We start from the raw sequence: 226669 nt of genomic DNA, 5'->3' as shown, positions 1-226669 counted from the left end.
ACTAGCCACAGTAGGATCCCCAAATACGTGGCATAGTTTACACACACACATTTGCAATCAAAGGAACCACAATGGAAATAAGCTCTAAAACTTAGTTTTATCCTTTTGACAGATATGTACAAATATATGTGCAGTATGTCTTTGTACAATCAATCAGTCAATCAATCAATCAATCAATCAATCAATCAATCAATCAATCAATCAATCAATCAATCAATAAATCAATCATTTCTGTTGCAGACGACTTCCAGACAGACTGCAAACCTCAAAGAATTAGCGCCTCCTTCTGGTGAGGCGATCAGCAGCCAGACGGAGCCACTCCTGGAGTACTTTCTCAGTGTTCGCCTCACTGGTCGTCCCGGTCTCGTTCTGCATGGCTGATGCTATAAATATAGTACACAGGAGGTAATGGTGTTAGAATTACAGAGCTACGGTAAGGTTACTAAAACATAGTTGGAAAACATTCTGATGGCTATTTGATGCACCAATTCAGTCAGCAATGGCAGGTATGTTTTATTTGTTTGTTTGCTTTTTTTTTTTTTGACACTCGACTAAGTCCGATGCACCACGGTGGATTTCAACCCACGACCTCTGTAGTGGTGGGCAGGCACTTTACCACTGCGCCACCTGAGCACCGGGTAGTTCTTTTTTAAACTCTACTCAACTTATTTGTGAAGTCGTAACTGAAAGTGTCACACTATGAATGTTGTATCTTTAAATGCAGGCCTATGCACATGCATGTATTGTATATTTAATTTCTTCATGATTAATGTTCTTAGCAATAGAAGGCTACTTATGTTCAGGAAGCATAACATTGCTGCAATTCAACTAAAATATTCATAATTGAGTGATCCGAGATATTGTGTTGTGTTGTGTTGTGTAGGATAGTGTGACAGGTAAAATGCATGTGTATAGACTTTGACTGTGTCTGTGGACAATGCTACTTACACACTATCAAGTCTTTCACCCTAGTTTGCCTGACTCCTCTTTTCGCTCCCCGGCCACACCAGTTCAACTGAACTGCAAGTTGGGGGGCAAACACTTTAGTGCAGATTCTCCACACCGTCTTCTTTAGAGTTTCTCCCCCAGTCGGTGACAACTTTGACACCTGCATGTAAACAAAGAAAATTAAGTGCGGTGTAACAAAATCATATGGTCATTTGCATACAAGTTACTTTTATTAACACATTAAGTGCTAGAGCTTTATTAAAACAGGGTACATCTAGTGCTGGCATTCTTTACCGTTTACGCTGATATGTTTAGCGCTGTAGTGGCCACGACAAGGATGCGGATGTAAACAATGGATGCGTGTACGATGGTCGGTTATAACCGTTTATGGCACTCCAGTCCACGCATGGCTTTTCAAAAACGGTCTGGACCGTTGTTTTGTCACACAATGTGTTAATGTGTGCAATTTACAATACTAAAGTACCCCCCCCCCAACCCACACACACACACACACACACACACACACACACACACACACACACACACACACACACACACACACACACACACACACACATGGCTTCTGTGCCTCACCAGAGCACCACAGAGGGCTGTGTCTCAGCTGTTAAAACCCACAACTTGTGGGCCAGGAGCAGATATAGGGACACTGATAGCTGCAAGGGCCTTATTGGTGATGTAGGGATTAGTCTGTGAGTTAATTTAGGAATAAAATAAACACCCTGTAAAAGTCCTTGCCTTCCTCGCAAAACTACTATAATTGCCCATACATTCAAGCAGAAGCTGAAGATAATGTAAGACAATTAAAAAAGTGTTTGTTTGAAGCCAAGGGGAATACAATACAGCTAATAGGAAATGAGCTATTGTTCTAATTACCAGTATGTTTTTTGTTGTAGCATTATGCAGCTTCTCCTCCAGTGTCTCAAAGTCCCCCAATGACTGGAGCGGAAGCTGAACATCAGTGACCTCCTCTGAAGGTAAGTGGGGCCTCCTTCCCCTTCCGATTCCTGCCTCTATGTTGTGGACCACAGCTGTTATATCCTGGAGACGGAGCTGTATTTCATCAAGGGTTTCCATCACAGTTCGTCCAGTGGCTGTTTGAATGGGTAAGCAATGATTGATTAGTTGGTGAAATTATACAAATCCCAGGTTGTGTGAAACATTTGAAAACCTCTTGGACCATTGGGCAGAAACTAACTGCCCAGCTGACCAGACCCTGGCCCTTGAAATGAAGATGCTAAAAGAACAATATGAAGTCAGTACATTGAAGCGAATGTGGCCCCTCACAGCTGACTCACTCTTTAACCTAATGAAAGAAGGAGGAAATGGTGACTAAGGTTTAACCAGAGAACCAGCCTTAATTGCCCTCACAATACAGGCTAGAAAACGGAGCTGAGAGGTTGCCAAAAACAACAAAAAGTCTTAACTGTCTAGGGCAGACTGACCACACATTCACTGGGGGTGAAAAGTATCTCTCTCCCGCCTTCCTCCTTCTGACTCCTCCTATCCTTTTCCCAATCTGTTTCACCCCATTTTCCCCACCCTTCCTCTCAAACTGTATACCTGAACTAATACCCGCCCTGAGACTGAGTCTCATTTAGTCCAGCACGGTCGCTACAATATTATTACCATTTAAAGCAGTTACACTGAGGATTAATGTATCGATTTGGAGATGATTTTGGCAAAAGTTTACAGTAACTACTAGTAACTTTGTTAGCACAATTCAGTATTGGAATTTAAGGCAGAAATCTTGTCGGTAATGGCTTAAAAAAACACAAAACATGTTAGCTTAATAGATCAGAGCTGATTGTTTTGTAAAGGACTGACTCTGATCAAACAAACTCAGATCAAACAAGATGTGTTAACACACAAATGCAGCACATTCAAAGCAAAACACAACTTAATTTCTACATGTGGATAATGCGGGATTATTTAACAGATCTGTATCATTTGAAATAACAGGCAGTTTCCACAAAATTATTTTTTATCTTCTACTATATGGATAATGTGGTCTTACTTTGGTAGGTTCCCTGTTGTGTCTGTTCTTCATGGCGTGGTCTTGGACCTGTAAATGTGCATATGTGATGCAGAATTGTCTTTAAAGGGATTGTAGACAGTTCAGAGATAAACAAAGAAAAAAACTCCAGCAGTTCCTTTCCCCGACCACCAGGGGGTGACTTCCATAGAGTTAAGGGGGCTTCAAAACGGGCCAAGCCGAATATAGGTTGCTTTATTCGGATAGAATTCGCGGAACTGCCCGCCCCTGCCGGTTCTCTGATTTTTTATTTTTAAATAGGCTCTTTCATGATAAATTGACCACATATATGAAGTTAAACAATTAAATTCTATCCAAACGATTTTTTAAAGGTAAATTCTGTGCCTCAAAAAAGAAGTTTGAAAGCGTTTTAAAACCAAAAGTAAGAAGTTCCCACGGACACGGACGCGCACGGACTTGCACATGCGTGCGTTAATTTACGACCCGGACAAACATAAACAGTAGGGAAAATACGGATTTCATAAAGAGGACTGTGTTTCAATGCAGGAAAACACCCCAGCATCATTATATAGTGGCTAATAGAGGGGGAAAAATGCAATATATATATATATATATAAATATGTTTCAAATTTAGGCTTAATGTTCCCTACAATCCCTTTAACAGGTCTGTATCATTTGACTTAACATGTAATTTCTTCATAAGTTTTTATTCATATGGATAATGTAGTCTTATTTTGGTGAGTTTCTCTGGGTTGACTCTAGCTTGTCAATATATAAACTCTCAAGACAGATTCCCAAACGACACAACTTAATTTCTGCTATGTATGGTCTGGATAATGGGTTCTTACTTGGGTCGGTTTTACAACGCGTAACTTACGCGTAAGCAGAGCTGGTTCTTGTGGTGTAAACTTTGCCTCCCTTTCTTGGGTTCTGTAGGTCTCTCGGGGTGGACTTTGATCTGTTAACACACAAATGTGTCCCACAATATTAGTTCAGCATCATTTTAATGATTTTGGAGACACACTAGATTTAAAGATAACTCGTTAAACGTATCTTTATGTTCTATAAATGCAATATGGCTGAAGCTGTGAAAAGACAACTACAAAAGGACTCCTCGGAGCGCAGATCTACAGCTGGCTGGATAGTGTCATGGGTTGCAGCCAGCAAGACACGAGAAAGCTGCGGGTGGGAAATAGTTTGTATGACAGACGTATTAGAGGAAAGTTGAATTAGGCTTCTGTCAGTTCTTTCTAATATTAAAGTCAGTGTTTAGGCTATGGAATTAAACCGTTGGAGATGGAATGTCAAGTACCATAGACACGAAGGCCCAGACAAAGTAGAAATTAGACACATGTTCTAAAGCATAGTTTCAGAATAAAGGATTTTTTTCCCATGCCTGATCAGATATATTTCTTTTCATATTAGCTTACTAACTGCTCTGCCACAGTCGATACTGTAATTACGTATCTAATATGCAGGAGTCAAAGATGAAATATATGGAGATATTTTGTATTACTCCATGGACGAGTCATTTTCATCCGCTCTCTTTTCTCATTTTTACTTTTATTTCTCAGCTGAGGATAACAGCAGCATCTGTAACGAAAGACTGTGACAAAAAGAAAGAAAGAAAAGTCACTGCTCAGCTGCACAAACCATTTTAAATGTATTAAAAACAGTAGGGGCCTAAACACACATTTCCAAGTCAATTGTTGATGCTGAAAAAAACAGCAGATTATTATGCTCTGTTTGATGCTGTCGCGTGCCAAATAGCCAGTCTACAAGCTCGCAACGTGTTGCATCCATGAAACACATTGTGAGCTTGTAGATCACACCTTCATATGACAACGTACAAATCAGGCTTCCCTCTGCCAGCACCAAAGCCAGAATCAGGAGGAAGGGCAAAAAGCAGGCAAATGAAAAGGCTCCAGAGAGAGGTAGAGGGAAACGAGAACACTTTGCAGTGTGTTGTTTTTAAGAGCAATTAAGCATCTGCAGTGGTAACGATTACAGCCCAGCAGCCCAATTAGAGTAAGTGCGGATGGGAGAGATCCACACGTAGGCCGTTACACTTAAATGTGCACACAGGGACACATGCATATGTAAACAAATTCACACATATTGGACATATAGAGCAGACACTATACAATATGTTTGTGGCCCAATTCTGGTGCCACAGCCCTGGATGCTAAAGAACCAGATTGACCAGGGACAGGTCCAAATCTCTTTCTCACACACATGCACACACACACACACACACACACACACACACACACACACACACACACACACACACACACACACACACACACACACACACACACACACACACACACACACACACACACACACGGGGAGAGAGAGAGCGAGAGAGAGAGAGAGAGAGAGAGAGAGAGAGAGAGAGAGAGAGAGAGAGAGAGAGAGAGAGAGAGAGAGAGAGAGAGAGAGAGAGAGAGAGAGAGCGAGAGAGAGAGAGAGTCAAAGAGACAGAGAGACAGAGAGAAAGACAGACATACTGTATAGAAAGACAGAGAGAGAGGGGGAGAGAGACAGAGAGAGGGAGAGAGAGAGAGAGAGAGAGAGAGAGAGAGAGAGAGAGAGTTATTTTTTCTCACCTTGAAAATAAGATAAAAATGTTATCAGTTGCACCACCTGCATACTGTTCTGAGACTAGAGATACCAACACACATGAAACCTATTCTCACACTCACAAACAGGCACAGACCAACATGCTGCAGACCACTACATGCACAAAAACGAAATATCGGCCCTAACATCAGTGATAATAAACAGGAGCACTAATAAAGTGTTTTTGTCTAAATCCTCTCTTATGTTAAGAGTGTACTTTGTGTACTTTGGCATCTTAATGCCTCTCGTACAGTATGTAGGTGTAGGTAGGTGATAGACTGCCACCAAGAGGCCACATAAAGAAGTTCCGGTTTATTTTTCAACATAATTGTTTGCTGGTAAATTATGTATAGTACAAGACCAGTCAAAGGTTTGCACACACCTATAATCAAGAGAGTTTGTGCACACCTATTTTGCCTTCCCTTTGTGGTCCAACTAATCTCAAAACATCTCAATTGGGTTTAAATCGGGTGATTGTCCAATTGCCGGCATAGCTCAGTGGTACTGGTCATGTCAGCCAGGGGTTGTGAGTTCAATCCTCGGTGTGGCCTTACTTTATCCCCGGGCACTGTATTAATAGCACCAACTACTGCTTTTAATAGGATGGTTAAATGCAGAGGACAGATGTATCCTATGTACAAATGTACTGTGACAAATGAAGACCTCAAAGGAGTGGGGGTCATATTATTCTGGGTCAAATAGCCCTTACACAGCCTGGAGTTATGTTTGGGTCATTGTCCTGTTGAAAAACTAAAACATTTCCAACTAAGCACAAACCAAATAGGATGGTATATCCCTGCTGGTTGAGTGTGCCTTGAATTCAAACTCCCAACACCTGCTAACAGTGTATCAAGCAAAGCATCCCATACCATCACACATCCTCCTCCATGCTTTGCGTTAGGAACCACACATGCAGAGATAATCTGTTCACCTTGAATCTCGCAATGACACAGTGGTTGCCGGTTAGAATCAAAAATCTCACATTTGGAGTCAAGAGACCAAATGACAGATTCCCTCTGATGTATTTCCTAATGTGCATTAATCGTGTTTCTTGGCTCAAGCAAGTGATTTGCGCAAACACATTAAGGTCTGTTAAATGAAAAGCATTCCAGGTGACTACCTCATGAAATTGGTTGAGAGAATGCCAAAGTATGCAAAGCTGTCATCAAGGCAAATGGTGGGTAAAGTAAATAAACTACATAATTTGTGATTTGTTTTAACACTTATTGGAGTTACTACATAAAATGTAAGTTGATATGTCTTGACTATATTCCACAATGAGGTTACTTAGAACTGTTCTATACTTAGACATTATACACAATTAATAACTTTTTTACTATTGCTGCTAAAGATTTATTTGTATTATACGTTGTTATATATACCTTCTTGAAAAGAGTAATAGTAAACTTGTGTGGCAGAGTGGCTTTGAGACTCTGCCCGACTACCAAAAGCCTAACATCACCCCCAGCCAAGGGAAATTCCCCTTTGAGCTGCTTTGAGCTAGTGTATAACATGTTTGGCTGTAGTGTCCCTTACTGCGCAGGCGATCAGTTTGAATCATGGGCGTTACATACATAGATGTATACAGTATATGGATATTCAATTTGCCATTGTATATTTCTCCCACACAATAACCCCCGCCGGGGAGAATGTAAAACTTTTATGAAGAGATTGTCAACAGAAGACGGCACAACTGAAGCTTTTTATTCATGTTTTTATTTTTATATTTTTTACATCAATTCATGATTATGTCAATACTAATTTTCATTATAGCATTGAGGATCAACTGTGATGGTTCAACATGTTAAGGTATTTTTTCATTCCAGGGGCAGATGTACATAATGAAAACAGTATTTGGATTTCACTTTCAACTTGTACGCCGTGGCTTCTCAGAGGCAAGCTGTCTATAAGACTGTGTTTCTAGCTAATCTCACAAACCACTGGACCGATCAGCCGCAAATGATTTATCCACACCCACACACCCTCTTATAGACAGCTAGACTTGTACAGAGCCATGCCGTAAAAAAAAAAAAACAGGGAGGGTTTTACCTTGAGAGCCACCTGGTCAGTGATCTTTGATCAACACGCTTCTTTGAAACTTTTAAGCACCCGGCCACTGCAAACACTGAAACTATGCAAGAATTTAAATATTCACAGAATATATAATTCCATTTACTGACCAAAATCTGGATGCTGCTGCATCACAATTTGATGCTGCAGTACATACTGTAGAACACTGTTTCGGGACCCATTTGTCTTGTGCAAGTAAATATCACTTTTTGTTTCCCTACATTTTTCCAAAGATTTTTCCAAAAATGTCCTACATTTTGTTTACAATTTTTAATGAATTAAAAACGAATTCAAACATTTTTCGAAAGAATTTCATTAATAAATACAAAAATAAAAAAAATGTCATAAATAATGTTTTTTAAAACTTGTAAGAAGTAGTGAGAATAGCAGATCTACAAGCTCACAACGCGTCACGTGTTTTGAGCTTGTAGATCGGTTATTTTCACTAGTTTGGATCCTGTGGAAACACCAACCATCTCTTTTGGGTCTCGAGCTAAAAGGTTTGGGAACCTCTGCTGTAGAACACCCTGTGTTTTGAAACGTGTGAAAAACACCACAACACTTGATGGGTTACAGTTAATAGATACACATCATTCTGTAATATAGAGATTCATCAGAATAATCACACTGTCACACAGGGATATTGGAAGCAATTTGTGATGCAACACCACATCAACCACTCATCATAACACAAAGGGAACATTCTTCGTTCCTAATCTATAATTCATGTGCCACGTCCAAAATGGTCCTTTTTGTTTTGAATCAGACATAATAGATCTTCGTTATATGCCGTCTACTCCAGGTGAATCCTTTGGTGTCGTTTCAGGTTACACTTTTGGGTGAAGCGCTTGCCACAGGCTAAGCAACAGTAGGGTCTCTCCCCAGTGTGAACGCGACGATGGGCCTTGAGATTGCTCAGCTTGGTGAAGCTGCGACCGCACAGGGAACAGCAGAATGGCCTCTCCCCGGTATGGGTCTGTAAGTGGGCTTTGAGGTTGCTGGGGTGGGGAAAGCATTTCCCACACTGACTGCAGCGCAGTAGATGTGAGTGAGAGTGAGAGCCTGAGTGTGTGTGGAGGTGTTGGGAGTTTGCAGACTGCTGGTGGGTCTTGATGCTCACCCACGGTATGCTGGACGTCCGTGTAAGCGTTAGGGGTCGTTTGGGCTCTTGGGCTCTTTGGAGGGATAGGAGCGGAGGAACTCCTTTGGATGTGGCGGGAGTTCTGTGGTGGAGATTCAGGCTCGCAACTTGAGAGTGAACATCGGAAGACGCGGTCCTACTGGTATTGGAGGCCAGTGAGTGAGTAGGCTTTTTTATTGTTTGGTGGTGTTGTACAGTGGCTTTCAGCATTGTACTTGAACCAACTTTGGAATGCAGTTTCATTACTTCCGTCACTGTGGGTTTATGGGAAATCTTGTTCTGCTTGTGAACTTCTGGTCCCCCCATGTACTGGTTTACTGTAAACGAAGGTGCCATTCCTGGCCTCATCATCTCTGTCTCTTCCATCTCCTCGCCTTCATCCGAATTCACGATAATCTCTTCCTTGATCACTACGGTTCCCATATCACTAAAATGTTGTCTTGCCCTAGGAGAATCTGAGGATGAAATATGATCTCGACCTACTCTGGCTGATATGGGTGCCGTGGCATTGTGGCCCATCTGTTTGGGTGTGACTCTGGTCATGGCTGTTTCACAATTGTTACCCATTTCATGAGTGTGGCTCAGGGGCAGCCCAGTTGGTCTCAGAGTCGAAGTGACTTGAGTGGAGTCTATCTCAAAAGGAGAAATCTCGGAGGGCTCTGTAACCATACATGCGTACAGAGAGCGTGTTTCCTCCTGGTCTGTGCAAGTGTGAGCAATGGGGGTCTGTGGGTCCTGTCTCATGATAGTTCTCAATAACTCCTCACTACTCTGCTGCGTCTGTTCTGGTTGTGCTTCAGTCCACTCGCTCATGCTGTGGGATTCAGATCCAACTCCGGCGCCTATAGAATCAATGAGAAGATGGTCCATATTAATGGCAATTAATGTTATTATGCTATACTACGTGGATAAAGGTGAATGTTGTGCAACCAAATGTAACGAATAGGGCTTGGTATTGTTGGAAACTTTTGATACCAGTGCTAATACCTTGATTTTGATAATGGTACCTGAACTGTCCTTTTTTATTTATCTGTTTTATAACTCAACATGAAGTGAGTTAATTGTTATACGTATAATGATTTTAAATACAATTTCTCTGCCTACAAAGAAAATAAAAAATAAATCCTTGCTCAGCCAAATTTAACGAGTAAATATTAAGCAAAACAAATGTCTTGACATTAATATAGGCATGCCATAATTTGTTTGATTTTGAAGATATTTACTGCATAACAATGGCTTCTGTAGTTTCTATTAGCGTGGAATCCACACTGATGTCGTAATTGGTGTGCAGGTTTATGAACTGTCCACAGCCCACCTCTGTGACACAGAGCGAGTAGAGAGTAGACTGAAATGTTACAATTTTATAATGAGCTTTTTTCATATAATAATGAGATTTTTGAGGACTAATTATATGACGATAAGGTTGGAAATGGGGAGGTGCCCCTTTAGGTATTTTAATATTGTGATTGTTTACTGTATGTATAATGTATAGTTTTGCTGTATAATTAATGTTAGCACTTTATTGAAATTTGCGCAAAGCATTCTGGGAGTTGAAGTTATAGGCAGTGATACGCTGTGGTCTGCAATTCCATAAAACACAGACAGACTATTTTTGTCCTCCAGTTAGGGGACGCCAATTTTAAATGTTTATACTTTTCCCCACTACATATAGAGGTATGTTTGAGTGACTGGAACTTCTTCCAGGGGTGAAGTGCTCCTTTAAGGACCATAGCGGGAGTAAGGCCCATTTTCTACAACTGATGGTATACCTGACATTATTGCAGACCATTTTCCGAGGGTACTATGGATTATTTGATTTTAGAGTTAAGTTCCATCCATTTCAGTAGAGTATTGAAATAAATTGGCAGAGACTGCAAACTTGCTTGTGATGGCTAATATAACACTGAATATAAACATAGTTATTTATTTTTTGAATTTTAAAACCACTGGTTGTTTCTTTGAAAAGTCAAATAATCCATGGAAAATATTTTGGTTTATGAACAAAATTCAAACGTCCATAACTTATTATGTATCGGAGAAGCTTGTTGTCAGTATCAGCCAAGAGATGGATTGCTGTTGCTGAGGTAGAGCACAATACCTACCCAGTACTCCGCGCACAACTTGCCACACCCAAGCCGGGCTACTCATATGCTGAGTTGGCGGTGCCTAAGATTGAACCCAGAACCTTGTGATCCAAAGGCGAGTGCTCTACCAACTGAGCTACCCGGACACTTAACAGAACTGCCAGAGGTGTCACTAAAAAAGACTACTAAACTGGATATTTCACAGTAAGACTTTAATCTTTTGGGAGAAAATGTAAAACAAAACTCAAAAATGTTAAAATAAAGCCATTAACAAGAAAACAGTCAGTTTATTTCCAATATGTATGGCCGATCGATCGAATTTGTGTCATATTTCAATGAACACATGGTCATAGGTAAACAGTGCCCGGCCATTGCACAAAAGCACAAAAGTAGATTAGGATTGTAGTTGTTCCTCATACATTTAACCATACACTTCACAGGATGGCACTAAAAATTTGACCAATAAAGCCGGTGTATTAAATACACAGTTGATGACAACATGCTGAAATGTCTGTACTCATCAACCCCTCATGAAAAGGATTTACTGTAAATTAGTCATCTTTTTTAGTGCAAACATGCAACGTGTTTGGACAGTCATTACCCTGATGACTTACACTGTATGCCTTGAACGCAGAAAGGTTTAAACTGTTTATCTAATACATGAAACCACTCACATCAGCCAGAAGCGGGACCTCTTCATTTTCACAGAAGTTAGCCATCATAATCAAGATGGCTGAAGCCTCTATATGATGTGTCCATCTTCCTCCTCCATGAGACGGAGGTCGGAACACATGCTGAATTTCTGGCCCGCATTATGTTTGATCTCCAAACAGATGTCATCTTCATGAAATCATCCATATTGGCTTTATAGACTCCTGGGTCCCTCCAAAGTGAACATATTCACCATTTCTGCCCACTTATGCTCCAAGGACTCCAGGGTATTCCCCTCCGGTAGCTCTTGTGGTCGCCACTTCACACAGCCGTAGCTGTCCATTCTGGCTGAGGTCAATTTGGCACCATTTTCTTCAGTGTGCTTTATTTTGAGCTTTCGGAGTCCTGCAAGTGTATTGTGGCTGTCGAGGTTCTCAACCCTTGTTTTAATATGTGTTCAAAGTGAGAAATACCCACAGCCCAGAATCTCCCCCTCATGTGTCAGGTCAGCAAAGCGTTTGGAGGATTGCCTTGCTTTGGCTTGTGCTATCTGGGCACACTGCCTCCTGGTTGGATTTATGCAATGCTCCCTCATGGAGTCTACCACTATTTGGACAAATTGTCGCCCCCTCACCTGCAACTGGTCTCCTTTGCTGAGAAATGGCACGCCTCAGGTTCGCATTAGCTTTTTTTCCACACAGAATGGTGAAGCAGTCAATCCATGTATCATCAGTTATGTATTGGGCAAATTGAATTAAGGTTAGTACGGTTAAGGTATCAGCTGACTCTGGTGACTGACTCTGCTAACTGTTGTCTGGCTGTGTAGATGATGAGAGTATGGCTTGTTTAGCATGTTCTGAAAGGATGAGACCAATATAATGATCAATGCACAGTGTACAGATATGGGAACAAAGCGTAACACTATTGAAAGTGGTATATATCAGGCACACATGACACATAACACTGGGAAGATAACCCGGGGCAGACCCAGGACCAGATGGGGGGACTGCATCTCCACACTGGCCTGGGAACGCCTCGGGATCCCCCAGGAGGAAGTGGCTAATATTGCTCAGGAGAGGGAAGGCTGGAGCTATCTGCTGGAACTGTTGCCCCCGCGACCCAACTCCGGATAATAAAGCTCATTTTACAGTATCAAATACAAGTTTCAATAAATGTCGCACCTTTCCTTGCAAATGCCTGCAAGAACTTGCGCCATTGAATTATGATGTGTATGACGTTTGATTTCCTCCTCTTTCACCAGCTGCAGGTGATCCACCTCCTTAAATCTTACAGAGGATTCACTGAGTGTTTCTTCAAAAATAATCAACATGTCTACTTTCTTAGGTAACGGGCAAGCTTGCTCCTGAGTGACAGCAATATGGGGGAGATTGGTGATGGGGATTATGTAGGCTGTGTAGCTGTACTGGAAGGTGAGGGGAGGCCTTGCTAGCTCTGGTCCACCAGCTCATCTTAAACAAGTCAATCTCAGCTCTTACATTTATGCACAAATGTTTCACTGAATTCATTGTGTTACCGTTCTTCAAAGATATTGTCCATTTGAAATAGATTGCACCGCCCGCTGTTGGCATCAATTTGTGTGAAGTTAATCAATACCTGGCTGCTATCTTTTTGAGACATTGTTCCTCAGTGACATGATGATGATGATGCCCACAGTAAAAGACAATACATGAGCTCCGCCCTCCCCTGAGTTATTTGTTTTTCCTGCCTTTCAGACATGTGACAATAGATTGGCAGATCTTAGAACAAGTAGGATGATTAGATCACTTATGCTGAAGAGATTAACTATTTAGCCATTGGACAACAATTTTCAATACCCAATAGTATCGAAGCAATTTATTTTGTAAATATCAAATTTCAATACCAAGCCCTAGTAATGAAGTGGTCTAGAGTAGGTGTGTCAGTAAGTCCTTGTCATTACTATATGTTGAATCATTACATACTTGAATATCTGTTGCTAGACATATGAGTGTTTACAGTTATGAAAGTGTGTGTGTGTGTGTGTGTGTGTGTGTGTGTGTGTGTGTGTGTGTGTGTGTGTGTGTGTGTGTGTGTGTGTGTGTACCTTTAGTCTATGTCTTGGACTAAACATTTCACAAGTACATGTGAACCTAATTTGTATGTAACTGAACAGTTATACATACTGTACTGTAATGACGCTAGTACTAACCATCATGGCCAACAGCCCAGTCTCCAGAGGGCTCAGCAGAACAGGATGGCTCATTGACTTCCTCTTTCTTCACATCCACCACTGGCCTCACATCATCTTGTTCTGTTGTCTGTACAGCATAGAGGACAAATCATCAAATCTGTGAATGTTTTTCTTTAACTTTTTTTAAACTAAATTCTTTTGATATAATATTTCAAATGTGTCACCAACCACTGATTCCCTAAGAGGGCTGAGAATGAGCACAGGCACGTCAGCTTCTTGTTCTTGTGCCAACTCTGACACCACTTCCTGTCCATGGCTTCTTGTGCACAGCTCCATGGCGTCATCCTCTTGTTTCATGCCACACCCCATCAAGACACCTAGACAAGCAATTACAAAAGTAACATTAAAGCTACTGAATCCACATGGTTTTCTGCATTTTTGGCGAGTATTATTAAGCAAATTATTCTTCAAAACATAGCTCTTTGTTGTGCTACCCAGTGTAGCTGTTTGCCTGAACAACTGTGCTATACTTACGGAAAGACCATAACCTCCAGATAACCACATTATTATGAGCAAACACATTTAATAATTAAGTATATGTTTGTTTTGTGCAATGAAAACTCTTATTGTGCATAATATCACCTGGGATCCCTAGAGACCCCACACAGAGAACGACTACATAATACAGAATACACAGCAAAGTCCTCAGTGTTCATTTATCCATTTGTAACTCAGAAAGTGTACAAACGGAAAAATGGGAAACCCATGAACACTTATGGGTCAATTTGTGCATTCTCAAAGTTAAATGAACGCTCAGGATTTAACAGTATAGTGAGGCTGATTAGATCATTTTAATTAGGCTCTATCGTTTCTTTGCCAAACTTTATTCTTACCATACTCTAGTTCCGTACCACTCTCCTCAGCAGCATCACTGGTCCCTTCCGAGCACACCGCCTTGCCACAGTCAACACACCTCACATTCTGTCTGCCCGTCTCCACTTCATCAGCCTCACTCAGCTTCGTCTCTGCCCACTGCAGCTGTGTTCTGAGTGTCTCCACGTCCTGGTTCCGACGCCTCACCTCCTCCACGAATCCGTTCTTCACCAACCTGGTGACCTCATGCATGGCTGTCTTTAGGACTGTCTCCATGACATCTGAGAGTTGGGTCTGGAACATGAGGATGAGGGTGTCCAGATCAGCCATGATGGGATATGCTGCTACTTGTATGGCTATGGGAATCCAGTCCACTCCTTCAAAACAAGCTTTGAATCAAGATGCGTGTATCTGTGCGTGTTCGGGTTCAATTCCAGTCCTTGTTTATATTGCAGATACGAGCCTTCGGAACTGCAAGCTCAGGTTATGTAGCTTCTTGCACATCATTGCAACAGTGCAGTCCATGTCTAGGCTCGCAGGAGATGGATGGTGCAGGCTTTAAGAAAGAACAGAAAGAAGATTGATTGTATACTTTATTAACAGTTTGAGAAAAAAAGCACAGAAAGTACAGTTCTATATCAAAGGATGCTAAAAGGATTAAACCCAAGAAAGCACTATGGCTAGCTTCCATCGGGGTCCTGTGTATTCAATTCATCGAAACATGTAATGGCAGACAAATATACAAACTCAAATATACAGACTCAATGTTAAAGGAAGCACTGCTTTCCACTAAAGAGGAAACATCTGTTGATTCTTCGGAATCAGCTATGTTGTTGCCACGGCCATTCTTAGCATTAGCAAGCTAACGTTAGCTTACCTAGGCTCTACCATCTATCGAGGAGGAAGCCAGAACAGAACTCCTATGAGCTGAAATAAAACAGCTCGGCATAATGGTCATGTTTGCAGAATTGCGGTTTTGTTTCTCACGACTATATATTGTTTTCTCCACTGTTTAAAATGCTTTGTGTATCATTTACATTGACCCGAGCGAGCTTGGTTTGTTTCGATCGTGACGTCACTGTCAACGCAGCCCATGTTGCCAGATTCTGCGAGGTAAACAAGCAACCTGGTCTATGACAACAACCCCAAAATTAGCGACCACATGAGCACTAACATTATATACATCTGTTATTTTCAAAGAAAAATCTTGGAAAAAAAGTGAAAAGTTAGGAATATTTTGAAAAACACTTTCACAGAAACAAGCCCAAAGAAACGCAACCCGCAACATGCGACTTTACAGAAAAACAAGCCCAAAGTCGCTTATAATAAGCGGACATGGCAACGCTGAACGCAGTACGGTGGCCTTCGCACCGCAGGTCCAACAGTGTCAAAACGCCTTTGGTGATAACCTCGGTCCCAGCCTCACTTATCGCTTTGGTGAAGGGAAACCTATGGGCTGCACCGAAAGTTAGATAAGCTTTCTTTAAATCAGGGAATATTATCAGAAAAATGTCCAATCCGGGAATAAATTCCTTACCAAGAAATGTCTTCACCAATGTGTTTGTAAAGGTGTCTACTAGTAACACATCTCACAAAGACTGCAATTCACTTCAGTTTCCCTATGGGAATCTGTGACAGCACATGACTGTCTTGATCACATGACTATAGAGATCATGTGTACCGATTTGCGTGAAATGTGGATTAAATCGGAAGGAGTAATATAAAAAAACATGTTTTACATAAGTCGGCCTCCTGGTGGCGCTATAAAAGGCAGATGTGAAAAATGCAGGGCAAAGGTTTTTCCTTGACCTCTAGGGAGTGTGCATACAAAGTTGTACACAGATCGGTGCAGTTATAGGTAAAAATACGAATCGGCCTGTTATAGCGCCACCATGAGGCTGATTTGAAAAAATCTAATGGTAGTTCTTCCTCGGCCTAATGGGAATGTTTTTTTTTTCACGGAAATTGCATGCTGTGTTCATGATTTGAGGCATTTTGTTCAAAACGGAGCATTCCTGCAAACTTTAGAAGCCAATTTTAGGCAATCAGGATGGAATATGGGAAATTGGATGAATCTGTGTTGATCACATGACTATAGAGATACTGTGTACCGATTTGTGTGATGTTTGGACAAAATCTGTAGGAGTAGCATCAATAAATGTGTTTTGCACATACCGGCCTCCTGGTGGCGCTATAACGGGCCAATCTGAAAAAATAGTACTGAATTGGCATCCAGGGAGTGTGTGTGCACAGTTTCGCAGCGGCCGGGCCAACGGTGCCAGAGATTAGCTGCTAACGGACGGACAGGACGGACGGACTCACGGACGGACGGACGGACGGACGGACGGACGGACGGACAGAGGGTAAAACATACTCTCTCGCCATGCCTTTCGGCCTGGCGGAGACAATGAATATCATAAACAAGGCAGAGCCACCCCCCTGACAGAAATGCCGGAGTGGTGTGTTTATTTTTGGAACAGTTCTTATATGACATGATCTAAGATTCTCCAATGGGGATTTCAACACAAACAATAAAGCCACGAACCAGCGGAACAGCTGGTACGGAACACCTCTAGCGGCAGTGACTTTGGTGCTCTATGCTGTGTGGAGCTCAGGGAGGAGATAAGAAAGGCACCCAGAGAGATGAATGAAGTAGGCAGGAGTACAAGGAGATGAGGAGTAAGGGTAAGAGAGAGGTGGCAAAGGCAAGGTAAAGAAAATGAGAAATTGGACACCAAGAAGAGAGAAAATGATCTGCACCGGATGGCTAGACAAAGATAATGGGTATTGAAGGATGTGCAACATGTTAAGGTGATAAGAGACACAGAGATGGAAATGTTCTAGCCGGCGGAGACAGTGTGTTGAGAACATTGAAAGCATACTTTGAGGGAATGGGTGGAGGAAAATGTCAAGAGTTATTTGTGACGGAAGGTCACCAGTGAGAGGGAATGTATAAGACAGTAGTGAGACCAGCCATGCTGTATGGCTTGGCAATGGTGGCACTGATGAAAAGACAGGCGGCACATCTGGGGGTGGCAGGAAGCTATGATTCTCATTAGGAGTGAAAAGGAAGGACATCAGAAATGACTAAATTAGAGGATCAGCCCATGTTAGAAGGTTTTTGGATAAAGCAAGAGAGGCGAGGTTAAGATGGTTTTGACATGTGAAAAGGAGAGATGAGAGGCACATTAGGGGAAGGATGCTGAAAATGTAGCGGCCAGGTAAGAGGAGAAGAGGAAGGCCAAAGAGGTGGTTTAAGGATGAGGGGAGAGAGGACATGCAGGAGTCACAGGGGAAGATGTCTAATGACCTGGAAAAGTGGCTATGGCTGTTTTAACCCAAGGAGTGTTTTTTGTGCAAAACAAATGCTTGCAATGGATTCAGAATCATGAAAAAAAAACTAGTTTGACCCCTCACATGCTACTTAAAGCAGAATTACATTTTTCATTTTTTTCCTGCAGGGTACCCCAACTTTCAACAGCTGTCACAGATTCCCCTAGGGAAACTGAAATTCAGTCTTTGTGAGATGTGTTACTAGACATCTTTACGAACACATTGGTGAAGACATTTCTTAGTAAGGAATTTATTCCCAGATTTTTTAAATATCCCCTGACTCTAATAAGAGTCACTAACCTAAACAAACCATTAATTTCCTCATAACGGATGCTGAAGTTGTTGAAGTGATTATTTACAAGTACAATGTTTTTGTGTGATTGACACACAAACACACACACACACGTACGCGCACACACACGCACACACACACACACACGCACACATGCCCGCGCGTGCGTGTGTGTGTGTGTGTGTGTGTGTGTGTGTGTGTGTGAGAGATAGAGTTATGAGTTTTACATGAGAGAGAGTATGAGTTTTACATGTACGAGTTGATTGATTAGTTGTTGAGAATGATCATGTAATATAATTTGTGTTGCTTATGATAATTTGGTATTGAGTTTATTGGGTTATTATTAATCATTATATTTTATTGTTATTCTTGTTTTGTTTTAATCTGTTTTTGCATGCTATGTTTGCTCAACATAAAATGTATCAATTGGTTGATTGACTAATCAATCAATTCTTTCTTTGGTAATGTCTACATAGGTTAGTCCTCTCTGCTGCATTTCTTGAGAGAGTAGCTAATTCTTGTTGTCCCAATTTAGACATTAAGCCAATGAATTCTTATCTCTTCCTTAGCACTGCTGCGGTACCCGACTGACTCACCTGCCACTGCCAGTGACCCCACCAGGAGGATGTAGCAGCTCCACCAAATTTTAGTAATTGATTTTCTATTGTCATATATTGTGCCCCTCTAAACCCCTCTTTACAATTAAAATAGACCAATGCCATGTGGAGCTATGAAGTATATTTCTTTTCTTTCTTTTTTTACAAGTATGTAAGGTATGTGGATATCAATTTTCTAATACATTATAATTTCATACTCTAATATTTTTTAAACCTTTACTATAAAATGTATTATAGACATCTGCACACCAAATAGCTCGTTAGGCTGTAGTAGTGTTTCAAGCTCCAATGATCATCCCTTCTGATGTCTGAGAAAGAGCCTTGTTGTTACACCAGTAAATACAAAGCCTTCTAACAGGAGCTATTTAAAGTGTGAATATCTCTATTTAATTTGACATGGTATTGCTTGATATAGCACCCATCCATTTGAGCATGTCTTTTTTCTTCTTTTTTTCCAGGTCCATTATTGACCTATTAAACTGGGTATTTAAAGTGATGATTGATAACATATATGTAAAAGCTTACACGCACAAGTGTCGAGTTTGACTGTAGACATGTACTGTTTGAAGGTAACTGTCTTTAACCCCTGATTAAATTCCACGTTCTAGACTGAATTCCAGGACACAAGCTGCAGCACTCTGTTTTGGTCTTAAAAATGTCTTATAAAGTTATTTAAACCAATTAAGCTTGACACCATCATATGACAAAAATACAGATCTACAAGTTCATAGTGTCACATTGCAATGTGTTGAACTTATACATTACATTACAGTCATTTAGCAGATGCTTTTATCCAAAGCGACTTACAATAAGTGCATTCAACATAGGTAGGGAACGAAACTACTAATCACCAGAAGCATTAAGTGCATTCTCTTCTAAAACAAGTAACCAAGAGTATACCTAGCACTAAAGTAAACGTGCAATATATCAGCTACCTAATTTCATAAACTTAGATTTAACTAGGGACACCAAGGTTAATGTGGTTAATCCTTGCCAATGACAATAAGACAATGCACAGACTGCTGATGTGATGTCCCCATTAAAAAAAAGTTAAAAACACAATAAGAGTAATCAAACTCAATTGTTTTATTTTAAAACTGGGATAATTACAGTGCTGATAACGTCACTCAGTCAAGTACCTTATTTTCGGTAACAAATGTAGCTAGTGTCATTTGTACAAACACATGCCCTAAACGCAAATACAAAAACATATCCTAAGTTTTAGGTTACGTATTCTACATATTTCAGACCTTCATACTGAAGGCAACAGCGTATTAATTGAAAAGAATGCAAACTAAACATAAGCTCATTCATAACCAAAATTTTGACTGAATGTTGTCATGATATTTATAAAGAAAAGCAATGACCCATAATATAGTAAACCCAAATATCCAATTTAAATTAATTGAGCCCAATTTCACCCCAGCCGTCTTCAGGTTTACAGACGGGCCTGTGCTTGCGCTGATGTGATTTCAAATGATCCAGACGTTTAAAACTAAGGCCACAGATAGTGCAACAGTATGGTCTCTCCCCTGTGTGGGTGCGTTGGTGAACCTTCAATATGTCTGCTCTCGTGAAGCTTTTATCGCACATTGTGCACTGATGAGGTTTCTCCTGTGTGTGGATACGCCTGTGCAATTTCAGATTCCACAGACGGCTGAACTTGTTCCCACATACACTGCAACAGTAAGGTTTATCACCTGTTTGGCTACATTTGTGCGTCTTCAAATCAGAGAAGGAAGGGAAACCCTTTCCGCAGTGGCTACAGAGGTGAAGCCCCTGCCCAGAGTGAATCCTTTGGTGGACTTTGAGGTTACAGGCTTGGGTGAATGTCTTCCCACACTGGTTGCAGGAGAATGGTGGCCCCTGCCCAGCTTTATGTGTATGTTTGTGGGCTTTAAGGGATGCAGAATCAGAGAAGGACATGGAGCACTGGTTACAGTTGTGCCTTCTACCACCTCTTGCTCCTGTCTGATGCTGTAACCTTTCTTCCAGGTTTAGAGTAAGACTGTATGTTTCTGAAGGATTATATACATCTGTATTTTGTAGAGAATGGTCTCCAATGTGACCACCTTGCCCACGCAGGCTTGCTCTACTGACTGTTTCACCTGACATATGTTCAGGGTACAAGACACTTGGATCCTGAAGGTAGCCTTCCTCATTGATTAACAGACAACTGAACTCTCTATCCACATCAATGTTGGCCCTTGAGGGTGGATCCACAGGTGAACCCAATGCACCCCTTCTACTCCGGTTGGGACCAGGCTGATGAGACCTATGCACAGTACCATCAGATGCCCCCAAATCTCCCTGATAGTGGCCCATGTAAGTCAGCTCCTCGGCTAGGCGTGGTGGTGACTCTTGTAATCCCTCCAGGCTGCTCATATCAAACATGTGGCCACCTCCATACCCAGTCTTGTCAAAGCCACCCAGGTCTTCCATGCCACATCGGCTCCGGTAAAGAGGTTCGGATGGGTCTGTTGCATCGTTCTCTAGACTTGGATCTGGCCTCTGATCGAGGCCAGTATCCCATTCATCTTGGCACTGTTGAATCTCATGGTTGTTGAGGCCTGTACTAGGCCCAGAGAGATTTGACTCCTCTTCTCCTGGACAATGAGAGAAATACATTTTCCGTTACATTTACAGTCGCTGTAGCACAGGATCACACGTAAATCATTCACATAATGCAATCTGTGGTCAGGTACTGTACATGCTCAGGAATTCCTCTCAAGCTGTCAATTTAGAATGGGCATCATCCTATTAAGTATCCATTAGTGAGTGGGGGTTGTATATGGTTGTCAGTAGATGCTTTGTACAAACTTAGTAATTAAGTGATGTTTGTTATGATTAATGAAAAACGAACTTCTTAGGAATATGTATTTTCACAATAACTGGTGTATCATGTGTATTGAGCATGAGGCCTGGTGAAACTGACCATCCAAATTAACATCCCATTTCCCTTGAAGCTCAGTGCTGTCTGATGTGATGTTCAGCACCTCCTCCTTTAGCAGTCTGTTCAGCTTTTCATTCCCTATGCCTGGGGACTGACAGACAAAACAGACAATTTTGTTTAATATACAGTCATACAAAAAATATAAAAGTAAATGTCAATTAAACCCTACACACTCAGGAAAAACATATGGAGTACATTTATCCGACATGAGTCATCATGATATGATACAGTCTTTATAGTCTAAACGGAACATCTGGTGGAAACAAATACATTTCTACAGCATACGACTGACAAAGGCAAACACAAGGTGGACTAAAAACATTACAGTACATGGACCGAAAAAAGCAACTAACTCTGTTACCAGTTAAAGTATATTGGTATCCAAATTCGCAAATTCACCGTTAGCTCAACAGCAGACATTGTGGCGCTCCCGGGGGATCCAGGTTTGTATCCCGGGGTAGAGCATGAATGTTACAGATTTTTTCCCCCTCCCAACATAGCAGAAATGAATGATTATCTGTATTCCTCCCCCTGAGATACCTTCACAGAACTGTTGGTGTCCGGTCCTAGTTCTTCCATCTCTCTGGCAATGCCCCGACAGCTGTGAATCTCCTTGACAACTCCCTCCTGTTTTAGTTTATGGTCCCTATGATCTGTATGGGCAAACAGTAAGAATGTTCCATTGGATTTAGTTACAGAAGAGGAACATTTTAACTAATATAAATGAAGCAGGACTTCTTCATTATCCCACTGCCTTTCGTGTGTGTGTGTGTGTGTGTGTGTGTGTGTGTGTGTGTGTGTGTGTGTGTGTGTGTGTGTGTGTGTGTGTGTGTGTGTGTGTGTGTGTGTGTTTGAATTGACAGCCACGAATAACTTTAGGAACAGCAAAAGAAACAGAGTTCTCGGCTAGCGGCAAGCAACTCTTAGATTCTAATTTTAATATCTGGCCTCTAGAGTTGCAATACCAACCCTGAACAGCCCATACATCCAAACGGATCCTTTTTCTATCAATCCACCGTAGACATGTTATGAGCTACTTTCTGTCAATAAATTCCATGCAGGTGATTATTTTTCTAAGTGTTGGGAGTTTGAAAGCCCTCGTTGTCAACAACGCAACGTTCTGCTGCATTATGTGAAATTTATTAACAGGTAGGACTTTTGAGTGATTTCCAACAAGCGCTTCCAAACTCCAACACTTAGAAAAATAATCAACTGCTCAGAATTAATTGACAGAAAGTAGCTCATAGCATGTCTATGGTGGATTTTCAGGAAACAAAAACTTTGCAGATAGAAAAAAATGATAATTCAAGCTTCCCGTACAGCTGCAATGTTGGTGAGTTTCACATCGTTTATTACAATCAGATGGGACTTTTCTGTTTGGATGTATGGGCTTTAAAGGGTTGGGATTAGAACCCTAGATTCCAGATATAAAAAAAAATATCTAAGAGTTGCTTGCGGCTAGTTCTCGGCATGTCCTGTTTGATTCATGTGTAGAGCGAGAAACAAACCAAGAGTGAAATACATTTGAGACTCACCTGTCTGTATGTCTGATATTTCTCCCCCTTCTTCACCAGTCGACACCGCCCCCACTCTCCCACAGTCAACACATCTACCCGCCGCCGTCCGGTCACCACCGTCTCCTCGCAGCCTCTCCTTGCGCCGACTCTCCGACTGTTTGAGCCTCCTCTTCAGGGTTTCGACCTGCTCTCTGCTCCGCGTCACCTCCTCTAGGAAGCTGTCCTCCACCAGCCGGGTGATCTCGTACATGGCAGCCTTGAATACGGTTTCCATGACGCCAGAGAGCTGCGATTGAAACGTTACGACGGCTTCGGACATCATGTCTGTCTGCGCTTTGACCGTCGTCTGCTACTTTCCGTTGGTTATAAATCAATAATGTGCAAAGCACCCAATTCGCAGCGAAAATACCGATGTACTGTATGCAGTTGGTATTTTTGTGTCGCCGATTAAGTTTGTTATTTATTTTATTTTTACATAAGCTACGCTCGGAAGGATCAGATCTTTACTTTCGTCAGATCCCCAGGCTAAGACGCTAGTAAAGGTTAGCTAGAGAGATAATAAAGTGTTATATGGAAATCGACTCGTAATCACAGCCATCGTATAGAGGATATGGTTAGAAATATATTCATTGCTCACTGAGAAATTAAAGCAGGCTTAAAGCATGAATAAAAAAAGAGATAGACAGTTATTATGTTTTCCTTGGTGGTGAAGCGCATTTCTTACTCCGATCCTAGTTAATAACACTTCCTGGAAGACAAACTTGCCAGGTTCTGCGAGAGAAATAAGCAACCAGGTCTATGAAAACAAGCCCAAAGAAACGACTTTAGGGTACGGCTATTTGAAAATAGCCGACCTATAAGCTCAGTTGTGAGCTTGTAGATCTGCTATATTTTTTTAAAAAGGGATAATAATAATTTTGGAACATTTTTGAAACATTTTAACAACACAAATCTTGTATGGGGGTCGCTCGCTGGCACACAATATTTTCAGAATACATATTAATTTGGGGGGGTCCTTGACATGAAAATGTTTAAGAACCACTGGTTTAAACAACATTTGGAAACAAACCCAAATAAGCAACTACACATTATAAACAAGCCCAAAAAAACGCAACCCGCAACTTTTTTACAAGCAACTTGACAGAAAAATAACCCCAAAGTCGCTTATAATAAGCGGACATGGCAACCCTGAAGACAAACCCAAACTACGGGTCGCGTAAATAGACATTGTAGTGGAAGCCCGTTTCCCCCATTCGATTAGACCCTGATCATATTCAATTTTCAGGTTGCAGGTCCGGTCTAGAGAGGATACGGATATGGTCTTGGTCTGTGTGTGTGCATGTGGGTGGAAAATAGCGCCTACAGTAGGCGGGCTTTAACCCGGAGGTGAGTACTGAGCAGTAAATACAATGTGATATTTGATTGATTGATTGAATACTTTATTAGTCAGAAATGTAAACAGCACGAGGTACAGTCAGACATTAAAGTAAAAGGATATTCCAAAAAAGTCCTGGGATATTCTAATCTATGTTCATTTTCTTGTACGTAGGCTATATAGAAACAATAATTTACATTTACAAAATGGGTGTTCAATAGTCTCTCAGCAGAAGAGAGGGCACTAAAATTGAGGGCACCTCGATGTAAAATTGTCTATTTGTTCCAAAATAAAGAATTTGGGAAATGGTCAGAAGTTTGCACATGCTTGAACATTTGACATTAATATTTCTACAATTTCTACAAATCCTGTGGATAGCCGGTCATTATGGGCATAAACAAGAAGTTGGAGGGTAAATGTATGTATACTACTCATTTCACACCATTTTCCAATTCCAAAGGAGCCAAATACATAAAATATGTATCATATTTTAATTACATTGTCATTTAAGGCCCAATACTTCTACAATTGCTACAAATTGCTGCGAAATCATCATTTCGGGGATAAAAAAGAAATTGATAATGATGTACCATGCATGTTAAAATCATACTTTACATTATCCAAACATTTTCCAAACATTTATTTCTATTGTTTCACATTTTGGGAAAGACAGCGGTGGTGCCCCGAAATACCTGGTACCCACTGGACCTGGTCCCTTAGCAATAACTGTGTCTACCAGTATGTGATATTGTTACATGGAATATGTTCTGGAGCTGATAAAATGATGTGTGTGTGTGTGTGTGTGTGTGTGTGTGTGTGTGTGTGTGTGTGTGTGTGTGTGTGTGTGTGTGTGTGTGTGTGTGTGTGTGTGTGTGTGTGTGTGCGCGCGTGCGTGCTTCAGTATCCTTTATTATAGCATAATCATTGGTCAAGTTTACAGTCATGTCATGAGGACATTTTTCTGTCCCAGGTTGCAACAAATAGGCCTATTGATATATCGTCACTGTCAAGTGGAGATCTTGAATGTGCAAAACTGTTACTTTTCAAGAAATAGAAAAAATGACTTGTGTTCCAATGGATCAATGGGCACAAGCTCTTACTTTCCATAGATTAAATATTGATAAAACTCACAGAAAGATTTTCAACCTGGCATCCTTATTTTGGGCATGTCATTTAGGTGAACATTAACAAAAGTGGCCAAGATAGCAGATCTACAAGCTCTTGTGTCGAATCACGGTGCATTGTGATCTTGTACATGGCTATTTTTAGATAGCTTCTAAAAAAGGTTCCTGCCTGATAGCAATGCAGAAGAAAAAGCAGAAGAAACTTCAGCATGTCCTGTTTGAATAGTGTGTGTAGACTAGACTGTAGAGAGAGACCAGTATCCCTACAGATTGAAGGAGGGTTGTTTGGGGGTTTGACCTGACTACAATGCTGGGATATGAAGGGACCATTTGGAAAGAGGATACAGAACAATATTCTATAATTAAGGGTATGGTATATGTTTTTCTTAGTTGCCTAGTAGCCTGGGATCAATACCATTTTCGGGTTTCCGATCCGGTCGGAGTGGAAACTTGAATTACGTCATCATTACGTGATCAGGAAACAACGACCGGAACAAAATATTTCTACATTCCAGTATTGATACTTTTACGAAAGAAATGTGTATGTAAGTTAAATGTAAGAAATGTGAGTACTTTTTCCACCACTGAGTAATTGTTGGTGGGTGGTTGTGGTAGTGGTGCACCGTTGGTGTTGTTTCAGTAGGTGGCAGTGTGAAGTTAAGAAAAATCAACGAAGAAGAACACTACTTTGAAATCTACTACCGGATATCCGGGGTTTGCTTCGCAACAACAACGCGTCACCAAAGAGAAACGCGACCGCTGTCTGTTGGGGCCATTTCAACACGTTTAGTAGTTATTAATATCGTCGTTAGCCGTTCAAGAACAAAGCACCAGAACACGGGATAACTCTGTATCATCATGTCGGGAGACGAGTTTCAGTCGCGTTACGCCAGCGTGATGGACGGCATGCTGAGAAGTGCGGTCGCGGAGACGTCGCAACTTTTCCAAACTATGGTGGAAGAGTTAAAGGCAGAAATGTCGAAGATGAAGAAGGAAAACGAGGACCTCAAGTCAAAATGTAGACGCTTTGAGAAAGCCAGAGACGCCGGAGGACGTGAACCTGAGCCACGAACAGGACCACGACGCAACGTTACGGACAGATGTGATACTGCGATCCAATGTGGTGAGTTCAGTTGGCTACAGCTTTGCCAGATTTTGCGAGAGAGAGAAACGAGCAACCAGGTCTATGAAAACAAGACCCAAAGAAGCAAGCCTTCGCCGTTTAAACATATACATTTCGGCTATTTGAAAATAGCCAATATATTAAGCTCACAAATTTTTCAATTTAACATAAATTCATTTTAAAACATCTTGAAGACATTTTGAAAAATGTGGATTCTTTTTTTTGAAACATATAACAACACCAATCATGTAGGGGGTCCCTGACTTAAAATATTTTCATATGGGGTCCGCAGTCAAAACATTTTCATTTGGGGGTCCTTGACTTCAAAATGAACCACTGGTTTAAAAAACATTAGGAAACAAGCCCAAATAAGCAACTACACTTTAGAAACAAGCCCAAAAACCGCAACTCGCAACTTCCAATATTTACATGCAACTTCACAGCAAAAACAAGCCCAAAGTTTCTTATAATAAGCAGACATGGCAACACTGGTTGGCTAACGTTAGCTTGTTACTAACGGCACTGTATTTTGATTTGACCAACCAATTTCAGTAGATTCATTATTAGGCTACTACTATTAATAGCTCTGCTACAACATTCACATTTAAAAGCAGTGCCAAAACGTTTAAGAAGTAACGTTGTTTGTTCATAAATACACGTTAAAGTGCACTGTAGTGTACAAACTTATTGTTTTCTTGTTTTGTTCAATACACCAGGTGTGATGTAACGTTAGAGCCAGACCGTTGAAAGAGAATCTTTTTTGTTTGTTTTGTTGTTTTTCTGTATTGTCCATGTCTTTCATGTTGATGGATATGTTGCTTCATTACCTGATGTGTTTTGGATGTATAAGATTGTTAATAAAGAGAAGGACGTTGAAAGATCATTTACCATGCGATAACTTGATTCATGTAGCGGGCGTACTTCTCGAACACTCATTATGAGGATTCTAAAGTGTTTTAACCACTTTAACCCCATATGGGTAACCGGAGTCCCCCAGGGCTGCTTAATACTAGTGTGTTTTCTGTGGGGAAAGCTTTCGCTGAAAATAGCCGATCAACAAGCTCACAATGCGACGCGTCGATCTGATGTTTGCAGGGGAAGCTTTCCCCACAATACGGATGCTGGCTGGGGTGGTTAGTGAACAGAAAATATGGGTCACCAATTTCATCCAATCAGGAGAAAGAACCTATTTATCAGCTTCAATTTCGATAGTGTGCCAATTCAAAATGTGTCTGCATGTTTCTTTGTTTCTTTGTTCACCTCCAATTTTACTTGTTAATCCTGTATATCCTGTATTAGTTCTCTCTCCTGATTGGATGAAATTGGTATCCTGACCTGAAAATGTACTCTCTGTTTACTAACAACTTGAAGTTTCAGGGAGACCCCTGTTACTGAGCAAACACAATTTAGCTTATTCTAACAAAATAATCACTTTCACCCCCATTAAATATATTTTGAGTAGTCGTATAATGTAGGGCTGCAACTATCAATTATTTTCTTTGTGATTATTCTATCGGTTACCTTTTTTTGATAAATTGAATAATCGAGAAGTGCCGTTTCTATTTATCTTTACAGTTTTTTTTATATATCAACAAATCAACTAACCACTTAATCATTACCATGGCAATGGTGGGGCGCAGACAACAAATCTAGGGTTAAACAGTGCTACATTTGAAATCATGAAATTCATTGTACAGACTATTACACATATAGACATGTTAGAATTTTCTTTAAAATATTTTTTGAAAAACATGTTTGAAAGATTTTTTTGAAAAACATTACAAAATAGTACAAAACTACTAATCTTGACCCTGAGTAGTGATCCTCAGCACCTGAGCTGAGCTGTTAGGGAGCCCTATAAAAGCAATGTCTGTCTGTGATCCACCCATATAGCACTGACGAAGGTCCCAGGACTGAAACGTTTGCTTTTCACTGTGCTTCCGCGAAAGAAAAAAAAATGTCATCAATTCCGGGGTGCTGTGTGAAAAAGTTATTTACAGGGGGGCCCTGGGCCCTGGGCTGCTGCTTATTTGCTATGGTAGAGTTATCAAGCCATGCTCTGGACAGAGGGTTTTAATTTCAGAACTTGCCACTGTTTTCAGGCCTTTTGAGTTTGCAAGTCTTCCTTCAGTATACCTGTACACATACCCACCCATGGTAATATACTAAAAAGCTTTTTATATTTTTTGGCCTGCCACCAGCCACTTTTTTTTTGACTGGTAAGCCTAAAAGTTACGTTTGTTCCCTGAGACTGATCAGCACGTGCAGTCAGGCACATTTTTAAATAGTACTCTTAAAATAAATGTTTGTTTTGATATATTCTCAATATCATGCAGTCATAATTGCAGCCACACAGTTCACTAACTTTTATTAAATCAAACTTTTGAACTCATTGTTAACTGTTGCCTCTTGTTTTCTATCTTTGTTTTTTAAGACCTTGTTCCTCTGCAAGTGGGTGAGATTTACAGCGGGACAGAGGAGGCCGTGGAGGGGGAGCAACAGCTTGAGATCCATGGAGATGGAAATCAACTTTCAGGTAAAGAAATTATGCCTTTCCAACAAATACAAAATTTAATAGATACACAAAACTATACAATAGCTCTTCAATTATCCAAAAATGTAATTAATGAATCCTCAAACGTTATTTTGTCCTTTTTTTTTACTACCCGTTTTTGTTTTCCCTGTGTAACTCTCCTCATTCACCTCTGTCCCTAGGCACACTCAATCACATTACCGAAAAACATCCCATTGACCAGCCATCTTCAATCAGAGAACATACTGCCCTTCAGCAAGATCAACGGGACACTTTAGAGGCCCCAGACACACCAGATACAGCAGGGGACAATGAGCTGAGTTGTGAGAGAGGAACTCGCAGCCAGGCCTCTGGACCGGAGCACCCACCTCCACTGGAGAAGATGGAACAGCAGTCGATATCAGAATTGACATTAGTGGCCTCCCCAACAGAAAACCTGCCAGAGACAACTACCCTCACAAAGGAGAAACCATCTGTTAGTCCAGCGGTAGAAGATTGCATAGCAGAGGTTGTCCAGCCTGATTCATTGCCACAGCGAAGAAGAGGGAGACCACCAAAGATTGCCAAACACATTAAATCTCCCCTACACCCAGTTGAAAATAAGGTTCAGTCTCCACCCACTGATGTTCTTGTAGATCAGGAAACCGAAAATTCCACTTCAGCAAGAGTGGATAAGATTAAGGTATATCCTCCTCCTGCTACAGTAATATTACCCAGAAGAGGGCGCCCATTAAAGAAACCAAGACCGTCTACATTTAAACAGCAAGCAGAAGAGATTATTACATGTCCACAAAATATTGTACCCACAGCCCACAAGACAGTCAACCCTCCTTCAGCACACATGGAAGAAACTGAGGACTGTTCTCTACTTTCACCATTTCCTGAAGGAGAACATTTGTCAGTAAAACAGAATCTATCTAAATGCCAGCAGCTACCGGAGCAAATAGATGAGGTAACTCAGCCCTCACTTGACAGTCCATCAGTTATTGAGGCTCAGTTGAAGACCTCTTCAACTGAGCCCCCCAAATCACAACCAAGGAAACGCTCAATCTCATATCCAACTCTTGAGGATGCAATGCTACTAATTGAAGCCATGAATGTTCAAACCTTTGAGGAGGATGATGATGATGATGATGCAACAATAGGAAACAAGTCAAGTGTGCAGACTACATCACCACTTGCCAAACCCCAACATTCTCCATCTCAGGTTACCTCGCAAACTTCTACTTTAGTTACAGATCAACAATCTGCTCCTGGTGCCCCTGAAACCTCAGCTGCACCAACACTACACTCGCCGACTGTAACTCAGAAAACGGTAGCCAAGCTACCTTCAACAGAAGAGCCAACAATAGCCCAACCACCAGTCGATTTGCAAAGTACAGCTGGGTCTCTAAATCAACAATCAAATACTGTAGCTCAAGTAAAGACTCTTGTCATCCCAAAACATTATACTATTGTTTCTCCCAAAAGTACTGGACCCACAGCAATGCTGTCGAATGGTCGTCGAATAATGGTGGTGACTCCAAAGTTGCCACGTGTGACCCCTCCGAAAATAATTGTCATGCCAAGATCATTGTCCTCATATGGTCCCTGTATGATATCAGCCCTTTCACGTCCACAACTCTCAACCGTCATCTCGACAGTTGTATCCGCACAGAAGAATTGGTCACCTAAAGTTTATACAGCTGATGGTGAAACCCAACCAACTGTTCCCACTGTAACTTTAAAGACAATGGCTGTTACACCCACCCAATCACTGTCCAGTGCCCCTTCACAGGCAACTGCCAACTCATCCAGCCATTCAGGGAATTCACGCCCTCAAATAATTGTGTTAACACGGCAGATGTCAGCTGTGACACCAGGCAAACAACAGTCCACCACAGCCCCACAGACAGTTATGCTGCCAGTGCAACAACATTCAGCCGGATCCACTGAAACTGTAGCAGTGCCATTAGATCAGCCCTGTCTTTTGTCATCACAGAAGCCAAGCTCTACCATGTCTACACAAACTTCAACAGTGAATTTAGCTACAACATTGTCCCACAAGTGTGACGATTTGACATCAAGCAAAACCAATTCTGAAGATTCAAAAACTGTAGCAGTGCCTTTAGCTCAACCCTGTACTTTGTCTTCACAAACTTCAACGGACAATTTAACTACAACCTTGTCCCAAAAGAGTGACAACTTGGCTTCAACCAAAACCAATGCTGCAGATTCAAAAATGACAACTGCATCCACAGAAACTTGTTCAAGTTTGAAACAGTCAACCAATGCACACACCTTAATGCCTCTAAGTGTACCTCCTGTTCCCCCAAAGAAAATGTCTGCAGTGGTGAAATTGACTAGGCTATCATTGCCTGTATTAAGAAAAGACATTTTGAAATTGAAACATGCACCCATTAAAAAGCATACGGAGGCCTCTGTTCTACAAAACGTGCCAAGCATTGTCCAAGAGGTACCAGTAGCAGCAGTCGAGCCATCTCAGATGTCACCTGCATGTGAACAGGAAATTGCCCCCATGTCTATAACATCACCAGCTGAAACACAACCCAGTTCCAAAGAGTCATCTATCACTGTGCAGGTACAAAACTTTGTACCTCCAAAGGTGCCAACTGTTGTCCAGGAGAAAACTGTAGCAGCAGTTAAATCATCTCAGCCAACGTCAACTGAAGATGATGAGTCAACATCAACCCAAGCTAGTTCCTTTTTGAACAAGGGATCCACAAGCGGATGTGCACAGGCCCCAGACCCATCAAATGTTCTAACAACCATGCAAGGGATACCCTCAGGTGCATTGTTACGACTCTCTTCTGTAATCTCCAAGGACCTGTGTGACCCTCATTTACAGATGACTAAAGCCCAATTCCTGGCACAGTTAGCAGTGACACCAATAGCTCAAGTCCAGGAACAGGTAATACCAATGTTTGTTTTATATGAATAACATTGCCCTGTAGTAGTAAGTAAGTAAGCTTTTCAATCAGTGGTTATCAAATTCAGATTCACTGGTGCTGTCTCTAGTGTAACAATGCCACTGTTTGGGATGGTGATTCTCAGTTATCTCACAGATAGTGATCGCAAAATACGCAATGTGACTTTTCTGTTGTTGTAACTTTCCGAGAGGACAAACCTAAATGCATGCCCGCATTCCACAGTGATTGGCCAGGTGTGCTAGTTTTGAAAATGGAAACACAAATTATTACTTCTGTTGACCCCACTGTGTTGACTGCTCATTTGCACACAATCTATTAGCCATGAGGAGAAGCTTGATCGGCATTTGTATCAAAGTATAGGATTTTTGCATCAACGGTGTCTCTTACTGAACCACCAGCATCTCTTTTCCCTGGGTCAAACAGTTCACTCTCAATTAAGGCTGCAATAATTTGTAATTTTCTTATTGATTATTCTATCTATTTGTATTTGAATTAATATTTTGGTTGCAGCCTCTTTCTTTTTTTCCTAATTTGTTTTATTTTCATTTTAGGCTCCCTCCAATGGTGTTACGGATACAACAGTTGGAACAGATGACAAGAAAGGGGTGGATAAAGATACCCACTTAAAACAACTCCGCAGTCATCGCAAACCACAATTAAAGCCCTGTAAAACAGAGCTAAACCCTGTATCACAGACAGAAGCACAACCTACACCTGTCACAGCTAAGAAAGCTAGATTAAATAGAGATGGCGAGACCCCTACAAAGACTTCTTGTACTAACAAGAACTCTTGTGAATCGATTCCCGTCAGTCCTGAAAAATCGGATTTAACTAAAAATGGTGTTAGTCTTAAAACCGCTAATGATACACACACTCCTGTTAGTCTTAGGAGGTCTAGATTAAGCAAGAATACTGGTAGCCCTAAAAGGACTACTAGTGAACCTGTCCCTCATAATCCCAAGAGACCAGGATTGACTAGAGAGGGCTATAGAAAAAGATTTAATGAACCGACTCCAGTTAGTGTTAAGAGGCCCAGATTAATTAGAGATGCTGTGAGCCCCAAAAAGTTTAGACTGGCTAAAGCAGCCAATACTAAAATGTTGGCTAAAGCAGCCTGTACTAAAGAATTATCCAAAGCAGCCAACGCTAAAAATATGGCCCATGCTCAGAAGTTGGCTAATGGTAAAAAGCTGTCTAAAGCAACCAATACTCAGAAGTTGGCGACAGTAGCCAGTGCAGAAAAGTTCACTAAAGCAGCCAATGCTAAAAATGTAGCTAAAGCAACCAATGCTAAAACATTTACTAAGGCAACCAATGTCAAAAACTTGGAAACGACCAATGCTCAAAAGTTAGCCAAAGCAGTCAACCTTCAGCAGGTGCTTAGGGCAGTAAAAGCTAAAACTTTGGTTAAAACAGAGAATGAAGAAACAGAAAATGAACCTGAGTTTGAAGGTCAATATGGCCAATCAGAAAATGAATCAGAATCTGAAGGTGAATTGAGGCAATCAGAAAATATCAACAAATTATGCCAGACAGGCAAAACTTTATGGACCCTGCCTAGAATGGAAGCCAGAGGTAGAAGGTCATCAATAAACCAGGCAAACAATAACACACAAGGGCAGACCCCCACAACTCTGAAACGATGTTCCAGAAATAGTATCCCACATTTGATTATACCATTGAATTTTGAGCCCTCTGTCCCACCATATCAACCTCAGACCATATCACCCACCTCTACTTCTAACCAGTGCCCAGCGACCAATAGCAGTCCTCCAAACACCCCTGTCCAATCCGTGCATGGCCGAGCACCACCAATCATTTCACCGCTACAGCCATTATCAGTAATCGGTAGGCGTCTGCTCAAGAACCAGTGTGGGGAGTGTGGTCGCATCCTCAGTAGCTCAGCAGCCTTGGAGAGCCACGTAAGCCTCCACACAGGCCGCCGGCCTTTCTCCTGCCTGCTCTGTGGGAAGAACTTTCCAGATGCTAAGGGCCTCAGTCGACATGGCAGGGTACATCGCAATGGAAAGATCCATGTCTGCGCGGAATGTGGCAGGGGTTTTGTCTACCGCTTCGGCCTCACCAAACACCTCCAAATGGTTCATGGCAGAGTTAAGCCCTTTGTCTGTCAAATTTGCAATAAAGGCTTCCACACAAAACGTGATCTGGAAACCCATGCAAGAATCCACACTGGTGAGAAACCATTCGACTGTAGCCTATGTGAAAAGAAATTCAAGAGGATGGTGGAGCTAAATGTGCATATCAGGTGGCACAATGGGGAGAAGAGGCACTGGTGCCCTTACTGTGGGAAGGGTTTCCTTGATTTTAATAATTTAAAAAGGCACAAGTACATACACACAGGGGAGAAACCATGCCCCTGCCCCCACTGCCCCAAGAAATTCACACAGTCCGGTCACCTCAAAAAACACTTGACAAATGTACATAAAATCAGATGAGAAAACACTCAAAATGTACCCATGTTCCCCACACAAGAAGTGAATGGTTGTGTTTGCCCATGAGAAATGTAGAATAATTTGATTTAAGTTGGTTAGATATGGAGCAATATGCATGGCTTGGAATTGAAAGTAAATGTATTACTTAATAAATATTTCAGTAATTGCAGTGGACAAAAATCTAAAACATCCCCTTGTTTATATGCTTTTGAATATCTTGTATAAGGGTCCATTTAATTTTAGAGGGCTGTAAATTTGACCAACAAATGAAGATGTGGAATAAAGAACTCATGATGAGCATATACTGTACATAGACAATTGGTGCTTGTCAGTTCTACTTTATATTACAAAACATGTCAAGGACCCTCAGAGTTTCTCTGTAGAACTGTTTTGTACAATGGAGATCTACATTCATGTTCCATCAATGCAATGATTGTGCTAAACTGAAAATGACTGGTGTTTTTGTATTTGTTATTAAGCTTGGTTAATATGCACCTTGTGGCTAACAACAGTTTTGAGCATTTATGCTTTTTTACATAGGCGGTGTGAAAATCTGGGATAGAATGTTTAAGATTTTAAAATATTTAGATGTGAAAAAGGTGTCTTACTTGGTAAAGTGTTACATCACTAAGCTGCCATAAAAGCTTCAATGCGCTTTGGTATAGATTGTACAATGGAAATGTGTACTTCTAAAGGGTTTTCCTCATGTTTTGATCATTGTGGTGGAGAGTGCTGTCTAACACGGTGGTCTCAAATTCAGATTATGCCACAGTGCATGATCGTATGTTACCTGCTTAATTGCATCATGCAATTCACCTGTATGGAAGCATCTGCATTTGGTATAGGGCATAGCAGTGGTGACCATTTTGTGGTTCCACCAATCCAGAGCCGATAGAGAGTAAAAAAAATATTTACATCAATTATTTCAAGCCTAAAATCAAGCCATCCAGGCTCCTGGTGAATCACGACCATAAGAAATTTGATTCAACAGTTTTTAATATTTAATTATATGATATGCTATATTTAATAAATACCCTTTGTTTTGCGGTTTTCACATTTCTATCTCTCACAGAATCAAATGTTTTATGGTTATGATTCACAAGGAGCCTGGATGGCTTGATTCTAGGCTTAAAATAATTTATATAAATATTTTTGGAAATCTCAATGGGGAAAAATGTATGGGCTCTGGATCAGTGGAACCACAAAATGGCCACAAATGCCCTATTTTTCCTTTAATTTGTAATGCGGCTATTTATTTGTATCTTCTAAAAGGTCTCGTCTACAACAGGGTTTACATTGACTTAAGTAGTAAAATAGTGTTTCTCATTGAATACTTTCTGGCATTGACATATTTATAGGCAGGTTCATATTCAGCTTAAAAGGAAATGATGGATTAATGAGTTATTTGAGTAATGTATTTGGATCACAGAGTATATCCATGCCGTGAGGAGTTGTTCACCCAAAAAATGACTTATTTTCTATCAATTTCTCACCCCATGAAGACTTAAATTCAGAGTTGTTTTTGTCGCATTCCTGGGCCAATAATTTGATGACCGGGTCATCGGTCAATAGGGGACGCAGTAGGAGACTCCGCCGGTCATCATATTATTGGCATAGGAATGCTACAAAAACAAGAAAATCTTCATGAATTCAAAGCCTCATGTGGTGTGTAATTGATATAAAATAGGATTTTTTCAGTCATCAGTACTCCTTTAAGAGGACTGATGACTGAAAAAATATCTGTTTTCCTTTTACAGGATTTCCATGAAAGTTCCTTTATTACCAGAACCCCATAAAAGCCTATTTAAAATGTTTGGTTGGCCTTATAGGATGTTTGAAAATTGTGTGTAGGAAATATAAACCTTTTAATATGGTGAGTGGGAAGATTGTATATAGGCCTACATTTGAATTGTTGAACCATTGTTTACTCTGTTGCATTGTATAGCTTGTATTGGAATACCAGTTTGAATTTTTACATCGAGGCACAATTAGATGCAGCAACATAAGCACCTTAAATTGGGAAAGGGAATTGTTCTTTTGCCAGCTACATTTTACCCATTTAAACTATTAGATATCTGTACTAAATGTGTAATGACAAATTTAATCAAACACTTGTCAGATTAGTTTCTGTTGGAATTTGTTTTATTTTTTTATATTGATCCGGTTGTCAACAGTGAAACACGTTTCATTACTAGAACAAGTTTTATTTCAACATAGTACATTCAATAGCAGTCATACATTCAACATGATGGAACTGAAGAGAAACATGTTTGTTAGGATCATTTTGATGAATAAACTTGTTTTACCATCTAGCTCCAATTCATTTTTAAAAGTTTATTAAGAGGGTGCTGTGTTTCCTGAAATGCAATCATAGTCTGCTATCACATAGAGACAATCACTGCACTGTAAACGCCCCAGGTATGGCAATTATTTTAAATGTCACTGCAAGTGTGCAATGGAAAAGGTTTCATCATATGATGTGTCTCTTGCTTGCCATTCGTGTATTGTGGAAGAGTACTGTTTTCAACAATATCCAGAACATGTTACGGTCTAGCATTTATATAGACAATTTGAGAAATTGCTTCTAAAGCAAAGTCGAGATTAAACATTACATTAATGGTACCTTAAGGCTTAATCAACATATAACCCAAGCAGCCTTCAATGTCTGGCCACAAAGGCAGAAACCACCAGACACAGCCACAGTGGTAGGGACAGGGTCAATGCAGGAGGGCCACCGGAGTGAACAATTGAATGGTAACACCTGCCCACATTGCCAACTTTATCAACAGCAATAAGTTCTACTTTCTGAGAGCAACAGGAAGCGTTGTACGTTGCCTGAATCAAGCGAGCATCCAATTCGGTGTACCGGAGGGTTCCATTACCCTGGTGCAGTATAATGCTCTCTATTCCTGTACCAATACCATCAGTGAGGCTTGCTGAGAGCTCCCAATTGAAGGATTCACATCGGGATTCATCCTCAGGGCAGTTTTCTGCCTTGACGCTGACAATATTGCACGATGGCTTAACAAAATCTGGGCGAACAATTGAACGGTAACACCTGCCCTCATTGCCAACTTCATCAACAGCAATAAGTTCTACTATCTGAGAGCAACAGGTGCCTTTGTATGTTGCCTGAATTGAGGGAGCTGTCAAGTTGGTGTGGTGGAGAATGCCATTACCCTGGTGTAGCTTAATGCTCTTAATGCCAGTACCATTACCATCAGTGAGGTTTGCTGAGAGCTCCCAGCTGAAGGGTTCACATTGAAATACATCCTCGGGGCAGTTTTCAGCCTGTACACTGACAATGTTGCACAATGGCGAAACAAAATCTGTCTTCGGGGGAATAATAATTGAATGGTAACACTTGCCCACATTGCCAGCTTTATCAACAGCAATAAATTCTACTATCTGAGAGCAACAGGAAGCATTGTACGTTGCCTGAATCAAGGGAGTGTCCAAGATGGTCTTATGGAGGGTTCCATTACCCTTGCGCAGCTTAATGCTCTCTATTCCTGTACCATTACCATCAGTGAGGTTTGCCGAGAGCTCCCAGCTGAAGGGTTCACATTGAGATACATCCTCTGGGCAGTTTTCGGCCTGTACACTGACAATGTTGCACAATGGCGAAACAAAATCTGTCTTCGGGGGAATAATAATTGAATGGTAACACTTGCCCACATTGCCAGCTTTATCAACAGCAATAAATTCTACTATCTGAGAGCAACAGGAAGCATTGTACGTTGCCTGAATCAAGGGAGTGTCCAAGATGGTCTTATGGAGGGTTCCATTACCCTTGCGCAGCTTAATGCTCTCTATTCCTGTACCATTACCATCAGTGAGGTTTGCCGAGAGCTCCCAGCTGAAGGGTTCACATTGAGATACATCCTCTGGGCAGTTTTCGGCCTGTACACTGACAATGTTGCACAATGGCGAACTAAAATCTGTGATCTGGAGAAAGCATAAAAAAGAAAAGGAGGGAAACAGTTGTGATTCAGCCTAGGTGTAAATCATTTAATATAGTGATTCTACATAAAGTCTAGATAATTTATACTTTTTCATTCTGGTGTCGCTTGCTTACTGTAAAGCCTGCATATCCAAAATTACAAATTTGGTAGCAGTGTCTTAGGCATTATTTGTAATGGTAAACACTGTTTATTAATAACTTGATATGTATTTATATGATTACACCAGCACCGGTTTACCCGGGAACGATGCAAGTTGGAAACAATTCAAGTTGTGAATGCATGCTCCACCCGGTTTTGTAATACCCGTTGTCAGAGTACCTGTTGACAGATGGGTAGTCTGTCCGTCTGTGTCCCTTTTATGCCCATATATGGAGATCTCTATATCTGTCTGCCTGTGTCCCTTTTATGTCCATATATGGAGATCCCTGATGCCATCAGTATATGCCCATATATGGACATATTGGTCGGATCGGTGGTTCTGGACAACTGGATCTCCATGTAGGCCTATATATGGGCATATCGGTCGGATTGGCGATGCAAGTCGGGAACAATGCAAGTTGGGAATGCATTAGATCTCCAATTAAAGGGACACAGACGGACAAACACCCATCTGTCAACATGTACTCTGACATATTTGGGCATACCCATATAAGTGCATATTGACTGGATAGGCGGTTCTGGACAACTGGATGTCCATATATGCCTATATATGGGCATATCTCGAGATACGTAAACTACAGTCGGACGTACAGAGATTTTGTGGCTACATTTATTGTAAGATTACAGTTATAGTCATGAACAGGGTTGGTTACCTTGCTAACAATAGAAAGTCTTAGAACAGCATAGTTGGAATCGGCACCGCTGGATGACTTGGCGTCAATGGTTAGAGTTACATCCGTGCCTGATGGTGTGTCTCCAGGTGGCGTAAAGGTCAACGTTGCATTGGCATACTGGCCGGATGTCAAAGTTAGGCTGTCACATAATTGAAGAGGAGGGTTGAACAGGATAATGGAGGCTGTTATTATGGGTGCGTTCGGAAATTGTGCACCGCAGCGCTCTCGCCTATTAGTTTGTATTGGCCAGTGCGCTCAGTGCTGTATTTCCAAACGCACCCTATGACAATATTAAAGGTAGGGTAAGTGATATTTTTTGGTTAAAACAAAAAGTATTTTGTTAAAAGGTTAAAGCACTATATTCTGATAGTAATCATTGCTATAGAGTGTTTGTTCAGTAACAGGAGTCTCCCCGTCTCTCCAGCTCTTTAATAAACAGAAAATACATTTTCCGGTAGGTGTCAAAATCTCAGCCAATCAGGAGAAAGTACCCATTTTTAAGCTTCATTTTTATAGTGTTCCAGTTCCAATTTTGTCTGCTAATTTCTTAGTGTCATCACTTCCATATCATGATTGAGTTCTCTATCCTGATTGGATAAAATTGGAAATGAAACTGAAACGAAAATGCATTTTCTGTTTTATAAAGAGCTGGAGAGACAAGGAGACTCCTTTTACTGAACAAACACTCTATAGCAATGAGTACTATCAGAATATAGAGCTATTTAACCCTTATTATAACCAAAGAAAATCACTTACCCTACCTTTAAATATGAGTGTTGTACGGTCAAATCAGTTTGTCAGTTTCAAAAGTTGAGCCATATCAGTATTGATGAGAATGCCTGTTGTGTTTGGGGCTTTTTCCTCACCTTGTTGGGAATGTCATGACAATTTTTCTGTCATTCTTGGCATCGATGGTGTATGTGGCATCAGAGCCCTTGGTCATCACACTGAATGGTAGGGAAAAGGGTTTCCCTGGCTCCAAACTGCTGCCTACTGCTGCCTGAGTGAGGAACAACAAAAAGGAGTTGAGCAGGTGAAAAAAGCAAGTGAAATGGTATAATATATTTCCTAGTATGATTTTCTCATTTTCATTGGTGGCATGTCACAATTCACACCCTCTGTGTGAATTGTTGGACTAATTATTTTAGTCACAAACTGTGTATATATAACTGACCAGTAATGATTTCCAAGCTTGATTGACATAGACAGAGGAAGTGAAGACACTGACCTTGATGATAACCTTTGAGACGGACATCTGGGTGGTGGACTGCCTCTGGAATTTTGTTCTGGACACTGAGTCTGTTCCATTCAGCATAACCACAAACTCACCCTCTGGAACACGATCAACTGTAACCAGGATATCTCCATTACCCATGTCAGTTGTTGTGCCACTGCTCATGGCCTCTGAACCAGAGACTATTCCCAAACCAACGTTATCAATAGACACAGAATCTGGACCCTTTTTACCCATCACCGATAGCAACAGGGTGGCGGGCAGGCCTGGATTCGCAAGACAAAGAGGGAAGAAGACAAGACAGAGTGAGTAGAAAATACATTGATGTAGCCATGTGATTATGTAATTGTCTATATGATCTCATCATTTACAATTCTTGATGATACATGATTTACTACATAATTACTTTAGTTCCATCTGATTTACAGTAAATGGTTTTCATATAATTGTAAAAGTGATTATATGACTATCTGTGAGTGTAATATTTTGTGTGACAGCTTTATTGTCTGTACCTGCATTTGGACGCCCAGTGATTACTGCATAACCTGGGTGAGGTCCCTCGAAGGCCTCGACAAAGTTATAGATAAAGGTGATGACGCTCTGACCTGGAATGACACACAGAAATGTTAACAATCAGACAATTAATAAGGCTTAAATAAAAGTATTGAGCTGAACAAACCAATAGATAAATAAAATGAGAGGTTGTGTGAAAAAGCAGACAAAATCTGACCTGTCACTTTGAGTGTGTATGGATGGCTGGTGACAATGTCGATCTGCCAGGTTCCTGGCAGCTTGTCAGCATTGAGACGTATTCTCCACAGGTTCCCAGTATCTTGAATGGTCCCCAATGTACCACTGGCCTCACTCTGTTTCTGGCTAAAACCTGGTAGTGTGATACATAGAAGAGAATAAAATGAGGCTAGATAAAATATGTTATAAAATGGATGAGGTATTGTTGTTGTTCCATTACGATTGGCTGAGCTGAACCATGTTGTAATATGTTCTACAGACACATACCAATCACTATTACTGTGCCAAACAATTTGATTCAAAATGTCTTTTGGTGAATTTTAATTTACAAAAACAGTGTCTAATAACCTTTTAGGTGTGAAGTTGCTCACTATTGATACATTTGGGCCCTTCCATGCATTTGCATAGCAACTTCCTTCTTTGCTGAGGTTAAAGTATTTCTCTCTGACATAATTGATAAAAAACATGCCCTGTTTGCCACATATTTTCTCATTAAATTATGACTCATCTCTATAGCTTAACACTGCATAAGAAGATAGTTCTGCTGGTCGGCAGCAAAGACAATCTTAGTAATGAGATGGAAACCACACAACAATAATAATTATAATCATAATCTTAATATCTACTGTTGGAAGTTACCTAACCCTAAAATGAGAATTTAAGCATTACAATTGTATGTGAGTTTTTATATATATATATATATATATATATATATATATATATATATATATATATATATATATATATATATATATATATATATATATATATATATGCGCGCAACCCCATTCACTCACACAGGCAGTTTATACTACCTTTGGGTATTATGAGACATGTATACTCTTTTAACATATTGCGCTGTGCCTCAGTACCGTTTCTCTGTTTAGGACTGGTGCTGAGGCCCCAAACCGGGAGCAGGTGACCCCCGCTCCAATGGTAGTGGTACCCTCCTTGTCGTTTTGTATGCTGCGTTTAGGTTAGATAAGTCCACATAGAGGTACAATTTATATTGTTGAGCCACAGTTATACTGTTTTTTTTATCCTTGGAGGCATCATGTTAAATGTTATTCACCACTGAATATGTGAATAACGTTGATTATTTTTGGTACTGGACCCTCGTTTCTGCCTCTACTATTGAAAGTGTACAAAGAACCGTGTTAGGAGTTGCATTTCTGCACTCAGGTGCTTTATTCAATTTATTGAATTAGAACGATTTCCTAGGGCGCAATTCCCTAGGTGGCGTAGTTGGCTGCCCGCATTCGTATCTATCTTGCCTAAACATTTGATATTGCAATAGGAAAAAGGAAACAGTGTGTGTGTATAGTGTTACCTTCTGGGTTGGTCAGTGTGAAGCTACTAGTTTTTCCTGTAATGTACAGAGTGACATTTGTAAGAGACTCGTCCAACAGAAAGGGGAAGGTCTCCTTCCCAGCACTCCTATCTCGCTGAAGAACCGTCACCTGAGGAGACACAGAAACACATTTAATTCCTTCCGCTAACCTAAAACGTAATTACTTCATGGCCCTTTGGAGCTGCATGTGTTTACCAGGGCAGAGGTGGAAGTGTCAAGAATGATGTCGGTGGCTTGAGGCAACTGGCTCTTAGAAACTTCAATGGCCTGGCCCCCGGAAGCCAGAGCTAGTTCCTTGTAGTCATTGAAAGAAGCGGCTTTAAGTGAACGACGACTCCTCCTACTGGACCCCGTCATGAAGAACGACACCTGGTCACAAGATGGAAAGGGAAAGAATGTAACTGGGCAGATGGGAAAAGCATAGCAAGGATGTCAGCTTGTGACTGAGATATAAAATACTGAGATACTAAAATATATAGTTATTTCTTTAAAAATATTTGTTGTTTCCTCCAGGGATCTGTAATGTAGTATTTACCGTTGATTTGGTGCTCCTGATGAGGGATACAATGGTATCCTTTAGTGCAATGTCTTTGGCTGTGGCATCAGTGAACACATAGATGTGAGTGGAGGGAGGGGCACCTGTTAAAGCCAACTACGGAAACAGAGAGGTGGGGGATTGACTGAAGTGTTTACCAACAATATCATTGGTTGATATCCATATTAATCAATATGCATATCCTGACTGGAGAGTGTTATGATTAACTTCTGTACCTGAAGTCCTGACAGGCACATCTCAGGGGCATCACCACCTCCACTCGCAGTGAGCTTTGATACTTTGTCTTTCATTACATTACCATCTGGAGTCCTTGTCATGGGTCCAAAGTCTACACAAACATGCACACATTTTTTACATTGCAGGACCACAAATGTATATCATAGACTACTAATTCTGTTCAGTAAGTTGTGTCATTTAAAATGAGATAACCACCATTTAATAAATGAGACACCTAGTTTTAAATGAAAACAAGCAAAACAATTAACGGGTTTATTGGGCTGACAATCAGCATGTAGATCAGCATGTTCAGGTTTCGGTAACAAGCATTGCCCATGTTATTGCGTGGGTGAAATAGGCTCTCCTCCCTCTCTCCCCCCCCTCCCTCCCTCCTTCCCCCTCTCCCTCGCCCCCAGTCTCTCACACCCACCATAGACACCGCCACAACTTTAACATTTATATAGTAGATAAACAATACTATCAAAAGCTTTGTGAACATGCAGTCGTGATCCCTACTAGCGAAAAAAAAAGTAGTTAGATAACATTTCAGAATATAGGTGATTGTGTACATAATTGTGTACAACTAAAAACATTGAGCATCATTAACTATTATTAAGATTATTTTTTTGTGTGAATATTGTACTGTATGGAATTAAAAAGGTTGTATTTCTTGACAGAAATGTTAGGTCGATGCTGCAAAGGCATTACAATAGATCTTACTTGGGTCATTGAAGGGGACCAGAATATATTCAGATGGTTCGTCCTGCGTTCCCTTTGTTGTGTCAATGAGTTGATGCAGAAGTCTTTTGACTTCTGCAATGTCAGCAGACATACTGCCTGTGGTGTCGACGACAAAGCACAAAACAGATGCACGAGCGATGCCTATCATTCTGTGAGAGACAAAAAAGACACATAGAAAGGTCATAGTGTATTTTCTCTGCTGCAGAAACTGGTGCTGGTATAGTATGGAACTAAAGCTACCCAGCGGGTATAATATCTCATGGTAGAATAGCTTTGAATAAAAGCATCGACTGAATGTATCATTTGTCTCATTTGTTATTTTACACTGTAATAGTTGAACAAACATTTGCATTTCTTTGTGTAATACAGGGTTCTTACGCAAGTATGGAGAGTATGGAAAAGTATGGAATTTAATTTGAGTAATTTCCAGGTCTGGATAAGTATAGAAAAAACAAAAAAGAGAGTATGGGAAAAAATGAGAATTTCTCAAAAATAAACGTATCTTACAAGCTGTGTTTTTCCTGCAGTTGCAGAATTGCATATACATAGCATTACAAATAATCCAAAACTTGCTTGCACATTCATGCAGTCATGTAGCCTAATTATGAGAAAAGTAAAGTTTCCACGTAAGTAAACCTGGGCTTGGATCAAAACCGTCAAACATTTATTTTATCGATTCTGACAATTGAGTATCTATAGCCTTGGACACTTCCCCAAATAGTGTTTGGAGTTCCATGTTTTAGGCCCGTACTTCTCCATAGATGTACAGATTCAAAATAAAAGTGCTTAACCAGTAAGCACTTAAAGGAGTAGTTCACCCAAAAAAAGTACTTATTTTCTATCAATTACACACCCCATGAAGCATTGAATTCATGGAGATTATTATGTTTTTATCGCATTCCTTAGCCAATAATTTGATAACCGGAGGTCTCTCCAGTAGGAGACACAAAGAGTCTCCTTTGTGTCTCCTACCGGATACATTAGCATCTTTATTATTATCATCTCATTATTGGCTCAGGAATGTGACAAAAAATAAAAAATCTCCATGAATTCAATGGTTCATGGGCTGTGTAATTGATAGAAAATAAGTCGTTTTTTGGGGTGAACTACTCCTTTAAGTCATTTAAACAGTGTTTTCAAGTATGATTTACCTGATCTACAGTAACAGCCAATAAAGCAAAGTCAATATAGCCTGGTAAACCCTCCCTCCGGAAATCTCATTTCCATTTGTGGAAATGAGATTTCCGGAGGGAGGGTTTACCAGGCTAAAGTCAATATACTTTAGTTCTCCTTTCTAGTTTACTGATGAATTGTAATTTGTACATGAACATCCGTTCTGTTACTGTAGTGGTTGAAGGTATACAGTAGATTTATACGACAGTGATGACACAATCACAATAACATTGCTCTGTTTTAGCATTGCCTGGGTTTAGTGTTAACCACTTTAAATGTTTAAAAACCGGAAAAGTATGGAATTTTTAAATGGAAAATGTGTAGGAACCTTGGTAATATATTAATGTTTTACTTTCTCGTCCTTTCTCATTGTACCTCAAGAAGTCATTGTCCCCAGCAGCTCCACGGATGTCTTCCAGCAGCTGGAGGCTGGCACTGGTGGCTAAATTGACAGCAGCTGTGTGGAATGCCACATTGTCTGGATGACGCTCATCCTTGTTAATGCCACCGCGAGGGACCACTGTGCTGGTCAGGTCAGCAGCACCCCCGTGACTGCATTTACCTTGCATTGAACAAAAGGTAGATTAGCCGTAAAAAAAACTGAAATGTACTACTTTCAAAATAAGGTACAGATAAACTGTTTTGAGAACAGAGGAAATTGTGTTTATTAACATAAATACTGTAATATAATACACATATAACGTGACGTTCAATAGTGTTTCTTCCCATTCTACAACTACAGTATGGTATACCAATATGGAGACCCCTCAAATACATTTCCACAGAAATTTGAATATATTTTTTGAATGATTTAGAATGATTTCTTTCTACATATACCTTTAGGCTTGGCACCAGAGAAGATTCCCAAGTAGCCTGAGGTGAGTTTCTTCTCGTGTAGAATGATAGGAAGGATAGGATTGGGGCATGTTCCACTGGCACAGTCACTGCAGGTTGCAGTGTCCTTCTCTACATAAACACAGATTCATCAAGAAAATCAACACACAACAAACACCTTAAGATAATGTTACAGTGTGAATAACTGAGCTCTAAAATTCTTAAAGCCACAAAGATACAAATATGCTTTGTAAACAATCCCCCCACTCCCTGAATGCCTGTGGATATTTTGAAATACTTCAATACAAAAGGAGGGGGGCAGAGAGAGAGACACACCTGCCAGGCTTTCCAGAACGAGGTCTGGGCGGATGAGGTTGAAGTATGGATCTGTGAATCCCAGCTCCACCCAGTTACTATGGCTGTAGAAGTCCTGATAGTGTTTAGTCACGCACGCACGCACACACACACACACACACACACACACACACACACACACACACACACACACACACACACACACACACACACACACACACACACACACACACACACACACACACACACACACACACACACACACACAGTTTCAGTTTTGTTTTCAAAAACAAATTATTTGTGAGTAATTTTACATATTCTTCCTCTCCCTATTTCTCTCACCTGTAGGGTATGCAGCACTCTTCCCAGTGTTTCCCTTGCAGCTTGGAAGTTCTGATTGCGGATGTTGGCCTTGATGCTAGCCACACCCTCTGTGATCAGGGCCCGCCCCTCAAGAAAAGCCTCATTGTTGAAGTGGTGGGGAGGACTGAAGTTATGGAAATGAATTTGCAGTCGGTTAACTTGTAATCAATTCATTCATTAATTCATTTGTAATAGATTTGGACAAGCCTTGTCAAGCTTTACAGAATGTTACAAGGACTCACTGTTCTAACACATTTGAAATTGTGTCTTGTTAGAGAACGGTACTTGTGATGTCAGAGATTATACAGGCATTATTCTGTCCAACTCAATTCAATTTAAGGTCTACTGCCCGTCAATACTTATGATCTCCCACCTGTTGATGAAATCACGGTCCACCAGTCCATTCTGAACGTAGATCTCATTGAGAGCAGAGCGGAACTTGGCAGCTGACACCTCTCCTGTTGCTTTGGGACCTAGACAGGCCTGGACCAGCTCCTCTGCAGAGTTACCCTGAGTTCAGAGGTGAAAAGGCAGAGGTTAGATTTCTAGTAAAAATCTATGAAAAGAGTACAAATTAACAGACTCATTTGTGTTAAACTTTCAGACATAATGAAAAATCTAAGACAACCTGATAGAATCGGAACATTTCTGTGGAAATCTTGCATATAGAACTGTGTCCAGTGATTGTGCTGTAGTTAAGAAGATCCTTGTCTATAAGAAATCCACTACTGCTGGTGGCCTACAATCAAATCCTCAGAAAAACAACTAACGCACATCCTCCGTTCTTTGGTGCCGAGCTTAACTGTAGGAACAGTAACATAAGAACAAAGCGGGGCTCGCAACTCCTTTTTTTAAATGCTCCAAAGGTTTATTTAACAAACAGCCGATAGTATACGACGTTGCGACCCTTTCGTCATATACTTGAAAAAGACAGAAAGGGTTGAAACGTCGTATACTATCTGCTGTTTGTTATAAAGAAATAAACCTTTGGAGCATTACAAAGGTGAGTTGCGAGCCCTACAATCAAATCCTGCCACTGCCTGACTCTGAACTTGGTCTCTGTTTCTCCCTTGTATCCCTCCAGGGTGGGGGATCATAGGCCTATAGACAGTGCAGGGGGGCTATTGCTATGTAAATGAAGAATATTACTCTAAAAGTTATTTACAGCCCATACATAACATCAAATACCTGTTTTCTAAGTAAAATCTACAGCATCCAAATATAACTCAGTCCAATTATAAATTGCAGTTAACCACACATTTAATGTTTCTTTTTTTAACAGCTTATTCTGCTGTAGCTCCCTGTTCAAGTGGAATGGGCCAACACACATTCATCTTTTCTGATGAATTTAATATAATAATCCCATTTGAATCAATCAGATTGCTCTACTGGCTTGTTAAAATGTAACTTAAATTTCTGTCACTGTATAGTGTATACATTAAATAATATACATTTTGTATGAGTCTGATCAGTGTACATAAATAAGTCAGACTATTGAATTAGTCTGACTTATTTAAATGTTCTGGGAAAGTGAATGCTTCCTACCCACCGTAGGATTGAACTCATGACCAGATAATTCAGCCACTGCCCGACAAGTTTCTTTCACTTTTTGCAAAAGAGCCGTTCCTGTAATGCTGACATGAGTGGATGCCTCGCCTCCGATGGGGGCAAATGCTATGGCCCCGCCTGATAGGGCCACGGTAAGCAGGACGACACCCAGCACTGGTGCCATTATCAGTCTTAAAGAAAGGTTGTAAGCAATTATTAAAAACAGCTGTTGTTTAGACATGATATTATAATTAATAACAGATGCAATTAAAATTATAAATGATGGAAAAGTCTAATTCACACTTCACATGATACTCTTGCTTAAATGCCATTCAGATATACTGTTTTAAAAGCTTTGAATGGCAAATTATAAGGCTTTTGAAGAGTTGAGGCAAATTTAAAGACATTCAGTCCTAATCCATCGGAATGAAAAGACCAATATTATGGTCAGAAAGCAAGTAGAAATGAGTCCAAAAAATTACTGGAAGGTCCAGGAATAACACATAGTGAGCACAGTTCAAAAGGAATGTTTTAGGTCCTAAATATAATACCACTGTAAACATGCAGTCATTAAATATATATATATATATATATATATAGTACCTTTATTAGAAGGATAGCCCCTTGAGATGTGTCATCTCATTTTGAGAGGGTCCTTATAATCACTCAAATCATCCCAGATTGAATATAAAGTCAGTCATCAGAAAAAAATTATCACTCGAGTCCAAACTTCCTCCAAAACAATTACAGAACTTTGCTCTAAGAATGACGTGAATGCTCAGAGTTCAGAATACAAAGAGTGAGTAGGTGAAGTTACATAACTGTGTTCAAGCACTAAGCACACCACTAATAGTTACACAATACTTTTGTTGCCATTCTCACAGAATTGTTATTAAATAATAATTTAATTAACTTTAAAAAGTTTGATGCACAATAAACGTTAATAATGATGAACAACTGATCACCTGAATCGCCCAATCTGATCACCTGGTAGATGGGTCAAAGAGAGGTGGTTGCCCACCCCAGCATTGCAGGTATAAAACTATTGCACTAAGTGTGCCTTTGCAAAATCGAAGTAAAATCATACACGTTATCAGATAATAAAAAAAATAATGTTTGTTGTTTAAAAAGCAATGGTCACTGTGAAATACAAGAAAACATTTGGTGATATCATAAAACTGCATTCACCACTAAACACAACCAGACTAAACAAAAAAAAAATCAACCAAGCTTATGCCAGCAATAATAATGTACATACCTCTATGTTACTTGACTGGTATGAGATATGTCCTGTGTCTGAACAGATATACAGTAGCAGATTATATAGTTTTATCAGCATGGGCGTGGTGTGACAATTACAAGATTCTCAAGAACAAGGAACAAGTTAGAGGTACAGTTGGCCCTTCTATTATGGCTTATTTGTGCTGTGTGTGTGTGTGTGTGTGTGTGTGTGTGTGTGTGTGTGTGTGTGTGTGTGTGTGTGTGTGTGTGTGTGTGTGTGTGTGTGTGTGTGTGTGTGTGTGTGTGTGTGTGTGTGTGTGTGTCTGTGTGTGTGTGTGTGTGTGTGTGTGTGTGTGTGTGTGTGTGTGTGTGTGTGTGTGTGTGTGTGTGTGCAGGGCAGCGGCGTTTCCAGGAATTACGTTTAGGGCAGGCGAGACCCCCCCCCCCCCCCCCCACCAAGTCCAAATTCTCTTTGAACCTTAACCAAATGCACCAGTCCAAAGAGCACAGAGGGTGTAACCAGTGGTGTAATGGTGATTTCTTTTTCAGGGGAATGACGTCACATGCATACGCACGCACACTCACCATCATCATTTTTATAGTGTTCCAGTTGCAATTTTGCCTGCTCATGTATTTGTGTTATCACATCCAATTTCACATGATTAATCTTTATCCTCCTGACTGAGTTCTCTATCCTGATTGGATCAAATATGTATCCCGACCCGAAAATGCTTTTTCTGTTTAATAAAGAGCTGGATAGACATGGAGACTCCTATTATTGAACAAACACTCTATAAATCTATGATTAGTATCACAATATCAAGCTATTTTAATTTAACACATGTATTTTAACCAACGAAAATCATTACATTACATTACATTACAGTCATTTAGCAGACGCTTTTATCTAAAGCGACTTACAATAAGTGCATTCAACATAGGTATAGGGAACGAAACTACTAATCACCAGAAGTCTTAAGTGCATTTCCCATAAAAACAAGCAACCAAGAGTATACCTAGCGCTAAGGTGAAAGTGCAATATATCTGCTACCTACTTTCTTAAACAGATGAGACAAAATAGCAAAATCAAGTGAGCACGAGCTAATACAAAAAGTGTATCGACTAAACAAGATCCAATAAAACAGTGCAACAATACAACAATAGTTCGTACAACTAGTTAACAACAAGTAGGCCAGGCAAAGAGGAAGGGTAGTGTTTCTTGAAGAGGTGGGTTTTCAGCCTGCGGCGAAACAGTGACTCTGCTGTCCTGACATCAGTGGAAAGTTCATTCCACCACTGTGGGGCCAGAACAGAAAAAAGTTGTGACCGTGTCGATCGACCAGAAGGACCCTTGAGTGACGAGGTTACCCTACCTTTAAATCTTGAGTCAATTTAACTGTAAAAATGGCACCATGGGTTCATTTGGTTACAGGTACACCCGGGCAATCACTCGCCTAGCGGCTTGCTTGGGATTGCTTCACGCTTCACGAGCATCAAGGCCTCGCTTGCCTTGTTGTCAAGTGATTTCAAAAGTTGTGCATTTGTTCTGGTTGGTATAGTGGCACCATGAGGCTGATTTGAAAAATGTGTGTGACTTTCATGGCAGAGGTTTGCCAGTAATCGGTAGTTTCCAAGATTAGCTCCGGATTTATACACACACATACACACTGGGGCGAAAACATAACCTCTGCCTCCGGCCGTTCCAGCCTGGTGGAGATAGAAATTAATTCTCTCAAGGATGTAGTTCATTGCATTTACCTGAAGATGGTGACAGATATATAGGTGAACTGGAAGAATGACAAATTAGTTCTGTTTATTTATCTGTCCTGTTAAAGGAAGCTGCCGCACTTTTCTCAATGTTCAACTCCGTGTCTCAGAGGAGTGCTGTGGATATGTGGATATGTGTCCAAAAATCTGCCTGCCAGTGACATCATCCGTAGGCAAGTTTGGTATTTTCAAACAAGTTTTAAAACGATTTATCGTCTCCGTCAGGCCGAAGGCCTGGTCAAGACTATGTTTTGCCACCTATTAGCTATATATAGCTCTATTAGCTTGGAATCCCCATTCATGGTGTCATTGGTAGGCAGGTTTATGAACTGTCCATAGCCCAATAATGAGAAGCAGAGTGAGTTAATGGAAATTGTGCCACTGCCATCTGATGACGAGCATTAGGGAGGACCATGAAGATAAGGGTGAAAATGAGTGTTATTCTTAAAAGCAGTTGCTCTTTTACTTTAACTCATGTACATTTTAGACTGAACAACTTTCAGTCGTAATAAGAAAATAATAGCCAGCACTCCGAAGTCCTTCCGGTACTTTTAATTCATAGAGGCACGGACAGCATACACAGATGCGTTTCGGCGTCAAGCCTTCCTCATAGTTGACAGAGGAAAGGGGGTATTTTTGTGACAGTACATACGTGAAATGTGTCCTCTGCATTAATACATCCTAACTATTTAGGAGCAATGAGCGCTATTGATACAGCACCCAGGGAGCTGTTAGGAGTGTCTTACAGCTGGGACACTTCGACACATAGACTGGGGCGGTCTCTACACATTAATCTATGGCTGACCCTAGCATAATATATGGGAGAATATGAGTAATATTTCACCAAGAGTATCTAGTTTGACTCAAGTACTGGTGTTGAGTACTTTGTCCACCAGCTGTTTACTGTATTCATGAGATGTGCCATTCAGTAATTTTGTCTGCATGAGAGAGTTTTTCTATAAGTATAGCAGTCAAAACTCATGGGAAATAGTTAATGGAAGCCTGGATTTGGAGAGATGTTTGGCTATAGATAGGCATAAAAAATACATCCGAACGCCTATCAGTTGCCAAAATCAATGTTACAATTATGCTCCTGTTTATTTCTCACAACTCTTTTTTTCAATTTCCCTTTTGAATGACATTTTCAATGAAAGTGCAGTGTAAATCAATTAAGGCTATTCAAACTCACATGGTCACAAACACACTGCGTGTTGAAGTGTACTTGAGCAAGACACTTGCCCCCTAACTGCCCCCGATGAGCAGGTTTGTGCCTTGCATGGTGTCCTCCATCATTGGTGTGTGAAATCCATTGTGAGGCGCTTTGAAGGGTCAGAGAGACTACAAAGACACTATATGAATCAACTATTTTCACTGTCTTTTGATATTTTTGGAAATGTTTTGAAGTAACCTAAAATGGCATGCCCAAAATAGGGATCGATTATTAATTTATTGTTTTAAGAACGTATCTATTATCTTTCCCTGTACCCCTTCTTGTCGCTGTTTCTTTCGATTGATGCAAGTGATTGACCATTTATGGACCACCATGGAAACAAGTCGTTGGCTTTTTTGTGTCATCCATTTGGATCTTTTTAAACCGTTGTACTCTCTTTACTTTTGAAAATCTTCAATAAAGTGATCAATCAATCAATCAGTCCATTTAGCATGTGCACCGAGTTTAGGCTGTGCATGATGAATGTATAGTACTATAGTTTTTAGTCTTTTAAAATGTTTTAAGATTTTTTTGGGGGGGCTTTTATGCCTTTTATTGACAGGACAGTAGGCTGACAGGAAATGGGGAGAGAGTTTTATTTCAACATGTACATAGCATTCAGACATTCAACATAATGGAACAGAAAAAAATAAATATGTTTGTTATGGTCATTTTTATTCATAAAAGTCTTATTGTCTGACAGAAATGTTTTTTATTTATATTTAAAAAATCACACCCTGTGTGAAGGAAGCGGTGACTTTGGGGCGGGGCTTAACTCATTTCAGTTCGTCCCTATTGGTGGTCTGAGTCCACTTACCAAATTTGTACTTGGTAGCATGCTGCAAACTGGAATAATGGCTGTTTAAAGCCCAGCCAATGGGCAGACAGAGGGGGCGGGGCTTAAGTAATTACAGTTTGTCCCTATTGGTGGTTTTAGTCCATGTCCAAAATTTGTACTCCGTAGCATGCTGCGAACTTGAGTTATGGCTGTTTAAAGGCCAGCCAATGGGAAGACAGAGGGGGCGGGGCTTGAGCAATTCATGCTCGGCCCGTATTGGTGGTCTAAGTCCACATACCAAATTTGGACTTGGTGGCATGCTGCAAACTGGAGTTATAGCTGTTTAAAATCCCGTGCTCATACGGGCGGACGTCCCTGGGGGTCCCTGGACCCCTCTTTGATAACCGGTGGCACGTGTGGCAAATGAGAGGAGAGATGGCATAGGCAATCTCCAAGTCCGTGTGTGTGTGTGTGTGTGTGTGCGTGTGCGTGTGTTTGTATGTGTTGCTTCTTTGCCGTGCTCATCCCGGGCTCATACACACAGACATACAGACACACAGACACACACACAGACACCGAGTCAAAGCCACGTATAGAGCGGTTGGCACCGCTAAAAAGGAAACAGTCTATTAAGAGTGTGCTTTGTATCCTGAAAGTCATAGTCTGCTATCACATCACATCACTGCACTGTAATCTTCACTGGTTTGTAAGGCAACTGTTTTCAGTGTAGGCCATAGAAGTGTGTATAAAAATACGTCTAGGAAAGGTTTCATCATGGCATGTTTCTTGCTAGTCCTGTATAGTGGAAGAGTGGTTTTCAACAATATTCGTGAAATGTTAACTGAACTGGAGAAATTGCTTGGCTGCATCAATTAGCTAAAGCTAAATGAAGATGGAACATTAACAGTACCCTCATCAACATGGCCCATGTTTCCTTCAAAGTCTGGCCACAAAGGCAGAAACCACCAGACACAGCCACAGTGGTAGGGACAGGGTCAATGCAGGAGGGCCACTGGAGTAAATAATTGAATGGTAACACCTGCCCACATTGCCAACCTTATCAACAGCAATAAGTTCTACGATCTGAGAGCAACAGGAAGCGTTGTACGATGCCTGAATCAAGGGAGCATCCAAGTTGGTGTACTCAAGGTCTCCATTACCCTGGCGCAGCTTAATGCTCTCTGTGCCAGTGCCATTACCATCAGTGAGGTTTGCTGAGAGCTCCCAGTTGAAGGGTTCACATTGAGATACATCTTGAGGGCAGTTTTCGGCCTGTACACTGACAATCTTGCACAATGGCGGTACAAAATCTGTGATCTGGAGAAAGCATCAAAAACAAGTGCAGAAGAGGGAAACGGTTGTGAATCAGCCTACTGTAGGTACAGTACAATATAATACAATGGTCTTAGTTAAAGACAAATTTATACTTCATCTTCATCAAATGTATACTTTATACTTCATCAATTGCTGATTTTGTTTTTATTTGATTGAATGAGTTTAACAAGCGATGATGTATAAGACAGGCTTAAAAATGCAATCTGTTATGTCCTAACCGGGATTCAAACCCAGGCCCCCCCTGGCTGGTGAGAAACCAGAAATGAACCAATTCAAGAGGCAATGCCTATTTGGCTAGGGTCCAGGAATATATTGCACTTTTGATGTGCATGCAGTACTATATGTCTACCAGCAGGTGTCCTACCCAGCACCAGGATCTAAATTGCTAGGTGTAGGGTGTTGCTAGTGTAGGGAGGGAGACCACTTCCACCCACTACAGATGCAATAGTTTTATGGTATTAACATAAAGGTTGGTTAAAATGACATTTATATCATTAAAACAGTTTCCATATTGCAGCTTTGAGTGACCATCTGACCAATGTATTACATGAAAAATCTGCAAATCCAAAATGAGACATTAGCAGTGCTGTATCTTTTGTAATGGTAAAGACGGGGTTGGTTACCTTGCTAACAACAGAAAGTCTTAGAACGGCATAGTTGGAATCGGCACCGCTGGATGACTTGACGTCAATGGTTAGAGTTACATCTGTGCCTGATGGTGTGTTTCCAGGTGACTTCATGGTCAAAGTTGCATTGGCATACTGGCCGGATGTCAAAGTTAGGCTGTCACATAATTGGGGAGTGGGAGTGAACGGGATAATGGAGGCTGTTATTGCATGGCATCATTAAATATGAGTGTTGTACAGCAAGAATGCCTGTTGTGTTTGGGGCTTTCTCCTCACCTTGCTGGGACTTTTATTGCAAAGCCTCTGTCATTCTTGGCAGTGATGGTGTATGTGCCACCAGAGCCCTGGGTCATCACACTGAATGGGAGGGAAAATGTTTTCCCTGGCTCCAAACTGCTGTCTACTGCTGCCTGAGGAACAACATAAAGGATTTGAGGAGAAAAAAAAGGCAGGTGAAATAGTGTAATATACTTTCTTGGGGTGTGGTCACAGCGAACTTTAATTCTGCTTATGAGGGCGGATTCTGCCAATGCTATTCATTGGGAACAGAGCGTGTTTTTTGCACAAATCCGTAAATGGCAACAAACCGCTCCGTTCCCATTAAAAAGCATGGGTAGAATCCGCCCGCATTGGTAAAATTGTACCCTTATACGATTTTCTCATATCAAAAACATTTTATGGGCGGTGCAACCGCCCCTATATGTGAGGTTTGGACATCGACACCAATTGCACCCCCCCAACCCTGCGCTGTGATTGGCCACCATTGTACCCCCCTAACCCTGCACCGTGATTGGCCACCATGACTCTATTCAGGACTGTGATTGGCTAGAATCACATGACACATGTGCATAGCCCTATAAATAGGACTATGAACTTAAAAAAAAAAACTTTTTTTTAAAAAGTGAATCACTTCCATCACTGTGATGACCACTGTGACCACACCGCCCACTTCACACTGGGTGTGATTTTTTTGGAGGTATTCTTCCTATGTTGGTTTTGTGTGAATTGTTTGACTCGTCCAAATTATTTTAGTAATTAGCTGTATGTACAGTAACTGACCAGTTAGGAATTCCACGCTTGATTGACATAGATAGAGGAAGTGAAGACACTGACCTTGATGGTAACCTTTGAGACGGACATCTGGGTGGTGGACTGCCTCTGGAAGTTTGTTCCGGACACCGAGTCTGTTCCATTCAGCATAATCACAAACTCACCCTCTGGGACACTATCAACTGTAACCAGGATATCTCCATTACCCATGTCAGTTGTTGTGCCACTGCTCATGGCCTCTGCACCAGAGACCATTCCCAAACCAGCGTTATCAATAGACACAGAATCTGGACCCTTTTTACCCAACACCGATAGCAACAGGGTGGCAGGCTGGCCTGGATTTGCAGGACAAAGAGGGAAGAAGACAAGACAGAATGAGTAGAAAATACATTGATGTAGCCATGTGATTATGAATGATCAAATTATTGGCAAATCTTAATGACACATGATTTGATGACTACATAATGGCTTTAGTTCCCCGTAATTTACAGTAAATGGTTTTCATATAGTTGTAAAAGTGCATGTGACTATTTGTGAGTGTGATATTTTGTGTGACTGTCTGTATACCTGCTTTTGGACGCCCAGTGATTACTGCATAACCTGGGTGAGGTCCCTGGAAGGCCTCAACAAAGTTATAGATAAAGGTGATGACGCTCTGACCTGGAATGACACACAGAAATGTTAACAACCAGACAATTAATAATGCTTTAATGCTTTTAAAAGTATTGAGCTGAACAAACCAATAGATACATAAAAGGATAGGTTGTGTGAAAAAGCAGACACAGGTGAGCGTATCTGACCTGTCACTTTGAGTGTGTATGGATGGCTGGTGACAATGTAGATCTGCCAGGTTCCTGGCAGCTTGTCAGCATTGAGACGTATTCTCCACAGGTTCCCTACATCTTGAATGGTCCCCAATGTACCACTGGCCTCACTCTGTTTCTGGCTAACACCTGGTAGTGTGACACATAGAAGAGAAGAAGATGAGGCTAGATAAAACATTTTATAAAATGGATATAGCTTAATTATGATTGGCTGAGCTGAACCATGCCCAAAGCCATTGTAAATTATTCTACAAACACATACCAATCACTGCATGTTATCACTGTTACTGTCTGTGCCAAACAAATTGTTTCAAAATATCCAATGTTTTAGTGAATTTTTATTAACAAAAACAGTTTCTGATAACATTTTAGGTGAGAAATATGCCATGCCATATGCCATAGTGAGTTGCTCACTATAGACATATTTTACATTTACAATACTCACTGTTGGGGACCTTCAATGCATTTGCATAGCAACTTCCTTCTTTGTGCAGGCAGTCGGTGACATATTTCTTACAGTCATATTGTTACTAAAAACTTTTATTTTCAGGTTGGTATTTGGTAACTATTTATAAAAGCAATAAGCCACACAAGGCTGTGAGTTACAATTATTTTAGAACAGATAAGCTATAGCTGTTCTAAAATCACTGTAAACCATGGATCTTGGGGTGTTACACAAAACTAGAAAAAGTGCTCCTCGGAGCACAGGTCTCCGCCAAGTCAGGTAGGTTATTGTGGGCCAGCAATGTTTGAAATTCGCCAATATGAAAAATCCGACAGATCTGTTTGGTTTAATGACTATACTGTGAAACGTTAGGAGGAGTGTGTGTGCACAGTTTCACGTTGATCGGGCCAACGGTGCCGTCGATTAGTTAGTACATACTGACAGGGTGCAAAACATAGTCTCGGCCATGCCTTCGGCCTGGCGGAAACAATAATACAGTACGCATATGCAAACACAGAGCTTAGTCTCAGTAAACAGCAGCACTAGGTGTGTAAGACTGCTATGACCCTAGGCTCATATTGTGTATTTTCCTGTGTTTTCCCCCTCGTGTGTGCGTATGTGTGAGAGTGTGGTGAGGAGTGAGTGATTTGGGTACCAGCTGGTGTGAATGGTGGCTGAGTGTGATTGGCTAACTAGTATGTAGATTCTCGCAGGTGATTGGCTCCTATCTTCTTGGGCGTCACTATAAAGCTTCCTGCTTCCAGAAGTTCAGATGTCTTTCTCCTAGCCAGCCTCCAAACACAAGTGTGCTGTAATTTGTTAATGTTTATGTGTTAGAGATTTGTGTGTAGGGGTGAGGAATCTTTTATGTGTTTGTAGTTGTTTTGTAGATCCCACCCTGAGGTAATATGTATATATCGTGTCATGACTTTTATCATACATTAGTAAATAAACCCATAATGCTTGGGATTTTGAACATGTGTTGTCTGGCTTTTTGGGGACTGGGAAGGAGGGAGTCCATTTTGTGTTACGACCATAGGCTCCCCTAGGCTCCTAACAAAGACTAATGTTTTCCGATGCAATTCCAATGCAATTTCAGCTCTAGTGTGTACAAGCACAAGGTGAATGATCTCCTACATACATTAAAAACACATGTTTTCATTCAATTATGTATGTACTTATTGTATTTGTTTATTTGTTTCTTGTCTTATCTAAACAATTGTTATTAGAAAAAAACAATGTGTGGGCATAGTGACTGTGTTACCTTCTGGGTTGGTCAGTGTGAAGCTAATAGCTTTTCCTGTAACGTACAGAGTGACATTTGTAAGAGACCCGTCCAACACAAAGGGGAAGGTCTCCTTCCCAGCGTTCCTATCTCGCTGAAGAACCGTCACCTGAGAAGAAACAGAAGAGAAATCAATTCCTTCCACTAACCTAAAACTGAATTACTTTATGGCCATTTGGAGCTGCATGTATTTACCAGGGCAGAGGTCGAAGTGTCAAGAATGATGTCGGTGGCCTGAGGCAACTGGCTCTTAGAAACTTCAATGGCCTGGCCCCCGGAAGCCAGAGCTAGTTCCTTGTAGTCATTGAAAGAAGCGGCTTTAAGTGAACGACGACTCCTCTTGGACCCCGTCATGAAGAAATTCACCTGGTAACAAGATGGAAAGGGAAAGGATGTAACTGGGCAGATTGGAAAAGAATAGCAAGGATGTCAGCTTGTGACTGAGAAGAGAGAGATATGATCACTAAAATATGTTTCTCTCTTTAACAAGATTTTTCAAGTATTTACCGTTGATTTGGTGCTCCTGATGAGGGATACAATGGTATCCTTTAGAGCAATGTCTTTGGCTGTGGCATCAGTGAACACATAGATTTGAGAGGAGGCAGGGGCACCTGTTAAAGCCAACTACGGAAACAGAGAGGTGGGGGATTGACCAAAGTGTTTATCTCCAATATCATTGGTTGATATATCAATATAAATCAATATGCAAATCCTGACTGGAGTGTGTTATGATTTACTGTACCTGGAGTCCTGACAGGCACATCTCAGGGAGATCACCACCTCCATTCGCAGTGAGCTTAGATACTTTGTCTTTCATTACATCACCATCTGGAGTCTTTGTTATGGGTCCAAATTCTACACAAACATGCACACATTTTGACATTGCAGGACCACAAATATATTACTAATTCTACTGAGTAAGCTGTGTCGTTTAAAATGAGATAACCAGCATTTAAAAAAAAATACTACATCTTAACAAAATCTGTGGGTTTATTGGGCTGACAATCAGCATGTCGGATCAGCATGTTCAGCTTTAAAGACGCACTGAAGTGACATTTTCGGTCATTTTATTTTGAAGGTTCAGCCTGAAACGTCGGCTCAACGACTCTAAACCAATCAGAAGGTCCCATCCCTTCAGGCTATGGGACGTTGGATCTCAATGGGTACAAACACACCATTTGCTGGCGGAAAACGGGTCGCTACGAAACGGAAGCTCTTGTTCCGGATCCGGCCATTTCTGTCTGTTACTCAATGAAAAGCGGAACACGGATGTGCTTTTTCCGGACCGGATCGCGCCCGTTTTTCCGTTTTTTTTTAACATGGGAGTGGATGGGACTTCCGGCCGTTCGTTCGGTTGCAAACGGACAAGTGTGTTTGTACCCACTCACTTCAGCCCATAGAGGTATAATATAACTAGAGGGACTAGCGGATTGCCCCGCCCCCAGCTATCATTTCAATGAATGTGCTCAGTGGCGTTTTGAAGCACCCGGAAGACTGCCGGAAGTAGAATTATTGAGTCGATTTTGACCACACGTAGAGTTATGTGCATGCGCACTAGTGTCATTTTTGCGTTCTACGGCAGCCCGTGTGTCAAGGATTGAACGCGAGATATTTATGAAATTCACTGGAGATGCCTATGTATATGTAAATGCATATGTATTTATGTATAATATGTTTACATATTTATATCTATATATATAAATATAGATCAGTATGTTTTGCTCGCGCATGTATTTCTCCCCGCCTGCAGTTCCAGCTTTGGCCACTGGGGTGGCGGCTTCAAGATTTCTCAGCGGCTCTGGGGGCTTGCTTCAGCCGTGTGCAACACGGCTAGTGTTTTTTTACAAGTGAGAGAGAGACGGCCAGTGAAGCACGTTTGCTACTACCTGGCTTATTTCTAACCTATAATGTTTTCAGATACATATTTTAGTGTGCAGATGAAGTTTAAAATGAGTAATACACTCATCTTCAATGAGATTCAAAACGGAGTATCTCTGTAATTAAAATCAGCTGTGTTTGAAGAACGTGCAGCTATGGGAATCAAACAGGTGCATGTAATCAAGATTCATTTATTTTCATGAAGGCTGCGTTATGTCATCACGCAGCACGTTTTCGTTTACAGGAAGTAATTAAGATTGGCTTTTTATGGACTTTGGATGTGAAAATACACAAAAATGGGTTTTTTTCATTTTTTTTGGCATCTATTGTTAGGTATGCCCATATGATGACCACGGATATGCTCTAAAAGTGTGAAAAACATATTTTTCATTTCACTACACCTTTAACAAACATTGACCAGGTTATTATGTGGGTGAAATAGTCTCACTATCTCAACTAGCAAAAAAAGTTGGGATAACATTGAGATAACATTTCAGAATCTAAGTAATTGTGTACATTTAACAATTTCAGCATTAAATATAATTTTCCATTTTCAAGTAAAAATTGTACTGTATAGATTTAAAGGTTGTATACACTTCTTGACAGAAATGGTACTGTAGGTCGGTGCTGCAAAGGCACCACAATAGATCTCACTTGGGTCATTGAAGGGAACCAGAATATATTCAGATGGTTCGTCCTGCGTTCCCTTTGTGGTGTCAATGATTTGATTAACAAGTCTCCTGACTTCTGCAATGTCATCAGACATACTGCCTGTGGTGTCGATGACAAAACACACAACAGATGCACGAGCGATGCCTATCGTTCTGTGAAAGACAAAAAGACACATACGGGTTGTTGGATTTTCTGCAGCAACTGGTGCTGGTTTAGCGTGAACTAAAACTACCCAGGGGTTATATTCCCACTGGGAACACCTACACTAATAATATAATATCTCATGGTGGCAGTGGATGCTTTCGTATAATAGCATAAACTGAATGTAATTCATGAAGCCTTATTTGTTGACATTGTAATAGTTATACACTCATGTAATGAGCATTTCTTTGTGTAATAATGTTTTACCTAATCCTTTCTCATTGTACCTCAAGAAGTCATTGTCCCCAGCAGCTCCACGGATGTCTTCAAGTAGCTGGAGGCTGGCACTGGTGGCTAAATTGACAGCAGCTGTGTGGAATGCCACATTGTCTGGACGACGCTCATCCTTGCTAATGCCACCGCGAGGGACCACTGTGCTGGTGAGGTCAGCAGCACCCCCGTGACTACATTTACCTTGCATAGGACGGTAAAAAAAGAGGTACAGCAAACTTACAGGATAGTATATATATATATATATATATATATATATATATATATATATATAGTAAACATAATATGTCTAATAATACAGTACGCATACAACATGAATTGCAATAGTTTTCCTTCTCATACCACAAGTATGGTATACCACATACCACTACTGTATGTTTCAGAATGTCCGATAATTTGCTCAAACAAATACATTAGAAAATATATTTTTGACCTCGGAAATACATTTTCACAGTTATTCGAATATTTCTTGGAATGATTTAGAATGATTTTCTGTACATATACCTTTAGGCTTGGCATCAGAGAAGATTCCCATGTAGCCTGAGGTGAGTTTCTTCTCTTGTAGAATGATAGGAAGGATAGGATTGGGGCATGTTCCACTGGCACAGTCACTGCAGGTTGCTGTGTCCTTCTCTACATAACGTAAACACAGATTAATCAGGGAAACGCACAATGTTACAGTGTGAATAACTGAGCTTTAAAATTCTTAAGCCACAAAGATAGAAAATTGCTTTGTGAATAATCCCCCCACTCCTTGCTTCTAGATATTCTGAAAATCTTGTATACAAAAGTCATACATTCAATAGGAGGGGGGGGGGGGGGGGGGTCAAAATACACACACCTGCCAAGCTTTCCAGAGCGAGGTCTGGGCGGATGAGGTTGAGGTATGGATCTGTGAATCCCAGCTCCACCCAGTTACTATGGCTGTAGAAGTCCTGATAGTGTTCAGTCATGCGCACGCACGGTCGCACACACACACACACGCACACGCGCACGCGCACGCGCACGCGCACGCACACACACACACACACCGTTTCAGTTTTGTGATTATTTGTGAATTTATGATTAATTTAATTTAATCCTCCTCTCCCTATTTCTCTCACCTGTAGGGTATGCAGCACTCTTCCCAGTGTTTCCCTTGCAGCTTGGAAGTTCTGATTGCGGATGTTGGCCTTGATGCTAGCCACACCCTCTGTGATCAGGCCCCGCCCCTCAAGGAAAGCCTCATTGTTGAAGTGGTGGGGAGGACTGAAGTTATGGAAATTAATTTGCAGTCGGTTAACTTAAGCCTAGTCAAGCCTGGCAAAATGTTACAAGAACTCACAGTTCTAGCACATTTTAAATTGTGGCAAAACTTATTACAGAGCTGTACTTATCATGATGTCACAGATTATACGGGCATTATTCGATAGCATTCCATGTAAGGTCTACAGCCCATAAATACTTCTATTATGTTACCATTACATTATTTTCTTATACACATAGTTCTCCCACCTGTTGATGAAATCACGGTCCACCAGTCCATTCTGAACATAGATCTCATTGAGAGCAGAGCGGAACTTGGCAGCTGACACCTCTCCTGTTGCTGTGGGACCTAGACAGGCCTGGACCAGCTCCTCTGCAGAGTTACCCTGAGGTCAAAGGTGAAATGTAAGTGATATTACTCTCAAAGTTATGTACAGCCCATTGATATACATTTAAATAAAGTTGAGAGGTATTCACAGTACAGTAAGCTTATTTTTCAGTTGATTACACTCCAGATGTAAAATATCTAAAAATAGAATACATTTTGTGTGTGTGTGTTTGTGTGTGTGTGTGTGTGTGTGTGTGTGTGTGTGTGTGTGTGTGTGTGTGTGTGTGTGTGTGTGTGTGTGTGTGTGTGTGTGTGTGTGTGTATGTGTGTGTGTGTTCGCGCGCGCGCACACGCGTGTGTGTGTGTGTGTGTGTGTGTGTGTGTGTGTGTGTGTGCTTCCTACCCACCGTAGGATTGAACTCATGACCAGATAATGCAGCCACTGCCCGACAAGTCTCTTTCACTTTTTGCAAAAGAGCCGTTCCTGTAATGCTGACATGAGTGGATGCCTCGCCTCCGATGGGGGCAAAGGCTATGGCCCCGCCCGATAGGGCCAAGGTAAGCAGGACGACACCCTGCACTGGTGACATCATTAGTCTTAAAGAAAGGTTGTGAATAATTAGTAAGAACAGCTCATGTTTAGTCATGATATAATTAATAACATATTACATCAAAATGATAACAAATGATGGAAAAGTCTAATTCGCACTTCACATGATACTCTGGCTGAAATGCCATTTTGATACTGTTTCAATAACTTGGCTTTTGAAGACAGGCGAGGCAAATAGTTCAATTTAAAGACATCCTAATCCATCTAAATGAAAAGACCAATATTATAGTCAAAGTGCAAGCTGAAATTAGTCCAAAGCTGTATTGTAAGGTCCCAGAAATCCCACAAAGTGAGCACAGTCCAAGCAAATAATGTTGGTACGCAGTTTGTGAGCTACCGTGTGAGTTAAAAATGTTTTAGGTACTTATTATTTATTATACCACTGTAAACATGCATAAATTACATCACCATGATTACATCATCACAGTTTTGGGTTTGGGTTCTGTATTAACCTTGCCATGATATAACTCTAAATATATGGCCTATATCTGAGGCATATGGCCTCAGATCGTGCCAATGTATAAAATTACAAAGCCCGACACAGTATTTGTTTCTTACTATCATAATTTCTTACAAAAACTATAATAAACACAAGTGATTCGGATCCAGATCCAGATCTTCATCCTTCTTCAAATAGTAAATTCAACACAAACTTTACATTTTTATTTACTATTTTTTTTTGCATTCCTTTGTGTGCTAAAAGTCTGACTTTTAGACCTATTTCTTCGGGACCGTACCTATGTTCCCCGGGTCCTATGTTGCCTTCTAAATCAATAGTTCTCACACTTTTTCTTAATTCAACATTTTTCAACATTTTTCGAACACTATTTTTTAATAGCCAACGTTAAAATCTAAAATGACAGATGCTTTCACGGTTTTAATGGGTTAAGTTAATGGAGAGACTATCTTGGATGATCAATTTCTAATCAGGGAGCAACGACTGAACATATCTTGACAATATTTGTAGTTACATCAGTAACTACACACCCAACCTCTACTGAAAATGTAGCTTTAACCTGGCATTTCAAGAAAAAGAGGAAGAAAGCGGAAGCAATTCAGCCTTCTTGTGTGCAGCAATATTATTATTGGTTGTTAATTAGAATAATAAGTATGGAATAAAACAATAATTCATAATAAAATGACATGATTTTTTTAACATGATTAATAAAGGAAGATACATTTTTACTATCTGGGGAGAAACATTTTATGCACATTAAACAATAATGGTTAATAATGGTTAACCATTTCAACTGAATTGATCACCTGGTGAATCAAAGGGAGGTGGTTGCCCACCCCAGCACTATTTTAGAAGTTGAAATCACATAAATAAAGTGTGCCTTTGAAATACCAAACAAAAAAATCATTATGAATCATAATGCAGTTATCAGATTAAAAAAAGAAAATCTAACAAATACTTACTTACTGTATGCTTGATCAATGTGTGTTGTTTAAAAAGCAATTATCCCCATGAAATACAAGAAAAGAAAAATCAACCAAGCTTATGCCAGCAATGACAATGTACAGTACATACCTGTAAGTTACCGGTATGAGATATGTCCTGTGCCTAAAAATGTATAGCAGATTATATACTATATGTCTTATCTATATGTGGGGCGGGACAATTATATGATTGTCAGGGTCAAGGGGGCTCCCAAGGCAGAGTTTTAGCTTAAATGTACTGTGTGTGTGTGTGTGTGTGTGTGTGTGTGTGTGTGTGTGTGTGTGTGTGTGTGTGTGTGTGTGTGTGTGTGTGTGTGTGTGTGTGTGACAAATGAAAATGATTAACTCGTCATGCAATCATCACCTACAGTGTGTTATGAATTGTCAGATCGCATAGCATAGAGCATGGATCCCCATGAAATAACTTGCAGATATTAGTGAAAATTAAATACATGAATCTATAAACCTACTATAGAGAAGAAAAAATGTGAGGGAAAGAATGTGAATCCATAATATGCCCATACAGTACTACTGTAAATCCCAATGTAATATACTGTAATACTGTATATGGGTAAGCCCATATATGGCCATATACTGATAACATCAGGGAACTCCATACTGTATGGGCATTAAAGGGACAAGGACAGACAGATATAGATATCATATACTGTAGATGTGCATAAAAGGGACATAATCTAGACAGACAGATACAGAGATCTCCATATGGGCACAAAAGGGACACAGACAGACAGACAGACAGACAGACAGACAGACAGACAGACAGACAGACAGACAGACAGACAGACAGACAGACAGACACATCTGGTACTCTGACAACTGGTACAATGGTATTGCATAACTGGGTGGGGCATGCATTCCCTATTTGCATCGTTCCTGACTTACATTCCCAAGTAGTAAAAATAAAAGACATGATGCATCTATAAATCTAGTGTAAAGAGAAGAAAAACTCCTTCCACTGTTAACCACTTGAACCTCAGCGTCCATATTTTGGCCAAGAGATTCTTAGACTGAAAAAGTGGTCAAGTACAGTTGTAACTCAAGTCCAGTTCTCTAAGGCAGGGGTTTTCAACTGATAATGAACCAGGGACCACCACCCCGACTAAGAATCAACCTGGGGACCACTGTTGTGTTGGGAGGGGCGATATGGGTGTGGTGTGGGGGGAAAGCTTGAAACGGCAACTTATGTATGAGTGAGCAGACACATGCGATTGATTATGAGCACATTTCCTAATAATGGTGACACAACCAGACAATCCGGTACAGTTTCCCTTGAAATTCTAACTCCCATGTCTTTGGAAGTTCTTCACATCAGACTTCCCAGTAACTGATAACATTGATGCGTCACTATACGTACTGCACTGTTTCTCAACAAGTGGTCGATAAAATAAAATACAAATCTTCACTTTCACCTATTCTAAATGCATGGTCAGGGACCACATGCAATACCTTCACGGACCACCAGTGGTCCACGGACCATCAGTTGAAAACCCATGCTCTAAGGGGTTTAAATGGTTAAAAGGGCATGAAACCATAGGCCCATTTGTTAGTTTGTCTTCCTGTAAAGGTTAACAGATACTATTGACTACAGTCAATACTTGCACAATGACACACCTAATCCAACAAGCAATTACTAATTAATTGTGCAGGCCCAATGCCTGCATGCCAGTGACACATACTGTACACACATGCAGACTGGGGCCAAGGGGCGAACCGGCGACCATCTGATTCTCAGACAGAGTAATATTTGACCAGGAGTATCTCAGACAATTGAAATACACACACACACACACACACACACACACACACACACACACACACACACACACACACACACACACACACACACACACACACACACACACACACACACACACACACACACACACACACACACACACACACACACACACACAAGGCACTGACCTACTTTTTATTGTGCTTGTACAAATTGGTTTCTGCATTATACTGTTTTGTTTATTGTTTTTTCTCTGGAATACGTGCTGTTTTCCAGTACCAAAGAAATATATGTACATACATATAACATTGTTATTTTATTTTCCAAAATCTCATAAAGTTGTTAATACGGTGTGTGGTAACATGTATACATTTGAATTGTTGGACAACTGTTTCACTTGTGTTCATTACAAGAACACGTTTTACTTCAACATGTATACAATAGCATTCATACAATCAACATAATGGGACTGAAGAAGAAAATATGTTTGTTATGATCATTTTGATACACTTGTCTTCACCGTCTAACAGCAATTTCTTTATTGATAAATGGGGGGGCAGTCTATTCGGAGTGTGCTACTGTATGTATCCTGACATTAAGTCATGTCTGCTATCACATAGACAATCAATGCACTGCAACCTTCACTTGTTTCTGTAAGGCTGGAGAAATTGCTTATCTTCAAAGTCTGGCCACAAAGGCAGAAACCACCAGACACAGCCACAGTGGTAGGGACAGGGTCAATGCAGGAGGCCCACTGGAGTGAATAATTGAATGGTAACACCTGCCCACATTGCCAACTTTATCAACAGCAATAAATTCTACTATCCGAGAGCAACAGGAAGCGTTGTATGATGCCTGAATCAAGGGAGCATCCAACTTCGTGTACCGGAGGGTTCCATTACCCTGGCGCAGCGTAATGCTCTCTATTCCTGTACCAATACCATCAGTGAGGTTTGCTGAGAGCTCCCAGTTGAAGGGTTCACATCGAGATACATCCTTAGGGCAGTTTTTGGCCTGTACACTGACCATCTTGCACAATGGGCGAATAAAATCTGTGATCTGGAGAAAGCATCAAAAACAAATGCAGGAGAGGGAAACGGTTGTGAATCAGCCTACTGTAGGTGCAGTACATAAATATAATACAGTGGTCTTATATAAAGAGAAATGTACTGTGTCGATTGTTGAAAACCGATTGATTTGATTGAATGATTTTCAACAAGCGATGATGTATGAGTTAGTCTTAAACCTGCAATCTGTAACGTTTATGTCCTAACCCGGTTTCGAACCCAGGTCTCCCTGGTGAGAAACCAGACATACTGTATACCAATCCTCCAAGAGGATATCCCTGCTTAGCCAATATTGCACTTTTGAATATTAAGTGTCCTATCCAGCAGTAGCGTCTAAATGTCTCAGTGGATGTGTAGGGAGACCACTTCTACCCACTGCAGATGCAATAGTTATATGGCATTAACATACTCCACCATACAGGTTGGTTAAAATTACATATTTTTTCATTAAAACGATTTCCATATGGCAGCTTTAAGTGACCACTGTCTTGACCAATGTATTACATGAAAAGCATACAAATCCAAAATTAGACATTTGGTAGTTGGTTGGCCTTAGGTAATGGTACTGTTTAAGAACTTACAACATGTTAACGTTGGTCGTGAACGGGGTTGGTTACCTTGCTAACAACAGAAAATCTTAGAACAGCATAGTTGGAATCGGCACCGCTGGATGACTTGGCGTCAAAGGTTAGAGTTACATCTGTGCCTGATGTCGTGTTTCCAGGTGGCGTAATGGTCAACGTTACATTGGCATACTGGCCGGATGTCAAAGTTAGTCTGTCACATAATTGGGGAGTGGGAGTGAACAGGATAATGGCACAGTATTAATTATGAGAGTGTACAGTAAAATGACATAGACAGTTTCAAAGGTTGAGCCATATCAGTGCTGATGAGAATGCCAGTAGTGTTTTGGGCTTTTTCCTCACCTTGATGGGAATGTCATATCAAAGCCTCTGTTATTCTTGGCATCGATGGTGTATGTGCCACCAGTGCCCTGGGTCCTCACACTGAATGGGAGGGAAACGGTTTTCCCTGGCTCCAAACTGCGGTCTACTGCTGCCTGAGGAATAACAAAAAAATCTTAGCAGGGGTGTCATTATTCTTCATATGTTTGTGTGAATTGTTTGACTCTGTGTGTGCAATGTCCAAACCTGATTGATGTAAACAGAGGAAGTGAAGACACTGACCTTGATGGTAACCTTGGAGATGGACATCTGGGTGGTGGACTGCCTCTGGAAGTTTGTTCTAGACACCGAGTCTGTTCCATTCAGCATAATGACAAACTCACCGTCTGGGACACTATCAACTGTAACCAGGATATCTCCATTACCGATGTCAGTTGTTGTACCACTGCTCATGGCCTCTGCACCAGAGACGACACCCAAACCAATGTTATCAATAGACACAGAATCTGCACCCTTTTTACCCAACACCGAGAGCAACAAGGTGGCGGGCTGGCCTGGATTCACAGGACAAAGAGGGAAGAAGACAAGGCAGAGTGAGTAAAATACATTGTGATTATTTGATTGTGTATGATCTCATCATTACAAATCTGAAGGTGCAAGGTTTGATGACTACATGACTTTAGTTCCTCGTATTATACAGTAAATGTGACTATTTGAGAAGGTAATATTTTGTGTGCCAGTTTTATTGTCTGTACCTGCTTCTGGACGCCCAGTGATTACTGCATAACTTGGGTGAGGTCCCTGGAAGGCCTCAACAAAGTTATAGATAAAGGTGATGACGCTCTGACCTGGAATGAAACAAAGAAATGTTAACAATTAGACAATCAATAATGGTTTAATAAGTATTGAGCTGAACAAACCAATAGCTAAACTAGAAAAAGTGCTACTCGGAGCATAGGTCTCCGCCAGGTCAGGTAGGTATTGTGGGCCAGCAATGTCGCCAATCAGGATGAAATATGAAAGATCGGACAGATCCATCTGGATCACTTGACTATAGAGATAATGTGTAACGATTTGCGTGATGTTTGGACAACGTTTTCAGGAGTAATATAAAAAATGTGTTTAGCAAAAATAGGCCTCCTGGTGGCTCTATAATCTGAAAGAGGGGCAGAGGTTCTGCTTTGGGAATCCAGGGAGTGTGTGCGCACAGTTTTGCTGCGATCGGGCCAACGGTGCCGGAGATTAGCTGCTCGCGGACGGACGGACGGACGGACGGACAGACAAGGTGCAAGACATATCGGCCACGCCTTCGGCCTGGTGGAGTCAATAAAAGAAGATGTTGTGTGAAAAAGCAGACACAGGTGAGTACTGAGTATATCTTACCTGTCACTTTGAGTGTGTATGGATGGCTGGTGACAATGTAGATCTGCCAGATTCCTGGCAGCTTGTCAGCATTGAGACGTATTCTCCACAGGTTCCCCACAGCTTGAATGGTCCCCAATGTACCACTGGCCTTACTCTGTTTCTGGATAACACCTGGTAGTGTGACACATATGTTAAGCTAAAAGAAAGAAAGAAAGAAAGAAAGAAAGAAAGAAAGCATTACCTGCTGGGTTGGTCAGTGTGAAGCTAATAGCTTTTCCGGTAATGTAGAGAGTGACATTTGTGAGAGACCCGTCCAACACAAAGGGGAAGGTCTCCCTCCCAGCACTTCTATCTCGTTGAAAAACCGTCACCTGAGGAGAGACAGAAGAGAAATTAATTTATTCCACTAACCTAACATTGAATTACTTTAAGGCCCTTTGGAGCTGCATGTGTTTACCAGGGCAGAGGTGGAAGTGTCAAGAATGATATCGGTGGCCTGAGGCAACTCGCTCTTAGAAACTTCAATGGCCTGGCCCCCGGAAGCCAGAGCTAGGTCCCTGTAGTCATTTAAAGAACCGGTAAGTGCACGACGTCGCCTCTTACGGGACCCCGTCAGGAAGAAGGACACCTGGTAACGATGTGGAAAGGGAAAGAATGTAACTGGGCAGATGGGAAAAGCGTAGCAAGGATGTCAGCATGTGATTGAGTGAGGAGAGAGAGATACAGTATGATCACTAAAATAAGTTTCTTTCTTTTAAATAATAATGAGGTTTAAACATTAAGTCCATGGGATTAGTAATATAGTATTTAGCCTACCGTTGATTTGGTGCTCCTGATGAGGGCTACAATGGTATCCTGTAGTGCAATGTCTTTGGCTGTGGCATCAGTGAACAAATAGATTTGAGAGGAGGCAGGGGCACCTGTTAAAGCCAACTACAGAAACAGAAAGGTGGACGATTGACTGATGTGTTACAATATCATTGGTTATATATCCAATGAATCAATATGCAAATCCTGACTGGATAATGTTTAAGCTTTTGTACCTGGAGTCCTGACAGGGACATCTCAGGGGCATCACCACCTCCCGCCGCCGGGAGCTTAGATACTTTGTCTTTCATCACATTCGCATCTGGAGTCCTTATCATGGGTCCAAATTCTACACAACACACATTTTTAAGGAGGAGTTTATTATCAAAATGAGTTTACCATTTGAAAACGTTTACACATACTATTCCTACAAACTAGCGACTGAATATTACGTAATTGTTGTTTAATATTGAGCATTAAAGGTAGGGTAAGTGATTTTCTTTGGTTAAAATAACTGTTAAATAGCTATCTATATTTTGATAGTACACATTGCTATAGAGTGTGTGTTCCCCTCCCGTATGTATGCGAGAGCTGGCGAGAACTTCTGGGAACTCAGATTATGTGTTCAGTAACAGGAGTCTCCATGTCTCTCCAGCTCTTTATTAAACAGAAAATGCATTTTTAGGTCGGGATATCCATTCTATCCAATCACGATAGAGAACTCAGACAGGATACAGATTAAATAAGGAAAATTGGAAGTGATGGCACTAAGAAATGAGCAGACAAAATTGGAACTGGAACACAAAAAAAAGGGAGAAAAAAATGGAGCTGATAAATGGGTACTCTCTTCTGATTGGCTGAACGTTTGTCACCTACCTGAAAACGTAGTTTCTGTTTAATAAAGAGCTGGAGAGACAGGGAGACCCCCTGTTACTGAACAAACACTATATAGCAATGATTACTATCAAAATATATACCTTTAACCTTTTAACAAAAAACTTTTTTTAACCAAAAAATTTCACTTACCCTACCTTTAAATATTATTGTTACATATTTATGTTCTATTGTTCAGTGCATATTCAGTACATTTGTTTAATGCTTTATAAACTTCTTGACAGAAATGGTACTGTAGGTACAGTAGATGCTACAAAAGGCACAAAAATAGATCTTACCAGGGTCATTGAAGGGAACCAGAATATATTCAGAAGGTTCATCCTGCGTTCCCTTTGTGCTGTCAATGATTTGATTAATAACTCTCTTGAGTTCTGCAATGTCATCAGACATACTGCCCGTGGTGTCGATTACGAAACACACAACAGATGCACGAGCGATGCCAACCAATCTATGAGAGACAGAAAGATATACAGTAGAAAGGTTACACTGTTGTATGTTCTGTGCTGGACTGCAACTGTTGCTGGTATAGTGTGGACCTACTGTATGTACTAATAATATAATATCTCATGGTAGAAAAGCTTTGGAAAAAAGCATTGACTGTCACTGAATGCAATTTATGAAGTCTCTATGTTATTTTACATTGTAATAGTCATGTCATTTGCATTTCTTTGTGTAATTTGTTTTTACTTAATCCTTTCTCATTGTACCTCAAGAAGTCATTGTCCCCAGCAGCTCCACGGATGTCTTCCAGTAGCTGGAGGCTGGCACTGGTGGCTAAATTGACAGCAGCTGTGTGGAATGCCACATTGTCTGGACGACTCTCATCCTTGTTAATGCCACCGCGAGGGACCACTGTGCTGGTCAGGTCAGCAGCACCCCCGTGACTGCATTTACCTTGCATTGGACCAAAGGTAGATTAACCATGAAAAAACAGAAATGTTCTTGATTTAAAAATAAATATATATAGTTTTGAGAACATGGGGAACTATGTTTAATAACATAAATACTGTAACATAATACACATATAATATGAATTTCAATGGTTTGTCTTCCCATACCACCAGCAATACATATTTCTAACACATACTGTATGTCTTGGACATGTAGATATAATGGAAGTCATTGTAACATGATATTTAGTATGATCAATTGGTTATTTTTACTTTCATTGTCATGGGAAGCTGGTATTCTCATATATACTCACTGTGTTTCAGGAAAATAATGTTTGGGAAGGTTGGGAAGAAGCCCAATTTAAAGGGAAGGCTTTTGGAAAGATATAGAAGAATGATCTTTTGTAATTTATACCTTTAGGCTTGGCATCAGAGAAGATTCCCATGTAGCCTGAGGTGAGTTTCTTCTCTTGTAGAATGATAGGAAGGATAGGATTGGGGCATGTTCCACTGGCACAGTCACGGCAGGTTGCAGTGTCCTTCTCTGCATACGGCAAACATAAACATGATTCATAGACATAGTGCGTGCCAAAAATCCTGAAGGGGGCATCAACAAGTGTCATTTGGTAGCGGCGGACATATTTGTGGGGTATAAACAGGTTGACTTAACATTGCGCCCCACAAGTATGTCTGCCCCCCCCCCCCCCCCGACGTACGTGACGACGTACGTTGACACATTTTACTGCCCATTACAGTAAGCTGCCTGGGAATTGTCTGTAATCATCTCATAATTACACCTGATGTTTCTCTCTTATCTTTCCCCTCTGCTATCACTGTTGTCATAAAAAGTAGGGCGGCTGCAAAACCAGAGAGAGAGACACACACACACACACACACACACACACACACACACACACACACACACACACACACACACACACACACACACACACACACACACACACACACACACACACACACACACACACACACACACACACACACACACACACACACACATACACACACACACACGCACACACACGCACCTGCCAGGCTTTCCAGAGCGAGGTCTGGGCGGATGAGCTGGAAGTATGGATCTGTGAATCCCAGCTCCACCCAGTTACTATGGCTGTAGAAGTCCTGATAGTGTGTTCAGTCAAGTCGAACACACACACACACACACACACACACACACACACACACACACACACACACACACACACACACACACACACACACACACACACACACACACACACACACACAGACACACATATACACAGTTTAACTTTTGTTTTCAAGGGACATTTAAAAAAAGACACTTAAAGACAGCAGAAAAAAGAAAGGTCTTCAACTTTGATTTAAAGCTACTATCAGTATTGTTTATGCCCCGAATAAATGAATGAATAGCTTTATTTCTAAACCAAACGTATCCAAGAGGGAGAAATATGGGCTCATGGGCTTTAAGCAGGGCTACTCGTCAACCAGTAATAAGTGTCCTTTCCCACACCAGGGTCACTCAATGGAAGAGATGGGAGACCACCTCCAACCACAGCAGATTTGCTATTTATGTACTCAGATCTGCACCATTCTGGGAGTTTGTTCCAGATATGTGACGCATAAAAACTGAACGCTGCTTCAGTTCTCTATATTTAGTAGTGTAACATTCCTCTCCCTATATCTCTCTCACCTGTAGGGTATGCAGCACTCTTCCCAGTGTTTCCCTTGCAGCTTGGAAGTTCTGATTGCGGATGTTGGCATTGATGCTAGCCACACCCTCTGTGATCAGGCCCCGCCCCTCAAGGAAAGCCTCATTGTTGAAGTGGTGGGGAGGACTGAAGTAAAAATTTGCACAAGCCATGTCAAGCCGTGCAAAATGTTACAAGAACTCATTAACACATTTAAAATGGTGACTTATTAGAGAACGGTACTTGTGCTGTCAGAGATTATACAGGCATTATTCTATCCAACTCTAATATTCTATAGCATTCAATGTAAGGTCTACTGCCCATTACTACTTATGTTCTCCCACCTCCCACCTTATCATGATGTCACAGATTATACAGGCATTATTCTATATATTCTATAGCATTCCATGTAAGGTCTACTGCCCATAAATACTTATATTATGTTACCATTACATTATTTTCTTATACACATAGTTCTCCCACCTGTTGATGAAATCACGGTCCACCAGTCCATTCTGAACGTAGATCTCATTGAGAGCAGAGCGGAACTTGGCAGCTGACACCTCTCCTGTTGCTTTGGGACCTAGACAGGCCTGGACCAGCTCTTCAGGAGAGTTACCCTGAGGTCAAAGGGGAAAATATAGAGGTTAGTTTTCTAGTACAATATTATATATTTAAACTAAGAGTACAAATAATGAGACTAATATTGTGGCGCTTTAAACAATATGGACAATCTCTTTAAAGGAATAGTTCACTCAAAAGATTACTTATTTTCTGTCAATTACACACCCCATGAAGCCTTGAAAGAAACCATGGAGTTTTTTTTTTATTTTGACGCATTCCTATGCCAATAATTTGATGACCGGGTGTATTTCCGATAGGAGACACAAAGAGTCTACTTTGTGTCTCCTATCCGATACATTAGCATCTTTCCGCCGGTTATTATTCAATTATTGACTTAGGCTTAGGAATGCGACAAAAACAAAAACAACTCCATGAATTCAATGCCTCATGGGGTATGTAATTGATAGAAAATAAGTATGTTTTTGGGTGAACTACTCCTTTAAGTGTTCCTTGGGACAACCTGATAGAAGTCAAGGAACATTCATGGAAACCTTATGTGACTATGTCCAGCGACTATGCAGTATTTAACCCATTCAATCCCGGAATGTATCTGTGTCATTTTAGATTTCTTTGGCTATTCAAAAATAACAGATATACAAGCTCATAGTGTGTGTAGCACCGAGTGAGCTTTTAGATCTGCATTTATTTATTTTTTAAATGTGTGCAAACCTTTGAATATATATATACATTTTTAAATCAAATCTTTGCTTCTTGGGGTCCCTGGAACAAAATATTTTGAGATGGGGGGGGGGGGGGCTCCGCGGACAAATACATATCATTTTGGGCGTCCTTGACGTGAAAAAAGTTTGAGAACCACTGATATTATATCAACATAAGTAAAAAAATAAAAATAAAAAATAACTCTTAGGATTTAGAAGACATTTGTAGAATCCTCAGAAACAAAGATTTTAGTTAAAATCTTCGCTTTAAAAAATATATATATTCAACATTTGTACAAATGTTCACCATTTTTCAAAAAGAATAGCAGATCTACAAGCTTGTAGCGTGACACTCGGTGCCGCACTATGAGCTTGTAGATCTGCTATTTTTGAATTTCTCAAAGTATAAAATAATGGTTATATAGCAAGACATCTAAAATGACACAGTATGCGTTCCCGGATTGAATGGGCTGACCCCTGTCTCTGGAATCCACTACTGCTGGTGACCTACAATCATTCCTGTCAGAGCCTGCTTGTTCTTCCTTGCTTTGAGCCCTTCAACAGTTTTACTCTGCCTGGCGTCATTCAACCAGGAGTTGAATTGGGTTTTGCGTGGAGTGGGAGCCCAGATCCAAAAAGTTTGGATTGTAACCCGTACAGTGCCTGTACACAGTGCACTTCAGCCAAGTTACATGAACTATTTACATTGAAAATATTACTCTAAGTTATTGACAGCCCGCTTATTGTCAAAATAGTAGTATCTCTAAGTAGTTTAAGGTATTCCCAGTACATTAGTCACGATCTGTGCCTTGTTCTGTCTCCCTGTTGTGTTTTCTTGTGTTCATTGTTTCTTAGTTATAGTTAGTGTTTTTACAGTTGTGTTCCTTTAATTATATTGAAGTAATGTATCCTTCTAAGGGTTTTACTTTACACTTGTGTACCTTTTATTTTGTGGTAATGTTCTAGCGTCTCCTGGTTTCTTCTGTTGCTGCTGTTATAACAGCAAGTATACCTGCTGTCTTGTCCCGCCCTCCTGGCTGTGATTAGTAGTTATCTCCACCTATGTTCTGTTTGTCCCCTAGCCTATCCCTGTGTTGATTGTCAGTTTAGTTCACCTGTGTCTAGTTAGTCCTGGTCTATATATGTTCCCCTGTGTTACATTTGTTTTCAGTAAGTTGTTTGAACGTTTTCTGTGAGTATTAATAACCAACATTGAGTCCTCGTATTAAGAACATCTACCCTAGTGTTTCCCAGTGTAGTTTCCTAGTGCTCTTCCTGTTTTCCTCCTATTCCTTCCCTGAGTTCTGACTGCCTTTAGTGTTTTGACCTGCCCTGACTCTGCCTCATCCTGCATTTGGGTTGTCTGCTCTCCTGACTCACAATGTGACATTTTTACTTGATTTCATTCTATACAGTATTCAGGGGTAACAGCATTTCTCTCTCTAAAAGCTACAGGAAAACTCTGTTTATTTGAATCATATTAAAATGATGAATTACTGTCAACTGAACAGGTCATGTTTGTTTTGACAACACTTTGTACTTTCTGCTGTCGCTCCCGATTCAAATGGGATGCACCATCACCACCTATCTGTTCTGATGGCCTCAATTTATTATTATATTTTAATCTAATCAGATTGCTCTATTGGAATGATCGATCATTAGATATTTTAGTCTATAAAGTTTGCTTATTTCTGAAGAGTTTGAGCTACTGTCTGCATGTATTGCATAGATCTAAAGTCTCTGCAGTCGCAGTAAATGTTTTTTGTTTAACACCAACAATTTGACCTCAACCCTGAGGTCTTAATACTTGGTAACCTCCTTTTTGCCTCTTCATGAAATCTCCTTGCCGGAAATAGCCGATCTACAAGCTCACAACACATTGTGTCGTGTTGTGAGCCACTGAGTTTGTAGATCTGCTAATTTAATTTCAGACGGATCTTCATTGTTCACCTACCATGACATGCCAAGAATAGGGACACCACGGATCATGTGGTTAATGCAACTGGGAATCCCAGACAAAATTATGACACTTACAGTGTGTGTGTGTGTGTGTGTGTGTGTGTGTGCTTCCTACCCACCCACCGTAGGATTGAACTCATGACCAGATGATTGAGCCACTGCCCGACAAGTCTCTCTCCCTTTTTGCAAAAGAGCCGTTCGTGTAATGCTGACATGAGTGGATGCCTCGCCTCCATTGGGGGCAAAGGCTATGGCTCCGCCTGATAGGGCCAAGGTAAGCAGGACGACACCCAGCACTGGTGACATCATCAGTCTTAAAGAAAGGTTGTAAGCAATTATTAAGAACAGCTCTTGTTTAGACTTTAGACTGATATAATTAATAACAGATTATCAACATGATAACAAATGATAAAAAGTGTAATTTGCTCTTCACCTGATACTCTTGCTGAAATTCTGATACTGTTTTAATAGCACATTATAAGGCTTTTAATGACAGGTGAGTCAAATGGTAAATTAAAAGACCTGATACATTTCATCTAAATAAATGTTTGGGTGGCGCAGTGGCCCACCACGCAGCAGGCCTGATGCACTTGGAGTGCACCTTGCCTGGCCAGGCACTCCAACTGGCTATGTTCCAGGTTGGGAAGCCGCATGAGGAGGGCAATCTCTATTGCTGCATTAGCGACTCCTACAGGTTGGTCAGGGTGCCTGTTCAGTTGGGTGTGGAGAGGAATAAGCATCCATCTGCACTATGCCAATTTGCTGCTGGCTTCGGCTGCATCTGTGAAACTATATGGCATTGTAGGCTATAACATTGTAACGTCATAACTTGTCCTAGTGATGACCAATAATCTTAAAAGTTTGCTCTGTTGACTCAAGGCTTACCAAAAATACCAGCATAATTGTCCAGTATAAACAGAAAAGGCCCGCACAAAGAATGATACGCCTCAACATTTTTTGTCAGTGCCCGGGCATTTTCTGTTTACTTTCCTAGTGATGACAACATGCCACAATACTTTTGGCAGTGTTCCCTGTCCAAAGATTTGTCTCCTACTGTAAGTGTGTAATGCAGTCCTTTATAATATCCCTGCCTCCCTTTTCATACATGCACACAACACCAGAACATTGTCAACACATGCCCCAGACAGAGGGAGCGACATGCATCCTGGTGGAGATTTGTGTTCTATTGACTGCACCTTTGTTAATTATTCCATCAGTAAACTTTGTTGAATTAAGCATTGTCAAGCAACTCATGACCCAATTGATATTTGGCATAAAAGTTAGCCTACTAATTTTCTTCTATCCCCTTAGCGTAGATATTGTAATGACAGGTAAATGATGTCAATATCAGTCTATTTGTCTGATTTCCATGGGCAGCACTTGGAAAATATACCAGCCGTGTACGCTTCTGGGACGTGTCTGCACAGAGGGTTAGACCTGGAGGGTTAAGCCAACAGAGAGACAGGCATGTGGGATCATGGGTCTCAACAGAAATAGTGTGGAGAGCAAAGAAAACGAGAAGATGGAGAAAGGAAGTAAAAGTAAAAGTCTTGGTAGAACATCCCACAAATCAGGGTGAATACCCTATACACTGCGGTTAAATCCTGAGTGTTAGTGAGAGTGATGGAACCACAGGTCCATTTGATTACAGGTACACTCTCAAAGTTACAAAATTGGATAAATCAACACTGATTTTACTTTGTATATTGATTTCATTTCCACAATTCAGTTGCCTAAAGATATGAAATCTTTAAAATGTGTCCTACATTTAACTTACATCTTGACTGAGGTGGACTTAATCAGTTTTGGCACGAGCAGCTAATTTAGGATAAATGTCTTCCTCATATTTGCCTAATGTGTTTTGTATTGCGGTTTGTTCTGTACATTAGACCTATGACAAACTGTTCCCTATTGTTTGAATGAAAATTAATCACACTATCAATTAACTGATGACTCCACTTGAATAAAAGTATGGACTTCTTCTGTAAGGGATTGATGTTCATTGCAATTCTCAAAGGTCAACCAGGATGGGAACATTATAGTGAGTATTTGTTGTATTTATGAGAGGTGCAGCCCTCTAGTAATTTTGTCTCTATAAGAAGAACATTCTTATATGGGTCTCACAGTCGAAAGTCATGGGAACTAGTTCATGCAAATGCAGTCAGAGGGATTGATTGTACATCCAACAATACAGTAGGTGTAGGATAAAAAACTGAATATCCACACACTTGCTCCCAAGGTGAAATGTATTGCAAGTTTTGACATAAATGGTCTGTCAGGTACAACATGTACCTGATAAAGACCATTTAGGGTGAAAAGTTATGTACATACATTCAAAAGCCTTCAGCAATACTTATTATGTGTATATTTATTAAAGTGTGGTCCAGGTACCCTCATGGCTCCTTGAGGGGGTTTCAATTGGTCCCTTCCGAGTGTGTAACTCTGGGTCCATTTGGTTCCATTTGTACACTCTCAGAGTTATGGGGGTCCTTGAAAATAAAATGTTTGAGAACCACTGTGCTTCCAAGTCGACCACCCCACCCATGACCCAAAATTGCATTGCTTTATAAAACAAAATGCCAGACGCCAGATTAAATGGATTTGGAACAGAGCCCTAATTAGTTTAATTGGTAAGAGCTGTGAAGGGAGTAAGGAAGAGGCCCAATTTATTTCCAATATGGCCGCTGACAAGAAAAGACGATCAGCCAAATTCCAATACCGAAAATCTCGGCCACTCGCTCACTCCCACTCGGTCACTCCGACTTCGAACCGGAAGTAGTCGCGGTCCAATTGTTCATGTGCTTCTTGGAGGAGGCGAGTGGAGTCGAGTGGAGTCGGCGAGGAGGCTCTCCACTTCCGCATTGAGCGAGTGTACATCAAGTGTATGCTCGACCACTCTCAACAGCTCCTCCGCGGCAGACTTCCGCATCACGTGTACACTTTTTTTGTTTTTTTCCCCTTCTCCCGTGACGTATACATGGTCCTCCTCCTCCACATGTGCCGAAAACACCGGCCGCACCCCCCCCCCTCGCCGCCGCCGCTCACTCGTTGCGCATCTCACACACACACACACACACACACACACACACACACACACACACACACACACACACACACACACACACACACACACACACACACACACACACACACACACACACACACACAGTGTAAAGTAACTGAAAAGACCGCAACAAGCCACTGGCTTTATTGCGTTGTTGAATGATATAAAGCATAATACAATTATACATTGTAATATTGTGCACACTTTCTGTCTCAAAAGCTGTTTCTATTCGTACATGCCTCAATGCAGTACACGGACAACTATAAATGACTGAGACAAAGATTATGTTAACATTTTTAACTTCTGGGACGAAGAAAAATAAAAGAAAACGGGAGGTGCGCGAACAGCGCGATGGAGAAGAAGGACCCGCCGATATTTAATATTGTTTGTTGGTGAAACAATCATGACTGATACACATGAAAGAAGACCCTTCACAGCTAAATAGAGAATTTTACATTTTAAGAATCGGTTCAGAATTGAATGAGTACGACTATAGTTAAATGTGAACCGGTTTCTGCTATAAATATGCATCCACCGTTCTGCGCGCCCCTTGGCTGCGACGTTTCCTTTTTGCCACGCATCTACACTTCATGGAGTACATTTTTGTACTGGGGTTCTGGGGACTGTACGAGCAATAAGAGGGACAGGTCAGGATTAAATCAATAAATGTAAGTTTGCTCATCCTGGCGCTCACTATTTCAGGAATAAATGGCTTTGCACAATAATGTAACTATAAAGATAACGATGTGGCCATCCATCCACATTGATGAATTGTCTATTCTTATATTCTGTATTATTCTATACCTGCATATTATTCTATGCATAGTATATTTTCATCCACGCCTCTGCTGCTCTGGTCCAACTGTGTGAGACGTCATAAGTGATCGCGGAATTTGCCGTCTCTTTGAAATGACGCGCTGAGTGTAGTCCGATCCTTTGAGGGCAACCGCTCGACCACTCGTCCTCTCAAATAATCCTCGGCTCCTCGCAGGGGCGGGGCTTAGGCGCGAGTGGAGGAAGCGAGGAGAGTGAGCGAGTGACCGAGTTTTGGGGAATGGAATTCAGCTAATAGTTCACATGGTGTTGGTCACAAACACATCCATTTGCGCACACAGGCACGCACACACACACACACACACACACACACACACACACACACACACACACACACACACACACACACGGCATGTAATACAGCTTTCACTGAATCATTCGTCGTTTATTTTTTTCTCTAATGTGTTTTTATAAGGACTTTAATGTTTAATCAATACAAACACACACACAAGTGCATGCAATCTAAACACATCAAATGAGGTTAGCTATCAATGTGGAATTATATGGGATTTGATTTAGGATTTACACTAAGTATGGCCGTGAGAAATGTAAAGCCCCAGGGCCACTAAATGTTTGAGGCAAGACAAACATTCCTGTACTTCAGCCAAGTCTAGAATCGCTCCTGGAGAATGAGTCATGCTAGAAAACTAGAGAACTGACGCAGTAGAATCCCTCCTGAAGAATGAGTCATACTACTACTAATACACTATAATTTATAGAATCTCTCCTGGAATTAGCCATGCTAGAATACTAGGGAACTGATCTATATCAGTTCTCTAGTTCCTCGGAATGCTGGAGCAGTGGTTGTGGTTTCCAAGCACGGACCCATTTTTGTGTTTACTACTTTTTTTTTTTAATTGGGAAAAAAATACTTTTTAAAAATTGTGAAAATAGCAGATTTACAAGCACACAACGTGCCCCGATGCAATGGGTTGTGTGCTTGTAGATCTGTTATTTTCACTATTAAATAAAATAGGGCTTAAGTGTTTCATTTATAATGCATTTTTAAGTTTGTGTCCCGGGGAGACACCAAATTTCTCTTTTGGGTCTTGTGCTGAAAAGTTTGGAAACCACTTTGCAAGAGAACTGATATAATCCATCCTGGAATGAGCCGTGATGGCAGAGAACTGATCAGTTCTTAGGCATATTGGGTGGGGCAGTGTGTGTGGAGGTGGGGCTTCTGCAAGTGTCTTTAAAACAGGAGGAAGAGGTGCAGAAAGGGACAGAACTGGAGCGATGAGTGACTTCTACAACAAGATAAAGGGGCTGGAAGAGCAGCACTTTGTATTGCATGCTTGAGACTTCATCTCCACATGTGAACGCAGCAAACAGCACAGGGTGAGTGCCTTCAACTGCGATTGAAGTTTAAAATCATTCACAGCAACAGTGGAAAAATGTGCCTGAATGTACTCAGTAAAATCATTATGGGTCCATTTGGTTCCATTGGTACTCATTCAGAGTTACAAATGGATAAATTAACACTGCAGATGTGTAGGCTACTGACTTCTGAAATTGTGTTTATGCATGATGAATGTATACTACAACTACTATGCCATCTCTGTAATTGTATGTTTTGATGGCATCATAATGGCATTTCAATCATGACATGCCATTATGATGTCATAACAGAGCATCATGTTAATGATGCTATAAGTTATCGGGGAAGACTTTACACAAGTGCACTTCTTGCCCATTATCTTTGTTTTGTTACATTCATGTTACTTTAGTAAGAAACTGTTGCTGCAGAAGTCATCTGTATTTTAATTTTTAGCGTTGCATGAGTGTACCCATGGTGGTGTTGTCGATTTGTTTTCCCCCCATTATTATTTATATAAGGTTCAGATTGATACAGGCATGGAACAGTTGTGCTGGTGACGGACCCAAACATATTTAGGTAGTGACCTACTTTTTAAGGTGTGCTTGTAGGATTACAAATTGGTTTCTGACGTTTTCATTGGAAAACCTGCCAGGTCCAGTAACACAGTAAGAAAGAACATAATGTGACCATGCTGGCAAAAGAGAAATGAGCTAATAACATTGTTCTATTTTCCACAGCCTAAAAGCTGATTATTATTGTACTTTTAATGTTTATTTTTGTAAAAAAAAAAAAAAAGATAATAGGCTTATCACATTTAGGCAATAAAACCTACAGTCTGGACACTCATTTAAGGAAGGTACAAGTGCCAGACAGACAATAAGGGCATATGTTGTTGCCCAGGTTTATATATTACAGTTGTGCCAGAGAGCACATCTGCATCACATATTGTTGGGCATGTCTTCACTTTATGTAAGGCATAATGTAGACTGCATTTCATTTAATTAATGGCCAATTGTGGAAATGGCTCTAAGCAGGTAACATACTATTTATCAGAGGGATTACCAGCACTCATGGAAATGTCCTTGAGGGACTTTTTACTTGGTTGGCACAGGCAGCATGCAGAACGTCTGTAAGTATGCTGCCTGTGCCAACTAAATACAAATTGCCTAAAGGACATTTCCGTGGGTGCTGGTAATCCCTCTGATTGTAAAAAACATTTCTGGACCATGCACCCAGTAAATAAATAAAGAAACCAGTATATGTCGTGCCTGACAAAAGGGTCTACTGTACATTTCTCAATGGAAGAGTAAGAAGATCAGAGTGAGTGTGTTTTGTTTTTTCTACTCCCTCCTGTTGTGACTGACTGACAGTGTGACTGAGGTCTTGTTGTCCTAGTCTAGTCTTCTTTGTTTTTCTCTTGTCTGCTTCTTTTCTCTTTCTTCAGACTGCGCCCCGGGCCAGTGTTGAAAGAGGGGCACACTACAAATCATTAACCTATGAACTCAGTTGGAACAAGTCACTTTCAAATAATAAGCTAATATAAAAAATGTATTTTGATTTAGTTCAGAGTGACTTCCACTCTGATGATAAAGAAAATAATAGTCCAAATAACAGATAACCACTTTTACTGTACAAAACACAATCAACCTTTCCCACCACTTTTCTTTTCTTTTTAATCTTGTAACTCATTTCTCCTGCACCAACGCTAAAATAATCATGCGTAACATTTCTGTGGACAAGTAACACACCTTGATAATGCCATATTGTGGTCTTCTTTGCTTGTCTAACACTCCTTGATAATCGTCTAAGCATGCACGGTTGCATGGTATGTGGAGAAGGAACAGGCTTTGACATGTAGTTTTCACTGATGAGTAACGCTCCAAGGGGCAAGAAATTGTTTGTGTGATTCTAGCGTGGAACAATTCTAAAGAAGAGAAGACCGGGGTCACGTGCCCACCTTGTTGTTGGAATGCTAGGCAGTTGCCCATGGCCGTTTTCAGTAATTGCAGCATTCACAGTATTTTAACTCCAAGAGTGTACAAATGAAACCAAATGGACCTGTAATGGTCCATAAATTAATGCTAAAGGACTGATGCAAGACTCATCAAGCCACTTTGATGGTTTTAGAACAGTATATGAATGTTTCCTTAAAAGGATCACTGGCAAATATGCCTTGATAATTATAATTGCCCTCTATAACTAAAATAAAATAAATAAAACACCTTAAATATTTTATTTATTTTAGAAACAGTTCATCTTTTACTCAAGAGGGGCAATGCCCGTCGCAAGTTGATGTCATTGTGCAAAAAAACATTTAGAATATTGATTTGATGCTCATATTAACCTTAGGTATTAAGTTGGTTTTCATTTTCACATGTATCCCACAAATTCCATAGGGTCCTTTTAAAGGAGTTGTTCACCCAAAAGAAAATGTTTTCTATCAGTGTATCTCTGGCAGGAGACTCTTAGGAGACTCTTGAGTCTCCGCCAGTCATCAAATTATTGGTTCAGGAAAGCGACAAAAACAAAGACATCTCCATGAATTCAAGGTTTGATGGGGTTGATAGAAAACAAGTAATTGTTTGGGTGAACTACTGCTTTAAATACTGGTGATCACAAATATATAAGCTGTATATTGTATATTGCTTAGATATTTTAAATTGATCATTATTTCTCATTATTGTATCAGCAGCTGACATTGGTACTGGTTTGATGTCAAATGTAATATTGTTTCAACATGATGTATTATCTTCATATCAACATTACGTCACCTTGCTAAAATAATAGCCTGTAATCTTTCTAAACATTTTCAGAAAACAGAAAAACTGAACCAAAACAAACTGTATGATGTTTCTTAATCATTTCACCCAAAAATATTATAGCAATATATGTCTATTAACATACAAATAACACTGTCTGTCAGTTATGTAATACAAGAGGATTAAATTAAGTATTTGTGTTTTGACTTCGGCAATTGTAAACCTGACTTAGGCCAAATGATTAATGGAGTATGTGACTTACTCCAGATTTAGACCTAATTGTTTTGCCTAAGTCACATTATCTTTGTGACTTAGGCCATAAAATCAATTTTATTTATATTTAACCAGGCTTTCATTCTACAACCCCAAGCCAAGAATTTGTACATGATCAATAAAAATGAACAAAGGAGACCATGACTTATTTGGCTTCATCATATTGGAGGAATGAATTATTCAGCTGTTTCCAGGCAATAGCATGTCCACTCACCATTCTCTCATCACCGTTGTAGTCATCATTACTATTAAGATGCTGTCTGATTTTGTTTTTCTTGTATACACAAGTGTATGCATGTTCAGGTGTTTGAGACTAATGGTGAGGGCTTAGATCATCATCATGCAAAATTATTTCTCAGCAAGAAACACGTGAAGCAATTCTCTACACTAAACTACTGACTAGCTATACATTCATGTCGAATCATTGGGTCAATAGGCTCTATTCACAGCAGCCATATTATGAAGACATTCACAGGAGTTACCAATGATACTAATGAAGGCTCTGTTCCATTCTGTTCAAACAGAGTCAGGGTGCTGATGTTGTGCATGTTGGCTCACTGGAAACACTCTGCTACACCAGTGGGTCTAAAGTTGGGGTCCACTGGGTCCAGGGACCCTCATGGGCTTCCAAATGGCCCCTTACAGGTGTGTAACTCTGAGAGTGTACAAATGGAACCAAATGGACCCGAAATTTGGTCCATTTGGTTCCATTTGTACACTCTCAGAGTTATGGGGGTCGTGGAAACCACTGTGCTACACTAAATGGAACACAGCCTTCATTGGTAACACCTGTGAAGGAAGTGATAATATGGCTGCTGTGCATAGAGCCTATTCAAATGTCACATATGCATACCGGTATATTTGGATAGAGGTTTTGACTGAATATATTTGACTGTTAAACAAAGAACACACAACTGAATTGACATGGGCAGCTACACACTGCAGGATATTTGGTCCGATTACGCTGTCGGGGACCTTTTTTGGGGCTCGCCGACATAACCCCCGATCTGGCGCGGATCGGGCTGTGATCGGCGAGGTTTTGGTCGCTGTGTGTGAAAGGCTCTGCGAGAGTATGCGGCCACTATTGCCTCCCCACTATAATTACGCTCGGCCATGGCTTCCCGACCGTTTTCAAATATCTAGCAGGTTAGATATTCGGCTCTGTCGCAGACAGGACATCAGACAATATCATACAGTATGAAATGGGCTGAGACCACCCTGCGAGGAGATGTACGCTACAGCCAATGAGAGCACATTACAGGCACCGTGGCTATGGAAGGTCGCTGGCTGACCTGACCACAACAAACAGATCCTCCACATAGTTACCGTCCAGGTCCAGTCTGTTAAGCATTATTATAAAACAGAATGAGAGTGAGTGAGCGTGCTCGAAGGGGGATGTTAATAAACATCTCAAATAAACAGTTTATTTGAGAGGAATTGCACACACAGGGAGAAAGAGTTCGCAGCCTCGCACACGAAGCCTGTCTGAAATGTTGCCAGATTTTGCAAGAGTAATAAGCAACCAGAGCTATGAAAACAATCCCAACAAAAGCGACTATAGGCCAAATGAGAACTTTAAACAGCCTACTGTAGGCTACTGTAGATTTCAAATGGCAGCTCACTTTCTGTTGTACATTATAATGACTCAATTACACTGAAGTCTGGGTCCAAACATACAATAATGATCTTGTATTACTTGCTGTAAAATGTACTCATATTGACATTTTTATTTTATCTCTCTAAATTCACTATGAAGCCCAACTTTATAATGCTTTATAAACTTTATATAATGCCTTATATTCTGCTATAATACTGTATTATAGTTTATTATAATACTTTATAACAATAACCATAAAGCTTTTTATAATGACTTGTGATGTTGAGCTATTGTTGCTTTATTTATTGTAGTTTTTTTGTGGGGACTGCGGATGTAAATCAGCCTCTTTGTTAAATCCGGTGTATTTACATTACATTGATATGTGTTGTTCATTAATATGCTGTGCGTCTAAATAAACAAATAAAGTAAAGTTATAGGTCAGATTTCATAATGCTTCATGCTGGACACTAGGATATTTCTGGTAACACTTCCTATGAAGCCTATGCAAGGGATAATTGACGGCACTCTGGTCGTTGTTGAGAAATAACCCCCAGCAGGATGATCAAATCCCCAGGCGAAGCTGAGGGGTTTAGTGACATTATATGTATGTTTATAAATGCATGATTATAGAAACGGGCTTCATAGAAGTGTTACCCAATTTTCTCCTTTTAATTAATCTTTTCCGTTCCTCCACTACACTTCCTCTTCCCATTCAGAGCTCACTTCACCAAACTCTAATCTGTTCTTTCCCACAGATGTCTGATGTACTGTCCTCCTCCTCTGATGGAGAACAGCTGGTCTGTCCCCTGCTACAGCTCATGAAGGAGAGCCAACACAACAACAACACCACCAGCCTAGCGGTGGTGTGTGTCCATGGCCTGGTCTCCTGCCTGGGCATCCTGGAGAATGCCCTCATCCTGTGGGTGGTGGGCTTCCGCCTGCGCAGACGCACCGTGGCGTCTGTCTGGGTGCTCAACCTGGCCTTGTCTGACTTCCTGGCTACTCTGACCCTCCCCCTCTTCACGCACTACCTTCACAGCTCCCACAGCTGGGACCTGCCACCCGAGCTCTGCTCTGCTCAGACTTCGATCTTCTTCATCAACATGTTAGTTTCTGCCTTCCTGCTGGCAGCCATTTCCATAGACCGCTGCCTCCTGGTGGCCAGGCCGGTGTGGAGTCAAAATCATCGGTCAGTAGCAGCAGCATGGAAGGTATGCGCGCTGGGCTGGCTGTGGGCAATAGCTAACACCTTTCCTTACCTCCTGTTTCGGGACGTCACAATGAGACAGGACAAGAGGAATTTGTGTTACCATAATTTTGCCTATCTGTCCTCCCCAGCCACACTTCAGAGGGATTGTAAGGTCCGGCACACAGCAACAGCGATCTCAAAGATGTTGCTCGCTTTCTTGATCCCCTTAGTGGTGATTGCAGGAAGCTACCTTGTATTTGTTCTAAGTCTGAGAAGGAGGGCAAGGAGGAGAACACAGAGATCCCCCAGGCTGCCTGATACACTGATTGTAACAAAAACAGATGACACATCAAGGATTACAAATGCTGCAGAAAGTACTAACGCCGTGATGAAACCTCCAGCTCACACCCATGCTCAGTCCTCAAAATCGAATTCCTTGTTCCCCTCCACTTCATCATACCAGACCAGCCAGCTATCTCAAAGCTTTACCAAAATGGTAACGTCTGTAATTGCAGCATTTGTACTATGCTGGGCTCCTTACCACATCTTCTGCCTCATTGAGGCGGCAGCCTCTGTGGCCAGTCCTAATGACCGGCAACAGAAGATGTATCTGGTGGAGGTGGGGCTTCCCATAGCCTCAACTTTGGCTTTCCTGAACTCAGTCTTGAACCCCATCCTGTATGCTTTCTGCTGCCCCCACTTCTGTGTGAAGATACGACAGAGCTTAGGGGCGGTATTTGAAGGACTGTTAGAGGAAGGAGGTGGGAGGAAATTGTCAGTCCCAGGGATCAGCAGAAAACTGGATAAAAGGAGAGCTAGCAGTCGAGATGTGAGCTCAGCATCTCCGGTCTCTCAAGGCTGTCCTCGGTCACCCCGACAGTGTACTCACAAACCTTCCACATTATTGTCTACCCATCCTCAACACTGTTTCAAAGCCAGGGAGATGGAGATGGTAGAGCAAACAGAAATGAATGGGGAAGGGACAACCCGATAGCTGTGAGCGGTTATATAGGACGCATACCACATGGGCTCAAATGACTGACAGTGAGTCCCCGGTTTGATTCCCGGCCGGCTGGACCATTTGCTATGTGTTTCCTGTCTCTCTCTCCACTCCACCAATCAAAAAGTCCCCCAAAATAACTTAAAGTTTGATTATGTATATTCTTTTGTGAATGTAATGTTATTTTGTCCAATTTGTAAGGGAGAGTATGTTAATACAATATCAATTGGGTGGTTGGTCTCTCTGCTGTTCTATTGAGACATTTAGATCCTGTGTCTAGATTGGACATGACCTTTGACATGATCCTGTTTCTGGCCTGAAGGTCAAAATTCAATTTCTCCCCAGAGCAAGCAGGCAGGCTCTATTCAGTGGTAAAAAAAACATGTCAGCACTAGCTCAGGAGATCTGGCTTCAAATCCGGGGTAGAACAGGAAAGTTACATACTTAGTGCAGCTTTAAGAAATAAAAGTGGTTTTAACTTTTTAATTTAAGTTTCATTTAACTTTGGTTAAAGGGTACAGTATAGATACAATGTCTTCATGAAATCGAAGTAAAGAAAATATTACAGGCACAGAGTTTTTAAAATCATGTGGGAAAAAAGTATTGCTTTTCCCCAAAACAAATAGCGTTTTATGGGGCGATCCTATTAGCTGAGTCATAACAGACATCACATGGGTTCTAATGCTTGACAGCAAGTCCCCGGTTTCATTCCCAGCTAGGTGGACCATTTGCTGCATGACACTATACCGTTCTCTCTCTCTCCGTGTTTCCTGTCTCTCTCTACTGTAGCCTACCTGTCAAATAAAGGCTCAGAACCCCCCCGCCGCAAATATAACTTACAAATACAATGTAATGTATATATGACAGCAGTCCTTATCTATCCATTTTCATTGGATACAGTACATGTTAATCGCTTCTAAATATTGCAGAATATCCCTTCGGGTAACAGGATAGGTGACCAGGTACGAGGGAAAACGGGTCAAAGTGCCCACTCTTCCGGGTGTCCACATTTCCCTAGTGCCCACTCTTCCTAGTGCCCAGTTATCCTGATCCCCAGTCTTCCTAGTGTCCAGATTTCCCTAGTGCCCAGTCTTCTCAAAGATATGGTGCCCAGATGTCCCTAGTGCCCACCTATCCTGTATCCGGCCTTCGGTGCCTCATGGAGGTAACAAATAATGAAACAATGAAACGTATGTAAAAGAGGTGTTGCAACATCTAGTGGCTAAATGTTGTCTTAAGTTGTGCCCCTTTAAAGTACAGTAACTTACTGAACGAAATGAATGATGAATATAATGTAAGCCATTATTGTTTCCACTAGTCGTGTTTGGTGTGTGCGATGATCGTGATGATTTGTCTCAGGTGACTGATATTTGTTTAAGTGTAAAATTATTTATCAGATAACTTCAGTGTATGTGACTGTTTGTTGCTATCCATGTGTTATTGTACCAGTTTTAACTGCACATTGTATATATAAAGCAATCACATATTTTGGAAAATGTTTATCTTGTAAAAAAAAAAAAAGGAGAAATCTAGAGCCTGGTTTATGGGTTCAATACATTTTCTGATATAACTCTGCCAACTTTGCTGCCTCATACTGTTTAAATCCTTCTAAGCTTTCACTCCAGGCAAGCAAATTCTATTATTAAACACACCCAAATCGTACCCACGTGTGACAGTGTTGTGAAGGCATGTGCAATCAAGACTTCCACTAGGGGGCAGTCTAGTATTAAATTACGCATAAAGGGAGTTAACCTAAATTCGTGTTTTTCAGGTCCTGTAATCCTGGAGCTTTCAAAGAACATTGTTGAACTTCTGGCCCCCTTTCAGTTTGATTGGATTTGATCAATATAAATAATGATTATTTCTTAAGTCTACCACCACAATGTTCCTCATTCTGCCTCTGTGGGCACACATGTGACACACACACACACACACACACACACACACACACACACACACACACACACACACACACACACACACACACAGGTGCAATGTAGGCCACAACAGTACAGGATTACTAAGCAAAAACACAACAAGATGTGCTGACCAGGAGTGGAACCCAGGGCTCACTATCCAGTCAGCTAAAGAGCCAGGCCTGCTATTGAGTGGACATGTAGCTGTACTGAAGTCTTGAACATCCACGCGTCCCAGGAGGCTCAACTGGGGACTTAATGCACGACCAGAAAGGCACTAAGAGATCCCACCGATCACACCCATTTCTGATGTTAAGCTTAGATTTTACAAGGACCAGTTACAAATTGCAGACTATTTAATGGCGGTTTTGAAGGAGGGTAAGGAGTCACTTTTTGATGTCTGTTGGTCGGGCATTCCACATTTTGGTGGCATAGCAGTCAGAACTAATTTAACCCCTTGTTTGTGTTGAATCTGGGTTGAACGAGATCAGTGGAGCTCCCTCTGGTGTTGCCTGTGTGGCTAACCATGTCACATTAAAGAAAAGTGCCCACAAACTACACAAAAACATAATTTTCTTCCAAAGGTATGAACAAAGGACTTTCCAATCAACCATTTTCCATAACTATTTTTTAACTCTTGTTGCCCAAGATTACGTTACCATATTCAAATCTCTCTCTATATGTTAATAATCATGCTGTCCATTTATGATTTTTCCGCTGTTTTGGATATGTAAATGTTTTACACTGCATTTATTAGATTTTTTTTTACCTTATTTTGTTCCACCCTCTATTTGTTGTTCCACCCTCTAATTAATAACGTGACCTGGGTGTCTATTTATGTGGGTGGGGTACACACATCTCGAGTTTGACCCGATGAAGAGCCTTGGCTCGAAACGTTGTCAATAAATTACATTGTAGCAGATGAGTGTGCAGGTTTTATTGACTTAATATGGGCCATCCTCAGGGCCCAGGGGGAGCATGAAGCTGCACAGCAAATTCTATGTCTGTTGCAGGAGTACTGGATCAACTGACCAACATACTGTAGCCATACAGAGCCCAGCCCTAGCAGGAGTAACGGCCTGCCCAGTCACACCAGTGATCACATTATGACAGTGATATTAAACGTATTTGAATGGAAACCAAGTAAATGTATAAGTAGGCTACCATAGGGTATACAGTTCAACTTTGGTGAAGTTTGGAAGTTTCAGGAACAATACCATAGGTATTGTACTTTTAGAGACTCCACCAGATGCACACAAATGGTTAATTCAGTCATCATTTGTGCCAAGTAAGTAGCTAAAATGTTTTGATGATTTATGTGCATCAGCTCTTTAAACTTTGTGTTATTAGAAATTCTTGCATGTGCTACTATAAAATAGGAGTTATATCCTCTCTATCTGTCTCACACTCTGTTTCTCTCTGGGATCTATATTGGGAACAAAGGAAAATTGTCATGAAGTGTAGTCAACAACGTGGCGGGTGACAAATGTGTGGTAGGCTACTTTCCAGACTGGAGAAGGGCAAGTACCTGTGTCAAAGTGTTGAGGTGGGTTGGATTAGGCTGACTTTATTATTACTATTATTGTGTGTCTTGTAGGAGATTCAATCACAAATGATCGCTTTTCATTAGCTTAAAAATCAGCGTGCTGGGCTCAATGTAATTGCGTGCTGATAATTTTCAGTGTCACAGAAGAAAGAGTAAGAACAAACTGATGTCATTGTGAAGGAACTACAGAGACCGCCAATGTCTGGATCGGATGTCTGCTTCAAATAGCTTACACTGGACTATTAAAGGCAAAAGACTTACAAACAGCTGCATAGAAAAGAACAGCTTGCTACAATACCTTGATAAAAGAACCAAAAAGAGACCTCTGACTTAAAATGACCAGAGCTTCCTCTAAACAATCTAGACTGGACCCTGTTGCATTTGTCTGAGTTCTGGGGAAAACTCGCAGAAAATAGCCGATCTACAAGGTCACAAAAGAGCTTGCAGAACAGAAAATATACTAGTATAGAGCCCTGAGGGACTCTGGTCAACCAAGCATAATGGTGTAAGTCAGGGATTTTCAACAGGTGGTCCGTGGACCACTTGTGGTCCCTGAAGGTATTGCATGTGGTCCCTGACCATGTTGCAATATGTTTTTTTCTTCTTGTTCCATGGAACAGTGCATATTATCGGCCTGGTGACCTATGATGACATGTCAATGTTGTCAGTTTTTGGGAAGTCGGAGGTCAAGAAATTCCACAGAAAAGGGAGTTAGAATCTCAAGAAGGGGAAGTGTACCGGATTTCCTGATGGAGTCATCATTATTAGGAAAAATGGCCATATAATTGCATGTGTCTGTGTAGTCCATGGACCACTGGTTGAGAAACAGTGGGATGTATGCTGGCATACAGTAGCAAGTGTTAGCAAAGCACTAATCTTAGCTCTAATCTCACCCAACACAACAGTGGTCCCTAGGTTGATTCTTAATCAGGGTGGTGGTCCCTGGTTCACAATCAGTTGAAAACCCCTGGTGTAAGTGGTTCAAGATGACACTAGTGTTCTTCTTGTCCAGATTGCTCACCATGAACAGCCAGGTATTTATATGTGGGGAACACCTCAACCACCTGTCCTGTTAATCAAGGCGTGGGCTTCCTCACACCATCTGACAAAACTATTCACTTTGTCAGCTGAGTTGTAGTTATTTGACATGTAGCCAACTAGAGCAAGAGCAGAATCGTCCAAAAAGGGTGTAAGTGTAAGTCACATGATTCATTGCTTTGCCTGCAGTGTACACAGTGTAAATAAAAACGTACCCTGAGGCATCCCTGTGCTGAAATGCCCCAGGACAACCTTTCAAAGCATTTCATTGAGGTGAGAGCAATAGATCTAAGCTCCAGTCTTTAACTACCCAAGCATTTTATTTTTAGGCACACACAAGTTTTCCACATAACTGTTATATTCCACTGGGACAGAGACAAAGACAATAATACCTTACATAACTGATCTACACACATTTTGAGAGCACATTGAAGGACCCCATCCTGCCCAGGAGCCTTATTTGCATTACGCCTTCTTAGCTATGTGCGGACCTCATCAGAAGATTAATGATTAAAGGGGGCAAGGAATAGGCCTACATTCCACCCCACTCAGTGGGTTGGAATGGGCTGACTCATGCTCTGCTTGGAGGTCACTGGTGTCAAAGAACTGTTTAGCCTCATCACACCTTACTGCAGGTTAGAACTACAGGGCCATAACCTGTTTTATTGATTTTAAAGGGAAAAATGTCACATTCCTAAGCCAATAATTTGATGACCGGCGATGACCGGTGGAGTCTATCCAAAGAGTAGGAGAGTAGGAGACTGAGCAGCCATCGGGTCATCACATTTTTGGCTTAGTAATGCGACCACGACAAAAAATCTCCATGAATTCAAGGCTTCATGGCGTGTGTAATTGATAGAAAATAAGTCCTTTTTTTTTGGTGAACTACTCCTTTAAGATCTTCCAGAGACCTTTGTGTCACACTATTTTTAAATTCCTTGTTCTCTGACATAACCTGTCTGAGTTCCTTCTGTGCAGACTCGATCCTGTCCTTGTCTACAATTGAAAGCTACTAGTGAAACCTTATTATTGTTAAAATAAATAATTATCTTTTTAGTGACCCTGCACTTATTGGTTGAAAACAGTTTGATGGTTTTACATGGGATGATCATATCAACACAGAAGTTTATACATCAATAACAATAGCTGACAGACCAGCGACACAGACCATGCATTCAAAAGCAGGCCCTTAAGTCCTTATGCCTCCAAAGACCACACTGATTTAGTAGAGACAGGCTGTTTATGAACCCGGGGAGTGAATTTGGTTGATAATAAACACATTAACAAAAGAATGGAAAGAAAAGGCAGAGAAAAGAGATGAGATATTGTGAAATATGGACAGAAAGAGCGGGTGGGACTTAGAGAGAGGTGTGGGTAGATTGCCAGGGGTGGTATGTACTGTATTGCTTTAAAAGCAGTTAATGCACTGCGTTAGTTATACTGTAGCTGACAGATGCTGACTAGAGTATTAAGGTTGATTTGTGCGTAAGTGCTGTCTTTATATAGAGACCATTGTGTAAACATGTGGGGATGCCCCCCAACCCCTTCACAAGCACACAACTGCTCTACAAGTAGGCTACACACAGACAGGGCAGGGTTAATACAGCACTACATCTCTTAGGTCAGGTCAACCAGGTTTCTGATCCGTACATTTGTATAAATGTCCAGCAGTATGTACGCACTGTAAGGTCAGATATTGAGTTTAGTAGGACTTGAGTTCAGTAGAAGTTCAGTAGTCAAACTCAATTTCTATGAATTACTGCATATATTCACATGGTTCATGTAATGGAATGGAAGAATACCCTTTAACTACTGTAAATACATTCAGGACTGTACCAGCAGTTGACTGCATATCGCAACAACAGGTTTGATTGATGACCATAAACCTGTGTTGCAGTCTTTTCCCCTGCACTCACTCTCTATCTGTCTATCTATCATCTTAATAAAGTAAAAAAGAAAAGCCAGGCTAAAAATTGTTTAAAAAAATAATGATTAATTCTGCAATTCAGCTCATTCAAGAACCATAACTCGTACTCACCCTCAGGGCAGGCTTCGAAGATGAGACCTTCCTATGATTTGACCAGGATTTTAAGAAGATCTCTTCCTCTTTTATCTTAAAGTGGAAGTGGCGAGTGTTGTAATCTTTGTACAGTGAAGAATGCTTTGGATTCTGCAGCTCTGCTCAACATGTTGCAGCACGTGTGATGTAATTGGCTGATAAATCCAGTTAGGTGAATATGTTTTTCTTTTGTGGCAAGGAAATGAGGACATGATACAATTAAAAAAAACATTGTTTTTATATGATTGTACTGCTCTTGATTAAATATTTTCTATCAAGATATGATAATTTCCAACCTAACAGCGCCATAAAGAAAATCCTGCTACCAAAACCATTTTAACACACACACACACACACACACACACACACACACACACACACACACACACACACACACACACACACACACACACACACATTGATGTCCTAGAACGACCCCCACCCCATCGCAACTAAGCCCATGGTGGAATTGTTTTCATAATACTTCACATACCACTGAATTGGAGACAGACAAATTTAAAAGCAGTCCTCAGTAAACCAAAGGGAACAATTTAATCAGCTACCCTGTACAGTGCACTACCAGCTCAGTGGCCTTGTGGTTAGAGTGTCCATCCTGAGATTGGGAGATCGGGCCGGGGGTCAATCCCTGGCCAGAGTCATACCAAAGACTAAAATAAATAATTACCCAATGCCTCCCTGCTTGGCACTCAACATCAAGGGATGGATTCGGGGTAAGTCCCTCCCTGCGACATACTTGTGATCATGTCTAGGGGATGTACTTCATGTTATGGAAACAGGATTTGGCTAATGACCTACAGTATGGCCCACATGGCTCGGAAACTGTTGGTTCACAAGGTTACTTAATATGTAGCTTAATATGTAGCACTGTCCGTATGTGGGGGGGGGGGGGGGGGGGGGGGGTTGCTTGTTTGTGCATAATACATATGCATATCTACGTACATACACAAATCTAGAGACGGGGAGAGAGAGAGAGAAAGAGAGGGAGGGAGAGGGAGTGAGAGATGGAGAAAGAGCTGGAAAGGGAGAGGGAGGTAAGTTGATAAATGCGGAACTATTGTGCTAGTTGTTTCTATTATTTCTAAGTGAGACCAAGTCAAGACCACAGAAGTTTTCATCCAAATCGAGACCCTGACCAAATAATTCAGTTTTTCAAAAGGGAAAAACATAATCATGAATAGATATAATAGTCACATACTAGAATGCAATTAGAATTGTAGGCCTTCTACATACTGTGTACAAAAGATGTGCAGGCACAAATTCATTTAACAAATGATTAATCACCTTCACTAAGCTCAAAACGTCTGATTGCTCGATTAATCGGCTATGAGGGGACATCCCTACAACAAACGCTTCATTGGTGATCCAGACGCTCTCGGACAATTCCAGAATTACTTTCTGACATGTCAACTAATGCCTTGCTGAGATGTTTTCATTTTTATTATTTTAGCATGACCTACTTTTCATCTGTGCACTTTCATTTGAGTGCACTGTATTGTATTTAAAAGCAATGTGCTATATAAATTCAGTTTGATATATTGATATGTGTTCGTGGTAGCGATAGAGGGATGTGGATGCTAGAGGGATGAAAAAGAGAGGGGTGAGGGGGGGGGGAGAAGGAGGAGCAACACAGTATGAGAGATGCCTCAGATTACCAACCAGTGTCAGATGCTGTAGAGAGATAAAAAGGGGGGGGAGAGAATAAGGGAGCGACAAAGGGAGAAAAAGCGGACATCTATGTGCATGGGAAACTAGACAGCCAAGATGAATGAAGCAGGAAGCGTGTCATCTTTGGAAGTACCAGAGGGAAAGTTAGTGAAAAAGGTCAGTTTGAGTTTCCTTGCAGTGTTTATATGAATGAATGAAATATATGTCTGTGTCTTGTCAAAGTTGACCCACCCCTTACATGATTATACAGACACATCAAAACAGCAACAACAAAAAAAATCATACAATTATTATTTGTATTTTTGTTCACCTCACAGTACATTCTACAGTACATCTAATCTACAGTAGCCTACATCTAATGAAACAATATCAAACAGAAAATATGCTAAATAAAAATGGAAGATAGCTATAGGCCTCACTGGAATGGTGGCAGTATGATTTAAAGACCCAATCCACCCAATATATATATATATATATTTTTTTTTGTGGTTAATGTGTTTTTGGAGCTTAAACATGAAAAACCTGGTGGTTTCTTGCACTCTGCACATCTCTAAAGAATGAATATGTTTCTTTACAACCAAAATCTGGTTTTCAGATGAGCACTCATTGAAAACAGGTTTGACTCAGGGCACACTAATGTGTTTATATGGTGTGATGTCACACAATCAAAGCCCCAGCCTCTGATTGGACAACAGACCAATGAGGGACAGCCACATAAAAGGTGTTTATGATTGTGTCTGATGAGGCTTTGATTGTATGACGTCCAGTGGTTGACAAGTAACAAAGTACATACTCGCGCTCTTTATTATTTTAGTATCTGTACTTAAACTAGACCAGTGCCCAACGGCCATCGGTCTACTCGGGAACGATGTAAGTCGGGAACGATACAAATTGGGAATGCACCCGCTTATATCCCTTGTACCCGTTGTCAGAGTACCCGTTGTACCTGTCTGTCTATGTCCCTTTTGTCCCCTACTTATACAAGTTCGTACAAGGGTTCTGTACCAGGACTGCTTGAATGAGTTCCTGTTTCAGCATTATGCACCCGAGGTCACGGTCATTATTACTAAAATATTGTCATCACGCAGCAGCCTTCATTAGAGATCTGATTTGAATGAAACTACGTACAGGGGTGTGTTTCAGCATTTTGTACCCTAAGGTCATGCATTATATAGTGCTTTTTCTAGTCTTACTGTCCACGTGTGTTACAATGTACTTCTCATTCACCCATCCACACACACCGCAACGGAGGAACACCATTATACACATTACTTTGTGGCATCGTCTCCTCAACTTTCGTCTTTCCACAGGGATCCATAAAGAAGAAGATGGAGTCCCTGAGGAGATGGAGCTCAGCTAGTATGAAGAGGAATCCTAAGCCCAAAGCCAATCGCCTGAGTCTGTCCTCCCCCGTAGGAGACCCTGAAGACCTCTGGCTCCGTGAGGGAGAAAAGAGGAAGCTGAGGCCCATTGTCGACTCTGTCTTTGGGCAGGTAGGAAACTCTGAAAGGTGCTTCACTGTATGTTGCATACTGGGGATGCCAAGACACTTTCCATGTACTGTTTGTGTATGTGTACTCTTCTTTAGTGTCACTGTTAATAGAGTCTGTTTCTTGTTTGGGAAAACACTCTTCGAAGTTACTGTTCAATACAATGCATGTCCATATCAGCATACTAAAGATGTGTCCTACTGTTGGGGAAGGAAAATACACTGCTCAGACATCTTTATTGGCAAAGAAAGACAAGATGACTTGAACATGCTCTAAAAATCTGGTGTTGTACTAATATTTGTAAGAACCACATATTGATAGGGAGCCACTAAGACTTTTTTGTTGTTGTTTTTAAAGTGAAGTTTAACAATGGTGGACAGTAACAAAGTATATTTTCTTGAGTACTGTGCTTAAGTAAATGTATTGGGTATCTGTACTTTACTTGAGTATTTGTATTATGGGATACTTAATATTCCACTACATTTCCAGAGAGGAAAAAAGGACATGAATTAACCACCTAAGCCCTATTTAAAATATAGTGAAAATAGCAGATCTACAAGCTCACAACGTGTTACAGTGTGACACGTTGTGAGCTTGTAGATCTGCTATTTTCACTATATATTTTTGGAACATGTCAAAGTTTCAATACAGCAATGCATTGCTATTACAAATTAAAAGTTTACTTTTGAATACTTACGGATTTTAAAAAGCATTTACTTTTGAATACTTACCATATTTTAAATGCAAGTAGTCCAGTCCTTAAACTCAAGAACACATTTGACAGAGTCACTTGTGGTTGAGTAATATTTGACCAGGAGTATCCAGGAGGTCCGATCAAATTTTAGTCACATATTGAGGGGCCTCTAAACAAAGCAGAGCCAAAAGCTATTTCACTTGACACAACGGGCGGCAAAAGTGTTATAAATGTCACTGTTGCAGAAATGTGATTATTTTTCAACAAAGCTCTCGTGAGTCATGTCACGTGTGCATCAAACAAGGATTTGATGTTCCATAATGTTTGCCTGTAATTGCCTTCAAAAACTGTTGTGGGCAGGGCCTATTTCTTAAAAAAAAAAAAAAAGTTTATCATGAACACAACATCCAATCAAGCCCAAATTGGAATACCATGTTGGGGGCGCTCTGGAGCGCACCCACAAAAGCACTTTCACTGGTGCCACGAAATGTAAAAAGTTGAACCATTATGTCATAGACACATAATTTCCCCTCGTAGCTTTATTTGAGGACAACGCAATATTACACTGACCGCAGCAATGTACTGTCTGGCAGGGTGTACTGTCTGTCCACCGTCTGTCTGTCTGTCTGTCTGTCTGTCTGTCTGTCTGTCTGTCTGTCTGTCTGTCTGTCTGTCTGTCGTTGCTGGTGCTGTGCTGCACACAAAGTGACAGTTAAAAAGAATAAAAGTCTGCACAACAACATTGCTCCTAAGTGATTAGTTTTCTTTAAAACACAGAAAAGATTACACGGTACAACGTTTTGACCACTGTTGGCCTTCATCAGGTGGTCCTGAAGGCCAACTGTGGCCGAAACGTACCATGTCATTCTTTCTGTGTTTTAAAGTAAATTAAACACTTAGGAGGAGTAATGCTGTTGTGCAGACTTTTATTCTTTTGAAGACCTGAGACAAGACCATTACAGTAGTCTAACTGGAGATAAAGGTCAAAGGTCACAATCGAGACACATAGAACAAGTGATGTTGGTTTGCATCCCTCAGGTGCGTCTGAATTTTTCACAAACTAGAGGTTCAGGCCGCTATGCGGCTCACACATCTACGTCGCACCGCCGATCCGAACGATATGTCTGAGTCATAGTGACGGGGGCTTTGTCAGAGTACCCGTTATACCCGTATGTCTGTCCCTTTTGTGCCCATATATGAAGATCTCTGTATCTGTCTGTCTACCTGTGTCCCTTTTATGCCCATGTATGGAGATCCATGATGTTATTAGTATATGTCCATACTCTGTATATTGGCAAGACCATACAGTATATGGACATATCGGTTGGATCGGCGATTCTGGACAACCGCATATTCCGAACAACTAGATGGCGGGCACTGCACTCCCTCATGTCCTTGCCAATGCGCCAGCCGAGAAGTCGGTCGGTCCCATATATGCACATGACCATATATGTGCATAGTGGTCGGATCTGTGGCTCTGGACAAACGGATCTCCATATATGCCTATATATGGGTGTATCGGGCTTGTTTATGGTTATGTCTGAGTCATAGTGACATGCCTATATATCAGGTTTGTTTATGGTTATGTCTGAGTCAGAGTGACGTGGCCGTGGTCTTGCCTGTATATGGGCATATAGGGTTTATTTATGGTTATGTCCTTGAGTCAGAGCAATCTGGGAAACTATTAGGTTAAAAAAAAAAGGAAAAAAATGTCTTTCCTTTGTTGTTGCCTCTGGGGGCACCACCTCCTTTTTTGTGTAGAAAGGAACTCGCTTTGCCCCTCCCCCCCCTTTCTTAGTCCACTTCCTCCCAGGTGCTTCTGTGTTTATTCCTTCAAACAACACTACATGTTTAGGGCAGTGGTGCTGACAGATTGTGCTGAATCTGTCTTGAGAGGTGAGAGTGATGTGGCCGTGGTCCACCGGCCCACCGTGGTCCTCCCTTAAAGGAGGAGTTCACCCAAAAAATGACTTATTTTCTATCAATTGCACACCCCATGAAGCCTTGAATTCATGGATTTATTTTTGTTTTTGTTGCATTCCTAAGCCAATAATTTGATACCCGTCTCCTACCGGCTAATGTATCCGGTAGGAGACACAAATAATATACTTTGTGCTTCATGGGGTGTGCAATTGATAGAAAATAAGTCATTTTTGGGTGAACTACTGCTTTAAGCCAATTTCAATAGGACAACCTTATCAGGAAGTGAACAATCAGGAAGTGCCGCAATTAATTTTGTACTTTTTGTACCTGTGAACTTGTGCACTTCCTGTAAGGTCTGTTTAGCAATCTGCACAGATTGTCTAATCATGCAAGTTACCATACTCCAGAAGTTGTTGCAATCTTATCACGAAGTAGAGGTATTGGGCTTTTGTACAAAAACAAACACCATTTTGGGATGTGATGCAAGAAGAAATATAAGCAATATTTGTCAGCATTTTAGGTTATGGAGATACAATTCATAGGCAAAAAAAAGAAAGAAAGAAAAGTAAAATCACAATTTGAGAACCAGCCAGTGAATTACAGTAAATAAGAAGTCTCTATCTTGGTTGCATGAATGCATGTTGTGCTTGTGCATGTTCCTGGAGGAAGTCCTGAGCTTCTTATGAAATGTACCCAGTTTACATTTACACCCCTGACATGTGTTTCACATCCATACATTGAGAACACATCTGTGGTGTAAATTAAAAATGTAGGGGGTGAAGAGGATGCAACCGCACATGCAGTGGGCCTAAAGCAGCATATATTGTGTATCTATCTACTGTATCTATGTATGTGTATATATATATATATATATATATATATATATATATATATATATATATATATATATATATATATATATATATATATATATATGACTGTCTATTTATATGTATATACAGTGTGTGTGTGTGTGTGTGTGTGTGTGTGTGTGTGTGTGTGTGTGTGTGCGTGCGTGTGCGTGTGCTGTTGATCATTTCAGAGTGAGAAAATATCATTTCAGTGTGAGAAAATATCATTTCATCAAACAATAACCCTGGCAGCCATGTTTGACATGCTGTGTTCCTTCCGCAATGAGGTCATTCACAGTGACAATTCAGCCCTCGTGGCTTTGTGGATTTGCGCGAAAAATCTATATTTTTATATTAAACACAAGCCTGCATTCCAGGCTACGGCATTATGGCTACAGTAGCTATGAAATGAATGGCGTGCGTGCTGATGTGCCGTGGCAGACCTGTCACTCTTGGTTCAATAAAACCCTGAAGTCCAGTTTATAGACGACATACACAGTAATTACCGTTCACATGCGCAAGGCATCTTTATTGAGAAACAAGGGAGATTCCCTCTATACTATGTGAATAAAAGAACAGCAAATTAATGATATTAAAACAATACGACCTGATATATCACGAAGGCAAATCGCTCCACATCTAGGTCTGCATGCAAACAAGCGTTCGGTTGAGCGCCTGGAGAATTCTGAAGTTCTTATCTATAACATTCAGTATATCAACGCTGTGGCTATCAAGGCCTTCCTTCTAACCGGAGCACAGCTACTGTGCTCCACACTCTATAAAGTAAAGGTTGACGGCCCAAGGTTCCACAATGGACCATCAACCCCTCCTTGGGTACGAATTTAGTACCCACAACACAACATTAAAATGTGAACAGTATTTTATAGCAATTACTTTATAGCAATTATCATCTAGCATAACATATTGCATGTTAAAAAAATCAGGTCCCATTTTTTTCTTTTTGAGCCCAAGACTAGCCCCCCCCCCCCCCCCCCAACCCATCCAGCGCCATTAACGAATGTACTTGGCACCGAATGAGCTAAGAGACGGAGGTCCCACTCCCGAGCCCCCGGGTCCGTACCCTCCTGGGGCGGAGGAGGTTCCTACCAGTGCCTGAGACCGGAGCCCCCCGTATTATACACAGGGGCCCCAACCCCCAAGCGCCAGTTAGATCCGTACCCTCCTTGAGATCAACAGTCGGGGCGCAGATATCGTGCAGGGGTGTTCTTTGTCAAGTTCAGCATGGGGGCCCAGGTGGCAATATAATGTTTATGTGGTGTGGGTCTCTTATCACTTGCCATGTGCGAAGGGCAACACAGCCTCTAAAGCTGCCAGGGAGATCAAAATCAAAATCAAAATTGTTGTGTATTCTGGCAGGGGTGTTCTGGGTACTAGTCAAATTAATTGTGTAGTCACCCTCCTTGATATCAAAAAAATTGGGTGTGGTTTGCTGGTGAGTCTTTGATCTGTGTATGCAATGGACTGTGTGTGCGTGTCACTGTCTCTCCTTCCTTACACTTAAGTTTCTCTGTATTAGTCACTCTGCCATAAGTCTAAGCACATTAATTTAACAAAAAATTAAAGGCAACATTACCACTTCGACATGAAAGTTTCTACAAGTATGAACTTTAGTATAGTCACTTAACATTACACTACTGTCACTATATAATACTATACTATCTCAATTATACTATACATTTGCTATCATACTATTTCCCTCCTTGACCTGCCACCCGGCAGGGCACACAGCATAGGAATGTGCAGAGGCCAGGCCCAGACCCTCCTTTCCCGTGACTAAATGTAATATGGTTCAAAAACGTATCTATGATTATTCAATCAAATTGATATTGGGTTGCACTTATAGTTATACTTAGTTAGTTAATTTGTATTCACTTTTTTTTTTTATATATACACAAAAACACATGCACAAAATGGAATCGGAAACACAACAAAACACCTTTCCTGTGCCTTATGCACAGGTCAATTGACATCATTCTCTGGCTGTACAAAATTGTACAATTCTCTTCTGCAACCAATGACCTGTTTCAGAGAAATGGAAGGTTAATGACAGCAGAAGTGTATAAGTCTCTCCTGCAAGCAGTCGACCTGTTTTAGAGAAATGGAAGGTTAACCACAACATAAACAACCTTAATCACACCTTGGTCAACCAGCACGTATTTAAAAATGGACTTGATTGGAGAACACAGCATGTTTCCATTCAGTTCACTTAAGTAATATTTTTAGTCATATTGTTGTATAATTTTATAGCAGAACGAATTGTATTTTAGATAACGATACGACCAAGCACTAATAGCTCTGGTGTGTGTGTCTCCCTCGCTATTGTATCTATAAACATAAATCGTGTTGTGTCCTCTCCAGATCGATAGAAATGTATGTGTTTGCACATGTCGAGGCCACAACAACAGAGAGTAGGCAAGAGGTCAACCCCAGCTGCGTATATTCCACTGGCTGAAGAGACGAGAGGTCATGTGTCCGTGATAAAAATAGTAGTGAACTGATGTAAAGTCTCTGAAACATTCAAAGTCTGAGCAACCCAAGCTTCCCCAAGGCTTGATGTCTGTTCCCCATAGGTGTCATCAGAAGTGAGTCTCATACACGTATCAGCTTGTATCTATTGCTGGCCCTCTACGTCATGTCTAGAACGATGGTTTATGTTGTGGTGTTTCACTTGTAGCGCACACAGTACAGTTCCATGTTCCATCAGGTCATAGCTGGAAGTGAACCTCTGCCATTCATGTTGTACGTTAGCGTTGAATGTGGAATCAATACATTTCTAACTTCTGTGAAGGTCCATTTTGGGAATATGTATATTAATGTGTGGAATACCTACAGGCACTGTGTCTGTGGCACTTGAATGTAATTTGATAGTGCAGTCTTTGTGGCAAATCGGTGAAACGTGGCAAATGTTATGTCAGTAAGGCCTCTGTTCTGCTCTTGGCCTTCATGTGCGCATGCTATCCATGTTTGGTCTATAACAATGTTTCATGATCACCGCCACTTAAAATGTCACTCTCCACTATGAGTTAAGCAGCTTGGCCGTGCTAATGAAACAAGGAATTAAGAGTTCACACTTAAGCGTTTGGGCTTTCTGCCCACTTACATTCTTAAAATTATTATTGTTATTGTCATTATTATTATTATTATTATTATTTTTATTATTACTATTATTATTCACTTATTATTATTAATATATATATATATATATATATATATATATATATATATATATATATATATATAGATAGATATTAAAAAAAAAAAAAAAAAATTAAGAACTCTTCTATCTTACTACCGGTCATATTGGCGTAATTTTTTATTTAGCTTTGTTTGTCTAGATTTGGCTTCTGCTGGCTGGTCCTCCTGACTTGTTGTACACCATAATTCATTTTAGCAAAAATATAATTACACAATATAGTTGCCCCATATCAGTGTGTGTGGGCCACTGCTGTAGGCCGCTGGTAAGGAGTGAAGGTCAAATGCCTTCCTTCCCCCCCATTCTTTCAACTGTCTATTTTAACAGATTTAAAGAAGAAGCTATTTTTCTCCTTCAGTGCATGGCTCAACCTGACATTGGATAACTGCAGTATGTAAATTCTCAGGGGTATAGGCTTCAATATAACTCAAATATTTTAATTCAGTAAAAAACAGTAGTGGGTGTCTTGGATGCACCTTACGTGAATGTGGGGATGTGTTACAACACACACGTGCTCTCTCTCGATCTCCCTACTGTCATCAAAAATCAAAAACAACAAAGAGAAAAAAAAAAAAAAAGAAAAGAATTGGCCCCCAATGCACAGATTGCCTGTGGTCAAGACTTTCATTAACGTGAGTTTATGGAGCACCCCAAAATCAAAGTAACCACCAGTGTTCTGCAACCCCTCCCCAAACCTCTAGTGTGTTTGCGTGAACCCAGTTAATTATGTGGTGGGTGCGCCTGACAACATTCACGCACGTCCTACAGTGTAGAGACCCCCTTCAGTCACTCACACACCATTCACTTACCCCAGTCACTGGGACAGATACACACGCAGTTTGGCCCTTCCGGTCAGGAGGTCGCTTGGTTTGCTGTGAATACAGGCGTGCAAGTACATTTAACATTGGCTGCCAGTATTGGAATAGGTACTAAACTGTTTCACCTAATTGAGAGCATCAACGTTGTCATGTGGAAGTATGCTGTTACAAGCACAAGTCTAACATTCTACATTTACCTAAGTAAAGGTACATAAACACTTACACTTAGGTATGCCCAAGTGTTGAGAGTAAAAGTGTGTATTTGTGCAGAATGTCCCCTATTCACAGATCTGCCAGCTCCCAATGTGTCACCTTTGAGCTAGCCTAAATATTCAAGGTTTCCAGCAATAATGCTGAAGTAAAAAATACAATTATGGCCTCTGAAATGTAGTCGAGTAGAAGTAAAAGTATTGGAAACTGGAACTACTCTGGTGAAGTATAAATGGAGAACCTCAAAATGTACTCAAGTAAAACACTTGAGTAAAAGTACTTTGTGACCTTCCACCACAGTCTGAGCCCCATGCAGGTGGTTATCTTCCTTGCTTGCATTCCTAAGTAGGACAAAATCACTAAACAAAAGTGCTCACAGAGCAGACTACACTATCCACTGACATGTACTTGGGTCAAAGTACCAAAAACAAACGCTGGTATCAGAGTGGAGTGAAACACTTAGTTAGAAATGTAAAACAAGCAGCCTGTCCCCGATCACAATTTCTCAGACCTGACATGCACAATTTTCCCTTGAAAATATCAGATCCACCAGCTCGGATTGCTAGTAATGGAATAGCTAGTGAGCTTGTAGATCGGCAGTTTCCAAATGGCTGAGGTGTAGCAGGGCTGAGGTGAAACTGCAGGCAGCTGTAAGGGCTATTTAAGGTAACACTACCTCAGGGCTGTACTTACGCACAATACTGGACTTCATGTACAAGACGACAGCATACATATAACGACAATAAACATGACAACGACATACATAAAGCGACAATAAAAACGACAACAACATACATAAAACGACAATAAACATGACAACATTCGAATGTATTAATTTGAGCTTAGGCTATACGCTATCTTTTCCTTTGAACCCGGCGTAACTTCGGGGCCGTTGCTGGGAGGATAACTGTCCACCCAGCTAACCTAACGGGACATCATGGGGTATAGGGAGTTCAAAGCCTAATTTAAACCTAAACAAATGTATTATTTTTGATCAAGGCCGCATTTACAGTCCTTAACATCACCTCGCTCGGATGCCGGAGCTAAACATGTATTATTTTTGATCAAGGCCGCATTTACAGTCCTTAACATCACCTCGCTCGGATGCCGGAGCTAAACATGTATTATTTTTGATCAAGGCCGCATTTACAGTCCTTAACATCACCTCACTCGGATGCCGGAGCTAAACAAAGGCATACGCTATCTTTTCCTTTGAACCCGGCGTAATTTCGGGGCCGTTGCTGGGAGGATAAACGGTCCACCCAGCCAACCTAACGGGACATCATGGGGTATAGGGAGTTCAAAGCCTAGTTTAATACAAAGGTCATTCAATCTGCTGTTCAGTGGTGACTTCACATGCAAACAATCATTTTTACACATTATCTGTAACAATTGACCTAAATTTGGTATAATACAATTCACATATAGCACCGCGTGTACCCTTCCTGGGGCCCCAAGGAATTGTATCACATAGTGTATGGGCGAATTGTTATTTGGATCTTATGGATCCAGCGGTCGTCTGGACTGGACAGGGCCACGGTCGGGGTCACCAGCTGATGTGCCTTGGCAGACCTGTCACTCTTGGTTCAATAAAACCCTGAAGTCCAGTTTATAGACGACATACACAGTAATTACCGTTCACATGCGCAAGGCATCTTTATTGAGAAACAAGGGAGATTCCCTCTATACTATGTGAATAAAAGAACAGCAAATTAATGATATTAAAACAATACGACCTGATATATCACGAAGGCAAATCGCTCCACATCTAGGTCTGCATGCAAACAAGCGTTCGGTTGAGCGCCTGGAGAATTTTGAAGTTCTTATCTATAACATTCAGTATATCAACGCTGTGGCTATCAAGGCCTTCCTTCTAACCGGAGCACAGCTACTGTGCTCCACACTCTATAAAGTAAAGGTTGACGGCCCAGTGCGTGCGTGCGTTTAAAGAGGACAGAACGTGGGGGGTCATGGGATGGGTAATGGTACCCACATGGACACTTGCCACTGATACTATGTTGATGTACTTACCTTGATCAGCTGTGCAGAGATGTCAACCTGCTGCCACAAGCCCATCATCGTCTTTAGGTTGATTTAACTCCATGTGTACTGACTTCTGTTCTCAAGAACTCAGCCTTCAATAAAACTGTAGAAAAACAAATGGTAAAATGATCACAGAGGACCTCAGATAGCTCATTTGTCACCACATTATGTCATTGTTCATCCTTTCTCGTTCTCAAATGTGTTGAATAACACATTTTGAATAACACATTTTGAATGTATTGAAAAGTTTGGGTTGGTTTGCTTATGTTTGTAGATTTCAAACACAGAGTTCAAACACTTTAGAGTTATGGTGCAGCTGGGAAGTTGCAGAGATAATTTCTCAACTTCCACTCATCCAGTAGAGATGCTCTGGTTTTCCAAGTTCATTTGTATTCCCTCTACATTTAAAATGTGCATTTCCTTCTGAAGTTTAAAGCTCTACGCGTTATTTGCTGAAAAGAATAATCGGTTCTGGTGTTGATGTTGATGTCAGCTTTTCTCGTTTACTATTTTGTCATTGTGAGATCATTGATACACTCAGCAACAGATGGACCAAATGGATGAAAAGCAAACGCAAGGGAGACAAGACTAGAGAAAAGCTGGGATGAGAACTGGAGAGTGATGGATGTCATAGGGAAGAGAGAAGAGATTGATTGGGATGTAGCGTAGATGTAGAGGATTACTGGTGTAGAGATTAAAAAGCATGGGGATGAAATGGACGCTTAGAAACGGAATCCCTCGTACAGATGAGGGAAGAGTTAACTTTGTGGAATAAAACGTATTTGAGTAAAAGGAGAAGTCCATTGTGTGAGTGTATGTGTGTAACTGTGTGAAGTTAAAGCCAGGCGTTACTGAAGATGAGCCTGAAGGCTCAGCATAAGGCCTGATTGATACTGTCGCTTGCTGAAAATAGCTGTTATACAAACTCGCAAAGCGTTGCATTAAGTCTAATCGTTCCCTAGCCAATGACTGAAAGAAGTCATTTAGTACATATTGGTGTATGTGAGAGCAACGTGGTTAGTTGACAACACATTCCTGTCCAAGACCTGAAGACATAAAGGAAAACACTACATTTTGTGTGTCTCTGTTGCTGTCTCATCATCCACTTTAGTAATAGAGTAAATTCATAATCCATTGAAATCTTCATTGGAAACACATGCACATGAGTAAACATGCACAAATTCATACAAGTGCAATTGGAATGCAAACGTCAAAGAGAATTAGTGCAGGGAATGTGGTGGAACACTATAGAAATCATGTCAAGTTGAAATCAAGTCCTCCAACTGCGTTACTCGTCCACCCATTCATTCATTCATTCATTCTTTTTCATTCATTCTTCCATCTAAACATAATATGGTCATGCTTGCATAAATAACATTGTTTAGGATTTTCTGTTAGTCGTGAATTACAACTGGTTCTATTTTAAGGATAAGACCATGAGGTTGAATCTGACAGCGATGTCATGTGTTCAAATCCGTCTTTCTCTTTGTGTAATCGATAATAATGCTCTTTATAAAGATCTCCTGTAATCTCATGAGAGATGGTGACCTGGCAAATGCAGCATGATGTGACAGATGACACAGAGCTAGGGGACATGCATATAAAACCACTCATCATGTAGATTAAGTCACATTCCGGGTCAAGAGGGACTGACCTTTCTACATCAGGCTAGTATCAGGACAAACACTGAGAGAAAGGAAATAAGAACCGTGAGTGTGTTCCTGTGAGTATTGAGTACTCACAGGCTATGAGTTCACATGTGTACTCATAGCCTGTGAGTGCACACTTCCATCTATCTACTGTCTGTCTGTCTGTCTGTCTGTCTGTCTGTCTGTCTGTCTGTCTGTTTCCCCTGGACCATCTGTAATTATGCCATCTGTAATTATGCCATGGACCATTAGTGGTCCTTGGACCACTGGTTGATATGCAGCATTTAAATATAACTTTTGGTTTTACAATTGTGGTGCATTTTACTGTTGAATGATATTAGATTGTAACCGTTTTTAGAATTTGATATTGTGTTGTAGGCGTGTTCTTTATCCTTGCCTTTCAGGCATCTGGCATGCTGGTTGCCATCGAGGGTTTCCACATTAAATCTCATCCCAACTGTTTTGTCAAAGGCTTATCTTTCTGTCTGTTAAGCTTACAGTTCACACTGTGTTGAGTTGCTGGTTGAGAAATTCCTATGAGGAATTTAGGTATCTGTATCTCTCCAACTTTGTGTGTGTGCGCCGTGCGTGTGTGTGTGTGCGTGTGTGCGTGTGTGCGCGTGTGCGCGTGTGCGCGTGTGCGCGTGTGTGCGTGTGCGCGTGTGTGTGTGTGTGTGTGTGTGTGTGTGTGTGTGTGTGTGCAAGTACGTGCGTGCATATTTACATGAGTTAATAGTACACGTAAATGCACTGGACTAGTACTGCCTTGCACTGAGCAATGTTTAACCTGAGGTCATCTGAGGTGAATAAATGTGTGTGAAGCAAAGGAGCTTCCTTTTAACAGCTTAAAGAGTGGTGCACCTCCATGCCCATCTAGCCTCTGTCCTCACTAACCTGTCTCTCAAATAGAGCAGAACCCCCACACACACACGCACACGCACACGCACACGCACACACACATACATTCACACATACTGTACATACACACATTTACACACACATTTTATAATAATATGTATTATTATTATTATTATTATTACCCTTATTATTATTATTATTATTATCATCATCATCATCATCAATTAATTAATTAATTAACTGCAACATTGTACGCTCACAGTGAGCCAATGGACTGGTGCCTCCCACACCCACAAGTGTGCAAGCTCATCTGCCACAACTATAACTTTGCTGCCCTCTCCTGGTGATAACCTGTCAATGTTAAAGCATGGGAAATTGTACAATGAAAAACAATTGAACAGAATACAATACAATACAATACAATACAATACAATTGATTATTTATGGTCCACACATGGACTTTAGTTTAGACCTTTGTTTCATTTTTGGAATTATTGCGAACGCTCTCATTGCCTGCATGCACTACAGTGTGGCTGAAATTCGCCTGTGCTCCTGGGTGACTAATTACACTCCTCTGAGAAAAATATAGCAGCGACAGTCAAAAATAACACATCTACAAGTATCTACACGAGTTCATCTATTGGGATATCTAAGAATTCCATGTCATTTGTGCATATTTCAGGCCGGATGGCAAGTAATTGCTCATTCCTTTCTATTCTTCTTATTGTTATTTTCGAGCTGCGTTCGCTTCCAGCGTTCGCGCGTCTTACTTGTAGCTACAGAAATACAAAATATAGATAACACACAAGTCATTCATTGCTGCTGATGATTTGTTTTTCACTTCCCACTAACCTTATTTATTCACAAAGACAACAAGAAAATAGCATTTGATCAACTATTGAATACATTGATTAACACTACTGTGGAAGGAGGACTGCCATGGCAATACATAAATAAATGGTAGTCCCTCTGGGATTTCCCACTGGTATGATGAGGGAGTTGATTGAAAGCCCGGCTTTGCCATTATGCAGCAATTAAAGATAATTGTCTTCTGATTTGAGTACTTTGTGTCCAAATCAACTCCAATGTATCCTCAGCTGTGCCAAACCATCCACATACAGTGATAGCAACCATGAGTTTAGTTTTAGCATGAGGTTTCAGCAGTGAGGGCCCTTGCAGTGACAGATAGTGATTTGAGTTTAAATGACATCAGTCATACTTTAGGATGGGATAAATGTATAACAAGAGTTGGTAAATAATGCAGGCAGGGTTAAATCAGTGATTGATTGTTTGTCCATCTGTCTTTGCTCTCCTAAAATCCAGTGAGTAAAATACCAAAAAATCTGTAAAAAGGATTGAAGCAGCAGTATAGGCACTACTGTACATACAGATAGTTAAAGTTCTGTTCCGTAGAAAGAAACAGAAAAAGAGAGGCTCAAAGAGCAGAAGGTTACAAAAAAACTAAGGACAGAAAGGAAAGGGTAGTATAGAAATAGGTGTTGGGGGGGGGGGGGGGGGGGGGTTGCTTTCCCAATCTGACAATGAGTAGGATTAGCAAGTGTTGCTCTACTACAGCTACTGGCCTGTAATGGTCTAGTATAGATTCTATAGTATAGAATCTATACTGTAGGACCACAGTACACTCACACATAGGGCTAATCTCTCACTGTCTCACACAGTTCAGTAGAGAACATGATGTAGCCTACCAACATTTCATTTACTTCACCATTCATTTACATCATGACTAATTCAACCTGTAGTTTGTACTTTATTTGAATTGTCCTGAATTTGACATTGACGTTGAATACATAATCTTTCTGCATGATGTAACAGCGATTGCATGGTTTCAGTCTGATAACCTAAACTTTCTTCGGTGTCTTCAAAATTCAGAAATCATGTTTCATGTTTGTGCCCACACCTTCAGAAAGCATTCCCTTCATGATATGAAGTAGATGGCACAATAAAGCCACTGTACAACAGTGTTGCGCTCTGAACATAGCAGACCTACACGTTCACAACATGTTATGCGATGCAATGCGTTGTGAGCTTGTACTGTAGGTCTGCTATTTTAGGAGTGCAACACTCATACAAAAAAAGTATAAATAAGGCTTAAGTATCATGAAAGTATTCCTTGAAATTTGCCATGCACTATAACAACAAAGCTGGATTATAGTGGTTTCGTTGCTCTCTGAGCCATAAGAGTGATGGCCTAATCTTTTGTTGAACTTATCAACTTCCTGGTGCTAAAGACCCATGGCTCAAAATGCGCACTGACATGTAGTTGACAATCACAAGTTGTACTGCTTGTGATTCTCAGCTACAAAAATGTTAATGATGCATTCTTTTGAGGGTCCTATTTAACAAATGTCAATGGAAATTCTTCCATTTTCCAAATGATTGGCTGCAGATGTAATTATACAATGAATTTGAGGTTGAAAATTACTCAAATGTAAGTTTAAGGTCATGTTGATTTGTTTGTGGTCTATTTGGGTCAGTTACATATAGTAGTTCACTCAGAGTTCAATTAATAGTGAGGATTTTACTGTGTTGGATGAACTAACAATGACTGGATTACATTGTGCTATACTTTATATCCCTATAAATCCCTAAGGGAAATTAGTATTGGCTTATGGTACGATTTAGCAAATGAACAGATTTATACAGAGGTACTATTTCACCAATTACGCAACCTGCCCTTTTCAGACACTTTTATTTTCTATTATGTTCTAAACATCATCTTCCCCATTCTGTTTTATTTTTTTCCTTTCATTTAGCACACCTGTTCATCCTCTATTCTCTCTTGGAGTTGCAGTCTCATACGTCATGTTGTTGACGAATGTTTTGTTTCTCTTTCCAATCTTTATTTTTTCTTGAACCACTTTAAAGTCTTACTTTTCTCCCCTTCTCATCCCCTGCTCACCATGGCCCATCATCGTCACTCGTTTCCTCTAATCTCAAATGCTGGGGATTATAACGGCAGCAAGCTCTCCCTCTATAATTCTACCCACCCCTTGCTCCTCTCTCTCTCTCTCTCTCTCTCTCTCTCTCTCTCTCTCTAATTCTACCCACCCCTTGCTTCTCTCTCTCTCTGTCTCTGTGTCTCTCTCTCTCCAGCGCTGCCAATCATTTTGACATTTAAAATATAAGCATGGTGTTAGAGAGACACATAGAGGAAGGTAGGCGGGACTGGTGAGATTAAGTTGGGGGAATTCAAGGGAACAGTCATAGGGGGAATGTGACAGAGAGATGAGAGGAGGGGGGGGGGGGCAGAAATGAGAATGGTCAAGTCATGCAATCAGAGATAGAGCCAAACAGCAGGTTGTAAGGGAATCATCCCAGATGTAACCCAGCTATTCCGCCCCCCTGTAAAAATCTAGCCTACATCGGTGGTATTCCATAATATCACATTACACTACTCGGACAGCCAATAGGCGCTTAAGGACTCGGTTCGTACCTTTTATCACTATGGACCAATAGGATGTGGCACTGTAGCACGTGGAAAGAGGAATCCATCACTTTCAGTAGTCGTGGTGGAACTGGAAGTATATTCACCATTTGCCCCAGGGAGGGCACCTTAATGGCATTACCCCATGGGACGCGGTAGATGTTTTTTGGTTGGACTTTGGAGGTTTATGTAAGTACTGAACAGAGGGGGTGGGAGAGGAGAGCGGGAGAGAGAAAGAGATAGAAGGGAGAAGAGTTGGGACAGGGTGGTGTGAGAGAGAGGGGTGAAAGTGTGCAGGTGATGGGAAATATCAATAAGGGAGCAAAGAAAGGCAAAAGAAAGAAGGTAAGAAATCATTCATTTGATCTTGTTAGAGAAAAGTTATATTCAGAGAGTTGAAGTAAGCTATGCCACAACATCTATTATAGTGTTAACCACTTGCCCTATTTCAGAAATAGTTGGGGGGGAAAAGGCAGTTCTATAAGCTCACTATGCATCGCTTTATCATATGTTGTAAACTAGTAGATCAGCTATTTTTTTTTACTATTTTAGAATTGTTTTGTAAACTTTCACCTATAATGACATTTCCAAAATTGATAGTGGTTATTTTGTTTGTATCCAAACTTATTGGCACCTTCCTTACTTGTTTATTGCAGCTTGAGTTGAGAATGGTAACAATGTAAAATCTTTAATTTCGATGGAACCTTACTGGGCCATTTAGGCCCATTTTTATACTGCCAGAGTCAAATTAACACTGATGATTATACCATGCAGCTTAACAGTACATTGTGGCATAGGCTACTTTGTGCTCTGCACACTGGTGAAAACAATTAACCCATCTAGTTACATATATTTAAGTAGAAACGCTTTCTGTACACTGTCAAAATGTGCTATATTAAATACTGTACTTAAACCCTCCAGACTTAGTAAACTGGACCCGTTGTGAGATTGTAGATCTGTTAGATTCAAAACACAGGATTAATTGAACGTCTCTTGTTAACAGTAAATGTACCACTACTGCTGCATTCAGAGGAATCTAATACAATGTCCGTTTTATCTGCCTACAAATCTGGCGGGGTGCCATAGTCACCAAAGGGGGTATCACCCACGGATGCTGGAGGAGCCCCATTGGCCCCGGCCATGCTGGGGGCCGGCAAAGGGACAGAAGAGGACGAGGAGGAGCGTGTTTTTGATGAGCCTCTGTGTACTCTGGTGCAGAACTGCAACATGACTATAGTGGGGCCTGCTTGTATCTTCCTCAGGGAGGGCTTCTCACTGAGCCAAATTGTATGTATATGAGATTCACCCATTTACACACACACATGCACACACACGCACACATGTATGCGCGCGCATGCACACACACACACACACACACACACACACACACACACACACACACACACACACACACACACACACACACACACACACACACACACACACACACACACACACACAATTCGCTATACTGTAGGTCCACCATTCCTCAGTGTTATTGTTATCATCGTCACAACACAAGCACGTTTTTTTAATTTCTTTTAAATCATTTTATTTTTCACATGTTACCACAAACTGATACATTACTCACATAAAACAGACAACATTTAACTTTATCACAAACAAGGTCGAGTATATGTCATCCATTCTCATGTCCTGAGACATCATCACTACCCTGCCATTCCAGCCATCCTAATTGGAAGCTCCATCTTCACCTCCTCCACCAGTGACAATTCCTCCCGGTGAGTGTCACCAGCATACATATACTACACAGTCCTTAGTGTTAATCTAACTCAATAGTGTTCAAATCAAATGTAACCAAAGGGACCCTTATGGGTCCAAAAAGGAGTTTAAAGTTTCAATTCTACGTAAGCAGTTGTTCTCAAAGGGGTCCAGGGGTCCTTGGTTCAAGGGGTTCCCCCAGCAAAAGTATTACATTTTCAAACATCAAAACCACTTTAACCATATATACATTGGCTATTTGAAAATAGCAGATCTACAAGCTCACAACACGTCGCATCACAATGTGTTGTAAGCTTGTCGATCTGCTATTTTCAAAAAAGCTTGAAAAATAATTGAATAATTTGGAATATTTTTTGAAACATTTTAACGGCACAAATCTTGTATGGGGGGCCCTAGCACAACATATTTTCTAATGGGGGTCCACGACATATTCATTTGAGGGTCCTTGACATGAAAAATGTTGAGAACCACTGACTTTACTAAAGCATACTGTGTAAGGAATATGTTATATTATGCAACATCATTTGATTTCATTGCTAGAGTCATTAAAGTACAATCCGTTATCAAAGGTGTAATTGTATTTCATATATATTGTAAGTCACAAGAGCATGGTTTTCATTTCGTAAATAAGTAGTTTTGCAGAAATCTTGCTTGTAATCCATGTCCGTTGTTTTGTTTAATTTTGACCAGCGTCAAGATGGCTTCAATAGAAATCGGATTTCCTCTCAAAACTGGGTGAATTTCAAAATGAGAATCACTTTTATTGGAAACTTGTGATATGATTAGTCAACATAGGTTTAATTTTTAAGTCTTTCTACAGAAGGTAATTTAGCAGTAGGTTAAAAACTAATTTGAAGCTCAAATCAAATAATCCCAGTCAACTGAGCTAGGGGTCTTCGACTGACTATTCAAATCGTTTATTTTCAGGGGGCAGCATTAGTTACAGCCAAGGTAGAGCCAGTGACACTGCGGTATGTCAACATTGTAATTTAGATCCTAGATTTGTGTCCTAATGGCGAAGGCTCATTACATATCCTGGATCACTTATTCTAGATTAATAGAGCACAGAGAGATGTCAGGGACATGGAGTAATTTCCCAATGAGGATAGTCGCCGCTGTAATTGACAAGAACCATTAGAAAGGTGGTTCAGTCACTGGGAAGAGGTGTTGAGCTGTGTAAGAGGCCTTGAGATATTAGAAGACCTTAGCCTGAGGAGATGAGCCACATTACCAGATTACAATGCAGTTGAAATGTTTACTTATCATTGTCCTATGGTGTGTATAACTAATCCAAAAAATACAATTTTATTATATTTCATTTTTCCATGTCATATTTTTTTATTTGTACATTGTACTCTGTGAATGCGTCGTTAGGCCAAGATATTCATCAAACTAAATGGAGCCACAGGCAGGGTTGTTTTGTGACACCAATGTTCTTTTTGAGAACTCTTTGTTGAACTCTTTTGTGAATAATTCAGTATGCTGCACCTGCACTCTCAATCATAATATTTCCAACCAGCCAGTCCATGGACATAATATGTGAACTCATAGATGTGGGAATTTAAGCAATCAGATTCCTCGACAGAATACACAAATTAGTCTGTGAGATGGACAGAGTGAGAGTGATACCGTTCATAATCATTAATCCACTAATCCCCTTTGTTCTCTCAAATGGAAAACTATAATTTAACACTGATGCGCCTTTGGCAATTGCACATAGCGAATATCCCCTTTTAACTTATCTTTTATGTTTTTTTTGTGCCTTTGGTATCACAGTTTTGCTGATAAGCTTTTGGCAAATTCCAAGAAGCACTCTATTGCAAAGTATGAGGTTCATAAAAGTAATTAGCTAATGGTGCAGACAGATGCTGTAGACATGCTGCAATACATCCACCAAGTGACAGGGTGACCAACAGAACATACAGGACACATACTCTATATTGCAACATGGCATTGCATAAGACACATTGTGCCAATAGAGTGTAACCATGCAACAATTGCATAGCTCTCACAATAAAGTACAACCGTGAGTTGTAGGTTTTCTTGCATTGGGTAGGGAAGGGAGTTTACATTGTGATCCAGTGTACCAGGGGTGGCCTTGTACTTGGAGAGGGGGGGGGGTCATACAGTATTATATTGTTAAATCAAAAGTAAACAGCATAAACTGATACATCTACGATAATCTAGATATACTTTTGATTAACTCGATCAAGACATTAATCCCAGCAATGTTGAGAAGTATACATTGTTTGGGTATTTTGAAGTAAGGCCTACATTATGAAAATGACCATTGACAAGCACATTTTTTTGGACTCAGTTGGATGGTATATAAACTTGTCAGTCGCCGTAGCTACATAAAATAGTCTGTGTGCGTTGTGTATTAAATAAATGTTGTAACATGACATAAAAAAACAACAACAGGGGTCAGCGAATTGAAAAACTGATAAGCCTTTGTGATTTGTATTTGCATTTAGGCTACCTCCATAATCTCCCTGCCACTTCATCACTGCATTCCCTAATCCAATCTCTGTAATACTCCTTTTTGTGATGTCATTGGCTGTCACTTGCAGGGAACACGTTGTGAATTAAACCCATGGTGGCGTCACCTCTTGCTTGGCCACTTCACATTTTGTGAAAATGCCACAAATGTCTATCACACAATTATACAACAAACTCCATCGCACGACAGTGTTGCTTGCCAAATAATCTGTTATTTTCAGCAAGCGACACCATCATGCTAAAAACAATAAAATAGCCTTCATTATAATTTACTGTCTCTCTCTCCACTATTGCTGTCTAATTAAGGCTTAAAGGATTCTTAAGAAAAACAACAACTGAATGCTACATACTCAATTGAAGGTAGCTCTATATTCTGATAGTACTCTGCAGAGTGTTTGTTCAGTAACAGGAGTCTCCATGTCTCTGCAGCTCTTTAATAAACTAAAAATACATGTTCAGGTCGAGATACCAATTTTATCCAATCAGGATAGAGAAGTCAGTCAGGATACAGATTAAAAATGGGATTGGTTTTTAAGATGGTCAAAGGGGCTTTTCCCTCAATGCCCTAAATACCCACCACCAAAGTCAGTGACATCCACAGCCACAACAGAGGGAGCGACAACAACAACGATCTGGTACCACCCATCTATAGAACAAACTTAGGGAAATTATCTTTCTACTGCTCTGCCACCAAAGTGTGGAATGCCCTTACACCATCCCTTAAACAATGCCTGAAGATCCATCTTTCAGGAGACCACAAGGGGAGGTAAACTCACTTTTCCCATAGAAAGGAGATAGCATTCACTGCCGACATCTTTTATTTTTTCCCTTTTTCTACTTTGTACATGTAGCGTTTTACATTTGTTGATGATATTGTATTTTTGTGTTCATTTTATGCTATGTTGATGAATTGAATACGTAAGACCACAATGGAAACAAGACCAGGCCTTTTTTGTGTTATCCTTTCAGCCCAAATGTCTGACTGTACCTAACTCGTGCTGTCAGCATTTCTGTCTGTGGGTACTCTCTACTTATTGGCTGACATTTTGTTACCTACCTGAACATTTATTTTCAGTTTATCAAAAAGCTGGAGAGACAGGGAGACCCCTGTGACTGAACAAACACCGTATAGCATAATTACTATCAGAATATATTAGGGCTTTAACCTTTTAACAAAAAACGTTTTGTTTTAACCAAAAAAGATCACTTACCCTAACCTTTAACTTCCCAAACACTGAACATGGACTTCTGTAGCTATAATACTGCAGGCTCTTTACTGCTAGACCTTATTTGGGTGTGAATGTGGTCAATTGCACTGATAGAGGCAATTACTGTATAAAGCACTGCTACAGCAGCCACACTGCGTTTACATGGACAGGTTTATTCCACTTCAATTCGGAATGAATGCTCATTCAGAATAGAATTGCTCATGTAAACGCATCGGTATGGCCATACCGGTCTGATCCGAATGAAATTTCATTCGGGTTTGAAGGGCTGGTATATACCGATAGAATCGGGCTACATTGCCCATGTAAACGCACTGGTATCAGACTGGTATACATTTGTTCTTTTGCGCATGTGTCATTGGCTAGCGCGGTGCTTCTGGGTGGGGGGGGGGGAGAGGCGCAAGCCATGTGGAGTCTGGCGCTCCAAGCCCAAGTCGCAGACGCGCGTAGTTCTCCGCCGACCGGCTCCTCCTCCGGGTCAGCAGCAAATATAACAGGAGCTGATTTTGCTGCATTAAACTCATCAATAGCAGACCAATGGCCGTATAGTCCAGGGGCCAACACTGATATTTTCACAAATTGGTACCACCTAAGGTGACCGTAAAGTTTTTGTATTTCTGTCTTCCTACATGTCTCTAGTTTATATTTTGGTATGATAACCTTTCCAATCTTGTAGCTTAATGGCAGTTATCACTACCTACCGGCTAATGTATCCGGTAGGAGACACAAAGTAGAATCTTTGTGTCTCCTACCGGAAATACACCCGGGCATCAAATTATTGCCACAAAAAACAAAATATATCCATGTATTCAAGGCTTCATGGGGTGTGCAATTGATAACTTCTCAGATTTTTGGTGTTTGCAAAAAGATTGCTTTCCATAAGCTTGTAAAAGTTGACCCTCCTTTGGTCTAGGGTGGTCATAGCTGAATGGGTAGAGAGTCCCCCTGGGAAACTTAAAGGAGGAGTTCACCCAAAAAATGATTTATTTTCTATCAATTAGACACCCCATGAAGCCTTGAATACATGGATATATTTTGTTTTTTGTCGCAATAATTTGATGCCCGGGTGTATTTCCGGTAGGAGACACAAAGATTCTACTTTGTGTCTCCTACCGGATACATTAGCCGGTAGGTAGTGATAACTGCCATTAAGCTACAAGATTGGAAGGGTTATCATACCAAAATATAAACTAGAGACATGTAGGAAGACAAAAATACAAAAACTTTACGGTCACCTTAGGTGGTACCAAAATATGGCTTGGCCCCTGGACTAGTAGCCAGGATGCGGTGTGCTTCCATTATCAAACCTTCTCTCTACCTTCTCTCTCTTAACTTGTTTTATTGTCTCTCTTCTCTTCTTCCTCATTTACCTATATAGCTGGCAGCTTTGATTGAGTGTGAGCTGTGGCTTGTTATTATTTCTCTCTGGCAGCCGTGACTTAGGCCTTGGCTACACGTACATGGATCTTTTACTAAACGGATATTTTAGTCCTCCGTTTTTAAAAAGAATCCCTGGCCACATGACAAAGATAAACAAAAATCCCTGTCCACACGTACACGCAGAAACGCATCGATCAGCTGCATGTTTCAATTTTATATCAGATTTTATATTTACATTGATTTTATAATTATATATATGAGGGGCCAAATACAAATACATTTGTAATCACATGTTAAGGCCCAATACTGCAATAGCTGCATTATTTTAATAGCATACGTGAACAGCATACGTGAACATAAACGAAAACAACATTATTAGGGCTCAGCTGCAGCGCAAACAGTAGCCATGGTTCACATGACGCTGTCGAGTCTCTGGTTTATAGTGGTGTTCGTTTTTTTTTTACATTGCCAACTCTCACATGTACATAAACGTTCAGATTTCAAATATAAAGTGCTTACCCCTGAGCCATGGATGTTACAAGGCAATCCGGACCGTGATAAGTACCCGTATCTCCCGTATTGTTCAATAAAAAGCATTTTAATCCCATCGCCAGCCATTTTCTTTTTCTGTTCTTTTATTTTGGTAATGTATCAGAGTGCAATACACCTTCCAACCATTGGTGTCGCATGGTTGAAAGCATCGGAGAAAATTTGGAGAAAATGGCCGACGATCGGATTAAAATGCTTTTTATTGAACAATACGGGAGATACGGGTACTTATCGCGGCCCGGATCGCCTTATAACGTCCGTGGCTCAGGGGTAAGCACTTTATATTTGAAATCTGAACGTTTATGTACATGTGAGAGTTGGCAATGTAAAAACATCGAACACCACTATAAAGCAGGGACTCTCGGCACCGGGGCGATTGTGTTTTAGGACGACAGACCCCACATTCAATCTGTGTGCGCGCCGTGTGTTCTACTTGGCGCAGAGAAAGAGGGTTTTCGTCACACAGTGAATGAGCTACTTTTCCCACCACTGTCTTATTATTAAGTATGACATTATTTAGCCATAAATGAGCGTGCCTTGTTTCATAGACTGTAAGTGTTGCTCTCTCTCTCTCTTCATTTATTATTATAATGACCATGAGCGGTCCGGTTTATGTATTATTGTACTATTTATTATTATAATGACCATGTGCGAATGCGCGATGACGTCATCGTTTCTCAAAAGCTCCGGATTACATGTCCACACAGATCCACTGAAACGCATGTTTTGGAAAACCTTCACTTATTTATCCGTTTACAAAAATATCCGTTTACAAAAATATCCGAAGCACTCTGCGCATGACCAGAGTTCTATTCCGAATGAATGCTTTGCTCATGTAAACGATTGAGGAACAGGAATACTTTTATTCAGGTGCCATGTAAACAGTTGGGTAAACATTTCTATTCGGAATGAGTTCATTCTGAATGAATAAATATTGTGCATGTAAACGCACCGTGAGTCACCCTACCATAAGACACAAACAGTCTATCACAGTAAGCAAGCGAGCCGAGTTGTGAATGTTTCACTCTTATAAAACGTGTGTCACCTGATACTCGTAGTTTATTGTGCTTTCAAGCTGTACGAATTTTGCAAAAGGAACTCTGTGTGTGTGTGTGTGTGTGTGTGTGTGTGTGTGTGTGTGTGTGTGTGTGTGTGTGTGTGTGTGTGTGTGTGTGTGGCACACACGCACGCTCGCCAATACACACTAAATGTGTATGTTTGGTGAGAGTGCAGATGGTTCTTTATTTTGCCAAACAATTGTAGTACACTTTGATTGGCTGTTATTGAACGGATGTGCGGAAACTTTAAATGCTCTGCATTTCTCTAGTGTCTTTATCCAAAGCACTACAATATGTGCATTACGTTCAACCATTCGCACACTCATAGGGAGCCATGCAAGGCACCAACCTGTTCAGTGTCTAATTTGTATTGCTCTTTTTTCCTCACAAAAACATATGTATCACTTACACCCCCTTTAGAGTGAGGGTATATCCGAATAGTCTATTAAAATATGTATTGAATTGACAGATAGAAACTAACTGACTGTTAATTTGTGTGTGTGTGTGTGTGTGTGTGTGTGTGTGTGTGTGTGTGTGTGTGTGTGTGTGTGTGTGTGTGTGTGTGTGTGTGTGTGTGTGTGTGTGTGCGTGCGTGCGTGCGTGCGTGCGTGCGTGCGTGCGTGCTCTCTTTGCTACAGGATAGAGATCTACGACCAGAGGAAATGGAAGGTAGAGTAGAATTGCTCACACTTCTCCCACTTTCTCTCCTTTTCTCTAATACATTTTCAACAAGCTCTGTAGCTTCTTATCATATCTGTTTTTACAGGAACAGTTCACTTTGATGGTCTAATAAGATGATAAAATGTAAAATGAAGTACATAGATTTCAAAGAAGCAAAGAAAATGTATGTTATACCTCAAAACACATTCGAAAGAGAAAAAAAGGTGACCACTCTTGTAACTAGCCACAAGTTTAAAATGGGTTTTTGTGGTAGGTGTCTTGCTATAATAATCTGTCTTTCCCTCACCTCACAAACCCATGACAGAGCTCCGTGAGGCATTCAAGGAGTTTGATAAAGACAAGGACGGTTTTATCAGCTGTAAAGACCTGGGCGAGTGCATGAGGACCATGGGATACATGCCTACAGAGATGGAACTGATAGAGCTCAGCCAAAATATCTGTGAGTGTGAGCCCTGCATGTATATCTGACTGCCCCCCACCACACGCACGCACGCAAGCATGCACGAACGCACGCATGCACGCTAAAAATGTTATGGTACAGTACTTTACATAGACATATAAAGGTAGACGGCTCCTCTGGCTCTGAAGCGTCTGTATGGTGGGCGCGCTTCCGCTTCCGGGGGGGCAGCTGGAAATTTTCGTGTGCGTCACAGAAAGGGCGTTCAGTAGGCCAATCAGAGGCAGGTGGGGGCGGGACAACAAGTCCTGGATAAGATGCGTTGTGATTGGCCAGTAGTCAACACGCTGTGATAGGCCAGTGCCCGTGCCCTCCGGAAATATGGCGGCCACCATACGAAACAGGTCGCTCCAACGAACTGCAGAGGCCAATGAGGCATCTAGGTTTCTACATCTATGGTACTTTAGGCCTACACGCACTGTAGTAGACTCAAATGCCCACACTCACTGGGTCATACCTTTTCTTGCCCACAAGGTGGTGGCAGAGTGGACTTTGAGGATTTTGTGGAGTTGATGGGTCCAAAGATGCTGGCTGAGACGGCAGACATGATCGGAGTCAAGGAGCTGAGGGATGCCTTCAGGGAGGTCAGCAGTGCTGATATCAACATCAAAGACTGTCCAAACATGCAGCCCTCATGTTTGTTGGGAACATCAACAGCATAACTGCAGGGTGCAGGGTGCACAATGTGCAAAAACAAATTCCTTGCAAGGATGTCATGCTTGGAAATAATAATGTCGCTCTGAGCTCTGACCTGTGTCAGAATTGTAACTAATCAGATAACCTTTTGTCACAAGTCAGCTCATAAGTGTAGCCTAGATATGTAGCTCTCATTTACTTCATCACTACATTTATTTTCTGATCTGTTCTTCCTCGCTCTGCCCTCTGCTATCCCTCCCTCTTTCCAGTTTGACTTTGACGGTGATGGACTGATTAGCATCGGGGAGCTGAGGGAGGCGATGAAGAAGCTGATGGGGGAGCAGCTCAACCACCACGAGATCGATGAGATCCTCCGGGATGTAGACCTGAACGGAGACGGACAGGTGGACTTCGAAGGTGAGACGGGGGACAATATAATACAATGGGGTGGGTGGGCTAACGAAGGAAGGAACTGGAGGGAAAGAGGAAAGGTGGAAGTGAAACAAAGCAACGGGGCAAAGACGATGGAGCAGAGGCATAAGTAAAGTAGCAAGGAGGGAGGTAGGAGGGAGGGCGAATAATTGTGGACAAAGCTGAGGCAGATGGACATTTTCAAACATGAATTAGATATCTGTCCTTGTTTTCCCACAATAACCATTTCTTGGACTTGACTTGCTAAAGGTAAATATCGTTGACATTTACCATAGATCGACACATTGTCTTTGAGGACTGTGAAAGGGGAAAGGAGGGAGGAAGCGGAAAAGAGATAAATAAGAGGAAGCCAGTACAACTTCTCCAAACAATATTATTCTCAATATTATTCTTTTCTCCACAGAGTTTGTACGAATGATGTCTCGTTGATAGTCCACTCCACTCAACCTGATTGCATTCAACCAAACCTCCAATGCACTAAGATGTAATGATGTTTATGTTGGTTATTTTCTTTTTCTTGATTTCATCTCTCTATGATAAAAAAAAGAACCCTTCAATGTGCTGTATGCTGCTGTTTTAGGAATGTACTTGCTGTATGTATTGTATAATGAGATTATTAAGAGAGTTAGTCCTGGAGAGTAACAGTTAGTTCCATTGTGTGGGTCATTTTCATAATTGAGGAATTAATGGTCAATTACTAAATGTTATTAGAATACATTAAACATTTTAATTAAAGAATAAAATACAGTAATATAAGATAATATCTATTGTTGTATTTTATCTGTCAATCTGAAATCTGTCAAAAAGAAGGAAAGATAGAAAAACTATACATTTTAAAATTTGTATCATGTAGTATCATATCTGGTATCATGTCAATGACTTGAATATCTCTGCCAAAATACATTTTCAGACTAATGTAACATTATATTATATTATGGACATCAGTGGATGGTATTTTCAGAGCATTCTCTGTGGCTTAGTGGATTAATTGAGGCCATGTAGTCCAAATCCTGTCCCAAGCTGAAGCTGCACATACTGTAGAAACGGTTTATTTTACTCTGCTTGCATAAATCAAAATGATAAAACATTTGGTATGGCTTAACACATTAAAAAGAGGCACTGTGAACATGGACAATACTGTACAGTGTATTCCATGACCCAATTTTGACCCTGTACCATGGCCTTTAAAGCCCCCCTCCAAGATATGATGTCAGTTTCCATGTCTGTTATGACAGACACTGAATTTAGAAGAAGCATATCATGAAATCAGTCAAATTATTATTTTGGATTTGTTATTTCATATTCAGTTCTAGTTCATGTTGTCTTGCTCATATAGATGCAGTTCACAAAATACAAAATTATTTAGAATTTGGAACCCAACCTCATATTGTAATGCAACTCCGTGATTAAAATGAATAATCTTATGGTAACATCAATTTAAGATGTGATATTTGGAGGATTTTATATAGTCAGCCTGCATGACACCCTAGGATGATTTTGTAGTTTGTTTTCCACTTCAGGTGAAAAACTATAGTATAGATGTAAGTAACACAGCTACAGCTAATCAAGTTAATAATGGGTGCGTTCGATTTTACAGTAGGTGTATCTATACTGTCTTTCATGCTTGCACATTGGCATGCCCTTGGCTCTGGACACACCTATGGAAATCTAACACTAATATGAATTTGTTTGGTGCAGCTGTGTTGCTTACTGGTCTGCCATGTTTTTAATCTGCTGTAGTTTTTCACCTGAAGTGGAAAACAAACTACAATATCAGCCTAGGCTGTCATGGACTAGTGGGATAATTTCACTTTCAGCTATAATACAAATAGAGTTTTTTTTTTATACAAACTTAATGGCAATAAAACAATCTGCTTTGTGGTGTCTTTTACTTTCAGAATGAAATGTTTTCTGTTAAAATTACAGCCAGAATCAGTTTTGTTCATACTGTACCTCAATTCTCCCTGTTAGGGTGGACATGGATTGATTTGTGTGAATATAGTATTTTTTTAAATCATATTTAAATGTTTTATTTGTATGTTCTCATAGTTTAAAGAAAACAAATAAATACATCTTATTTCAGATACAATTGTTGTCCTTTGTAATACTGGTCCACAACACATTATATTCTGCATACACATTCTAATTTAATTATTCTGGGTTTTACGTCATAATATGCATCAGCAAAATAAATCAAGAAACAGAAGAAGATGCAGACTGGAATAATCGAATAATAAATTGATAAGATAATTTTGTGTTTATCTTTATTATTTTTTTATTTTTATTTTAATCATTACAATATGTATTTCCTGCTTTTCAATGTGTCCCCCAAGAGAAACCCAAGAGAAAAAAAAGATTCAACATTTTGATCATGAACAGTCTTCTTCAGGAATGAATGAGGAAATCGGCGAACACAAATAGCATATAGGACACACAGTCTCACCATTGACTGGTAGAAACAAAATAGGTTAAGTGAAAACACCTGATCTGATGACAGTCAAAACCCATCCCTATAATATCATGCATCCTCCTTCTCTTGTGTAATATTTGTTTTGATGATACTCAACACTGAGGTTATCTGGCAAGGAGCTAAACCATGCAACCTGTGTGTAGTCACTTTGGTCCCAGGCTGGATTGCCATGGAAATGATGCACCTTCATGCTCTCCGGAGAATAAACCTTGGGGGCTCATGGCCTTTCCTCTAGTGCCATCCTTATGCCAAAAATGTCCACTTGCAACATAGACATCTTAATATCGAATGGGCAGATTACAGAATAAACTCTACTGATTTTGGTGACCGAATGGCCTTTCTTCAGACATTATAGTCTTCCATAAGGTTTGTGTGCTTTTGATGAAATCTGTCAAATCATATATTTCCTGGTGTCGTTTAAGGTCTCGCATCAATTTCCTTTTGAAGACGTGTACCGTTTCACTGTAGCTAACACTCAATGGGGCCATTGGTGGAGTACCATGCCAAAGTGTTGGCAGGTACCAATTGTTTGCATCCGCATCATATTCAATCACATCTGAGATATTTGTGATCTTGAGCTTCCTTTCTGCCCTAGATGCTGTTAAAATCATTTGTTCCAACTGTGTTGACAACTGTGTCTCTCTCTCTTTCCTCTCACGAGTAGGCATGTCTGACATGTTTGTGTGCACAAAATGGCACACTGGTTTCTTGCCCTTGTTGTGCATTCTAATGAAAGCGTGAACCACAATCTCCAAGACATCTTTAATCTCTGCGGAGCTGTCCTCTGAAATATTGATGATTGTGACATCACTGAGGCCCACAGCAAGTGTTCCTACTTCCTTGTCCCGTTCATGACTGTCGTCCTCTTGATTCATCTGATGTGGTTTCAGGCCCTCAGTGTCAATCACCATGAGGCAGTCACACCCTAGTTCATTCCTGACATCTTCACTGATGTTGATCAGTTGGATATAAGCACCTCGGGTGCATCTTCCACTGCTAACACCAAACCTGAGACCAAACATGGTGTTGAGGAGGGTTGATTTACCCGTGTTTTCAGCTCCCAAGATGGTAACAACCTTGATATTGCTCTTGGAATGCATGATATTGTGAAGCTCAGAAAGTACATCAGTGATCCATTTCATTGGGATGTTTGATGCATCACCATCGATTAGCTCAATGGGGAAACCATCCACCAGCATCTGAGCACAGTGTGCAGGGAGATGTTCCATGACTTTTCTTTGGTGGCTGTATTCTGGCAGATAGGATGTATAGTTATATAGCTGCCCACACTCACGAAAAAAGTGCTCCAGACCTAAACAACAATCAGAGATGTTCTTATCCATCTCTGCTATCCTTTCTTTTGCTTGGGGAGATTTCTGGCGGAGATCTGCGTATTGATCCCTTAAACCTGCTAGGTTCTGCCGGGACAGGTTTTCTAAATCCATTTCCAACCATCTGAGGAAATGGGATCGTTGTGCCTCTGAAGTCACCACCCCGTGAAGGAAGTCTGCCATTGGAGGGGTCTTCTCGAATCTCTCTTGTTTCCGTCTGAGCTCTTTCTCCTGTGTTTTCAAATAACTCCTATAGTGATCAATGTTTTGCCTGTCAGCTTTTCGCAGTCTGCAACACTCTTTCTCCAACCAGGAAAGTCCTTTCCAGACAGGTCCCTGGGATAGCAGCTGTTTGCTTTTGAATTTCGCCACCGTCGTTATGGTCCTGGTGATTTTGCCTGCGTTCTTTCTGGCACTCTGACACTCCTCACTGTCCTCATCAACAAGGATCCCAGAACTACGAGCTGATTTTGCCATGTTTTCCACAGAAATTTTGATAGGACAACATTCTAGCACCTTCGCTACTGATGTCTGGAGGGCTTTTACCAAGTCATCTTCAGACCTCTTCTTTTCACTCACCGTAGTTGTCTTTAAGCTTGGTTTTGTTACCATCTTTTTCAGCGTGAAGAACTTCCCCTGTAAACTGGTGGTAACCAAGAAGACCTCTGCCTTCATATCTGTTCCTTCCAACATCTTGATGTTCTGTGTATCATCGCAGAAAATATAAACAGCTGCTGATGTCTGACAGAGAAAGGAGAACTGTTTGTCAAAGACCCTGATGCCTCCCCTGAGGTTTGCTACAGCCACAGGATCAGTGAACCTATCTATGTTCCTGTTTCCACATGGTAGGTACCAGGTGATTTCAACTAGGCCACCCGAAATCCTTCTAGGAATGTCGCAACACGTCATTTTACGATGGCAAAATGTGTCATGGTACGTTTGAGAGTTACTGAGGAGTTTGTTCAATATCAAAGACTTGGACAAGTTGCTTTTCCCTTGCCTGACAAAGGACACCAAAGGCATTTGAGAGAGCACAAGTCTGTCCTCAATGAAGGACTTAGTGAATGCATGGTAAGAAGGACTAAACTTTCTCACTATGTCACGCATGGACCACAGCATCATTGTGATTTCTCTTGTTTCATGGTTGGGCAGTAAGAGAGGAATGGCAAATTGACAGAGTGACATTTTCAGGACTAATGCCTGCTGGAGTAAAGCATCTGAACACAGAAACACTGCTGTTGTCAGGTCTAGGGGATTAATGGCATTGTAGCTATCACTGCCAGCATCACTACTATTGTCAGCATCACTAGATGCTAAACTGACACATCTAGCATTCACATTGGCCATCATAAGTTTTTTCAAAAAGCCACCTGGCAGTGATTCCATGATGTCAGTTTTCTTGCCTGATATGTCATTTCGATCAATCTCAAGGATGGCACTCAATGTGAGCTTGTTTTCATATTGGTCTTCAAGCCCAATCTTGGATAAGACCTCCATGAGGCAGGGTTCTGTGAATCAACAAACATGTGCCACAGTATGTTAAAAGTATGCACTCTACACAGTTCAAGACAGGATCCAAATTTTCAGTTCACATGAGCAAAAATCCACTGAATCACTAAAGAACCATTTGCATAGGATAGCATATGCTTACAGAAAGAGAAGGACATCTTTGTGACACATTTGAAATTGCGAATTCCACCAGGTGTGACACTTTCAATATTACAATGTATATACTGCATGACAGAGTGCACCTGAACATTCTGTCAGATGAGATGTAACATTCACAGTTGTAGTTATTACTTGACTTGTTTTGAAACATCTTACGTGGCCAATTCAAAAACCATGGTACTGTATGATGCCTTACTTGTACGGATGGTTGTGGTGATCGTCTCACTCTGCCTCTGATTGGTCAGAACAGTTGAGACAGAGATATTGTACTCTGTGTCAGGTTCTAAGTCGGAGAAGATCTTGAAACAGTCTTCAGTGTGTATTGCTAGTGGCTCTCTTCCTGGGCTCTTGACGGTCATGAGGAACTGATGTCGAATTTGCTCCATTTTGTCTCCTTTGGTCCACTTGAGGGACATGGAATTGGCATCTGAATGCTCTATAGTCAGGTGTCTAGGCGCTGGCACCGCTTAAAAAGGACATCATTTTGGTCATCAGAATATGTAGTGTTGAGTCGTTTCAATGTGAACATATTTCAATCAAAGACATTTGAAACGTCTCAGGAAGTTATAGATTACCTGTGAATACAGTTGCGTTGACCCATGCACTTAAAGTGTCATCATCTTCCTTTGTGGCCACACTGAAGTAATACATTCTGCCAACTTTAAGGTTCGTTATTTCAATGTTGAAACAGTCTGTGACTGTCGTGCAGACTTCATCGCTTTCAGAAGAGCTCCACTTCACTCGGAACGACTTGGGTCCCTCCAGTCCCTCCGGACTGCCCCAGTTCAGAGTCACAGAGTCGGGCTTCACCGCCAGGAACCTGATCTCGCCTGGGGGAGGCACCACTGACCAAAATAAGAGAGCAGAAAATTATGTTGTGCCAGTAGAACAATATCATACTGCATTTGGTACTCAACCTGTGGGCCGGGGCCCACTGGTGGGCTCTGAGGATATTGCAAGTGGGCCCCCAAAGAATTTACAAAACACTGACTACGATTTTAATAATATAAAATAATAAATAAATAAAAAGTCATGTATGTTTTCTTTTAAACCATTGAGAGGTTGAGAACTACAGTTATACTGTATATTCAAAGTACATATAAACATTCACCTGTGTGAATGCTAGGCATTCCATGTAAATCGTATAATTCACATTATGCACATAGTACCCGGATGATAAATGCTGTTCAAGATATATTGCATACTGCACCTCTATTATTCAAGCCAGGATCTTTGCGTATCAGGATGTCGTGTCCTTTGTGATTTCCTTCTGAACAAATGCTGCAAATTTGCATCTGATCTGTCATGCAGAAAAACTCTAGAGGCTGGTGGTAGTGCTGACAGTGTTTCCCCTCAACGTCTGATGTCACATCCAACAGTTTGTGCCTCTGCATGGCTTCAACCTTGTAGTGCTGCCTCACATCATATTCACAGTAGGAGATGTTGCAGGTCAGACAGGTTTTCATTGCTTTCGACTGGCAGCAGACATCACAGATCACCTCCCTAAAGAGTAAGGTTTATAAGGTATTTGAGGTCAAGGAGGTCATCTGACTACACAGTATAATCCTGTGTTCATTTAACTATGAGAGTGTCAAATTGTATCCTTACAGTTAAATGATGACTCTCTCAAACAACAAAACAACAATTTAACCTAATGTGACATATTCCAAGTATATTACTGTACTTATTTTTTACATTGCAGATCTGCTTTAAAAATACTGTGTTTATATTTGTACTCTGATCCCCTCACGTTAACCAGCCCATGGTCTAGATTAGAACTAAACCCTGCCATGAAACTACTTTTAGTTCATACTGTAGGCACCCATACTCTGAAAAATCCTGCAGTGAATCTGAGAGCATCAGAAACAGTGGACTCACTTTTTAAGACTTGTTTTTGCATAGGAACTAATTTAATGTCAAATGTTTCATCGCCCTTTTGTTTTTGTTTTTAGTTATTTTATCTTTCTTCTTTTCTGCCACTTTATTTCTTTTCCTGTTTTTCTTAAATTCTGATGAAAAGCACATTGAATTGCACTCTGCTGTGTGAATAAGCAATATAAATACCTTCTGCTAATTATTATCTTATGTAGTTTTCCTGTAGAATGATCCCTTTTTTCTTGTATCAAATGTCATTTTGCAGCACAATGTGTCATAGTGCAGTAGTGAAGTAGAAAATGTGCCTCACGTCATTTTTGGAAGTGTGCCGTCTCCAAAAGGGGGGTAGTCCCCTGATGAATAATTAGATGTGTCAGAGTGTGTGGATTCTGCACGTCCCAAATGGTCCCTGAAAGTAAAGCAGCACCATTGTCATATTTAGCTATTGACAAATATAATATACTTTATCATCTGCTATCAGGCATAACAAGAAAATGTACCAGTGGTAAAAGAAATGTAAGGTATAGCTACAGTAGCTATGTTTCATGGTGTTTGAGAATATTTACTGTGTGTCTAACTAGAAAATGTGTCCTATGGCTTTGGTTACTACTTTTCTACTTTCTTTCTTTTTTTTGTAAGAATTGTGTAGGCGTAGTAGGTGATGGCTGAAAGAGTAATGCAAATTAAATTACACATGGCTATTTGTCTCACAACCATTACGTTTTTAGTTGTACTCTCTGTATGTGAAACATAGAGGTAAATCACTCCTGTAATAAGAGCTTGTGGACTCTGAGCCAGATGCCACCTTTGTTTATTCTCATATTAAACTATATCTCAATATATAATATTGCAAGGATACTTGGAAAACACTGCACAAAGAAATACCAATGGCAGACATTTTGTTGCGTTCTTGTTAGTGTTCATGATGAAAAATCGGTTTTATTATAATTAGTATGCTGTATTCATATTTAATAATAATAATAATATTGTATGTAGAGTTTACATACTGCTTCTTGATTAAACTAATTGGCACTTCTCTGGACTCATCAGAACATCCCCTCACAGTTGGAGACCCCTTTTTCTTCAGCCTGAAAGTTATGAAACATTTGAAAAAGATGGAATCAGATTTACCAGACTGAAGTCATGAATATAAGTCCAAGTTGAATAAGAAAAGATGTTTTAAAGTAATGATAAAATGAGATATTGGAATAATTTTCATTTTTTGGTAAACTATTCTCAAGTCACAGAAGACTTGAGGTTCTCATTCTTACTTGGAATGAAGAGGAATATCCTTCGATGATATCTGTGTCTCATAACCAGAGTATCTATCATCTGGTATCTTCTCTCTGAAACAATTACAATTCATTACATTCTTACATGTAAAAGCATGTTTTGTAAATCAGCTACTGTATTAGCGAAAAGATAATGTTGTACCTTTTTTCTCTGAAATGAAGAGGGATGTCTTTTGAAGACCTATCTGACTCATAACCAGAGTGTGTAACCTCTGATGATTTCCCCCTGTATAAGAATGACAAACTCCAATCTTCAGATTAAAAACACACTTTATAATAATCTGGAAAGAGTTTTCAAAGTATGAAACTCACATGTTTGCCTTATTAATGATGCTGCTTTTTATTTTATTTTAAATAACATACTGTACATTTTGTACAGTTTCATTAAGCTACCTCAACTTCACTTTATTGTCACATCCCATTTCCAAGTGTATAAGAGGGGTGAAAATTTTTTTCATTCAATCTACCCAAAAATTGCACCCAAATTTGCAGCATTTGTTCAGAAAGAAATCACAAAGGACACAACATCCTGATATGCAAAGATCCTGGCTTGAATAATAGAGGAGCAGTATGCAATATATCTTGAACAGCATTTGTCATCCGGGTAATATGTGCCTAATGTGAATTATACGATTTACATGGAATGCCTAGCATTCACACAGGTGAACGTTCATATACTGTACTTTGAATATACAGTATAACTGTAGTTCTCAACCTCTCAATGGTTTTAAAGAAAACATATGACTTTTCATTTATTTATTATTTTAAATCGTGGTCAGTGTTTTGTAAATTATTTGGGGGCCCACTTGCAATATCCTCACAGCCCACCAGTGGGCCCCGGACCAAAGGTTGAGTACCAATGCAGTATGATATTGTTTTACAAGAGCTATAGTACAAGAGTACATAGAAGTACATAGAAGAAAAATAGTACAAATATCCATAAACATATACTGTACATAAAGCGTGCATGTGCAAAAAGAGACTGTATCAAAAAGCAGCAGGTATCAAATAATAGTAATAAAATGTATCCGAATGGGGTGTACAGTATGTTCACACACATTCTACACATATTAATGTGTAGAGTGCAGATCAGGCATGCATGTTTGTGATACTATATTAAATTATAATCCCCCCTCATAATATAACATATTTTAAAAGCATTTTCAGAATGCAACATGAGATACAGTAGGTACAGTACTACTACTCTTACTTGTGTGGTTCTCCATGCATTTGTCTACCCCAGGCCTTTGGCACTCCAAAAGCAAATGTTCTGTAGGGATTTGAAAAAATGAATAAATTAAAAAACAAGACAGAGTCTAATAGCCTATACTAGTAGCTCCTACAACCTGTGCTGCTTCTTACACCGATGACCATAGAGGGAAAGCCATGGGGTCACCAAAATCAGTAGGGCTCATCCTTGCTGAGTGCATCTGCCTATTAACTTTTGAGATATTGTGAGCGCAATTAGAAATTTTGGCCCAATGGTGGCACTAAACAAGCAGCCATTGGGTCACTATAATGAGTATAGGCCATTGTCTAGGGGGAGCATGAATGTGCAATAGCAAATCCTATGACAATTCAGCTAGTACTTTTATTTTTACATAATCTTTTTAGGGCATGGCGCTGAACGATGCTAGCTGTCTATAAACATGGTCTATGTGTGCGTGCGTGCGTGCGTGCGTGCGTGCGTGCGTGCGTGCGTCCACCCGCCTGCCCGCTTGCCTGATATGAATCCCATTATAAAAAGAAAGTTAAATATTTTGTAAAAGGTGGACTACTAAATTGGCCTAATACGAAATTTTGCAAGAGATTCGCGAGATTAACTTCGGGTGGACGGATGTCTGTCCACTTTTTACAAAACATTTAACTTTCTTTTTATAATAGAATTCATATCAGGCTGAACCCAAATTTGGAGATGACTGACGTCACCGTCAATATGACGTCATTCATCTACCTTACAATTTGAATCCTGCGCCACGTCGGTTGTCCGTTGTATGTATGTATGTATGTACGTTGCAATCTGGCAAGAGTGATGCAACACTGCATCACTCTTACTGTCTGTCTGAAACTTTACACTACATCATCACAACAAACCAACCTGTTACCAAGACGACGATGACGATGAGACGGTCGTCCCGAATATGGACACAACGCCAGTGTGACGTAATCTCACGACAGCATGACATCACATTGGACCCGTTTTGACTTTATTATGGAGATCTCTGGATCTGTCTGTCTGTTTCCCTTTCATGCCCATATATGGGGATCTATGTATCTGTTTGTATGTGTCCTTTTATGCCCATATATGGCATATATCTCTGTCGCTTTTTGTTTGTTTCTTCTTTAAGCAGAATATGCAGCCTGCATAAATCTGCATCATTCAAGTCATCATCCCAGATGCTGGACTTTTCACTTTTGACTGGGCCAGGCGACAGTTTCCAGTCCGCACTGCTTTCGCCACCACCATCAACAAATCACAAGGCCAGACACTTACAACAGTTGGGGTCTGGCTTCGATCCCCTGTCTTCACTCACGGACAACTATATGTTGCCAGCTCAAGAACGGGTGACCCAGCACGCCTAAAGTATGCCATACACCAGCAGGAAAACCACACTGAAAACGTCACGGAAAACGTGGTTTTCACAAAAGTGCTTCTTCCCCACTGAGGTAAGGCTGTTGCATTCTTCCATGTGTCATTTCTCATTGCTCAACATAACCAACAATGCCTACAACTTCACACAAAAATCACTGCCTTCACTATCACATGATCCATGGTGGACTTCTCACATTGTCTGCTTGACTCCTGCCTTCTCCTTTTCTCCCATTCTGCAGGCTCTGCCATGACAACCTGTGGACCTGACGACGTCGCCACTGTCTTTCACACCATTTCATTCTTATCCACCCTTTACACAAATAAACTGCTAACTTCATCTCCTGCGATTTCAACTATCTTTTCACATTGTACACCACTGCACACTCCCCACAGGTCTGCCATACCAGGTCTGAGTAATCACAAAGTGGGTTTTGGTCATTGGAGAGGTGATGCACGTCACCTCTTTCTGAAGCGAGTACTTTCAAAGCCTGCCGTGGATTTAGGAGAGCACAAAACTCTCTCTCACACTGTGAGGTGCCTGTAAGGTGGCACTGCAAAGTGAACGACGCCTCACGCTAGACGTTCGGGCCGCGTAGCGGCCCGAACTTCTAGTCTATATATACAATTTGAATCCTGCGCCATGTCGGTTGTCAGTATGTACGTATGTAGCCAGTGTGACGTAATCTGACATCACGCCAGTGTGACGTAATCTGACATCACGATGAGACGGTATGGACACAACGCCAGTGTGACGTAATCTCACGACAGCATGACATCACGAATGACATCACATCCTACCTATAAATTCTAGGATGCCGTCAGATCGCACCAGTTCGACGGCTTCCATAGTGGGTTTTGGTCATTGGAGAGGTGATGCACGTCACCTCTTTCTGAAGTGGCTACTTTCAAAGCCTGCCGTGGATTTAGGAGAGCACAAAACTCTCTCTCACACTGTGAGGTGCCTGTAAGGTGGCACTGCAAAGTGAACGACGCGTCACGCTAGACGTTCGGGCCGCATAGCGGCCCGAACTTCTAGTATGCCATAAATACATTAAAAGCTGTGTGTATGTGAGCAACTGTTATGTATCTCTTACAGAGCCATGCCGTATTGTCAATACAGGCACATACACAAGAAATGTCCAATTGTGTTGCCTACAGTACAGTGCCTCTCTACAAATCAAAAAGTACGGAAAGATAGATGAAGAACGTCCCGTCGACCTCTCACCATCTCTCCATATTCTGGCAAGACTAACTTCATCATCAGTATGATGTCAGAGAGCCATATTGGAACCATGCCATTTTTGGACCCTGTCTTGGTTGGGGGGGTCAATGGGGTCACCAAAATCAGAACAGTATTCAGGAGGGTGTACAGAAAGTCCAGCCAGTTGTTGTATGTGTAATATCATCATGTATGTTTTTGGGGCTCAAAATGTAAGGATATAATGTTACTGTACCTATCATCAGGCTTCTCTGTCACACAATAAGTATGGACTGGTGTCTTTAACCTGAAAGTCAAGAAAATTAAATGTTGTTTAAAAAATAAAATCTAATTTACATATGTTTTTAATTTATATGAGATTTTAGTAACACTTTGTGTGAAGCCAATGTCTAAAATACAAAATGCATTATAATCTGCTTATAACACTGTATAATTATAGTTATAAGCACGCATAGATGCTCGAAATCCTTTATCAATAATCATGACACATGATCTTTTGGCTATAAGTGTATTCTAACTGTCATAGTTGTAATACAGCACATTATAATAATTTTATAATGCATTATAAACATACAATGTTACATTATAGTGTGATTATAAGTCAATAAGTGATCATTGTGTGTAAGTAAAGTTTAAATAGCATTACATGTATACATTACAATAACACATAAAAACCTTTCTTGCCTAGACATTTAGGAATGAACTGAATATTATTGTCACATCACAGGTTTACAGGTGTAAAGATTTGAGTGTAATTATGTGTCGTACAAGCTCCTATAATTTGCATTATTCAGGAAAGGGGGTAAGAATAGAACAATGTCACTACTTTACTTCTCCCTGGAAGCCTGGAATATGGACTTGAAAGGAAGACATGTGATCACATTCTACAGTCACAAAAGTGGCAATGCTGAGCAGTGCAGCACGTTTTAGCATAGGAATTTGTACTATACTGAATGTGAAGGATGATACTGGATATCGCCGTGAAGGTTGTTTGTTAGTCACACACGTGAATCTGTGTTTTCTCACATGAAGGCGTTCAAGTCAAAGAACTTATCAAGTTAGAGATTACCACCTTGCAACGAGCAGCTACCAACCTGACTTTAATGGATTTGCAGCTAGTTCCCAGTACCAACTCTCACACTAAAAAGGTGAAACACCACAGAAGACACTTATATGAACCGTTTTGTGTTGCTGCAACAGACAACACAAAACAATATTTCAGTGGCCTTACTTTGTGCGGACGGGTTGAGGTTCAGTGCTGAAATATAGAGGGTCTGCAATAGAACCATCACTCTTCATAGACACGGGTGCTGGAAACCCAGGTCTCTGCCTCAGGTTTTGACCTCTGTAAAAATGTTTAGGGATACAAAGTGACGTCTGATTAACACAGAATGAGAGAGAGAGTTGGGTAGCTAAAGATGATGACAAAAAGTATGAATATTGAACACTACATATTATCCAGACTCATAACCTTTGACTCTCCTGCCTGAGGAGCTAATACTGACAAGAAAGAGAGAAAAACTTGAATATTTGATAACATCTAAAAATGTATCTGTTATGCACTGATTCCTAGTTGTAGTAATAGAAGAAGTTGTAGTAGTAGCAATTGTAGTTTTAATTATATAGCAGTGGTTGTAGAATTTGCAGTGGTTGGTAGTAGCCTAATAGTCATATTACTATCATTCACTTTTGCCTTTTCCTTCTTATTATCCACTTCTAAGTCCTCTTTTTATTGTGCTAAGATGCAGTCCTCTGCCTCTAACCCAAGGAAGCTCTTTTCCACCTTGGCTTTGTCATCTCTGTTCAGAAGATATCCTATCATTGTTGTTTCATTGTTCACTCCTTCTGCCACACAGGCGGATGTGCACGTCGCTTCATGCCTGGCTGTACTGTTACAATTAGTAGCTGTAGTTTTAGTGACCAGTCAGAAGTCTTAAGATGTCAGGATTCACACCAGCTAACAGGACATTAAGAGGTCTGTAATGGAGCTGGGACGTCTTATCATAAAAAAAATCCACTGGAATCATATTATTAAGTTATTAAGTCTAATATCTAACTGGTAAAAAGTTTAGACATGCTAACATGTTGCCTTGGCATCAAACCAGCTGGAGAAAGACTAATATAACTTTTCTTGATGTATAACTTTTCTTTTAACTTTGAAACTGAGACTTTATTCTGAAATCAGCATGTCTGGAAGTTTCATTTAACTCATTGTGTTTGAGAGTTTATTTATATTCAGCCAGGCTTAAAATATATATTTGTAATAATGTATAATAAAATCAAATCATAGTTACATCACTATTATGCAAATGCCATAATTTGTCTCTAACAGTCATACAGATTAGGGTTTAACATTTTCCGGGAAATAGCTCATTTTAATTCCCGGGAATTTTCAGCCCTTTTCCCGGGCTTCCCGGGAATTCCTGTTAAAGGGTAAAAAAAATAAAATAAAAGTGCCCACTAAAATGCATTTATATGTAGATACTTAAATAGCCAATTTTACATTGAGGTGTCCAGATGTCCCTATTGTAACCACCTATACTGTATCCCTAGTAAGCATTGACTATTTGCAATTAAATATGCAAGAAAAGGATCAGATTTAGAACAAGATGTTCCATACCATATATATCGGGAGGTGATTGGGGTAGCCACCTGTGTGACACCAGCACTGCTGCTGCATTGTCGCCCCGGGGCAAATCTGGGGGCATTCACCTGGTATTCCTACACGTAACCTCAGTAAACTATGCCTAAACTAAACCTAACCTTATTCCTAAATGTTACCTCAGTAAAACGGTGCCAACACCTAACTTTATTTCTACACTTAACCTGAGTAAAACTATATTCCTAACCTTATCCTCAGTAAAACAAATAGAAGAATACAAGAACCGCTTGTTTGCGAAATAAATGGGGGTGACGTGTTTTGGGGCAAGTCTTCCGTTTACCGTTCACCCGTCGCTGCGTGCAGCACAAGCGGCGCAGACTGAACATATGGCATAGGAGGTCCAACCTGGGTCCTACGACAAACTACTGGCCTTCTTCTCCTTGTGTTTTATTGTGTTCATTACTGTTAAATTCAGTGCATCCCATATGGTTCAAAACGGGACCATGGGACCCTGCCCTGGTCGGCAACGCCGCAAGTAACTTGGCTATATAATAGTAATTCCTCCGTGCAGATAGGCCTTTCTACTAATTAGTAGTAATTTCTAACAAGAAAAAACAACGGGATCCCGGGAACCGAAGTCAGTTCCCGGGACGGTAAATAACTTTTTTTAACCGTATCCCGGGAATCCCGGTGTTAAACCCTAATACAGATGGCATCATTCATGCACACTGATACATGCAATAGTAGATCATTTCCGTCAGTATGTATATTAGATTAAAAGATTAAAACATGTTAAAAGATAAATCAGTGGTCTTACTTTGTGTGGGTGGGTTGAGGTTCATTGCAGAAATATGGAGGGTCTGCAATAGAACCATCACTCTTCATAGACATGGGTCTCTGTCTCAGGTCATGACCTCTGAAATTGTCAATGATATGAAATGTCAAATACATTATGAAATTATATGATATGAAAGGGACTTGTGATTGAGGAAGAACAAGAGAGAGTTGCAGTAGTTAAACATGATGACAAACTAGTATGAATATGAAACAATACATCATTATTTGCTGCTGCTTAGGCTCATAACCTTTGATCTTCCTGCCCGAGGAGCTAAGAATGAAAAACAAGACCTTTCATCTTTGTTCAGTTTTTATGTAACACTGTTTTATTTAATTGTGCAAATACAAAAATGTCTGTTGTGCGGCTTCATAGTATCTGACGATTCCGAATATTTGACGAATAATAATGATAAGTCATTTTCAGATTTTGCCCACTTTGGCAATGATTCTCATCTTGATTGTTTTCATCTTGATTGTCAACTGTATATTTTACCATTAATTTTCTTATTTCAATTAAAATATAGCTGAGGTATTTCAAGGTATTACAATTTTCATTAAAATAAACTAATAAATAAATACATAAATAAAACAAAAAACGTACTCTGGAGACATTTTGAAAAAGATTTTGATCATAAAAACAATCAATGCAATTTTAATAATAATAATATTATAGTAATATAATAATATACAAAGTTCTCCTTACTTACTTTTTGCCTTTGGAAAGACTAGGAACATCCCTTGTATCCTTTTCTGACATAATCACCTGTGAATATTGGCATCAGTCTCTTCACAACCTCACTGGAATATATGCAAACGGACATGTGACATAACACATAACAACTTAATCCCTGTATACTTTGTTGACCAGGGGTCCCTCTATGCCAAATCTCTTCACCAAAATATGGTAGCCAATCTACAAGCTGTGAGATGGTGTTATGGAGACAATGCTGATCATTTCCAGTCTAAAGATGAAGGTTTAAATAGCAAGCATGCACACACATTATTTATCCTCAGGAAAGACCTGTTTGACATTCATCAGATTAGCTCTAATTGTCTGCAAAAACTGCCATCTTCTGAAAAATCTACTGCATTGGATGTCTGTGTAAGGTCTTTGTACACACAGATATCATTTCAGAACAAGCTCCACCTTTGGACCGTGAGCTCAGAGACAACCTGCAGAGACGTTACAGCATCAAGCACACTGAGGTAGAAATTACCCCATAAGTATTGAGTCATAACCATCAAACCTTTATCATGAAATAAAAGAACAAGATACATTGAGATTAATATGTTCTGTATCATTCTATTATTAGTAATATGTCAGTTAATTCATGAGTGAGAAGCAGTTGAAGGAAGAATGCAATACTCTTCGCCATCAGTTCTTCTTGGTTTGCAGTATTGCATTACATACACTCACATAGCTCTACTGGCTAGAGTTCTTGAAAATATGTCTTTCATTCAAATGCAGTATGAGCTACTAGACAAAAGTCTAAATTAGCCTCAAAGTAGTGCAAATGCATTAACTCTTTAAACTCATTGACACAACACAAAAATAAATAAATGAAATAGAAACATAATTAAAATAAAACAGGTCCAGAGCTGAGCTCTGGCCCCGTAACAAGGTTCTGTTAAGTACCTGAATGAGTCTCATGCTGAGATAGCCAGTGCTGAGTGTTAGAACGGATGCAACAAGGAGTGGTCACCATATGAAACGTTTTCATCCTCTCAATATACCGCCTGACTAGGTACAAATATGCATGCGGACAACTTGGGTTACACATTGCCTCCAATCTCATGGGCACAATTCCAGCTGAACTCTGCCTCTGCAATAAAGTGAATGTTGTGTAACCATGACTCAGATCTCAGGTGGTGATGGAGAACCGTAAAAGCTTTTCCCCAGTGCCTAAGCTTGGAAAGATTAAAACATTATTATGTTTTGATGAAATGCATCAAACTCATCATTTGAATAAGAGCTGTTGCTGACACTCATTTTTACAATTTCATATTCTGAGAGGTTTTATTTTATTTGTTCAACTGGCAACTTACAGTATATTCAACTGCACTATCTCGTACATTATGGCATGCAGTAAATGAAAAGAGAGGGCAGTTAGAAGGAAGAGATTGTTGTACATTGCAAAATTCAACATGCGAACATGTGTGCATGGGTGCATGCATACATGCATAAATGCGTGTCGTCAGGTATGTGCATGCAAGTGCACAAATACTTGGTTCACTTCAAGTTCCACCCAGAGTAGTGATCTTATGGGAATTGTATACAAACAGGTTTCCCACAGAGTGGACTATGATTCATTCTGACCGTTGTCTCTGGGTCCATGAGATGGAGAAATTGATCTCAGTCGTTTGTTTGGGCCCCATCTCCAACAACACACAAATTTGAGTGAAAATATAAATTCATTCATTTTGAATTTGGAGTACCATGCTTCGCGAAGCAAGTCAGCCCCTTGAAGAAGTTCATATTCCTGAAAAATGAATGAATGAATTTATTTGGTGATAAAAGGAAAGGAAAGCATGTCAAGCAAGCACGTCTTCCACAACAAACATGCAGTTTTGCCCCCTGTCCGTCCGCGTGTGTGCATGTTCATCCGTCTGTCTGTCAACAGCTAATCTCCGGCACCATTTGACCGATCAGGCGTGAAACTGGGCACGGACACTCTCTGGATGCCAGAGCAGAACCAGTTGCCCACATTTTTCACATCGGCCTGTTATAGCGCCACCAGCAGGATGATTTTAGCAAAACACATTTTTGGCTATAACTCCTATACAGATTTTGTCCAAACATCCAGGGGCGGAAATCTGGCTTGAGGATGGGGGGGTCGCCCCCTTTTGATTTCAAAAGTGGGTTCAGGTTCGATTAAATAAGTATTTTAAATGATTTTAACATTTCTTTTTATTATTCTAAATGACTTGGGGGGGGGGGGGGTCCAATCTGAAGCTAGGGGGACAAAACCCCCCCGTCCCCCCCGGGATCTCCGCGCCTGCAAACATCACACAAATCGGTACACACACAGTATCTCTATAGTCAGTGATCAAGACGGATCTGTCCGTTTTTTCATATATAATTGGCTAAGATTGGCATCTAAAGTACAGGAGTGGCTCGTTTTGAACAAAATGCCTCAAATTATGAACTCAGCGTCCGATTGCCGTGAAAGGCAGAGGAAGAAATGCCACCCTTTTCGCATTGCCCTATTATAGCGCCACCAGGAGCCCAATTTTTGCAAAACATTTTTGTTTAATACTCCTACACATTTTATACAAATATCACACTAATCGGTACACAAAACACATTATGTCTAGTCATGACTGAATTTCAAACATTGCTGGCCCACAATAACCTACCTGGAGGAGACCTGTGCCCCGAGAAGCACTTTTTCTAGATCAGTCTGCAGTAAGCATGAAAAACAGGACAGTTACCCCTGTGAATAATACTTCATTTCTATGGAAGTGTGATACACTTACCACACTCCTGAATGATTATCCCTTGTTGAACATTGTGACTCATTGAAGATGTCTGAAACACTAAAACACTGAATGCTGATTTATTAAAATGGTCACATATTTAGCTAAAACCATAAGCCTTCCACAATAGTAAGACTTTTAAGCTTCAGTAAAATTCCTCACAAACCAATCAGCTAAGCAACTGCCATTTTAGCAACACATGTTAGAAATGTGTAATTAGGCTACTAATCACCTTCAGAAATAGTGTTATTCAATATAACTTGATACAGTAAAAAGAGATACAGTATGATTGTGAAAAGCTACAGCCAGTGAGTATTTACAGTATGTGACAGTGATGTTGATCACTATCTGCACAGCACTATCGTAGCTTATTACACGGCTTGGTTGAATGCTTGATTCTGATTGGTCAGTCATCGGTCATTATTTCTTGATAATAATAATAATAACTAGAAAAAGTGCTCCTCGGAGCACAACTCTCCGCCAGAAGACTTGTGTTGGTTCGAAGGTTGCGAAGGTCTGTGTGAGTGTCCTATCCCTCCTGTCTGTATAAGTGTCCTATGTCATATCCCTCCTGTCTATATAAATGTCCTATCTGTCCTATCTGCCAATTATGTATCAGCCATGCAGCCATTTCATGGTTCCCGTCTTACCTCACTCTGACAGTGGCGGAGACACTGTCAGAGTGATGCCATGTATATATAGGCCCGGTGGCGTCACTAGCCAATCAGATCACAGTATTTCACGTGTCACGTGAGGCTTGACCAATCGGTGTGTCATGTTTAGAAAGTGAAAACGCAGTGATAACAATACTCTCCTGGCGGAGAGTAATAATACCTGGGATTTATATAGCGCTTTTCTGAGTACTCAAAGTCACTTTACAAAACTAAACTAAGTGGAACACAAGCAAAACAAAACAACTTTAATAGGAAAATACAGAGAATAAAAAGTTTTAAAAGGCTACAGAGGGCCAGGGAATAAAACAAAAGTTGAGACTAGGGTGGTAGGAGATCAGTTAGGTGGGGAAAGCAGTTCTGAAGAGGTGGGTTTTGAGGGAGGTTGGCTTTGATGTGAGGTGGGAGTGGGTTCCAGAGGGTGGGTGCTGCTACGGAGAATGCCCTATCACCCCAGGTGCGTTTCGTTTTTTTGGTGGGGAATGTGAGGAGGTTGGCATCGCTGGATCTGAGGGAGCGGGTGGGGACATGGTTGTGGAGGAGGTCGGCAATGTATTGGGGTGCCAATGACCGATGAGCTCTATAACGGACCGCTGTCTAATCAGAGCACCTGTTCATGTCAACCTGCGCTGCTTGGTTTTATGCTGTAATCCAACATGACAGCCATGTAAAAAACAAGCAACGTCATTTACAACTAAACGTTGCTCTGAAGAATGTTTTTGAAAACATTTGAAGTGAGAAAAAGACGATGCAATAACCAAAAAGTGATTCTACTGTATTTGATCCACTACACTTCCTTGTTTATCGTGGCGCACCAACGCAAGAATATTTAAAAACCTTCAGGGTGATTATCCACCTCCGCTCCACGTCTGTGGATAATCACCCTGTCGGGCTTTAAATTTCAATAATGACTACCTCCCCATACATTATCCCTTGCTTATAACATAAGCCCACACTTGAACTTATAGCCTATATTAAACACAGAGCAAGATGATTTATGATTCTAGATTCTGCAAACATTATTATTAAAATAATATAAACAATATGCTGTTTATAATTATGAATATTTCTATCTATCAAAAAGTGATGTATTTATTTTTATTTGTTTGTTTGCATAATAGTTACACAGAAACTTGAATAAAGTTTATCAAATTGATTTCAAGATTTTGCTTTCTTTTTTACAAAATATCGGTCAAAACATTGGTCGTCTCACATAGCCAGACTTTCAGACATCTCCGCCTACTGATAAGTCTGGTGATGTTCTAATTCTGTGTGGGCTAGAGATGGGTGGTAACAATTCAGAGATTTAAAAAACCCTACCGGTCGCCTTCACCGGCTGGCCAAGCCCATGCAATGAATTTAAATGTTTCCAGACAATTGGTGCGGCGGAGATAGTAGGAGATATCCGATCGTCTGGCCACGAGACTAAAACATCAGTGGTCTAGGGCTCTCCATAATTGGGATCGGCATTGGACCCAAAACTCCAAAAGAAATGGAAGGAATTGTTTCTATAAACCACACTTCTTAGTATGTTACTCTCTTTTTCTTAGACCTTTATCACAGCCTTGCCAGTGTTGTCACCCCTCAGCATTCCCATGAAAGCAGCAGGCATGTTGGAGAAGCCTTCTGTAACATGTTCAGTCCAGTTCAATTTACCCTGAGAGGAAACACACAAAAAAGACGCACAGAAACGCAGGAAAACGTTAAACATCACCAGTAACTTTTCATATTCATCATCAAACCTTTTGATTGACTGGCATGGCACAGTATGTCTTTCTTAACAACCAATGCAAGACCTGTCTGTATATGAGGTCTCACCTGAGAATGTATTTAACTCTTTCATTTGTCTAATTTAACTATATAATTTCTTTGCAAGTAGCAGGGGCTAGATTTTGGAAATTGGAATGTGATTTATAAAACATAACATGATTTAAAAAGACCATGTTATTATTTCAAAAGGTCCTAAAATTAGTAATTTTTGAGAATTACTGACTCAGTCTAAAAAGTATATGGGACAGTACTTTGCAACCTGACAAGTCCAATCTTACCTCCTTTATCCAGGCCATTATTCTCTGAAGAGACTCATGGAATTTGTGCTCCCAACGCGTGACAAGGAATCCTTCCATCCGGAGTTGCTTGAAGACCATATCAGATTGAATATATGGACCTAGCACATGATAATGAGAGCATTAAATGATAACCCCCAGTATTATTTTTTCTGTCACACTATGTTCCATAGATGTAATCTCATTGTCAAAGAGGATAATGATTAAAATGTATTATATTAATATAAATAATACTTTGTAACTACTTTTGGGCAGTGGTGGCCTAAAGGTTAGAGGAGCGCCCTCGTTGCCAGGTGGGGAAGTGAATGTTCACCACTTCCCCAACACCGCTGAAGTGCCCTTGAGCAAGGCACTGAACCCCAACTGCAGTGGAGCTGCTTAGTGGCCAACAGCATAAGATGTGGTTGTACTAGTCAGCTCCCAGGTTTTAATGTGTCTGTCTGTCTGTGTGTTTCTATGTGCAGGGCGTTGCTGAAAATGAGCACTTGTGCTCAGCTACTACCCTGGGTAAATAAAGAACAAAAGAAAAAAAAAAAGACAAATATTATGAAACTTGCCAAAGAGTGAAGTTATAGAAGTGCGACATGGATTCATGCCAAAAAGCATGAATAAAAGGTGTGTATTGTATATGTGTAAGAATCTGCAATACCTTTCTGAGGAGAGGTTTCATTGTATGTGGAGATGGAACCACACACAGCAATACGGCCAAACTCTCTCATAAGAGGCATCACCACACTAGAGAACTCACCACCTACCTAAATAGAGAGGAGGGAGTGGTAGAGGGACAGAGATGGAGAGAAACAGAAACAAGAAAGAATGACATAGATGTCATGATGGACAGCGCAGGACCCCCCCCCCCCAAAAAAAAAGAAAATAGTTTTGGGGGTACAAAAGCATGGGATGAAAAAAAAAAAAAAAAAAAAAAAGGAGGTCCGCGGTCGTCCCCCCCCCTTAGGGGTCCCTGGAGACCCTTGGGGGTCCCTGGGGGTGACCTACAGACACGGCGAAGGAAAACTGTAAAGCCACAGCCATGCGATGTTGCACATGAACTCTGCAGCCGCACTGAGCAGAGATGCTCATAGGCCTGCGTCCTGCGTCGCTGACGCACAATATTGTGAAAGGACGCATTCATGACACCGTCGTGCCGTCGTGGCGTCGCACTAGAGTTGTCACCAACAACAGAGAAAAATATAAAAACCAGAAAAAGTGCTCCTCGGAGCACAGGTCTCCGCCAGGTCAGGTAGGTTATTGTGGGCCAGCAATTTTCGGAATTCGCCAATCAGGATGGAATATAAAAAATTTGACAGATCCATCTTGATCACTTGACTATAGAGATCATGTGTACTGATTTGCATGTTTGGACAAAATTAAAAGTAATATAAAAATGAAACATCTGCCTCCTGGTGGCGCTATAATAGGGCAATGTTAAAAGGGTGGCGTTTGTTCTTCAACGTAGTGCAAATGTGCGTGCAAAGTTCCACCACAATTGGACGCTGTGTTCATGATTTGCGGCATTTTGTTCAAAGCGGGCCACTCCTGCAAACTTTAGATGTCAATGTTAGCCAATCACGATGGAATATGAAATATCAAACAGATGCATCTTGATCACATGACTATAGAGATCATGTGTACCGATTTGCGTGAAATTTGGAAAAAATGTGAAGGCTTAATCTAAAAAAAAAAAAGTTTTACATAAGTCGGCCTCCTGGTGGCGCTATAAAAGGCTAATGTGAAAAATGCAGGGCAGATATTTTTCCTTGGCCTCTAGGGAGTATGTGTGCAAAGTTTCACGCAGATCGGTGCAGATAGTTAAAAACACAAATCTGCCTTTTATAGCGCCACCATGAGGCTGATTTGAACATTTTCAAATGGCATTTCTTCCTCGGCCTAGTGGGAACATGCGTGTTAAATTTCACATAAATCACAAGCTGCGTTCATGATTTGAGGCATTTAGTTCAAAATGGACCAATCCTGCAAACTTTGGAAGCCAACCTTAGCCAATCAGGATGGAATATGGAAAATCAGGCAGATCTGTGTTGATCACATGACTATAGAGATACTGTGCACCGATTTGCGTGATGTTTGGATAAAATCTGTAGGAGTACTGTCCAAAAATGTCTTTTGCACAAATCAGCCTCCTGGTGGCGCTATAAAAGGCCCATGTGAAAAATTTGGGGCAGAGGTTCTGCTCTGGCATCCAGGGAGTGTGTGTGCACAGTTTCACTGCGATCAAGCCAACGGTGCCAGAGATTAGCTGTTCACAGACACACGGACACACACACACACAGACACACGGACGGACAGGGGGTAAAACATACTCTCTCGCCATGCCTTCGGCCTGGCGGAGACAATAATTTGCGATAAAATTATTAGTGCACGATAAGTATCGGCCCGATAATTATCGGTTCGATATCAGGAATTATGACGTCATCACGATAAAACCGATAACATTAATAATAGCTCCGATAATATATAACATTTGTCAACTGTGATCTGCATGGACTCTCAGTTAGACACCGTTGTACTGGAGAAGTATAACTCTCGGTTAGACACCGTTGTACTGGAGAAGTATAACTCTCGGTTAGACACCGTTGTACTGGAGAAGTATAACTCTCGGTTAGACACCGTTGTACTGGAGAAGTATAACTCTCGGTTAGACACCGTTGTACTGGAGAAGTATAACTCTCGGTTAGACACCGTTGTAGTGTTGTGCTAGTGGTGTGCTAGTTACTGAAAACCAGTGACTAGTTACCATTACTAGTTACTTGTCATGTAAAAGTAACTCAGTTACTTTACTAGTTACTTACACCAAAAAGTAATGCGTTACTGTGAAAAGTAACTTTGAAGTTACTTTAAAAAAGAAAGGGCTCCCATTATTGCCCTTATAGCCTTCATTTCAGTACTGTTATTGCATTGGAGAATAATACAATCTGTTGATCAACTTGACATGCATTTGCATCACTGAACTCTGCTAAGCAATGTGGTCAATACCAGGGGTTACGATATAGGATTGTAACCTGCTGGTCCCAATGTCCGGAATGAATCAAATGTATCAGACATCTGATAAAAAATACCGGTCATAACTATATTTAAGCATTAATTACAATTAAGCAGGTGCGTAAATACAGCCTAACACTTAGGCCTACAGCATTATATTTTGGATTGAGCTATTTGAACATGAACCATGATGAACGAGTAATATACACATTTTATATACAGTAGCAGGGTCATCTTGCACAAATACATTAATTACCTACACTTGTGCCTGGCAATGTCCTTCTCACCCATTGACTTGCATGTTAAATGATGGCGTTTCCCCTTAAAAAATAATCGATCATTTCAGGAGCAAGAGCTTAAAAATCTATTCTAAATCTAGTCAACAAGGCCTGCAGTAGGCTATGCACTGGACAAATATGCATGACATTATTTCAATACACTAAAAACCAGTGGTGGAAAGTAACTAAGTACATTTACTCAAGTACTGTACTTATAAGTACAATTTTGAGGTATCTGTACTTTACTTGAGTATTTCCAATTTCCAATACTTTTACTACTACTCCACTACATCTCAGAGGCAACTATTGTACTTTTACTCCACTACATGTATTTGAAAACTTTAGTTACTAGTTACTTTTCAGATATAAATTATGATATAATGAAACATACATTAACCACTTTAACCCTATTTTATACCTAGCCGGTCTACAAGCTCACAACGCGTCGCATCGCGACCCGTTGTGAGCTTGAAGATCTGCTATTTTCAAATATTTAGTACTTTTACTTTTGGTACTTTAAGTGCATTTTGATGCCAATACTTTTGTACTTTTACTCAAGTAAATTTTGAATTCTGGACTTTTACTTGTAACAAGAGTATTTCTATATTGCAGTATTGGTACTTTTACTTAAGTAAAGAATTTGAGTACTTTTTCCACCACTGCTAAAAACATGGGAAATGTTAGAGGGAGTAATAGCCACGGATACACGACGGTCGACTGTCACGACCGTCATGGATGAACTTCAACCTAGTGTTTGCACTTTCTCCATTTATGACCCGTACATCTACATAAACGTTCATATTTCAAAGATAAAGTGCTTATCCCATGGCGACGGAGGTTACATGTATATATGGGCTCTCAAAAGTACCTGTATCATCCGTATTGTTCAATAAAAAGCATTTTAATCTGATCGGTGGCCATATGCTTTTAACAGAGTGACCCTATCGGTTGGTAGGTGTATTGCACTCGAATACATTATGAAAAAATGGCCACTAATCGGATTACAATGCTTTTCATTGAACAATAGTATAGTTCAGCTTGGGAAAAGCAGCCTTTAACGGGTTTGGGTACGTGGTTCATAATCACCATTGCGTTATCGTGGTTATCTCTCTCTCTCTCTCTCTCTCTCTCTCTCTCTCTCTCTCTCTCTCTCTCTCTCTCTCTCTCTCTCTCTCTCTCTCTCTCTCTCTCTGGACCTCACTGTCCATGAAAAGAATGTCGGGGACTCGGGGCTCCCGAAAATTATCTCGCAGAATCGCTGCTGCGCTGAAAATAGCAGATCTACAAGCTCACAACGCGTAGTGATGGGACCTGTTGTGAGCTTGTAGATCTGCTATTTTCAAATAGCCAACGCAGCCATGCAGATCTGCAAGCCTAACCGAATGACTGTTAAAGCAGTTTGTTTAAATTACTTTATAAAATGTTATATTTTCACAGGGATTATTTATTAGTGTAGATATACATTTTGGAGTGGATATATGTGTCCAGATGCCTGTCAGACCGTCTGCTCCGCAGGTCTAGAATGGAATAAACGGGCGCAGCCAACGTCAACAATTGGTCTCGACCAGACGTGAGATCTCAGCGTAAAGTAGGATGAAGCCCACGTCAGGATATATTGATAAATGCCGAAAGGTGCGGTGATATCGCCGTACGTTCATTATTCGGGCTACACCGCGTTGATAAATGAGGGCCACTGTGCCTTAACTCCGCCAGACAGCTTTTTGTGTATTTACTATGAATATCGCCCCTATACTTAAGGCTGACAAATAACGTAATACACATCCATTCTCTCTCTACGTCCTGCGTGTCTGGAGGATGTTGGGTCTTTTGAGCAATTGAGCCAATGTGTATTCTCAGAATCCCATTTCACACTCGAGTGTGAAATGTGTCTGTCTGTGTCCCTCATTCACAGAACCGGTTTATTGACATAAGCGCACAATATAAACACCACACACATGTCCTGGCCTGAGTGGCCTCGTTCTCTTCATGTTTGATTCTTGAGACAGCAGAGAGGCAGCAATGGCACCAGCGTAAAAAAAAAGTTTGTCCAGAGCAAACTCAGCGACGCGAGGACGCCTAAACGAACGGTCGCCTAAACCACTTTCAGGGCAAGCTGCTTCAGGCTGCAGCATCAGTCCTGCTTGGTAAAATAAAGGCTGAACTCAGTGGACATTTTGCAATAGGCCTACTCGCGTATAAAGATTTCCCGCTTTCCAAACGGGAACTAGTTGCAGTTTGTATTCGATTCATGGAGGATGGAGGACTCATCAAAGAGCGGGCAGTGGAATTTATTGACACCGCGGATTTGACTGCACGGTGCATCACAAAGCGCTCCTAAAATAAACCTTTCCGAGCGCACTTTATGTACACTGCAATTCTCACTGGCTAAATGTAGTGCTTTGCACTCTGTAGCCTAACAAAGCATCCCTGGATATTAGCAATACATTGCCAGCTTTGTTTTTGTGTATCAAGTGGCCCCCCCCCCCCTTTTTCTCTCTCATGTAGCCTACTGGTGCAGCGATATGCTTGTGGTTCAAGAAAGTACAAAATAAAAGTCTTTGAGTCGTTGTCATGGTTAATAATTTACCAATCATCTACCAACTATTGTAGGCTACCCGTGTCTAAGCTAAAACATAAACATGTAGGTCGCCTACATACAGTGGGTGACCATTGACTTTGTCGCTTTTCATAAGAGAATCACTTCACTCATTTGCCTCACCCGCTTTGCAGTAAATTTAAGTTCCAAATACTACCACAAGGTGCCGCTTTGGAGTCACTTTTTTGTGACAGAGAGACAGACAGACAGACAGACAGACAGACAGACAGACATAGAGACAGACAGACAGACAGACAGACAGACAGACAGACAGACAGACAGACAGACAGATAGATGTCTTATATTATTATTATTAATAATAATAATAATAACTAGCAATAATTACGTGTGCTTAGAGCGTTTAAATTGGGTTTTCTGTTCAGCGTCGGGCAGTCAGGAACGCATCTCTGTCATTTTAGAAATGTTCAGACACACATTGGTTTCTGTCTGTCTGTCTGTCTGTCTGTCTGTCTGTCTCAAAAGTCCATAGAGACAGACAGACAGACGTCTTATATGTTGTTTTTTTCTCGCATCAATTTCTGTATAGTAGGATGCTACCTCTTTCCTCTGTAAATGAAGTAGTCCAGTTAGTATAGCGGTTAAAAATAATGTCCGATGATTTTACGACCCGGGTTCGAATCCCACGCTATGAGCATGCTGACCTGTTATTTTTACTTTACTTCTACTCCACTACATCTCAGAGGAAAATATTGTACTTTTACTCCACTACCATTATTTGAACGCTTTAGTTACTAGTTACTTTGCAGATATAAATCATTACATTATAAAACATACATTATTTGCCCTATTTCACATAGTCTATTTGAAAATGGCCGATCTACAAGCTCACAACGCATTGCGACGCATTGTGAGCTTGTAGATCAGCTATTTTCAAACATTTCAGTACTTTAAGTATATTTGCCAATACGTTTGTACTTTTACTTTGATTGAACTCAAGTAACATTTTGAGTTCATCCATGACCGTAACAGACGACCGTCATGTGATCCATGGCCAACAGCGAGGCGTTTGTTTTCATTCTTATAAGACCGCGTGGCTCATTTATATGCACGTGAAAGTAACTAAGCGGAAAGTAACTAAGTACATTTACTCCATGTCCACTTGTTGCTGACGGTGGTAGTGTAGGAGCAGCGCTGTAAAAGCCCCAAGCGTCATCGGTGCAGGAAAGATGCGTATTTGGTTGTACACACGGAGACGCAGGGGTGGCGTTTTCAGTCGGCTATGGGACACTGTTACAACAAAGTAGAATTCATTTGTGAAGAAAGAAAAACCCATTAACAGTTGAAAATAGCCTACACCAGAGGTTTTCAACCAGTGGTCCGGGGACCACCAGTGGTCCTTGAGGGGGTTCCAGGGGGTCCCCAGCCAAATTAATAGTTAGCAACCAAATTGACCCTTATGTGTCTGTAACTCTTAATGTACAAATGGAACCAAATGGACCCGTCAGGGTCCATTTGGTTCCATTTGTACACTCTCAGAGTTAAATACTGATTAACACTGATGATGATGATACAGTGTAGATTGGGACGCCCAAGAAATCTAAATGGTTGAGTCCCTGGCATATCTTTTCAAATGGGGGTCCCTGGGCTAATATGTGTCAATTTGGGGGTCCTGATGGGAATAAGGTTGAAAACCACTGGCCACCATTTCTGCCCATCCCTCTAACTTCATGTAGGCGCATTAAAAATATCAAAATTGGCCGCTCTGAATTTGTATCTGAACAAATACTTTGATAGAAGAGATAGGCCTACAGAGCCGGGTACTGTAGGGGGGAGGGGGAACCTGATAGCAGAGTTCCTCACTTGGCTTATTTGGAATAGGCTGAATATCATTAACATAACCGGTTTGGCAAGAGACTGGGCCAGTGTTGTAGGCTAGTGCTAATTTTGGAAGTGGGGGAGCGCGGTTCTTGAGCGGATTGGAGTTTTTTTGTTGTTACTTTATTTCGGTTTTAGGGTTAAGCTCTGATCCACCCGTCCCCCCCTCCCACGAAAGCCCCCCGACCCCCCGCACGCAACCACTCCGCTGCGCTGCGCCAGGCCGCGCTGCGCTATAAACGCACTGTCTGTGCCTGTGGTGGCCAACTGAAAGCTATATAACATAGTAGTATGACAAGGGTGCAATTATATTCAATGATATTCAATTGTTTTGTGGAAAACACATGGCTCATCATGCTTAATTAAAGAGAGACTCACTTGCCTTTTCTTAGTGCTTTTCATTGTTTGGACAGAAGAAATTGTAAACATTTAGCCAATATTCGATCATCATTAAATAACAGACAGTGAACTGGTTGGTGACAGCATGTCATGGATAGCACATTAATTCTTAAACAATATTGAGGAGGAAATAAGTGTAAACGAGGAAATAAAATAAAACAAACCAAAAAGACGCCAATAACCCCTGTCTTATAAAACTGCCAAAATGGGTCGGGGTTATCTGACATGACAGGCTGTGCCACTTTGGTTTTTGTGCTTTCTGCCGTGCGATGTGCTCGCAGCCAAGTCTTGACATAAGGCTCTGGATTCCAGGACCTGAGCGGAGGTCCATGAGCGGAGGTCCATGCTGTCTAATAAACATCAGAGCCGACACACGTTCTGTATGCAGTCGCGAACGGAGTGATGTTATTATGAGGTTCAATGTTCATAAAATGCTTCACAGATGATCCGATCATCTTTATTTTTAAATTGATGATGAAAGCCGCACACGCAAAATGGGGGTCCCCAATATGGTTATTTTGGGGGGTCATGGCCTGAAAAAGATTGAGAACCCCTACTTTGATGCATCTCTCTCTCTCTCTCTCTCTCTCTCTCTCTCTCTCTCTCTCTCTCTCTCTCTCTCTCTCTCTCTCTCTGAGAGACCTTGTCTTTGTACAGAGAGAGAGAGAGAGCGCATCTGGATAAAAAAAAGAGACTTTGTCTTTGTATAGAGAGAGAGAGATAATTAACATAACCGGTTTAGCGATGAATAGACTGGACAAGGAGCACATGTCGTTGAAGAGTTTTTTGGTTTGCAGTTTACTTAAGTAAAAATATCAATACTCTCTCTCTCTCTCTCTCTCCGCCAAAAATAGACTAAAATGTTAGAAAATAGAGTTGCATCGCGACTCTTTGTGAGATTGTAGATCAGCTTTTTTTTTGCCTATTTAATAGCCACGCTGAAATTGCATCTGAACAAATAGCCTGCCTTGATAGACCCCCCCCCCCCCCCCCCCCGCTCAAAGAAAGAGACACACGGCATAAGTGCACACACAGAAAGCACAGAACGTATGACCCCAGTATATATATATATATATATATATATATATATATATATATATATATATATATATATATAGTGCCACTGAACCACCACCACAGAAATACAATTTGTCAATTCAAATGAGCTATTGGCAAGAGAAAAAAATACGTTTATTTTCCCGTCTCGTTTTATCAATTAAGACGTTAAAATTAAACTAATGTTAAGCGCAGCATCATGCTATATAACTTTATTTGCTTAATATTTTGCTTAATATAAATGTCACATCTTGTACTGTAAGCAACAGACAGGATCTTTCTCTGTCTTTCTAGGAAAAACAGTGCCTAAAAACCCCAAAACAAACAATTTTGCTATTCAAATGAGCTATTGGCATGATAAAACATACGTTTACATTTTCCAAAGCAAGTGTCAAAACATAATCCAAAAGTGTAAAGTAATGTATGTACAGTTTGGAGAGGATATACAGTAACTAGTAACAAATATATTCTTGCTGTCTGCTGTGGGCTGTAGGCAGCTGTAGGCAGTAGACCGCTGCTGCCCCTAGTGGCACAGAGTGGAAATCATACATGCCCTGCATGAAACGCATGAGAAGAATGAAAAAAAACGACAAAGTCAATGGTCACCCACTGTAGGCTACTTTGGTAAATAAATCTGGTTATTTGAAGAGGAGGTTATTCAACTCTCCAGCTGTCTATCTGCGACTCTCTCCCCCCCGCCGCCCCTTGCGCTTCAACTACATGCAAAAAGGCCGTTCGCAGCTCGCGATGCTTAAATGAAGAAATGTGCACAGAAAATCATCTAAAACTATGCTAAATAAACCCCAAATAAAAATCAAAAATAAAAGCGGGGCTTTATTGTGGCTTAAATAGATTCAAGTCAACACTTATTAATGTTTTGGTGCATTCTATAATTTAATACAAAATTCTGATGCCTCCATAGTCTATAGTCTACATGTCTACTCAGTGGTGGAAAGTAACTAAGTACATTTACTAAAGTACTGTACTTGAGTACAGTTTTGAGGTATTTGTACTTTACTTGAGTATTTCCAATTTACAATACTTTTACTTCTACTCCACTACATCTCAGAGGCAAATATTGCACTTTTACTCTACATTTAGTTGAAAACTTTAGTTACTAGTTACTTTTCAGATATAAACTATGATATAATGAAATATACATTAACCACTTTAGCCCTATTTCATACCTATAGGCTATTTGAAAATAGCAGATCTACAAGCTCACAACGCGTCGCATCGCGACGCCTTGTGAGCTTGTAGATCGGCTATTTTCAAATATTTGTATATCGGCTATTTTCAAATATTTAGTACTTTTACTTTTGGTACTTTAAGTACATTTTGATGCCAATACTTTTGTACTTTTACTCAAGTACATTTTTAATTCTGGACTTTTACTTGTAACGGAGTATTTTTATATTGCAGTATTGGTACTTTTACTTAAGTAAAGAATTTGAGTACTTTTTCCACCACTGTGTCTACTTCTCTGCAGTGCCTGAGTGCCTGTGACAACAGGCAGCCGTTCCAAATTTTTCGGAGCAAAGAGGGGGCGTCTCCCTGCATGAATCCAAGTTGCAGCAACCAATCGGTGTTTGGAGCAAAGAGGGGGCGTCTCCCTGCATGAATCCAAGTTGCAGCAACCAATCGGTGGCAACCAGACCCTTTTTTAGCAAGCCGGCCCACTTTTTCCCACAAACAGAGAGTCCCTGACCAAATCACGCCCCGTTACGCCCCTTTTTCGCCTAAGCCACCTCCTCTCTTTATAAGCCTGCAGAGGTTACATCCCACATACCTCAGATGCCTTTCATCTCTCTCCATAGAGGACAGCTCGCTTCGCTTGAGCTGTCCTAAAAAGAGAGGTATAGCTGTAGCTGGAAGACCTTGATGTTCCATATTACTGCACCACGTAGATACACGCCATCCTACTATAATTGCATGAAAACTGTGATTTGTGATCAGTGAAATTTGATTCACTATCAATCTCTCTTTCACCCCAAGAATTAGACTCACATTGTCAAAGTAGCAGTCATATCCATTGGGAGCAGCCTTTCTCAGAGTTTCCACTAATGAAGACACTGTCTTATAATTAAAAGCGTAGTCAAATCCCAAGTCCTTCAGATAGGCCACCTTGGCATCAGTCCCCGCACAGCCAACTACTGTGCAACCCTGTTAAAAAAATCCCAGAAACACATGAATTATTTAGAGGCATAATGTACTGTGGCTTGGTCTCTGTATGATCACAATTCACATCAACATTATCATCAACATTTGCTATTTAGTGGAAGCTTTTATCCAAAGTACTTCATAATCTTTTGGAATTAAATTATGTTTTAATGTCAGTCCATACATCCTCCTATAATTTGACAAACCTCTGTGGTCGACCGTGGTGAGAGCAAAAATGTGTGCCCGGTTCTCCTCATTGGCTGGAGCAATTGATCTGAATTTGCACACAGCCATTGAACATTACCATCTGAACGCAACTGCGAAGCCCGTTTTTCGATTTCACCAAATCTCAACTGTTTATTAGCGTTTTTGTGTCAAACAACGGGAGATCAAACTGCGCATGCGTCGAATCCACACACCCACTCTGTTACAGTGTTGCCGCCTGCCTCGCCTGCCTCAAGCGCACACACACACAGACAACGTGCTTAAACTTAAAGGACTTTCATTTACGCGCGAGTACACTAAGAAAACATTCTTACGGATCTGTATGTGTGTGTGTGTGTGTGGGGGGGGGACGCTTCGCCACCACAGACTGACTTAAGGTAGACCACTCATTCCACACAGAGCTAATGTCACACCAACTCATAACCCCTGTATTGTTTCAACAGACCCACTGTCTGCCACAAGCACACAGAGAGTTTGTGTGTGTGTCTGTGTTGCGACGGGACCGGGGGGACACACACCACAGGACGCGCAATAACCCCAATGACACATTTGGTAGTGGTTTGAAAGTGCCATGCCTTAATCTTGCCAATCTGTCCCACCACAGACCCCACTGCTCCAGCTGCAGCGTTGACCAGCAGAGTCTCTCCTTCCTTAATCTCACACAATTCCTCCAGTCCAAAAACAGCTGTCAGACTGAACAGAGAGGGAGGGAGAAAGAAAGAAAGTGAGTCATTTGAGAGAATGTTGGGAATGTAGGGTCAAGAGTTAAGGACTTGATAGGCTATACTCTGTTGCGCATGGTGTCACACGCAACAAACACATTGCATTGTGAGCTTGTAGATCGACTATTTCCGGTACACAACACCGGTGTGCAACTAAGTATAAAGTCCAAAGACAGCCGTTTGATCCCTTTGTTCAGTGCTACATCCACCCATCCAACCATTTGACCTTACATCCATTTCACTTACCCAGGCATACCTATGGTCCCCAGGGCCAGGGACACAGGGAGGTCTTGGGGCCAGTCGGGCAGCAGAGGGGTTAGCCCACTCGCGTTGCACACATGGTGGCTTCTCCATCCACACGTTGCCACTACATAGCTCCCCACTTTGAAACTGGGGTTGCAACTCTGGATCACTCTGAGAAACAGAGAGGACCGGGTTGGTCAGAAGGAATGAACTGCAGCGAAAAACATTTACAGAATAGTGGATGGCCCTAAAAACTCAGCCCTAAAAACTCATCTTTCTGGAGGCCAAAAGAGAAGCTAGTACCAGTTTCCCTGTAGACAGACGACCCCCCTCCCCTTTTTTTTGTATATATTTTTTATTTTTCATGCTTTTTTTTTTTTACATAGTGGTATTTTTTCTCTGTATTTTTATGTTGATTTTTGAACTGTTTGGTTGCTACTATATATGAAATTAATTCAAGGACCCCAACGGAAACAAGTCCGCAAGGACTTTTTTGGTCGGACCTTTTAGACAAAGGTATTATTAATGTAACTGTGTTGTTTTACATTATTTTGCCTAATAACAATTTCAATCAATCAATCAATGGAATTAATCTGACTGACTGACTGACTGCTGACTGTGAGGTTCAATTCATAAAGGTCTCACAGGCAATTTTATTACCTGTGTAGGCCCTATAAAGAGAAGAATGCATTCGACATCTGTTTTGAATAAGGGGTGTCGTGTTTTGCAATTAATTAAGTTTACCTAGATTAAAGGTAAAACCATTTCTTAATTCCATTTAAGGATGTGTTTTCACTATAATTTATAATTATGAGTTTTGGGCCATGACGGAGGCGCGCCGACTCAGCAGACCTTGAGGCTGAGGAGACGCGCCCGAGCGCCCCCAGGCGCGAGTGCCCGCGTCGACCAGCCGATGGTCTGCTAGTCGAATCAGCGCCGTCCGAGTTATGTACCGATAAGGACAGAATCGTAAATAGTTTTGGTGCGGACTGCGTTTGCTCCACTGACTGCGTTTGTCCCAACTACCACTCAAAGTGGCTCCTGGCCAACTGCCTGGATGAGGCAGACTTATTTTTTAAAGCTTTGTGCTTTCTATTAGACTGTGCAGGGCAGAGGCGTCTAATCTCTGAGTCAGGGTAACCGCATACTGACTGACTGACTGACTGACTGACTGACTGACTGACCGGTGACCGCCTGAACGACCAACGACCGACCGAATGACTGGCTGACTGACTGGATTTATTTTATTAATTAGTTTATTTAATTATTCAAACTAGCCTACCCCAGTAACACTACAGCAGTGTGTGTGTGTGTGTGTGTGTGTGTGTGTGGGTGTGGGTGTGGGTGTGGGTGTGGGTGTGTGTGTGTGTGTATGTGTGTGTGTGTGTGTGTGTGTGTGTGTGCGTGCGTGCGTGTGTGTGTGTGTGTGTGTCTGGCCGATGTTTCCTGTTCAACATGTCAGTTATGATTTCACAACTGACATGTTGACAAGTGCTTCCTAAACGCAATTCAGATCACATTGCTTCACATTGCATAACCAATTTTCAGAGGCTGCCAGTGACATGATAACCTCTTGTCTAATTTTGTGGACCTCTGGAGACACTACTATATGTAATGTTATTATGAATGTTAAAGGTAGGGTAAGTGATATATTTTGATTTAAACAAAAACTTTTTCATTAAAAAGGTTAAAGCATTATATTGTGATAGTAATTATTGTTGCTATAGAGTGTTTGTTCAATAGCAAAAGTCTCTGCATCTCTCCAGATCTTTAATAAACAGAAAATACAATTTCAGGTGGGTGGCCAATCTTCAGCCAATCGGGACAAAGTACCCATTTATCAGGTTAAATGTTGTAGTGTTCCAGTTCCAATTTTGTCTGCTCATGTCTTTGTGTCATCACTTCGAATTCCACTTGTTTAACCCATTTAGACCTGTTGTAACCTATATGTTGTTATACCTTTCAATCCGGGAGCCACGTGTGTCTCGTTAGTTGTTGCTATACATATAGCAATATATATTATTTATTGTTTTAGTACGAATTTGAACGTTTTCAGAAAACTTAGGATAGGTTTTAGAAGGCGTTTTTAGAATCGGCCTCAGGTCTAAATGGGTTAATCTGTATCATGGTTGAGTTCTCTACCCTGATTGGATAAAATTGGTATCCTGACTTCAAAATGCATTTTCTGATTAATCAAGAGCTGGAGGGACGTGGAGACTCCTGTTACTGAACAAACACTCTATACCATCAATCAGTACTAGTATTCAATCAGAATATAAAGCAATTTAACATTTATTTTAACAAAAAAATGTGCGTGTGTGTTTTTTTACCTCTTTTTTGTTCTTACATGCAGTATACCATATACAGTATGCACAATGGGTCACCAAGGTTGTATTAATATTGTTGTTATGTATTGTGGGTGAGTGACTTACTTGGCAACTTGACCTCCAATCATTACATCCCCTTCCCTCATTTGCGTTCTGCTGTAAGGCCTATACGGGAAGGAGCAAACCCAGTTAATCCATCAACATTTTCATCCGCTGGTAATAATGCAATGTGTGTGATAAGTTTGAATGTTACTGAATTTAGCAGCCTAGGACTTAAGGTGTGTGTGTGGCATGTTCTGTCTCACTCGAGTGTGCAGTGCTTGAGTCACATTCCAAGCAATCCAATCCCCAATGAATTGGACCACATAACTACGGTATTATTACAAAAAGAGTAATCTGTAATCTTTTCCATACATGCCATAACAGTGGACAAAACACCACTGATAAGATATGGCCTACCTCATCAAACAAACACAGCGCTGTTCTCTCCCATAGTGAACTCTATATGAACTCAGACACAGACACAATGCAATCAAGGGGAACAACAGGCTACCCATCAGACAGAAAAGAAGTTAAAATAAAATTATTATGTTTTGTTTCAGTCGCCTAATTGTTCAGCTGGGGAATTAAAAACATGCATTAACTCAGAGTTTTGACAGGCAGACTTTGAAAAAAATGTTTACTATAATGATAATGATTAGAGTAGACAGACAAACCTCATATATGGGTCCACACTCAGGAACACAGCCTCCAAAAGGACTTCTGAAACCACAGAACCACATACCTGTTACACTCAGTCTGGTATAATATGCTATACATCTCTGTTATAAAACTCTGGTTACACTTTAGTCACAAGCACAGGCTATACCATACTTGACTTTAAGTGTTTCGTCATTAAAACATAACAGATAGTACTGACCTCCTTGTTTGGGGTCAGGAAGCTGCTCCTCCTTCAGCTCAAAGTCACTGAGTTTAGGTAAACCCACAAAGTGGTGCCGGAGAGTCCAGACTTGTGCTACAACCATGGTGGTCCTTCCTTGGTGTATTACTGGAAGAAATGACAGAGATGAGGGGAGGAAATTAAATGTGAGCAGGAGGAGGAGATAAACTAAAGCACTGCAGTGGAGTGTGATGTAAAACGGAAGAGGAGGAGATGGTGTAGAACCGAGGAAACGGAACGGGCCAGGCGGTCCAGACTAGTGTGTTACATCATCAGTGTGCAGACTAGTCTGATGTATTATGCTTAAACTCTCTGGGTTTGCGAGTCTTTAAGGCACTGTTTCCCAAACAGAGCGGGACCCATTTGTGGGTCGCGGTCGCGGACCAATTTTTATGGGTCGCGAGTAGCCTATATAAATATCCCCCCTTTTTTCGTTTCCTATATTTATATATAAAATATATATAAAAACATATATATATTATTTCAAGTTTAAACAGTTACGACTTTCAAAGAATTCCAACATTTTTCTAAAGTATTTCATAAATAAAATCAGGAATTCAAACAATTACCAAATAAACAGCCTACAAAAGATTTGTGAAAATAGCAGATCTACAAGGTCACACAACGTGTTGTGAGCTTGTAGATCTGCTATTTTCACTACTTTGGGTCCCAGGCAAAAGTCTAATTTCTCTTTTGGGTCTCGAGCTAAATGGTTTGGGAACCAGAACCACTCACTGCTTTAAGGTATGCCATAGTAAAGGACTTTTAGAATGATTGGTCAGTTGCTGCATGTAAATAATAACGTATCCCCTAAATGTATCCCGATCATGAGGAATCTGAACGACGAGGTAAACATCCATGGTACCTAACCTACGAAGCATTTAAACACAGTTTACTTTGTGCATGCTCAATTTGTCAGTTCTTCTGAGTTCTGACCATAGTAAAGGCTTCTGTTCTGACATATACGGTACCTCCGTCACCGATAGCTCTGGTCCGGACTCCGGAGCGAGTTTCTCTCTAACGCTCAGGAACTTTCTGACTGTAAAGTGCGATGTCTAACTGCAATAAAACATGAATTATATAATTTCGCCATTCACCACTAGGTGGCGCACTTGAGTAAATCAACGTTTCTCCGTCTGGTGAACATGTTTTCTTTTCTGGCTAATAAAATGTGGATTTTATTCATAAAAGGTGGGGTTCACCGCGGAGAATAGGATTTCAACATCATAAAACTAGCCTTTGTTTTGGCGAAATTATATTATTTATTTTTTTACTACAGTTTAAACATCGCACATTATTACAGTCAATGTGACACTCTGTGGCAGAGCATGAGAACTCCTACTTTAACTTGCAGCTGCAGTAGGCACTACGCCTCTTATTCTCAAGGACAAGCGGAATATAGGCTACTGTAGATTGCAGAATGAGCATGATTACCAAAAAGATATACTGTTTATAAAACAGAAATCATCAGTTATACCGTTTAATTTCCTGCTGTAATAAAAGCCTTCCATTTGCTGCTTGCAGTAGGCTACATGATGGGGGAGATTATTTGGATATCCTATTTCTTGGTATAAAATACAGAAATATGCATATAGAGATAAAATACAGAAATATACATATAGACCTAGTTATTAATCATACTTTCGGTTCATTAGTTGGAAAAGTACAAATGCTCAAAGAAATCTCCACCGTTTGATAAGAAATCAGGAATATATCTGTAACTGCCGGAGTAATCATTTTATTTCTTATTTTTGTTCTTATTTAATATAATTATTTATGCCCATTTTTCATGCCCATTTGTTTAACGAGGTTATTAGAAGTATTTATTTTGTACCAGAAACTAAGTTAAATGCCCAAACTCCTTATAAGGTATGGCTGGGACTCGGAACCCTTTATATTGTGCAGTTTCCTTGAGCCACACAAGTGTGCAACACCAGCACTTCCGCTCAGACGGAGCTTATGTTTGAACGTGCCAGGACAGAGAAAGGTTCGTTTGTTCTTGAATTGTGTCAAAGTCAATATTATGATGGTTTGAATGTTGGGTTAATTGTATTGATTTTATTGCAGTTTGTGTTGCTGTGAGTTGTCGTGGGCACAAGGACTCATTCCCCTACAAGTCTATATGCAGCCAGCAAGGTGTGTTTGTTTGTATTTGCTTTAGTTTGTTATGTATGTTTATTTGTACAATGTTTACGTCACGTTTCTGTTGTTAATGCAAGTGTTTGTTTGTTTTATGTTTGTTTTATGTATAGTTCGACGTTGGTGCATTAAGCCAGAAAGGTGCTTAATAAAACTGTCAGTATGCAGAACCACTGTGTCTTATGACTACTGGAGGGAGTGACAATATCAATGAGCAACAGCACTGTTGTTATTCAATTAATTAATTCATTGATACATTTAAACGTTTAAAAAATTGTGCTTCTTGCACCAATAGTGGAATTTGCATGGCATGCGCTAGCCAGCCCTGGTCTGCACAACAAAGTTTCAAGTCAATCCTAGCACTGCTGTTGAAATTGTTTGGACTTATAGCGCCCTCTGCCACATAGTAGGCCTACAGTGAATGGGTTTTTCCTTAAATGAACATGAACTTCAGGCCTACACCATAAAACTAAACAAAAGAAACTGTTAAAGGTGGTATAAGTGATTATGTTAAATATGTTTCTTTTAAAATAATTATCAAATAGCTCTATATTCCAATAAAAAATCAATCACTGTTATATAGTGTTTGTTCAGTAGCAGGGGTCTTCTATGTGTAGGCTACTATACAGCCTAAACAGAAAATACATTTTCAGATCGGGATACCAATTCTATCCAGTCAGGAGAGATGACTCAGTCAAAACCCATACATTATAAAGGATAAACAAGTGAAATGGGAAGTGTTGAAAGAAAGAAATGGGCAGACAAAAATGGAACTTCTCTCTTTTTTTATCTGTTTGTCATAGGTTAGAGTGAAAAAAAAACAAGAAGTGAAAATATAAAATAGTTTCATAAGTCTGTGTACAGTTTGCAAAACAGAACATAGGGGTCTGGTCCCATACAATCATGCTGGTGCGCTTTAGTTTGTATTTATTTGACAGCATGCATGACATAGCATTTTGTGATGGCCCCTGCTGGGGCCTTTGCCAGGGCTATGCTGTGTAACTGTTCTCTGTTGCAGTGCTGGTTGGAGGGTGGAGGGAGGTAATCAGTGGTAATCAGGGGAAGGGGAGACACCTGGACACTATCTCCAACACAGTATAAAACACCTGCCCTATCCACTGTTTAGTCTCTTCATTCCTCCCTGGGCCACAGGAGCGGATACAGAAGAGCCATTCTGTTTGATTGTGTTTGTTTAGTCTCAGTCAATTTAGGCAGCATGTTTCCCTCCCTGTATGTTGGGAACTATATTCCTTGCTCTAAAAATGTCATAATTTGTTCATAACAAATGCCACTTTTTCGTGAACCCTTGGTGTGTGTTTCCCCTTTATTTGTGTTGGCCTTAGAGCTAGCTGGGCCATAACAGAAAATATAAACAAGAAATATGAAGGCCACTTTAAATTAAATTCCCAGGCTGATTTTCGTTTCCAGTCCGCCCCTGAATTATGAAGTTCATAAAATGTTTGAATCTTAGTCATACTTATCTCTTTTTGTTTTGCCGTCGGGGTGGGGGAGGACAAATCAAGACAGGTCAAAATATTAGATGGTTTCATAAGCCTGTGCACTGTGTCTTTAGTTTGACTGACTGATCTGCTGATTGTTGTGGTTTCACTATTTTTTTAATATACAACAATAACACTAAGGACCACTGTAAATAAAATTCCCAGGATGATTTTTCTTTCCAGTCTGTCCCTGAATGCCTTTCAGTTGGCCCAATTTTCTAGAACAGTGGTTCCCAAACGTTTTAGCTCAAGACCCAAAAGAGAAATTAGACATTTTCCCAGGACCCAAACTAGTGAAATTAGCAGATCTACAAACTACTTCTTAAACATTTTTATTTCATTTATTTATGGAAATTATTTGGTTTTTTTTTTATTGTATTTATGAAATATTTTTGAAACATGCTGGAATTGTTTTTGTTTGAAGTCAGTTGTGACTTATTCCTGTTTAAACTTTTGTAAATCTTTTGAAATAACATATATTTTTTAATATATGTATGCTCGCCATTCATTTACATCTGTACACTCTCTGAGTTACAAATGGATTCATTGAAGCAGCACTATTGAGATACTTAAATCTCGTGTCTAAGTGAGTCATGATCTTTGACACGGTCCTGTTTCTGGTTTGACATGAATTTTGACCTGAATGTCAAGATTCAGGCAGGCTCTATTTGCTGAATGGTAAAATTTCAGCACTTGCCAGGAGACCTGGGTTCAAATCCAGGGTTGAAGAGGAAAGTTACATAGTGCAGCTTTAATACTAGCCTAGGACATTATATAGATTATTAGGGTCTATATCAGTCAGTTTTGAAAAATGCAACAGTTCGACAGCATTATATTTGCATTGTTGTGTGTTGAGTCTATTATGCACCAAAATTCTCAGGACCATACATAACACCAAATTGTTTTATTTATGATCAATCATTATATACTTTGTACATGTAAGCTAATGGACACATTGCACACTGCGCAGTCTGGCATCATCATTGTACAAGGCATTAATCAAAAGTGCAAATCTGTGTTAAAACAAATTATCTTAAAAGGCATTCACATTTTACATTAATTATGTTTGCATCAATATGCTATTCTCATTATGCAATACATACATGCTACTTGTAAATTGAAATGTTGTCATTGAAAATGAAAGCAACACACAAAAAAGAGATGAATGAGATAGTAATTAGAAACCAGAAGGCAAAACATTGTCATTAGGAAATAATGTGTCCATAAAGAACATGCTACTTTGACATTTTATTATAATCATCCAAAGTCTAAAGATAGACTAGCCTATATGTATACTCAGTAAGAAATGTATTTCCTGGTACATGCTTCTTATTTTCTGTCACACTCATTCCAGATTATTATGGTCTGTTCTGTGCTTCAGCATGAGTTCAATAAACCTCTCATTTGATCAGCCAAACCCCATTATATGGTTGGAGCTTGTATGGGTAATGTGTGAAATGATGGGCAATGTGTTAGAGAAGGGTGGTCAAAAGGAGTGTATAATGTGAATTCCAGAGAGGTAATGCTGTACAGTGTCAGTATAACCTTTAGTAATCAACAGCTTAACTATGTCATGTGATGTGATACTTCAGTACACTTTGTTGTTAAATATTACTAGGACCACTACATAGAAATTACAGATGAACATTTTGTCTTCAGCCATTACCAGTATTAATGTAGACACTACCACAGTATACCTCTAACTCACAAATTGCCCACAATTTAAGACATTGCCCATACTAGTTCTACATTGGGCTTTGACCCAGTCTTGTTATTGGTCTTAATAGGAGAGCTACATCTCACAGATCCAGCTGTTTTTACTCTCACATTTGTCATCATTCCAATGTCCGCTCCCTGTGTCTTTCTTCCAGAACTCTGCACAGTCCTGGGAAGTCCCCTTGTAACTGTTGGGCTGTCCTTCGCCCCAAAACCTGCAGTGTAAAGGGTGAAGCCAAAACAGAAAATAATTTAGCTTTTTCCATGACTTCACTTTTTATTAACCTTTTGTTAAATCTTGTAATCCCCTTGACATTGTTGTCTTGGAGAGATGTATAAGAGCTGCCAATAGTTGTACTAAGCATCAAACTATCATATAGATAATTAAGGATTCATAATGCATTAATTTATATAAGGTTACAAAGAATTGAATTGCCGTCACAGAGAAGCTTTTAATAATGCTCTTACTTTGTGGTCAGTGGTGTACTGTCCACCCATACCCAATGTCCCTCTATCCCCATATCAGTCAAACCAATCCAGCTTTCAGAATCTGCTGAATGCAAGCTATCGATGAATTCCTTTGTGGGAGGAGAAACAACAGGTTAGAAGCATTATCTTCATTCACATGTACAAATGTGCACAAAGATGCAAGGTGGCTCATGCTCAGACACATGCACATACATACTGTACTCACCATTTCCTCTGTGCTGTTGATGATTGCCAAATCTGCCCCTCTGTTTTGACAGTCTTTCCTGCTCTCCGACCAGGATTTACGGCCAGTAGAGATGAGATAACAGCTTTGCTGAAACTTGTGGAAGCCGGAAGGACATATCTTACCTGTTAAAATTATTTTGTTTAAATATTTTTGGGATGTCAGGTTCAAAGTGGTAAAAATTATACAATTAATTTAAACTAAATGTTTTTCCTTATTGTTAAGGGTGTGTGCAATAATGCAGTAAGTGAAAATGGAATAAGACAAACAGTACACCTTTCTGACATTATTTACCCACAGAAAGTGATTTAGCTTCTTTCTTTCTTTTTCTTCTTTTTTTCAGAACACACATGACAAGGACATGAATTATGGATTAATTACTTTCATTTCATGTATATTTATGTTAATGCATTTATTTTTGTCTTACCTGCATTCGTGGCATTGAGTCTCTCAACTTCCTGCTGTAAGTGGTCTCTCTCTGCTGTCAGGTTGTTCTGTCTGGCCTGTAACTCATCTCTCTCTAGGGTGCAGTTTTCATAAGTGCTCTTTAACTGATCTCTGTCAGTAGTTACATTGTCATAACTAACTCTTAGCAAGTCTCTTTCTCCTATCAAATCTTTGTAACTAGACTGTAACACATTTACTGCGGCTGTACAAAACCTCATGAAAGTCTGCCTGTAGTCTGAGTCACTCTTCAACTTTTCTTTCTCGCTTTTAGTGGTGTTGTGAATGTCCTGTAGTTTTCCAAGCTCAACAAGCAAGGCATCATAACTGATTTGTAACTGCTCTCTGGCTCTGGTTACATTGTTGTACATGTTCTGTAACACGTCCCGCTCTTTAATCGTTGAGCTGTAACTGGTCTGCAACTCATTTCGTTGTTTGGCCACTGAATTGTAATTGGTTTGCAACAGGTCTCTGGCTTTAGTCAAGGCATCGTTATTGGTCTGTAAACGATCCTCATTGGCTTTAAGCTGGTCTCTCTCTTTAGTTAGAACACTTTTGTCAGCCTGCAATTGTTTTTCACTACCTTTAAGTGTGTTTCTTTCATTTGTCAGGGCATCGTTTTTTTGTTTCAGGGCATTGATTTCGGCCGATACTCGGTCTTTCTCTCTCTGTAAGTCACCGTTGCTACTCTGCAAGTGGGCTTGAGTGTTCTGTTGCTCGTTTCTCTCTTTGAGCACAGCGCTCAGGTTTGTCTGCAGGTTATCTCTTTGTTTAGTTAAGGCGTTGTAGTTGTTTTGCTGTTGTTGTTCTGCTTTCCTGACTGCAAAAAAAGAGACAGTATACTGTGTAAGAAACATACTCCATGTGTATGTTTAAAAAATGTATAAGCATTGAGGTTTGTCCTCAATGGCAATGCTGCCGAGATCACAAAAGCACATAAAACCGATATAAGAAATAATAACTAAATTAAACCCAAACAGAAAGCTAGTGAGTTAAAAAAAAAAAACAGTCACATGCTGAGGTAATGAGGGGTGTTAATATATAGTAGGTGACTTACAATGGACTCCTTGCCCTATGACCCCAGCCAGCAGGAGAACACACAGCAGCCCAAGACACAGTGTAGCAGTCCTGAAAGGTCTCTTTCTCAACTCATAAACTGGACCATATACGTAGGAAGCAGAGCAAAGAAAGAAAAATAAAATAACTAGACTGAAACGTGTGTGTGTGTGTGTCTGAATGAAAAATATCTTCCTTTAAATGTATGTAGGTGATTATCTTTACGTTTTGAACATGTTTTTTATTTCCCATATTGAGGTTTGCTTTCAGTTCGGTATTTATTTTATGAGTACTGTCTTCTCCCAAATTATGATTTTTTATTTTATTATTATTAATAATGTAATTATTAATAAATTATTATGTTTTACCCGTTAGCTTAAACTTGCTTCCATTTGCAGTAAGTGGCCTGTAGCTGTTCTGACTGTCATCCACATCCATGGCCGTCAAGGTAGTGCTTGGGCTGGAGTTTAGGTGGAGATGATAATTTTACTTTCACCTAGATTATGTGTGACATACATTTGAATTGATCAAATAAATCTCAATTGAAAAGACAACAAATGAATTACCTGGACCTGGAGAGCTGATAACAGATGAGAAGAAATATCCTCCTCTTGGTCATGCATTTAAGGTTATCGGAGGGAACAGTGATGACTAGCATTTTTATGATATGGGCATAAGACCCCCCCCCCCCCCCCCCCCTACAAGAAATTGAAAGAGCGGAATTAGCTATTCCTGGAATGAAACTTGCTGACAACTTGGAACAAGAAATGCTGACCTTAAGGTTTCCACATCACATTGAAACATTTAAGAGTCTTTTGACGCTTAGCATTAGATAGTGTCTTGAGTAATCAGATTGCTATCAAATTGTGTTTAACTATACAACACATTCAGTGTAAACACACACTGAGGATACATAACAGACCATTTGAAATAAGATTTCTCAAATCAAATCCATGGTTTCAGCAATTTCAAGGCGTCTACAGTGATTTTTTTACCAGTGTCACTGTGATATTAATTCTGTTAACTTTAAGATATTTCACACAAGTAGATTGTGGTTAAAAAATAAATGTTTATGTCTTTATTTTTCTGCTGTCACAATATACTCTGATAATAGGTTTAATGACATGTAATGGACTGAAAATAATGTTGGCAATAGGTCAATTGAAGAATGAGGTCCTTTTCAAATCAGAGTCTTAATGTTTAGTTAGTAAGCATAGATAATTTGAACATGTATAAAGATGTGTCCCAATTCTACATTTACTTTTGAATTACATCCTGTTGCTATTCATCTTTCAGTTAAAGGCAACTGGTTCTAGACAAGCTTTTGCCAAACCTCATGAAATTCACATTTACAGAGAAAACATTTTAATGTACTGTCTCATGGTGCCTCTTCCAAATCCATTTGAATTCATTCGTAGAGATGATATTGAATCAACTCTGCTTATTGTTTTGATATAAACCGCCTCTGTATTTTTATTTCACATGATTCTCATTCCTCTTTTTGTTGTCCCACTTCCTCATCTTCAACGCTTGTGCAGTTGAAGATGATTTAGAATCTGCTAAGGTTATTCAACATGACTTTACGTGTCATTTTGCAATAAATCAGCTTGTATGTGTGTTGCGGGGGGGCTGTGTTCTTCTAGCATTACACATCACACTGTCTCCACTTTTTCACCTTTCTAGAAAAGGAAAATAATCTCATGGCACATGGCATTTTATCATGTGTAATGCAATTACTGTATCTCTGCTACCATCTGTAGTATACAGTATGAACTCACAAACACCAGGAGATACTGTTATTATAATGCTGTAAAATAGCAGATTGTAATTCCCTTTTTCCCCCTCATTTTTAAATGTAAAAATGATTTTGTAATTAGTCATAATTACTAATAATAACAGTCTCATATAACATACAGTAAATACATTTTCACTGGAAAGCTATTTCCAATTCAAAGGGGCCTAAGTGGTTCATTCATAATGTCCTTTTGGTAAGACTGTGTATTAAGGTCGGGTCTATAATGATTATAAGCGCATTTGTAATGCATTATTGTGCGCTTATAAGGCATTATAACACTCAATATAAACTTTATAATCATGTATGACAACTTATAACAACTATATGATGATTATTAATGCTGTTCATAACGCATTATAAGCTCAGTGGAACAGCACATTATAACTACCATAACTTAGTCAGTTATGAATTGTCTTTGTTATAAGTTGTTGTGAAGTCTTATAAATGCATTATAAATGTGGTAATATTGCATTATAGACTCGTCCTTTATGTAAAGTGATATCTGGTAGTTAATGTATAATGTGCTGTTCCGCTGAGCTTATAATGCATTATGACCAGCACATGTAACACTTCATAGACATTCTTATAAGTTGTCATACATGATTATAATCATTTATAAGAAGTGTTTTAATGCCTTATAAACACATTATAATGCATTATTAATGCGCTTACAATTTATTACAGACCCGACCTTAATATACAGTCTTACTGTACTTTTTTCCTTCCCTAGAAATGTAGTGGGGTTTAATGTGCAATATTATCTGTATTGTATTGTATTGTATTGTATTGTATTCACATGCTCACCTCAACCCACTTGTGTCCTTCAGGTTCTGGGAGATGCCTTTCTCTAGCACCTCAGGGGCTGATAATTGTATGGAATGGAGCCTGTACTATGCTTGGTATGTAAGTGAATAACATGGAGCTCCGTTCATTGAGTTGGATTCATTCACAAATCCGATCACAAATCCTCATACTGTTTGGTTTGGTTTGATTTGAACTTACTCACCATGCTGCATCGTGTCAGCAACCATTTCTTGTTTTCTTTTTTACATAAGGTGTGCTTATGTGTCATTTCTATGGAAGTGTGATACTACACTTACCACAGTGCTGAATGATTATACCTTGTTGAACATTGTGACTCATTGAAGATGTCTGAAATAATCAAACACTAAAACACTGAATGCTGATTTATTAAAATGGTCACACATTTAGCTAAAACCATAAGCCTTCCACAATAGTACGACGTTTAAGCTACAGTTCCTCACAAACTAATCAGCTACAGTATAAGCAACTGCCATTTTAGCAACAAAAGTTAGAAATGTGTAATTAGGCTACTAATAGTGTTATTCAATATAGCTTGATACAGTAAAAAGAGATACACTATGATTGTGAAAAAGCTACAGCCAGTGATTATTTATGTGACAGTGATGTTGATCACTATCTGCATTGCACAGCACTACCGTAGCTTATAACATAAGCCCACACTTGAACTCATGTAGCCTATATTAAAGCAAGATAATTATAATTCATGATCCTAGATTCTGCAAACATTATTATCATTAAAATAATATAAACAATATGCTGTTTATAATTGTTATATATTGTATATATAATATTTATATATAATATATTATATATAAGTTAAAATTATCTCAAATAGAAACTTTAATAAAGTTTATCAAATTTATTTCAATATTTTGCTATTCTTTTTTTTTGTTTTACAAAATATCGGTCAAAACATTGGTCGTCTCACATAGCCAGACTTTCAGACATCTTCGCCTACTGATAAGTCTGGTGATGTTCTAATTCTGTGTGGGCTAGAGATGGGTGGTAACAATTCAGATATTTAAATTTCATTTGTATGTTTCCAGACACTTGGTACGGCGGAGATAGGAGGAGATATCCGATCGTCTGGCCACGAGACTAGAACATCAGTGGTCTAGGACTCTAGGGCTCTCCATAATTGGGATCAGTATTGGACCCAAAAACTCTGGCATTGGTCGGGATCTAATAAACGTTACATCACACCAAATACACCTTTTCGGTAACATACCCAAAGTGTTTCCAAATGATTTAGCTCAAAACTAGAAATGGAAGGAATTGTTTCTATAAACCACACTTCTTAGTATGTTACTCTCCTTTTCTTAGACCTTTATAACAGCCTTGCCAGTGTTGTCACCCCTCAGCATTCCCATGAAAGCAGCAGGCATGTTGGAGAAGCCTTCTGCAACATGTTCAGTCCAGCTCAGTTTACCCTGAGAGGAAAAACACGAAACAGATGCACAGACACGCAGGAAAACAAATACTGTTAAACATGACCAGTATGATGTGTGAATCATCAAACCTTTTGATTGACTGGCATGGTACAGTCTTTCTTAACCAATGTAAGACCTGCCTGTATATGAGGTTTCACCTGAGAATGTATTTATCTCTTTCATTTGTCTAATTTAACTATATCATTTCTTTGCAAGCAGCAGGGGCTAGATTTTGGAAAAGGGAATGTGATTTATAACACATAACATAGTTTAGAAATACCATGTTTACCCATTATTTCAAAAGGTCCTCATAGTGATTTTTGAGAATTACTGACTAGATCTAAAGTATATGGGTCAATACTTTGCAACCTGAAAAGTCCAACCTTACCTCCTTTATCCAGGCCATTATTCTCTGAAGAGACTCATGGAATTTGTGCTCCCAGCGCGTGACAAGGAATCCTTCCATTCGGAGTTGCTTGAAGACCATATCAGATTGAATATATGGACCTAACACATAATAATGAGAGCATTAAATGGTAACCCCCAGAAAAAAAAATCTGTCACACTTTTATTATTAATTATATTTTGTAACTGCTAAAAAAAGACGAATATTGTGAAACTTGCCAAAGAGTGAAGTTACAGAAGTGCGACATGGATTCATGCCAAAAAGCACGAATAAAAGGCATGTATTCCATAAAGTATCTATCACTGCGATACCTTTCTGAGGAGAGGTTTCATTGTATGTGGAGATGGAACCACACACAGCAATACGGCCAAACTCTCTCATAAGAGGCATCACCACACTAGAGAACCCACCACCTACCTACAGAGAGAGGAGGGAGTGTTAGAGGGACAGAGATGGGGGGGGGGGGGGGGGGAGAGTGATGGCTGGACCTGGATGGCCTTTTTCCATAATACTGCACTATGTAGATAGGCTACACGCCATCCTACTATAATTGTGTGAAAACTGTGATCTGTGATCAGTGAAATTTGATCCACTGTCAATCTCTCTTTCTCTCCAAGAATTAGACTCACATTGTCGAAGTAGCAGTCATATCCATTGGGAGCAGCCTTTCTCAGTGTTTCCACCAATGAAGAGACTGTCTTATAATTAAAAGCGTAGTCAAATCCCAAGTCCTTCAGATAGGCCACCTTGGCATCAGTCCCCGCACAGCCAACTACTGTACAACCCTGTTAAAAATGTCGAAGAAACACATGAATTATTTAGAGGCATAATGTACTGTGTGGCTTGGTCACAATCCACATCAACAGTATCATCAACATTTGCTATTTGGTGGAAGCTTTTATCCAAAGTACTACATAATCTTTTGAAATTATATAATATTTGAATGTCAGCCCCTACATAGCTATAACATTTATACACACTGCTGCATGCAAAATGAAGCAAAAATCGATTAAAGTGTGAAGGTAATAATGAATGCTATAAAGCAGCCTCAGAGAAATCTCACCCACTCTTCAGAAACATTTAATTCAGCTTGCAAGCTATTTTAGAATATAATTGACACATTTGGTAGTGGTTTGAAAGTGCCATGCCTTAATCTTGCCAATCTGTCCCACCACAGACCCCACTGCTCCAGCTGCAGCGTTGACCAGCAGAGTCTCTCCTTCCTTAATCTCACACAATTCCTCCAGTCCAAAAAGAGCTGTTAGACTGAACAGAGAGGGAGGGAGAAAGAAAGAAAGTGAGTCATTTGAGAGAATGTTGGGAATGTAGGGTCAAGAGTTAAGGACTTGATAGGCTATACTCTGTTGCGCATGGTGTCACATGCAACAAACACATTGCATTGTACACAACACCGATGTGCAACTAAGTATAAAATCCCTTTGTTCAGTGCTACATCCACCCATCCAACCATTTGACCTTACATCCATTTCACATACCCAGGCATACCTATGGTCCCCAGGGCCAGGGACACAGGGAGGTCTTGGGGCCAGTCGGGCAGCAGAGGGGTTAGCCCACTCCCGTTGCACACATGGTGGCTTCTCCATCCACACATTGCCACAACATAGCTCCCCACTTTGAAACTGGGGTTGCAACTCTGGATCACTCTGAGAAACAGAGAGGACCGGATTGGTCAGAAGGAATGAACTGCAGCGAAAAACATTTACAGAATAGTGGATGGAATAAATCTGACGGAATGAATGACTGACTGACTGACTGACTGACTGACCGACTGACCGGTGACCGCCTGAGCGACCGACCGACCGATTGACTGGCTGACAGCTGACTGATTAGATTTATTTTATTAATAAGTTGATTGATTTATTTATTCAAACTAGCCTACCCGAGTAACACTACAGCTGATTTCATAAGGTGGTCCTTGGTTTAACCTCCCTGTTTTGTTTTCAAACATTTATAAACTGTTGTAAACTGTGTGTGCGTGCGTGCGTTATTTTTCATACACGCACAATGGGTCACCAAAGTTGTATTGATATTGTTGTTATGTATTGTGGGTTGGTGACTTACTTAGCAACTTGAGCTCCAATCATTACATCCCCTTCCCTCATTTTCATTCTGCTGTAAGGCCTATACAGGAAGGAGCAAACCCAGTTAATCCATAATCAACATTTTCATCCAGTTAGGTGTGTGTGTGGCATGGTCTGTCTCACTCACTAGGGTGTGCAGTGCTTGAGTCACATTCCAAGCAATCCAATCCCAAATGATTGCATTGGACCACATAACTACGGTATTATTACAAAAAGTGGCTGTAATTTCCATACATGCCATAACAGGGGACAAAACACCACTGATAAGATATGGCCTACCTCATCAAACAAACACAGAACACTTTCTCTCCCATAGTGAACTCTATATGAACTCTACACAGACACAATGCAATCAAGGGGAACAACAGACTAGAGACTACCCATCAGACAGAAAAGAAGGCAAGTTTTTTTTTTTATGGGGCCAGGCTTCCAGCATGGACCCATATTGTTATTCGCATTATTTCCGTTTCTTCTTCTTCTGCCACTTTTGGCAGTTCTGGCTGAACCGTGCAGTCGCTTTTTATGAAACTCGGCCATATGATAGATGGTCATGAAAAACGATCAAGAAATAATTCTCACAATCTTTCGTCAAAAGGTGGCGCTATAGCACTCAATTGAAAAATGCCAACTTTGAACAGGTACAACTCATGCCGTGTTTGACCTACAGCCATGAAACTTCGATGCACACATGCGTCTCCTCATGCTGAACAACTTTCACACTCTGACTTTTGACCTCTGACCTTTAGATCTCCCACCATTTTGAATTATATGAAAAACAGTTAAAACCTATCTCCTCCTGGGATTTTTGAGTAATCTGCACGAAACTTTTTACACATGAACTTTGGACCTATACCAAAAAACGTTTGCAAAATATCTTCCATAAGTGAAAAAATGAAGCTTTAATGAGCCAATGAATATTGCAGTTTTATGACAATTATTCATCTGCCCCTAACACATACATGCAGACTTACCATTCTTTGAAACTTTGCAGAAATGTAAAGGGCCATTCCAAATATCACTGAAACCAATCTTACTCCAATTGGTCAAACGGGGGCGCTATAGCAATTTTTTGAAAATTGAAACTTTAAACAGGCAAAAGTCATGCCTCGTTTGGCCGACAGCCATTAGACCTGCTTACACATGTGCCTTGACTAATGAGGAACACATCTATCACGTTGACCAGTAAGCACCGCCCTTAGATTGTCCGCAATCTTGAGCAGTTTGAAAAACACTTAAACCCAGGATTTTTTCAGCTATTTGCGTGAAACTGTATGATCTGTGTGATCTCCTTTTTCACAGGTTCTTGTCTGTTGGTGGCTTCTCGCTTAAATGTGTGCCCCACAACCTGAAGGTCACCAGTTCAAGCCTCACTTGGTGCAGACTTCATCTGAGTTGCATTTCACACAACATGACTATCAATGAATACATCTGCAATTGTTAAAGATAACATGAAATACTTAATTGAGTGTTTTTTACATACAGCTGATCTACAATCTCACAACTTTTCAGATAGCAATGAGAGTATGTTTTTTCAATGTATAACATACTTCATTGTGAAAATAGCCAATGTACAATCTGACAACTTTTAATGGTTTGTGAGCTTGTAGATCGGCTACTTTCACTAATTTTGGTTCTGAGGAGATGTACAATTTCTTCATTGGTAAATGGTTTGTGAACGAGTGATCTTAGTGTTAGTGAAACAGGGGCTTGGGTCATGACAGAAGGCAAGAGTTTGTGATCCTCAACAGACAATATCAGCCTGGACAAAGATATAGCACTATAGGTAGTGTTGCAGCTACCTAAGAGTGCTTCATGACCGTAAGGTTGCCGGTTCAAGCCTCACTTGATGCAGACTCATTTAAGTTGAAATGCAAAAAACATGACTCAATCTATTCCGTTTCCATGGCGCTCTCTCTCTCTCTCTTCAATCTATTCCATTTCCATGTCTTTCTCTTCAATCTATTCCGTTTCCATGTCTCTGTCTCTTCAATCTATTCCATTTGTCTATCTATCTATCTATCTCTCTCTCTCTCTCTCTCTCTCTCTCTCTCTCTCTCTCTCTCTCTCTCTCTCTCTCTCTCTCTCTCTCTCTCTCTCTCTCTCTCTCTCTCTCTCTCTCTCTCTCTCTCTCTCTCTCTCTCTCTCTCTCTCTCTCTCTCTCTCTCTGAGGGGTGGCCATAGCTGAGTGGTTAGTGAGCCCGCCTAGGGAGCCAGAGACTCTGGTTGCCCCAGGTACGATTCCAGGCCAGGTCAGCAAATGTGTCGATGAAATGAAATTTGTCCCTGAGCAAGACTCTTAACCCCTAATTGCTCACAGGCACTCATTGGAAACAAGACCGCAAGGACTTTCATGAACTGACCTGTTAAAGGAATTATCATTTCTCTCTCCTGGCCCCATATTATCGCTGCTTGCAGCTATATTTTTAAGTTATGTTTTGTCTCAGTTGCCTAATTGTTCAGCTGGGGAATAAAAACATGCATTAACTCAGGGTTTTGACAGGCAGACTATAAAACATGTTTAAGTGTATCTTCAGGCTATAATGATAATGATTGCAGTACATAGACAAACCTCATATATGGGTCCACACTCAGGAACACAGCCTCCAAAAGGACTTCTGAAACCACATGACCACATTCAATTCAATTCAATTCAATGGGCTTTATTGGCATGAAAAAACATATGTTTACATTGCCAAAGCAGAAAGCACAATACAACAATACAGCAATACAATCAAAACAAAAAATATGTACATTTGAAAGTCAGAATCTTCAATAGATCAATTTTTATGTACCAAGATCACTGGGTGCAGGTATAGTGCAGGAATATACACAATGATTAGTCTTTAGGGTGGTTGTGTTCCGTTTGATATCCTTCTCCTATCACAGCAACTCACGAATCTTGCTGCTGTGTTTGCACATTGTTGTACTTTGCCCAGCAGATATGGGAGTTTTTTGTCATTGGTCATGTTTTCAAAATCTCTGTGTGTGGTTGTAATCTGTGGGAAGTATGTGTCTCTGATGTCTTGGTACAATGGACAGACGGTTAGGAAGTGTAGCTCGGTTTCCACTTCATTTTGTGTGCAGTGGGTGCATAGTCTGTCTTCTCTCGGGATACAGGTCTGCCTGTGACGACCTTTCTCGATCGCAAGACTGTGCTCACTGAGTCTGTACCTAGTTAAGATTTGTCTTTGTTTTGGGTCGGTCACATACCTGCTACACTCAGTCTGGTATAGTATACTATAAATCTCTGTTATAAAACTCTGATTACACTTTAGTCACAAGCACATGGCTATACCATACTTGACTTAAGTGTTTCGTCATTAAAACATATAATATATACAGATAGGCTGTGTGTACTGACCTCCTTGTTTGGGGTCAGGAAGCTGCTCCTCCTTCAGCTCAAAGTCACTGAGTTTAGGCAAACCCACAAAGTGGTGTCGGAGAGTCCAGACTTGTGCTACAACCATGGTAGTGGTGGTCCTTCCTTGGTGTATTACTGGAAGAAATGACAGAGATGAGGGGAGGAAATTAAATGTGAGCAGCAGGAGATAAACTAAAGCACTGCAGTGGAGTGTGATGTAAAACGGAAGAGGAGGAGATGGTGTAGAACCGAGGGAACGGAAAGGGCCTGGCGGTCCAGTCGCGAACGGCCTTTTTGCATGTAGTTTAAGCGCAAGGGGGCGTGTGGGGACAGAGTCAGCACACTGAAGTCAAGGCACAGACTACTGCGTTGTTGAAAGACAACGGATGCACGCTTATGAGAAACAACTAAAATAAAACCTGGTGAAACAGTTGCGTGCATTAGCGCAAGATGAGGATAAATGAAACATTCAGTCTAAATGTCCAGTAATTCGCAACTACTCCCACTACTTTGGTATTTGAAACTTTACATTTATTTCTCTAAATATTATAAACTCTCAGGACAGCCTAAGTACAAACATAATTTATGAAAAGGCTACTATAAGCTACAGTGAAGTCGGACTGAATGACTGAAACATTTTTTCTTTTTTAACTCTCTTGGTGATTATCTGGCACAGTAGTTGTGAATTATTAGCAAACTGGACATTTAGACTGAATGTTTCCTTTATCCTCATCTTGCGCTAATGCACGCAACTGTTTCACCAGGTTTTATTTTTGTTGTTTCTCATAAGCGTGCATCCGTTGTCCGTCAACAACACCGTATTCTGTGCCTTGACTTCAGCGCGCTGACTCTCTCCCCACCCCCCCCCCGCCCCCCGCCCCCTTGCGCTTAAACTACATGCAAAAAGGCCGTTCGCGGTCCAGTCAGGGGTGGATTAACCCTTCGTGGTGCCCGGTGCTTGGACCCGGTTCGGTGAAGGGACGCTTCACCGCCCGGTGCGTTTCAATGTTGTAGCGCTCCTTTCGCAGCCCTGCTCCCAGATTTCGCCGTTATCCGGAGTCGGGACCCATTTGTGGTCGCTAATAAATATACCCTTTTTTAAGTTTCCTATATTTAAAATATATAGCCTAAAGATGTATATATATCTTCAAAAGATTTAAAACTTTTTAAAATCACGACTTTTCAAAACAATTTAAACAATTCCAACATTTTCCTAAAGTATATTAATTTCCATGAATAAATACAAAAAAAGGTTTAACTAAGAAGTAGTGAAAATATTCACATTGTGAATCTGAGCTCGTAGATCTGCTATTTTCACTAGTTTGGGTCCCGGGCAAAAGTCAAATTTCTCTTTTGGGTCTTGAAATAAATGGTTTCGGGACCAGTGCTTTATAGAGTAGGCCTTAACGACTTTTAGGACGATTGGTCAGTTTATGCGGTGCATGTAAATAATACCGTATCCCCCTAAATACCGTATCCCGATCATGAGGAACCTGAACCCTGAACGACGAGCCGAGGTAAACATTATCCATGGTACCCGACCGAAGCAATAAACACAGTTTACTTGTGTATGCTCAGTTTGTCAGTTCTTCTGAGTTCTGACTGTAGTGAAGGCTTTTGTTCTAACATAGCCTACCTCCTTTGTGGCTCAGGTCCGGAGCGAGTTTCTCTCTAATGCTCAGGAACTGTTAATTTCTGATTTCCGATGTCTATAACTGCAATAAAACAAATGATATCGTTTGCATTTCGCCACCTAGAGATCTGGTCAAAAGAAAAATGCTACTAACCATATCTGTAGGTGGCGCACTTCTGTAGCCTAAATCAAAGTTTCTTTCTGGTGAACATGTTTTGTGGCTAATAAAATTAAAAAAGGGTAGGGTTCTGAGATGCTTCCCACCGCAGAGAATAGGATTTCAACATCGTAAACTACCCTTTTGTTTTGGTGAGTGGCGAAATTATATGATTTATTTTGACCATACAGTTTAAACATCGCACATCAGTATGTGAAATACACTGTGGCAGAGCGTTAGAGAAATCGTAGGCTACTTTAACTTGCAGGTGCAGTAGGCACTTTAATAGCTATCTACGCCTCTTATTCTCAAGGACAAGCGGAATATACTCTAGATTGCAGAATGAGCATGATTATTCAAGTAAAGTACCCCAACGGAAACAAGTCCGTAAGGATTTTTTTAGACGGACATTTTAGACAAAAGTATTATATATGTAACTGTGATGTTTCACATTCTTTTTACCGAATATAAACAAATCATCAGTTAGGCCTACACTGTTAGATTTCCTGCACTGATTGATTGATTGATTGATTGATTGATTTAATTTGTTTTTAATATAGACCTTAGTTATTAATCATAATTTCCGTTCCAGTTGAAAAAGTACAAATGCTCAAAGAAATGTCCACCGTTTGATAAGAAATCAGGAATAATCAACGAGCAACAGCACTGTTGTTATTTAATTAATTAATTAATTGATACATTTAAATGTTTAAAAATGGTGCTTTCAAGAGTCAATCCTAGCACTGCTGCTGAAATTGTTTGGACTTATAGCGCCTTCTGCCGCATAGTACAGTGAACTTCAGGCGTACGCCATAAAAAAAATCAAACTAAAACCGCAGTGTTAAAGGTGGTAGAAGTGATATGTTTCTTTTAAAATAAGCGTCAAATAGCTATATATTCCAATAGGAATCAATCACTGTGATTTAGTGTTTGTTCAGTAACAGGGGTCTTCTATGTGCAGGGTTAACGTTGCCAACATTGGACTGTCAGAATCCAGGAGAGGAGATTGTTTGGGGGCGTGGCTAGCGGCGGGTCTGGGGAATTTTGTGAGTTTGATACTTTTATCAGGCTCGCTTTACTAGCATAGGAAAATAATATATGATGGCATGCACTGACCACACCCCCGAACCGAGGGGTCTGGGTTCCCCCCCAGAAACGTTTTAACATAGTATGTAATTTCCTGTGTTCTGGTGAATTTTGGGAGTTTGATACCAAATCCAGGAGAAAATCAGAAGAAGGAGAGTGTCAGGAGACGAAGGCAAACACCAAGGAGACTCATGTGGGATCCAGGAGTGTTGGCTGCCCTGGGTAGGCTACTCTCTACAGCTAGCCTAAACACTTTTCAGATGCGATAATTTTATCCAGTCAGGAGAGATGACTCAAAACCCATACATTATACAGGATAAAGGAAAGAAAACGGGCAGACAAAAATGGAGTGAAAGACAGAAGTGAAAATATAAAATAGTTTCATAAGTCTGTGTACACTTAAACACTTGTAAAACAGACCATAGGGGTCTGATCATACAATCATGCTGGTGCACACTGTTTGTATTTATTTGATAGCATGCATGACATAGCATTTTGTGATGGCCCTTCTGGGGCCTTTGCCAGGGCTATGCTGTGTAACGGTTCTCTGTTGCAGTGCTGGTTGGAGGGTGGAGGGAGGTAATCAGGGGAAGGGGAGACACCTGGCCACTGTCTCCAACACAGTATAAAATACATTGCCTTTGTACTGTCCATGTTTCTGTATCTTCATTCCTCCCTGGGCCACAGGAGCGGCCACAAAAGAGCCATTCTGTTTGATTGTGTTTGTTTAGTTTCAGTTAATTTGGGCTGCATGTTTCCCTCCCTGTGTGTTGGAAACTATATTCCTTGCTCTACTTAAAAATTTAAATTTTGTTCATAAAAATTGCCACTTTTTCGTGAACCCTCCATGTGTTTCCCTTTATTTTTAGAGCCGGGCCATAACAGTATAACAAGAAAAATGAAGGCCACTGTAAATTAAATTCCCAGGCTGATTTTTGTTTCCAGTCCGCCCCTTAATTATGAAGTTGATGATAAAATGGACCACTTTTGAATCTCAGTCATACTTTTCTCTTTTTAATCGTTTTGCCATCTGTGCCCTCCAATAGAGGGGGGAAAAGCAAGTAGTGTCAAAATAAGCTAGTTTCATAAGCTTTTGCACTGTATCTTTAGTTTGATAGACTGACTAATCTGCTGATTGATGTGTTTTGTTTTTATTGTATTTATGAAATACGTTTGAAAAAGGTTGAAATTGTTTTTAATTGATGAAAAGTTGTGACTTATTTTTGTTTAAACTTTTGTAAATCTTTTGAAATAATATTTATTTTTGTAGGAAACGAAAAAAGGGAAACACCTTTGGGCCCCTGGGCTTGGACCTGGGCCCGGTATGCTCGTTCAGGGATCCAGCTCTGTCACCATTCATTTACATTTGTACATGAATGTTTGAGTTACAAATGGATTCATTGACGCACTATTGAGACATTTAGATCCTGTGTCTAAGTGAGTCATGACCTTTGACACGGTCCTGTTTCTGGTTTGACATACATTTTGACCTGAACTTCAAGATTAAATTTGTCCCCTGAGCAAGCAGGCAGGCTCTTGCAGCACTTGCGCAGGAGACCTGGGTTCAAATCCGGGGTCGAAGAGGAAAATTACATAGTGCAGCTTTAATAATAATAATAATAGATCTTTATTGTCCACAAGTGGAAATTTGTCTTTGGCTCACCAGACACTATACAGACATAGACAAACAACATTAAAGGTACAGCACAGCAGTGAGGATCACATCATAGAAATACACAAAACACCATCGCTAATAAAAGAAAGAAAAGGAGAGTAGACCCACATTAGGAACCTGTTTCATGATCATCATCGCCCTCATTTCATCATTATCATCATCATCATCATCATCATTACCACCATGCAGCAGGTCATTCTGTCGAGTTAAGAATGCTGACTGCTCTGGGGACAAAAGACTTCTTATAAATATTTTTGGTCGCTAGGGGAACTCTGTAGCGCCTGCCAGAGTTCAGAAGCTCAAACTCTCTAAAAAGAGGATGGGAGCCATCGGCTGTGATGCTCAGAGCTTTCCTCCTCACTCTCTCCCTGTACAATAGGCTCAAGGCCTTTTGGGGCTTGCCAATGATTTTGCTAGCCATTGACACAATCCTAGACAGTTTGTTCAGTAATTTGCAGTTTAGGTGACCAAACCAGGCAGAAAGGTGAAATGTCAAAACACTCTCAATCATGGTCTTGTACACAAGTTCTAGGACCCGCTGACTAACTCTGAAGCTATTTAGCTTTCTGAGTAGATAAAGTCGCTGGGAACATTTCTTATAGATGTGCTCTGTGTTACCAGAGAAGCTCATCCGGGAGTCTAGAACTGTTCCTAGATATTTAAAGTCCTCCACAGATTCTATGAGTTGGCCATCCAGCGAGACTGGCAGTATAGTAATATCTGGTTTAAGCATGAATAACTCCTTTGTCTTGCCTACATTAATTTCTAGCTGGCTGGTATTACACCACCCTTCAAGTGCTACCGTGTGAGCCAGGTAGGCATCTACACCACGGGGGTCTGATTTAAGTAACAGGGCAACTAAGGCCATATCATCTGCATACTTAAATAGGACATTATATAGATTAGGGTCTATTTAATCACTCAGTTTTGAAAAATGCAACTGTTCGACAGCATTATATTTACATTGTTGTGTGTTGAATCTATTATGCACCGAAATTCTCAGGACCATAAAAAACTCCAAATTGTTTTATTTATGATCAATCATTATATAATTTGTACATGTAAGCTAATGGACACAACACATTGCACACTGCGCAGTCTGGCATCATCATTGTACAAGGCAATTCATCAAAAATACAAATCTGTGTAAAAACAATTATCTAAAAAAGGCATTTTACAGTTTATTAATTATTTTTGGATCAATACCACCAAGGCTATTCTTATTCTGCAATAAATGCTAGTTTAAATTTAAATGTTCTTTGTAGCCTATGTCATTGACAATGAAAACGTTTTTTATAATTGATTAAATGGATTACCACTTAAACCTGTATTATGCTTCGTTGTTCAATGGTGGCGTACAAAAATAGCTATTTTGACTAATTTAAAAAGATAATTGTCCAGTAATCGAAATATTCAGGATATGATTTCAAGTCATATTGCCCAGCATTTACCGGGTGGTTTGCCTGGCAACGGACGAGCCAATCACAGCATGTGAGATTGGCTAGTTCAGACTGTAGTATTACACTATATTATAATACACATTACAATAAAGTTAAACTGAACTGAACAAAAATAACTGCCCTTATTAGGACAGTTTTCAATAAGGAGAATAGTAAGTAATGTATAATTTCTTATTTCGTACATGTAAACCTACAAGTGAACTAGATGGTAACAAAATATAGTTATTAGAAAAGTAGCCATAAGAAATGCCTAGTACGTACTGTACTAGTAATTGGAAACCAGATGGCAAAAAATGGTAAATTATAGGAAAGAAATGTGTACCAGAAAGAACATGCTACTTTGACATTTTATTTTAATTATCCAAAGTCTAAGGATTGCTTCTTATTTTCTGTCACACTCATTCCAGATTATTATGGTCTGTTCTGTGCTTCAGCAGTTCAATAAACCTCTCATTTGATCAGCCAAACCCCATTATATGGTTGGAGCTTGCATGGGTAATGCGTGAAATGATGGGCAACATGTTAGAGAGGAATAATCAATGGGAGTGTCTATAATGTGTATTCCAGAGAGGTAATGCTGTACAGTGTCAGTATAACCTTTTGTAATCAACAGCTTAACTATGTCATGTGATGTGATACTTCAGTACACTTTGTTGTTCAATATTACTAGGACCACTACATTAAATTACAGATGAACATTTCATATTCAGCCATTCCCAGTATTAATGTAGACACTATCACAGTATACCTCTAACTAACAATTTCCCCACCATTTAAGACATTGCCCGTACCAGTTCCACATTGGGCTTTGACCCAGTCTTGTTGATGGTCTTCTATATGACAGCTACATCTCACAGATCCAGCTGTTTTTATTCTCACATTTGTCATCATTCCAATACCCGCTCCCTTTTTCTTTCCAGATATATTCTGCACAGTCCTGGGTCCCCTTATGATTGTTGGGCTGTCCATCGCCCCAAAACCTGCAGTGTAAAGGGAGAGGCCAAAACAGAAAATAATATAGCTTTTTCCATAACTTTTTATTTAACCTTTTGTTAAATCTTGTAATCCCCTTGAGATTGTTGTCCTGGAGAGATGTATAAGAGCTGTCAATAAGCATCAAACATTCATATAGATAATTAAGGATTCATAACACATGCATTAATTTATTACAGGTTACAAAGAATTTAATTGCCGTCACAGAGAAGCTTTTAATAATGCTCTTACTTTGTGGTCAGTGGTGTACTGTCCACCCATACCCAATGTCCCTCTATCCCCATATCAGTCAAACCAATCCAGCTTGCAGAATCTGCTGAATGCAAGCTATCGATGAATTCCTTTGTGGGAGGAGAAACAACAGGTTAAAGGCTTTAGCATCATTCACATGTACAAATGTGCACACAAATGCATAAATACACACGCACACACATACTGTACACACCATTTCCTCTGTGCTGTTGATGATTGCCAAGTCTGCCCCTTTGTTTTGACAATCTTTCCTGCTCTCCGACCAGGATTTACGGCCAATAGGGATGAGATAACAGCTTTGCTGAAACTTCCGGAAGCCGGGAGGACATATCTTACCTGTTGAAATTGTTTAAATATTTTTCTACAAATGTTTTGAAAATAGCCGAAGCTCACAATGCACTGTGATGCGATGTATTGTGAGCTTGTAGACCAATTTTTAAAATATTTTCAAGAATGTTCCCCAATAATGACATGCCCAAATCATGTTCAAAGTGGTTAAGCAAAACATAGCCTTTAATGTCACTGTTCTTACCAATTCAATGATTTCTTGTCAGACAAGTACAACTAGCTACTGATTTTCAGCAGACAGCAAGGATGGGTGGGGGAATCAGCAAAATTATACAATTAATTTAAAGTAAATGTTGGCCTGATTGTTGAGAGTGTGTGCAGTAATGCAGTAAGTGTAAATGGAATAAGAGCTGCCAATCCCCAGATTGTCTCAAACAAACAGTACACCTTTCTGACATTATTTAACCACAGAAAATACTGATTTAGCTTCTTTCTTTATTTTTCTCATTTTCTTCAGGACACACATGACAATGACGTGAATTCTGAATGAATTACTTTCATTTCATATATTTATGTTAATGCATTCTATTTTTGTCTTACCTGCATTCGTGGCATTGAGTCTCTCAACTTCCTGCTGTAAGTGGTCTCTCTCTGCTGTCAGGTTGTTCTGTCTGGCCTGTAACTCATCTCTCTCTAGCGTGCAGTTTTCATAAGTGCTCTTTAACTGATCTCTGTCAGTAGTTACATTGTCATAACTAACTCTTAGCAAGTCTCTTTCTCCTATCAAATCTTTGTAACTAGACTGTAACACATTTACTGCGGCTGTACAAAACCTCATGAAAGTCTGCCTGTAGTCTGAGTCACTCTTCAACTTTTCTTTCTCGCTTTTAGTGGTGTTGTGAATGTCCTGTAGTTTCCCAAGCTCAACAAGCAAGGCATCATAACTGATTTGTAACTGCTCTCTGGCTCTGGTTACATTGTTGTACTTGTTCTGTAACACGTCCCTCTCTTTAATTGTTGAGCTGTAACTGGTCTGCAACTCATTTCGTTGTTTGGCCACTGAATTGTAATTGGTTTGCAACAGGTCTCTGGCTTTAGTCAAGGCATCGTTATTGGTCTGTAAACGATCCTCATTGGCTTTAAGCTGGTCTCTCTCTTTAGTTAGAACACTTTTGTCAGCCTGCAATTGTTTTTCACTACCTTTAAGTGTGTTTCTTTCATTTGTCAGGGCATCGTTTCTTTGTTTCAGGGCATTGATTTCGGCCGATACTCTGTCTTTCTCTCTCTGTAAGTCACCGTTGCTACTCTGCAAGTGGGCTTGAGTTTTCTGTTGCTCGTTTCTCTCTTTGAGCACAGCGCTCAGGTTTGTCTGCAGGTTATCTCTTTGTTTAGTTAAGGCGTTGTAGTTGTTTTGCTGATGTTGTTCTGCTTTCCTGACTGCAAAAAAAGAGACAGCATACTGTGTAAGAAATATACTCCATGTGTATGTTTAAAGTTATACAAGGCAGGTCCACAAATAACGATATTAGCAACCTCTGCTGGTCACTACCGTCATTGCAGGCCTGTAGTGGATGCCTGCATTACCCAGAATTCCATTTGTTTTCACCGGAAGACGGAAGCGTTTCAAAAAGCGTTCTTTTATTTTTTTTATACTATCTATGGATCGTTTCTCTTAGCCAGTGGAGCATTAGTTTCCGTGTGCTGTGTTTTCTTTTGCTGTTGCTGTTGTTTTTTTCTTCAAATCCTATAATCTCTTAAAAACAGCGCGAGATTCCTTTTTGTTATTAGCGCGGTAGTTCCTGGCCAAACAGGAAACCGGTGCAGTAGTTCCTGGCCAAACAGGAAACCGGTGCATTTCCGTTTCCGTTTTCGCCGGATGACGTCATTTTTGAGGGAAACACGTCCCTGTCAACTTTCAATAGAAAGTATGTTTATAAAAGGCTTTCATGGGTGAAATTCATGGAGTGGGTGTTGTGAAACATTTGCCACTCACAAAAGATATATAATTTTACTTTAGTTTTTGTTTTAAAGTTACCTAGTATTAATTTAAAAAATGTATAAGAATTGAGGTTTGTCCTCATTGGCAATGCTGCCGAGATCACAAAAAAGCTCAACAGCACATAAAACCGATATAATACATAATAACTAAATTAAACCCAAACAGAAAGCTAGTGAGTTAAAAAACAGTCACATGCTGAGGTAACGAGGGGGGTTAATATACAGTAGGTGACTTACAATGGACTCCTTGCCCTATGACCCCAGCCAGCAGGAGAACACACATCAGCCCAAGACACAGTGTTGCAGTCCTGAAAGGTCTCTTTCTCAACTCATAAACTGGACCATATAGGAAGCAGAGCAAAGATAGAAAAATAAAATAATTAGACTGAAACATACAGAAATATCTTCCTTTGAATGTATGTAGGTGTGTAAGTTGTTTGTAAGTTTTGAACATGTTTTTTATTTCCCATATTGTGGTTTGCTTTCTGTTCGGTATTTATTTTATGAGTACTGTCGTCTCCCAAATTGTGATTTTTTATTTTATTATTATTAATATTATTCCATTTTAGAATGAATCTTTTTTTTTACCCGTTAGCTTAAACTTGCTTCCATCTGCAGTAAGTGGCCTGTAGCTGTTCTGACTGTCATCCACATCCATGGTCGTCAAGGTAGCGCTTGGGCTGGAGTTTAGGTGGAGATGATCATTTTTCTTTCACCTAGATTATGTGTGACATACATTTGAATTGATCAAATAAATCTCAAATGAAAAGACAACAAATCAATTACCTGGACCTGGAGAGCTGATAATAGATGAGAAGAAATATCCTCCTCTTGGTCATGCATTTAAGGTTATCGGAGGGAACAGTGATGACTAGCATTTTTATGATATGGGCATAAGCCCCCCACCCCCCCTCAAGAAATTGAAAAAGCGGAATTAGCTATTCCTGGAATGAAACTTGCTGACAACTTGGAACAAGAAATGCTGACCTTAAGGTTTTCACATCACATTGAAACATTTAAGAGTCTTTTGACACTTTAGATAGAGTAATCAGATCGCTATCTAATGGTGTCTAACTATACAACATTCAGTGTAAACACACACTGAGGATACATTACAGACCATTTGAAATAAGATTTCTCAAATCAAATCCATGGTTTCAGCAATTTCAAGGCGTCTACAGTGATTCTTTTTTAAGTAACCAGTGTCACTGTGATATTAATTCTGTTAACTTTAAGATATTTCACACAAGTAGATTGTGGTTAAAAAATGAATGTTTATGTCTTTATTTTTCTGCTGTCACAATATACTCTGATAATATGTTAAACTTTAATGACATGTAATGGACTGAAAATAATGTTGGCAATAGGTCAATTGAAGAATGAGGTCCTTTTCAAATCGGAGTCTTAATATTTAGTGGGTAAGCATAGATCATTTGAACATGTATAAAGATGTGTCACAATTCTACATTTACTTTTGAATTACATCCTGTTGCTATTCATCTTTCAATTAAAGGCAACTGTTCTAGACAAGCTTTTGCCAAACCTCATGAAATTCACATGTGCAAAGAAAACATTTTAATGTACTGTCTCCTGGTGCCTCTTTATAATAACACCTCTCTATAATACTCGATATAAAGTTCATAATCATGTATGACAACTTATAACAACTATATGATGATTATTAATGCTGGTCATAATGCATTATAAGCTCAGTGGAACATCACATTATAACTACCATAACTTAGTCAGTTATGAAGTGTCTTTGTTATAAGTTGTTGTGCATATTTTAAACATTTATAACAAGTGTTATGAAGTCTTATAAGTGCATCATAATGCATTATAAATGTGGTTATATTGCATTATAGACTCGTCCTTTATGTAAAGTGATATCTGGTAGTTAATGTATAATGTGCTGTTCCGCTGAGCTTATAATGCATTATGACCAGCACATGTAACACTTCATAAACATTCTTAGAAGTTGTCATACATGATTATAATCATTTATAAGAAGTGTTATAATGCCTTATAAACACATTATAATGCATTATTAACGCGCTTACAATGTATTACAGATCTGACCTTAATATACAGTCTTACTGTACTTTTTTCCTTCCTAGAAATGTAGTGGGGTTTAAGGTGCAATATTGTCTGTCTCTGAAATGTAGTGGCGATAAGTGTCAAAAAACGAAATGTACTTCTTTGTTACTAAAAGCACTGTTGTTATTTAATGAATTAATTGATACTTTTAAATGTTAAAATTGAATTTATTTATTTGCATGGCATCGCCAGCCAGCCAGCCCTGCACAACAAAGTTTGCAAGAGTCAATCCTAACACCGCTGCTGAAATTGTTTGGACTTATAGCGCCCTCTGCCGCATAGTACAGTGATTGGGCTTTTTCCTCTATATACTAAATGAACCTGAACTTCAGGCCTAAAACTAAAACTGCAGTGTTAAAGGTGGTAGAAGTGATATGTTTCTTTTAAAATAAGCGTCAAATAGCTCTATATTCCAATAGGAATCAATCACTGTTATTTAGTGTTTGTTCAGTAACAGGGGTCTTCTATGTGTAGGCTACTGTTGGAGATTTAGGGCTATTTAAACAACAGACAAATTGTGCAATGTAATAATTTGTTACCCTTCAGGATCACGCACTCCGTGCGTTCGTTGCATTGGTGAAATTAATAGCAGACAAGACTGTTAAAATTAAGTGTATTTATTAATTAAGCATTAAGTTAAAAGTAAATACAGATTGAATATAGAAATGTAGTTAACAGAGAATTCTCTGGGCTCCCACTCTAACTTTCCTTACCAGCAAACAGGTTGCATTGAGGTCAGTTCACAAAGTCAGAACCCCGCTAAAATGTCCCTGGAGCCTTATTAATACATAGCATAACAATGGTGCAATGCATGGTTCTTCCAGTTGGGAGCGTCATCTCCTTGTCTGCCCCTCGCCATCTGATTCCGCATTTCTCTGCAAGCCATCTGTAGGGAACTTCCAGCAACCTGCATCTTAAAGATTTAGAGAAGTACAGAAAGGAACAGACACCACAAATGCAGACACTTGTACAGACAGATGACCCTCTCCTAACCCCAACGGCCGGGCCATCTGATATTTTGACATTTCAAAGTAAATCCTGTTATTAGTTCTATATTTCTGTAAGTTAAGCCACACTTATTATTATAAATAAGTTACTATTTAAATCATACATGGGGCTTTCCACTGCCATTGTTCTGAGATAACCTTTTCATTAAATGGATTCAAGTGCACGACAATCATGAGCACACTTATTATATTTGTCTTAACCCATTGAGACCTGAAGCCGATTCTACATGTCTCCTAAATCTCAACAGTATTCTGAAAAACGTATGTTTGTATATCAGTGGTGCTCAATCTTTTTCATGTCAAAGACCCCCAACATTATATGTATTTGGCCGCGGACCCCCATCAAAATACTTTGTTCCAGGGACCCCCAGAAGCAAAGATTTGAGTTAAAAATCACACCCTGTGTGAAGGTAGCGGCGCCTTTGATACATTTTGTCATCGATATGTGTTTATAATGTGTTTATAGCCATGTGTCACGTGAAGCTTGACCAATCACTTTGTTGATGGGTCTGACCAATCAGAGCGTTGACGGGTCTGACCAATCAGAGCGTTGACGGGTCTGACCAATCAGAGCGTTGACGGGTCTGACCAATCAGAGCGTTGACCGGTCTGACAAATCAGAGCGTTGACGGGTCTGACCAATCAGAGCGTTGACGGGTCTGACCAATCAGAGCGTTGACGGTGAACACGGACAAAGTCAGGTATAGAGCAGGACCCGCTCTATACCTAAAGGTATAGAGCGGCTAGCGCCGCTAAAAACTTACCTAGAAGGAGACTTTAGCCAAATGAATAATAAAATGAAATTACTAAATATTTCTAGATATTACTCATTGTTTATTTAGTCATTGTTTATATAGACATCTAATTCTATATTCATGACATCATAGTGATGTCATGAATAGTCCCCTTGCCTGACAAATCAGAACCTTGACGGGCCTGACCAATCAGAACCTTGACGGGCCTGACCAATCAGAACGTTGACGGACCTGACCAATCAGAACCTCGACGGGCCTGACCAATCAGAACGTTGACGGACCTGACCAATCAGAACCTCGACGGGCCTGACCAATCAGAACGTTGACGGACCTGACCAATCAGAACCTTGGCGGGCCTGACCAATCAGAACGTTGACAGACCTGACCAATCAGAACGTTGACGGAAAAGCCAGGTATAGAGCAGGACCGCTCTATACATAGTATACATAGTATAGAGCGCTCTATACATAGTATAGAGCGCTCTATACATAGTATAGAGCGCCAGCGCCGCTAAAAATGTTCGCTTTAAAAATATATATATTCAGAAGATTTGCACACATTTTCACGATTTTTCAAAAATAGCAGATCTACACGCTCGTAGCGCGGCACTCGGTGCCGTGCTACGAGCTTGTAGATCTGCTATTTTTGAATAGCCCAAAGTGTAAAATAATGCTTTTTAGCTTAAATCTAAAAATGACACAGATCCAGGTCTTATGATTACATTGGTTGTTAATATATTCTTTTTAGTCTTTATTAGGACAGCAATGAAACAATAGTAATTAAAGCAATCGCATATTCTTATTATAATACCAACTAGTAATAACTAAAGCTTTAAAAGGATATCAATTGCCATCACTACTCTCTACAGCTAGCCTAAACAGAAAATACTTTTTCAGATCTGGATACCAATTTTATCCAGTCAGGAGAGATGACTCAATACCCATTAGGATAAACAAGTGAAATTGGAAGTGTTGAAAGAAAGAAATGGGCAGACAAAAATGGAACTTCTTCTTTTTGTTATCGATTAGAGTGAAAGAAAGAAGTGAAAATATAAAATAGTTTCATAAGTCTGTGTACAGTTTGTAAAACAGACCATAGGGGTCTGATCCCATACAATCATGGGACCCATACAATAAATACACTCTAGTTTGTATTTATTTGATAGCATGCATGACATAGCATTTTGTGATGGCCCCTACTGGGGCCTTTGCCAGGGCTATGCTGTGTAACTGTTCTCTGTTGCAGACAGTGCTGGTTGGAGGGTGGAATCGGAGGTAATCAGAGATAATCAGGGGAAGGGGAGAGACCTGGACATTGTCTCCAACACCGTATAAAATACCTGCCCTGTCCTCAATGGTAAAACGTCAGCACTTCAGCACAGAAGACCTGGGTTCAAATGGGGTTCCCCAGGGGTTGAAGAGGAAAGTTACATAGTGGCCAGCTTTAACTAGGACATTATATAGATTAGGGTCTATAATCACTCAGTTTTGAAAAATGCAACTGTACAGCATTATTTACATTGTTGTGTGTTGAGTCTATTATGCACCAAAATTCTCAGGACCATAAACAACACCAAGTTGTTTTATTTATGATCAATCATTATATCATTTGTACATATAAGCTAATGGACACATTGCACACTGCGCAGTCCGGCATCATCATTGTACAAGGCAATTAATCAAAAATACAAATCTGTGTATAAAAACTATTATCAAAAAAGGATATTTTTGCATCAATACCAAGGCTATTCTTATTCTGCAATACATGCTACTTGTTTGAAATGTTCTTTGTAGCCTATGTCATTGAAAATGAAAACAACACACACAAAAGAGATGAATGAGATTATAGCTCAAAATAAGCTTTCATTCCATACCAATGTCCCATTAACAATGATGTAAATCTGTCGTTACATCATCAATATCAGACAAGGGTCTTCTTCTTCTTCTTCTTCTTCTTCTTCTTCTTCTTCTTCTTCTTCTTCTTCTTCTTCTTCTTCTTCTTCTTCTTCTTCTTCTTCTTCTTCTTCTTCTTCTTCTTCTTCTTCTTCTTCTTCTTCTTCTTCTTTATTATTATAGATCAAAGAACGACATGAAAACATTCTAATATATTTTTATAATTGACTAAATTGATTAGTCTGATTACCTGCTATTTTGACTATTTTACAAATACAATTATTCATTAATCGAAATCGAGACAAACGTTTGAAATATCCGTGATATGATTTCAAGTCATATTGGCCAGCATTGGCCGGGTGGTTGGCCTAGCAATGGATTAGCCAATCACAGCATGTGAGATGGGCTAGTTCCGACTGTATTTCACTACATTATAATTATACATTATACATTATATAATTATATAAATTACAATAAAGTTGAACTTAACTGAACAAAGTTAACTACCCTTATTAGGACAGTTCCCAATAAAGAGAACAGTAAGTAATGTATCATTTCCTATTACATACATGTAAACCACTGCGTGCACAATTCTTAGGCAAGTGAGTATTTTGACCATATCAACATTTGTATGAATATTTTCCAACTCCAAGCTATATAAACTTGAGTGCTTATTGGATTTGACCATATCAGGTGATCATTAAAGATGAGCTAGTTGGACCTTTTCGGGTTGAAGATGGACTGAAAATCAACTCCCAGAACTACTGCCAGTTTTTAGAGGACACTTTCTTCAAGCAGTGGTACAGAAAAAAGCCTGCATCTTTCAAGAAGACCATGATTTTTATGCAGGACAATGCTCCATCACATGCATCAAAGTACTCCACTGCGTGGCTTGCCAATAAAGGCCTTAAGGATGACAGGAAAATGACATGGCCCCCTTGCTCACCTGACTTGAACCCTATTGAGAACTTGTGGGCTCTTCTTAAACGGGAGATTTACCATGGAGGGAAACAGTACACCTCTCTGAACAGTGTCTGGGAGGCTGTGGTTGCTGCCGCACGAAAAGTTGATCGTCAACAGATAAAGAAATTGACAGACTCCATGGATGGAAGGCTTGTGGCAGTTATTGAAAAGAAGGGTGGCTATATTGGTCACTGATTTGTTTTGGGAAATGTTAGAAATGTTTATTTGTGAATTTTGAGTTGTTTGTTCATTATTTTCACTTTAACAGAAGAAAATAAACAAGTGAGATGGGAAAATATTCGTTTTTCATTTAGTTGCCTAATAATTCTGCGCACCAATATTTGCCTAATAATTGTGCACACCGAGATATTCTCTTAAAAAAGACAAAACCTCACTTTTACTTTCTTGAATATTCAGGTTTGAGCTTTGTTAACATTCTGGATTGAGCGAGAGTGCTGTAGTTGTTAAATAATGAAATGTATCCTCAAAAATACAACTTGCCTAATAATTGTGCACGCAGTAAAAGAAAACTAGATGGTTACAAAATATAGTTATTAGAAAAGTAGCCATAAGAAATGCCTAGTAAGTACTGTAAATAAATACTGCTTCAGCATGAGTTCAATAAACCTCTCATTTGATAAGCCAAACCCCATTATATAGTTGGACCTTGCATGGGTAATGTGTGAAATTATGGGCAATGTGTTAGAGAGGGATAGCAATGGGAGTGTCAATAATGTGAATTCTAGGGAAGTAATGCTGTACAGTGTCAGTATAACCTTTTGTAATCAACAGCTTAACTATGCCATGTGATGTGATACTTCAGTACACTTTGTTGTTAAATATTACGAGGACCACTACAGTTTTCTGTTGCTCGTTTCTCTCTTTGAGCACAGCGCTCAGGTTTGTCTGCAGGTTATCTCTTTGTTTAGTTAAGGCGTTGTAGTTGTTTTGCTGATGTTGTTCTGCTTTCCTGACTGCAAAAAAAAGAGACAGTATATTGTGTAAGAAATGTACTCCGTGTGTATGTTTAAAAATGTTATAAGCATTTAGGTTTGTCGTCATTGGCAATGCTGCCGAGATAAAAAAAAAAGCTCAACAGCACATAAAACCGATATAATAATAATAATAACTAAATTAAACCCAAACAGAAAGCTAGTGAGTTAAAAAACAGTCACATGCTGAGGTAAGGAGATTTGAAAGCAAGTTATTAAATTGTACGTAGGATATTGTGGTGTTAATATACAGTAGGTGACTTACAATGGACTCCTTGCCCTATGACCCCAGCCAGCAGGAGCACACACAGCAGCCCAAGACACAGTGTTGCAGTCCTGAAAGGTCTCTTTCTCAACTCATCAACTGGACCATATAGGAAGCAGAGCAAAGAAAGAAAAATAAAATAACTAGACTGAAACGCTTGTGTATGTGTGCGCGCGCGTGCGTGTGCGTGTGCTGTGCGCGTGCGTGTGCTGTGCGCGTGTGTGTGTGTGAATGAAAGTTCTATAAACTATAACATTTCTATAAAACAAGCACATTCTGATGAAAAATATCCTTCCTTTAAATATTCCTTTAAATGTATGTAGGTGAGTTTTGAACATGTTTTTTATTTCCCATATTGAGGTTTGCTTTCAGTTTGGTATTTATCTTATGAGTACTGTCTTCTCCCAAATAGTGTTTTTTTATGATTATTAATATTATTACATTTTAGAATGAATCTTTTTTTTTTACCTGTTAGCTTAAACTTGCTTCCATCTGCAGTAAGTGGCCTGTAGCTGTTCTGACTGTCATCCATGTCCATGGTCGTCAAGGTAGCTTGGGCTGGATTTTAGGTGGAGATCATGATTTTACTTTCACCTAGATTATGTGTGACATACATTGGAATTGATCAAATAAATCTCAAATGAAAAGACAAGAAATCAATTACCTGGACCTGGAGAGCTGATAACAGATGAGAAGAATGATCCTCCTCTTGGTCATGCATTTAAGGTTATCCAAGGGAACCGTGATGACTAGCATTTTTATGATATGGGCATAAGCCCCGCCCCTTCAAGAAATTGAAAAAGCAGAATTAGCTATCCCATTTCCACGAATGAAACTTGCTGACTAAAACAACTTGGAACAAGAAATGCTGACCTCAAAGTTTCACATTGAAACATTTACAGTAAGAGTCTAGGAGATACTGTTATTATAATGCTGGAAAGTGTCAGATTGTAATTCCCTTTTTCCCCCTAATTTTTAAACGTAAAAATGACTTCATAATTAGTCATAATTACTAATAAAACATACAGTAAATACATTTTCATTGGAAAGGGTTTACAACAGAGCTTACAGTGTCATTAACTGTAACACAGAAGTAGCTAACAGACTCAGCATTAGAATGCTGAGTCATAAATAAAATGCTTTGCAAAATAAAAGTACAAATTACGGTATTTGTTTTATATCAATGCATTGCTGTATTCAAATATAGACATTTTCCAAAATAATTCAAAGATTTTTCAGAAATGTTCAGAAAATACCAATTATAGTGAAAATAGCAGTTGATGTGAGCTTGTAGAGCTTCTATTTTCAATTCAAAGGGCCTTAAGTGGTTAATTCATAAAGTTATTTTTATACACTTATATAGTTATAAAGTTTATAATCATGTATGACGACTTTATGATGATTATTAATGCTGGTCATAATGCATTATAATCCATGGAACAGCACATTATAACTACCATAACGGTACCATAACTTAGTCAGTATAAAGTGTCTATGCTATAAGTTGTTGTGCATAATTATAAACATTTATAACAAGTGTTATGAAGTCTTATAAGTGCATCATAATGCATTATAAATGTTGAAACATTTTTCAATCAAAGGAAAAGGTCGTTTACATTACAAAATTTGAAAAACAATGACTTTATATTGGAACACTTTTATTTGCAACAGTACACCAAACCAACTAAACTCGAAGGGCTGAGCAAAGAGGGGGGCGCTCCTTGTGTTTACCCCTATCATTCATGGTTCAAAACCATTAAGTATGCGTAACGATATAACAGAAAGTAACATAACATGTTAATCTCCTAACACATTTTGCATAACAAACAACAACTTAATAACATGACACAGTGTTACAGTACTATTGCAGATTTACATTTTACATACATCTGCATTTCCAGGTGCAGTAATGAAAGATCTGGGCCAAGAACAACCTGGGGACCCTATACAAGGGCAAGGAGTCAAGGAGAAGACCCTGCATCAACAGCATTACTGCCTGCGGCAGGTGAGTTCAATCAGGTTTGTGTGAAATCTTTTGTTGAGTTTGTTAATGCATATTTTATTAAATGTTACCCTTATTTAAACGGGTATGGTTTATCAAATACAAATGTATTTACTGTTTTGCACCCACAATCTGGATTTGGAGAAGTGGACTCAGTGACCTTAAACTGGATGAGGCCATAGACGAGCACAGGAGGTGGTGGAGCTTACCTTGTCGATTGCTACATCCCACCATTTCTGAGCTAGTTCAACACCCAGTTCCTGCTCCCAGGCCGATTTTGTTTTGTTGGTGGAGTCAAGTGTTTTTCCAGTGACTTGATGGTAGAGTATAACTGGGTTAAGGTGGAAGGTAGCGAACCACATTCCAAATCCAATGACTCGTTATCCATGAGTAAAAGTAAAGGGGCTAACTTAACGTGGAATTTCTTTTTTTTTTAATCCATCAGATCCCGGGGCCTTTGTAGAGACATGATGGACTGGGTAACCTCCTTGATACTGAGTGGGGAATCAAGGTCATTTGCATAATGGGAATCCAACGAGTGTGTCTCCAGTTCTCCAGTTCTCCAGTAAAATGATTTGAAAATGTTATTAATCTCTGTGTTTTGTAATCTTAAGTGATCTTTAATACGCAAGTGGGTCTCTTGTAGAAATACTACATTTTTTCAAATGGGAAAAGACCCTTGACCTCTTAACTGGGTTGTTCATCGATTTAACATTCCATGATAAGTGTTATCATGTGACCAAGCAGTGTGAGAACAGACCAAGCAGGGATAGTAGGGATACCCCCCCCCCCTCATTAAGTTGACTAGCCAGCCATCTGTACATCCGCAGATCTTTTCTAAGGCTACTAAAAGGCTAGGGCCCACTCTTATCAGGAGCTATGGCTAGCACATCTAGAGAATATAGGTGATGACAGACACGGTAGAACATCTTTTCCAGTAAGAACTGTCTGTCATAGGGGTGAACATGTCCCTTGGTCTCACCAACACATTGGAAGCCCAACCGCTGGTAGAGCTTGTGTGCCGACAGTGAATATGCCGTGGTTCCTAAGACCACAGACGAGTACCCACGAGCTACAGCGAACTCCAAAACCTTGCGTCCCAGTGCCCTGCCAACTCCACGGTGCCGATGTTGCCGGTCCACAGACATACGACACAGCTCCAGATCACCACTCCTCTTCAGATCGCCTACAGCTGCAACAGTACCCACAACTCTGTCCTCCTGTACTGCTACCCACATACAGGAGTCTGAAGTGGGGAAAACGGAGTCAGTACAGCAGCTGAAGAGATGAAGAAGACTGAAATGTAGTAGTAAACTCATGATTTCTGTGGTTCAAAACGCATGGAGAGGTGGCAGACGTTAGGCCAAACCATGCATGAACCCTAGCATCCCTATTCTGGTGTCGATAAGTAGAGAGCCTGTAGAGTGACCCCGATCAACAAAGTATATAGGGTTTAAAGGGGTAATTCACTTACAAACTATTCAGCTTCTGGTGACTGTTATTGTCCTTATAATGTATGAAGCACCCTTCATTTTTCAATTATTATTTTAAGCATTAAAAGCAACTTTGTAAATGTGTGTTTTAAGAAGGGATTTAAAGCAAGGCAACATTCAGCAAAACTAATCTCCTCAGGCAGGGAATTCCAAATTGTAGGAGCTGTAAAAGATCCTCCTTTTGTTTTTTTACCTGGTCAGTATTGGTCAGTATAGTTAATGGGTAATTGAATGGAACTAAACTACACTAAATTATATTTCAGCTAACAAGTCTACCCTGTTTAAGCTACAGTAAATATAATGTAAAAATGTGTGTTCAGTGGCTATTGATGTAAAACAACCTGGTTACCTGCTGATTTGATGTAGAACCCCTCAATGTCAGCCATATCTCCCTTCCTGGCGTGCTCCAGGTAACGATGGGCAACCCGTCTGCTGCAGAAATACCTTGCACACAGGACAGCAGGTGGAATGAGTCCTGTCATCAACCATGACATGGTGATGACAAAGCACACAACTGCAAACGGAAAAGTTAAAATTGATGCAATTTTTTTTTTAAATGGCAAAAATAGCAGATCTACAAACTCACTATGCATCACACAGCGAGTATAAAGGGGTATATAGAGTATAAAGTGTATAGGGACAGGATCTCTACTCTACTCTACTCTATGCAAACATGGATACATGTGTATGCAGGTTTTCCACATACCCTTGTTAGTGAGTAAGCACGTGTTTATGAGAAAAATGTGTGCACACAGGCCTGTTTCGTAGCATTACTCCTTGTGTGCCGTGAATAAGAATATCTGTGTCTCTGTAGTGTCTACACACAATTGCTATCCTTGCCAGCCCCACCGAGGGTGTATAGGGCTAAAGGGGTTAAAGCGCAGACACATACGCCAACTACATCTCATAAAGGCCTGAAACAGATGATGAACTCACAACATCCACTACATCAGGGGTCGGGAACCTTTTCGTTTTACAAGGGTGGCCTGATCAGTGACCCAGTGCCAGACAGTGAAAACCACCATTGCTTTTATATCTTATTATATGCTGTTATTTAGAATAGCACTAGCATAGAATAAGTAAATCATTTTACAACTAGAAAAAGTGCTCCTCGGAGCACAGGTCTCCGCCAGGTCAGGAAGGTTATTGTGGGCCAGCAATGTTTGGAATTTGCCAATCAGGATGGAATATGAAAAATCGGACGTAACCATCTTGATCACTTGACTATAGAGATAACGGGTACCGATTTACATGATGTTTGGACACAATTTGTGGGAGTAATATAAAAAAGAAAAGTGTTGCAAAAATCGGCCTCCTGGTGGCGCTATAATAGGACAATGTTAAAAGAGTGGCATTTGTTCTTCAACGTAGTGTGAATGTGCGTGCAAAGTGTCACCGCAATCGGACGCTGCGTTCATGATTTGTGGCATTTTGTTCAAAACGGGCCACTCCTGCAAACTTTAGATGTCAATGTTAGCCAATCAGGATGGAATATGAAAAATGTAACAGATCCATCTTGATCACATGACTATAGAGATCATGTGTACCGATTTGCGTGAAATTTGGATACATTCTGAAGGTGTAATATCAAAAAAAATGTTTTACATAAGTCGGACTCCTGGTGGCGCTACGAAAGGCAAATGTGAAAAATGCAGGGCAGATGTTTTTCCTTGGCCTCTAGGGAGTGTGCGTGCAAATTTTCACGCAGATCGGTGCTGTTATAGTTAAAAAACGCGAATCGGCCTTTTATAGCGCCGCCATGAGGCTGATTTGAACATTTTCAAGTGGCATTTATTCCTCGGCCTAGTGGGAATGTGCGTGTGAAATCTCACGGAAATCGCAAGCTGTGTTCATGATTTGAGGCATTTTGTTGAAAACGGAGCAATCCTGCAAACTTTGGAAGCCATCCTTAGCCAATCAGGATAGAATATGGAAAATTGGACTGATCCGTGTTGATCACATGACTATAGAGATACTGTGTACTGATTTGCGTGATGTTTGGATAAAATCTGTAGGAGGTCTGTCAAAAAAATTGTTTTGCAAAAAGCGGCCTCCTGGTGGCGCTATAACAGGCCCATGTGAAAAATTTGGGCCAGAGGTTCTGCTCTGGCATCCAGGGAGTGTGTGTGCACAGTTTCGCTGCAATCAAGCCAACGGTGCCAGAGATTAGCTGTACACAAAATGACAGAATGACGGACGGACGGACGGACGGACACACGGACGGACGGACGGACAGGGGGTGAAACATACTCTCGCCATGCCTTTCGGCCTGGCTAAGACAATAAACCCTAACAACAAAGTATGAGTCAATAACTTAACAATAACAGCAAGATAGAATGACTATCTGAGGAGAAAAGTGTTATCAATTCTGTTAAGATTATACAATGACTATTTTTTTTTTAAATATGAAATTAAATCTTACTTGTTATAACAGCATAGAGCAAAATACTCTCAGGGTGGTGTCTCAGCCCCCTGAAGGCCGTGTCCGGTATCATCTCCATCAGTCCCTCATAGAAGATGCGCTGCACCTCTTGATTATCGCCCACTTCAAACTTGCGTACAAAAACAGTGCTCGTTTTGAGTTCGGTGTCACATTTGTTCTGTCCTACCCTCTGTTCTTTTTCCTCCATGACTAACTTTTTAATACCGTCATACCTTAACGTCAGTTTTTATACGTCTGTCAGTAAGACCCTCTCCAGATAAGGTCCCCCAGCTGATGTTTGCAGGCGACCAGGCGTAATCATCTGCTTAGAAAGAGAGAGGGGGATCTATAATCTATATATTGCAGAAGTGCATTCCCTAAGATTCTCTGTTTAACTAAGGGTGATGAGTGATGGTTTCAGTTGAGTCGCACGTGCGGAGAACATGATGACACCAGGTAGTATCACACGACAAGCTCTGAAGTTTAGTACACACACAGAGAATATATACAGTATTGTGGACACATGACGTGACCAGAAGAACAAGAACAGAATGGATAGGAATAGAACATGCATCTTGTATCATTGTGCACAGACGTCCGTCTCTCTGATAAAGTAGTTGATTGTCATCGTATCACGGATATCAATATGCTTACGTAGATGCACATGTGTACTGGCCTGGGTCAAGCAGATAAAGGTCATAAATCATGACAAGAAAACAAAACAAGAACATTTATTGTGATTGACTGACATTCCAAACACACTACACACGATACACAGCAGTGACTGGTCTAACATTCCAAACACACAACACACCACACACAGCAGTTGTGATGAGGCTATTTTGGATGGATGGAGAGCAGTTCTTGTGATGCAATAATAGGCAAATATTGAATTAGATAAAAAGCATCAACAAATAGAGTACTAACCCATGGAAAAAAAAGTGACATGATTATGGGATCGGTTAGAATCTAACCGATCCCATAATCATGTCACTCCATAGCATCATTCCATAGCATCTAACCGTTAGATGCTATATTTAGCTGTGATGATGTCATATTTTGACTTTGCCTCATATGGAAGGATATTGCCACAAGTGTCATAGCAGGCAGAAGACCAAGGAAAATGCATAAAGCTAGAGCAAGAAATGAGAAGCAGATGAAGATCCACAGGGGGCATGTTCTGGTTAATCATTATACATTATACAATTTATGGGACAGGACCTCTACCTCTGATTTAATTTGTGTTTGGGTGTGTATGCATGTTTTGCACATACCCTTGTGAGTGTGGCACGTGTTTACGAGAATAGCAAAAATGGGTGCATGTGTGCACACATGCCTGTGTTGTAAGCATTCCTCCTGGTTGACATGAAAAAGAACATTTGTGTCACTCTGTATACAGCGTGCACGCGTGCGTGCGGTATAATTCCTCTCCCCCTAAGCTACAAGTACGCTCCTCTATATGCAAATTTTATAGATTTGTCAGGTGATTCAGAAGAGATAAAATAGCTGAGAACAGTAAGGCAGTAGCCTTGAACAAATATATTGATATATGTATGTTCACTCAGTCAGACAGTGTACAGATGTCTAGTGTCAGGTGGGTGGGTTGCATAGTTGATCTAGGTGTAATTTTAATTTGAGTTCATCACTTAATTTTAAGCATTGCTTAACTAGCTCTTTTGACCCTAGTCATTAGCTTTACTTTTGTCTTCCCTTTTGAGAAAACTGGCAGAGCGTAAACCTATATGTTAAAAGTACTGTAGCTCTTGCCTCTTTTGCAATTTCACTACTATCAGTGTAAATCTAAGAAAACACAAAATAAAAATGATAGAGGTGGCATTTAGATTTAGGAAATATATTGCAATAACATGGAAATCTGACTCCCCTCCTCATTGCGAGATGGTTCTCAGAAATTAATAGTTCCTCTTGAGGAGACTACTTATCTTCTTAGAAATGGGTTTGACACATTTTTGAAGATTTGGCAACCTTATTTGGATTTTATGGAAATGTTGTCCCTGTCAGAGATGTTATAGGTTGGTATGTATGTTGGTATGTAATACAAATGTATTGTGAGAGAGATGGCGCCGGTGTGTCTGGCTGGCCGTCTAAGGCTGTGTGCCCTCCTGCCAGCACTTTGTAAACCCTGGTTGTGAAACGTGCTATATAAATAAAGTGGATTGGATTGGATTGGTATCTACAGTTATCTCAGTCTAGATCAATTATTTCTTGAAGCTACTAATATCTATATTAGATTTGTCTCTTCTTGTTGTCCCTTTTCTTTTCTTTTTTGTACCTGTCATTTTATTTTTTGATTGTTATGGTTTATCTGTGTTATACTTTATGTATGTGGGTTTGCATGTGGGGGTGGTGTGGGGGTGGGGGGGGGGGGGCTGTATGCGTATTGTGTTTTGTGAAACAAATTTCTAAAACAAAACAAAAAAAGATTAGTTTTTATTTGTTATTACAGATTCTTTGTTGAATTGGTACCACCTTGAAAATTCTTCATCCTCATAAAACTCAACCGGATTGAGACAGTCCCTTATTTTCCATATCCATTTAGTATATCTGGATTAATCCCTGACAGAAATTCTAATCTGAGTTGTGGAGCAACAGGATTAAAATGTATCCAGGTTTACTGTGAAAGAACTGAGATTAAAAGAATGGTTTAAATGTAAACCTAATTATATTTAAACTATGTTTAAAATTTTGTACAACTGGATTAATAAACCTTGATTTTATCCAGGATCAAGTTTAATCCTTTGTTGGTGCAACAAAGGTCTGTCTAAGTCTGTATATCTTGTACTTATCATTACATTCTTAGCTGTATCTAGCCATGGGATTAATAACATTTTATTTTACCATTACATTGGATTACTTCAACCAATAACCTACAAACAGAGTACTTGGCATGGTCATTTCATACTTTTAAGCAGCTAATCACCTCACACAGAGCACATGATGACGTAAGAAGTTAGTTTCTTCTCATCACACTTTTGGTGCATGTGCAGCTCCCGTCTACACATGAATGTTCCTGGCAGATGTTTCCCGTTCAACATGACGCAATTCAGATCACATTGCTTCACTGTGTACCATTACTGTATATCCATTACCAATTTTCAGAGGCTGCCAATGACATGATAACCTCTTGTCTAATTTTGTGGACTTCAGTTTATTTAATGTTATTATGAATGTTAATGTAGTGTTGATGGTTGACGTGAAGGTTAGGCATGTAGAGGTGGTGGTTAAGGTTAAGGTATAATGTCAAGTTTAGGGTAAAGGTTATTGTTAGTTTAAGTTAGTGGTGAGGTTTAAGTTTAGGGTTAAGAGGTTGGGGAATAAATGTAGTCAATGGAAATCAGTTGAATGTCTTCACAAGATATACAGTAGAATGTGTGTGTGTGTGTGTGTGTACGTGCGTGCGTGCGTGCTTGCGTGTGTGCGTGTGTGCGTGTGTGCGTGTGTGCGTGTGTGCGTGTGTGTGTGTGTGTGTGTGTGTGTGTGTGTGTGTGTGTGTGTGTGTGTGTGCGTGTGAGAGGGAGGTTATAGCATTTGTGTGTGCGCACTGTGCTTGATATAGGTTTGTGGGTTGCATGGATGCTATATTAAACATGAGCAAAACATGCACAAAGTGCATGTCTCTACTAGCCATCAAGAGAGCATTGTCTGAAGTATTTTTGATCCACTCTCATCACAGTGACCTACATCTGTTCAGTTCTCTTTAATATGGTATATAATTAAATCCCTATTGGCAGAGCACGACCCAACAAATCAAAGAAAAGAAAATGAATGGAAGAGACGAGGAACCAGGAACTGTAGTATTCATTAAATGATGAGCTTCCTTACCACACTCGGTGTGAATGAGACTAGAAGCATAAATCAGTTATAAGCAGAGCATTGAATGAAATATATTATCCAGGAAGAATGGCAGACAGACACGAATGGTCAGGGACACAGGACAGGCAGCAAGGCAGTGAGTCAACATGTCACACAGTGGTGTGTAAGTGAATGAGATGCTCCCTTTCAAGCTCACGTTGAAGACCACAGTGCAGAGATGAATAGAACACTCCAGTAAAATTGAGAAAGCGTGGAGGCACAGTGAAATTCAGACAGTTAATTTAACTCTGAGAGTTATGTTAAGTGTTTTTCTTTACACTCTCAGAATGAAATTAACACTAGTGGTGTAGATAGCCTGGTGGGAGCGGCGGAGCAGATAACATCAATAAGACTTTGAAAAGAGGGATGTGTGAGAAAAAAAAAAGTAAAAAAAATAATAATAATGTTTTTCATGTGTGCGTGCGTGCGTGCGTGCGTGCGTGCGTGCGTGCGTGCGTGCGTGCGTGCGTCAGCAACAGTTGGACAGGGATGGGGCTGTGGGTGGAGATACCTTGTATGATTCAGTGAGAACTACAGCAATTGTGGTTTGTATGGGCTGTGAAAATGTGACTCTCACATTGTGGAGGCAACTTGTGAAATATTATTGACGTAACTAACTCAACGGAACCCGCTCTTGGCTGTCTGTCTTCTCCCTCTTTCTACTCTCTCTCTCTCTTTCTCTTTCTAGCATGAATAAACAGGGGGCGGTGGTTAATATTCATCTATTCATCACAGCTTTCATGAACAGAGTTTTGTCTTGCCTATGTCTCACCGCTCATCTCCAGTGACTCCCATTGTGCCTGGCTGGTGATTAAAACAGATGCCACCCAATCAAACACACAACTGCTATGTACGTAGTGTAGTGTACGATGGAGGTGCGTCACCAAATCTGTTGGCGCACAAGCCGACAGACCAATGGGAACAGGACACGTGAGCTGGCCTGCACTGGGTTTGATTTATATCCTAATATAGGCACAAGCTGTTCATTTCCCCAATTCATGCAGTGTCTGTTTAAGCTGTTCACTGTGGATGGATTTTCACAAGTCCTCTTGAGATTTTGACCCCAATACCTGCCAAAATCCATGTGGTGTTTATATTTTTGTCTGTGAGTTGGGGATTATTTGCGATATAGGCCAATGCATGGTTCGTAAAAACACTAAAACAAAAAAGAATGAGGTAGCCTATAAGGAACATTTTCTTAACAGCTTAAGTTCTACTTATTTCAAATAGTCATACTACAAATAGTGAAAATAATTGATCTACAGTACACGTCGCATCGTGACACACATTATGTGCGTCACATGCATTGTGAGCTTGTAGATCTGTTAATGTTGCAAACGAGGCAGCACCGTCTCTAGCAATGGATCTCTTGATGACGAGATCTCATTGCGTACCTCCAAAGCCAGCTCATTCTTTGGAAGACTGACAATGAAACTATGGCAAAATCATGGTGTAAAACTGCACACTGCTGTCTGGGGAGCAGTATTCCTGAGTGCCCTACTCTGCGGTTTGCGAAACACGTCTCATATCATTAGCACAGAATAAAATGGCTATTATTTTTTTTAAATGTCTCATTAAAGGCTTTTTACAGCAAGTCCTTGCTCGCCGGAGTTTGCTTGAAGTTTTGCCCTTCGATTGGGCGGCCTTTCATCACAGGATAACATTCCTTGCAGCCTTAGTGGAAGACCGGCGCTCCAGGGATAGGGCTTCACTCCCACATGAGGAGCCATGCTAACAGGAAATAATTGCCTGTCTAGTCATCAGGGAGACTCCATCATCATCATTTGTTCCGTACTGTTTTCAAACATGTCAATAAAGTATTCAATCAATAAATCAATCGTAGCTCCCTGCTATTGTTCAACACAAAATTAATCAACATTGCAGCCCTGCTGGACCTTCAATGGAGTATTTATCCCACAGCAAAATCTCATAAGTGGTTCCCAAAGTTTTTAGCTCGATACCCCAAAAAGTCTCCCCGGGACCCAAACTAGTGAAAATAGCCAATGCGATGCGAAAAGTTGTGAGCTTGTAGATCGGCAGTTTTTTTGTGTGGGATTTCATCTGAAAAAGAAGAAGTTCTTTTGAAAAACAAACATTTGTAATTTCTGAAAATCTTAGATTCTTCTTTTGAAATAAAAAACAAAAAAAGGAACATTTACTCACGACCCATACAAAATGTGTCTGTGACCCACAAATGGGTCCCAACCCATAGTTTGAGAAACTGGTGTAGATAATGCTTCACCCCTGTGAATATGGGGGTGAGAAGTAATCACAGGCAATGGATAATAAATAATTGTTCTTTTGATGAGTCTATCCAAACTGACAAACTGGCTGTTACAAAGTATTTCACTCTTTTTATTTCTCAGCCATCAGTCATTTTTAAGCCATATCATGTCAGGTTTTCTGAAAACGTTATGGCTTTGGACTTACAAGGTTTCCACCTGATAGCAATGATATGCGTATCCTAGTGCCTTGTCTTCAAAACAACCCTGTTATCAGTTTTGTTAGTTGCATGGTTACAGATGAGATAACTGGAAGTATGCCTGGGAGCCTTACACAATGTAATGATGTGTGTGTGTGTGTGTGTGTGTGTGTGTGTGTGTGTGTGTGTGTGTGTGTGTGTGTGTGTGTGTGTGTGTGTGTGTGTGTGTGTGTGTGTGTGTGTGTGTGTGTGTGTGTGTGTGTGTGTGTGTGTGTGTGTGTGTGTCGTGTGTGTGTGTGTGTGTGTGTGTGTGTGTGTGTGTGTGTGTCAAACTACAAATAGTGTCGCATCGTAAGCTTGTAGAGCTGCAAATTTTGCAATTTCTTTAATTTAAAAAGAACAAATTAAAAACTGTCTTTAAAAGATTTAAAAAAAAGCTTTGCGGACGCGTGTGTGTGTGTGTGTGTGTGTGTGTGTGTGTGTGTGTGTGTGTGTGTGTGTGTGTGTGTGTGTGTGTGTGTGTGTGTGTGTGTGTGTGTGTGTGTGTGTGTGTGTGTGTGTGTGTGTGTGTGTGTGCGTGAGTGCGTGTGTGCATGTGTGTGTGCGTGCATTTGTGTGTGCGTGCATGTAATTGCCTTTGTTTATCCCCCAGGATATTTAACTGGACATACAGTAGAATGATGCGCCCACACAAATCCTTTTTGTAAAAACTAATATTTATTCTTTCCTCTCACAGAGTATTTCAATGCTCTTTTCCTTTACAATAAAAAAGTATTACAAATGTGTTAAATCGACATGCAGATTTAACTTTTCTCTCATTCTCAGATACTCTTAACATACATATACACACAAACATAGAGACACACTCAACTTTTCATACACATACAAAGTCAATGGGTAAGGTTTTTTTTAACTGGTGCCCAATGACCTCATGGTTATGGCCACTGAAGTGCACGGAGGCTCAGTTTGACCTCACCTCCAGCATTGACCTCCACTATCATAACAATAGGACATATACCTCAGGGTCTTTCCTTCATTGTCAGCTGTGTGGGAAAACATTTCCAACTGAATAACATTGAAAGCCTTTCTGAGGAGCTGGGGAACAGAACTGGATTGTGTGTGTGTGTGTGTGTGTGTGTGTGTGTGTGTGTGTGTGTGTGTGTGTGTGTGTGTGTGTGTGTGTGTGTGTGTGTGTGTGTGTGTGTGTGTGTGTGTGTGCACGTCCTTGCGTGTGTGCCTCCTACTCTGCCTCCTACAGAGATGGAGAGGGCAAGGACACCATCCAGGATGGTGTCCTTGCCCTCTCCATCTCTGTTACAACATTCTTTAATAGACATTCTGTTCTATTTGAGAGCACAGCTTGAGGAAATATGTGTCCATCAATATACAGAATGAAAAGAGTGAAAGCATGTTATCATACCTGGCAACATGAAAACTTGGATACAACTGAAGCAAGGCAGGTCTTGAAAATCTGAGAAATCTGCTATTGTGTTGAATATTGTTACTATTGGTTTTCCTGCTCTTAAAATAAAAGTGTTTATCACACACAAGAAAGAAAAAGAAAATATAATTGGAGAAAAGGGCAGAACATTAAGAAGGGTTAGGTTAGGGTTTTCAGGAGAGGATTCCTCTAATCCCCTGTTTGGTCAATTCCATCTTTCTGACTGCTCACAAATCATATTTGAACCATTACCTCAATATCTTGATGTCTACTATGGGCATCTGTTTGGACCTGTTGGGTCTGACTGTCATTCGTAATGTGTTCACATTCCCATTGCTGTCTAGCTTGTGTTCACAAGCTAGTCATTTTTCCTACAAGGCCTTCTTAAGTCAGTCAGTCAGCAGTCAGTCAGTCAGTCCAATCCAGCATCAACAGTGAATTAGTCACTTGAGTGTCAACCTCACTGACGTATTTGCCTGCTGTAGCATTGAAAACTTGCCAGTCTGGCATCCTCATCCTCAGGATACTCTCATCTCTGAGAGTATCCTGTCACAGTCTAGTAACAACAGGTCCTATTCATGGACATTCTTTAAGTACAGTCAAGTTTTGTCATGTTTAAGTCACACAGCAACATTCTGTGAGTACCAGGCTTGCTCTGTATTTTGCGAAAAACTAAAAAGTCTGGGGTGCAAAAATTGGTTCTTCATTTCTTGTAGTGTGATTTGCGGATTACTGCAGATGTAAAATTAAGAATTTTCCGATTTTTGGTTAAAAGTTATAGTAAGTAAGTTATATATTCAACTAACTTTATCGACATTGTCAACCAGTACATTAGGTGTCGTATCCAGCACCAGGATCAAAATGTGTCAATGGAGGAGTAGGGAGACCACTACAAATGTGCTTGTTATATTGTGTTATCATACATGTATATAGATTCTTTAAAATAAGTCCTGGATTGTAGATTTAAGAGCAAGGTGTTTCAAAGGATATTATTTTTGTTAGATTGGCCCTAAGCCTGGCAGAAAAGGGGCCAGGCTTAGGGGCAAGTGAGATGTCTTGTGTAAAGCCTTCAAAAGTAAAATACGGTAGTACACAACTGTGACAGTAACTATTGTCACATGAATGACAGTAACTACTGTCACAGTCCAAGAGAATGCAAGCACGTCTGATACATTTATAAGAGGTGCTTGATGAATTCAAATTCACTTGGGGAGCATCGAAAACAGTGTGCAGAAACAGTACTGTCCCCTTACAAACTTGAATCCACTAAATACATTCTAAAATAGCTGTTATTGCACCAAATAAAAGTCTGACAATGTTATTCAGAAAATCTGGATGCATTTTTTATAAAGATCATTCAACCAATTTGTAGCATTCCATACAAATGTTTACATGAAGACATTATTTTCCTGTACTTGCAACAATCACATCATATTTACATGGATGGGATCGGTAACTGTGGCTTGTGACAAACAAACACCCAATACTGGATGGATTTATTACTGTTCTCCTACAAGTTTGCACTTCCATGGCCAGCACTGTCTCTTTCACTAGCCCTTCTATTGCATTCTTCATGCAATAGAATATTGCATTCACCCTATTCGTATTGCTGCTGTGCCTGCCCTTTCCTCAACCTGTCGCTCTATTTCACTTTCACTATCTCAATATCTGTTTCTCTTTTTGTTGCTAATGCCTCTTAACAATCATCCCCAGTTGGATGTTGTCAACCATCCACTTTCACTGCATCGTCTTTCCATCAAAATGTCCTGTCTCTGGTTCTTTGCTTTTATTTATAACTCTCTCTCTCTCTCTCTCTCTCTTTTTCTTGCTCTCTCCGCCTCCAGGCCTCCTCCTTGTCCATCTGCACTACATTCTACTGTTTGCCTGCTTCCTTGCTTCACAGTATATTTGTCTCTTTCTCATTGCCGTCAGTCTTTAGTAACCTGCTTTAACCCTGCTTCACATTGTGCTCTGCTGTGTGGAACCACCAGCCTTCACAGTTTGCCTGCAGTAATGATCAAATCATCTGTGATAATGAAGTGCCACAGACACAGATAAAACTAGAATGAACAACCATACAATACATAAACAAAGACTATAACAGTAGTTGCTATATTTGTAGCAGCCAGGTGATTAGATGGCATGACAATAGCATGGGCAGGTTGATAGTTCACAACACTGACTAGATCGTTCGCCACTGTTATCGAGCACAGATATTTACGATCAACATCAGCCCTCTGAACCCTGATTACAGGGGATCATGGGTAATGATAACATCACAAAGGTGAGACGCAGAAAGTCACACCATTAGCGCATTGTAGGTATATAAAGTAGATAGTCTTGGCTGAAGAACACTTAGAAACCCTGAAAAGTGTTTAGCCCTGTGAATGGTAGATGCAGAATCTAACCGTTCTCCCCTATCTCCCTCGCTGTGCCCTGAGTATCAGTTTAGATAGAGCAGCTCAGCATAGTGGGCAAAGGGGGTGGCAAGTGTCTAAAACAGGGAACCTCTCTGCCTTTACAACAGGCTGGGAGGGAATGGGTGTTGTACCAAGAGTCTGATTCAGCCAAATAGCAGGTGAAGACAGAGGGAAATGCTGAAAACAGAGAGTACCAAAGGTGAGAGAAAAGAGTGAGAATGAGGGGGAGAGGAGGAGGAAGGATTGAGATCGAAGTCAGGTGGGCACTCGAGCTCGAAGCAGGTCACGGAGATACCTGAGTCTTCATTGCCATAGTTGGCCCAGTATTCTTCTGCGTCAAGCTTGGGCAACGCCAGCTCCTCCTCTCCCAACTCATACTTTACCACAGAAGTGGAGGTGGAGGGGCCCTTCCCATGCACACCCGCCTTCACCGTCTCAGACGACTTCTCGAGGATGCCCTTGGTGGCTGACTGGGGCTTGTTCTTGGAGAACCACCAGCGCGTCTTGGTGCTGAAGGTGGTTGTGGTGGAGCCAGCGATGGAGGCAGGGTCAGGCAGCGGGCAGGGAGCGAAGTCCATCTCACGGAGGAAGCGCATGTCCTGGCCACGTCGGGGGGAAGGGGAGGCGCAGATCACTTCAGAGGAGGAGACGCGGGCCTCACGGAACCACTCCCACATGGCACGGGCCTCACACCCACAGGACCAGGGGTTGGCATTGAGGCGGAGGAACTGGATGCCTTGCGTGTCCCTCAGGGCCTGGCTGGGCAGCTCAGCCAGAGAGTTGTTGAACAAGAAGAGCATGGTAAGACGGCCCAGGTCACGGAAGGCACGGCGATTGACCTGCCTAACGCGGTTGTCGTGCAGAAGGAGGCGGTCCAAGTTCACCAGGCCACGGAACACATTCTCAGATAGCGTGCGGATACGGTTGCCATGCAGGAAGAGCTGACTCAGGTTGATGAGGTCAGAGAAGATGTCATCCTGCAGGAAGTGGAGGTGGTTCTCCTGAAGAGGAAAGCAATGCGATATGAGAACTGTGATGAGATATATGATATGAGGTGTGTGTGTGTGTGTGTGTGTGTGTGTGTGTGTGTGTGTGTGTGTGTGTGTGTGTGTGTGTGTGTGTGTGTGTGTGTGTGTGTGTGTGTGTGTGTGTGTGTGTGTGTGTGTGTGTGTGTGTGTGTGTGTGTGTGTGTGTGTGTGTGTGTGTGTGTGTGTGTGTGTGGGACTGCTGTATCTACAAGTATTGGTGCATTAGTCATTAGTGCTCCCTACCTGCAGGTAGAGGAACTGCAGGCTGTAGAGTTTGTGGAAGATGTCGTGGGGCAGTGCAGTGATGCGGCAGCGATGCATATGGAGGCTCTGGAGTTTCTCTAGGCCACGGAAGGCTCCACCTTCCAGCCTGTGAAGGTGAGGGTTGTCCCCAAGGTCCAACTCCTCCAAGTCTCTCAGCTCACTGAAGGCCCCTGCCTCAATCCACGTGATGTTGTTGGCGAATAGCCAGAGAACCTGGTAGTAACAGGGGTGAATATGATTGGGATGATGATGATAGAAATGTTGTGCAGTTGTCAAAATGGGGGGAATAGGTTAGATTATTGCATGTGTATATCGTTCATTTGTGCTCAGCAAATCAGAAATTAGTTCAAATTCAAACGCCATCTCCCCTTTATAGTACATGATGAAGTCTATTGCTATGGTCTTCATTGTCCAGCCTTAAGTGCTTACCTGAGTTCCAAAGCCAAAAGAACCAACTCTAAGCTCAGTGATCCGGTTGTTCTGGAGAAATACACGCTGTGAATCGTAGGGCACTCCTGCTGGAACTATGGTAAAGTTCTGCGCCTGGCAGCTCACAGTCATCGGCGTCGGGTAGCACACGCACTGCTGCGGGCACGCCTGAGCCGGACTGGGCTTGCCGAAGACGAGCCACACCACTAGCCATAGGGAGAGACCGCCTGAAAGACAATGGAGGGAGAGAAGCGGAGGGAGTGAACAGCCAGTAAACCACTGCTTCTCAAACCTTTTCATGTCAAGGACCCCCAAATGAATTTGCCGCAGACCCCCATCTGATTAACTATTTTGTGCCGCAGGGACACCCATACAAGATTTGTGTTGTTAAAATGTTTCATAAATCTTCTTCATTTCTTCATATTGTTTCAAGATTTTTTGAAAATAGCTATTTGTCTATATATTATATAGGTTTAAAGTGGTTAAACTGATAATGATGATATAAATTAACTAATCTTCACAGGCTGGGCCCCCTGGAACCCTTTCAAGGACTCCTTGGGGGTCCCCGGACCCCACTTTCATAACCACTGCCGTAAACGACCAATGGGTGCTGTCCTTGGTGCTGAAATGGCTGTTATAAAGTAGGCCTAAGTCATGCTGTTTGCCACTCGCAATTTACAGTGCAAAGTCGATTTCATGTTTAAACAGAATACGGTTGTGCTACTCAATATTATTGCCACATCTTCATAAATTCGGCTTTAAATGAAAAAAATGCATGTGTTATGCCTTGTTTGGTAGCTTTATATTCCGGATTTGTGCGTAGCCATAGCCTGATTACGCTTTAGTCACGTTAACAAGTACTTTGTGATAAGCGTAATGGGTATATGTCTACACTAGACAACAGGCAAGCGTTAATTAAAATAGTAATTATTTAATTAAGTAATGCAGATGTTTAACAATAATTCAACTCTTGAGGGCGTAAAATGAAACCAATGGTTTCATTTTACACTCTCTCAAGAGTTAAAGATCTATATGCGTCCATTTGGTTACCACCTCTCCATCATTTAGCTGGGGACGATCTGGAAGTTATTGTATAGAAACTTGAATGTTTTAAAGAAATTATCTTCCATTTTTCTATTTTTTCTTACTGTTTAATTTAAGCTTATTCTGTAGACTCTACAGAATAAGCTTATTGAGAAAAATGTGTGGAGAAAGACCTCCCTCAATCTGCACTAAGCTTTGCGCATGATTGGCATTATCTCTTATTGTTGAGGTCATTTAACTGTTCGTGAAGAAACAATTAAATATTCCGTATTTGTACAGTTGCAGTTAATTAAAGTGTATACATTTTTAACACTACAAGTGATAGACTTGTGTGCGTGGGTCAATAAATATAGCCTTTACTTGTCAAATCCTTCCTCAGCTGTCCTCATAGAAATTCAGATCTCCAGCTCCATCAGTAGCCTATTAAAGCCATTCAATTCATCTAAGATCATTTCTAAAACATTCAAGTTTCTATTCAATAACTTCGAGTTGCTTTTGCATTCAAACCATTAAGACCAGGAAGGTATCTGTGTCATTTTAGATTTCTTTGGCTATTCAAAAATAGCAGATATACAAACTCATAGCACAGCATTGTAACAAACATTTGTGCAAATATTTTAAAATCTTTGAATATAATATTTTTTTTTTTAAAGCGAACATTTACAACTCAAATCTTTGCTTCTAGGGTCCCTAGAACAAAATATTTTGAGATGGGGGTCCGCGGACAAATACATATCATTTTGTGGGTCCTTGACATGAAAAAGTGTGAGAACCACTGATAGGCTATAGCAACATAAGTTTTTTCAAAAAACTGTTAGGATTTAGAAGACGTTGTTAAACGACAAGCTCCAATGGATAATGGAAGAGTCTCAGAGAGGATAAAAAGAGGATCAAAAGAAACTTACTTTTGCAGTTGCGTACGACGGAGCATCGTCGGCTCCAAGTAGTCGAGGGATCCATGATCATCAAACCAAAGAGTCCAAAGCGAGTTAGCCTGAATGGGCGACGGTAATGCCTGCTATCTCCGCTGATGCTCTGGGTCCCAAGGAGTCGGAGCGACTGAGAGAGTGCCGTTTGATGGCACCCGGTGTCCCATATATACCGGAGAAAGCCGTTAATAGCGCCCACGCCAGTGGGCACCGTGGAATCTCCTACGTCACCGACCCGCGGGTCAAGATTGAGCGAGGGAGGGTGGCGAGGAGCGGAAAGAGGCGGGGCCATCCACATGGGAAGAGGGGAGGGTGGGGAGGAAGGGAGGGGGCGCTCATGGAGAGCGCGTAAAGACGCATCACCATGCATGGAGCACTGAGAGGGGGGGATGTATGTATGCTGTATGACGTATGGCAGGCAGGCAGTGATTGTCAACCTTTTTCATTTCAAGGACCAGTTTGATATGCATCTAGCCTTGGATCAAGACTATCATAGATGCGTGAACATATCGATTTTGACATTTTTATATTTACGATAGTCTTGGCTAGCACCCCCCAAGTGCGTACTGCACTTTCACCAGTAAAGCCCGTACTTCTCCGTACATGTCCCAAAAAATATATAAGGTGCGTATTCGGTTGCCCCAAATATGAACTTGCACTTTGAAGTCTTTGTGTAATGTATTAATCCATATTTTTCAATAGATATGTGTTTTAATCCCGTCTGTGTTGGATTCTGTCGGAAGTCCCCTGTATTCCTCAATGGGTGATGGGCATTGGTGACGGGGTGCATCTGGTGAAAGCTGGAATTACACTCAATGTAAACAGTTAGTAAACGAAGGGGGAAACTGGCATTCGGCCACAGACTGGATTAAAACACTTATTTATTGACAAATACGGACTAATACATTGCACAAAGACTCCGAAACGTGACTTAACATTTGGGGCAGCCGGGTAAGCACCTTATAAATTTATTTTTGTAAATGTAGAAGAAGTACAGGCTTTACTGGTGAAAGTGCAGGACTATATATGATAGTCTTGATCCCAGGCTAATATGTATTAGGCCACGGACCCCTTCTGGGACCCCAATCTACACTGATATATCCTGTGTTTATTTAACTCTGAGAGTACAAATGGAACCAAATGGACCCGTAATTCCATTTACACTCTCAGAGTTACAGGCCCATAAGGGTCAATTTGGACGGACCCCTGGTGGTCCCCGGACCTGACATTGAGAAACAGTGATGTAATGGTATGTACTGAGAAACAGAAAGGGAGGGGGGGTGTACGTTGCCCGGCAATGGTGATGACTGAGCCTTGTGGAGGAACGGATGCTCGCTTTGAGAAACAGCTATGGTCTGTTTCCGGACACACCACACAGCTACAGAGATGAGGAAACAGACTCACAGAGGGAAGGTGGGAGGGTATGATTGGCTGAATTTCTTTAATCATATTTTTTGTTTGTTTGTGGGAAACCCCTATGATTCAGACACAACACACAAGGTGGGATTTATTGCCAAAAGAGAAAGTCACTAAATGAAATCATCAGAAAATGAATGCATTAACAGCATCTGGTAACACAAATCTGAGACTGAATGAATTATGCATGAACAAGTCTGGGATAAATCACCCTAAACAGTAAGTAGTGGGGGGTGGATTACTGGAAAGACTGGGCTTTTAACAAGCATTTGCATAACTTGAAAGAGCTCTTGAACATGTATAATATTCAATTCAATTCAATTCAATTCAATTCAATTCAATTCAATTCAATTCAATTCAATTCAATTCAATTCAATTCAATTCAATTCAATTCAACTTCAATTCAATGTTATTGTTACTGTCAAATCACATCAAGTTGTCTCAAGACCAGAGACCGGCTTCTCCCCCAGTGAACAGGAAAACACCCCACAAGCAGGCTCTTGGGTGTGAGGCCTTCTCCCATGTCCGTATTGTGGTAAGAGAGAGAGAGAGAGAGAGAGAGAGAGAGAGAGAGAGAGAGAGAGAGAGAGAGAGGGGTGGGGTCCCAACCTTTTCTGAATCGGGGTCCACTTGAAAATCTGGACAGCGTTCACGGCCCACTTAACACGGCAGCCATTCAGCTGCTGTTTTAAAAGGATCCCTTTTAAACATTTTGAACCTTATATGCCTTAATACATTATAATTGCCCTCTATGACAAAAAATTAAGACACCTTCAATATTTTACTCAAGGGGGATAAAGCCTGTCACAAGTTGATGATGTAATTTGTCCATGTATGGTCCAGCCCTATGGAATGCATGTGCTAATAAAAACATATTTGAAATATTGTTTTGATGCTCATATTAAAGCAGCACTATGTAACTTTCCTCTTCTACCCCAGATTTGAACCCCGGTTTCCTGCACAAATGCTGAAATTGTTACCATTGAGCTAATAGAGCCTGCCTGCTTGCTCGAGGGATACAGTACATTGAATCTTGACCATCAGGTCAAAATCTGTGTCAGATCCTGTGTCTAGGTGATGTAGACATGACCTTTGACACAGTCTAAATGTCAATCAATCAAGCTTTATTTATATAGCACAATTCAGACAACAAGTGCAGTTCAATGTGCTTCACAGGGGGGGGAAAAGGCAAAGGGATTTAAAAAAGCTGAGATGGATATAAATACATAGCGATGCATTTAAAAAAAAAAGAGAGATAATAATACAAAATAATTTAAAAGACGTAAAAACGAGTAAAAGGATCTTAAAATCTATTATAAAACTGACAGGCAACGAATGCAGGGACTTTAAAATAGGCAGGATAATAATGAATGGATGAGTTGTACGTATGAAGTCTGGTCTTTGGTAAGGAAGAAAATGAAGCTGTCTCTATAAATATTAAGAGCCACTAGAATAGATTGGAATGAGGATTTTCTACCAAGCAAACTGGACTCAGTGTGGACAGAGAAAGGACTTATCACAATTCACCAGTTGCTTGAGGGGGATTCCATTAAATCATTCAAACAGTTGCAGGATAGATTTGGTTTGGACTCAAAAGACCTTTACACATACTTACAGGTGAGAAGCTACCTGCTGTCACATAAGGACTGGGAGATTTGAGACAGCCGCCAACCCCTTTGGAGCTGTTTTTAGTTAGGATAACGGAGGGGGAAAAAGGGGAAACAATTATATCTCAAATATATAACTGCTTGCAGTCCATAGTTTCAGGGAACACATTAGAGATTAAATCAAAATGGGAATTGGAAATGACAGTGATAATAGAGGATGAGGAGTGGGAAAGGGCTTGTGAAGGAGGTCACAAAATCACAAACAGCCCATTGTGGAAAGAATTCAATTGGAACATTAACTATTCCAGAACACCCTTCATGGTATCCAAATTAGATATAAATACAACATAATTATGTTGGAGGGACTGCAAGCAGATTGGGGACCATACCCATGTTTTCTGTGACTGACAGAAAGAGAATGTGAGGATAGCTAGCTATGGGGCACATATAGTGGAGGGAACCACATACAAAGACCAGCAGACAGGCTGTTATGTGTATGCATTACTGCAGCCTGCAGGCACTTGTGTTGTCTGTTTTTCAATTCCCTCCCTGTTTTCTCCCTCTTTCCTCAAACCCAGGTCCAGTTCATCAGTCAATCATTCTATCATCCCTCAGCTCAGCCTCACCATCCCATTGGTTCTCCAATCATCAGTCCACCAATCATCTCCAATCACCTGCAATAAATACACCTGTGGTAAATCCCTTTTTGTTGCAATTCAAGGTTTTGCCATGCCCTGAGACAGTTCTCTTTTGTATTCAGACCTAACAGTCTACTCTGTGTTTATTCAGGCCTGTTAGTGTATTTGTCTCAACACTCTGTTCTGCATTTTCTGTTTTTAACTGTCAAATTGGGGTGCCCTTTACATTTCATACCGTAGTTATTTAATATGTTTGATAGTTGGTGTAGTAGGTTTGTTTTTGTTTAGACATGTCATTTTTGTTGTTCAGTAGTTATTGGGTTATTGCTTTTATTGTATTAACCCTTTTCTCTGTTCATTTTATCCATCACGTTTTCCTCCTCTCATTTTCACTGGATATTATGTTATTATTGTCCCTTTTAACCCCCTAGACCACCAGTTAGGGACGTAACACAGGCATCCAGCGTGAAGGATTCCTTTTTTTTGTTGAAAATGTGTTCTTTTTGCCAAAGCATGAATCTGACTTTAAGGAGAAAAGGCTGTATGCCTGCACACTCACATGAATACACACTCACACATGCACATATGCACACACATGCACGTATAAGTCTACACATGCAGTCGGTCATACACACATACAGTGAGTACATCAATACCTGTACTCATACCCAGTGGTGTAAAGTAACAAAGTACATTTACTCAAGTACTGTAATTAAGTAGAATTTTGAGGTATTTTGACTTAACTGGAGTATTTCCAATTTTCAGCACTTTTACTTCTACTCCACTAGATCTCAGAGACAAATATTATACTTATACTATTATTTGAAAACATTAGTTACTAGTTACATTGTAGATTTGAATTAACCACTTCAGCCCTATTTAAACTTTGGCTATTTGAAAATAGCCGATCTACAAGCTCACAACGTGTCGCATTGTGACGTGTTGTCGGCTATTTTCAAAAGATTTTAATACATTTTATATATATGATACCTTGTGAAACTGCATAACGAGTACTTTTACTTTTAATACTTTAAGTATATTTTGATGCCAATACTTTTGTACTTTTACTCAAGTACATTTTGAATACCAGACTTTTACTTGTAACAGAGTATTTTTACATTGTGGTATTGATACTTTTACTCAAGTAAAAAAAATGTTTTACTTTTTTCCCCACTGCTCATACCCACACATATCTACACACAGGCAGGCAGCCATACACACAGAAAGACACACAACGAACAAATGAGTAAGTCATTGTCACTCCTCCTCCAGGCTTGTGGGCATCCTTAAGTCCAGATAAGGATACTTGCCAGCCTCAGCACCCATTAGCCAGAAGGGACAGTCACGCATACAGTGTGTGTGTGTGTGTGTGTGTGTGTGTGTGTGTGTGTGTGTGTGTGTGTGTGTGTGTGTGTGTGTGTGTGTGTGTGTGTGCGCGTGTGTGTGTGTGCGCGTGCGTGCGTGCGTGCGTGCGTGCGTGCGTGCGTGCGTGCGTGCGTGCGTGTGTTGAGGGGGGGGGGTGTATGATGTGGTATGATGTAATCTTGAGTGAATGGAATGATGAATGAATGAAGTGTCTACTTACAGTCAATCAGCACATAGACACGGCTGAGGCTTTCCCAGCCTCCATCCACTCCCATCTCAGTGCGTGCGTGCGTGCGTGCGTGCGTGCGTGTGTGCGTGCATGTGTGTGTGTGTGTGTGTGTGTGTGTGTGTGTGTGTGTGTGTGTGTGTGTGTGTGTGTGTGTGTGTGTGTGTGTGTGTGTGTGTGTGTGTGTGTGTGTGTGTGTGTGTGTGTGTATGTGTGTGTATGTATGTGTGTGTGTGTCCATCTGTCTGTTTCTGCCATCTATCAATGTTGTGTTATCTCATTTTATACCACCATAATTGGACGGAAACCTTTATCAGTGGATCCGAGTTAAACTCACAAATTATTAACCTGTGTGGCTGTGTTGCATTTATTTATCTATTTTACACTGTGACGACAACATTGTTCCTCCTGTCGGTCCAGGAAGGTGAGGATGCTTCTAATGGAGGGGGCAAGTGCAGATGTGTCTGTTGCCATGGGAACACACATTTGTCCATTTGTTGTGGGCTTGATGTCTAAAGGTTAGTGAGCTGAGAAGGAATAACTCTCACACCCCATGGGGGGCCAGATAATGAACCCCTCTCTCTCTCCTGTCTGGTATATTGACTGCCTGCGGCTGCTCCTACACACCTGTCCTTTACTGTAGGTTTGCAAGTGACAAAAGGACTTTTTTTAACTAACTACACACTGAGTTACATATGGATTAAGACTGAGGGTTTCACCGTGTTAACACATCCTTATAAACAGACATGTAAATTGCATTCAGGCATGAATTAGGTGAGACCAGTGGGGAAACTAAAGACAGTTGAGCCGGTTCGACCCATAGTCTGCCCACTGTGCCCAGTCTATTTGTCAAAGTGTCTCTGAGCAAAACGGTTTCACAGGTTGAATGCTAAGGATTATATTGTGAAACTTTACTTACAGACAGTGATAAATACCCTCCAAAAAAAGACTAAAGGGGACAAATAATACAAAAGTATTATAATTATTCTGGCAGCCACAATTATTGGTATTATTATTATTATTAATAATAATAATATTATTAATATTCACATTCACATTCACATTCATATTCATATTCATATTCATATTCATATTCATATTCATATTCATATTAATAGTATCATCGTTATTATTGAGACTCAGAGAATAAACTCAGAGAATAAAGGACCAGCAGTATAAGCTACAACAGGGTGAAGTGACATAGGCCTCTATACTGTACCTTTATTCGAACTAGAGGTTGCAACGTACAGTACAGGTGAACACCTACATCGCACCACCGATCCAACCAATATGTCTGAGCCATAGTGTCAGGGGCTTTGTCAGAGTACCCGTTGTACGCGTCTGTCTATGTGTCCCTATTGTGCCCATATGGAGATCTCTGTATCTGTCAGTCCTTGTTCATTTTAATGCCCATATATGGAGAGGCCTGATGTCATCAGTATATGGCCATATATTGGAATGCCCATATATGGGCAAATCGGTTGGATCGCCGGTTCTGGACAACGTATATCGGTTTTGTTTATGGTTATGTCTGAGTCAGAGTGACGTGGCCGTGGTCTGCCCGCCGGCCGGCCCGCCCTCCCATTAGTCCATTTTAATATAGAAGTTCTCCCAAGTGCATTCACACACAGAAGAGAAATCCATCTTTGAGTTCTGTTCCGTTCACCGCTATTACAAAAGCCTACATGCAGTAAGTGCTCCATTCTGCTATCTCTTATTACTCATCAGCCCTCTTCTCTATCTCCGCTCTGTTCTCATTTCCAGCTCTTGTCTTCTCGCCAGGACTTTCCATTGGTTCCTGTCTTTTAGCATCACCACTTCCGCTTCACCATGTACTGCATGGAGTCTGTCCGCACCCTCCACAGGCACTGAAAACACACTCTGCTTCACACAAACACTCACTTATAAATCATAGGGCGTTCATCTAAATCTGAGAGCGTACAAATGTAACATTACATTTGTACGCTCTCATATTTAGAATATTCATTTTCAAAATACTGCTTCAGCCAGATTCATTTTCTTTGCCCTGTAAAGCCTTCTTCTAATACAAGACAGGCAAATCATTTACATCTCCCAAAGTTCCGTACTGGTCTGTGTCAATTTTCCATCAGGTACAGGGGGGCTCAGCTATGGAACAGCTATATTAATATCTCATCGAAGGCTGCTTTGCCA

The 226669-nt window shown here is 40.4% G+C and overlaps 11 protein-coding genes and 1 long non-coding RNA gene across 12 annotated transcripts; 3 read left to right on the top strand and 9 right to left on the bottom strand.

Annotated features, from left to right (window-relative positions):
- Positions 1-7277: 7277 nt before the first annotated feature.
- On the bottom strand, positions 7278-24025 carry LOC311054846 (uncharacterized protein). Its single transcript, XM_084070846.1, has 8 exons — positions 23307-24025; positions 22312-22424; positions 21754-21862; positions 20228-21424; positions 14597-14965; positions 13932-14080; positions 13722-13830; positions 7278-9640 (listed from the first exon to the last, which is right to left on the bottom strand). Exons 1-8 carry the CDS (start codon positions 23608-23610, stop codon positions 8451-8453), a joined length of 3540 nt encoding a protein of 1179 aa, XP_083926972.1. The 5' UTR covers positions 23611-24025; the 3' UTR covers positions 7278-8450.
- Positions 24026-26563: 2538 nt separating this feature from the next.
- Positions 26564-37138, top strand: LOC311057195. The gene is made up of 4 exons (XR_014601957.1): positions 26564-26910; positions 29345-29446; positions 29626-32354; positions 32925-37138. It is a non-coding gene; the product is annotated as an uncharacterized lncRNA (long non-coding RNA).
- Positions 37139-37484: 346 nt separating this feature from the next.
- LOC311054835 (uncharacterized protein) lies at positions 37485-48891 on the bottom strand (the record flags this gene model as incomplete). The annotated part of the gene is made up of 17 exons (XM_084070837.1): positions 48707-48891; positions 47531-47667; positions 47137-47281; positions 46816-46909; positions 46483-46611; positions 46021-46207; positions 44452-44621; positions 43731-43843; positions 43495-43611; positions 43155-43328; positions 42939-43068; positions 41589-41741; positions 41371-41463; positions 40853-41124; positions 40491-40624; positions 39604-39763; positions 37485-38774 (listed from the first exon to the last, which is right to left on the bottom strand). Exons 1-17 carry the CDS (start codon positions 48887-48889, stop codon positions 37485-37487), a joined length of 3681 nt encoding a protein of 1226 aa, XP_083926963.1. The 5' UTR covers positions 48890-48891.
- Positions 48892-54357: 5466 nt separating this feature from the next.
- Positions 54358-97165, bottom strand: LOC311054824 (uncharacterized protein). Its single transcript, XM_084070826.1, has 35 exons — positions 97041-97165; positions 78592-78781; positions 75710-75846; positions 75229-75373; positions 74585-74678; positions 73951-74079; positions 73353-73539; positions 72924-73093; positions 71988-72100; positions 71761-71877; positions 71402-71572; positions 71186-71315; positions 70963-71115; positions 70335-70427; positions 69862-70133; positions 69601-69734; positions 69292-69451; positions 68292-68666; positions 64209-64445; positions 63723-63859; positions 63332-63476; positions 63070-63163; positions 62733-62861; positions 62225-62411; positions 61779-61948; positions 59989-60101; positions 59754-59870; positions 59442-59612; positions 59226-59355; positions 57493-57645; positions 57260-57352; positions 56756-57027; positions 55919-56052; positions 55640-55799; positions 54358-54998 (listed from the first exon to the last, which is right to left on the bottom strand). The coding sequence occupies exons 2-35, from the start codon at positions 78775-78777 to the stop codon at positions 54618-54620; spliced, it is 5589 nt and encodes a 1862-aa protein (XP_083926952.1). The 5' UTR covers positions 78778-78781; positions 97041-97165; the 3' UTR covers positions 54358-54617.
- On the top strand, positions 83590-91316 carry LOC311061375 (prostaglandin D2 receptor 2-like). Its single transcript, XM_084079982.1, has 2 exons — positions 83590-83704; positions 89069-91316. The coding sequence occupies exon 2, from the start codon at positions 89069-89071 to the stop codon at positions 90494-90496; it is 1428 nt and encodes a 475-aa protein (XP_083936108.1). The 5' UTR covers positions 83590-83704; the 3' UTR covers positions 90497-91316.
- A 1678-nt stretch (positions 97166-98843) lies between the features above and the next one.
- Positions 98844-127912, top strand: LOC311054813 (calcium-binding protein 2-like; the record flags this gene model as incomplete). The annotated part of the gene is made up of 7 exons (XM_084070815.1): positions 98844-98903; positions 100058-100240; positions 125036-125066; positions 125383-125517; positions 126010-126119; positions 126441-126588; positions 127007-127912. The coding sequence occupies 7 exons, from the start codon at positions 98844-98846 to the stop codon at positions 127030-127032; spliced, it is 693 nt and encodes a 230-aa protein (XP_083926941.1). The 3' UTR covers positions 127033-127912.
- On the bottom strand, positions 127388-132326 carry LOC311054802 (up-regulator of cell proliferation-like; the record flags this gene model as incomplete). The annotated part of the gene is made up of 3 exons (XM_084070805.1): positions 132269-132326; positions 129529-131912; positions 127388-127399 (listed from the first exon to the last, which is right to left on the bottom strand). Exons 2-3 carry the CDS (start codon positions 131899-131901, stop codon positions 127388-127390), a joined length of 2385 nt encoding a protein of 794 aa, XP_083926931.1. The 5' UTR covers positions 131902-131912; positions 132269-132326.
- Positions 132327-147712: 15386 nt separating this feature from the next.
- On the bottom strand, positions 147713-165519 carry LOC311062005 (prostaglandin reductase 1-like). The gene is made up of 10 exons (XM_084080747.1): positions 165455-165519; positions 164463-164591; positions 164260-164305; positions 163649-163708; positions 161220-161387; positions 160827-160944; positions 159874-160029; positions 149354-149459; positions 148687-148805; positions 147713-148295 (listed from the first exon to the last, which is right to left on the bottom strand). Exons 2-10 carry the CDS (start codon positions 164566-164568, stop codon positions 148185-148187), a joined length of 990 nt encoding a protein of 329 aa, XP_083936873.1. The 5' UTR covers positions 164569-164591; positions 165455-165519; the 3' UTR covers positions 147713-148184.
- Positions 165520-169044: 3525 nt separating this feature from the next.
- Positions 169045-200218, bottom strand: LOC311054792 (uncharacterized protein). Its single transcript, XM_084070796.1, has 18 exons — positions 200146-200218; positions 199950-200039; positions 199482-199580; positions 199071-199198; positions 192099-192219; positions 191748-191846; positions 190113-190949; positions 189418-189560; positions 189204-189313; positions 188835-188959; positions 174649-174706; positions 172616-172747; positions 172418-172509; positions 172051-172149; positions 170977-171813; positions 170532-170674; positions 170306-170415; positions 169045-170052 (listed from the first exon to the last, which is right to left on the bottom strand). Exons 2-18 carry the CDS (start codon positions 200017-200019, stop codon positions 169914-169916), a joined length of 3342 nt encoding a protein of 1113 aa, XP_083926922.1. The 5' UTR covers positions 200020-200039; positions 200146-200218; the 3' UTR covers positions 169045-169913.
- LOC311062013 (prostaglandin reductase 1-like) lies at positions 175706-182160 on the bottom strand. The gene is made up of 9 exons (XM_084080759.1): positions 181969-182160; positions 181177-181222; positions 178588-178647; positions 178002-178169; positions 177654-177771; positions 177135-177290; positions 176817-176922; positions 176488-176606; positions 175706-176099 (listed from the first exon to the last, which is right to left on the bottom strand). Exons 1-9 carry the CDS (start codon positions 182072-182074, stop codon positions 175989-175991), a joined length of 990 nt encoding a protein of 329 aa, XP_083936885.1. The 5' UTR covers positions 182075-182160; the 3' UTR covers positions 175706-175988.
- Positions 200219-202337: 2119 nt separating the features above from the next.
- LOC311054781 (N-acetylaspartate synthetase-like) lies at positions 202338-205606 on the bottom strand (the record flags this gene model as incomplete). Its single annotated transcript, XM_084070785.1, has 3 exons — positions 202338-202729; positions 203326-203451; positions 205399-205606. The coding sequence occupies 3 exons, from the start codon at positions 205604-205606 to the stop codon at positions 202338-202340; spliced, it is 726 nt and encodes a 241-aa protein (XP_083926911.1).
- Positions 205607-215694: 10088 nt separating this feature from the next.
- rtn4rl2a (reticulon 4 receptor-like 2 a) lies at positions 215695-219615 on the bottom strand (the record flags this gene model as incomplete). The annotated part of the gene is made up of 4 exons (XM_084070776.1): positions 215695-216552; positions 216823-217056; positions 217273-217499; positions 219222-219615. The coding sequence occupies 4 exons, from the start codon at positions 219613-219615 to the stop codon at positions 215695-215697; spliced, it is 1713 nt and encodes a 570-aa protein (XP_083926902.1).
- Between the last annotated feature and the right edge of the window lie 7054 nt (positions 219616-226669).

This window comes from Gymnoscopelus microlampas (genome assembly GCF_963454915.1).
Source record: "Gymnoscopelus microlampas genome assembly, chromosome: 2".
In the NCBI taxonomy this organism is placed as follows: Eukaryota; Metazoa; Chordata; class Actinopteri; order Myctophiformes; family Myctophidae; genus Gymnoscopelus; species Gymnoscopelus microlampas.
Note: the sequence above shows the minus strand (reverse complement) of the source record. Positions and strands in the feature narration are given on the sequence as shown.

Coding starts and splice junctions, on each gene's coding strand:
- LOC311054846 (XM_084070846.1), bottom strand. CDS start 23,610: ATGATGTCCGAAGCCGTCGTAACGTTTCAATCGCAGCTCTCTGGCGTC. Junction 21,863..22,311: donor ACACCAACAGTTCTGTGAAG/GTATCTCAGGGG, acceptor TTTGTCTGTCAG/TCCCCAGGCATAGGGAATGA. Junction 21,425..21,753: donor ATGGGATGTTAATTTGGATG/GTCAGTTTCACC, acceptor CTCATTGTCCAG/GAGAAGAGGAGTCAAATCTC.
- LOC311054824 (XM_084070826.1), bottom strand. CDS start 78,777: ATGATGTCACCAGTGCTGGGTGTCGTCCTGCTTACCTTGGCCCTATCA. Junction 70,134..70,334: donor CACTGGGCGTCCAGAAGCAG/GTACAGACAATA, acceptor CTGTGAATCCAG/GCCAGCCCGCCACCTTGTTG. Junction 54,999..55,639: donor GACTTTCTGTTGTTAGCAAG/GTAACCAACCCC, acceptor TGCTTTCTCCAG/ATCACAGATTTTGTACCGCC.
- LOC311061375 (XM_084079982.1), top strand. CDS start 89,069: ATGTCTGATGTACTGTCCTCCTCCTCTGATGGAGAACAGCTGGTCTGT.
- LOC311062005 (XM_084080747.1), bottom strand. CDS start 164,568: ATGGTTGTAGCACAAGTCTGGACTCTCCGGCACCACTTTGTGGGTTTA. Junction 163,709..164,259: donor AGTGTGGACCCATATATGAG/GTTTGTCTGTCT, acceptor CTTCCCGTATAG/GCCTTACAGCAGAACGCAAA. Junction 148,806..149,353: donor TGAAACCTCTCCTCAGAAAG/GTATTGCAGATT, acceptor ATCATGTGCTAG/GTCCATATATTCAATCTGAT.
- LOC311062013 (XM_084080759.1), bottom strand. CDS start 182,074: ATGGTTGTAGCACAAGTCTGGACTCTCCGACACCACTTTGTGGGTTTG. Junction 181,223..181,968: donor TCCTGACCCCAAACAAGGAG/GTCAGTACACAC, acceptor ATGTGGTTTCAG/AAGTCCTTTTGGAGGCTGTG. Junction 177,291..177,653: donor GACAGATTGGCAAGATTAAG/GCATGGCACTTT, acceptor CATTTTTAACAG/GGTTGTACAGTAGTTGGCTG.
- LOC311054792 (XM_084070796.1), bottom strand. CDS start 200,019: ATGGACATGGATGACAGTCAGAACAGCTACAGGCCACTTACTGCAGAT. Junction 191,847..192,098: donor AAGCAAGTTTAAGCTAACGG/GTAAAAAAAAAG, acceptor TATATGGTCCAG/TTTATGAGTTGAGAAAGAGA. Junction 172,748..174,648: donor AAGGACACAAGTGGGTTGAG/GTGAGCATGTGA, acceptor AATTTCTTGTAG/GGGGGGGGGGGGGGGGGGGT.